The sequence below is a fragment of the Anomalospiza imberbis genome, chromosome 6 (assembly GCF_031753505.1).
Source record: "Anomalospiza imberbis isolate Cuckoo-Finch-1a 21T00152 chromosome 6, ASM3175350v1, whole genome shotgun sequence".
Taxonomy (NCBI): Eukaryota; Metazoa; Chordata; class Aves; order Passeriformes; family Viduidae; genus Anomalospiza; species Anomalospiza imberbis.
This window is the reverse complement of record NC_089686.1, coordinates 43,469,798-43,716,409: the sequence shown is the minus strand read 5'-3', so window position 1 is coordinate 43,716,409 and position 246,612 is coordinate 43,469,798. Positions and strand designations below refer to the sequence as shown.

Below are 246,612 nucleotides of genomic sequence, written 5' to 3'. Positions count from 1 at the left end.
GCCCCGGGGCCGCGGCGCTCCGGCTTTCCTCTGCTCCCGGGCAGCGCGGCTGACCCAGCCCCGGCAGCGGCCGCGGGCCGCAGCTGACCCAGCCTGCCACTTCGGTGCGCCGTAGTCGCCGCGACTGCCGGGGACGGGGGAGATAATGGGCTACCTGCCTGCCGGGGCTGGCGAGAGGAGCCATTAATTCGCTTTGTCAAGAACTCTGAAGATGCAGAACGCAATCGCTATAATTACGGTCCAGTTCCACTCCAGGACTCTGCTCCCAGAGCTGGAAAAATGAGAGGGTTCAGCATCTTCGGTGCTTTCCCTTAATTCTCTTCATGCACTCGCTCTCGTAAGAGACCCCATAGGAAAGCAGTTGTCTTTTGTCTGGATTGGGGTCGAGTAACTTGTTTCCTTCCAACGAAGGCAGGCGGAAATTTTTTTTATATATTATTCCTTTTGCAACGGCATATTTAAGTATGAATGTTGATGTTCATAGACCAAGAACTGATTGCACAATAGGGGAGCCCCTAACTGGTGAAACTGCCCTATTTATGAAACTTGTTTCCTATCAGTTTTCTTTAACGAGAGTGAACCTTTCCACTGATTGTTAAATCTTGTTGATAAAAGTGTATAGGAAGCCCATATTCTTAGTTTTTTTGTGGATTCATTGGGTTAAACTGTTCTGATTCTTAAGGGTTTGTTTGTAAACATCATAATTTCATCTTACCTGTAAAGTAACTGACTAACGGGTGGCATAAGAAGATCTCCCATTTTTAAAAAAATATTGTTACGTGCTAAGACTTTGACACAATAGTTAAAGTGGAGGAAAAACTGTTTCATGCACTTTACTTTGACTTTTTGATATTTTTTTTATAGAAGACCTTTTTATTTTACAAAGTCTGCCTTTTATGTACATTATATATGTTCATAAACTTTTCTGTAACATACTAAAGAAACTGATATTTCAGTAAAGTGTGTTAATGTTTTGCCTTCTGTGGCCTGGATGTTTGCCTGAGTTTTGACAGGGAAGCATGCATCTCCTCGGTCTTTCCTGATGGGTGATGGAGGTCACCACTTCACAGCTTGTCACTCGACTGAACAGAATGAACTTTTACTCATTCCCTCTGAGGCAAGGAGGTGTTGAGTTTAGTTTTCAAACACTACTCTCATTCCTAGGTGTTCCTGAAAGGGGAAAAGCTCTTGGAGTGGCTAAAGGAGTGTGAGTGCTTCAGCTGAATAGACATTTATCTGGTTTGCAAAGCCTGAAATGCGCTGCCTGGACTAACCCCGAGATAACTGAAGCAGTTTGTTTCAGCAAACTGACAGAGCTGGTGTGGGCTAGCTGCTGTCAGCCTTTTTGGGTGCTGGGACTGGATACCAACCTGGGACAGGTCATGTCAGCTGTTCCTGCTCCAAAGGCTTGTCCAGGAATTGAAGTGCTTTCAGTGGTGTTCATACTGTTTTCCTATTTTGGTTATCTTTGCAATGAAGAACAGGAAAGCTTTTTAATCATTCTGGAATAATTGATGGGTTTTTTTTTTTTCCCGTACAGAATTCTGTTCTAGGGCGAAGTAGTACCAGTGGATGTGCAAAATAAAATATTGGCATCGCTTGCTTGCTTTTTTAAATGTACCAGTATTCATAGAAGAGGCCATTGTATGGCTCAAAATAAGTCAGAATAAGGACAAAGGATAAACTAATCCCTTTTAGACCCCGAATGCCAGTATATATCCTGCTATAATCAAACAGCAGCATAATCTCTTCTACATCTGGACAGGCAGCTCTTGATGAAGGCAGCAGCATGCCCCAGTGTCTGCTGTGCAAGTAGGTTTTCAGTGGCGAGCACTAACCCTTCCTTGAACTCAAGGAGGGCTGTGCATTCCTATCTACAGGAGGTCTTTGGTCTATTAATATTCATTATTTAGAGTAAACTTCAAATAAAGAAAATTTTCGTTGGCCATTACAGTATTTTAGAGGTTTTGGGGGATAGTTTTTTTAAATAAGACAAAAGTTTTACAAACAAAATTAATGGCTAATTAATTAGAAATGTTAGATAGTGCATCTTTGTGTATGAGTATTTATTTCAAAACGTCCCAGCAGCCTGAAAGACTAGCTTTCGTTCAGCTGCTGAACTGTCAAGGCTTTCTATTGAGCTTGTATTTATAGTTCACTGCATTTATCTCTAGGAACAATGCACAGAATCCCATGTGACATTCCCTTGTCATTTACATGATAATACACAACTTAACTGTAATTCTTAATTCTTCTTTAGCATTGCTTTGTAACTGGAATGCAGCAGTTTCTGTCACATTCACCTCATGAAAATATATTTAAATAATAAACTGCTGGCATACATTTTAAACCACTGTGAAGAGCAAACTGCTGTGCCACAAGCATCTAAGATTTTATTTCTGTTTAAGTACTTCTATAATTATGGCACAACTGTGGCTTTGATGGCTAATGAGAAGTAAATCTCGTTTGCAATGTCTTTAGAGCCAGAGCCTAGCTAATTACCTCTTTCAAGAAGAAACACGATTTCCTATTTGGTGACTGGTGACTACCTCAAGTTATATATAAGTTTATATATAAGTTACATGTTCAAAAATGGTGTAGTTGTAGGTTGGTGTGAAACTAGAGATGTTGTGCTGGGGAAGCAGTGCCCTGGGAAATGCGTTCATTCAAAAAGGATGGACAAAACTAGCACAGATGGATGACGATACTTCATTCTGTTGCTCTATTTTATTCTTCTGGTGCAGATCATCTTCTGTAAAAGCTTTGAATTATCATTATATTAAGGCAAACTTACTCTTTTTTATGCGATTTCTTTAAGGCAAGCAATGCTTTAAGTAAATTAGTAAACGTAAATTACTTTTTGCACGTATTTTAGCTGTATGTGCTGTATTACATTTGACTATCCTCCTGCAGAACCTAGGGATGAAACTCTAAAACCTGATGTGTAATTTCAGTGGCACTCCTCTAACTCTGCTTACTTCCAGTAGAGTTTCCTTTGAGTCAGAGTAATCAGACAGGCAAGCAGGGCTGAGAACAGGAAGACTTCAGGACCTGAAAGTTGTGAGTAGAAGGTTGTCAGTAGTAGGATCGGCAGGTTCTGGCTATGCATTGCCAGCTGCTCAGCAGCACTTTACCTGGGGCTTAAGGAATTGTCTGCACAACCTGTGTCAGAATGGGGCTGTAGGGCTTTAGATCTCCCTCAGCAGAACACTTAAGGATGCACTTCCCACTGCTTTTCACAGGCTTTCCATAAAGTATGTGTTGAAGAAGTGGGCTGCACTGGTGCCTTGGTCAAATGTGGTCTCTTGCACAGATCTGAAGAGGCTGGGTGAAGGTCACAGCCCAGATGTGGTCTGGGTCTGTCCCAGGTGTGAGACAGGAGGTGTTTAACTAAGTAAAGTAGGTAGGAGACCTAGATGCTTAACTGGCAACACAAGCTTCAGGGGAAAAACAAACAAACAAAAAACCCCAAACAAACAAACCAACAACAACAACAAAACCCAAAACAAAACAACAAAAAAGCAAAAACAAGAAATCCCAAACAAAACAGGGGAAAGTATCTAGAGAGGATGTATTTGAATACACTGCAATCAGTTCCATATTCCTGTATGTTTCCCTAGTTAAATTCAGAATAACTCTCCTGGTTTTTTCTTGCATTGGAATCTGAGGAGGCTTGTAGGGTTAGGTGGTTGCTGCTATTCCCAGCTTGACTTCATAGTCACTGGGACAGTATCTCCAAACACTAGCACAGGGAAGGGAGGACTGAGTTCACAGTTTCTGGGAACTAAAGGATATCAAAATTGCACTTGCAGTGGCTATTGCACCCCCAGGGTGCACCAAACAGCAAAGCCTGTGAATTCAGTGGGGTTCCCACTTGATGAAAAAAGCAAGTATGTTGTTTGCAGCACAAATCTCCTTTGCTTCTCTTTGCTTGCATCTGAAGTAATTTCCAGTATGGATTTATTTTAAGTGTGGATTTCCCTTTGAGAATTTCCTTCACAGCTTGGGAAGCTGTTCCCAGGTGCAGAGTTCCCTTACCTCTCACACAAAGCAGCTGCCCTGGGGATGGAGCTGTATTGACCTCTGGTGCCACACTTCGCTGCCTTGCTGTGGCTGTGTCAGCCCATTCAAAGATTGGGGAAATAGCTCAGGGCCAGTGGAAGACAGTGAAAATGTAGTTAGTAACACTTCGACTCACTGGTCATACAGCATGCTCTTGACATCACCAGCATACTTTTTTTGCTTTCCCTTTGAAGTTTGATGCCTTTTTAAATGCTAATAAACTTAGAATTATCTCACTCACATTACTAGGTGGTCCAGGACTGTGAGATAGGAGATTATATTAAAACTTAATCCCATTTTGCATGTTATTCCTACTTTGCAACCACAGCATGAAATTTAATCACTCCTTCAGAGCTGTGCTCCCTAGGTTAAATGTGGCAGAGCTCCCGGGAGAAGGGGATGGGCTGCACAGTAAGCAGTGCCTGCAGGGCACCCACAGAGCTCCTGCTACTCTCAGTGACCTAAAAAACCTTTTACCTTGCTGGCTTAGGTGCTAATATAGCTCTCCCTTCTGAAGCAATCATGCTTATCTGAGCAGAAGTTAACTTCCCAATGGGGTGATTCATGTATTTTACTGTGAATCAACTGGTATTTTAACAAACATTATCAGTCCCACACTCAAGGACTGTTTAATCCGAGTGTACTTTGGGTATGGGGCAGAAACAAGGTGTTATACCTGTGATGTCTTAACACCCTCGTGTGCTGTGGCTTCCATTGCCTGCTCCAGTGCTGGATGAGTTTCTGGGAAAGAAGGACACACACAAGCCTGCATGAATCAGGGCTGCTGCTGTGTGCAGGTATGAAAGGAGCTGTGCAGATGAAGGAGACTGATTCCATCTGAAAGCAAACCGGTGCTGTACTCAAGGAAAAGAGCTCTGGCTGGATTATTGAAGGATGAACCACAATAATAAGACTAAAAAGAGGGTCTGACTTTGCAAATGGATCGTCTGGTTTTGCATGATTCTGCTATTCAGCCACTTCCTGTGGGGTTTGGGTTGAGGGGTTTTGTGTGTGGTGCTTGCTCCATTTCTGCAAGAAAACAAGGGAAGACTAACTGCAAAATGCAGTGATTGCTGATGCGGGGAAAATTGAGCAGAAGATCCTGAAGACCCAGACCCTTCCAGTTCCTTTCCCAATGAGGGATACACAGGTGAGGGGATTTCAGGTGGAATACAAACAGAATGCAAGCTGGTTACAGGGACAATTAAGACGGGGAGATTTAAATTGTACTGCCAGGATGTCACCGTGCTTGTCCAGCCTCTGTCACCTGAGCTGTTTAAAGTGACACACTGTCAAGCCAGTCTTTGGTGTCAATACAGCAGAATGTGTTTTATAAGAAGTAGTCAAAGGCAAAAAAAAAATCAAAAAAAGAAAAAGGATGTTGAGGCATTTTAAAGCAGGCCAATTCCACCCAGATGCTGGGACCAAGCAGCAAACATCCTTTGATAAAATTGGATGGCTGCAAAGATAGTGTTCCTCAACAACAGCCCCTTTCTCTACCTTCTGTGACAGGTTTCTTACAATAGCCTCTGAAATGGGCCTTTTTGAGGCAGTCTGTGTCACAGAATGAGAAGAAAAATGTGGAAAGTTTTGGCACTCCTGGTGTGGAGGAGTGTGGACAATTGGCAACTAGTGACTTGAAAGAATAGGCTCATTTTCAAAATCTCTCATGAAATGTTTTTGTTATCTGGTGAATTGTTATCTGGTGTGTAACATTATGTATCAATGATTTTTAATGCCTTCAGCATTTTATTTAACCTATTCAATATTATTTGCCAAAACTCATGAAGTACTTTCCCCATTCTGAGTTTTGGGCCGTTCACCAAAAACTCTCTTTTGATGTTGTAGAATCCATTATATAACTTAATATCCAAGTATGTAACAGTTAAGGTTTACTCAAACTATTTGGACTAGAGGATGCTGTCAACCTTGGGGCATCCTCAGATCTTACACCTTCAGCTGTGTGATGGTGAGGATTAAGAGGTTTGGGATCAGTGTGGTTTTGAGTGAGGCTGGAATGGTCTCTTTGCTGCTGCCACTGGCTGCTCCTTATGTTCCCCAAAAGTATGTGCAGGAGTTAAAATTACTCTTGATCTGTATGGCCTGAGTTGATTTTCCTGTTTTGACTAAAATGTATCTGAAGGGCTTTGTTCCGAATAGTATCTCCCAGAACACAAGAAGGAACTGTTTTAAGTGTTATTATCCACCGTGTCCTGCCTCCCACCACCTACCCCTCCCTAAAAAACTCCCCCTTCTGCCAAAAGCCTTCTCCCCTCATGGTGGGATTTTTAAAAAATGCATTGCAGTGAAGCCAGACAGATATTTACCTCAAGAGACAGGAATGCAGTAATGCCCCCCAGTAATGAGGTAAGGAAGAAACACATTTTTTTATCAGTATCTCCAACCTCAGCATAAAAGAAGGGAGGTGTATTTCTGCATAATGTATGTTTCAGTCAGAAAAGTCATAATTTTTTTATGTCCCTGTTTTGCCAGTTTCCTTTTTGTGTCCTGCTGTGGGGTAAAGGGCATTAATAAACTATGGTTTCAAGCTGCTGTTGTGAATATTTTTTAGCCATACATGATTTCTTGTAGGCAAGCAAGAAGTCTGCTCCCAGAATTTATTTTAAGTGATTGCAGTTAGTTAATTTGCTTTAGTTTAGCTGGGTCACCTTTATCACCCCTAAAGTTTTCCATGTCCTTTACTGTATTCAAGCTAAGAGGAGGTAATTGCTTCCTTTGTTTTTTTGAAAACATACAGGATTTGCTCATCAGAAAAAGAGTTGCTTTTTATTTTTAACAGTGCAATTCAAAGTAAGGTGGCAGATTATGAATGAATCTGGATGCAAGGGTCTGAAGGATATTAATGGTATTGTTTCCTTTCACAACAGCTATCCTGCAAGGCAACTGTGCAGTGGAGTTATTTCTGGTTTGATAGCCACCAGAGATCAAAATTAAACCCTGTTTGTGATTTATTAAATGCAAGTAACACACTAAAGCATTTTCTGATTTACAGCCCTGCAGGCATGAGAACATGATTTTCCCTGCAGTTTGGATGCAAAAACTGTTCATGAGTGTATCCGCAATGAGTGTTATTTAAGATACGCTTTTAGAAAGGACAAAGGGAACTGACTGTGGAGCTTCTTGCTGCTTTCTCTGCTGACTAACCCAGCAGATTGCTGGGATCCCAGCTAACTAGAGCCGGCTGTGAGGGTCAGGATGACAGGAGGTTTTGAGACCTCCTCTAGCAAGAAATAATTCAGGTTGTGCCAAAAATGAAGCCATCATCTTCTAGCTCATAAAAACAATGAAGATGGGTGGTTGGAGCTCCTACAGTTAATTGGATGCTCCTGGGTTGCCTTCTGTTTTTCTGGAATCACAGAATCACAGAATGGATAAGGTAGGAAGGGACCACCGGAGGTCATCTAGTCCAACCTACCTGCTCAAGCAGAGTCCCCTAGAGGATGTTATTCAGGACTGTGTCCAGACAGCTTTTTAATATCTCCAGGGAAGGAGACATTCTTCTTTAAAATAAGAGTAAGTACCCCTACTTAGGTTTCTATTAGTGCTTCAGGTGATTAACACTAAATTAGAAATGTAATTCCCTTATTAGTGAATAGTCCAGATATTTTACTTATATGTTGCTCCTCAAGGAGCAACAGTCAAGGCACATAAAAGAGGTTTTGTCAATACAAAACAGTTTTTGTCAATAGTGAGTCTCCAGGCAATTTCCTAAACCTCTCCAACAGAATCAGGGCAATGCAGTAACCACAATTGGTATTCGTTGAAATGAAGCTATACCCATACAAATAATGAAAATTTATCATGTATTTTGCAAAAGACAATATTTAAGATTTTTTCCTCCTTAATCTTAACAAACAGGCTACAATTTTTTTCCCCTTTCAGGCTGTCAGGTTTAGCTCCTTTATGCTGAAGGCGGAGGAGACAACTGCTTCATGTGACAACATCTATTTCCTACTAAACAGCACAGCAATCCTGTCTGTTTTAGCAGTGTTTTTGGTGACATCAGAAAGGTTTTCTTTGATCAAAGCGGCATAGTACAGGTAGGCTACTCACTGAAGTATGGATCTAAGGCTTGGTTGCTTCATGGGTGATGTGCTGATGCTTTGTGAGTGTATGGACTCACAAAGTTTGTGTTTGTCCATACACTCACAAAGCATCACAAAGTGTGCTGATGCTTTGTGAGCATATGGACTCACAAAGTTTGTGTTTGTGTTGGTATGTAGATCCCTGTTGCATATGCAGTGTCAGAAATTGCTGTGAATTGTGACACTAGTGAATTCAGATGTTAGAAAGGTTCTGTTTTGCACAGAAAACTCTTAGGATCACCCCCAAACAACCATCTCCGTTCCTCTTCCTTCACCTGCCCCCTCTTCAGTTGAAAATAGATGTTTGAGTCACAGAGCCAAAGCAAATTCAGCAAGCCAAGGCAAATTCAGGCAGGATCAAAACAGGTGGCCCGTGAAGCTGCAAGGTCTGTGCTAACTCCAGTGTAATTCTATGTCAGCAGAGTGGCAGCTGGCGCAGAGGGTGGAGCTGAGCTCCTCCAGGAGCAGTCACCCTGTCTGCCACGGCACCATGTCACAGTTCTGTGCTGTCTGGCCACATCATCAGCTGTGCTGGGGGCCAGGAACCGGGACAGGCACAGCTCTCTTCCTACACAAGAGAGAAACCTGACACATGATCTCTAGCAGGTATCAAGTGGCAAAAAAAAAAAAAAAAAAAAAAAAAAAAAAAAGAAGTTGTTTCTGTAAATTTGCTGATGCAAGATATCTTCTTGCTCCAGACTTGGTGCTTTTCCCTGCCAGGATAATTTTAAGCACTTCAACAGCTAAGGCTGCTCTTGAGACATAGTTTGACCTCAGAGGTGGGAAGCAAAAGTAGAAGGATCTATCAGGAAGAAGGGAGACATCCTGCAAGTCAAGGCTGCAGATGTGGACAGCTCAGCTTTGCCAGTGGAAAGGCTGGAATTGGGGCACGGCTAAAACACAGAGGTGGAATGGCTGCTTCTGCAAGAGACTCAGCAGAGTCCAACCAGCAGGGAGGAACAGGCTCCAGCCAACTCATCTGTTCTGATGACATTGAAAATACTTAAATCCATATTATCTGGAAAGAGAACTAGAGTGTATCGACTCCTCACTTTGTTCAAAGTGCTCAACTCCTTTTCTTTACCATCCAGGTAATTTTTGCTGCTGTCCACACTTTGCTTCAAGTTCTCAGATGTCTCTGATGTTCACACATGCTGGTACATGTTATACAAGTCTGTCTGCCCCAGGGTCATGCTCCCTCCTCTTTGCTACTCTGCATTAGGAGGACCTACCCACACACATGGTGCCCCAGAAACACCAGCTGGGGTGGCAAGAAACACATGACATGCTCTTTTATGTTGGAATGCAAATAAGTGTTTTCCTCATTGTAATTTTTCAATCTGCTGTCATTTTAATGATACCCATCCATTTATTTCAATTCCAGCAACTATCAGTATGTTCAGAGTCATCAAGAGAATTTTTTCTCAGAAAGAAAAGCATACTCACTGAAAAAATTTCAGAATTATCCTGCCTGATATGAATTACTCACAAAGCTTGTTAATATTTCAGTTCTCTGTTTGCATAATAGCTGAAAAATATAGGTGTGCCAGATGGAGTCTTTTGTGCATTAGAAATTACAGAATTTTGACTTCTAACATTTCAGATGTACATACATCTTCCTGAAATTGTTGGGAAAGGGCATATACAAGAAAAGCATTTCCAACATCTCTGACCAAGTGCTAAGAATCAAAGATATAGCATGGATGCATAATAAAGAATAATATTCATGCTTAATGGTAATGACATGGACCATTCAGAGACAATAAATTTGGTGGTAATATTGATGATATGCTTTGAACTTTTGCAGAGCATTTCATGATGGATTCAAAGCATTTTATGAAGATGAGTTAGGTGTCACAGTGCTCTTGTGGTGTCTTACTGCTCTCGTGTTACAGAGAGAAAAACAGGTATGAAAAAAACATGAGAGGATGTTGCATGGCACTGTCAGAGCCAGAACATCCAATTTAGCAGGAAAACAAGGCCAGTGATGGGTGAGCTCCAGTACTGAAAGTGGAAGTGAGCAAAGGCAATCTTGCACCTATGTGGCCAAGACTTGTTCACAGGGTTTTTTCTACCAGCCATGCTGTGCAGGCAGCAGCACTCTCTCACTTCAGTGGTGCTCTCAATGCTGCTGGCTGGCGGGAGCCTTCACCATCTGCCACGGGCAGGAGGGGCCCTTGTTCGGGGCCCTCTGGGGACCCACTTCCCCAGAGCTGGCAGCTGGCAGCTCAGGCTGCCTGTGCTGCTGCCAGGAGCCAGAAGAATGCTTGCTCCTGCTGCTTGGCTTCCCCCGCACCTTTGCCCTTGACGGAGCAGCAGAGCCACGTTGAAGATGGCCCCCTGTTTCCCAAGAATGCCAGACAGGTTTCAGGGTAAAGAAGAGGGATTATAGATACAAGCTTCATCCTTGCATAATGGCAGGTAAAAGAAAACTGTGACTTCTTTGTCTCATATTTCTCCCAGAGTCCTTTTGTGACACATGCCTTGAAGGGCAGTGATGTGAATTCAATAGAATAACTCAACTTCAAGTACTCCTCAGTATCCAGATGAATTATTTCTCTTCCCCTCCATATTTGGACCAGGTCTTTCTGTTCTTAATGAGCACGAATGTGGAATCAATGTCTCACATACCTACTTCTGTTGTCTTCTGGGATCCTGACCCTGGAAAGATGGCTTAATACACAGCCTTAAAGTATGCTATAAAATCTATGAGGTTTTACCCAGCAGTGCTGTATTAACTGCATGCATTTTCTGAGAAAACTCTGCTCTTTGTGCCTGCCTTTGTTAGCAATCAGACAGAATATCTTTGGATACAGTATTAACAGGAGTCCAGGAAGAAGTTTTGTGCTGGTGAAGCCGTTCAGGTGAAGCTCTTCCTCTCTTTGTACTGTTGACCCAGGAATGCCAGGCTTGCAATGAGCAGGTGGGAGCTTGCACAGTGGTTAGTCCAGTGTGTTGCTCTCATCCCTCTGGGGTTGTCTCTGGGTTTCTTGTAGAGGGCGGTGTCCACTCCCACCTGCCACTGGCCTGACCATGGAATGGGTTTCCTTTGCCTCAGCAGGGCACACGCAGCCCCGCAGCACAGCTGATTCCAAGCTGTTCCGGGAAAAGCAGAGCTTTAAAGCTGAAATTTGAATATTTGTGACTGGAGGAGTCAGTGCAATACTATATATTAGCACAGAAATGTTCACTTACAGGGGCATGGTAATGACTTGAACAGATTTGGTATTTCAGTGCCCTTTTTTCATGTGGATGTGGATAGACATTCAACTAGGAAATGGTTTTTCCACTGCCTTGTTGTTGTTGTAAAATTTTGCACTTTGTGTGGATCATAATGACTGTAAAATTAAACCTTACAAGAAATGTATAGTTTTATGCATTTTACTCATACTCTACTTGTGTAAATAAAACCTTAGGGGGAAAGCAGAAGAAAATCAGGCCATTTTATGTTGTTGACTACCTAATTCAATCACTATTCCCAACTTCAGAATGACTGGGTTTAAAAAAAAAAAACAAAACATTTATTAAGACAAAGGAATAGATTTAAATCACTAAACATAGGTGAGGCTTCTGTAGATCAGATATCAAATACAATTTTATCACAAATGTCACCTAATATTAGCAAAATTTTCCAGTGTTCAGGAGCACAGGAAGGACATTCTTTTGTTTTAAACCACTACAGCTTGAAAACTGATTTTCTAGCTTTCTACCAGTAGAAGTCAGATCAGAATCATATTAAGAATATTATTAGTCCAAAATATAAATATTTGATAAAGCTTGGTAGGTTTTTATATTGTTGTTGTTTTGTTGTGATTTTTTTGTTGTTGTTGTTGGTTTATGAGGTTGGGGTGTTTTTGGGTTTTGGAGTTTTTTTGGTGGGTTTTTTTTTTGAGTGAGGTATTGGATGTTTTTTCCTATAATTACTTTTTGAGACTAACTTGTTTGAATGTTTGTCTGTTGAGAGCTGCTTATGACTCTGTTAGTTTGCATTAGACTGTGAGTACTGTCTGCTGAAATAAATCTGGCATTCATATTCTCCTCACAGAGCCTCAAGTTTTGCTCTATCAACACTTTTCTTAAGTTCACTTCATTAAGAATTCAATATGACAGGTTTGCACCTGGAGGTAAAGCCTGTTCCCTTCCCTCCCCTCCTTCCCTAAAACCCCAAGTCTTTAATTTTCCTTTGTTCAGGATAAAATGATATGTAAAGTATGTGTTGCCATGGATGCAAAACTGAGAGCCTATTGATCCTCCCCTTTACCAGGTAGATTTCAAGCAGAATATTTAACATCAGAGGGCACTATGGCATGGATTCCCAGACAAAGACAGATTGGGGCAGGAAGAAACTACTTTAAAATTGAAGTTCCCATAGCTCAAAAGCATCCTGGTGAAATAAGGCAACTCTTATGCCCCCTGGGGAAGCTTCTGGACTTGTTCCCCATGTGCTCAGCAACATTCCTCAGCCTGCACTCCTTCCCCTCCTCCATGCGTTCCCACCGTGCCAGGGACATGGTTCATTCCCCTTTCCCCCCCAAACCCACTCAGATTTGAGCTGTGTCCCAGATAAGAAATTTGTTGTGCATGCTACAGATGGTGCAGCAATGGTGTTTAAATGCCATGGGGGAACGCTGTGAAGGTGAATATCTGTGAGTGCTGCCGGAGGATCCTCCTCTGCGGAATAACCCATCAGGGTCAAAAGCTAGAGCAAGCAGCTAGGGAGAGTGGAACACACTGCCACTCACAGCTCAGGGACTTCTGCAGACAACACCTCTGCTGCTATGTTTTTCTCTTGCAGCAGATGAGAGCAAGCACCTGGATTTTATGCACAGTACACAGGGTAATGTTAAGCCAATATAAGAGGCAATCATCTCACAAGAGTGTTATCATGACAGAGAAGGAACACAGTTGGGCCGTGGTATAAATAAATACATTTCAAAAGTGGTTTACAATGTTTCCCTAACCTAATTTCAACCTTATTTTTTTATAGCTGTTGTTTTTGCCATGGCTTCATACCCTTTCCTTTCAGGAACAGCATACATAACAGAACATCCATTTCCCATTGTAATTACGTTGAACTGTGGCCTCCACAGAACTCCTCTAAAATCATTGTATTTAATTTTGTCTAAAGAGTGTAGCATTGCTTCCACAGACTTGCACCAAAATTGACTAATTTTGCTCCAGATTATTTTTTTCCCTACAAGATTGCATTATTACAGCCTGCACTTGTTCTTCGTTGCCATAAGCACACACTTCCATCCAGCCTGGGTCATGTGTTAAATGCCTTTTCAGGAGGGTTTATATTTTTTATTGCTGGGCAAGTTCTGAGTACTCATGGGTAGAGCACCACCAGAGCCCTACTCAGCAGTGCCTGGTTCAGAGTAGAGGAGGCCAGAGGTGAGCACCAAGCTGAAATTAGCTTCTCATTCAGGCAGCTCGATGTCTCTGTTATTGGGGCAGAGGAAGGTGAGGGCATCTGCAGGAGCAGCAGGGCCCATTGTTTCCCTTGGTTCCAACAATCACTCCTTCGTAGGGCCCTTGCTCCTTTGTCATTCATAAGAGCCACTGCTGCAGAAGGGCACTTTCTTTTTTCTAACTGAAAAGGGCTTTAATAAAGCTATTGTATTTGATCACTGGCTAAGGAAACAATAATTTAGCATAATAGAAAAAGATCATTAATGTTCAATGAACCTAACACTCTGCTCCAGTTTTTTGTTGCCCTAGAGAGATGGAGTAAACTCTTCTTTCTTAATTGAAGACTAAATAGAGTACATTTCATTTTTCATTTCCAGCACTTTTTCCAATAGGCTTGTGATGTTTGCTAATGTGTGCTGAAAGGGGTGGACTGCCTGGCAGCAGCAGAGAAATTGGGTGGGAGGGTTTAGAGCACATAAAAACTCGCTTGTTCTTCATCAGACAGCTCTTTAGGGCCTTCAAGTTCTTTCTTGACAAGCCTAATTTCTAAAGCCCCTAAGGACCATGCCAAGGAGATGCAGTAGTCCATTACATTACAAAATAGAGAGGAACAGAAGACAATGCTCACGTCCCCAAATGTCCCACAGCCATCTCCCCATGGGACACCTATGTCCAGGGACACTGCTAAAATTGAGGTCTGGCTGGCATTTTGATTGGAAATGTAATTTTGTATGAAACCAAGCTGATAAAAGCTTACAAGCATGAGGTTTGCACCACTGCAGCTCTGGATTTAAATCAAAGGCCCACTCCCAGGGAAGTGCAGCCATTGTTCTTTGCACTGGAGACAGCTCAGGGCTGCCTCCATCTCTACAAATCACTTCAAACACTTTAGCATTGTCATTTGCAGTCACCTGCACTCACACCCCCTTCTGAAGGCACAGCACAGTTCCTGAGCTTTCCCCTCCATGGGGCAGGAAGGCACCTCTGCATCTCTTTCTTTTGTCAGTATTGTTGGCTGCGAGGTTGGATCTGGCTGCTGTGGCTGGTGTGGGAGTGAGCTCCGGCCACGTTCACCTGTGTAAGATGAGGAGGTGGAACACATGGCAGACACTGCTGTTTCAGCTCTGCCCAAGGAGCTTGCTGAATAAAATGCCTGAGCTCAGCTGTCATGAAACAAGCAACTCCACAGAAAAACTGTGGCACAGCTAACAGCATCAGTGTAGCCTTCATTTAGTGCAATAAAAAAGGGCACCGCTAAAGACTGGTTTTCCCCTAGAGTTTTCCTTGATGGATTTTGCCATCGGAGAATGCACCATCCTCATTCCCTGATGTGCAAGAACAAAATTAGAGGACACAACAATCAGCAGTGAGAAGCAAACTGAAGCAAACCGCGTAGCGATGCTGCAGGAGGAACTCACCCTACAAAAATAATAAAGGACTTAATCGTGCATGTTGCTACATTGCCTGATGCTCAGGCAGACATCACTGAGAAAAGCCATGCCAATCGCAGTGATAATTAACAACAAGATTAACGATAATTGCTTCTGCCGAGGCCACAGCGAGTCCCTGGTGATGCAGAGCAGGTTTGCTGTCCCTGAGGAGTCTCTGTGTGGGCGCAAGTGGTGTCGAAGCGTGCATTGCAGAACGCCGCATGTTTGGGGTGCAATTTTTGGGGGTGTCAGGCTCTGTCAGACTCGCCACAAACTCTGCCCACTGATCCCGGCAGGCGGCAATCCCGCTCTAAGGCCTGGAGGCCCACCCTGGCCCCGCGCCGCAGCGGGAGCACCAGGCGTGGGGGATCGCGGTGCCCCTGGCCCTGAGCGAGGCGCGTCTGAGGCAGCGCTCCGGCCTGTGAGGGAGGGAAGATGGCAGCACTGATGGCAGCGGGTGCTTTCCGTGAGGGGAACAGCTGGGAGCTCCTGGCGTGACATATTTGTGCACGTGGCTCTTGATAACCATCAAAGGAATTTCCTGGATGTCTCTGCCACCCAGCCAGTCTCTCCTGAGCACCACCAGCCCACTGCCGTGTCACTCCAGGAGCGGCAGGGCCTGCAGACCTGCGCAGTCAGGCGGCAGCTCAAGGACTGTTCCAGGAACCTGCTGGCACAGGGTGCCATCACAAACCTGGTAGGTCTCTTTGTAATGTCCCCCAAGATACAGCTTGGTGGCTGCTTTCCTGGAAGTCAAATGAAAAGGCAAAGCAGTGGCAGGCTTTTAGAGTACTAACTAGACATGATCAGGGAGGATGCTTGGAGAAAGCTCCAGGGATTAGAACTTCATTCCTCAGCTGACAGTCATGTTCATTAACAGACAAAAGAGTCAGTGGAAGAAGTTGGCACTCCCTGTGTTCTCCCATGTTCCTTCACTGCTGGATGCTCTGGGAAGTTCCTCCTCAATCCAGTGATAGTGAGGGGAGGGAATGGAGTGGTTCAGGGTGGGCTGTTAGCAAAATATCAATCCTCAAGCCTTCAAGTTGCTTCCAACCATAACGGGCGGCTGCTGCCATGTGATGATTGCTATGGGTAGCGCATACACCATAAGTGTTGCCTCAGCTGGCAGGGTTATCAAAAAGGCTAATGGTGAAGGGTTTTTTCCCAACTGCTAGATTAAATCATGGTACGAAAAACATGCTGTTACTACTTAACATATTTTGTATGTAAAACTGGGATTTCAGTCTTCAGGATTTATAAGAACAGCTCCTGTTTTGTACCCAGGGTCCATTGTGACTCTAGTGGGAATTAGGCATATTAAGAAATGAGAAATGAGGGCTGCTATCTAGGGTAATTGAAGAAATGGAACATGAAGTCTTCATCTAGGGAGTAGGCTGTGGTCTTTCTTTAATGCTTCAGGTTACTCCTGAAGATCACAGCTTTTCTTTATCTCTAAAGAGGGTGTCACATCACAGACCTGTTCACTTAAGCAAGATTTCTGTGTAGCTGTGGGTGTTCTTGTTTGTTCATGTCTACATCTGGACATTAAGCAAACCAAGAACTCCAGAATATCAGGATGAAACCTGGCTAGCTGTGTTGGGTTTTTTTGGAGGAGGCAAGGATCCCTTGTTATATTCTGTGCTTTGTTTCAAGATACCACTAGAAGAATGCTAGAGCTTTTGAGACAGCTTCACCTTCTTGAAGTCTTTTTTGAAGTCTGATTTGGAACAAAGTGACCTCTGGCTGGCTTGGAGTTGAAGTAAGATTACTGACAGTCTTTTCTGTCACTGCATGCCCCCTGGAAGTTGTTCATAATCTGCCTTCGATCCATGCTGACTCTTACTTATAATGTAAACAAGTTAAATTAATTGAGTGTTACTGATTTATATTTACCCAAATTTAATCATTATTCACCCATCTCCATTACTGACAAGATAAATAGTTGCTAGCTAAAGCTTTAATTTCCTTAGAGTACCATATTTCTTAAAATGAGTTTGCAAGCTGGTGTTCATCATGTCCTCTGACACCTTCCCAGGCAGATGGTGCCTGCCTGCACCATCTGTGTGAGATGGGCTGAGGCTGAGGACACTCAGGTAAAAATGTTATGAGTTACAAGTGCTCTGCAGGACAGCATCCACATCTGTGTGTTGGTAAGCTTCCTGCTGAGTGGACTGAGGGTGGGTCAGGTGGAGGCTAAATATGATGGATTTGTCTGTGCTGGAAAGTCTTTGATGGCTAACATGTTTTAGCACTGGGATAGATCACAGTGTTTGCAATGTGTGTGTAAGCCTAAAGGACTCACCTCCTGCCCTAGCAAAGAAGTGCCCCTGCATTTTGTCATTGTGCCCACTTATTAATTTATGAATGTTTCCTTTAAGGAGAACAGTAATGCAAAGCAGTTGGGACAGTATCTCATCTTGCAGAAGAACCTTACAGCAAGGAAAACCAAGGGTGCAGAGGATGCCTCACACTGATCCGTGGTATGAGCTGTGGAGCTGCCAAAGTGGAGCCAGGTCACAGCTGAAGCTGGAGTCAAGTGGAACTTGTACATAAATCTCCCTGGTTTCATGTTCAGTGTCTGCACTGTCTCTTGAGAAAGGGAAAAGTGTTCATGTTTTCTCCCTCTATGAGTCACTTCATGGAGATGTTAGTGGACTATTGGGATTCTTCTTGGCTCATTTAAATCATTCTGTTTTCTATCTTGAGTATTGCAAGTCCCTCAGGATACTTGACATCAATGCTGCTTGGAAAAAAGAGTATCTATTTGGAAGCAATTCTGCCAGCATAGCATCTGTTAGAAGTTTATGGTTTCCTTTGCTTGGCAACTTGGAGCACCTGTGTGAAAACATTGTGGCTTTTGATTTTTATCTCTTGCTGCTATTTATGCTTGTTACGTCACAAGCTGATTGCTCAAGAGATAATTGTGCTGTCCAAAGTGGAGGATGCAGTTCCTAGCAAGTGTAGTAATTGGCACTCCAGAAACATCCTGACACTTAGGGAGAGAAAGGCAGGTGAGGATCAGGGGAAGTCCATTCATTTCCATGCACCAAACCCCAAATACGTGTGAAATGGGATTTTATTTTTTTGGTGACTGTCTGGTAAATGAAGTTTAGAAGAGCTCTTCAGAAGTGGGATGAGTACCTTGAAGACAAAAATTCTTGAGGTAATGGTAATTGGTGGTATGGCAAAGGCACATTCACCTGCATCAGAAGGAATTCTGTTACAGTCAAACAAGGTGCATCCAAAAAACCCAGATTGTTGGTTCTGTTGTTGGAAGCCATCACTGCCAGTGGAGGATGATCTCCTTTCCCTCCTCTCATTGTCTCCTGTGGTACAGTTAGTTTAGTCTGGTCTTTGCCCCACACTCACTTTGGAAAACTTCTGTCCAGCACTGATTCCCATCAACTGTACTGTGACAAACCCCTGGAAGCTTGAAACCATGGGTAGCTATGGCATCTACACCGCTTCCTTGTTTCCATTGGGAGTGGAGGTAAGAACCCCAGTGCCTGATAGCAGATGATGCCTGCTTGGTGTAGCAGTTTCTGTTTTGTGGTGATCCATAGTGGAAGGATAAAGCAAACAGCAGCATCTTTATGTAAAAATCCAGTAGTTGTGTTAATACGTGGTCTGGATTACTGGGCAGAAACACAAAGAGGACCTCCTGCATTCTTTCTGCTCTTCAATGTGTGAGCAAGAGGGAGTTTGTCAAGAGTGATATCTATGAGGGGCTAGATTTGGCAAGGAGCCTTAGTGTCACATCTCCCAGCTTTGGAGTCATTAGGCAGCTACTGTAATACCAACTGATCATCTGATTTAGGGCCTAAGCTTCCTGTGTTATGTGTGAGAACAGTTACTGCCTGAGAGGATGATTTAGGAAACCCAGAATGTGGATCCATGAGGTCGACAGATGCTTAGGAGAAATATATAGTTTAAGCTTTATCCTGTGTCTTCCATGCCAAGGAGAACACCTGTTTCATCCTGGGAAATACAGCAGTGAAGCCTTTTTTGTATTCCAACTAATTATTTTTGCAGAGAGGAGGAGATAGTGAGATATTGAGTCCTGTCCCAGAAGGGCCAGCAGACCAAGCACTGGATCACTTCTCTTGAGAGGACCTGTCAAACAGAGAGCATCACTGAGTCTGACTCTTGTCAGAATGGTGTCAGCTATGCAAAAAACGCTAACATGAAAGCATTGTTTAAATTTGTTTTACATGTGGCCTGCCTGTGGCAAAGGCAAAAGAATGGTTCGGTGGATGAATTAGATGGGAAACCATGTGCAAGGCTGCTGCCAGGCTGTTTGGTCTCTGAGACTTAGGCAGTCTCCTTGATAGAGGAGGGAAAAAGAATATCTAGAGTATTTTATTGGTAGACACTAAAATGTCTTTAGGATTAGATGGGAGTTGAGGATTGACATTTTGGAAGTCAGCATTTGAATGGAGGTTTAGTTATCTAAGCCTCCCTCTACCAAGGTGTCAGGACATTTTTTGGATTCTGTTCTGTTAAAATGCTGTAGATGAAATCAGAAAATGCTCCTGGAAAACAGCTCCATTAGACATTGCCTCAATTCTTTCATTTGCCAGCAAGCTGCTGCCTCTCAAATAAGAGCACCAATTTTTTTGCAGGGAGTTGTTGAGGCAAATTAAACAAATATTTCAGGTATTTCTAAAGTGCCTCATACTTTACATTTTCTCTCCTGAAGCAGGAATCCTTGATTGCTTCCCTAATTAGTACTTTTTAAATCTCTACATTCCCATTTATAAATAAATCAAAATAGATATTCAGAGTATTAATTTATCAGACATTCAATGTTCACCCTAGAAAAGCTAATTTAACACCTGTGCAGGCAAGGAATGAGTGTCCCCCACAAACTCCTGAGGCACTGACTTTATTGGTGGCAGTGGAGCATCCAGGAACATCTCTTGTAACCCAGCTTCATTAACAAGGATGCAAAAAAACCATGAGAAAAATGAATTGCCTATGCAATTACATTTAATTTTCTTTCTAGAAGGTTTCCCAGTTCACTTGGAAGCTATTCTTTCTTTTCTTTTCTTTTTTTTTTTTTCTTCACCAATTCATGCTTTCTTTCATTTTTTTTCCCATTCTTTCTTGGTCCTTTTGACTGAACAAAAGCAGTCCCACAAGGGCAGGCTAATGTATTCATAGTTTTGCTGCAACTTGGCTGATAAAATAAGCTGAAAAAAATGGTGCCTCCTATTGTTTACTAAGAATCTTTGCTGTGCTTTGTAGAGTTGAAATGAGTGCTGTCTCGTGCCCTCTGCTCCCCATCCTGCCAGAACAGAGCCTTTTGTGTGGAACCTGTTCAGGCAGGAGATGGTGGAAAGGCTAAAGTTCAAGTTCACAGACCCAAAAGTAAGTTACAGAAATGATTGCTTGTTTGAGCATTCGCTTGCTTGCTGCTGCCTTTCATTCTCCTTGATCTAAGCACAGTGTATTGTTAATGCCTATCTGAACATTGCATTAAACTCTAATTAAGCCTGCCAATCAAAAAAACTCAGGAAGTAGCCTTCTAATGTGCCTAGTAGTAAATTGTATTTTCACCCTCAATTTTCTGACTGCGAACATGTAATGGGTTTGTGAGGGTTTGTTGTTGTTTTGTGTTTTGTTTGTTCATTTTTCTCTGAACTGCAGACAAATATATATAATGAACTCATACCCCAATGTTTACATTAATGACTAAATTTCATTATAAAATAGCTTTGAACAAGCATCACATGAAAGGTCCAGACCTTAGCAGGCTGTAGCTAAGGTCACACTGGAGGATCATAGAGAACTCAAAGCTGTTCTTAGCTCCTCATGCAATGTCAGAAAACATGCTAGTGCTAATGTGATGAGGATGGGCAAATATGACAAATCATTCCAGAAGCCATTTTGTAAATAGGAGAGTATTGGAGTACTGGATCCTCTATCTGACATTGGAGCAAGAGCCACCAATAGTTACAGCTAGTGCAAATCCTAATTTGATAACCAAACTCCAAAAGTGGTAGTTTCAAATGATGTGGCTTTGGACCTTCCACTGAGGCATCAGGAGAGAGGAAGCCGGAGGTCAAAGCCACCCTCTAGTAGTACCATTTTATAAACAACCCTAAAAGAAGAGAGGTGGTTCTTAGTCCCCGACATATTTGTCATATAAAGCATATTAGAAGGCTTGAGATAACAGTATTTGGTACAAGGTTTTCATGACTGTAAGGAAAAACAAATAGGGTTTGCACATTACAAAAAAACCTCCCAAACCTCAGTCCGTAATTTCCTTTCAGAAAGACAGCAGAAGCTTAGCTGCCTTATTTTGATACAAATTGAACAGGATAAAATAGTAGCATAAACCAGAGAGTAGAGTGAGACTAGCCAAGTCACCCCAATAGGTCTTTCCCATCTCTAGCACTCAGCATCTATTTTCCTGTGGAGCACAATGGTGATTTCTGCTGTTTGGAACTGGAACTGACTCTCATACTTCAGTGCTTGTGAAGTTTGCATGAAGTGTGGAAGTGGTACAGCATTTGCAAACTAAAGCTAGGCATCTGGAAGGCCATGGAGGAAGGTTATGTCTGCAAACATGCTGCTCCTAGATAGGTTATCCTGGCTCATGGACTTTAATAAGACATCTCAGACTAATTAAACTTTAATGCTATGGTTGGGGAAGGCTGACAGCTCTGCTCTAGCCTGACCCATTTCTCAATGTGCTTCTGCCTGAATTTTTTTCCCTTCCTTTCTCTGCTGTAACCCTTATGGAACATCTGCCCCAGCCAGAAACAGACACTTGTTCTGGACGCCTTGTCCTTGTGTCCTTGTTGATAATGTCAAGTCCTGAAATCCTCCTGCCTTTTGTTCCTCTGCCACTTCCCCCCCAACAACTCCCTAAGAACTGATTAAGCCAAATGCTGAGATCCTGCAGGTGCTGTAGTTATTTTTAGCATTAATGTTAGAGCTCTGCAAAGGGTAGAGAGAGATTTATGATTTTGTCTCCTACAAATCTCGTGGCTTTTCCTATCTCTTCTACAACTTGGATGGATTCCAACATCCCCCCAGATACTCCAAATTGCATTTTATTTCTTTAATTAAAGAGCTGTGAGAGCCAGCAGTTTTGCCTCATGACTGTGGGGCAGAGTGGGTCCCTCATCCCTTCTGAAGTTCAGCATGGTGAGCTCTTGTCTGCAGACATTGCAAATCTTCATCCTGGAAAGAGCCTTTTTAGCACTTTCTGTGGTGAGCTGGGAGAAGAAAGGTTGCTTAAGCATCTGAGTAACCAAACACAGCTTTCTTAGTGGATGCTTGCATTATTTTCTACTTTGATGTGTTCATTCACTCTTCAATTGACTCCTGTAGCTGACGTATCAGTGCTTGACTTCAGCAGGTTCTGCATTTGTACTTGTGGAAGAGTTGGGGAAGATATTTGTTTTCACTAAGAAATGTCAAGAATTAATTTGTGTCTCTCTTTGCTTGTGCCTTGAATGTTGCTCTCCTTCCTGAGCTCTGCACATTCAAGCATCGCCATGGTGTTTCAGTATGACCAGGATAAAGCTCTCTCCATGGATTTTTTTTTCCCAAGTCAGGCATGCCATACACCATAGCTATTTCCTGGTATGCCTAAGTCTTACATCCCAAACCCATGTTTACACCCCCCTTAAAATGCATTTGATGCATCAAGGAGGCAGATGTAATTACCATATATTTTCCAGCATGTGTTGAGCTATGCAGGTGTGCCCACTTCTGCCAGCTGGGAGCTTCTGTTTTCTCTGTGTCCTCCTCTGGCTTGCAGGCTTCCTCCTCCTCCCCATACACAGGGAGAGCTACATTCCTGGACTCTGGGGGCACAGAATGTTCCTTAATGAAGAATCAGGAAAAGTTTCCATCTAAATTATTCTGCAAAATTTATTTTTTGGTTCAACATTCTCTAAAACTTTGATGGTTATCAGCAATGCCTAGTAATGTGCCTTAGCAGTGAAGCTGTAGGCTTTGGGAGATTTGGGGGGTTTTGTGGCTCTGGATACAGGAGGAGTTGCTGTGTTAGAGGTCTCCACTTCTTCCTCCACATGTGGCTGTGCTGTGGTGCCAGCCATTGTAGGACTAACCAGCTAGGGGTGTCTCCAATTATACATTTCCGCATACAAACATGAAATCAATATGCTGAAGCAATTAACTAGACTTCATAAACTTCAGCTGGCAAGCTTTCTGGAGTCTGTTCAAAAAGGCAGCTGCTTTGGCTGAGAGGGAAGTGAGCTTAGGGCATTTCTTTTGTTTAACTAGTGAGGAGGACACTGTCAAGCTGAAAGGGAAGAAGATTTAATTGCTTTGTTTCAACCTCAACTTAAAAAAAAAATAAATTGAAAAATACCTATGTATCTTCAGTGTTTTCAGTGGGGAAATTAATATTTTCAACATCTGAGTAGGATTAAAAATTTGTCCTTATTCCCTACCATCACCTCTTTTCGGTAGGAGTCAGTGAGTTAATTTTGGTAACTTCTGGTTTTCCAAATGGTCGTTCTTTTGCCCGAAGAACTGAATGAGATGCCTGCTCTTTTGACAAGCAGACCAAAGCTGTCGGGCTCCTTTTCCCTGTAGGTGACTATACTTCATATTCCTGGTGCCAGATAGTATTTGACATTTAATTTAGGACCCTCAGTGCCTGCATATAAGGCTTTACTACAATAATAATGATAAAGTGTCTTGAGTGTTGAATTTGACAGTCTTTTCTTTCTCTCTTCTGGTATAACCCCACGCCCAGTTTGGGCTGAAAGATCTGACTTGAATTAAGGAGAGGAGGAGATTTAACCCTAATATTTTTTTTAATGAATTGAGAAGGCCTTACTTGAAGATAAATATCTACATATGAATCTTATTCTATCTATGAGATCTTTCCTAGGTTGGCAGGCAGAATTTATTCAGAGGAGAAAGAATGGGCAAGGGATAGTGTCAGCAGAAGGACCTTCTGTATATAATTCATCCAATTACTCATTTTCTTACAAAATAGCACACACTGTATTGATCAGTGAAGAATTTCCCATAGGAAAAAAACCAATGCTAGTAGTATCCACAAGGCTGTGTTTGTACTGAGGAGGAGATAGCTGGATTTTTTTATGAAATCATGTTTAGCTGCATCTGTATTGAAGGTGCTTCAGTCTATCCTGCAGAGAAAAGTAGGTCAGGTCGGTAGCTCCCAGAAGCAGAGGTCAGTGATGCCATGGCAGCTTGTCCCCTTTGGGGAGCAGGGGCTGCTCTGCTCTGGAGGGAGCAACAGAGGAGCAAATGACAGGGACAATATGTCTGCCTTTCATAAGCAGAAAAACTTGGGAAGAGTTGAGGTGGTGATGCTGGGGCCCAGGCCATGTCAGTGGTGCATTGTCCTTGCAGTTCCTCTCCCTGGTGCATTTCCACATTTCCACAGGCTCTCTGCAGCAGCAGGATTTGAAGATTGCAGTGTCAGTGCCTCAGGATCTTGAACACATGTTATTTTTATGCATAATGGTAGCTGTCCTGTCCTCTGACTGCAGAAGGCAAATTTACTCAGTGGTCTTTCAAATTACAAAAGGTGGCACAGGAGCAATCCTCGTCTCAGGAGATATAGGAACACACTGGAAAATGAGCTATTTTTTCTCCTTTTGCCTTCCACTATTTAAAAATGCCCTGTTACTGGGTTCAACACCAGTGCTCTGTCACTTTTGTTAGTTAGGTGGTGAGAAAAAGCTGTAGTGAATCATGCTTTTAATGTGCAGATTAAAATATTATTCATTGGTGTGTTGGAGACAGCCCTGGTAGAAAGCAACTGGGAGGTGAATTCTTATAGGAAGATAAAAATTGCTTTACAGAGTGTTTGGAATCTAAAATGTTTCCCGTGAAAAAGTTATGTACCTAGTCCTATAGCAGTGACTAGAAAGACACTATAGATAGTATTGGAAATTTTTTTAATTTAAAGGTAGTGGGTATGGCACAGTATGAGGGAATGGATTTTCTCTGAGCAGAACAAATATTCTACATAAGGTTTTCAAAACACTGCCTGCCTGCCTGCCTGCATGAAGGCCCCCAGTTCCTTGTGTCACTTCCAGCCACAGACTTCCTCTGTAATTGTGTGGAGTGCACTTGCTTCTCTCCAGCTCTTAGCAGTTAATAAGATTGCTATTTTAAAAAACCTAAACAGCCAAAACTCAAACAAACAAACAAAAAACCAACCAAACAAAAAACCACCAAAATTGTCCTGTTATTCTTGGAAAATCCTGTGGCTACTTTAGGATATATGTGATGGAAAAGGTGTGTAGTTGTTTAAGATGTGGTTAAAGCACAGTGAAGGACAGCTCACACAGAGGGGCTGAAAGTTCACTGTTGAAATTTAGCTCCAGTGCATATCTGTATTCTTGGGATTGAGACTAGGCAGTGGAGATTAGCCAGGATCCCCACTGCCAGTCTACTTTATAAACAGTCTGCAAACATGCTGCTTTTTTTTGTACATTTTTTGTGTCAAGGTTGCTTAGCCTGCATTCCAGGGTTTTTAATGTCTCAGCAGATAGACTTGTCTGGGGGCTGACTGGCAGGTCTTGCCTTGCCTTGCTCAAACCTCACTCAGGAGTTGGTTTTAAACCGCCACCACCTTTCTGCAAAAGCTGCTGTGTTGCATACTTTGTAATTCTATGGCAAAACAGCTCCTGACCGTGGCTCAGGCTTTTAGAGGAGACACACCCCTGTGGCAGCAGGAGATGCTCTAGTGAGAACAGGGGCTGAGGCAGTGGGGCTTGCAGGTGGCTGTCTGCAGCAGGTTGATGCCATAGCCATCCCATTGGTGCTGCCAGAGCAGAACACAGAAACCCACAAAAAATTCAGATGGAAAGATATTCCAGGATGCATCGAAGCCTGCCTTCCCTCAGGACAGGATCATTTGTGAAACAGATATTTTCCTAAGCTTGTAATGCAAACCTTCAAACTCCACAGCCTCTTTGGGAAGTGAGTCCAAGTCTGTTACTACCTTGAGCATTAGGAAGCCTTTCCTAATATCTTTTTTAAAATATTCCTTGCTGTAATTTAAACCCACTATTATTAGCTCTTGAGTATTCCTACCACTACCACTTTCCATTTTTCATTAAGAATAACTATTGCAAGTACTTATTCCTTATTAATAAGTAGCTTGTTCAGTGTTCCCACTTGCAAAAGTGCTTCATACCAGAAGCTCTATCATGAATTTCAGATGAATTCATTAAGTAAAGTGGGGGAGGGTTAGCAGGATCTGGCTGAAGTGATCTAGAATAATTAGCTGTGCTATTAATATGTCAGGCACATAGAAGCACTATATGATAGTGCCATTTATGAAATGACAAAGCAGAAAGAAGACATTTGCCAGTTTTTGGTGGAATTGTGCAGACAGCTGTAAGGTTTTCCTTGCCTGAGTGGGAAAGGCAAAAAGGAGGTGAAGGGGCTGATGAGTTGCAGGAAAAGGGAGCAGTGGGAGGGTTACCTTACCTCAGGAACATAAGTGGATCTTAGTTCAACCATCAATGGTAAGAGAAGTCATCACAGTTCTAGCTGTTTGAGAAGCTTGAGTAAGGATAAAAGGGTAAAAGTTACAGGAAAATAAACTGGAACTTGGAGAACAAAGGTTAAGTGCTATAGAAGACTAAATACACTGAAAGAAGTACAAAGAATCAGCAGATATGAAAATAGTTGTGAGGAGATGCCGAGGGCACAGAAGAATAGGGACTGTGGGAAAGACAGTGGAGAGTTTCTCACTACCAGACCTGGAGCCCTGATACTTTGTTGCAGCTGCTGTAGAGCAGAGCAGGGAGCAGCAGGGATTAGGTTCAGCTAATCCCACACTGCATGGGTTTGGCATGTGCATGTCAATGCTTTGAGTGTTAATTATGACTGGGCAGCCTCACACCACAGGCCTGCTGGGCAGAGCTGCTTGTAGACCATGTGTTTCTTTATCATTTCCTTGTTGAGGTTTATTATTTCACAGATAAATTAGAACCTGGTTTGGGATGTTAAATAAATAGATATGCTCTAGCAAGACACAAAAGTATCAGCTGAATATGTAGAAAATTAAGAACTCTTCAGCTGTGTTGGAAAAGGACTGTTGTTCATTATCCCTGCTTTATACTGGCCAATCTACCTGGCCACTCCAAGCAAACAGCCATCAAAAGGTGAAGTGCACATTGTGCTAAGGAGATGCTGAGCTATTGTTAGAGACACATTTCTGAGAGAACTAAACTGTTAAACAGATTAACTTGGATATATGCAAAAAGACTGTTCCTAAAATTTCTGAGAGGAGAAAATGTGGTTTTAATTGCCTGCTTTTTACACTCATGAGTGTCTGGACCAGGAACAGAGAAGTGTGTTTGTCCTATCTTGTCAACTGCCTGAAAGAGCAGGCAGGCTGCCTCTGCCCTCTCTCAAGGTCTGCACGAGGTGCAAAGCAACAGAGGTGTGAGAGCCAGGAGACATGAACTCAGTGTCTTGTCAGCCATTATCTTGATGTGACCCTGGACAAATTATTCATACCAGGCGCCTGGGTCACGCTCGGCCACTCGGCACTGGTCATGTCACAGCACCTCTGCTGTGGGGAGGGCCTGTGGATGAGTCCTCTGTAGTCCTGCAGTTGCTTAGTGCAGCTGCTCTGTGTCTCACTCCTTGTATTACGTGACCTGTTCTCAAGTGAAAGATTTCCTTTTGTAAAGTACAGTGGTTGAAGTCTTACAGGGCTGCATCTCAGAGATCCATGAAATTGAATATAAGCCTCCCTTTGAACAGCCAGATTTTTTTAAAAAACTAGTAGAACTTTTGGAGCTATGTTTAAAAAAAGCCAAAACAAGGTAAGTCAGCTGTCCATCTGCATTTTCCTCTTTGAGCACCCAACAGTTATACTGCAGGGGTGGTTTGAGAGCAAAGTAGAATTTGATGTCCTGATTGCTTGCTGGTGCTGCTATGTTTTCATCAATGTGTTCTCAGGGCTTTTGGACAAAGGCTGAGGTCTTTCTCCCCTCTTTAATTCCCTTGTCCACTGAGGTGCTAAAACCTCTTTGATAATTTTATTTGGTACGTATTGAGAGTGTAGACCGGGGTGGATGTGGCATTGAGTATCACGTGTACATTAAAATATCTCTGTGACACCAGTGAGGGTTGTTGCTATCCAGAGAGCAGGAAGGGGACCCTTGGCTGCAAGGGGCAGTGCTCCTTCACAACTTTTGCTGGCAACTTTGCCCAGTGGAAGATTTGCAGCATGGATGATGAACGATGCCAGGTATGGATCTGGTGAAGAAGGGGAATCTCACCTGCTGCTGGAATCTGTCCCAGTGATGGGGGCCAGAACTGCTTCAGCAGGACAGACCAAACTCTTTCAAATATTTTGTTTTTATTTTTACATTCTGTTATTACTTGACAAGCTGTCATTGTTTTCTGAGGAACACAAGCAAGAGAAAGCAAATTGCCATTTTCTTTTCCTGTTTGTAAAGCGATAAAATTTGGAAGGTACTTCAAGAAGTAGAAAAAAGGCACTTCACTATCTTGAGGGCTTTCCTCCATGACATGAAAAAAGATGGATCCTTTCCAGGAAGGTATCATTGCCAGACTTTTCCTAACAAAGATTGGGTTTATCTCTCATTCTGGAAAGTCCCATTTAGGCAACGTAAGTGGGAAGACTGCCTGCCTTTTTTCTGTGCATTTTGTTGTAGGTATGAATACTCCCTAATTTTCCAAGATAGTGCTGAATTTAACCATTCAACAGTTGGTGAGTCATGTGGCAGTCAAAAGTTGTTGAAAGTTACAGTCGTTTTGCAGTAGTGTTGGAAGTAGGTAGCTCTAAAGTGTAAGACATGGTGCTGTCACATTGCTGCCAATTCCCTGATTTCTCAGGAAGCTGCATACAGTGCCTTCTGCAAGAAAGACATGACATTTAAATTCAAATTCAGGTTGGAAATGCATGGTTATTCAGCTATCCCAATGTGCAGAGAAAATTTGGAGGTATGTGCTACATGAGCATCTGCAGCTCCAAAAACAATTAGCTGACGAGCAGATACCCAGTGAGTGCCACTGAGAAATACCTCCACCTGACTCTGTCTCTACTTCTTATTTTTTCATTCTCCCAAATGAAAATTTCTGGACAGAAAATAGTGTGAGGATTGCAAATTCTCTCAAGGCATGGCCCTTAGAGTAATCAGGTTTTATTTTGGGAAGAGCTCTGTGCAGAGGATATTTTTGGCACTTAAATCCAGTTACCTAATTAAACTTCTTGAAACAACAACAACAACAAAATGCATCACCTCTGGAGCAGACCAGAACTTTGGAAAGCAGCCAGATAAATTGACTGGGAACAAATAGAGAAATTCCCATTCCAAGTTTATCAATTTTAAAACCTGGATAAGGTAGGTCTCCATTGATTTGTTGCTGCTGTGCAGGCAGGGCAGGAAGAGAATGTCCCCTTGTTCTTTGCTTACCTTTCTCCTTTTCAAAACAGCAGCCATTCATAAAAGTATCTGAAGTGAAGCTCCTGTCTTGATTTTTATTATTAGGTCTCCACTTTCATTCTACTGCCCTGGTAAGTTTTTGCTGGAAGATGCCTTGTGAGCAATTGTGAAGAGGACTTTCCACACAAACTTCCACCAGTATACAACTGTGTTAATTAGAAGCAAACCTGTAGCAGAGAAAGTTACATGCTGGTACTATTCTAGGTAGCTTGCCTATCAGTCAGAGTTAACCTGTGCCAGTTCAAAGATGCTGCCTGAGGATACCATCTAGCATGACCTATAAAGGGTTTTATTTTTCTGTCTCTGTTGCAATTGCAGTGAGAAATTTTAGTAGTACACCTATCAAGGTCACCTCAACACTTTGTCCAAAGCAGATCTTAATGGATAATATTATTACCAAATAACAAGCATTTTGGCTGAAATTTTCTGTCTATCTCGCCATGTTATTATTTTTGTCATCCAGAAAAAAAATGTCCAGCCTTTTTCAGCAACAGGATTAGAAGGAGAGCACTGCTTTACATTAAAACAAATGGGCAAATATATCTTGGCAACTGCCTTTTTAGGAGCTAGAGTGTCCTGAAAGCTTGTTAGCCAGTTTAGGGATTTGGCACAGGGGTGGCCTTTGTGGTCATGGCCACACCTTTACCCCTTGTGTGAGAAGTTGCCCAGTTGTAACCCATACTATGTGTATGCAGCATTGATTACCAAGTTTTCTTGCTGAACGTTAATGTTTTCTGTTCACTGAAAGGCTAAAAACCTATCCCCTCAATTACAGCTGACCAGCCTACTGAGGAGCAGAGTAAGTGAAGATGGATAGGCTATGCATTAGTTAGAGACAGGAGAAGAGACAGCTCAGAAGCAGTCAAGCATGTAGAAGGGAAGGCAGGACAGCCTGTGCCTGAGAAAGTGTGCCATGTCCTACATCCTCTGGAGAGGAACCCATGGCTGCTGTCAGTCAGGATCTCAGCCTGCTCTGCTGCCAGAGCTGGCAGCCCAACTCTCCTTCTCTTTTGCCATGTTCCTACTGGGCAATCCAGCTAAAATTACCCAAGTTTTCCCCTGCATTAGCTGCCTGACACAACTTCCCATGACATGACATGACATGGCATTTCAAAGGAAGCAGTAGTACATGATGAGGAGGCTGCACTTCCCTGCAGACACATGTCCTGTAGAACTTGCTGGCAGCTAGTGCATTTGAACTCCACTGGCAGCTTGTTTTATTCCTTCTCCAGCTGATCAATACAAAGGCCAGCTACTGTTACTCCTGTAAGATGATATATTTGTCCAAGTAAAGGAGGTCTGTGAAGCAGGTTGGTAGACAAAGCATTGCCATTGATCTCCAGGGGTGACAACATGAGATCATTATAGGGTACTCTTGTTCTGTGGGTATTTTTCATAATTTCTTCTTGCAGTTAATTATGATTTTGACTTACATATGAAACAAATGTAGAAAAGATGTTATTGAGACTGCAGGTACTTTTGACCATGGTAGACCTACTCTGACATTAATGATGTTAGAGAACAAGGAAAGTTACTGAATCCCTTCATGTTTGTCATAAAGGCCATACTCTATGGAGTGGATGTAATAGGCAAGGACAAAAAATCTAATTATGCAATTAAGGCAATTGCACAAGTTGGTATAGGGATTTTCTCTTTCCCCCTTCTGAAAATCCCAATGGATTCTAGAAAAATATCTCCTGATTATCCTAATATTTAAACATTGTAATCCTCTTTTCACATTTCCAAAGTGCTCTGCCCTCTCAGCAGCTTCTTAGATGCTCACACAAAGATACTCCTTTCATTTGTGACTCAGTTCTTAAAGTGAGAAGGGGACCCTGTTGGGAAGTTATGTCCTTTTGTCCTGAACACTGAGTCCCAATGTTATTACTCCTTTGTCCTTCTGTATGGACCTTGAACAGATGAGATTTTACCTCATGTACTCTGCACAGCTCAAGTGCATGTAGGTGAAGGAGGAAATTACATCAAAGCTTCTATTTTGCTAAGTCTATGTTCTCTGTATGTACAAGGCACAAAGACGGTCTCTGCCCTGAAGAGCACTGGAAGCCACCCTGAAGAAAGGTCACACTCCTTTTGTCTGGGGATTTCTCCCTGAGTTCAAGTATCTTTGCAAAATCCACAAAACTGCAAGGATACTGCACTGTGCTCTTTGTGGGGTGACCCAGGAATGGAACTCCAACTGCATTGAGCGAAAATGGTGATGCGTGCTTCCTTAGGTATCCACATGGAATATATTGTACCACAGCCCGGTAACACCAGTTTTGAGCTGAGTTTGGGGGAAGTTTTGGATAAGAGGATTGTGTTAACAGACTTGACAGAAAAAGCCTTCAGGTCTGAATTCCTGGGTTCTAAGATTACTTTTCTTCTCATAATGAGGGAAGTAAGATGTCCATTTTGGCATTTTTGCACTGGAATTGGTATAGTCATGCTAGTTTTTCCTGAAAGTTGCCCAGTTTGAACCAGTGAAATAGAGTAGTCTCTCACAAACCACGTCCCACCACTTACCTGTGGATAATGTGGACGGCAGCATCTCCAAGTTTCAGTTCATTGTCACATCTCACCTCACATCTTATATGAGCATTTTTTGACAGAGAAGTCAGAGGTCACAGGGTCCAGAAGACATGCTGTTGCCTCTGCAAGCTCTTGCTCTTCTTCCAGAAGAGGATCTGAGACTGTGCATTTGTAGGACCTGGTGAAATGCCTGTGGGAGGAAAGGTGAACACAGTGTACAGGCTCTAGGTGGAATCTCCCCTTTATGGACTGGAAGAAAGGGAAAAAGGTTTCAGAGTGCTCATCATGTTTTATACTGAGCAATTTGGCAATATTAGAGTCAATACAGGAACTTAGTTGTAGAAAGAGTGCTGGTAATCTTCTTTCTCTAGTAGAGTCTCCTTTCCACAGAGAAGAAGAATATTTTGTAGTTTACCCCCAGGATCTTCTGGATCACTAGACTGTCTGTGTCTTCAGGCTTCCTAGGTAACAGTGAAGACCTGAGGGATTTTTGCTTTGTTTCTGGGGCTACATCAGGGTGTGGAGCCCGCATTGCCCCTAAAACTTTGCAGCTAGTCCTGGCTATTAATCATAAAATGCTAAATATGTGCTTGTGTTTCCCTAGGATGTTTGTGTTGCCATCAAATGCAAGTGTTTTACTGTATGAACAGTGTGTGTTAAGGGGAGAAAAATACTTCTTGTTCATGTGCCAGTGGTATGTGTGTGGTCTTAGTATCAAGGTCTGAACTTTGAGAATACAGGGATTTTTTTTGCTATGTACATATAGGCATGTGCAGGTAATGTTTAATTAATTGAAATACAAGGGACAAGCCAAAGTGGAAAAATGTGTGGAGAATATTGTATTTTGATGGCTTTCAAAAGATGTCCTATTTGAAAGGTGTGAATTTATGCATTTTGTTTCAGGCTCCTGTTCAGAATGAATATTCATCAGGATTAGCAGCATTTTCTGCATGAGAGGTATCAAACCAGGCTGCCAGATTAATGAATGCATTCCTTTTGTTCTCTAGTTTAAGACTCATTCTGTCAACTCCATACACCTTTTAAAAACTTCCTTTTTATTTATGTGATGCCAATTATCTGCTGAGGTCTGTAGACACAGGCTAGTTAGAAAAAGATGGTCAGTCACCTCACTGTATTCAGTAATGGTTTGATCCTGTAAGCAGAATGACTCCTAATTTGCCTCTGGCAGGACAAATTCCCCTCTGTCAATCTAGTGAAAAGAGTTTTAGTTTGGCATTGACCCCATGCTTTCATTTCCACAAATATCAGAACAGAGACATATTCATCAAAGTCCTTTGGAGATAAATGCATTAAATTTAAAATATGTTTACAGTCTTGCATATTCTGCTTTACATGGGGAAATAAGTGATAAGTGAAAAGTGTTTGTTTATTCATATCAGTGACTCTGATGAAACCAGAAAATCAGTCATGATATTAAGCTTCATGTCCCTGGACCTTGTGACCCAGCACAGAATATACTCTGACAAGGAACAAAATCAGTTTAACACACTTTACTTCTAGGAGCATGCTGAATCTGTAATTGCTCTGTAGTTTTTGAACATTATTTGTTTTGTTCATTATCTTTGCTTGGTGTGCTGTCAAGGTTGTAGCAATCTAAGGACATCATTAATCCAAGGTTTGTAGAGATAATGTCTTGCATTAAACCAGCAAGTACAGCTGAAAATGTCAAAGATGCTTTCAAACACTCAGTCAGCACTTAATTATGACTAGTGTGCCCAAAAGTCTCTCTGCTTCTCTCAGCTCTACTGTTTGGTCTTATCTGAGATTGTCTGATCACAAACCCCGGTACTTAAAGGCCACAGGAATCTTGCTGATTTCTGCTGGCTGTGATACAGACCCTCCCTCTGCCCACTCACATACTTTTTCCATGACAAAATGAACAAAATGGATTTTTCACTGAAATATTTTTTGTAGGTAAGATAGGAAGCCTTGAAGCAGTGAAGAAATGGTACAGTTTTGTTGGGAAAATAGTTCTCCACCCTACTGCTGCAACTGTTTAAAATACCATGAGCCCATTTTTTAATATTAGTTTTGAAACCTTCCAGAGTAAAATCAAATTACTTTAATGAAGTTTATTTTTAGTATTTCTAGCCAAATTGTTAGTTATTGAGATATGAAGTTCGGAAGTTGCCATTATCTGGTAATTGACTATGTCAGTTTAGTTAAACGTCTGCAGCTTTAGCTTATCTTGCCTCTGTATCCCCCAGTCTCAAGCCATGCATTAATTCCTAGAAATTTTTTTTTCCAGAATCTTTTCTTCTTTGCTTCCAGAATATTCTGGACTCTGAATTTGGTGATGTTCTTCTCAGTAGGAGCAGAGACTCAGAAGTATCCTGAAGCACTGGTATATTATAGATTCTGTCACATTAGAGAGGCTTGCATTCTTCTGGGTCTGGTAGCAGATCTGTGCTGTATCCCACGAACTGTGAGTGCTGCATTCCTAGAGGATCCTCATCCTTTTTCCAGAGGATGACTCACTCAAGGAAGGGGAGAATAAGTTTCAGGGTGAAACTCTCCCCCTGAAGGCTCAATACAGTGAGGACTCCATTCTGAGGCCATATCTGAGAGTACAGCCAAAGTCCAATGACACGTTTCAGCTACACTTTACTGCAGCCAGGCAGTCCTTTGAGGACAAACAGTGTAGACTTTATGAAAAGAAATTTTTCTTCCTAAGATCTGCAGGTAACCTGGTGAGGTCAAAATGTATATTCAGGAGCAGCATTATTGATAAACTGTCTGGTAGGAGGACCAGAATGCTCTCCACCTCGAGAACCTGCAGGAAGCAGCGGCTCCTGCTTTTCCAACTGTGGTGCTGACTGGACTCCGTGTCCCTGTGGCAAATCTGATCTGCAGAAACCTAAAGACAACTCAACACCCGCCTTCAATGAGCTGGCCTTGCTCAAACCTGAAGTAAAAGAACATATGGCTTACTCTTCTTCTGCTTGTGTCAGCATTTAATATGTTCATAAATGCCATTAAATATCCTAGTTGATAAGCCACAAGATGAGTAATAATGCAGGAAGTTGTCCAATCACATAGATGTCCACATATTGTCAGTGGTTATGGAGGGCGAAAAGCCAAATGTCTTCAGCCACTTAATACATGATTTCTGGTGTATTGTACATAAAATTATTGAGTGCTGCTGTGAAAGAGTGCTTTATCATCTTTATAACTCAGATGACAAATAGAGACACCCAGGTATTCAACACTCACCTATAGTCCAGTAAATATATATGGCCCTCCTGGCTGCCAGGGCACTGTTGACTCATTCAACTTGCCTCAGCCAGGACCACCAGATCCCTTTGAGTGGTGCTGCTTTTCAGTGCCTTATGCCCCAAACTGTCCATACCTCCAGGGCTGCCCCATCCCGGTGCAGAATTCAACACTTGCCCTTGTTAAACTTCATTCAGTTGGTGGTTGCCTAGAGTGAAAGAATTTTGCAGAGGACATTGAGACTAACAGCTCCAACTGTTTTTTTTTTTATTCCTCAAAAAAAGGCATGTTTGCTGATCACCTTCCATTAATAAACTTGCTCTTAGAGCTAGCCCTATATACAAACAAAATGCTCCCCTCTCCCAGTGTTGTCCTCGGTTGTGTTAAGGTTTCTGCCTCTGTCTTTGAATGTGTTTTTCTTTCTGTTTTCTGAAGGGGAAATGCTATGCCTTCATACTTTTTTATTGCCTGCTCACTTTGGTGCTAAGTTTTGGGTAGGTAATATTTGAATTGGATGAACTACCATCCAAAATTCACTTACAGCTGAATTTCATAGCTCATTCACCTGAAGTAAGGCTCCTGTGACATCTCTGATTCTATGATTTTGGTCTGAGCCAAAACCACAAAGATGTTTAGGAGAAACTGTGATTCTGAGGAGAGGAGAAGCCTATCCAAACATTTTGGAAATGTACAGTTTGTATTTTCCTTGAAAACTTTAAAAACCTGTGATGTGGTTTCTGTGTTTTTTTCCTGAGCCTTGACTTTTCCACATAAATCATTTTATTCATCAATTTGTTTTCCTTTGTTTTCCCCTCAGCAAAAGCTTCATGAAACCCTTGCTGTTTATAGCTTCAGTATTTGTTGCAAGGTGAGGAAAAATTGCTCTGTTTAGATCAGAAAGCAACCCAAGTGCTGGATACACATGTATGAGTCAGGGCTTCAAATTTCCAAGCCAGAGCTGTGGCACCTGTTCTTCACATGTGGCTCCTGAATTGATGTTTAAGTTAGTGCTAAACCCATAAAATGGCTGTGCACATGCCTGAATATCTATTGTAGTATTAGTGGAATTTAAACAAATTTTCGTGCAGTCAATCAAAGTTCTATAGGGAGGGTGAGTACATCTTGGTACTGTATAGATTCTTGGGAAGAGATCAAGAGAGGTTGCAGTTCAATATCAATATTTCCTGAAGGCTTATATATTTCAACTGGAAACTTATCATCTCAATAAAAACATTTTTAATTCACATAATTCTTTTAACTCAATCTTCCAAAACTCAGCTCTGATGAAATTCAGTTCATTGGACATTCAGTTCACTGGTGTTACAGCAGTAAAAGTTGTAAGAAACTTAAATTTGAAAGAGCCCAGCAAGTCTGCACTGGAACTTTAACTTTTCTTAATGCTCTAGGGAGAGGTTAATTCTGCTCAATCACCTTTTATTCACCTGCAGCATAAAAGGAACTGCAGACACTTTAATATCTGAATTGAAAGGTTGTTGAGTCACCATTATATCTCTGTAGGCTTTGTTCGCTTGCTATTTTGCAGCTGCTTTTACCATTATTCACTGAGTTGCCACAGAAATCCCTGATAGTGGTACTAAGAGATTTTTATTTCCCTAGCAGTGGGAAATAAAGTGCTAATCCAAATCATTACTGCTAGCACCAGGGGGCTTTGCATTTAAAGTGCAGGTTGTACAGTAGAATTTGTAGCAGCAAGTGACTGCTCCAGGCGTTTGGGAGCATATACTGGGTTATGTGTGTGAAGGTCTCTATGATTTTGAATTAGACTTTATAGGATGAAATATGCCTAGTCTGGGACTTGAACCCTTGCCTGCTACCATATTATAAGTCATTAATAATTTGGTAAGTATTTTGTCACAGCTTTACATTTCTGCTGTATGAGCTGAACTGGATTTCCTCTTATGTGCAAGCTGTAACTTGTGACTAGTATCAGATCAAGTTGCACTGTCCTGCTAATCTCTCAGAGGGTGTTGTGGAAGAATACTACATATATATGTGTATATTATATTATATTATATTATATTATATTATATTATATTAATATTTTGTGGAAAGGTATATAAGAAAGGCAAGTACTTAATGGATCCTGAAGTACCTTCTACACTTTGAAATGGTACACAGCCTGGAGTGCCAAGGAAAGCCAGAATAGGTGTTTTTTACGTTTACCATACTATGCTGGAGTAGAAACCACATGGTTTTGGGTCATGAATAGCTTTACCATGTGGACCACCTGGTTTCCAGTCCAGAGGCATGGGCTCAGCTCTTCCTGTGTAATCACATATGGTGCACCAAGGCCCCCATAAGTTGCCACATGATAAAAAAATTAGCAAAATAAAATAGTCTGAGGGGACTTTCCCAGCCTGACTGAAATAGTGAAGAAAATGGATCCTTTATTCTCTTCTTCTTCTGTGTGCTTCAGTGTGTGTGAAGAGAGAAGCAAACCAGAGTAGCTGTGTGCTACACCAGGTCTCCCAATTATCCATATGGCTGCAGGGAACCATAGCAGCAGTGTTACACAGTAAGTTCAAAAGATAATTGAAGCCATTTTTTCCTATTCAGATGAGTAATATTGGATAAAAAAGACACCATTCTTATCTAGGAGTTTGATAATTGGTGTATTTCACCATCACATTTAATTTCATAATCAGTTTGTGAATTTGTGAGAGCTCAAAGCATGTTGTGTCAAGTCAGACAGGCCTCCTACGACTGCTTTCTAACAAAGCAGTCAGTAGCTTATACAGAAGCTGGCCTGCTCTTTTCAAAACCAAAGGAGCAATTCATGCTTTAAACCTAGAGACTCCAGAGTAGTTCTACCAGTGTCCCACTAACTGGGCCCTGATGTGTTAGGAATTTGGCTTCCCTTATGCTACACAAAACATTTGATCAGGTATTAAGCAAATTTGCACCTGGTGCCTAAAAGCAATTGGTGATGCACAGGATTACTGTTTCTAGGAAGGAAAATTATTTTTAGAATGGGTTTGTGGGTTTGGAGGAAAGGTAGAAGAAACAAATATTTTGTATATTTTCTTCTCCATTCAAATAAGTCCATCAATGGGATTCTTGCAATGAAGCTTGCAACTGAAGCTTAGTGTCTCTGTGAAGAGACTTCACAGAGCAAAGTCAAAGCAATGAAATGGATTGCACTTGTGCTCTGTGGATGGAGCTCTCTTGTGCTCTCCTCTGAGTTCAGATTTAAAATCAACTACAAACAAATGTGACAGTGTTTCCCTTATCCATTTCTCCTATGAGAAAGTGAAATAAGAAAGACACACAGCATAATAATGAAAAGAAAACCATGTTTGTAGAATTCTATCTCTCATAGCCAGCAATCTGGTGAATAGTTTCAGAGAAGGGGTTTGATTTCTAAGAACCCAGTTGGTTCCATGCTTGTCCACAGGCTTTGTGTTTTACTCTGTATCTCAGGTCTTTTGCAAGCCTTTCTCACCTACAGGGATGAAAAACAGTAGGGTGAGTGAATATACATAGCCAGATTTCTGTCCTTGCCCTGATGGATGGTGAGGAATTAGCAGCAAGAGCATAGTTTAGGTAAATGCCTAAATACCAATAATAAAATTATCTGTAAGCAAAGGTGTCTTTATGTAATATCTTTCACACTGATGTCCATAAGGCTTCAGCTGGCCTAAAAGGTGGTCTGAGCTTGAAGTGGTATGAGCTGTGCTGAGCTATACTTTACATGTTTAGTTTCTTGGTTATGCAAAGCATGTTGAATTGCATTCCTGCTTTGGTTTATGTGCCATAATTCCTTCCCAGGTTATCCAAGTACTTAGAAATCAATGCCTGCTTAGTGCAGTTCTGTCACTCTGTTTTCTGGGTGAAAACAGTGGAGAGCAGGGAAAAAAGTGTTTTTCATGTGTGCCCACAGCAAGAACTTCAGTCTGCACAGATCTTGTGTGATTGATGCAGTTACCATCACCTGATACAGGTAATCTTAATTCCTTCTGTAACATATATGGCTTTGGAGAACACTGATTCTCACTGATTTCACTGATACTTGCTTTAGACCTCTGGTTTTATTGACTTGACTGGAGTTTGTTCTTATTGCAATGGATTGTGAGAAGAAAGAATCTGTCCCTATGTGTTTTGCAGCATTTGCAGTTTAATTTAAACCCTGCTATGAAACAGAAATGGGATCTCTGAAAAGCTTGGTATCATAAGGCTTATGGTATTTACACACCATCTGCTTCAATACACAATGGTAACTGATCAGGTCTTTTCTGTAGCAGCAGGTAACATGGTGTTCCTGTGAATGGATAATATTGGTCCCAGTTCTCTACTAGTGTAAGAGGAAAGAAAACAGGTCTTAGAATGTATTCTCATTCTTCCTAAATTGCTGTGATCACATATTGTTGTGCAACCTAAATGCAGTAATAAAAGCATTTGGCCTGTTAGCTCCTTCATAACGCAGTCATCTGTAAGGATGACAACCTCAGCCATCAGACTGTAAGATCTTGTCTCTGCTAATGACAGCAGGATAAAGACTATCCTTTTGCTAAGTGTTTGGTTCATAAAAAAGAGTTCTCAAAAGTGCTGAATCTAACACCCTTGACTTTCTCTCTCTCTTTTCTCTCTCTCTTTTTTTTTTTTTTTCTCTTTTTGCCTGCAGAGCCAAAATGTGGAATGTGGGCAAGAATACTTGTTTTCCCCTGCTGTTCTATTCCAGCTTTCTTTGCTATCTGAAATTCAATTTTGAGAGAAGCATCTCTTAGAAACTTGTATGAGCCAGTAGGGACCAGTCACAACATTAATGTTATAAAATCTTCTAATCCAATTTGTGCCAAAAGGTGCTTGTTGTTAAATGCCCAAACACATCTAAAAGCAGGCTGAAATGGTTTGTTCTTAGCATGTGTTATGCATCCACAGGTCCCATTAGCTTTGTCTGGCCCTGAGCTTTGACTTTTGATTATTTGGAAACCAGTTTTTATACTACATTATTTTATGCCTGTCAAGCACATTTAGACTGGAGTGGGAAAGAAAGCTTCTCATCGTCAGATGAGATAAGTTCTTGACCAAAAGAGGTGAGAGAACAAGATCCCAAAGAGTTCCAGCATTGTTGTGTTTATTAAAGGAATTGTGTGCTTGAATCAAGAAGAAGCTGGCAGAGAGAAATATGAACTGGTGGACACAAAGTGTTTTAAATGGCTGTGTTACAAAGGAAAATTTAGCAAATAATGTTCTTGAAGTCTTAGGTGTTTGTAGGTATGGGTTCTTCTGCTTGCAATATTACTTTCAATTTTATAGCTATAAACCTAAGGAAACCCAGCTAGATGATGACCCATTGGTTACTAGTATTATGTATCACCTATATTCAGTCTGAAATATTTTCCCTTAAAAATGAGGAAATTAACAAGCACAAGATGGTGAGAAACAAGAATTGTATATGATGCTTCCTACTACTTTCTATTTTTTATCAGGTTTTTTTTTTTTTTAGCATCTCCATCCTCTTATCTGCTTACAGAATATATGTGCTCAAGTCCATCTGCTAAGGTTGCATCTGAGAAAAAATGGAGGCTCATTGGAAGAACATCTGTTGTATCATTTAGGATTTTTTTTTTTATTTTTTTTTTTACTGATGTCAGCTTGTCAGCAATATTTAAGCTGCAAACTTGCAAGCTAACATGCTGAAGGGCTCTTTATAGTTATTTTTTTTCCCCAGATTCCTGCTGGACTTTTAGAATGCCTTGCTGTTCTGCACTGAAGAACAGCAGAACTAGTTTAAATCTGCAGGGACACTCCATGTTCTCAGCTTCCCCAAGGAAACTGGTAGCATTTATATACCATCAGTCCAGATGAGACTTAGGAGGGATACATATCTTTCTGAGGAGCCACTCTCTTTACCTGGATGAAACCTTGGATATCTTTGATTTGTGGGTAGGCTGAGTTGAATACTGCAGTGAGAATGAGTTGGTGAAGGTAACCTTGGGATAGAGCACAAGTAGATCTTCCCACTAGATCCTTGTGGGACTCTTGTTCTGGTACCATATGTTTTAATGCCATTTTGAGAGTAGAGCCGGGGAATAGGAAGGAGTGCTAACTTCTCAGAAGCCTGTGATGGAGTGCTGCCTCTGCAGAGCAGCCCAGCTACACTTGTTGGTGCTAATTAGTTTGTGTCTTTTGAGCTTCCTTATGACACAGTCTGTTCTAATTAACACTTCCCTGTAGATTGCTGCTGAACTCCAGAAATCTCATTCATTTGTGACACACATTTCACCTCCCAAGGAGACAAATTTATTTTGTTGACAAAGGGGCTGATAACACTATCAGACTGCAGTTTAATGTGTGTCTCAGAGATGGAGAGAGGTGACAAAACAGCCTGAGTGGGAGAATGAGTTAAAAATGCCACTCAGAATTGCAGCTGTAATTTGTCTACCAGCTTGAATTGCTTGAGCCCCTGTATTGGCTACAGACAGTTATGGTCAGTGTTTATTCCTTCTATCTCTACCTCTTTATTCTGTGTAGTAACATTTAAAGACACAATAGATACAATTGATAGAATGAGATGCTCAGAAATTACATACATATACTATGTATATATTTGTAGCTAAGCATGCTATGCACAAATCTCTGTGTCTCTCTATAGCCTATATATATCGTTTCCTTTAAAAAAATAAAAAAAATCAGGAGCTACTCTGCAAGTTAAATATAGGCCTTGCAAATAGAATATAACTGAAACTACTGCAAAATTTAGATCAGAGGCAGTAGCACCTAGGGACCTTGCAACAGGTTTTAGAAATAATTTGCAACTAAATATATGAGACCTTTTTTACTTGGGCTGTGGCACCTGTCAGTGAGGCTGGCTGTTGCAGCAAAGAAAGGAGTAATTGCAAAAAGCTGTCTGACTCCATATGTACAAGGAAACAGAATTGGACAAGGACACCTGTGCTATTTCCAATGCAGTAAAAAACTCTTGAAATTCTGGAAAGCCTTCCCCTGCCACCATAACTCCTCCTGCACTCACAGCATAACCACAGTCTATGCTGAAGCCTATGTAAAAGCGAGAAATGCTGACCAAGGATTGGGGCATTTTGTTCCTTCTACTCAGAGTGGGCACCAACTAGAAGGCACCACCCTTCTAGTTTACATGATCTACTCTATGTGAAAGTCCGTATTTTATAGTTACAACCATTGAAGTCAGGAACTTGGTAGCATGAATCCTTCCTGAGATCGGATTTTCCTTGATGCTCAAGGTCTTCTCTGCATTTTTCATTGCTCCCTTCTGAATGGCTTTACGTTTTACTGCTGTTCTGTGGCATGGCAAAAGCTCCTCTGGAAATGCAAAAGGCAATTTCTCTACCTTAACAGCTAACTCAGAATGATTTGACTTCTGCCCTTTCTCTTCAACCCTCTCTGCAACATAACAAATATCTCTTCCCATAGTGTGGTTTCCTCTAGACATTTTGGTGTTGGCAATGTCCTGTACTGTGGTATGTCAAAAACTATACTTTCTTACCACATTTTATTTTTCCTGGGTCCAGTTAGTAATTATTCTAAGCATCATGTATATCCCTGAAAAAGTTGAAGAGACCAGTGTAAAACTTACAAGGACAAAATGTGGCTTGAACAACCTGGTGCAACACATGTAGAAAGCTTGCATGGAGTTCTCTGAATTTTTCTGATATTGATCTCTAATTCTGTTTTTTATGGCCATGGGTTGCTTTTGCAGCCCCATTTAGAAAGACTTCAACTTTGTATATCAAAGATTATCTCTGTTGTTAAAGTAACTTCCAAAAGTGACTTTGGACACTGCCTTTGAGGAGTCCAAGCCAAGCTAAAGCTGTCTTCCTCACAATAACGAAATACCAACAGGATTGCAGCTGAAGAATAAATCATGAACCAGAACAATCTGCTCACCTTACACAGATCAGTACTGAGGTAATAGCTTAGCTTTGCCACTGGGGAGTGGTTATCCATTGACTTCCCATCTGCCCATCTTCTGTCTCAGCTTGATTAGAAATGTCTTCGGATGTGGGTGGAAATGGAGATTTAACTAATTTTAGTCAATTTAAAAGGGTTTTTGCAAAGAATGCTTTAAAGAGTGTATCTTTAAACAGGGACCTTCCTGTTTTGAAGAAATATTTTTCTATTTCTGCTCAAGTTTTCTTTTTGTTTAGCTTGGTTTTGCCATTCTGCTTAATCTGAAAGGAAGATGGTAAATTATGGCAAACACAGAAAAGTCCACCAGCCCAAGCACATAATCTTCCTAGGATCATGAAAAGGCAAGTGGTTTGCTTGATTTGACAGGCAAGTACTTACCCCATGTTTTACATCTCAAAAAGCAATATTGCAGCTCCCAGGCTCCATATAATGCTCATGTCCCTTTTTCCTATATAAGCCATACTTTGCTTTAGTAGCAAGTGGTATACCAAAAAAAGACACTAAATAATTGGAAACTTGAGCAATAACTTCTTTGCAGTTTGCAGCTGCAAGAATACAGACCTTCAGTGTTTCCTATGCCAGGACTCCTCACAGAAGGATATCCTAGCTTTAGAAACACCACTCTGCTCTTGCAGAGCTGATCAGCTTTGCTATACTTGGAACAGAGATCACCATGCTGAGGAAAAAACCGTGTAATTCAAAAACTAATGAAGAGTTCTCCGCTGCCATAGGAATACGTAACAGGAGATTCAGGCTTCTGTTTTCACTTTAACATTAGCAACATCTAATTAAGATAAGCAATATCTTTGTCTTTGAAGCATCATGTTTCATCAATCCTTTGCCTGCTGCTGTGCTTTAGATGCACAAAATGCTTCTCCAGCCCCTTTGTGGCCCAAAGAGCAAAAGTGTTACTTCAACCACTTCTTTCCATTTTTCAGATACTGGCAGATTCTGGTCCATTGCTCATTTGTTGCATTATCTTAATTTCAGTGCCCTTGTGAAAAAACACAGGCATGTGGCATGAGGCTAGGGAAGCATGGGATATGAGAGCATAGTCATTCATCATTCAAAGAGATGTTGAGGCATTCCTGTAGGACTGACATGTGAGGGCCTCTCACAGGGCAGATAAGCTGAGTCCTTTTCTTCTCCTCTCGTTTAAGAGAAAAGTATTTTGTATAAATTTAGGCAATTTTCCTTTTGATCTAATTTCTAGTCAAGCAATTCATTTTCAGAATAAACAGCTCGGTAATCACAGCTCTCATTGAAAGCTTCAACATGATTCTGACAGACTCTCTTCCAAAGCAGTACATGTGAAGTGGCCTGTTAATTGCTTATTGTATTGATTTAATGAGGCCAGTTTTCTTTATGATAGTTTGGATTTATCAGAAATCTTCATGCTTGTATCTTCTACTAGCATCTTCAGTGGACTCGCCTACATTCTACAAGCTTCCTAGGCTTTTTAGTAACTTTTTGCTTCTTAGGAACTTTTTGCATATTAATTAAGCAGGAAGGAATATCAGCATTCACAACAGGTGGCAAAAATACCAAAGTAACAATACTTTGCTCTATGCCCTGTGCACAGCTCAAGGCACTTTCCAGAAGATATGTCTCATCCATTTGACATATAGAGAAATGGAGCCTGGGAAGTTTTGTTAAATTTCTACAAGTAACTGTGGCAGAAGCCAAATATTTGAGAGTTTCTTGGCCATATTCTCAGGGAATTAGCACTTTTTTTATAGCTGCATGTTCTTGGTTATGTTTTTCACTGCTGCCTTTGAGGAGGAGAGATTTTACAGTAGCTCCAGTTCAAACTTTGGTTCACTAAGGACAAAGATAATTGCAGGGTGTTTACTGATGCCACAGCTGATCAGTTGTCTTCACAGTGAAGAACTCTACTCTGTGTGGGTGTTCTCAAGGTGAAGAACTGGACAATTGTTCAGAGCTGCAGGCAGCCAGGCCTTTGTTCAGAGCTGCAGGCAGCCAAGCATTGTGTTGCTTTTTGAAGAACAGCAGAACACGCAGGATGTGCAGCCTTGTCAAAAGGTTTCAGTAAATGTCTCAATGCAAGTCCCTCTGGCATGTGTGGGCTATCTTCCTTTTTGATGTTAATTGTTTATCAAAAGCAGCTCAGGTGTCAGGAAACTAACAACAGCTTGTAGTCTGCTGTGTTCAGACCATTCCTACATCATCTTTGAAGCAACTTCTTCTATGTCCTAAGGTCACCACAGTTAGTGAACCCTGGGAAGACCTCAGGAGCACTCCATCCATCCTGATGTAGCATCCTCTGGTGTGGTCTGGATGACCCCTTGCCACAAATAGGCATGGTATGTAGACTTACTCTACACATTCAAATGCTGAGGCAATTTTATAATGAGCACTTTGTTTTCAGTGTTAAAATGTTGCTGAACTCACTTTGCACATGGTTAACACAAGCATGTTACAAGGGCTTTTTCAGAGGGTGACCTGTTAGTATGGATGTGGCAAAAATCCATAATGATGGTCTGACTTGTTTTAATTATTGGCCAGTGAACTCTCTTGACTTGTGGAGGTTGGATGAGAGGCGGTTCCTGTTAACTCTGCATAATTGAAGTGATTGTCAGGATGGGCAGGTGGAGGGAGATCTCAGCTTTAGAAAAGGCCAAGGAAATAAACAAAAGACAAGGTTGAAGAAGTGTTTTCCTTTTGTGTTTAATATTAAACATTCATGTAGTTTTCAACTTTCTCTGCTCCTGCTGTTATCAAGTGGTTCATAATAAAATTTTGTATTTGTTTTGTGGTCACTTTAGTTTATCTGGGAACTTACATTGTGCCATGTTTGTCAAAGTCATGTCATTTTGTGTTGCAGTAGGTGTAAGCAAGAGAGAGGTCTTCAATGAGTTATTTTTTTCTCACTAACTTAATTGCATCATTCTGAAAGGTCTGATTTTCCCATCTGAGAAAAACCCAAACCCCCAGATTTTTCTCTAAGTAAGCAGTTAACAAATCAGATGCACAGAAAACAAGACATATTCAAAATACTTTTGTGCAACCATGGCAGTACAAAGCTGTAAATGCCTCCTGTCCTACACTGAGAATTTCCCCTGAACTGGAAGAATTTGATTGCCCAAAAAAGGGTCTGAAATCAGGTGTGCAAAGGTCTGAAGGCTGTTATTTCTCCTATCTAATCCATATGCTGCTGCAAGAGGAAATTAAAATAAGGGCCTGCATCCAGCTTTCCTCCTGTATTCAAATCTTTCTTCAGACCTTCCATTAGCTGAATAAGGCCATGGCCAAAATACCTCTGCAGCATCTTTAAAAAGAAAATATCATCTGTGTAAAAAAATAAATAATATCTACATGACAAATAGCAGTTAACATTGCTGACTCTTTTTTTTAAGACCTGGATGATCTTTTCTGTGCTACTGAGTGTATCAGGTCTAGGGAAAGTATCTTTTAAAATCCCAGCCATAGTTGTGCAGCATTCATTGGACTACATAGACAGCTCCTCAGGGCAACTCTCAAAGATGAAGCTGACAGCACGATATCAAACAGCAGAAGAAAGGAAGTTTGTCCTCTCCCAAAGCTGCAGGGACTGACCCATTAGTGGGGCAGGAGGAGCCAAGTGTGTGCAGCACCTGGGAAGGAGGTGGTGTAAGTCACTGCTGAAAGCTTTCCTGGTCCCTTGACTGCAGCCTCTCTCATTGGATCACAAGCAGTTTACTGTGGCTGCAATAGGGCACCTGCTTCCATGATCACTAAACAAACAGAGGATATATTCCTGTCTTCCTAGCTGAGTTTCTCTTTTCAATTGCCTCCTAGATGTTCTGCAGCTAAGGAAAGAGGAATGTTCATTAGTCACCCTGTTGATGCAGGGTTTTCTGCTCTTCCCTCCCCAGGGGTTGTGTTTCCCACACAGTGTAATAAAACAGGATATTGTGGAAGAAGTTAATGGGTGGGTCAGACCCTCTCAGTATGAAGCCTTTTTTAAATTAAAAGATGCTGCTGAGAAGCCTCTGGACTCTCACTGACATGTGTCCACTAGCAACACAATCAGCACCTGAGAAAAGGGACTATAAAATGAAAGAGGTGGGAGAAAATAGGTTTGGTGCTATGTGTCCCCCAGAAGGGATATGTGTGTCTTCTGTCTCTGCAACTTCTTTCCTAAGAATGGCTGAATTGGAGCTATTAATGTCCTGCAGTTGTGGTGTTACGTAGGATTTGAAGTAAATACTTACATATATGATGCAGAAGGATCGTGTGTGGTAACAAGGCAGAGACATACAGAAGGCTGCCAGCTGCTCAGCTGTAAGCACTATGGTTACCACAATAAGCACTATGATCAGGTCATTCTGACAGCAGGGTCTCACACTGAGCTCGCAATGTGGCCAAGACTTTGGTGCTTTTCCTTCTTCAGTTGTTGCTCTTACATGGCAAATTGGCTGGAGGCCATTGACAGAGACCATGGGACACAAAGAGGAAGTCTGGGTACAACCGGGCCCTTACTTAACACCTGCAGGCAAACTTTTTGTTGCTGAGTAAGTTTTCTGTTGTTAACATCTTGTGACTGTTTCCCATTTTTACCCTCTTAGAAATTTATTAAAAATGCATAATTTTTTCTTATTATCTTTCTTCAAACACCTGCTTTCTCATTTTTTTTCCCTCAAGCTCCCACTTCTGCTTGTCCATTAACAATTAAGTCCTTATTAGAAAGGTGCTCCTTCTTGTGTACTGCTCCCCAGGCTTACTGGAAGATGTAGTGTCAGAACTATTCTTCATATACCCATTTTTAGGAGTTGGTATGTGTCAGCTGACTAACACTTCTGAATTAAGAGCAAAGGTCTGTCATTTATCCTTAAATTCCCCTTGGGACAGGGGAAAGGGGAAGCCCTCCATGGTCTGGCAGTGATCTACAGTGATCACCACCTGGATTTCCTGCATCTGCCCAATGATTACTGACCCAAAACTGTTCATATTGACTGAGGTCCAAATTATGACTTGTGTATTTGCATCAAACCTTTTGTTGTAATCCCTATTTTCTGATAGAGGCTCTGGAAGACCAGTATTTTATTGTCTTACAATTCTTGGACAAAGCATTATGCTTTTCTTGCCATGGAAAGTAGAAGAAGTTATGGCTGTATTTTACATAAACAAGGTGCCAGGTTTAGGTTTATTGTTCACACCTGCCTGTGTTTAGTTTCTGAAAGAGCTTGTCGGCTCCATTTTGTTACCAGGTGGAAAAGTAGGAATATTTAGGAATATTTTTAAAATAGGAAATATGTTTTTTAAGACAAAACAGAAATGTCTCAAAGTTAAGAAGGGAGCCAAATGCCCTTTCTGAATGCAAGTTGGTGGCAGGACTGCAGGTGCCAGGTCATCTCACTGTGGCATCTCACTCTGCCCAGCAGCATCCCTCTTCACCCTCCCTGTGCCTTCCCCGTTCTCCTGGCCTGAGGGGATATTAGACATCTCTAGGAAACAGCTTTTCTTGGTCAGGTCTCTGTGTCTTATCTTGTAACTCCCTCCATGTTATTGCCTTGGTCCTTGGCTTAGGGCTGAGTGGAAGGACATGGATGTCACCTATGGTGCTTCCTTCGCTGCTCTGGTTTCTCCTCAGCCTGCCCTCTCAAGGTGCAGCTGGGCTTACCTCTGTAAGAGGTAAGTCTTATCAAGTCTTAGCTCTGTGAGACTTGATGGCTCACAGGGACCGTGGTATGTCTTCATGGGCCACTGCTGGGGCTGAGCCCTGCTGCCTCTGTGGTGCCTCAAGGACTGCCTCCCCCATGGTTTGGGCAGGAGAAGTTTTGGGGAGGAGATGTGGAAAGTGGATGTGACCTGACAAAGTGACCTACTTCTGCCCAACCTGCTGGGGTGTCTGCAGCTCCTATGTTGAAACAACAGACTCCATCCAAGCAAGGCCTCCCAGAGCTGCTGTTGGTTTTACTTAATAGGAGAAACTGCCTGGGTTTCTTGCCCCCTCCTCTTCCTGGAGTTTTACTGCTTGAGAAGAAGGTGTTAGGATTTGCAGAAAAGCAATTAATGAAGGAGTTGGGATTTTTGACTGACATAGTAATTACACTGGTAAATGTAATTTTCCCTGCATATTAGAGAGGGGATTATTTCAAGGAGATCTTATTAATGAGCTGTTCACCAACAAAGAGCCCGGTAACCTCTCTCTTAATAAGATTAGCATGGGGGTCATAATGCAGGAGACTGCTAGGGTGATATATTCAAGGTTTTGTCCTAAAGAAATAAATTATCTTCTCCTGTCTGGTGAGGGCATACAGGAGTTGATTTCAGTTAAAAGACATATCCTCATTTCCTAATAGCTAGTGGATAACCTGTGCCCAAACTCCTTTGTCCAGATGCTCTACATCAGCAGTGAAATCCCAGGGTTCGGAGGGGAGCCTGGAGCAGAGGTCAGAGCAGCTGAGAATGAGCAGCCAGGTAGTTCCTCTGGCATCCCTCCTTAGATCAGTGACTTCCTCCTGTAGCTGCAAGCATGACCCTCTACCATCTGCTTCTCTCTCTGTCTCTCTGTCTATATCATGGGGATAATAACTGTCCACAAGCCATTTAAGATTAATGGCTGTTTGTGCAGCGCTCCAGCTCCCATGGAACAAGGTCTGCACCCCTTGTCACGGACTACAGCTACTGCCATCATATGTGACCTGTTGTGCTCTGAAGTGGGCAGGAAATGGGAATACAGAGGGATGGAAAGGGGTGCTGTCAGTTTGGTTGTAGTTTGATCAATGTGAAAATTCAGCTTTTCTGGGACACCATATAGATGATGCAGATGCTTTTTCTGGTTACACAAAACTTCTTCCACTCCCTGCTCATGGCTGTGGGGTGTTTTGGGGTAAGCCAGAGAGTGACACTGCTGAAATCTTTTCCAGGCAGCTTTCCCCTTCCTGACTCTGCTCACATCTGTCCACCATCTGTTTTGATTTTGCATCTGTTGTGCTACATGTAAACATCCTCTTGAAATGTTCAGGGCACAGAATGTTTGGGAGATCCTCCCTTCCAGCATGGGGTGTGAGGTGCAGCCTCCTGCTGCTACATTAAACATGGGAGATGCTGCCCAGTGCCATAGAGGAAAACCAGCTGGCATTTATTATCGGCACTGCAGGTCTTTGTGAATCTCAGTTATGGGTCAGGGGTCCCTGCTGTTGGGCTAAAAGTGCAAACAGCAACTGAGTCCAGTCTGTACTGTCCTGTGCTAACCTTTCCACAGCAAACCACCATATACAAATATTTTTGAAGTTAAAACCACAAGTTAACTCTACTTCAAAAAGGGAGATATGCCCAATGGTAGAGTCTTCAATGTCACTATTGATTTTTATCAGAAAGGCACTAATGTATTGTAATAGAGTGCAGTGGTGTTAAACCCCTTGACAGTTTACCAGGGGAACCCAGGACATCTCTTGCATACAAGTTATGCGCTTAACTGCTTTAGCACTAAAATAAATAAATGAAGCATTGCTTATCCTCTTGGTTCTTGATACCTCATTACCATTCAAACAATATGCAGAAATAGGGGTAGGGAAAGGCTACTTCAAATTTATGTGGGTTGAAAGTTTGCTCATCACAGTGTAGTGAGCTGCAGTTAGGAAGTATATTTTGATGCAGTTTGTTTGTTTATGAGTCAGATAATGGTGCAATAAATTGCAGAGTCATAAAGCTTTCAATTCTGGGGCATACGCTGGTCATACGCTGAAGGTATTTGTGCAAGGTATTGTGTGTTAAATGTTATTAATTTATGGTTTGAGCCAGAAGAAGGATGCCATGTCTGAGAACATTGGATTTGGTGAAAATTTAGAACACAAGGTTGTCCCTATACCAAAGAAATGCTTTTTGAAAGGTATTTCATTTAACCTAAATATTTTGCAGTCTAAACAGATACGCATGTTAGTGATAAGGCAGAAGAGCCCTGAGGTGAGCGGAGGAGGGCTTGCAGTAACATTTCTTGGGCAAAGGAGAGTAATAGTTTCTCTTTTTCCCCAAAACACCTTTCCTAAAGGCCACAATGAGTTATCAGTTAAGTGAAGCATTTGTATAGCTGAAAAACATCAACTCTTTTTAAAGTTGTTTAATATACTGCTGTGTCTCAGTGGAGTTGAAAATAGGATTTTCATATTTCTGGATAGGGAAATCATGGGAAGAGCTCTTCTGGCCACACAGTCTTGACTACTTTCTTTTAGCCAGTTGCAGGCATAACAGAATGTCAGTTATGCTGCTGTATCTGCTCATCCTATCCTTGTTAAAAGAGACTAAATATAAAGACTAATGATCAGGGGGTTCATTGGTGATAGTGGAAGGAATTGATAGCCAGTACAACTTCTCACTACTCCTAAACCTCAGTTACAGACTTTGGAGGTTTTCACTTTCTTCCTCCTAAAATACTGCTGTTATGTCTGTTTTTACAAAAGTCTCACTTCCAAATGCTATTGCATTTTCAGTGTAGATAAACCAGGTCAGAGTCAGTATCAGCACAGATAACACTCCTTACTACTTAAAGAAGTAAGTAAACAAAAACACTAAACATGTTTCTTTCCTCTGAAAGCTGTATACATTGCTTCATCATCCACTTGAATACTGGAGTGTTATTTATGGCTTATGATTTCAATGCTAAGGTCAATTAATTCCACTGCTGTTTGTTAGGCAATGTTTCTTTAGAATCAAGGGAGTGTAAAGGCTCCACTGGATTGCAGTCCTAGGAATGGTAAGGGTGAATAGCATGATTTCAGTGAGTTACCACATGTTAATGTTAGAAGTGATGGTCTGATAATCCCTCTTGATGTCCTCAGAAGTCAAGGCTGGGAGTTTTATCTGGTGCTGCTGCACTGGACCTTAGTTCAGCCAAAGCATACATGTCCAGCAAGATCTCTGAATGGAACACAGGGTTTGAGATACCTGTTCAAATGCATTCTAGCCTGGTCAGAACCAGAAGAGTGATTGTTTGGTAATGCAGGATGGGAGGAGGTAAGCAGTCTCATAAGACAAGTGACGTACTAAACTGCCTGACTGCCTTCTGCTCTCAGGGTCCTCTGTGAGTATACTAGCAGCCACATCACCCTGGTCTCCTTTGGGTTCAACCCTTTTTGTGGCTTTCACAATATCACTTTTTTGCCTATCAAACTCTTCAGAGACAGAGACAGAGACTCTTTATTATCTGTGTCTTGCGTATCGTTGGATGGTCTCCTGTCAGTGTTTTACTGCCTGCTTTCATGGAACAAAGCAGAGGGAAGGCTGTTACTGAAAAGATACATGTTTAGTGTTTTGATTTTTTTCACACTTGTTTGTTTTACTGTCCCAGTGAGACAGATATGGGGGGAAATCCACAAAATGTGTACTCAGCTACTGTTGTAGTTGGGCTGTAACATTGTAGAATATTCTTGTGTTTTTCAAAACAGAACTTTTCAGTCTATTGTAATTTTACATCCAATCTCAATATATGGCAGGATTTCCAAGTTGACTTTTTTTCTTTTTAAAACTTCCTAATAGCTCCCTTTTTAGCACTTTGACTCGGCAAAATTTGCAGTTTTAGTGTGATACACTACTTGGTGACGGTCGGGGGTGAATTCTGGCACTGTGCTTTTTTTTATTGTTGCACTTAGGAAGGAGCCTCTCTTGCCTGCATTTCATTTGCCTCAGTAGTGGAGCTGGTCTTTGAAAAAGGGAAAATTGTGTCTCGAAAAGATAGTCTGACCAAAACCCAAGAATTTTATGATTCTCCCTTTGCATTCAAAAGCTGGGCACAGACAACAGTGTGGAAGGCCCAAAGTTTGGGCTTAGCTGGGGACTTGGGCCATTTCTGGAAAGGTCACTGCTAGCCTTTGCCAAGATGGAGTGGAAAGTCAGGCTCAGGTTCTTCCCATTAACTGAGGTTTTCAGAAATGGAACAGGTCAGCTTCATGGCTTTGTTTCAGAACATGGTGAGAGAACTGTGGGACATGTTATTTTCTTTTATACTGGGTTTGGAAGCCAGCAGAAAAAATGAGAAACAGGATATCCTTTTTCATGAATTCACTATAGCAGTAATTTTGCATATTATTGAGCAATAGCAGCCAGTCCACAGCCTGCAAATGAATTTCTTGGTTGCTTTCTAGTTCCCTTTTTTTCGGGCCTGATATACAGCTTGGATGGAATGCAACAATTTTCTACAAAAACATTTATGTTGAAGCAAAGTGAAAGCACAAAAGCAGAAGTGCTGAATGAGAGCCTTTTTTGTATTACAATCCTCTAACAAATATGAGGTGTTTTAAGCTAGCTTACCAAGTTTTTGTGAAACTGATTGCAAAAGGAGTCACGTTTTAAGAGCACATAGGAACAACTTCTCCCTTGTCATCTACTTCCTAAAGCAGCTTAAAACATGAACACCACTAGCTTTCATAGAAATTTAATGACACTTGATTACAAAGACTCCCTTTGTGTATGAGATATCAAACCTATTTGTTCCTAGCATCTGAGCTTTTAAATTTTTCAATAAAATTGCTGAGGTTATAAATATTTTTGTTGTCAAAGCATTCTCAGGAGCATCGTCTTAAGACAGCACCAGCAAATGGTTCTTCTCATTGCAAGCACAAAAAGTAGTGTCTCTGGATCTTTTTCAGTTTATAGGGCAGGCTTACAATGCAACTCCACCACCCTGCTGTGGCCTGTCTGTGTTAAAAAAGGAGTTTTGTATCCCAGGGAGAAGGTAAGGGACAACATAAGAGGAGTAGGAAAAAGAGATGTTTTACTGTGGATCATGGATATTTAATAAAGTGCTGAAGGCACTGAGCCAAAATTTGTACTGGTGGCACTGACCAATAAAACACCTGTTTTTCAGTAGTGTTGCACTCATTTATTTCAACAATTCCCAGGTGCTCTGCTTCCTGTTGGGTATTTTTGACCTGAGTTGTTGGGATGAATAGCTAACTACCTAAGATGTTTTCAGTCTTCCATCACAGGGATATGGAAAAAAAGGAATTGCCAAATGCTGGTGCAACTTCTGCTGGTGGTGTGATTTGGTTACAGCCATTGCTGACTGTATAGATATGGCATTTGCAAGGGAAGTCTGAATATCTGTCCAGGAAATATTTTTTGGCCTTACTGCTCTGCACATGCACACTTGCACACTCATTTTTTGCACTGAGGTGTGCTTCATAGTAACCAATGCTTTGCCTTCAGTGAGATGAATTTGATTTTTGCTGAATGGCTTCATGTAATAGTACAGATAAAACTTGTGTGCCTTAGGTGTCTTCTAATCCTGATTGTAGATAATAGAGAAATGAGATTTGGGTTGAGTTATAGGTGCCTGTTCCAACCCTTAACTTTTCTGAGACTGCATAAAAGTTTTAAAATTTTCCAAGGGAATGGCTGAAAGCGTCTCTTTTCACAAGTCTGAAAATTGGGTTAGATATGGCAGTAGCAAGCATCCTATAGGGAACATTTCAGCACTGTAAAGTGGTCTACATGGCTCAGATTCAGAGAAAGAAAAAATCCATTAAGTACAGAGCAACAATAATTGTGCAGCTGAGGTGCTAAAAAACACAAGCATTTGCATTTCTCTTTTGAGTCTTTGAAGCAGCAGCTTGCCGGTAGCTGGCTTCATCTTAAATATATGTGACACAGCCATTTCCTTATTATCACTTTTATAGACAAGGGATCCAGTAGCACATTACTTCTTAAATGTCCTGCCATTATGAAGGGATTTGCTGCTCATTGTAATAATGCCAATCATGATGAATTCATTTTGCATTCATGTAGATGTCATGAGCACTTTAGATTATTTTCTCCCCTAATTTAAATCAGTAAAGGGACACTTAAAAGCAGTATCTGTACCCCCAGTCGCTCTGCCAATGAACAAAAAAAAAAAGCATGCCTGTAGATTCAAGCTTGTATAATCCCCTGCACAGCAGGGAAGCTTCCTCCTGGCTAGGAATTAGCAACCAACCCTTCTGGATTGATTGACTCTTCCTTGTGACAGCATGGACCTTAATCAATTTGTTGCATGCACAACGGGCACATCTGTGCCTGCCAAAGGCATTTCACTGTCATTTAGAGGCTGGCTCAATTTAATGGACCACTTACTGTATCAGATACCTGCTTTGAGGGTCTTTTGGAGCCAGGTAAGGGAAGGAACTCCCTGTGTCAGAGTTATCAGAAGAACCATCCTCTTTATTTTTTTTTTTTTGCAGAGCGCTCTGGGTGCTTCCCCTCACATAAGTGCACTTTATCTGTGAAAGGCCAGCACTGCCATGATCAGCCTGTTGTCAGTGGATAAACTCTGTAGTTCAGTGATGCAGAATGTCTGCTCAGTGAACTGGGAGAGAGAAATAATTTGGTGGCAGATGTTTGGAGTTCAAACAGTACTGAACTTCCAAGTGCTAATGTGAATTGCAGAGTGTGTGGGGAGGGTACAGGAGGGGAGAAACACCGGGGGTACCAGAGGGCTTATGCAGAGTGAAGAGGGCCAAAGGAAGGCATTTAAATTACTCCAGAGTTCTCCTACTTAACCCAAGCTCTACTGGGTCATCACACTGCAAAGAAAAACATAGAAGTTTTTCTATGAAAGAAGATAGAAGAAAAACATACCATACACTCACATCATTTTCTGACACTCTCCAAGATTTTTGAAGGTATGAGCACTTCAGTTGTCTCTGGAAACCCACCAAAGCTATTTTGTGTATCAGTGGGCACATAAGTTACTCAAGTTTCCCAACACTCTTGTGAATCAGCTGACAAAACAGTGGCATTGAAGAACTATGTCATCATTGAGGGTAATTGATGAGGTAAGCTGCAGGAAAGATTGGAATGTTGAAGATCCAATCCCTAGATTTCTGTCCTAGATTTTCAGTCTCCTCTGTTCTTTCCCCATGTCTTGGTAAGTAAGTCTGGTGCCATTTTACTACATCAGACCCAGCTGACTCCAAAATATCTGTGACTTCACACCAGGACTATAGGGTTCAGGACTGTGTCCTGAGCACTGAGTCATCAAATCAAGCATTCAGGTATCCAGCAGGCTGGTTTCATTTTCAGAGCCTGAAAGAGGGAAAGGCTGGGAAACAAAAGAACAGGAGACCCAGTTTAAACCAGAGCAGTACAGGTAGGGAAAATGCTGAGTAGAAACCCATAGACTTTTTTGATAATGCAGTCACGATCTCATAATGAATAAAACAATGTGTTTCACTTGACCACTCCATCTAATAAGGATTCACCTCCACTGGATTCTATCATTTTCAAAATAATGAAATCTCTGCATCACCTTGAAAGAGATAATTTGACCTTTGTGTTTATATGCGTGTGCATGACAGCAATTTCTAGAGGCACCCAGTAGGTGCATTGCTGCTTACCTTTTTGATGCAGGAGAAAGGCTGCTTCTCAGGTTTATTGGTCCAGACAGCTAGCTGGGAGTCACGGGCTTGAAACCAGCAGTCTGCCCCTGATGCAATCAACACTCTTTTTCTACACCAAGAAGGCTACCGTGTGGTTTAGTTCAGTGGTTTAGTTCTGCAGTTCAGACACTGAACTGCAAGGAGTAATTCTTAATGTGAAAGGGGAATGTGCAGATGGGAAGTGAAAGCAAAATAGCTGTTGTATTTCAGAAAGACATTCTTAGTTCATTTGGAAATATTCCTTTATGGGTAAGTTCTTACAGGTACTACTACCCTTTATTGGGTTTTTTTTAGGTGGAAATTTATAATGGTTAATATCTGCTGCTTTGTATCTATGCTAGAAGAGACTGGGCAGGAGAGGGGGACAATAAACCTGCTCAGGTCCTATGGTCACTTCTTCAGGTAGTCTTAGCAAATTAAGTCAAATCAATTACTGGTGCCAAAACTTCCATATACCTTATTTCATTCCTGAATCCAAGGTGGTAAAGGACAATTTCCTAAGTGCAGTGACAGCAGTGTAAGCATCAGTGCTGCTTCTGCCAGGAGCCTGCGTTGCCTTAGAGGCAAAACTTAATGGTGCTCTAGTCCTGCAAACTACCTCAGCGACCTGGTGGTACCAGACTGTGAAACCTGTGTAGAAGAACATTTATGGTAATTAATCCACTCTGTCCCCAAGCCACTGGTGGTGGACCGAAATATGTTTTTTGTCCTGTTTTAATCAGAGGTGGATTGTATGGGAAATGGAAAACAAGAACTGAATCTTATATTGGATCATAGACTTGCTCTAGTTACTTTGTAGGGTTTAGTTTTAATTCCTGCTTTGGCTGTGCTCAGATGAACCCCGCCAAAGTAAGTAAACTGCATGACAAGAGGCCTGGAGACTTGACATTTCACCATTGGAATTAGGGAGAGTTTGAGGATGAAGTGTGGGACTCCTGAGCTGGCCAGTCTATCTTGAAGATAAAAAACAAATGATGAAGGTGAGATTAATCTGAAATGCTCTACATAGTTTCAAGGGAGGTGGTTTTTCTAAACAATTTCTGAATTATTCTCAGCTTTTAAGAAATGCATATTTTGCAAGAAATACATAGTACTCACTCCTCAAACAATAAATGTAAATTACCCTCTTTAGTGAAATCATGCCATTTTATGTAAGAGGGAACATTTTCCATTTTAAAGCTGCATTTTTTCCTTGTTTTATCTAGTATAAAGCCTTTGCATTAGCTGGCAGAATGGCTCATTAAACACTCTCCAGCCTGAGTGTGTGTGTGTTGAGCAGGCAAGGGCACATGCCACTGTCAGTTGTGAAGAACACTATTCTGCTCTGGCTTCTCAGGAATGGCAGTTCCCACCCCAGTCTCTCTGCCTGGAGCAGGCCTGGAGAAACCTTTTTGCTTCAGAGGGAGGTCACTACCCTGGTCCCCATGTCAGGATTGTGCCACTGAGTTATGGTATATTATCAAGGAAGGGGGTTTATGTACTGTGTGAGAACAGAGAAGTGTTTTAAGACATCTGAATACTGAGTTCCCATTAAAAATAGAAGTCTGTGGGCATCCATATTATCCATATTGCCCAGGCAGCCTCTAAAACAACAGTTTTAGTAGTAGTATTAACTCTAATTAATTAGCATTAATTGTAGAAGTACTTCCAGAAATGAGTCAGAGGTATAAGAGGAGAAAAGTCACTGTTTCGAAGACCTTGGTTAGCCATGTTTATACAAGAGTCCACTTGACTGCAGTGGGAATTTTGCTTTGCTTTGTTTGGGTTTTTGGACAAATGTTTGGATTTGGCCAGTATAACAGTAGGCTCTTGCCAGAGTTTCACTGTCAGCTGCTTTTTCCAGCTGTGTTGGAGTGCATGAGTTTTCTGAGAAGCACAGCTGGTTCCTGCAAGCAGTCATGCTGACTAGCTGTCTCCTGGACACTTGGGCAGGGCTCTGGTGGACACATGGGCAACAGGAGGAGGCCTGGGTCAGCTTGCTGCATCTCAGCTTTGTCCTGCACACGTGTCAGTACTTCCTGTTGGATGTGCCATTTGTGTTGCTCTATTTGGCTGATCTGCAGGCATACTACCAATTCTGTCCTAGCTACTGTCACATCTAAATGCAGTTCTATTTTGATCCAGAATTATTAAAAGTGAAGTTGTACTTTTTTTCTGTTCTGGCATCTAATGGTTCTGGGGGTAGGTAATTTTATTGTCTGGTCTAGAAATGTGAAATTTTTGTAGTGCTACTTTTTTATTTATGGTCCCAGATGGAAAGCACTCAAGTCCTGAAAAATGTCCAGATGTCTCTGTGGCACATTTCCTCTACTCTTCTGAGGGCATATGAGAGGTGGAATTCTATCCTTCATTTAGATATAAATGCTCTCCACTTTCCTCATTTCTTAAATACACTTCCTGGATACTTAATAATGGGAAAAAGTACTGTTCAGTTTTTCTGCCTTTCTTACTCTATAAAGTGAGTTGTTGGAAGAGGCATTTGCCTCTTCCAAAAATAATCTCCACTAAATTCACTCTTCTAGAGGGGCCTGAAGATGAGCAGGCTGAGAGCCTGGGGCACTATTAGGTACAAGACAGTTTAACTCTGCCCTTGGAGCTGTTGCCCATTGGAAGTGATGGAGAGCTGCCAGCGCTCAGGTTTGCATGGGAGCCCCTCACAGCAGTCATAGGGTCTGTCCCAGGCTCCCTGGCTAAATGGGGGCAGGAACTGTGAAACTTCCTGACTATTATGGAAATGTTCAGGTATCTTCAGAGTGAGGTCTGTTCCCCACTAGGCAGTCATGTCGGATGTCCATGGATGTCTGAGAGATTTTTGTTCCCAATTATAATGATCAGGGAACAAGATGTGTGTAATTTTTTGTGCCATTTCCTGACAGTAGAAGAGTTCCATGGTGATGCGGTGACGGAAGGCTCAGAAGCCTTGGCGTAGGTGTTGTGAGAGCAGAGACATGCAGGCTGCTGTGCAAATGGACACTTAACTAAAGAGCCCTCAAGTGTGCACAACAGCCAGGAATGCTGCATGATTGTTCCCCTCCTTTCCTAATAGAGATTTCTTTTCTGAATACCAAAAAGAATATGGGGGCCTCATGGCCCCAGTGCAATGTGGCATCAGAAGCCCTCTGAGGACAAGGATTCACTTTGACATAAATACCTCTTTGTCCATTTTGTCCAGTGTTTCTGGAAGGGAAATTGCTAATGAGTCATGGTAATGGGTGGGAGTTCCTACACATTCAAGCAGAGCTAGTGAGCAAGTAATAACTGTAACCCTTTGTCTTCTAGTCTTCCTATCTCTTCCAATGTGTATTTAGTAGAAAAAAAGTGTTCCTGGTCCTTGTCATCTTTTATTATTGTTGCTCATTATGTGGGATCCTGGGAGGCATTCCCATTTTTAATGTGAGCCAGGGTACAACTTACTTACCAGATATTCATGGAGCTCCCCCTTTGTGACTGAGAGGAAGTGGAAGAATTAATTATGGAGACAATCAACTGTTCAATCTCAAAGACTGAATCAATATCAGTATGTGGTATCTCATGAGGAGTGAAGCAACATGAATGAGATTTGTTCTGAGAGTTTCGCCTGTTCTTCTCAGTCTTCAGGTCACGTAAGTTAGAAAAATTTTATTCAGGATGGATGCTTAAACTACAGTGAACATGATGTTGGACAATCTCAGCCTTAACATTACTATTATCCTAAGCATGATTACCACTTTTGACATTAAAAAGTTCTAAAAGGCATAAATTGAATTTTTAGGCCCTAGGTCTAAATTAATGATGTAGCTCAAGTAAGCATAAAAGTTTAAAACTCAGGGGAAAATTTCACATGTCTCCCTAGAGAGAAAGAGCTGTCAAAATCAGCTTGAGCTGGACTCAAAGCAAAGGCAAATAAAGCAAATAGAGAAAAAAAAGATTTTGCAATCAAATAATTACAAACTGAGGAAAGAGTGGGATGGATGGGAGAAGATACACTGTGCAATAAAGGTGGGTTACAATTAGATGTAACATCAGTGGAGCTCCAAAACTGAGAAACTGCTCTGCCTTTTTGTTCAGAAAAAAATTATTTTTATGGCCCTGATCAAGCCAATACTTTTCCACCTTTGTTCCTTACTGGGGGTGCACAAAAGGAAGTTGACAGTAGCTCTGAGAGAGCTGAAGGAGAGACAGCTACCTTATTCTAGGTGGTGCGGAACTTTGGGACTTCAGGGACATGCCTGAGGGGTTGGTTATACCTTTCCCAGGATCCTGCTACAATTTGGACATGAAGTCCTGGTGTCAAAGTAAGAATTTTGTGGGTTTTTAAAGTAAACATGTGAAATCTGAATTTACCCCATTTGACTAAACAAAAGGAAATCTCAGGGATAGGCAGACATACTAATCTAACCTCAGCTCATATTCATGACTATAGATCAATTTGGGAAGCAGAGAACATCAAGAATGAATGCAAAATAGGAAAAAAAGATTATCCTGATTTGGAAGGAACCCACAAGGACTGACCAATTGCTGAATAGTTTGCAATTTGGACCAGTGGAATGGCTTCCTGTGGAGAGGCTCTCATCCTGTGAACTGCCATGCCATGCCCTATTTGCCTGCTCCATTCACCAGCAGTACCCAGGATTACTTACTGTGGTAGCAGAGGCATCCAGTGTCCCTCCCAATCCCACCCACACCTCTGCAGCCACTCTCTGAGTAGTTGCCAGCTCCCAGCTGGTGTTGGTGTTCTCTGTGGCTCCCCTGGCTCTAGAAACTTGCCTGGTTTGCTGCAATTCCCTGCTCCACTGCAGGATGTGCCTGTGCCAGAGTTGTTCTCCTAGGCAAGTGACCAAATAAATACAACATCAGGTTTTCAGAGATTGTGCCAAATTTATATGATACCTTTAAGTAATGAAATAACTGATCATCTTGGCAAAAAAAATGCAATAAACAGAAATTATTTGAAGCAATTCACAGGGAGTTGGAGAAACTGGAGAAAATGAGGATTAGAAAGTAGCAGAAGCACATGGGTAACAAGGAAATGCCAGGAAGTGATAGGAAGGTTGGAGGGAGGTTATTGAGACTTTATCAGGGAATGGTTTGGGGACCAATCTTCCTTAATATTTTTATTAGTGACTTTGGCTCAGAAAGTAGAGAGAGTTAATGAAATGGCTTTATGTTGCTGACATGAAGTTGTGAGACACATCGATAAAAGGAAGATCAAGATACTGTGCAAGAAGAATTGGATGACCTTGAAGATTATGCAGTAGAAATGTTGTAAAATGGCACAGTACCAAGTCCAAGGTTATTCACCTAAGGATTAAACATAATCCGCTTTGCTGGAAAATGGACTCATAACTTAGAGAGAAGTGAGGCACTAGTGCTTGTGGCTTGGTCCAGATAAGACTAGCGGCATTTGTTTTGTCTAGAAATTCAATTATTTTATTGTAGAAAGGGTTGAGTTAATTTGTACAATATGTTTTTTTGAAAACCTGTACCGCATTTTGCAGCATAAGATGCCAATGTGATGCAGCTGGGGAAAGGGCAAATGCAATAATGCAATCCACCCAGTGCAGTTGATAGAGAGGAGCTTTACAGCTGTTATGTACTCGGAATCAAGAGTGCAGTTCTGGTCACTCATATTCAAGAAGAATAGACCTGGAAATGTGTTCACTGATGGTTTGCTTTCAGGAAAAGGTAATACAAAAGGAGAAGAAGATTTGTGTCACACAGCAAAACGATGGCAAAGAGGCAACAGAGGTTTGCCCCGTGTGATGGAAAGAATAATAAGCTAACAGTCTTGGCACAAGAACAGCAGGGCATAGATTATTGAGGAATACATTCAGGCTAGCAATTAGAAGAAAGTTTTTAACTATAGGAAAAGTAAGGCTCTGAAGTAGACTTCCACTTAGAGAATTTGGAACAGCACAATTTTGTTCCTGACAAAAAACAAAGGTGAAAATATTATTAGTTTAAGATGGAGCCTACAGAATGTATTTACCTGTGATGGATGGAAACAGAGTTGAATGGTTCAGAGGGAGTCTTTGCATCCTGGATTCTTCATTTTATCCCATTATGAGTGAAGAGTGAATGGAGCTACCCTGTGTCCCTGCAGATCTCAGTTTTACACATATATAGTAGGAAACACTGCTCACTTGTGCTAAAGAGTATGGTTTGATCACATTTGGTGTGGCACTTGAGAGCTTGAGGGGAGAGGAAGAGATTTGCCTGAGGAGATATTTGGTGAAGCAGTGAGGGGAGTGTGCCAGCAGGTAGGAATCTACCTGGCAGCAATTAAACAACAGGTTTACAGCAGTCTTTCTAATGAGAGCATCATTTGAAACTCTGTAAAAGCACATGAATACATGATCAATCACTAATCAGTTCTCTCTAGGGAAATGGACATGTGATGAGCCAGTGCATCAGAGTGCATGATGTGGTTTTGGTGAGTGCTAGGTGTGCTGTAGGGGTTCATCTCACCATCTTAATTATGTGGATTTTTTTTTACTCTTCCCTCTTTCTGTAATTTCCCATCTGTCTAGTTATCAGATTGCATAATGAAATTCCTCAGCTCCTCATTTTTTATAAGGGATATATTTATAATTGCTATAATATAATTTGTAGGTGTTCAGTTTTATAAAAAGAGGTGCCTGAGTATGAGCCAAGTGCAGCCTAAATAATTTTCTGATCTGAGGAAGTCAGGGATTGTACCTGGGAAAAACCCAAAATATTTATGATTTAGCAAACAATCGCATTTCTAGGTAAAGAACTTCCAAATAAAAACAATTTTGAGACAAAAATCAACAACTCAAAGAAATAATGTTCTCAAGTCATGCTTCTCTTGCCATTTTTAAGACAGCCTTGCTTTAATGTGTCTTTGTTTACCATAAGCCATGACTTCTCACCCACTGCAGGCGCAGCATCATCTCCTGCACTGTCACTTGCACCATTTTGATGAATCAAGGAGTCTGACATCTATTTCAGAAGAACAGTTTGGTCATGTCTCTGTTCTAGAAATCTAGCAGGGTCCTGGATACTACAGAAACAACAGTATTGAGCAGTCAGTTGGCTGAGTATCTGCATCTTTCCCTTAAACTGTAGAAATAGACAGAGACAGTGTCTTGTGTAATAATTCATTTTTCTGCTGGCCCCAGTGCCCCTGGTCAAAGGCATCATTCCAAGATGCTGAATGCAACATTTGGAACAGCACATTCTTGTTCTTATGAAAAATCGAGCTTGAATGGCAGTGACTGAGTGACTGAGTCTTTCATGAGGCAATGAACTGACTGCTTGTCAGCTGCTTCTCACAGGTCACGTCTGCCAGGAGGCGAGAATGACTTGGAACCAGCCCGACATGGGCAGCACGTGAAATGCCCCACACTGCTGAGAGCAGGAACAGCCACTGCGGGAAGGGGTGGGGCAGTGGTGCAGCTGGGGGCCTCGTGGGGACCATTCTGGTCTCTCCTCTTTACTTTCGGATTTTTACCTACATCTGCAATATGAACTAAAGGCTTTCATGCTTGTGCTGGAAGTTGGCCTGTTTTAAAGGGAGCTGGCCCTTACAAGATCATTCTTCTGTTGAGTGGCACAGAAGATGTTCCACACTGTTAAATGTGGCAGTGGTCCTTGTCCTGTTGCAGCTCCGATGCAAGTAACTAAGAACACTCCTGTGCCAGTTGTGTGGGAGGAATTATGGCTTTCACTGGCTCAGAAATCATGTGTCTTGTGAGATGCTGTGGCAATTCAGAAAGAATCAAGTATAGACACATTGTACAATTTGCATTACAATGCTTGTAGTGGTTCACAGAACACCAACAGGAAAGAGGTGAGAGGTCTGACTGTGCAGCAGTATTTTTTAAATACTTTGAAAAGATGGTAGCCAATCTTAATGCAAAAGGCTCTAGCATCCACATTGACTGCAGAGCTTTACCTGCAACATCTATTTAACTTACAGAAACAGTAAAAAATAATTTTAAAAGTATCATCATTAAAAACAGAAATGTGGGCTTCTGGTTACTTTTGTCCCCTCTGGTCCCCTTGAACAGTGAACACCAGCAGTACAAATCCAATTCCAGCTTGCTTTCATATTTCCCTGTAAGGTGACTTCCAAAAACTTTTAACAGCTCCTTAGCAAGCCCACCTGAGGCTTCTTTCTGTGTGCAGAGCAGTGGACATTTCATCCCTACTGTCACTATTTGGACATTTCATCCTATAATGATGCCCTTTAGCACTGTTGGGACGTCAACGTTCCCAATCCTGTGATGTCTAGAGGTTTTTATAAGCCTGTGTTCCCTGGGAAAACGAATCACTGCCTGTCAATTTCTCCTGATCCAGCCTCAGCTTAGTGGTTTATAATACTTAGGAGACACTGTCTTCTTCATATTATGAACTATTATTAATGATCCATGCTATTGGTGCATTGTCCACTGAGGTTGGAGCTGGTTTCCATAGCTTGGATCACATTGCATAGGAGAGTGCAAAGCTGTGCTGGCCACTTCACATGCTGGGGTAGGGTCCAGTTCTTTCAGAGTGTCCCTCTTGACAGCTCTTAGGTAGTGACACATTCATGGCCTTTTGCTGTGGACCAGGATCTGGGTTCATAAGTCCTGGATCATAAAAATTGCTCTCCATGACTCTGAATGGTCCAGCAGTTCTAGGAGTATACTGAAACTACAGAAGTTTGAGCTGACTTAAGGGGTTAATAAAAACAAACGTCCAGCTTGCTGTTTTCTGGCTGTGTATTAATCAAATTATAAGGCACAGGATTCCTGCGCCAGTCCCATTTTGGAAAGTGTAGATTCAGTACACTGGCTCTTATGTTCAAGTTGCATCAAAAACAGCCAAATAGGATACAAATCATTTCCTGTGGATATCTATGTTTTGTTTCTTTTTTCCTGTAAGTAGTTTAAACGCAATTTCTTAGAATTTTTGTCCTTTTTCTAAGTAAAATTTTATTGCCTCTCAGTCTATTGCCATGTGTCTCCTATTTCTTGCTTGCTGTGATTTTATTGCTTGCTGTGATGAAGCATCACTTGGGTATGTTCTCAATGCTGATCCGCCAGGAGCAATGCAGAAATCGCACTAGAGAATTGCAAGGACTTTGTGAGGCTGAAATGTCTCCTGTAAAACCATTAGTGTCCCTATATAACTTACTTTCCTTGTTCCTCTTTCAGAGCTGTCAAATATCTTCGTTGGTGTCCTCCTTTCTTTAAAAACTTAAACATGACACTATATAACTACTTGTTCTTAGAACAGTGAAACCATTTGCTCTTTCATGAATTTATAAAATATTTTTAATCATAAATCAAACGAGTAATTTCTTTTCCTTGGCAATCCAAAAGAAGAGTCAGTCAATTGACCTCATGTGCTTGGTGAAGCAGCATCCAAAGGAGAAGCAGTACCCTTGGTTTACACAAACACCACTGAGCACACTTGAGCAAGTATCTCTGAACTACCAGCCCTTCAGTTGAGGGTGTAACTGAATTTCAGAAATCATGGTGTCACAAAGATATTGATCTCTAATACTGTGCTTTTTTACCTAAAACTTCCCTCAAAGGAAATGTTTCTTGTCTTAGCAGCAGTGACAATTTTGTTAAAGAATAGTTACAGCTCTTGAATGGTGTGTCTGCCAACCTGTCAAACGGAGGTCTCAACAGCTCTGGCTTCCTCTCTGTCCTTCTTCAGTGCACAGCTCCTCTTCTTCAGCAACACACTAAAGGTGGAACAGACCCACAAAGGCATATACACATATGTAACCAATCTGATGTAAACAATGTAAAGGGTTAACCAGACCCCAGGGCAATGGGACTTTACAGATCTTTGTAAACTTCAGGACAAGAAAGAAGAGTTGCATAAGACAATGTCAGATTAAAATGAGAGACCATGGTTCCCTCTGAAAGATGGCCTGTTAGCTCTGATTTTTTTCTGATTTGTATGAAAGGCATCTGTGGCATCCTTTTGGTTGTCAGTGAGGTGCAAATCTAGATAAAAATATGAAACAAGTTCTAGCAGACACAGCACAAGGCAAAGTGTAGATGTCTTGTGTCACAGGAAAAATTCCTCCTGGCCATGCTGGAGGTGTGTTATTGCAGGGGTGCAAGCATGGCTGCTGAACTGATGAAATGAGTAATCTGGGGACTTTGCCTTTTTTCCTCCCCTCTTTTCTCATTGTCCAGCTGTAATTCATTTTTTTATATCTGCATGTATATCATAGTCTCATCCCAAAAACTTACTGTCCAGCTGTGGGAAGCCTCTAAGATCGTCTGTCTTTATAAGATGGTAGAATTGTGTGTGTGATCAAATAAGTGCTGCACATGCCTATTTCTGCTGTGGCAGCTTACAATGACGTAGACTTTTGTAATCCATCTGTCTTTCATCAAGGACCTTCCATATCTATTCTTGTCTTTTCCAAAAGGAACTGCAGGCAATTAAAATCATCCCAAGGTCTCCTTGGCTTGCTGCTTCTAATCTATATTATCAAGAATGAAATAAAACCATGAGAGGCAATTGTCTTTTGGTCCTATAGTGTTTAGAGGCCTGGAGTGGAAGAGCAGGGAAGAAAAGAAATGAGATATGTTTATAAACTGAAGACATTCATCAGACAATTCAAGGTTTTACATGTGCACACACGCTGATAAAGAATAGGTGTGTGTGCAGTGTGTCACTTATTCTTTCCTTAATAAGAGGCTACCATGTTGTAACTGCTATCCAAGTGACTTTAAAATATTTTTCCTATTTTGTCTTATTCTTTTGCTGCAGTGTTTTGTATGAAGTTGTCTTTTTGTTAAAGCAAATGTTTTTGTAGTTTCTTTCTGAATTAAAATAAGGAAAATGCAATGAAATAAATTGCTAGTTTAGGCTAATGCAGGTGTGTTTGGTAGGCACTCATCATCTCTGCTGCTTTTGCTGTGCAGGCCCTTACCTCTGAAGGCAAGTAAATGTCAACAAAACCTGGCTTAGGACAGACCACCACTGAGGTGGTTTGCGGTTTTCCTTCTAAATGAAAAGTGGCTCTGGAAGTCAGGTTGCCTATGATCATTTGCATTGCTGAATAGCCAACAACAACAGAAAAAGCCAAGGAGGGATGCGCAGGACTGGGGCTTTGGACACACCGTCCCATCTCCAGACCCCAGTTAACAACTGCAGTCTGTTTCAGCTGTGCAGACTGAAATGCTGCTGCCTTAGCGGTTCCCCTGCCAAGCTTCATGCTAAAACAACTGCTAAATGGAGGACAATTCTAGCCCATTGTTTCAACACAGATAGAAAGGAAACTGCACAAACTAAAACAGAGCTGCAGTAGCAAAGGAGCATACATCCCTCTTAGCCATCCCTGCTCCACTGGTATCAGAGTGAGATACAGACAGCTGAAATTAGAAATTTTATCCAAAGGCAACTCTGCCTTTGTCTACAAATGCTGTGAAATGGAAGTGGCCCTTTTGTCTATTGCCCTTTCAGTCTTCTTCTCTGGGTTGCTTGCTATGAGTCAGGTGTCTGAGTGAGGGACTGGTGTGTATGAAGCTTCAATACAGCAGGGCCCTGATCTGGATCCGTAAGGGCCCTTTAGCTCAACTGTTGAAGAAATTATCCTATTTAAAAATACTTGCAGCTGGCTTCTGGGTGAAAAAATAGCATCTCTGTACTTTTATGTAAAGGGATCATTGGTTTCCAGGGAGCATGCTCATGTGTGCATTATATGTATTTACACAAAGTTTTGTGAGTGATGCATGAAACCAAGATTGTATTTCATCTACAGAATGGGAAGAAACATAGCTATTTCTGGTTTTTGGTTTGTTTTTTTTCTCTGAAACTGACTGGTCACTAAAATAAGGATGAATTCAGAGGAAATTCAGCTGGCTTCCTTGGTAAATTGTGCCTGACACTGTGATCAGGAAAGATGATAGAATCTGAATTTTCCCAAGCAAGTGTGAAACCTCTGGTGAATGAGAAGGCAGATAATAGTAATCATTCAGGGGGCATTAAGAGAGTGATTTCATTATTGGCTGGTCCTAGAAGGTGCCTCTCCCAGAAACAACCAGACAAGTAGCACAAGTGTTATCATTCCAGCCATTTTTCCATTTGCACACAAGGTGTGGGACAGCTTTGAGAACTCCCTGAAGTGTGAATGCACCTACTTAAACCACTCCTCATCTGCTTTCAGACATCTGTGTTTTTGCTGCCTTCAACAGGGTCACACTGAAAATGTCAGATTTTTTAGTAGAAACAGGATATTACTGAACCTCAGATTTCTCTCTTTCCTGTAGGGCCATCGGTACTGCTTCATTTCTCTGAAAGATAAACAATGCATTCTCTTCTTTGAACATTTCACCTCTTCTTTTTTTCTGTGTTTGTTTTTGTTTGTTTGTTTGTTTGTTTTGTTTTGTTTTGGTTTTGGTTTTGTGTTTTGTTTTTTTTTTTTTTTTGTCTGTAGTCATACTGTACCAAAAATCATGGTGTTTGAACAAAGCCAAAGCTCAGAAATCAGGTGTATCAGTATATAACCTGTTATATAATCAGTTATGTACTGATTTGCTGCATCAGTATATAACTGAACCAGTGAGAAAGGTCAGTTTGTCTAACAGAAGTGATTAGTCCTGGATGAGATGTAGCACAAAGCAGTTGGGTAGATTTATTAGGCATAGTCTCCAATGTGAAATTGTCATATGAGCTTTGGAAGTGTATGGCAGGCATGGGAGATTTTGGTTCTGCTTTGGGATTGCTCGTCAACTGAGACTGCACACAAGCAGTCCATAAAGGAATGGGGAAATTTTCACTCCAGCTGCCTTGGAGGTGACGGCCCGAGATGCTCTTCCCAAGCTCATAACACAAAGACTTCATTCACAAATGACCAAGCTGGCCTTCTGTCTCCCCTGTTGCATTTCCTCTTCTCAGCAATGCCCTGTTCCCTTTCTCCCTTTCCTTTCTACCCCTCTCCACTGAGGGAGCTGCCCACAGCACTGTCACTGCACCCTCTGCCATTACCCCCTTGTGCAACTCATAAAAGGTGGGTTGAGTGTTTGTTTTCCTGCTCCCCACTTGCCCTCACTTCCCAGACGATGGAAAGGCTGCAAAACAAACCCTGAGGAAAAGAAATTTGCCAGGGAAATTTCATCATGTACTGCAAAGTGGAGACGACTTACTGAGATTCCCTGGCAATGAGTTGCTCCGTTGCCATTTACCACAGCTGCTCACAGCAGACCTGAAGTTTTCCCTAGTGACTGCCCTTAACCCCCCTTTAGCCTCACGTGCTGCCTCAGCACTTGTTATTGCTGCAGTCAGGCCAGCAGTGATTGTATGCCCAAAGCCCCTGGGCAGCACTGCTGCCACCTTTAAAAGATATGGTGGCAATAAAAATCTCCATAATAAAGGAGAGGGAAAGGCAACTGAAACAGTAGCATTGTTATAAAACATATATCCTGATAGTAAATAAAGTGCAGGAGGATTCTGGAATAAGCTCTGTGTTCTAAACATGAATTTGTTTCATGTTGAATCTGCTTTCTACAACAGTAGTGACTATAACACAAGTGGAAAAGCAATAAAAACCTCTTTGTGCACAGAGTCAACAGATGGTTTTGAATAGAGTGGGGAGAATGTACACACGGGTGTGCAATCAATAATTCCTGTGCACTGTGTGACTGTCCCTTACCCAGAATGTGTTGTGATGCAGCCCCACACAATCATCCACAGTGGACTAAGACATCTCTGGGGTCTTGATCTTTCATGAGCCCTGAAGCTTGCTGAAAAGGAGTGAGCTGCTTGCAGGAACAGCAGAGCCTGAGCTCTGTCACTGATGTGGTTCTTGGCCTTAGAAGGTCAGTTATCTCCTGACAATATGGTCCCTTTTGCTGAAAAGGGGAAATGAGGGTGCTTGTCCTCTCTCTAGTGCTGTGGTGGGACTTTACAAACATGCTCATGAATCTGCTGAAAAGCCCAGCTAGACTGTAAAGACAGATCTGTCTGTCTTCCATGCCGTGTGTCTCCCGAGACCTTCAGGACAGATAGGATAGGACAGGTTATTGAAACTTGAAGGGCAGGATAGCTGGATGCCTCAGCATCTCACCTTAGTTTTTTAAGTACAGGTTTGAAAATACTTTCTTGACAAGACCAGTGTGCTAAGGGAAACTGCTTTGAAGGATTTCATCATCACACAGAGACCTGGCTTGTTCTACCCACAGCTTGCATGACTGGAAGGGACTAAAAGGTGGACAACTTTTGATTTTTGTGATCAAAGTCCCTGGTGGATTATTAGGCACATAGCCATCATACCACCACTCTGGGTGATGTTCATCAGCTCTTGGTAGCTGCTCCAGGAAAGACTAAGAGCTGAAAGGTCCTGGATATCTGACCCAGCTCTCACCAGCAGGACTTTCTTGCAGGGTGGGAGATGGTGCCTGTTTTAAGGCTTAATGAGACCTCACCTTCCAGGGCTGCAACAGCAGCATGTTGCAATGACTCCAAAGTCAGGCATCTAAAGAAGCAAATGAATTTGTCATTGCAAGATAGAAATTGATTTCAAGGGTACAAATTGCAGCTAGATTTGTAGCACTAAAGGTATGGGCCAGTCCACTCCTCAGTTATTCCTGGGGACTCTGTCCATACAGGCAGCTTCCTTACTTCTGTTAATTTCCATTTTCTTTCCTCTGCATGTCTTAGCTAAGCATTAGACGCATGCAGTTGTGCATGTGTGTTTGCAGACAAACAGGAGCCAGGCTGGCCCATGAGCTTGCACAGCCTGCTGAAGTCAGGATGTGCACTCTGGGAGCCTCCTATTGGTGCTCAGTGTCTGTGTGTGCCTACTTTTCTCCTATTATTTTTCTTGCTGCTGACTTTTTCCCAGCAGTGATTCAGTATTCTTTATTATCAGCCCATCACCCACTTGTGTTGGTAGTCATGGCTGTTTATGGTAACAGATTTCTCTGTCTGATCTGCTCCTTAGTGTGAAGGTCCAGTTGTTCTTTATTTCAGTGTACAATGTGTTACTGTATACGGCAATTTGGTATATGTAGGCTGTGCAATGCCCCAGCTTTATGGATGTTTGCAAGAAAGAGGCGAGTGAAAGATAAATCCAAACTCATTTTAACTGTCTCTTGGAGAAATCACTGCGCAGCCAGGACATGTCTTTGAAAGCAAAGGGGCTGCTGAGATTATGAAATTCTTGAACATTTGCTCAGCATGGCTGAGCCAGGGCATAAGGAGATGTGTGAGCCCATTAATCATTCCAGGGCAGCTGCCAGCTCCCTGACTTTAATTGTGGCTTTCTAACATTCACCCTCTTTGGAGGTTTTTTTGGTCCTGCTGATAACGGATTTCATTCCTCTCCCGTGAAACTCTGCAGAGACAGCAGAGGTGTGAGCTTAATTCAAGGTTGCTGAATGACTTGCAGCTACTGGGGGAAATTATGTTACTCAGCATTGTTTTCCTCCTAAAATTGTTGCCTTGGCAGCATCTTGAGGACTTCTACATATTTGTCTCTTTAAATTTCCTGTTCCTCACACTGCTCTATCTTCACTGTTTCCAGTCGCTGCATTTTTATTAAAGATTTCCATGGAAGTAAACAGTCTCAGAGGGTGCATCCTTCCAATATCCCTGGCTTGAGAGGAGGAAGCAGGAGTGGAAGTTTTTCTTAATAAGGGGAAGATTGGCAAGTATGCTATTGACAGTGTAATAGGTTGAAAAATCATTCATGTGAACTCAGACTATGTCTCAAATGATAGACTATAAAAGATTATTATGCTTAAAAGAGCTCTTTTCACTCACCATGATGTGTGTGTCTAGGGACACGCTTCGATGCTCACTTGCAAACAAGCCAAACACAGAATTGTGAGTTTTCAAGCCTGCATGTGCCTCTTTTACCTCCTCTTAGCTGTCACTCACTGCCTTCTTCCCAGCAGGAAAAGCCAGGAATGTTTGTGGGAGGAGAAGGAACAAAACACACTCAAGTACTTGGAAGGTGGCAATGGCCTACATAAACTCTGCCTTCCATGGGGTGGTAGATGAACTGGGTTTTTCAGGAGAAGTTTTCTTCCAGCTTCACCCAGCTGCATGAGTGCAAATAAAATAAAAGAAATTTTCTGGAAACTGCCTTCTCATTTTGCATTTGAAGTGTTGCAAACTTAATTCCCAAGCACACACAAGACCATGGAGCTGTATCTGAGTGTTTATGCCAATATATCGGTTATGATTTTTGTGGCATTGGTCACCTCTTTAAATGGCATTAATGTGAGGGTCATCTACCCCCCCTCAACACAGCTTGATGCTGCATTGCTTTTGCATCCGGTTGCTCTATCAGTTCAATGTGCAGCCCTTTGTGAGCTCTGAATATCCTTTGTAGGTCAGTTGCCATGCAGGGAGCCTACATGTGTGCAGGGCTTAATTGGTCTCTCAGCTCTTTCCCATTCTCTACTTTGTTTTGCTTACAGAGCTCATCCTTTCCCTTCCATTTCTCTTTCCCAGGAGGAAGGGAAGACAATGACGATGATGCATCCTTTGCTAATGGACCCTGCTGAGACAGTGATTTTGGCTCCAAGGGAGACTTTATAGGCATCTTGCATTTCACATACCAACCTTCCTGAGAGAAAAAATGAAAAGGATCACACATTTCCACTGATCTGCCTTTTTCCTGGGGACCATTGCTGAAACTCTTCCTGCCCTGCAATATCTGCATATCAGCCTGGACTTGGCTTCTGCCCTCCAATCCCACAGCATCTCCCACAAAGCATAAGGCAGTATGATCAGTCTTTATTCACTTCTCAGAGTTTCAGAAGAAAATAAACATGAAGGTTATTAGCTGTGAGCTATGAAAAATGTTACATCAGCTAGGTTTCTAAACCTTTCAGAGCCAAAAAGGATTTTTGGAAGGCACTTCCGCCTAAAAAATCTCATCCTTACCGAATAAATTCTAGTTAGCTGACAATTCTACAGACTTGATATAACTTCATACAATGAATGAGTGGGGGCTCATTGTTAGAGTCTAGGAATAATCTCACTGTGTTTAAGCACCTTACCCTCTCTTACTTTCTGTCATATTCTTATTGCCATAATAATGATAATAGATCTTCTTAATTTATAATTATGTTGATTCATATCCTTGGAAAAATGCAGCTCACTCCTAGTTAATTAGTCAGACATTTTAAAATGTCTGTTTGGATTTTCAATAGTGCAAGTAAAGACAATAAGATCTCACTTGATGTCTAACACTAGTGTAGGCTGTGGATGCAGTTCAAACTCTGCAGGGCTTCTGGTGGGAATGTTTCACAAAAGACACTTTTGTCTCCTTTGGAATAAATGCCACCAAATAGTGGAATTTATTTCTTAACTATTTTTTCCTGGGCCCCTCTATTTCCAGCATACTCTCAAACACTTTGCATAGAGATTTACTTCTTTGGAGTGGCATGAGGGAGGACTAGCAGTGGGGATTTGCTTTCTATGCATGGCATGGTTTGCCTCATCTGCATGAGCTCTTTCTTGTTCCTAGGATACACTAGCTTGACTTAATTTATGGGCTTGCTTTATTATTTTTCCCTTTGGCTGAGATCTGTTTTGACTTTACCACTAAGCTCCTTTTGAGCAGGGGCAAAACCAACAACACTGAATTTATTTAAGTGGAATTAAAGGGCAGTCCTTGTGTGTGATGCTGGGACTGGGCTGCTAAGCATGCTCAGCCTCCTGAGGTGCTAAAAAACCTCATGTTTCATTCAAAAGCCAACTGCACTGAATAGCAGAGGACCACTTCTGAGAACTGCAGTGGGGCTCTAACACCAGCAGCACAGAATGAAAGATAGGGCTTTAGGAGATGATGGGATATAAATTAAAAAGAGAAAAGAGTTGACCAACCACATTACTTTAAGGTCCCTAGTTTTGTTGCCCCAGAAGCAATTTGTGGAAGATGAACTACTCCCTCTGCTCCTGTGGTGCAATGGTGACTTTTGAAAATGGGTGAGGTAGTTAATGCACATATAAACATGGAGCCACTTTCACTAGCAAAAATGAAATTCACCTTCTTCAATAGCATTATGAATTGCAAAGAGGGAATTTTATGTATTGAATCATCAATAGACTGTCCTTGAAAATTCACCCCTACTTTGCATCTGTGGTATTTTTCTTGTTGATATGCATGCTGTGTTTTGATTTTCCTTGTCCCCTTTTAAAATGAGATGCAAACCGAAGCTTTCATCAGAAGCATGTAGAAATGCAGTGACTGGACATGAGAGCAGTCATGGGTTAGTATGTTAGTTAGCTTAGTATGCTCCCAAAACACTGGGGTTTTGGGAGCATACTAAGGGTACTAGGTGTGTAAGAAGTACATCTACCCAGCAAACAAAGGGGTTGCTGATAGTGTTCAGGGCAGCTCTGAACTGGTAGCTGGTTCCTCAGCATGACCCTGATGGCTGACCCTGATGCAGTAAATGGAAAGCAGTTTTCTGGAGGACTCTCTTTCCATGTGGTGCCCTTTGTATTGGTGGGTGGAGAGAATTGTCCTTGTATGTGGGACAAGGTTTATTTGTTTTCTCCTTGTTTTCTCTGCTAGAAGATAAGAGACAGAGCTGGAGTTCAAGAATTCAAGGAAAAATGTTTGTGTTTGTTTATAAAAATTCAGTCTCTCTGTCTGATGCTAAATGAAAAAGGCAACAGGTAAGGTGAATTACTGAATCTTTCAGCCCTACCCTTGAAGGGCACAGAAGATGGAGGAAATCCAGTAACTCCAGAGAGGCAAAAGATTAAGATTTCTTCTCATACCTGCAGGATGTAGCTGCTAGAGCAAAACTGAAGGTGTTGGGAGTGGTAAAAGAAAAAGTTGTTTTTCTCATCCTGTACTTCTCTTGCTCTGCAGATTGAAAGACTGGTTAAGCCTCAGGGGTGATTACTCCTACATTTCCAGCTGGCACTAGATTACTTTGGAAAACTAACAGAACCTTTATATAAATCACCTCCAGAGTATCATTCTAGTGGTAGAGATCCCAAAAAACTACTTTTCATTGCACCTTTAGTACAACCACCTATGCTGTGGGTTAAAAGTATTTGACCCAATCAGATGTTGGCTGTGTGCAGCTGGGCTTGTGTTTGTCTTTTCTTATTAAAGAGGTTAGAAGAGGAATGAGAGACATCATTTAATACATTATTTGTCTTATAAAGAAAAAAATCCAGCATGGTCTCCAAAGATTTCCCTGCATTTTCTACTTTATCTCTATTTTCTGAAGTTACTGTTGGTCTCGGGATTTTTACAAGTAATGAAATTGGAAGCCCACATGTAAGAAAGAAACTAGACAGAAAAAGAATTACTCTTGTTGTACAAGGTGGAGGTGAATTTAAAAAGATGATGATTGGATACATTGCTGTTCCCCAAGGAAGAAAGCCCATTACTGTGTTTGACTTTAGGATACCAAGGATGTAGTGCTGGGCGTTTTAGTGTCTCCCCACATGTGCTTCAACCTGAATGCTAGGGATAATTATTCCTGATCATCAGCTATCAGAAATTACATTAGAGAACCTGAGATCAGTTTTCCTGCAAGGCAGTGCCCATACCATAAATCTATGAGGTGTCATGGCTGGTGTGTAGGTGTGTCCACACATCATGGCCGAGGAAAGACTTTGGCACAAACAGTTGACCTGGGAAGAAAAAATGAAAATGTAGCATGAGAGGCTTCAGCACAGGCTAACAATCAAGGTAAGGACATTGTCTTCCAGTGTTTCACTGGATAGTGTGTGCTGTCTTTTGTTAAAATGTGTCTTCTGGTTAGGGAAAAGCAACCAGAGTTTGCTGCAAGGCAACCCCTTGTCACAACCAACCCTTTGCATTCCTAAGGAGATCTTTCTAGTTGCCCTGACCATCTGGCAGGTCAGTAGGGGCCTCTGAAGTGGATTGGGCCACACAGATGACATTTTAAAACATTTTTTACTCTTTTAACATTCCTGAATTTAGTTGTTGCTCTTGTGTACTGGTGCAGAGGAGTTTGTATGGTGGGTGTCCACCATCTAGACCACTGACAGACCTGGAAAATAGGATTTTCTTGATGAAACATCTGTTCCTTGAATCAGAAAAGAGAATAGCAATAGGAAGACTGCATACTTCATTGTTAGGAGCCATTGGACAGATGAGGGTTATTTTGGGCTGGGGTTATTACTTGGGTGTGTTCTGTGGCTTTGATTAGATATGATCTTGATTTCTCTATTTAGGAATTTTAGCTGGCAATTCTTGTTATCCTTTTAGTCCATAAACCCTTTGTTGCAGAAGGTCTCTTTTCTCTTTACAGAAAAAAATCTGCTCAGTACCTTTCTGGTAATGAACACCAGAATAATTTCTTGCACAATGCACACACTGGTAGGAGAATTAGATGATATTTCCTCCTGTTGCTTTACTTTGACACGTCTTTGGTTCACCTAGATAACATGATCTTTTTTCCACATATTTCTCCTTCAAGAATTCACTGCTTGTCACACTTAATGATTAATGCACTTGTCAAACTTTTTTTTAGGTTGATAAATACCCTGCAAAGATAAGGCACTGCCCTTTGAAAAATATGGTGCCAGTAATTAAAATGAAGAATGCATTACAGTAAAGGGTAGAAATATGGATCTAAAAGCCACACTAGTACTTTTAGTGATGTGAGTAACTGAGAGTTTCATTTTAATAATTCAGTGCAGCAGAGATTAATAAATGGTATGAGGTATAACTGGTCTTTGAAGATCAGGGATATAGTTAACAATTTCTTTTAGTATATCCTGAAAGATGCTGCTGGAATTAGTGTATAATAACTCAGCACAGTCCTACAATTTCCAAGTCAGTTTTGTTAAAGGAGGAGCACACTTACTGAGTGAGGATTATGCAAAGTGAAGTGATCCATCTGAGAAGAAGCCAAAAAGGCCCAGTCCCCCAGCCATACCTGCAGTGGGTCACTTTGCATCGGTTTCTGCACAGGGGGCAGCACAGGGGGGCTGTGTGGAGGGCCAAACACCTGCCCATCCACACCTGTGATGAAATGCCTGTTAAAGACACAAGCCTTCCAGGGCAGGCCAGAAGGAAATCCTCGCCTTCTTTTTCAGGGGTAGGTTAGTGCAGAGAGTGGGGGAGGAAATAATCAATGTATAGGTGAATGTGACTGGGCAGGGGAGAAGTCTCACCTACTATCTCCCCCAGCAGGAGTTGCTAAAGGAAGTGCTCCACATGTGCAAAGTTCTGGGTAGATGCAATAGTCATGATCGCTTTTATCATCCTTGCTCCATCTCCCATGAGTCCCAGGAGGTCCCAGGATGGCTTCCCCCCCTTACTGAATAGCTTTTAGGATATCAGATCAGTTTTCAAATGGAAGGGATGCTTCTATCACCAGAGTCCAGCCATGCAAATCTTACTTGCAAACACTGTAAACTCTTTCTACATGTGGTCCCGTGGGGTTTGTTATCTTGTTGTCTTTTTGAATGCTGTGCCAGAGCATTTTCCAGTTGGACCCCTTAGCTCTTACCGTGTCCCACTCACACAGGAAGTCTGCCAGTGTAGAAGCTGTGACCTTCATCTGCTTATGAAGATCCTTGGCTCAGCAAACCTATTTGAAAGGATTAGCTCTGTGTAGCCAGAAGATCCACTTGTCAGGATAATTTGTTGGGTGTTCCTTTAAGGATCATTTAAATGTCGTGGTTGTGTTTGATGAGAATTTTTCTCTAGTTTATGGAAAGACTAACTGCAATAAATGATCATGCTCTCTGCTTAAGGTGAGGCCAAGCAGTGCTGATCTGTGGCTGGTAGGCAGGCTTATAGTCTTCTGTTGGACTGAAGAGTATCTTATGATCAGAAGCTGGCCCTGGACCTACCAAAAGGTAGAAACCTCCACCAGCTAAGTTCAGTTTAGATCCTGATGGAGCAAGGTGCCATAAGCATGTGAACAGTTGCCTGGGCTTCTTTTTGCTCTGATGCTGATAGGGTTAAACTCAACAGCTTTATCTTGTTACACTCAGACACTGGAAAAACCTTATTTCCTGTCTGTATGTTAGGTGGGTGAGTTACATTACAGATGTATGTTACAGCTGGGATGCATATGTTGCATTCTGCCCTGACTTTGCAGTGATGGTTATGCTCGTGGAAATTATTCAGGCTTTCTCCCACTTGCTTTGCCAGGTACATTTTGCATACCTTGTGTTTACCCCTAACTTACTGTTTACAGCAATTGATAGGGCACAGCCAAGCACTCTGACTGCCTTCTGAAGTCATGGAATGATCCTACATGAATGGTCAATTGGTTTGAACATAATGGAGAGTTTAACAACTTTCTATACTTCTGTTTCTCATTTCAGTTTCTAGGATAACCTGAAATTATACGGGAATCTTTAAGGGAGAATTTTCCCCTCTCTCCTTGAAATGCCAGTTTGCATCAATCCAGGCTGCTGGATTTTGTGGGTTTGGTTGGGTTTTTTTGTCATCTGCCAGAATGTGATTTTTTTTTTTTCCTCATTACACTTAGCTTTCTGCTATCACAATAAATTCCAAAGCAAATAAGGTTTTTCAATCCAAGTACAAGTATTTCAGCTTCCTCTAAATCAAAATTTGTGAAACACTAAAGTCTATGCTCTGAAAACTCTGTAAAACTCAGTTATCAGTTAAGAGGCATGGCAGTAATCTTAAGAGAGTTTCTAATATTTTTTACAGTTTAATACTGTCTAGGTCATCTGATAAACTGAAAGCAGCAAGTACATTAAATATAGTGCAATGACTTATACAGACCAAGACCAGGGTTTCTGGTTTACTCATTTTATTGGTTTCAATCCCATGATAGTTCCCCTGACTGCCAGAGCAGGTACCCATAGGCTACACAGTGCTGTCTTAGCTCTTGAGCAGGAAAGTCACACTGTTTCCATTTTGTTCCTGGACTGTGCTGGTGCATTATTCAGATTTGGACTGAATTATGATTTGATTTTATCTGGCCTACATTGCACTTCTTGCCAAAACACTGAGTAAGCCAAGGAGGCAGGTTGTTCTATTGGCCTGCTCTCCTGATCTCAGGATCAATGATCATCTTTTATTGTTTAGGTTATTGCTGTTATCATAGGCTCATTAACCCCAACTGCAGTGTGTGGAGCTGTGCAAGCACGGGACAGAGCTGGCTGCTGCCCCCAGGAGTCCTCAGCCTGTGCTTTGTGCAACAGTGCTCTCTCAGCAGAACAGCCACTGAGCTCCTCTCCAGGTTTCTTCACTTCTCTCAGGCTCACAGAACAGACAATACCAAGGAGGAGAATCTGAAAGAAAAACAGTGATGCCACTTTTGAAATGAAACTATAGATACGCTCTGTTTGGCACTTGGCAAATAGTGACTCAGCCACTGTTTGTGTGCAGTGCTTCTGGCCCACAGATGGTACCAGACTCTCTGTTTAGGCATACAGATCTTAGCCATTCCATTATACCACTGCAGTCTCTCATGCAGGCACATATAATATTGTCTCTCTGCCAAAAAGAGCATTTCTTCTAAATATTGCCACTAAAAAAAAAAAAAAAACACCTTGAACTTGCAAGCATGCTGTGCTGGGTTTGGCTGGGATAGAGTTAATCTTCTTCATAGTAGCTGGTGTGGGGCTACGTTTGGATTTGTGCTGGAAACGCAGCTGATAACACAGGGATGTTTTCTTTATTGCTGAGCAGTGCTTATACAGGGCCAAAGCCTTTTCAGTTTCCCACGCTCTGCCAGCGAGCAGATACAGAACTGCGAGGGAACATAGCAAGGACAGTGGGTATCTGTAGGATATTCCATACCACAGAAGGCCATGCTCAGTATATAAAGCTGTGGGAAGAAGAAGGAAGGAGATGATGTTCTGAGTTACAGTGTTTGTCTTTGCAGGTAACCATTAAACGTGACAGAGCCCTGCCTTCCTGAAGATGGCTGAACACTTGCCCATGGGAAATAGTGAACAAATTCCTTGTTTTGCTTTCCTTGTGAGCTTGGCTTTTGCTTTGCCTATTGAACTGTCTTTATCTCAACCCACAAGTTCTCTGACTTTTACCCTTCTCATTCTCTCCCCCATCCCACCAGGGGAGTGAACGAGCAGCTGTGTGGAGCTGAGTTGCCATTTGGGATTAAACCACAACACATACATGGAATGGGAACACAGTGGAGATTTTCACCACCTCTTTGCACATCTTACGAGCCTCTTTGCTCATTTAGTTTCTCAGACTGTTGATTTGAATTAAATTTATTTCTCTAAAGACCACAAATCAAGTCCTGTCAAAATGAGAGAGCATGGTGTGTTATCATTATTGCTTACCTCTGAATGAACCTGAAAAGAAAGGTGATCAATACAGACATAATTGCCAGTGTCACCAGTTAATTGTTCCTAAGTGACTGAGGGCCTCTTCAACTGGCAGCCTGTCAGTCTCAGAAATAGCAACAGTCTCAGGAACAGCAATGTAATGTGGCAGACTTCGTGTGGGATGAAAAGACCCTTTTGAGCAAATATCAGTTATTACTAGTAGGCTCTTCTTTCACTGCTTTGCTGCACATTTCAAACTTCGCCATCACCAGGTGGGGATACCCTGTGCAGTCTGTACCTTTCTGCATATGGCAAGGATCAACCAATCTTGGGTAAGCCCTGCTTCAGCCGTATGTTTAAGCAGGTATTTAGAGTAAAGCATGAGATTAAGTCACACTGAATTCAAAATTAGTCAGATACTTAAAGGCTTCATTCAAAAATTACCCAAATAAAATTCATCCTTGCTCAGTTCTTAATCACACAAGTTGTATGGAAATCTCATCCAAGCAGCATCTGGGCTGCTAAAAAATTAAGACATGAAGAACACAATATATTATTTGTAGAAGGTTTTAAAATATTTTTGACACTTAGAATGAGTGCTGGCCTTAGTAACCATGAAGGTCATTCCAGCTAACTGGAGTTAATTCCAGCACTAATCTCTGTGTCTCCATCAGTGGGACAATGAAACCAAGAACATAAGGGGCTTTCCAGGAAAGCGGTTTCACAGTAAGCCACATTACCCTCTGTGAGTTTTGACTTGATTTTGCATTTAGCCTTTATCCCTCAATCCAGCTCTTCAACACAAATCATTTGTGGCCAAGGCTTATGGAGATAAGGTCACTTTTTCATAACATGAATGTTCAAAAAAACCCTCAAGATTTTGTCATGTGGCTTCAGTTTAAATGTAGTTCCCAGCTAATTAGTCTGGTAAAGTATGTATATTTGCAAACAAAGAATAGCTATAACAGTATCCCAGTGGAGATCATCAGAGGAATTTGGGGAATGGAAGGGTTGATAATTGCAGTTCCTGTGCTATAGTTAGCTGGAACAGACAGACGGCTGCCCTTAAGGAGACCTCTCTTGGTGCCAAGAGTGTTACACACAGGACAAAAGGCAGTAGATCCAATTGCAGGATGAAAGGGCAGATTCTGATGTCCTACCTTATTTTATTCAGTCCTTTCTCAGATAAAGTTATTATGTGGCATTTCCTAAAGGAAGACTAGAAAATTCCCAGGATTCTTAAGCAGATGGAGACCTGGATATTTAATTTCTTTTCTGAGAGGGCTGTAATTCTTTTTTAATCTGTGTCTGATTTACTAACTACCAATATCAGTTAGGTAATTCTGCCTGACTGCACACGTATTCCTGTGTGTGCAGGTAGGTGCTTTCTCAAGAACAATGCATTTTTAAGACTTGCTATTCATCTGGCTTGGAAAGTAAAAATAACCTTGTTTCTCTTTAAAAGCAAATAAACACTACCACCACCAACTCAACCCCACTGATAGACCGATAACTACCATTTTGGCTTAGTTTGCATTGAGCTTTTACTTCATAATATAGATTTTACCAAGCATAGGATGGTTTGGAAGTCCCGGATAATGAATGGATGAATCAGATGGACTGATTTCAGATGGATGTAAAGGGCTCATTAGACTAAGGCATTAGCAACATAAGAGTTATTTTACAAATTACTTCCAAAACTTGCAAATCCTGAGGCTTTTATCTCTGTGTGTGTGTGTGTGTATTTTCTGGCTCTGCATTGAGAAGCAGTGTGCTGCTATTTGCTGCAGGCTGGTTGTCCAGAGGTGCCAGCTTACAGCTTATTTTGCTCTGAACTCACCAGATGCTTTGACACTGGTGCAAAATTGAAGATATATCTGTTCAGGGAGGCAACAAATGAAGTATTGAAGCAGGCAGTCTTGATGACAGAGGTAGAAATAGAGAGAAATACTTCTTGAATAGAGCCAGCAATAAGCCTTCAACGTGGCTTAAACACTGCTGCCCCTGTCACAGTCAATCTAACTTGGCTTTTGCTCTTGCAGTCTGAGTGTGCCTGAGCAAGACATTTGTCTCAACCTTGTGCTTCTTAATCATCTATTTTATTGGAATGCAAAAAAAAAAAAAAAAAAGGATGTTGGATTTACTTCATACTGTTTTTCTATCGCAGTGGAAGAGGGGTTCTCACTCACTCCCCAGTGCAGCTGAAGCATCCCCACTGGTGTTGATGGCATGTGAGGAGTTCACCATGAGCTCAGTGCCCTTGGGTGAGGTTCTGGATCCTGAATTTGCATTGCTGCAGCACTCACTCGAGCCTCTGTGCACTCCTTCAGCTCCCAGGCACTGAGTGCCTCCCCTCCTCTCCCTTCCTGCTTCCCAGGCTTTGGCTATGACGACAATAGGAAGTGACAGTCTCCCGATGGCCACATCAAACCTCTTTAATCACTGGAAGCTGAATGTTAGCCAAGAGGGCTCCCCTGGCTGACAGCTTTTACCCCCTTCTTTCACTAAGCCTTAAATAATGGAATCTTCTGGCAAAACAAAGAGGTTTAAGGATGTAAAGCATTCCTTATTTCCTCCTTCCTTAGAAAGCATTGGGTTGAAGTTGATTTAATGATACAAATGTAAGGTTCTAGTTATCTTGTTATACCTCTATAGGCTTTACACATAAAAGGAGACCCAAAGGAGGGAAACAATTGGAGCAGATACGTGTACATGCAGTGTCTCATTTGCCAGTGCTGGTCAGCAAGCACTGCTGGATGGTGATGCTTCACACACCAGCTCCTGTAAACCAAACTGGCAGGAGGAGGCACAGATAAGGGCTATTTTGTGATGTCTATGTGGTTGCAATTTCTGGTGACTTCTGCATGTGTGCAGTGAGCAAGAAGATGGTTGGGTTTCTGAAGCTGTGAAATGTTTAGCAATGAGAGAGGTGAGCATGGGCTGACAGAGAAATGTAGCGATGTGAAAAGATGCCAAAAATGAACATGACAAATCTTAACCCAAAAGCAGCATCATGTCTGAGCCCTGTTTGTGCTTGGTGTGCCAGAGGGGGAGAGGGAGAGAGGAGATGAGGCTCAGGCACAATGATCAGCCTGCCACGAAGAGCTGTACTGAGATCACAGACTTGCCCGGAATTTCACTTCCTCTGACATCAGCCCCTACTGTACAGCAGGAGACAGGGATGGTTTTGCTTCACAGCTCATCAAAGTCCAGCTTCTGTCCCGAGCAGACCAGTGGGTCAGCTGGGGCACCGTCCTGCCAGCAGGACCTGCAGCTCCAGCTGCTTTGAAGGAAGGTGCAGCATCCTTAAAGGGACATTTTTCCTACCTCCAGCCTGTGAATGACTTGGAAGCCCAGAAGCCTGACAGCTGATGAACATTGTCATTTAACTTGGCAGAGCTGCACATACTGCTCTGAATCACCTCAAAGCCGGATCTTTGTTAAAAACTTGCCTGCATGCTTTCCCTCCCTAATGGCTGATGGCTCTCACAGGTCACAGAAATCATCTGCTACAGCAGTTGATACCCGGTTTGTGTCTCCAGTGCCTCCAGTGCATCTCCTGCAGCCTGGCAGTGGCTTCCCTCACCCACATCTGCTGTTTGCAAGGCAGGCAGAGAGTTGATCACAGGGGGAGAGCAATGCCAGACAGAGGAGTCACGCTTGCCTCCACTTCTGTTACAGCCAAGAAGGATGAGAAACATGCTTCTTCCCCGCGGGCAGCCGGAGAAAAAAGAAACCCCAGAGGAGCACAGAACAGACCCAGCGCAGCGGCTGGGAATACTGCGCACCGCCTCTAGTGGGCCGGCACACAACCACATGAAGACAACCCTGTGAGGCAACTTTGCATCAGTTGTTCTGTGGTTTGCTTTCATACGAGAGGAATTAAATGCAAGCTGACACAAGATTAGAGCCAAAAAATTATGTTTTCAAAGGCAGGAAAAAAATCCCTAACAGAAGAGAACATCTCATGGATGTATCCCTTCTCACACAGCTCCCACCTCCTTTAATTGCTGGCTCACAAGTAGCTTAATTAGTCCTCAAACCACAGGGGTGCTTGTGTTTTTTGGCCTGAATCTGTAGCCAAGGGAAGGGGACTCAGCTCTTCACCTGTCTTTTCAGTGTCCAGTAACCTAATCCATATGCAGCTGTCCTACAGCTGTTTATTTTGAATGCACCTGCAGCACTGTGCCTATGTTAAAGCAAATTCTTGTTGCAGTTAAATGAGTGCATCTCTCAAATTCTTTATTGAATGTAACTTCACCTGCTGCTAGAGGGGTTAAATTGTAATATTCTTTAGCACAATCGATGGTGGAGAGAAGAAGAGGAGCCTGACTGGGCTCCTGCTTTTGTTCGGGATCTGCTCTCCACAGCACATCCACACTGCATCCAAACAATGCCAGGCACCTCTGGAAGTTCTCCAAAGGCAGCCTGTGTCAAAATGGCAATTCAACAAAAGCCAGGGTACACAGCATGCATGTCTCCTTGGTGAATAAATTCACACTGTTTCAGCTTTTCCCAAGACTAAACAAAAGTTTAATAATTGCTTCTCCAAAGCTAAGAAAGAGGTGGGCCTGAGGGAGGGGGTGTATTGAGGCAATATTAAATAGTTACTCTTGGAAAGTGAAAATGGTGTTTGGACAGGCAAACAAAGAGACACTGTGATGCCAAGTATCTGAAGGAAAACCTTTGGTCTTTAACATCAGTGCTCAGTGGCTGCCACGCTCCTGGGCTGCCTAACACAGGCTTTACATTTCAGCTGGGAGGCTTTGCTGCTGGGAGGCGGCAAAGTATTTGCAGATGGTTACAGGCAAACCAGTGAAGTCCTGCGAGCCCTGTGGTGCATGGCTAGGTCTGCAGCACCTGCAGTGCAGTCGTGCACATGGGACCGACTGCAAAACACAGGGGCACGTGCTGGTGCTGGCACTTTGCTTTTCTATCGAATGCTTCTGGTAGTCTGTTAGTCTCATTCCTGGGGCAATGAGCTTCCTCCACTGCTTCAGAGGGGCTGACCTGCTCACCTCTAAGACAAATGCTGCAAGCAGCAAACTGGGGGCATTTCAGTGCAGTTGCTGAGGCTTTGTGCTCTCTGTTGAATCAGGCCATGCATTTCTGAAGGTATCAAGATGTTATGTTCAGAGCTCCTACGCTTATTCTTTGTGGTTGTAGTCCAAAAACTAGTTTGAGGGCTGGTTTTCTTTCTCTGTTTTCTCCTTAAGAAGCTGTCTACCTATGAACAGTTCTCTTCCACTGACTTACTGAGAAAGAGACCTGGTTTCAGGGAGAGAGTCCAGGTAGATGAGGTGATGTGTTTTTGCTCCAAGACAGGAATTCTGGGTCTTAGCAGCTGGTTGAGTGCCTAAACCAGGCTGAAAAACCCACTGAAGCTGGAGGCAACGGGCTTGGGATTCTGCCTGGGAACACATGTATATCCATCCCCTGCTGTTCCCAGAGTTGCCAAGTATTTAATCCTCTGTGGGCTGGGACTTGAAAAGGTTGTATTTGACCTCCTCTGAATGGGAAACGCCCCTGACAGGGTACAATGGAAAGAAAATCAAGTTCAAAGAAAGACAGGAATGTGGCTTGCTAGAGTTGTGATTAGATTTATAAGTTGTTGATTTGTTTATAAGATGTGTAGATTTATAAGGATGTGTCCCACCCAGCTATTTGACCATTACCATGCTGTAATGGGTGGTGAAAAACACCTGGCTATGGTCACCTTTTCCTTCTGCAGCACTGGAGCACCTGCCAGCAGTGTGTTGGTAGGCACTACAGCACAGGAAAAGAGATCTCAGACTTTTCATCCTTGATCTATCAGGGTTTAAATGCAAATATTGATGTTTTAAAACTTGGAATTCCTTTATATTTTGGAAAACTCCATATTTGAATATTGTTTTTCAAGCCCCTTATGGTGCTGCAGTGGTCTGAGTGAGGTTAAACCTACAAAAAAAAAAAAAAAAAAACAAAAAAAAACCAGCTTTAAAAGAGCAGCAGCACCAAGCAGACCTTGTGTGCAGTGGGTGGCTTTGTCTTTTCTGTACAGCCAAATGTCACAACTGCAGGTAAGAATATTTATCTCTGTAGCATACATGAAGAGACCATAAGGAGTCATGGCATCTCCTTGCTACTCTCTGTTCAGCAGTACTGGGGAGGGTAAATACCCTCAGTGTGCAGATGCCCCAGCTCAGGCCATTGAGAGAGAGCCTCCCCTCAGAATATTATCTCCCACCACAAAATTGCTTTGTTAACTAATACCAGCTGAGATGTTTTCATAGGGAAGTAAATAAATAAGGGCCTTCCTCCCTTCCCCAGCTTGTTGCAGGGAAACCACCCACGATGTGTTTGAGGGGAAAGAAAAGAAACAAGCTCCCTGATGTGCAAATCCAAAGGAACTGAAAATGATTGATTCCTCCCTGTTGAGGTATATTGTAAATAAGGGCTTTGTCTCCCAGCCTTAGAAAAGGCAGTGTCTTTAGACCAGGTCCCCTTCCTTGTGCCAGAGGGGTTTCAGCAAAGAACAAGGGGGTGAAAGCAAAGCAGCCTAGTTGGGGGTTAGGGAGGAGCAGTCTGTGCTCCTCTGTGGCAGAGGGTGAGGCAGGGGATGCTGATGTGGTTCAGACAGGGCTGAGGAGCTGCCAGAGCCGCCTGCTCACACACCCAGGGAGTGCCATGGCCAGGAGGGCAAGGATGAACACCCAGAGCTGCCTGCAGCTCTGTCTGCTGTGTGCAGTCTTGCCCTGGTGCTAATGCGAATTTACAGTCTGAACTGGCTCCAAAGCCCTGTTTAATACTAGCAGCCCGGTCCTGTGGGGCACCACTGTGTGTGGCCCTGGAGAGACATGCCAGCAGATGGTTCCTATCCCTGAGAGCCATGCAGCAAAGAGGCAAAACATCCCAGAGGAGGCACAAAGATCCTGTGTATTTCTAATCCTGTGTATTTCTAAGTGGGGAAACTGAGGCATGAAGAAACAGCCACTGCAAAAATGTGATAAATAAATCCTCTGCCTCCACTGGCAAGGAGATAGGAAGTGCAGCCATATTCAGGGGCAGGCTGTGGGGAAGCAGCAGGATTACCCCATACCTGGGTCTTAGAACCATAGAATAGTTAAGGATGGGGTAGACCTCTAAGATCATCTGGTCCAACTGTTAACCCAGCACTGCCATGTTCACCAGTAAACCGTGTCCCCACGTGCCACATCCACACATTTTTTGAACACTTCTGAGTATGGTGAGTCAACCACTTCCCTGGGCAGCCTGTTTCAATGCCTGATCACCCTTACAGTGAAGAAACTTTTCCTAATATCCAATCTAAACCTGCCCTGGAGCAATTTGAGGCCACTTGCTCTTGTGCTATCTCTTGTTACCTGGGAGAAGAAGCCAGCCCTTGCCTGAGTACACCCTCCTTTCAGATTGTTTAGGAGAGTGATAAGGTCTCCCCTGAACCTCCTTTTCTCCAGGTTAAACAACCCCAGTTCCCTCAGCTGCTCCTCACAAGACTTGTGCTCCAGACCCTTCACCAGCTCTGTTGCCCTTCTCTAGACATATTCCAGCACCTCAATGCCTTTCCTGTAGTGAGGGGCCCAGGACTGAACACAGGACCTGAGGTGTGTCCTCATCAGTGGGAAGTACAGGGGAACCATCACTGCTGTTACTGGTTTTTTTGGGGGTTTTTTTTGGTTTTTTTTTTTTTTTTTTTGTTTTTTGTTTTTTGTTTTTTTTTTTTTTAATATCTCATTATTTTTATCCAGTAAATTGCACTTATCTCAGCCTGTGATCTCTGCCTGGTGTCACCCACCAGAGGGGAGTAGGGAGGAGCAGCTCATGGTTTTCTTTATAATGGGAGCACTAAATTGGGTGCACCACTCCTAAACCATGACACAAGGGCTTTATTCTACTCCCTGTTTCAGTTTTCCATCTCAGGAGATGGGTACTTGTTGGGGAAGATGAAATAGGAAAACCTTATAAATATGATTGCCTGGCAAAAGATTTAGAAAATGCAGACATTGAGATGAGAACTAGATTTGAAATAACAAACTTTGACTACTGAATAACTAGAAAACAATAGTATAGCCAGGCTGAAAGCAATCCCCCTTTCTGATTAAACAATGCCCTTTACCTGCAGATAGGTCCAAAGGTCAAATGGAATGCTCTGTCTCACCCCCAATGTATGGTTCATCCCACACCTGTGACCCTCCCCTGAAGTATCAGGTATCTGTGACCCCATTGGCCCAAGTCCTGTTCCAGCCCACCTTGAAGCCCCCTGATAAGGTGTGCCCGAGGGACCGGACGCTCTCTTGGACCTTCCCCTGGGACCCTCACCTGGAACCCTCACTCCCTCTCTCTCCCTCTCCCCCTCTCCCTGGGCCTGCCACGAGTTGCGCCTGGCAACTCCAAGCAGGGCCTTTCATCCCTTTTAATAAACCACATCTTCTAAGACCTGACTTCAGAGATCTCTCATCCATCCAAACCGTCCTGGAGTCCTGCGCTCCCTACAGGTACTCCAGGGTTCCAAGCTCCCTGTGGGTGGCTGGGGCCACCCTTGATGCTCACTGCTGGGTCTGGCCAGCTTACCTGCATCAACCTGGACATGCAGCATCTGGGAACCATTGGTGTTTAATCCTCATGCCTCAGTCCTAGACATGGCCTTGGCGGTTTCCCTAAGTCCACCATGACCTCTTTGCTGGTGACACTGGAGATGCTAAGTCCCCACTGCATGCAGGCAAGTGGTGAGGGAGACAAGGAACACCTGATGCTGGAGCTTTGAGGGCCTACCCTGTGTAAGCCACAGAGGACATTTTCCCCCACATTGTTCCTCACATTGTTCCTTCCTCATCAGTTTTGCTGGAAAGACCCTGACAAAGGGGCAAAGCAGAAAGTGTTACTTACCCTCTCCAATAAAACTCCCACAGTCCTATGGACCCCTCTAGGGCTGAAGAAACAACTGACATATGAGGTGTGCTGATGCACTCCGATGGATCTTTGTTGGGAGGCAGGAGAAGTAGCAAAGCCCCTCCCAGGAAGAAGAATCAGCTGCCCGCTCTACGGAAAGCAGGGAAGCAAAGTGATGGATGCTGCTGTTCCTCCTGAGGGAGGTACAGCCACAAAGAGGTGCTAAAAGCACTGGGGGAGCAGGGAGGTGAAAGTGGCAGGGTCAGGACAGGGTGGCTGTACTGACACTCTCGGGGTGCTGCTCTGACAGACACCAGCTCCCTCTGCTGCAGTGGGACTTCTTCCATTTCTGAAGTTGCAGTCATTAGTCACCAATCTGATGGCATTTCATCTCTTATACCAATTTACTGCCCTAGCTGCTGATCCAGGCTATAATCACTTTGTTTTTTTCCCAGGGCCAGGCAAGAAGTAGACTGGAAATTAGTTGAGAGCTGAGGTGAAATGAAGAAGTATGGTCCCCCAAGGAAAAGCATTTCTCAGTTAATGAAGTGTGAACCCAAATAGCAGGGAAGGGCTGAAGAGCAGCAAGCCATCATATTCATTAAACCTCTGCATACTCTGAAACATAATGAGGGCCACAGCCATCCTGGTCAGTAGCCACAATGTGAGGCAAAGGGTCAAGGCTGGTGCAGTGAGATAGTCAGAGGCATCAGAGTCACGTATCTGCACATTTCTTGTGTTCCTGTGCTCCTGTTAATTTCTTCCCCACTTTAAAAAGAGGAGAGATAGAAGAAAAGATGTCATAGAGTCTCTTTTCAGGTGGGAATTGCAATGCCACTTTGGTTAGTTGTAGGTAGTGTTACTGGGCTGAGGGATGAAATTCCAAAGCCACAAATCCCACTGGCAGGCAGCTGAGTGTGTGGGAAGAGGTAAGCTGGCAAGCAACTTCTGCCCACTGTCTGTCAGGTTCAGGGTGTCTTTTGTGGCTGCTCTATCAGGGGTCTGACAGCCACACTTCTCACATGCTGGGGCCTAAAAGAAAAATGTGCCACTCATTTTATGGTCAGGAGTAGCCTCTTGATCATGCACTGCACTCAAATATTGTACATACGCACAATACATATGCATACAAATGTGCCCTGTCTCCTAACAGCAGTAACTGGTCTCTTAGTCTTTTTGGAGATAAAGTAAATAATGAGATTAATTTCCTCTCCTTTTTTTTTTTTTGATACCCTTGTCAGCAGTAAAGTATATTAAATACATTGCAAGCAAAAGCCCTCATGCTACCTGAGAAAATACATTCATTTAGGGAGACACCATGCCAGCAGGTTTTCAGCATGTATCTTTATTGCTAACTGGTTCTTTGTAGGCACAGAGATAGGTCATGACCACTGGCAAATCACTTGAGCTCCATGGAAAATTTTTTTTCATATAAACAGCATTTTCAGATAGGCAGGATGAACTTACCATCCTTCTTGAAATGTGGAGGGCTCTGGGTGTTGAGCCTGGGGCATTGCTGGAGCAGCAGCAGGATCCCAGAGCACCACGTTCAACCTGGGACTCCCCACTCCAAGCTCCTGTCCAGGCCAGGGCATCCTGGGGACAACCTGGAAATCTGCTGACCCCTTCGGTGTATAGACACATCCTGGGGTTTTCCTGGCCTGTGTTTTGTAAAACCCTGTCAACCACCACCACCAGAGGGACCAGCCTTGGGGAGGGCAGGGTCTAGGGAGCAGGCTGTATCCAGCACCCTTGGAAGCTCTGTTCTGTCAAGCTCCAACCCATAAAACCCAAAGCTCCTCAAACTGCTAATGAGCTCTGGCCATGCAGTGGCTCTACTCAGAGCTGGAGTAGAGTGATGTCCCTGATGAATGGGATTTCAAGTGCACACCCTGAGGTTTCATCCACTGAGGTACCTCCCTGCTCCCACCTCCTACCCAGCCTTTGTACTGCTCCCATGGCTTCCACAGCCTTTCTGGGACGTGGGGTCTGCCTGTGGACGTCTGCCACCCCTGGGGTGGAAGAGCTGTGGTGCTGCTCACATCTGAAAGAGATTATGTCATTCTGAAATACTAGGGTGAGCAACAGGGAATTATGAGGACCCCAAAGGCAAAGCCCATGTCTCTGCTGGGGGGGGAGTGAAGCAGGGGTGAAAAGAGGGTCCTGCCAAGAGAAACCCTGCTTCCTGGAGGCCCAAGAGCTCTGTGATACATGGACAGCTGTCTGCTTTCATGAGGGCAGGAGAGGTTATCGGCAACCATAAAGAGCACAGAGTAAACCCTTCCCATGCCTCTCTGTTCTGATGTTGTGGGAATATCAGCAGAGGGAGAAATAATACATCAGTCAACTGACACTGTCCACAAAAAAAAAAACCCAAAAAAAAAAAAAAAAACCAAAAAAACAAAAAATAGATTTTCCAGTAAAAAGTGTATTTCTGTGGCTTCTTCCCCACCTGCAGAGCAGAGAAGACAAATATTACCTAGTTTTCACAGGTGCTGAGCACCCAAAAATCTCACTAGCTTTAGCAGGTGGTGCAGATGCTTGGGTCCTCTGGAAGAAAAAAACCAGGTCATAAATCTCCGTGCCTCTACCAGTGTCATCTTCAAACTTTTTAATTAAAAAACTCTGTCTTCTATTGTTTCTGGGATCTGGAAATTAATTGTCATTAATACAGTTTAAGGTTCTGTTGCTCAGATCCTTTTGTCCTTCAGGTGAATGGTATGATCAGAAATCTGTTACAGACTGTATCCCTGCTGCCTTAAGGAAAAAACTTAATCTGTTTTTGAAATTCATTTTGCAAGTTGTGAGCCTCGTTGAACTCTGTGCTGCTGCAGCTCCCCTTTGGTAGCAAGTGGTATTTCAGGTGAGCTGGCTGTGTGACTGTATCACATCACTACTGCTGCTAAAACAGGTCCTGTGAATAAATGTGGAGAGGGGAGACAGCAAGTGAAATGAGATATATTTTCACTATGTGAACCTAGATGGAAATTTTCCCAATATTTCACATCCATAGTCATATTTTTCTTTTTCTCTCTTTTTCCTCTTTTTCTTCCCCCGTATGTGCGCGTGTAATCTACAGCACATTCCGCATTGCTTTGCTCCTTCATCTTTGTCTGTCAACACCTCCCAGGCAGAGGCCTTTCTCCTGACTTCTTTCTCCCCACAGCTAAGAAACAACGAGTAACCATGGCCGCGCCTCGTGCACTGTTCCCTGAGCCGTGTGTGGTCTGTATGGTATGTAGCCCTTACAGCCTCCTGCATTTGCTCAAAAGCAGCTGGTGAGCAAAGAGCACAACAGCACACACTGGGCTGCCAGGGCTGTACCTCTGTTTCTTGCCTGCTCTTCTGTGCACCATGGGAGGATTTCTTATTTGCATGTTCTCTACTTCCAGGTGTGCCACGTGTGCACAGACATACACTCTCAAATGAAAGACAGTCGTGTTTCATGCCTTTTCTGCATCTTGATCTGAAATTCAGAAAACAAAAATCTTGAGAGTAAATGCTCCCTTGGTGTATATTGCAGCTGGACCAGATACAGCTTTTCTTCACCAGCTTTTCCCTGTCACTTTGTTCTGCCATCTTATATCAATACTGCACTGCTCTGTGCCCTTGTAAAAGGGCACCACATAAAGGATGGAACTATTACTCATTAATAACTAATATTTTTTGACATTAGTAACATCTGCAACATGACAGGTGACTTTGATACGGAGAAGAAAAAATATAATTTCTCCATAAGCTTTGTAGCCTGCTTCGCTCTCTGGAGAACAGAAAAAGAACTGTCAAGGTTTCTTCTTCATAGTCAAGGTTTGAACACACAAATGTTGAATGGCCCAGATTAACAGAGGGTGCATTATCATTTTCAGCACCTTGTAGGAGCATGTCCACATATCACACTAAAATATATGGACTCGTGTAGTAATCTGATATGCACAATCACACACTTCTTCTACTCCCTCTGTTGAAATGCAGCCCTAGCTGTGCTCACATGTGAGCATTGCTCAGACCATGGATATCTCTGTCCATAGGCACAGGCTGTCATGGGGAGCAAGGGCAAAAGTGGAACTGATGCTAGTTAGTTTTTGTCTGACATCAAGGCTGTTGAAGAAAAATGCCTAGATTTGAGCAACAGCTTGAGATGTCACCTATTCATGTAAATTTTCTAAAACACTTACAGGAAAGCAATTATCTTACTCCATGGTTTATAGGTAACAGTACATAACTCCCAAGAGAGAATACTGGCAATTTTGAAAGCTACACAATAGTAAGTTTACGTGGAAGTGTATAAGGGAGGATTACAAAATACATTTAACTGTAGTTGCAGGAAGCTGGCCTTGGTGGTCCATCAAGTCCCTTCCTTACACTCCTAGTAATAGTGTACTAATCTTCAAGAAACTTACCTTGTAGCCAGTAAATGTCCCAGCAGCTTGTGAAAGATGGAGAAGCAGAACATTATAGTTGCCCATCTGTAGTCAGTGGGTGGGTGGCTCTTCCAGAGCCTTGGCTGTAAGGCTCTGGGTTGTGTTTTCTTGTTAGTCATTACTGCAAATGAAATAATTGCGCACACACAAATCATAAAGCAGACTACTTTTTTCCCCCTTCATAACTAAAGTGACTGAAAATGAACAACATGCAATCCTTGGTTAGGGATACAGCTCAAATCAAATCAACCAGCAGTATGAAATGAAGTCAACAGCTGATAAAACCATCAAATAAGCACATACAAGGTTGGAGAAATGAAGCCACACAACATATGGTGAATTTTATGAAACAATAAGTACTGTTCCTCCTTACTTCAGTTACACTTGACATTTGCCCACACATACTTTCTTTCTCTTTGCCTTCCTTAAAATCTTTGGGTTTTTTCTCTTGGAAGTAGCTGAAGAAGGTAACTTTGTTCATTTTAAGTCAGCAAGCATCACCTGTTGATGGTGGATATATTTGGTGTGACACCAGCTGAGGAAATACTTAGAATTTGAAAACTAAGAGTGGTTGGAGTTGCTTGTTGTTATTATATGCAATGTGATAGTTTTATTAGATAAGCCTGTTTTACAAGATGGAGTATCAGAGTTGTTTGGAGAAGCAGGAGAAGAAACCAAGGGAAACTTTCTGTCTCTGCTTCCTGAGAGCTCAGAGAAAGTCCTGACCACAGCCAGCTGACTTGGCCTAGCTACAACCCCTGAACTGCCCTGGCTCACCCAGGGCTGTGTGGGCTGTCCTAGGTGGTGAAGGAGAGACAGCACAAGTCAAGATGATACCCACAAAAAAGCCAGGAAAAGAGGGCTGAAACCCTGAAAACATAATTGGCATACATGCTGCAGGTTTGACTTGAAGTGTTTGGTGTGGGGATATAATGAGACGTCTCACAGTTATTAAGCTAAAGAAAGTAGATATGTTTCTAAAAGCAAAGATGTGTGAATACAACATTCATACAATACATCCTCAGTTAATTTCTTATTGGCCTAATGGCAGCTTGCTATGATAATACCTACTTCCCCACTGAAAATTATGTTAGCTGTCTATACAGAATGTTTCTTTTCTCATTCAGGTGATCAGAACTGCCCTCTGTGTGAGAGAGCTTGAGCTCAAGGATTTAAGGTTTCTCAGGAAATTCAGAAACATGGCTGTATAGATGCTGTATATCCACTGTTGTACTGCTTGTGTAGTTTCTAGGCTCTTGCTGTCACAATGAAGAACAGTCTTACAGAGGCCCTTCAGCAATCCTAGTGCCACAGAGGTTTCTTACTCCTTCCAATTTGCATGTCCTATTTGTTTAACGTGACATATTTATTGCTAGTTTCAGTCTTGCATGGTCGACCTACCTTACAGACTGTGCAGTGCAAAGCAGGAGGGAAAACTTAATGAAGGCAAGTCAGATGGCACAAGATATTCTTCCAGGCTTTTTCTGGGCTGAGGGAGAGACATTGGGTGCAATTTCATTTCCTGTGCAGATAGGCTAAGACCCCACCTGCCAGTATTGCTTGCTGAAGAGATGGGCTGCTGTACTTTACCAAAAGAGGCTGCTGTTATTTGCACTAGGAGAGGATTGCCCAGATTCTGAGACTTTGTTGGCTACAAGTGCTTCATGCAGTGGCAGGATAAAGGAATGAAATTTAGATGAGAAGACAACTCATGGAAACTTTGAGGGAAAGTAGCATTGCTACACTGAGTTAAATCAGGATTGGCATTGATCCTGGCTCTTGCTCCTACTTCACAATGCTGTCAGTGAGCTCAGGGCTCTGGATTGCTTGTGGTGACCATATGTTGATATGCAGAGAGCATTTCACCACTGTGTTTGCTGTTAATTAGCTGTAGTGATGCTTCAGTGATGCAGAGAAGCCAGGACTAAGTGGCAGCAGAATCTTCAGCCTGTAGGCAGTCCCAAGGCAATTGCCACGTACTTCGAGGCCGCTCCCTCCCAAGCTGCTAGTGCTGTTTACTGAGGTGACCCTGGCAGTTCTCTTCACTGTCCAAGGAGTTAAAAGATAACTCTAACATAGAGCTGCAGTTTGCTTCCTAGTTGTGTGAATTAGAATTTTCCTTTCAAGAAAATTATTTTTTCTGTTGTATGATTCAAAGGATTTGATTCCTTTCCGGCAGATACAAGATTCCTCAACATGTATATAGACAGTTATTTGGTGTACCAAGGAGGTGGAGCTTTGGGGCAGAAAGGGAAGCATCTTCCCAATAAAGTCTGCAGCAGCAATATAATGGAGAAAATTTTCCTGTTTTATACCTTACTTGGGAAACAGTTGCTCTCATGGCAGATAGTCACTGTAAAACTCAACTCTTACTGTGAGGAAGACTCACTGTGGGGGCTTCCCTGTGCAGGCACTGCTGCTGTCCCTGGTGGGGGAAGAAAAGAGCTGGAGCATCGGCCTGCCAATGGTTTACTTGAGCAAATCACCTTTATGATTTTCCTGCAGCCTCCCTGGCAGCTTGCTTGACCCCTTGAGTGCTACCCAGGTATCAGCAGGTGAGCAGCACTGCCACCAGATGAATGTCCATGTGGACAAGTAATTCTTTCACCAAAAAGAGGGCTTTTCTTTCTGTTCTGTAGAAAATCAACTAGAAGATATCTCAGAAGAAAATTCAGTTTCCATGAAACACTTGGGACAAACTATTGCCATTTTGGAGTCTGCTAGGATCTGATCAGGGTTCTTTCACTAATGAAAAGTGGCTGGGGAAAAAGCAGAACATCTTTCATCTCTGTCAGCCCAGCACAAACTGTTCTTTGTTTCTCCCCCTCTGCTCTTTCCCTGCTGCACAGGTGTCCTGTTCTTGAGCTGCAAAAGAAAAACTGGTTTTGTTTTCTTCTTGCTTTAATTGTGCTTTCTGAGTGTTTGTGTATAGCCAAAGGGCAACAGGCACCTGCTTGTACAAACTTCAAATAGACCCATTTGCTCTCATTTTTTAAGCAAGAGATTCAAGGGATGTCAAATGTGGGCATCTGTTTCTCAAAGGAAATAGTGGTGTCAGCTTGTCATAATTCACTCCTGCTCCTGCATCCTGTGTAGTGAAGCAGCAACCCACGCACAGCTGGAATCCTCGCCAACAAAAGAGCAACAGCAGGTAGGTGAAATCCACACAGTGCCTCATTTGGGTCTTTGAGCTTGGACTCATAACAAGATTCCAGTGTTGTGTGACCTTTTGCTAGGTTGCCAGACAGAGGTGAATTTTTCTTTTGTAGGAAAACAAACAAAAAAAATCACCTGACTTCAATGGATTAGCTGTCAAAAAGCTTTCCATGTGTGCAGGATTCTGTTTGTTACTTGCTTTTGTCTTCTGTTCCCAAGGGGTTAATTAAGACATGTATCCTTCCTGGGCTGTATTTTTACTGTAGAGAGACTGAAAACACAAATTTGTTTTTATCTATGACAATGTAGTCATATGTCCTGAATTGCCTCTGGCAGAGCCAGAAGCAGCTTAGGAGAGCAGCCAATATATCTCCCTCCTGATGCAAAGTTCCTCCTTGAAGGGCAGTCCTTGTGTTTTAATCAATATGATATATATGAACTTCAATTACTTTCCTTGCTACTGTCTGTTTCTCTGTTATTCACAAATCCTAGAGTTATCTGGAAACCCTTAAGATTTTGACTGTGTTTTTAATTTTGGCACTCCAATGAAGTCTGATTCTAGTCTAATTAATGCATATTAAGACTCATACATTCAGATTTGTTTCACCATTTTGCTTTTAAATACTGGAAAGTCTGTACTGCTCTGCCACAACATGTCTGCTGGTAAATGAAGGATTATATCCTCTGAGTTTTATCTCACACCATGAAGTTCAATATTTCCTGATTCCATAGAAACCTATTTGTTATCTTGCAGCTTATAGAGATGCTGGTGAGCATCTAAATATCCCTGCCTCAAGGCCCTGGATAGCGCAAGGGCTTGTGCAATCTGTTGTATTCACTTAGAGCCTTTCTCTTTAAAGAAACAAAACTAAGAACAGCAAAAACAAGAAGCAGGAATAAAAAAAGAGAAATCAAAATTTATCCAGAAGGGCTGGTGGGTCACAAAGAGGTAGAGGAGGAGGAGGAACCTATAGCCGTAGTCCAGAAGACCAGAAAACTCAGTGGATTTTGGCTCGAGTGCTATATGTAGGGCAAGCTCTTTGGCCTCTGCTCCAGTGAGGAAAGGATTTGTCTCAAGCTAATTTGGCTGCCCTCATTTGCCACACAAATACTGATTTTGTGGCAGCAAACCCAAACTATGAGGACCCTTCACGTGATGCCAAATGGAACACTATGGAAGAAACCAGAGCCATATCCACTGCCAGCCAGCTCCAGCTCTGGAGATCATCCAGGGGGATGCTGTGAGTCTTAGGCTGTTACAGTCCTACTTGCCAATAGCCTCTTCCTTGCTGGGTCAAGAGATATTTTTTATGTCAAGAGAAGGGGCTATATCAGGACTACACATGGGAATGTTTCTTTAAAAAGAGCAAAAGCAGGCTGCCACCAAAGGGAGCCCAGCCCATACTGAAATCTTAAAAAGACCCAGAGGAAGACAATGTCAGTGTAAGGATTTCTGCAGTTCTATATCCAATCTATAAAGACCATAGGCCCTATTTCTGGCTCAGTCAGCAACATGGAAGATAAGGGTGTTATATCTCCATTGAAGAGATTAATGTCAAGCATGAGGATTAGTTCTCTACAGTGCAAGAGATTAAGTTTGGATTTTGCAAGATTTCCCATTATCGGCTTTCTCCCCAGACAGTCCCCACAGGCCTGTACCACCATCCCCGGACAACACTGGAATTTTGGGGAGTGTCTCTCATTTAGCTGTATTTCCTTTTGTTCCAACTCCACATTAAAGAAACCATTGCACAGAAACTGTCCTTCACTGTGCAGATTTACTGGGCCTCTCCCCCATCCCCTCAAGGTTAAAACCTATGTCCTGAATTAGAAAGGGGAAAGGAGCAAGTTTTCTCCTGCCAGGTGGAGGGCTAAGGCCACAAGTCCCATTGTCAATCCAACTGTGCCAGCACCTCCTCCTCTGGCTATAGCCACCACTGTTCATCAGCTCACCTGGCAAATTGGTTTGTGTGAGCACTTGTGGTCCTGTTCCAGGCAAAACCAACCAGAATAACTCACAGCAACCTCTTACATTTTTAAAATTAATCCAGGTCATTTTGCCTGAAATGGATTAAGGGGTGCTCTGACTGGGAAGTCAGGGCAGAAATCAATTTTTCACCCCCTCTGAACCAGCTGAAGGAAAGGCTTCTCCTGTACTCAGATATCTGGACTAGCAAGAGCCAGGAGCAAGACACAGGTGTATGCCAGATGGAGATCTGAGAGGATGTGACAGCGAAGGATGTGATGACAGCCTCGAAATGCAAAGTGCCTATGGCCTGACTTCACCCAGGAGCTTATGCTCCAGCAGCTGCGGCTGTTTTGGATAAGCCTGGGTTCAGGAGGTTCCTCGATTCTTCTGCTGTTAAGATGATTTCCAGCAGTGCTTTTTGCCTCACTGGTTAAATAGCCCTCACTTAAGGCAAGGCTAGGTGCAAACCTGCCTCTTGCTGGCCAGGGTGCAGGGTGCAGGCCCCATGGTGCTGTTATCTCCTATAGTTTCAGCATTATTTTTAGCTTGGCTCTGTTCTTTTTTCTGGGTCTGTGTTCCACTGGCTGAGTAAAGTGCATAGAGGAATACTTTTTTCTGTTTGTGTTAAATAGTTAACTTCTTGAAGCAGAGACCCTGAATAGGAGGAGCTCTACCTGTTGGCAAAGCTGTACTTGAAGGAAAATCAGGGCTTTGTTCCTGAATCTTTGAGATGCTTTGATTGCATAGTAAGGCTTCATATCATAATAGGATCAAATAAGCTTTACAGAAAGTAAAACCAGAGTCACAGAAGAGAAACAGATGTCTAACTTTTCACAGGAACACATGCCAAGGCAGACAACATGAATCTCAGTGAAGAAAAGGTCAGACTCCCAAAATAATAAACCAATTTAATTATCTTTTCATTAATTATGTATTTCTGTGCAAACTTGGGAACAGTTTTACTCTCCCTTAAATTAACATCTTGGCAAAGGGAAAGTACTTCATGGTGTGAGGTGGGTGGCCAGCTCTGATTCAGTGCCTCTCTTTTATCTGCCTAAAAAACAGCAAGGGAAGAGCACAGCAGCTGTTCCGACTGCCGTCAGGAGGCACCACCATTCCAAGACCCTCCTGCCCATGCTTGCCCTCTTCTGCAAAATCTCTGACTTATCCTCTAAAAACTGAAGGAAGAGGAAGGAGGAGACTTTATATCTTTATTTATCACACTGGCTTTAAAACACAGTTTTTTAAAAATCTTTGAATTTATTACATTGTTATTTCCCACAGCAACTCTACATCAAGGCCCAGCATTTAGGCTGATGCCAGGCAGCCAGGGACATTAGCATGACTGACCTGTGTCTCCTTTCAAATGACATCACTCTCTTTGCATACTTAGTCTGCAGGACCCCATGGATTTGTAACATGACCTGGAGCTGCACTGACACCATACAGTTTATGCTCTGTCCCCATTGAGCTGATGATGTAGCAATGAAATCTGACAGCTAAGAAAAATGCATCCCAAATTGAATAATCAAGGAGGTGTCAAAGGAAAGGTTCTGTTTTATCATGACCTATAAAACAGTAGGAAAAGGCCCTGTGCATTTTCCTCAGTTTTTAATAGATTGCTTGATGGGTTGTGCTGAGGTAAATACACACGTGCATAATGATAGCTTAAAAGTTATTGTGTCCATACAAATGGTCCCTCACAATACAAAAAAAAAAAAAAAGAATAATAGATTATGTATGAAAATGCAAATACTTCTATATCTTTCTTGTCAGTTTTTATTTTGCACCTTGTGGAAGCTTCATTTAATCTCTAGCAAGGACTAATTTCCTCTGGGTTCTTAGCCTTGTCCTTCCTGCCTCTAATACCAGATAGGCAACCCAATCACAAACAGTTAAAAGCACTATCATGGGGTGAATATAATCATGGCCAGTAACTGGGCAACTGCCCACTTAATCTGATTACTGGCCTGTGACGCACCGTAGCCCGTTAACCTTGTTCTGACCAGCTTCCTGACACTTGTAGCACAAATGAAGTGTGACATGATTAAATGAGACTGATCAGTTTTGCTCACCATGACAATACCCGTCAGCTGCTGTGCTGAGGATTTACAAAGCAGTGAAAGCTTTGAAGTCCCATGATTTAGCTGTTATGATTGCTCTCCTCTGGCTGGAAGGATGGCTGTCCTCTCCAAGCACATGCAGTTCAATGAGGACATGGCAACTTTTCCATGGGGGCTCACTATAGATCCCTGCAGGGCCCCGCTCATTTCCCAGAAGCGTGTCTGCAGAGCAGGGGTGGGTTTGGTACATATCTGATATAACAGGCAGATGAACTTAACAGATGAGAGAAAAATGGGATAGTGCAATGGGAGAGAGACAAAAAGCAAACACAGCTCTAGGAATATATTTGGTATTCAAACTATATTTTAACATGTTTTTGGGGTAGTTTTTGGACAGATAGTTTAAAACTGAAAATATTAGTCATGTAACAATCCAAGTACTCTGTATCAGGTTGTTTTCTAATGGCTTGAGCTGCATTTAGGGGGTAGGCTTTCTGCTCCGAAAGGATAATTTCTCTTATGTATAGCCTTGCATATTTTAAAGACAAAACTACTTTTAGAGTCATCCTAATCCTCTGTATAATGTTTTGGACTGTCTCCCCTGGGCACTGGAGGAGAGTGTCTTTGCTGGAAAGCATACTGGGTTGCCTGCTGTTGGTGCTGTTGATGCAGTGTTCTGAGCAGCTACAGATGCTACATGTCCAGTAAGTTAATGTGCGGATGTGCCCTTCATAAAGTAAAAATTATAAAAACCTCAGCTTACCTTGCAAGCTCTCTTGTTTACTGGAAACGGCTGATAGGGAAAAAGGAAGAAGATACAAAGAGGAGCATTAAGTTGAAAAGAAAATAATTACCATGGATGAGAAATGAAATCAATGAAAGTATTTTCCTCGCTGCCAGGGCCATTTATTTTTGCTAATCCATGTGCATGCAGGCACAGGACATCATGGGAGATGACTAAACACACATGAGAGAGCTTGATGCTGGCAGGCCAGGGGAAACACTGTCTGGGAAGACAGTAACTCATTCTTCAACTTTGGTAATTTTGTGAAAGATTTCAGGGCCAAGCACTCACAAGTTCAGGATTACCTAGCAGAAAATTATACAACTGTCAACAAACTGAATGGTTTTGAGTAAAGATGAACAAGGCATGTAAGCTAAGTCAGAGACTACTGTTAACTTATCACTTGTCTGACCTTAACTGCTCTCTAATTACAGTGTCTAGGTCCTGGGTGCTTTAGATAAATGGCTATAATAATATAATGCCTGTTAGAGGAGGACTGGCAGTGCTTTGTATGTAGACACATCAGGTGGAGAAGGGGACTAAGGGCATTAAGTCCTCTGAGACAAAGTGCAGACAGATCTGATGCCAGCTGCCAGCTTCTCCTCCCTGCCCACTGCCTGGGATGACACTGCCATGGGGCCCAGCATGACCTGGGGGGGCCACCCCAGCCCTTGCTTCCCCCTCCTTGCACCCTTCCCCTCTCCCAGTGAATGCTGCCTCAAAAGATAAAGCCTCAGATGGCCCAGGCATGGCCAGGGGCACTTCACTGCTCCCATGACACATTATTAGTGGGCTGTGGTAGTGCAGGGAGCAGGCAGCGGGCCACGAGGCTGTTTTGCTTGGCAGCAGGCACCCCACATTATGGCACTTGTAATGTATAAGCACAGTAAGGCGTCCAGCTGATGTGTGCCAGGCTACTATGCACTGCCAACCACAGCATGGATGGGGTGGCCTGGGAGACAAGGATGGAGTCTCTAATCTGTGAAATCCGGTCCCATCTGATGGTCCCTCGGTGGGGCACGAATCCCTGGCAAGCTAACACCAGGCACCAGTCTAAGCTTCTCTTTTGGAAACGCTCTAGGGGAAGAAGCCTTGACAGGTACTTAGCCCTGGCTAGAAAAACCAGAGCGTGGGGAACTTCCCAGAGCCTGTGCCCCATGGTCCCTTTCTTCCCCTAGGGAAGGACTGGTCTCTGCCATGCTGGTAGGCTTTGGCCACCTGAGACCTCAAGCTGAACACTGCCTGAGTGCAGCAGGAAGGCAGCTGCCTGCCTCCCCAAAAACAGGAAGGTTGTCTCATCACCTAAGGCAAATAGCCAGGTGCTGCACCACACTTGCAAGAATGTTTTTATAGCAGCCTTGTACAGAGGTCACAGTCATGGGTAGTGTCTTCCTTGGGCTGAGCACAGGGGCAGCACCCTGAGAAATTGTTATCCAAAGAGGTAAAGAGCAGCAGAGAAACAACCACAATGAAACACTGCTGTCTCCCAAAAGGGAACGTGGATGGAACAGGATATCCCCTTGGTCAGCTCATACAACTCACACCCACCAAGGCAAAGACTTTCTGGGCTAGTTTTACAGTGTGAAATTATTTTTCCATTCCTGATATAAATCCCCATTCTGAATGCAGATTAAATTCAAAGATTTATTGTCTATTTTTAATACTCCCCCCCCTTTTTTTTCCCCAGGTGCCTGCTCTTGCATTTCTCAGTTATTTCCTACAATGACACTCATGAAGACTCACTGTTAAACAGGAATCACAGATGCCATGAAGAATTCCCCAATATCACTGCCAAAAGGGAGCTGGAGGAGGTAAGAGTTAATGGCAAGAAATTTGTTTCAATTCTACATGCTACAAGAAAGAATATTTTAAATGTCATTTTGCAATCTTTTAAGAGTATCTTTTTCCTGAAAGGATTTCTTGGAAGCTCTTAAGTGCCTTTGGTAATTCTTTGCATTGCATTTAGGCCATACATTTCTGACATAGATGATCTGGGAACTCTATGTCCTGCTTCAGAACAATAGGGCAGACTCTAAACATTGGTTTAACTATTTTTTGTCTATTTGGGACCGGATTGATGCAAGATCTGTAATAATATGCCAGACAGAAGTTGTCTTGACCTGGAGATGTTAGATTGCCTGATGTTAATAGCTGTTTCTTAGCATTGCTGTTGCCTGGCTTACTCTTTACTTACCATTTGCTTTACAGTATCTTCACCGACCTGATGTGGTATCAATCCATTAACTCCTTCTTCCTCTGCACAGAACAGAAAAAAATTGTGTCCTCCTGACTTAGTGATGAAGACAGGAAATTTGCCATGAGAGGCTTATGCTATTGCTAAGCTCTGTCTCAGTCTTAAAGAAATATAACTTGTGTTGCTCTTTTAGAGTCTCCAACTCTGCTTGCCATAGGCTTTTCCTGATTATTTTTTCTTTACTTATCCATTTTCTATGCTTTACAATCTTTGTGAACTGTATAGAACCAAAACTTGTACTCAAATGTGTTTCCAAGATGGAGCGTTCTTTTTTTTTTTTTCCATGCAGAAATTAGAGTATGGACAGCTATCTTTTAAACACCTCTCAGCTTGTTTCAGGTCAGCTTAGTCTGACTTGCTAAATCTCAGTGTGAGTCACAATTTAGCCATTAAAAAGATCAAACTTGGAAATAATTGATTCACTCAAAAATAAAGTTTTGAAAAGAGGGTTTATAAAGACAAATCCCACTTTCATCCTATCCCAGCTAGTTCAGACACCAGCATTTCAAACAGTTCTGCTTGGCCTGACTTCTGCTAATGTCTGCCAGCTCAGGGAAGCACTTCCTGTGTATATCACTAAATTTTTACAAGTTAACCCAAAGGAATGCCTATACAGTGCTCTAGTCAATCTTGAAGGGCTTCTAATAATACATGAAATAAACACTCAGCAGCTACCAAATAAATCAATCACCCCTCTGGCCATCTAAGTGTAGGACAAGCCCATGCTAAGCATTTGTGCAACATCTCATGCAGATCTTTAAGTGTAACACAAAGAGTAATGAAGGCATTTTGTGGGCACTAGCAATAGCTTCTAAAAAATGAACCTATTTGACTTTGGGTAATTTTGTTTTCAGATCCAGATTTGCACTGGTTTTATATCAAATTTCAAGCCAGTGGAAATTTTATTTTGTTTTCAGTTTAAATCTGATGCACACCTATGAGACACTTGGGTCAGCAGAGCTGATTCAGGTTCACCTGGGTTCAAGCAAGGAGGTTCTCAGATATCTAAGTACGTGCTGCTGAGTGGGGAAACCCAGACCTTCTCCCCTACAGTTTCTTTTCTTTCTGCACAACCCTTGTTGTTATGCAGGCACATGTGGAGAAACAGGGATCTCTCCTGTATTCTTCTACATCCTCTCCTACAGCTCCTGTAAGACTGGTACATTTCTTCCAGCTTTTGTGCGGAGGTTTGATGGTAAGCCTACATGATAGAAACAGCTTCCCTGACAGTGATTTTGTGGTGTTTCCATGGGGCTCTTTCCATGAAGTCTGTCCACTGTCCCATGAAGTCAGATGGATAGTCCTTTACTGGATATCTTGCCATGCTCCTGTGTAATGTGAGCTTCATGTTACCACATGTGGATGCGTGGCTTTTCACAGTGCTCTGGTAATTCTGTCTGGAGTATAAGAAAAGATGGCGTCTCTCCTCATCTGTGAGGCTGGAAACAACATTTCATAAACATAACTATCCTTTACTGTAACTCAAACCTGCTCTTTTTGTTGGACAGAGGAAGAGAGGTTTTTTTTTGCTGGGGGAGTCCTGCTGGCCAATGCTGTGCCAGTGGGAATTGCTGACTGGAGAGTTTCAGGTGAGACTGGAGTTGCTAGGGCTCGAATTCCCATTCTGATTTGTGGCAAAGTCATTCATTTTGTTCTTGGCCCTGCTGATGTTGCAAATAACTTCTGGACCTGAAAAGTCTTTTGTGCTTCTGGCAGGTGAAGCAAATACCAATGGATGCATAAGAGAGGTCACTTTGGATTTCCATACAGACAGGTTTTCTTTTATTTTTTTTTTTCTTTCTTTAATGAGATTTCAGGAGAGGGTGAGGGAAGGTGGGTGATAAAACATTATGATGGAGCTTGTAATTGCTTATACAGGTTTCTAACCTACCTGTATTAACAAGAGTGTGATGGAAGAGAGGCAAGGGGCTGACTGCTCGCTGCAGAGTTGTGGGGAAGGGCAGGGATGCATGCAGGGGTAGAGAAGGGCCCTTCTGACATTGCATGCATAATCTAATCTAGGCCATAATAATTTCCTACTGGCTCAGCATCAGTCACATTGTTAGCCTAATGCTGAAATTAGATCTTGTCTGTCACTGACATTTGTTTTCCTATCTGCACCATCTCTGTACTGCAGTACTTCCTGGCTCAATTCATGTGGGACCAACAATCCCAGTTATGTCGATCCAGACGTAGCAGAAAGCTTTTACTGAGCACTCCCTGCAGACAAGGCAAACCATCAAAGTGAGTGTTTCAATATGCCATTGGTCTCTTGTGTAAAATAAGAGCAACTCCCCATTACAACTTGGGGTCTTATTCCCATCCAACACCCTGCACTGGTCACGAAGAAAGAGTCAATAATAAAAATATCACAGAATCATAGCCCTTATTGCCCTGGGTTTGGCTGGGACTGAGTTAATTTTCTTCAGAGTAGCTGGCATGGGGCTATGTTTGGATTTGTGGTGGAAACAGCGTTGACAACACAGGGATGTTTTCCTTGCTGATGAGCAGTGTTTACAGGGAGCCCAGGCCTTTTCTGCTCCTCATGTACCCCACCAGTGAAGCGTCTGGGGGGGGCACAAGAAGCCTTGAGGGGACACATCCGGAACAGCTGACCCCAGCTGACCACAGGGATGTTCAGACCACAGGACCTCACGCTCAGCATATGAAGCTGGGGAAGCAGAAGGAAGGGAGTACATTCAGAGTGATGGTGTTTGTCTTCCCAAGTCACTGTTATGCGTGACAGAGCCCTGCTTTCCTGGGGATAGCTGAACAGCTGCCCATGGAAAGTGGTAAATGAATTCCTTGTTTTGCTTTGCTTGTGTGCATGGCTTTTGCTTCACATATAGAACTTTATCTCAACACAGAAATTTTCTCACTTTTACCCTTCTGAGTCTCTCCCCCACCCACCAAGGGAGAGTGAGTGAGTGAGTGAGTGAGTGAGTGACTGACTGACCGACTGCATGGGGCTGAGCTGCTGGCTGAGGTCAAACCACAACACATGTCTAAATCCATACCATACTGTGTCTATGCTGTGTGCAGTAAAGCTGAGATGACTGAGCTGGTGGGACACATTCATTCAGTTGCTGCTTCTCTTCCTCTAAAGGCTCCTATAGAGATGCAGTGTTTCTGGCCCCTGCATCAGACCTTGGGTCATACAAGTTTGTGCTGTGATCTTTTATATTAAACATGACTTAGCCATTAAATTTCTCAGTTAGGAAGCATCCAAGTGTTTAGAAGCTGAGGCAAGGAAATGGAAGATGCACTTTCCTCAAATCAGGGCTGCTAGAACCACCACACTGAGAATGCTGCAGATACCGAAGTTTTCTTTTTTCCCCAAAAGGGAATGGACCCAAAATTATATTTCATTAAGGGGTTCTTGCAATAACCAGCGAGTTTTTCATCCTTCAGAAAATTAGAGAAACCTGGACAATTTCCTGTGTGGATCATAAATTTCTGCTGAGCCTCCTGTGCTTCCCAGGGTGCAAACTTCTTTCTGTACTCACTACTGATGATTGTACCTCGGGAGTGGGAGAAGGGATCTGAGCCCCAGTTTAAGCACCCCCTTTTGCCCCAGGAGGGCTGCAGCTCACAGGGTCTTGGCTCTGGATCTGTATAAGCTCCAGCCATTTCCAGTGCAGTTGTTTCCACTGGAGCCAGACATTGTGGGCTTCTTTCATATTTAATTGAGAGAACTAGGCATTTCTGGGCATTTAGGTCATCCTGAAGCAGACACTTAAAAAGCCAGATGAACCGTAGAAGTGCTTAAGAGGACTTTATCCATGGACAGCTTGAGGAACATTAGCCATTGAAAAGACTGAATATTGGACAAACTCCAAATTTCAAATTATCATTTAAAAATAAAATGTTTTAAACACGCATTTTAATGTAAAAACCCCATTCAATTTACCCTTGTTAGCAAACATAGAATTACTTAATTCACAGTTTTTCAAATACCAGCCATGTTCCGTTAGGAACTGCAAACACCATGGAGGTTATCTTCTACTGACATCTTGTTTCCTTGTATTTCAGGAGAGCTTCGAAGAGATAAGATGTGTTCCTTCCTTCACTTCTTACCTTATCACAAAGTAATTTTGTGGTCAAGACCGTTTTAAAAGACTGATTTAGAACCTCAGGATTCAATTCCAAAAGAATTAATTTAAGATCTGGCACTCAGAAAATTCAGTTGTAGCTTAGGGCTTATTTTCCTGTGAAGTTTTTAGGATCCTGGCTACTCCACTGCCTCCCACCTTGTGGTTTTAATTACTTGCCTGCTTCTGGTTACATTTCCTCTGCCCTGTATACAAAGGCATTAGTGTGAGCACCAAATATTTTGTGAAAATATTTTGAAAAAGATTCCTACATATACACTTAAAAGGCAGCTTTCACAATGTGATTTTTAATGACCTGGAGCAAAGACAGGCACTCCACTTCTAAAATAGACGTTTAACCAGAGGCAGGAGTTAAACTTCCAGACCTTCAGGTGACATAGACACCATGGGAGGTGCAACATTTTACATTAGCTGGGGATTTACATGCATAATGTAGTTTTAGGTTATTTTGCTGCAAATTACAGCAAATTTTCATTATCTAGACAAATCAATTTGACTTTTATTATTGATTTGTTAGATTCGCTTTAAGGGACAGCTGGAGCTAAACTACTAGGAGATATGCATTGATGCATTCATTTATTGATTAGCTACTTTACTGCCAAATAATCCCCCCTATTTACTTGTATTCATCTACTTTAGATTCTGGAAGCAGCCTGGAAAGTTCACACATTGCCCATTACCTCAGTGGAAAGTATTGATATGCTGATTGTCCAAGAGGTGATTGGATGACTTGGTAACAGCATAATCATCCTGCTGTTCTACATGCTGTTTATGATTACATCTTTCTAAATCATTGGCTGAAAATATTGACGTTAGGTAATGACTAAAACTCACATTTTGAATTAAACCCACCTGTTTCCCCCTCAAATGCAATAGATTTTTAATGAGTCCCTCCAGAAAACACAAGTACTCAGAAGATCAAGTATAATAAAACTGTGACCTGAGTGGGTGAGAGGTGGGAGGTGAGGAGCTTGTAAATAAGAACTCTGTCTGGCTTTGCCGCTAGAGAACTGTAACTATTGAACTTCCTAATTGATAAATAGGTGTCTTGGTTTGATCACAGACACCAGCCAAGCCCCACACAGCCACACATTCCCTTCCCTCCAGTGGGATGGGGGAAAGAATCGGAAGAGTAAATGAGGGAAAACTCATGGGTTGAAATAAAGACAGTTCAATAGGGAAAGCAAAAGCCACACACATGAGCAAAGCAAAAAAAGGATTTTATTCATCACTTCCCAAGAGCAGGCAGGAGTTCAGCCATCCCCAGGAGAGCAGGGCCTCCTGGCAGGGGTGACTTGGGAAGACAAATGCCATCACTCTGAATGTCCCCCTTCCATCGTCACCAGCTTTTTATGCTCAGCATGATGTCATATGGTCTGGGCTACCCTGTGTCAGCTGGGGTCAGCTCTTCCAGCTGAGCAACCTCAGCCTACTTGCTGGTGGGCTGATGCACTAAGCAGAAAAGGCCTTGACACTGTGCAAGCACTGCTCAGAAGTAACAAAAACATCTCTGTATTATCAAGGTTTTCAGCACAAATCCAAGACATAGACCCATGCTAGCACTGTGAAGAAAATTACCTCCACCTCATTCAAAGCCAGCACCATAGGTAAAATAGAAAGGATGCAATAGTTTGGAAAATGTTTTTATTTTGCAATTGATTCTGCTAGTGTAGCCCCCTGTCATTCCACAGAATAGGATTAAAAGATAAAACAGGCATCAGAACATTCCACTAGCATTTCTGATTTTGAACGCTGTCCTTTGTATCAGAGTAGTTGGAACTGGGAATTAATTGGCTTGAGCAAGCAATGTGGAATAGTATAGAAAGACTGGTCTGTAAGAGAAAAGATAAGAAAGGTGCCAGTAAGTATGGGGGGGGTGTGTTTGTGTGTGGGTGGCTGGAAGAGGGAAAACTGCTTTGAAAATGACCCAGCTGAAATGTAACATAGCTCAGAGTAAAATAAGGATGAGGAGAAACAGCTGTGTGCCACCTGAATGATAAAAATTAGGGGTGGTATCCTGCACCTTTTGTGATATCAGGGAACACAGAGACAACATCCAGTAATACTCTCAAGCTGCCATCATGGTAGGCAGAGTTGTGAGCTAAGCCACTTGCCTGCTGTCAGGAAATGCTGCTACTGCCCAGGCTTTCCAGCCTTCTACCATGGCAGTATGGGACAGCTCAAGAACAAAAGCATTGCTCTATCAGTCCTACACTGCTCAGGTTGTGGACATATTGACCTCACAAGACTTTTCATCTCTGTTTTCCAAGTCCCAAACAGGGAGGATTGTTAGAGCTGCAGCTCAGGCCAAATGGGAGATGAACAGCAGAGGGCCCTTTGCACACTGGGCAAAGAAAGAAATGAAAATGAATGGGCCAAAGCTTTGGGACCTCCCCTTTTCATAGCACTCGAGCAGAAAAGCCATTGGCTATTGAGAGCTACGAGTCTCTAACTTGCTGAGCCCAGAGCCTGGCAGGAGGGGGGGAAGAGGGCTCCACAGTTAAGATAACCTCATTCATACTAGCAGAACATCACAGATTTGGTCCATCATAACATGCTCTTTCTGGAGGCTCATTAAATCCCTTTTGTGCACGCAAAGAATGGACTAGCTCACATCTCTAGAGCCCAGTCCTAGAATTAACCATTTGCATGCCTGAGGAAGCGGTGAGGAGTGTGCTCCTGGGAGCACAGATGCAGGCCAAGGAGGTTGGGTGGATCCCTGAATCCAAGCCTGGTACTGCTGGAGCTCAAGGGAAGATGCATGAGTTTGCCCAGGTGCTTCCTGTCACTGTAGGCTCTCGAGCCCATGGTACACAGGGGGCAGGAGAGGCTTGCCTCACTCTTTGAGCTCCATCCTAGTTCAATTTGCTTTCTTTGAGTTCAATTACATTTCTGCCAATGTAATTGCACATGTCTGAGAACTGTCCCTTGCTTTTGGTTTGATCCTTATGTTTTAAACTGCCACAGTGATGAGGACCACACCAATGCAAACAGTTAATAGCTCTTCACATGTCAAGATGAGAGGAGCAAATGAGTAATTTCAAGGACTCTGAATGCCTGGTATGACTCCTCCTTTAAAAACTGATCTCCAACTCTGTTTTCCAGAGAGAATATTGCTTCAACAGCCAGGAGAACTAGAGATCAGAACATTACAATGCCATAATGAAGATGAATTCTAATGGATAGATGGATATAGGCTGATATGCTAATATACCTGTTTAACTTGATAGATGTTAATGCTGATGACAAGTTCATAAATATATTTGGATCTACATTTATCATTTTGCTGCAGTGTGTTAAAATTTTGATTATTAATTTATTGAATCCTTCAAAAAGCTGTTGCTAACCACAGCTCCAAACTCCCAAGCTTGCTAAGTGGCAGTTCTGTCACATACAAAATATTGCAATACATTATAACAAATTTTTATCCTTAATTACAACAGTCCTGACTTTTCATCATTATCAATCCTGTCACTGAGCATGACACATATAAACCACTAATATTAATTTTGTTCAGAGTACTATTTACAGATTGAAGTCAGCAAATTTAGATTGTGCCTGGAGAGATTATTGCATTTTGCTCTTTTGCCTCAAACCAATGTCAGCTCCCTAAAAAATCAACTTCTACCTTCTAAGAATGATTGTGAAATTAAATATGGGTTGTATACTGAGCTGATTAGAAACAAGAAATGAGAAATTTGAGCTTCAGCTTACAACATGCTGAGAACTGGTACTTCCTAGAGAGGTCAGGTTCTCTTGGGGATGCAAATCTTCTGCAATGTACTTAGGAATAATCATTTGTCCCCCTAGATAAGAGCTGGTAGGTCTACCAATGTGAGTTGGAGACACTCCATGGCCTGCAAAACCTAAAAAAGAACAATTTTATACTCAGGCTTGCTGCTGCTACATCTGGAGCACTGAGTCCAGTCTGGGCTCCATAGTACAAGAGGGCCATGGAGATCCTTGAGCGGGTCCAGCGGAGGGCTACAAGGATCATCTAGGGACTGGAGCATCTCTCTTACAAGGGTTGGAGGAGGAAACTGGGCCTGTTCAGCCTGGAGAAGGCTGAGAGGGTATTTCATCAATGTATCTGTACTTACATATTTGAAGGGGGTCACCAAAAGAATGGAACCAGGCTTTCCTTGCTGGCTCCAAGCATTGGGATGAGAGACAACAGGCAGAATCTGATGCACTGCAATTCCACCCAAATATATGGAAGAATTTTACTGTGTGGGTGTCTGAGTACTGGAACAGATTTCCCAGAGAAGTTCTGGAGTCTCTCTCATGCCAGATACTCGAAAGCTGTCTGGACACAACCCCAAGTGATGTCTTCTAGGGAAATACTACTTGAGCAGAGAATTTGGACCATATGGTCCCACCAGTTGTCCTTTTGAACCTTACCCATGTTGTGATTCTGTAATTCAGTGATCTTGTAGGAATACCAATGAGTCTTTTGTAATAAGCTTGTTGGAAGAAAATTTCCCTTTCTAGCCTTTAACCACAGTACACAAAGCTAAAAGATGTGGCTTTCTCATAATGGATCCTATGACAACTTGTAATTTCTTCAGCATAATTTACTATGAAGCTAATCTCTTTTTCAGAGAATATTCCTTGTTTATCCTGATTATAGGCTGGTATCCTGCATTACTAGTAGCCATTCAGAATCTAGCCACATTCTGAGCAACCTGAAATTATTTATTTATCCTTCATCTTTGTGGTGTAGATGGCTGGTAGTTTCATCGAGAGTCAAAGCATGGGTTGACAAGAGTGACTTGCTTGAGGGCACACAAAGTCTGCAGCAGAGCTGGGATCACATCTTGCTTTGAGGGACAAACCCAGAGATCTCCCCTGGTGAGGGGGGAGAAGGCAGTTCATGTGAGGATAAAGAGAATCAGAGTGTGTATTGTTGACCTGAGGCCCTGTTCACTTACTCATACTCAGACTGTTTGTTTGTTGGCTAATCTAGTTGCAAGTTTGCTAGCGTTCACACATATCCCCTCAGAAGTGATAGTGCACCTACATGTAAGATAGCTAGAAACATGATTTAATTAGAATATAGGATAGGCTGTGGTGATCAAACACAGGGCTCAGCTAGATCTGGCCAGCCCCTTTCGTCCCTTTTTCCTTTATTTTCCCACATTTTTTCCTCTTCGATCCACCTCATAGATTTCCTTCTCCCTTCCTGTGTTCTTTGCCCTAAACATTGCACAGTAAATCTTGCAAGTCCCCAAAATGCTGTTCCCATTGCATCCCTTCATGTGTCCTATACCACAGGCAAGAATCACCTTTAGTTTGAAAGGCATCTGGGACACAGTTTCTTGGCAGACTTCACACCAGCTACCAAGGTTTAATCAGTTTTCTCTGATGTTCTTGGGAGCAGCCAGTGTTGTCTGGTCCATTTTCCCTGATGAAGTTACTGAGGTTTCTCTGCCTTTGTTCTCCCTGTATCTTTGTGTTAACAGGCGTTGCACTTGTAATCACATAGCCCAACATCCGAAAGGTAACGAGGAATCACACTGGACCTCTTATTCTGTGCTGGCTAAGAAACTGAGATGTACAAAATGCTTTTACAGACAAAGAGCTTCCCACTTAATCTCTCGTAAAACTAGAAGAACTGCTAAGGAGGCTCCCATCCCCCTTGCTTTGCCTCTGAACCCCAATTGCTGCATGTAGTCAGGGTGAGCTGGCTGGACCAGGTGCTGAGATGGTCACACTGGGCTGTCACACTCGGACCCCAGGAAGGAAGGGCAGCAGCCGGAGATCTGTGTCCTGGCAGGCAGAGGAAATTCCCACAGCCACATCCCTCAGGAGTCAGAAATCACTTCTCCTTCTCAGACCTCCTTCTGGAAACTAGTTCCCAAACTGACTTCTGTGAGGGAATTAGCTATCAGTGGTTAAAATACCACTGAAAAACTAACAGAAGCTACATCTAAGTATTCAAATAAAAGCCTTATTTTAAATAAAAAATTAAATTCATCTTCCCAAATGCTGTGAAATCCTTATCAGTAAATCTCCACAAGCTCCTCTGAGTATGTTAAACATGAATCGTAAGAATTCTGCTTGAAATATTATTATTGCACAGATTAGCTGAGCACAGTTTTAGAAATCATTTGGCAGCTTTTTACTGCTATAAACTGGCTTTAATTCTTAGCTAAAATACCTTCGGCACTAAGCCTTCCTCTTCAGCTCTTAAATACATGCTGCAAGCTTTTTAGAGAGTTAAACTTTATTCTATACACATGCAGATCTACTTATGTACTTGACACACACACAGGGGAATACTTTACAACCAAAAGGTACCACTTAATGAAGCATTCATGATTTTTGCATGAAGGCAGAATGGGGCACAGTAATGTGGGTTTCTTCCTGGTCATCAAATACTGAAAAATGCTGTTCCTTAAAACAAGGCCCACTCCTGCTCCCACTGAAGCCAAAGTAGGGTCAGGATTGGGCCCCTAGATTGAAAATGCAATATAAATTTCCCAAATGCTGTGTCTCAGAGCTTTACTAGGATAGTAAACCCCACAGGCTGGCTCTGATTTCTCTTTGTACTTGGCATTTCCTCCTGTACTGGGCACTGGTGAGGCCAAACTTCGAGTACTTTGTCCAGTTCTGGCCCTCTCAATTCAGGAAGGACATTGAGGTACTGGAGTGTGTCCAGAGAAGGGCAACAGAGGTGGGGAAGGGTCTGGAGCACAAGTGCTGTGAGTGGCTGAGAGAGCTGGGATTGTTTAGGCTGGAGAAAAGGAGACTCAGGGGTGACCTTATCACTCTCTATGAAGTCCTGAAAGGAGGCTGTAGCCAGTTGGCCTCTTATCCTAGGCAGCCAGTAACAGGTTGAGAGGATGTAGTCTTCAACTGAGCCAGGTGAGGTTTAGGTTGGATAGTAGGAGGAATTTCTTCACAGAAAGGGTGATTAGGTATTGGAATGAACTGTCCGGGGAAGTGGTGGAGTCACTGTCCCTGGAAGTGTTTAAGAAAAGACTGGACATGGCACTCAGTGCCAAGGTCTAGTTGACAAGGTGGTGTCTGGTCATAAACTGGACTTGATGATGATGTTAGAAGTCCCTTCCAATGTGATTCTGACTGGCTATGGAAATACCTCATCCTCTAGTTAGGGAATGAAGTTTAGAGGAGCATGCATCAGAAGATGTAAAGGGAGGCTTTTTAAAAGCAATATATCCCTTTGTTGTTGCAGAAGGTGTTGAGCGAGCATTTATGCCCCTGCATGTCAGCAGGGGTACAGCTCTGACCCAAACTCTTCCAGGTGATGCTAAAGGGCTCCTGTCCGCCGCTGTACGGCAAGCGGAGAGTTTATTGTAAGATACGCTAATGCTATCGCAACCCGGCCGACAAAACTGGCGGGAGGCGTCGGACGGGCAGCAGCGGTAAGGAAGATGAGGCGGCCCTGCAGCCGAGCGGGCCGGGGCGGCGGCAGCCGCGGGTGGGCACGACCGCCCAGCGGGGCGGGGCGGCGGCGGCACCACCCCCGGGCCCTCCCCCGGGCCGGCCCCGCACCGCCGCTCCCCGCCGCAGGCTCCGTCGGGCCGGACTGGCGGAGCAGCCCCGAAGTTTGCGGGGCGGCCGGCGCGGGGCCATGTGGCTGCTGTGGCTGCTGCTGGGCTCGGCGGGTGAGTGCGGGCGGGGGCGGTGCCCCGGAGCGCTGCCCGGGAGCGAGGGGGCGGCTCCGCTCGGCGGGGGAGGGCGCCGGGGCCTCCTCGCCACCCCCGCCTCCCTGGGCGGCTCGTGGCGGGCCGGGGGCGCCGCCGGCCGCCCCTCCCCGGGCTGCTCTCGCCGCTCTCCCCTCCCGTCCCCTCCCCGGGCGGGCCGGGCCGGGATGCCCGCGGCGGGGGTGCGGCGTGTGCCTTTCGGCCCCTCCGCCCCTCGGGGCGTGCTCGGGGTGGTCCCGGCCCCAGCGGGGCTGAGCTGGGCTGGCGTGGGGCGAGGCGCGTGGAACGGGCGGCGGGGCCGGGCCGGCTTTGGGGTCGGGCGCCCTTGGGCCGAACCGGGCGTCGAAGTCGCCGCCGGGCCGAAGCGGCCGCGGCTCCGCTGGTGCATCCCGGGGCGGGCCCCCTTCTCCTTTGCGAGGCCGCCTCGGGGCGAGGGAGGCCGTGGTGGGTGCGCCGGTGGGCCCGCGGCGGGATATGGCCAAGTGAAGCGCTCGGGTCCTGCCTGGCTTTACTTGGGGTGCGGAAAGGGGATTTCATACTTCTTGTTCCTATTCGTCTATATAGAAACTCTTTCTCCCCATCACGGTCGGCGTATGCCTGTCAGAATTGGCGAGTTGATGATGTTTTGTGCAGCTTTGCTGCAGGTGTGAATTATTTCTGCAACATGATCTTAGCGGGCTCTTTTCCAGCCAGTGTAAGTAGCCTGGCTGCGTGCTGCTGGGTCTGTTTCCGAATCACGCCTTGGCGATGAGGTGATGACACACAGTGTGTAAAACTCAGATTATCAAACTCAAATTATTTTCTTTTCTTGTCTTTTAAGAGTATTTGTTGTCATGAAGAACTCCTAAGTTTCACGGCTTCTGTGGTAAAAGTTCGAGTCTGGTGTAGACGGGTAGAAAGGAGACGAAGAGTTACAGGACTTGCACTGTTTTGGAATTAGACAACTGCAAACTTTGACTGTGACATTCTTAAGACTTTGGAGGTTTAGGTGTCTTTGCAAAACTATTTCCGCCATTCCATTTTTGGGAGGCTTCAGACGAAGCTCGGGTTTGTTTACCTGGATTGTGTTGCTTTCTTCCTTATTAATTTCCATTCTACTACTGCCAAAATTTCATCTAATTATTCACAGCAAGTTACATGTTTCCATGTGTTGAATGTATTTGCTTGTAGTACCACCCTTAGATTAACACGGAGGGTTCTCCTCTACAAGATACCGATCTTCCCATCTGAAGGTTTCCCAGCCACCCACACCCCATGTTCCTGCTCCACCTTGGCTTGGGGGCAGTGACAAAGACCTGTTTCTTGTGCGGAAGTTGGTACTTCAGCTTTTTGACTGTTGGCTGCCATTCTTGCACAACATTCTTGCAGTTACTTAACCAGATACTCTGGCTTACTTTGGGGCAGATTCAAAGAAATTTCTGAAACTTCTTTTTTCATGTGTTCTGTTTTTCTTTTGAAAAATAAAGTAGGGGGTCTTCAGGGATTTGCTTTTTAGATGTTGCTTCCTCTGTATGTTTTGGCATCCCTGCAAGCTTCCCACAGGGAACATAAGCTTGTTTCTGCCTGGCCTTCACTCTGTTTGGAATTTTACTTCTGGTAACTCCTGATATAAAATATAAATACTTCTTTTCCTATTGAATCTTTTTTGGGTACAGATGGGAAACCTTGGAACCCTAGGGATAAATTTCAGTTAAAAGAAGATAAACAGTGTATAGTGTCCCTTTCTAAACAGTTGTTCTGCTAGTGTACAGAAGTAATTGTTGACTTGCATTGGCAGTGAATATTTGCAAGGCAAAGTTGATCTTTTATTTTTGTCTTTATTCATAATATTGTAGTTGTATCAAATAGTCCTTTTCATCCTGAAAGAGCCTGTCTGCATGGGAAAGGTTTTACTTTGTTATGATACTCCAGTTTGAACTTACACCAGGCTTGTTAATTTCAGTTGGTAACTAACTGGTGATTGATCAGAAAGAAACTATGGATCTGAAGTTTCAGCCTCTGTTCCCTGCACAGGAGCTTCCTGGTTACCTTCCTTTCCTCTTCTAGTCCCCATCTCACTTCAAGTCTCATCAAGCTCTTGGACAGCTCACACACCATGCACCCAGTTTTGTTCATCTCTCGTGCTCTTGCCAGTATAAGCAGGTCAGGCTCAGCTCCGATCCCCTCCTGCTGCCCTGTACGTGTCATAGTGTGACCCAGTTTCCAGCACTTTACTTTGGCTCAGTGTCAGCCCAGGAGTTCCTGGATGTAGGTTAGGTCCTGCAAGGATTCCTGTTTCCAGCTCAGACTGTAACAACATTATCGGGTTAAGTTAATATAGAAGAAGGTCTGTTAGTTAGAAAACAGACATCTATGTTTACCTTCTACTGCTTGTATGAAGTAATGCAAGCTGATCTACACACAGTTGCAGTGAGTTTTGGAAAGGATTGTTTCAGAGAACTGCAAGTACACTACAGCTGAAAAACCAATAAAATGTAAACAATCCGTAACAGAAAAATGAGTTCTGTAATCCAGACTGCCACTGTACTATGTATTCAAGACAATTTTTTTTAATTTAAAGAAACCGAAATCTACTGAACATGTTTTGAACATAGATTTATGTATTTTTTTCTTCAACCTGTATATCATCCATTAAGAAGAGAAATGATGGCAGGAGTTGCAAACATTCAGGTAAGTTAACTGCTTTTAGAAGTATGATTACAAAGTGAGTGAAAAAGGGATACTGTTTTTTTCTGACAATGACAGACCTTTCTGTTTTAACTGAAGAAGCTTTTAAAATGTTAGTCTTCAAATGACTGGAGAATCAAAATGCAATGCACAGCTGGGATTTCTAAGTATCATCCCCAGGTGTCACAGTTCAATATAAGGGCCTTTCTGATACGTTAGTCAAATATATAAGGTATATATTATGCCTCTTAAAATGTACCCAGCCTGATCTGTACTGAGGGGAGGCTTCCCTGTCTTATTCCCTCCAGTCTTTTGGTCTAAGATTGTTAGAATCAGGACCCATTCCACAGACAGCATAAACATGAAGGGCCACACATGTGCTTTCATTACATTTTGCAACTTCAGCTCAAAATCTTGCAAAAAACCTAAACATCCCTAAAATCAAGCAGAGGTGGGCGCTATTTGAAGAGTCATGTTACCACATAAGTGTGCACTGTGTAATATCTGTTAACTTAAAACTTCCACATGGTGTTAAGGAAATAGCCATTATTTCCTTACATGGAAATAGCTAATAGCAGAATTTCTTTGCTGAAAACCTCATGTACTGCATGGCAGGAGTAATCAGCACTGCTGAGTAGTGTCTCCACTGTTAGATAAGCAGAGAGAGAAAAAAAAACTTTCTACTTGAAGACTCATGTCTGTATTGTGTATTCAGTAGGTCTGTTCTGTGTTTTTCAAGCAGTCTTCTTAAAAACTCTTAAACTGAGTCTAGTGCTTCATAACTAGTGTTTGTCTTTGCTGGTACATAAGCCAGCTGTGAGCGTGGGTAACACATCAGTGTGAGAGAGATGGATAAGGATTCCTGTAGTTGGCAAGTCAAGAAACTTCCAGCTTGGGACAGTAATAAGCAAGCACTGGATATTTGCTGAAGATGTGAGTCTGCCAGTGGTCATAATGAGAGCAGCCAGGAGTACTCACTCCAATGCAAAGCTCCACAGCCATGCTGAGGAGAACGTGGGATTTCTCACGGGAGCCTGTGCCCACGCACAAGTTGTCTTGAATCAGTTTCTGGTTATTCTACATTTGGTGTTTGAGGCTGTTGTCAGACTTTACTCTTGCAAGTATGTTTTTTGTGCAGGGACTGAAATAAGCAGAGGATGATTTGAGGGAGGTGTGTCCTTGGCTAGAGTTAAACAGATTTCTCTTACTGACTGATTGTGGGGAGTTGCAGGGCCCAGGAGCTTCCTGCCGTGCCATCTCGCCTGGGATAACTGCTGCAAAGAGTCTGCAGTTGCCAGGTTGAGAGGGTGGAAGCATGACTGCAATGTTGCAGTCACATGTTGTGATAGGAAGTGGAGATTGTTATAAAGAAAATAGGTAGTAAAAATACACCTTTCGTACAAATGTGAAATAAATTGTTACAAGCATGCAGTCTGTTGTGCCCGATATGCTGAGCCCAGCAAGCTCCATAGTTCTTTAGAGAAAAAAGTTTCCTGGTGATACTATAATATTTTTATTGTGACAATAGGAACCTGCATCCTGCTTTCATTTTTATGCTGATTATATACTGGGTGAGGAATAAAATGGCTCCCTTTGCTGTAAATCCTCTAGACTGTTGCAGGGATATGTTGATTTGTTAGGTAGCAGTGATGAATTGAGCTGAGATTCAAGCATCTCTGTGTTTCAGGGCAGTGTGGGAAGGCCTAATTAAAAATTAATTTGTCACCTGGAGAAATAATTTGTTTTGGTTTTTGTTTGTTTTATTTGTTTTTTAAATTTTAATTTATTTTTCCAAACTGGTACATTTTGCCAGAGTAGTGTCTGTCATATATCCTGTTCTGTGGTTACTCTCGGTGTCTGTATGAGCAGAACTGCAATAATGGAGTAGGCCTGAAAAATCTGTAGTGATTGCTTGTAGATGATGCTACCATCATCTGCTGTGATGGTAGCAGTGCTCTCCATTTCAGTGTCTTGTCTGTTGTGAAAGCTGATGAGTTTTATGAATTGCTAGAAAGCCTGGTAGGCTGTTCAGTTGTCCTGCCTGCTGCAGACTGGAGCTGTGGATATTGTATCTTTGGTCCAAGGCACTCTGTGATAACTATTTCATCTGGCATTTTCAGTGCCTGAATTTGAGAGCAGCTTCATTATCAGCTGGCAGGTTTCGAAGATGAGGAAGGAAAAACATCTTGGGTCTCAATAGTAGGGTTTTGGCATTTTTGTCTTTTCAAGTATTAAAACATAACTCTTCTACTCTGGCAGGACCTCATAATGGGCTATATCTAAGATGCAGAATGGAATATTTCAAGTGAAAACCGTATTAAATGTGTATTTTAAGGTAGCTCTCAAGTGAAACATAGAATGACAGATTGCCCTTTGCTTGAAATATAAGTAGATCAAGGCTGGAGGTAATTGTATAGCTGGCCATTAGGATAATCAGTTTATCATACATTTACTGACTGCTGAAGAATTTTTGAGGAGGAGCTCATATATATTAAGAAACAAAAAAAAACAACAACAAAGATTGAAAATTAAACAAATAGCTTAAGAAAAACAAGCAAACCAAACACCATGGCAGAAAGCATTTGTCTAAATTAGTTACCTCTGATAGTGAAACTTTTGATTTATATGATCAATGGGGTTTTGCATTTGTGAGGACTGTGTGTGTGTCCAGCTTATTTGTCGTGTAGAATCTTGTAAGCTGCAGAAACTTGATCAGATGTTTAGTTTCTTTCATGCAACCTCTTGTGCTAGTGAAACTGTCGGACTAAAAGGCATTTTAGGCCAACCTCACCTTGCATGCAGTGTTGTCTGTCAGGACTGAAAAATCCTTTTAGGGGAGAAGATGGTGTAATAGTAGCTGGCTCGGTGTGTGGGTGTGTTTTAATTTGCACATGGGAAATGCTGAGGCAGTGAGATTTCTAAATGGAGCCATTGGTCGCTCCTTATTCTTGTTCTCAGCTGCTTATGCAGATCCCCACTTACACACTTCTTGGTTGCAAAGGAATTTGTGGAATCACATACTTATTTTAGTTGCAGCTTATAGAAATGTGTACTCTTTGGAAGTTGGAGAGAAATAATAGGTAGCTCCTGTTAATGTCAGAAATGTGTTGAAGGATTGGGGAATCATATGGGTGGATAATCAAAAGGCCCCAGATGAACAAAATGAAAATGGAAGCAATTTAGGGCGGTGGGGTGGCTGATGATAACTTTTTCCTGTGTGTTTCTTAAGCCTTCTTCCAGCCATGGGCTGGACAGCTGTGAACTTGTCACAATTAAAACATATCAAGCAAAGCTGCTCTTCGTCAATGTGTAAATGGTTGAGTAAGTTGTTGTGTCACATGTCAGAGTGAAAAGGGAGCTGAGGTCATGAATGGAAGGTAATGTGGCTGTGAAACTCTGCTAAAATCTGGGATCATTTAGGATTGGGAGTGAATTCCAAGGTCCTGATACTATGTCTTCTTAGCCAAAAGATTTCCTTTTTAAAATGGCTTTGGTGTCTCTCCAGGAGCCTGTGAGACTTAATTTATAAAAAAATTGGGAAGCGTATAAGTTGAATATGGTTGAAGTATGCTGTTGTGTTATGAAATAACTTGTTTCAATAGGGGCAAAAATTCAAATTTTCAGGTTTTAGTGCTATTTTTGTTCTTGAAGTATGAATTCTGATTAGTTTTTTTCCTTTTAAATTAAAGAAGAAATCCCTAAGTGCCACACCTTGCTATAGGTCTCTGGTGTTACGTTGTTATCTTTCATCTGCTTAGACAGATTCCAGATGGCTCCTAGGGAATGTGATGGGGGAGATTCCTTGTTCAGGGTTCTCTTATTGAAATTTTTAGATGGAAACCAGTTACCTCACATGATGTGGCCTATGTTGGTCTGTTTTGAAACTGTTTGGTTTGTTGGATGAAAAGTTCAATTTCAGGTAACATTTCCATGTGAGAATTTATCTGTTTTGATAAAATTTAATAATGTTACTGCAGCAAGTAGGTTGTGGTTCCATTAAAAATTAGTGAAAATCAGTGAATTCTGACTACTGAGTATCACTTTGCGCTCATATTCTGTCCTTCCTTGGAGTAATTTCTCTTGGTTTATGTATTTTGGATGAATATCACTTCAATTGTTAATGAGTCAGAAGATGCTTATAGCTCCAGACAGAACACCATTGCCAGCCATGTGTATCTGTGTCAACTGAAGACTTGTATTCTTCTGGGCAAAGCTGCTCATGGTCTTAGTGCTGCAGGATCTACTCTAGGTAGTGTTACTGATCAGCAGTATGACTTTGGGCAAGATAAAATTCTTTCCTCACTGTACTTTCTCCACTTTTACCTGTTTAAACTTTTTTTTTTTTTTGACACCAGCTGTCTTACCATCTTTTTCTGATGCTGTTAGTGCTACCCGAGTTTTAGTCTAGAGCTATATGCCACAAATATCAGGCATGTGTTTTTACAGTTCAAAATAGTGTTTTTTTGCATTTAAGAGATGTTCTGCCTTGCCTGGTAAGGATTTGATGTGAGGTAAGTAGATTTTTCTTGATATGATAATTTTTAGTCAAGTATTCCTGGTTTTTTTCTTTTTGTTGTTAGCATAAAGGCATTAAGATTCCTCAAACACAGGAGTGTTAGGTGTACAAAGATGTGAAGCATGATAGAGACACACAAATTGATATACTTAGGAAAATCCATGTATTTGTCAAGTTGCACTTTCTCTCCCTTTTGTAAGGCAGGGCAAGAGTTGACAACTTGAAGTACTGTTGCTTGTCTGGGGTGCTCTGACAGGTAATCTGTGCTACAGGGCCAGTGTCAAACCTGCCAAATAGTGGCTGCTTGACAGGGAATGCAGTCATTGCTCACGAATGGCTACAGAAGGGAATACTTGAGCTTACACTTTCGAGTTTTGAGGCTGCTAATTCAGTCTCAGGGCTGGTATTCTGCTGCTGTCTCCCAATGCAATAAGAAGTTATGTTAAGGGCTCTTAAATGTTTCTGCTGCTCTTTGTATAAGCTTAGCTAAAATCCTGAATTTAAAGATAGCCTTTATTTCTCAGATTGTGAATCCCTTTCTTGTCAGATTCAAACTCCTTTCTTTTTCTTTCTTTGCCTGCATCCTTGTTCCCTTGTTGTGAAGCTGCATGCTGATGACTTAGTCTTTACACGCTTCTTTTCACAGATTATTTGTGTCACTTCCTTCCTCCTCTCAGTATCCTTTTCTCTTTTTTCCCTTTGTGCCTCATGACCTCACCAAATTGTACCCATTGATGCATAGAGCTAGCCATGGATTTCCTCATCATGCCTCTGTACTTTAAAAGAAAGATGCTGTTATATATACTTACTATATCTATGCCAAGCCTGCAGTTAGGAATTGTCATTTTTCCGTGTCCTCTACCTATTGCAAGTGCTCTGCTTCACTCTGCCACCAGTGCTGTGCTTGCTTTTCTTCTCCCTGTCCTCCCTGTCCATTGCTTAGCTATGCTGTTTGATAAGGCTAAGCTTTAGGCTGTGTAGGACTTTGCTGCTGAGTTTGGGAGGTGGAATTTAGTAAGGGCAGACTACTTGGGACTTGATCTTACTCAGTTTCTGGTACAATTTATAAGTGAATTGTGCATCTTAAGCACATGAGCCGTTTCTCAGGGATCATTTATGAAGGACAGCTAATATTTACTTGACACAATGCAAGGCGTGATTTATAAATTGCTAAATCATTAGTGAATGCATTGTTAAAAATGTGCAGTCATAGACTAGTTAGAGAATTAAATATGTAGAGTTGCTTCATCTGCCAAAGCACATCAGTTCTTTATAAACTCATAAATTGGTAGAGTCAGCATGTGTGACCTTGCAAGGAAACACACTGCAATCAATGAGTTTCAAGGGCCAAATAAGTCCAAACTTGTTAGCCAGCCTCCTGCCAGTGGCACGAGTTGCTCCTGTGGCTGGGCCTAAAACTGTGAAGTCTTAAAAGCTGGGTGGAACTGCACACTCCTAAACTGAATATATGGTTTTCTGGAACCTGAAGTGCATGTTTTTTGTCTTGAGGAGAATGGCTGTCCACCAGAAGAGTTTGGGGCTCTGATGGTGATCTCGGATGGGTGATCTTGCAGATGCCAAACTAAATCTTCCGTGGTCTGATCAACGGCAAGAAACGTGTCTTCTCAAGGCCTTGGCATCATGTGAAATCTGAACATCTTTGCTTGTTTGTGTAATTGGAAAGGCACAGTACAGATGCTGAGATCAAGATCTGCTCAGTCTGACAGAAAGCAGACTGCACTTGTGAAATCCTGGAGACTGGAAGAACTTAGTGCTCAATCACTTTTAAAAAGACCAAGTCATTAAACTAAGTGCCATAATTCAGAATCAGCTAAGGAAGAACAACAGTGTTTGTGGTGATTGCTGTCTTTCTAACTCAAAAAAGGCTTCTTTCTCCTTTCAGCAAGTTTTTGAAAGGTAAAAAGAAGGTGGAGAGGGAGGAAAACTATCCATATGGCTGAATTTCAGTACCTAGTTGTGAGTAAAGTGAAAGCATAAATGGAGTTACAGGTAGAATTTTGAAAAAAACCAACCCAAAACGTTGTGAACTTTTAAATGAACAGATCATTCATTTTACTATGTAACCAGGGTTCTAGATGTTAAACTTGCCATTAATTGAATTGAGTCCTGTTGGAATTCTGATTTTATGTTCTCTAAGAAGTGTTTGGTAGCCCTATCTTAAAAGGCGAGATCTACCTACTCTTTTTAGGCATTTTCAGTCTTGTGAATATACTGGCTTTGAATATCAACAAGTGTGAAGGTAGGAGAAAAATGAATCCGTGTGATATTTTTCAGCTTACGTGTTCTTAAGCAAACCACAAGTATCTGTCCTTTTGCAGTCAGATGAAGGACTTCCCTCTGTTATCTGCAAGCAGTATTTTAATTTCAGGAACCTATTCTTTTTATCTCCTCTGAAAATGGAGCTACCACGTGCAGTATACAAATCAAGAATGTACTTCTGTCCAAAGATCAAAGTGGTCTGTCTGAAGCATTAACAGAGTGCTTGGAAGATAAAAAGGATGTTGATAGTAGAGTTCCTAAGACTATTTTTAAACAATACAAGTTGGCAGTACCAGTTGTACTCTGAAAATCTTCCATTAGGAATGTGAGCTTCTAAATTGCAAGTTTGAAGTAGAGTGTTGTCAGATTTTTTTCCCTATAGGGATTACTGACAGCATTGTGTTTTTTGAGATGTTTTTCGTTGCAACCTTTCTTTTCAAAAAGAGTCCAGAATAGTTTCAGTGACCTTACTTTGTACTTGAATTATACGTCCATTAAGGTTAAGAGCACAATAGTCATTTTTCTTCTTCAAGTTTTCATAAAATGAGAGACAGAATGTTTTGCAGTGTAATTTCCTATTTGCACTGCAATTTCAAGTGATTGACTGCCTGCCCTTTTCAACAGCTGAGGTATAAGACATTTCATGGAATGCTCCTGATTCAGAGGTCCTGCATGTAGGCTGTTTTGAGGTAGCATGTAAGAGTGTCTGTCTCTTAGTTACATCAACAGAGTCCACCCAGAAGTGGTGGGTACTTGATGACATTGCTTTGTACAGCTGTACCTTTTCATCAGTCTCACGTTTTTCAATATAGTACAGAAAGGGTTTGCCATTCTTATGGAAAATTGTGCATGTTAGTTACACAGGAAAGGCGCAGTGTCTCTTCCTGCTGTGGCTTTGATAATGTTCAGGCTTTCAAAGTTAAAGGCTTTTCACTTATTAATGGTTTCTACATGAGATAGACTTCAGTGTCTAATCAGATTGAATATCCTTAAAATTTCTAATGGGATCCTTGAAAATCTGCCAATGGACTATATAGGTTTTCTGATGAATTGTTTTAATTGAGCTCTGCCTTGCTGTTTGGTTAACAGTCTTCAGGGTAGCCTCAGGCTGCTTACTTTCCGATTTCCTTGTGTTATCTGTAGATAAATGTCCACCTCATTGGAGCTTAATGGCCAATTAGCTGAATCAAATAAAATCTGGAAACACAAGAAACAGTGCTGCTCGTTGGTAGGGTATACCTGTCCTAACTGAGGTTGAATCCAGAGTTGCTGACCTGCTGACTGCCACTGCTCCTTGTGAGTAGTCTCATGGGGAAGCTGTTCAGCCATGGTTTAGCTAATTTTTCCCTGCAGTGTTGGTACTTTTTCTCATCAGTAGTTGCAAAATTAGGCAGATCTCTATTGTGTGCAAACTTTCCAGTTGAAGAAGCAATCAGTTTAACTTCCTTTGGGCCTGTATCAAAGAGACCTGTATCAAAGGCCCATTAGATCCTGTTAAAATTAAACCCACATACAATCATAGACTCATCAAGGTTGGGAAAACCTTCCCAAAGGCTCAAAGATTGAGTCCAGCCTTTGACCAAATACCACCATGTCAACTAAACTATAACACTAAGTGTCATGTCCAGTTGCTTCTTGAATACTTTCAGGGATGGTGACTCCACCATCTCCCTGGGCATCCCATTCCAGTGCTCACCCTTTCAGTGAAAAAATTCTTCCTAATGTCCAACCTGAATGTCCTCTGATGCAGCTTGAGGCTGTGTCCTCTTGTCCTGTTGCTGGCTGTCTGGGAGAAGAGGTCAAACCCCACCTGGCTACAACCTCTTTTCAGGCATTTGTAGAGAATGGTAAGGTCCCCCTGAGCTTCCTTTTCTCCAGGCTAAATACCACCAGCTCCCTCAGGACCCATCACCTCACCTTGTTGAGCCTCACACAGCTGGCTTTGGCACCAGCTGGCTTTGATCCAGCTTGTCCAGCAGATCAACACTCCTGCCCAGCTTAGCACTGTCTGCAAACTGGCTGGCAGGACACTTGGTCCTCTCATTCAGGTCATTGATAGAGGTATTAAACAGCACTGGTCCAACACTGAGCTCTGGGGAACGTCACTTGTGACTGGCTGCCAGCTGGATGTATGTTCATTCCCCACAGGGCCTTGCTATCCAGCCAGTTTTTAACCCAGTAAAGAGTGCGTGATTTAGACTGCTAAAATATCAGGTGCTTATCTCCATTTTGGAAAGGAAGCATGTCTGATATGTGATGTCTCAAAGGAGCCATTGATTTTGACATTGACATTGAGGAAATGGAATGGTCTTCACACCTTTGCCATTCTGGCCCTTGAAGATGGAATAAGTTGGGTGTTTGCAAACACAAGCCTTCCAAGCTACTTTGTACATTCCTGTAAGAAAACTAAGTTGGCACAGATGTAGTTACTGTTCCAGTGTTGTTTGCTTTGGTTTAGAAGGACTGTGTTGGCCTGTTGTATTGGAAAAAACGCATTACTGAAATGCTGTAGTAAATGTTTTAGTTAAGAGTGCAGTTTGAGTGAGCTCAACTGTCAAAATTAAGCCCTAGGTGTAAGCAGCTATACCAAGAGCTAGTCATTGTGTGTTTCCAGGGCGCAGTGGTTTTTGGATACTTTGAAACATACAGATTCATAATCTGTTTCAAACAAGCTTCCCAAGTTGTTCCCTTTTCCCACTAATCAAACCCCAGCATTAAATGAAGTAAAGGGTAGATGCAAAAGGAAAACAGAAATTAAACCATACCAGGTGTTTGTGTTGTGTAAATAACCTGTAAGTGTAAATAACAGGGCAGTTAATTTCTGTATCTAAAATTATTTGAGTTTGTTAGGTCTAGGGGATCACTTATCTCTAGAGAGTTACTATGTGAACTGAGTCTAGTTGGTAGTTGAAGCTGCAATTTCCCAATCTCCCCCCTGCCTATCTGTTACAGGGTGGTCCTACCTATTTTAGTCAGAATCCCAGAACTGTGTATCAGCTGCATACCTCAAAGATTTTTGGTTATAAAAATAGAAAAATGCCTGTTTACTGTTGAGGAATAAATGGAGTTTGCAGACAACACCAGGCTGGGTGGGAGTGTTGATATGTGTGAGGGTAGGAAGGCTCTCCAGGGGTATCTGGGCAGGCTGGATCAATGGGACAAAGCCAGTTGTGTGAAGTTCAGCAGGGCAAGATGCTGGGTCCTGAGGCACTTGGGTCACAACAACCCCATGCAATACTGTAGGCTTGGGGGAAAGTGGCTGGAAAGATGCCCTGTGGAAAAGGACCTGGGGGTGCTGGTTGACAGCAGCTGAACATGAGCCAGCAGTGCCCAAATGGCCAAGAAGGCCAATGGCGTCCTGGCCTGAATCAGCATTAGTGTGGCCAGCAGGACCAGAGCAATGACTGTCCCCTCTGCTCTGCACAGGTGAGGCCACACCTTGAATCCTGTGTTCAGTTTTGGGCCCCTCACTGCAAGAAAGACGTTGAGGTAGTGGAATGAGTCCAGAGTAGGACAACAGAGCTGGTGAAGGGTCTGGAGCAAAAGTCTTGTGAGGAACAGCTGAAGGAGCCGGGGTTGTTTAACCTGCAGAAAAGGAAGCTTGTGGGGAAACCTTAGTGCTCTCTATGACACCCTGAAAGAACATTGTAGTGAGGTGAGGTAGACAGAGTAACAAGCAATAGGACAAGAGGAAACGGCCTGCAGTTGCGCCAGGCCAGGTATAAACCTGGGAATAAGGGATAAGGAAAAAATCCTTCACTGAAGGGGTGATCAGGCATTGGAACAGATTGCCCAGCAAATGGTGAAATCACAATCCCTGGAAGTGTTCAGAAAACATGTAGATGTGGTCCTTAGAGATATTGTGTAGTAGTGAACTTGTCGCTGCTGGGTTAATACTTAGACTCAGTGATTATTGAGGCCTTTTCCCTCCTTAATGATTATATGGTACACAGAAGGGCTTTAATATTAATAATTTGCTTTTTTTTATGATACTTCTTTAGAAACATTTTATATATTTGGCAAACAACTGATCAGTATATATCTTCAGGTACCCATCTTCTCAGCATCCGAGCAGGGTGGAATGATAAATTATGGATGCTGGCAGTATTCCCATGGGATAGGAGAGCATTAGTAGTCATTAACAGATAAAGAAAACTGAAGCCAAGGAAAGCAGAATAATATGATCATGTAAGACATCTGTGGCAGGGCTGAGCCCTGGTATCCGGTCATCTCAAATTCCACACAGAAAGCTGCCCTTCCCTGAAAGGCATCCTGTCTGCAAGGCTGGACTATGTTGCAGGTACTGACATTCATCTTCCTCCTCCTGAAGCTTATGTCACCAGCATTCCTGTCAGAGAGCTGACTGTGAGTCAGCACACTCGCATGTGTGTAACCATGTGTGTTTGAAGGGACATAGTGTTGTTTCACACCAGTTGGCTGGCATGTGGCTGCTAATTTGTAAAGCTGCATCTGTGTCTGCCTCAGCTCTGGCAGCTGCTGTTGAGGGTGAAAGCTGTAGAAGTGTGAGAGACTTACCTTTAAGTGCCTGTAGACAATAGCCTGTCTGCTTGCTAAGTCTGATGAAAAAATGTGAAAGGGTAGAATAGATATTGTGCAGTGAATGCTCACATCTTCCTTTGTCTGTTTGGTTTTTAATGGTATAAATAGATAATGGCATCAGTTGGAAAGCTCAGGTGTGAAGTATGGTAGGAGTAGAGTGAGTTCTCTTTCCTAGATAACTTTTATGTGTTAGTGATAGGAAATGTTCCTGTATGGCATTACTGACAGCCTTGAGTGGTTGGCAAGAGTGTTTTAAATCCAAGACTGAATTGTTGGCTTTCTTCTGAGTTTCTAGTTGAATATATTTGCATTGGCAAAAAAAGTTGACTGACTTAAACACGTGTTAAGCACAGACTTAAAGTATCTTGAAATAGTAGGGCTTGAATACCTTCTTTGCTTTCTCAAGGGCAAATTCTGCCACTGAACATATGTTGTAGATCACATTTTAAAGTGGTTTTTCCCTGGATCCAATATTGTTGCCCTTTACTTTAAGCAGCCTTTTTCTCCCCACCTCTGAAAAGGTAGTAGGATGTGGTTACTGAAATTATTGAATTTTGTAGCTGGAGCTTTCACTGTGCCTCTCTGAAGCAGGAATATGTTACAAATCAAGGTGATGTGTGACCATGTACAAACAGAACTGAGATAACATGCTAGAGATAAGTGATCCTAGGCAAGGCGTAATGTCGCGGAATTGTTTGCCGTCTGCCTGGCCGTCTGCCTGGCTTTGTGCCGTCTGCAAAATGGGGGTAGCACTTACCCACCTCAGTTTCTTTAGTTTCATAAATGCTGGTTAAGTGCTCAGTTCCCCAACGTGAGTGTCATCAATAATTCATTATCACTTAATTGCTGGAGCTGATTTCCGATGGATTTTCTAAGTAAGACACTAGGAAGCGGTAGTTGCCACTGTCAGTTCCACTTCTCTGCTTTTCCTAATGTTTTACGAGGTTGTTGTGCACATGCCTTTTCCCTTCTCCTCCATGAATGCTTTGCCCTCGAGCCACAATAAAAGTGGAGTAGCTTACAAAAGAATGTGGCAAACAGCATCAGATGAGATGGTGGATTTCTTTTTGCATCAGCACAGTAGCAGGTCCAGGAAGGGCTGAAACTCAGGCTGAACTTGGAGGACTCAGCCCTGCATGTGTGACACACTGTCACTGTTTGTTACTTTTGCTTCTTTTCTTTGTTCAAGTAGGCTACTTCTGGACTGCTGTCTATTCCTCTTGCTGGTGCTCAAAGTGCTTAGAGGTCTGCTTCTTTTGTCTAGTGCTGTTGTCTTTAAGCTTGTGTGAGGAGGTTGTTTCAGTTGTCGCTTTTATATCTGTACTTAGAATCATATGTGAGTTATTTCTGATAGTTTTTCATTATAATCAGAATGTGTAGGTTGGGAGTGGACAACAGTTGTATATGTATTGCTTTTTATGTGAGGAGTCATAGATGAGGATTTGGAATTGTGCAGGTTCTCCTTCCAGTGTTTCCTGATAGGAAGAAGTTAGCACCTCCAATCTACTAGGGTGGAGCAATGGCAGATTTCTTTTCTGGATGCTAGAGAGGGGAACATTAAAATAGATGTCCTGAAAAATATGTGGTGCTTATTTTTATTAGCACAGGATATTCTCTGTTTTGTGTAAGATATGAACTAAAATACAAATGAGGAAGCAGGGAGGGATCACACTCTCAGATATGTAGAAATGAGAGATGGGGGAAAAGTATTAATTCATCTATATAGCTTATCCCCTAGGACGCTGCAAGCATCTTTCATCTACTTTCCTGGATGAAGGTTCAAAGATAAATAGCTACAACTGGACTTTATTCATATGTTTTCTGATCACTTTCTTAAAAATTGGGATATTGCCTTACCTTGCAGAATCTTAACTGTTTAACACTTGTGCAGGGTTTGGCAGTGCTGAATGTTCTCAGACACTGTGCTACATCCTAAAAACCAGTGCACAGTCTGTTGGAGCATGTCTTTCATCTGAGTTTGCCAAGGAGGTTTGCCAAGGAGGCGTTAAAGGGAAATATATAGTTTGTTTTTTGGGGTGGGTTTTTGGGTTTTTTGTATAAACATACATAGCTTCCAAATTGATTCAGTTCTATCTTAAACACACATGAAGAATGATTTTGTTACTATTTTTATACATTCTTGAGAATTTGCATCATGATTTTTTAAAAGAACCTCAATGGGTTTGTTTCAGTGCTTTAACTTTTTGCCTTCAACTGCTGTGGGAATAAAAATGAATTGACATCTCATTTCTCAGAGATGGCAGAATATCCTGATTTAGGAGGACCCCACAAGGATCGCCACATCCAAATCTTGGCCCTGCACAGGACACCCGGAAGAATCACACCCTATGCCTGAGAGCATTGTCCAAATGCTTCTTGAACTCTCTCAGGCTTGGAACTGTGACCACTTCCCTGGGGAGCCTCTTCCAGTGCCCAAGCATCCTTTGTTGGTTTTGTTTTAATGTGTTCTGATGTCTTTAAACTTCATTAAAGGGACTGGGCTGGAAACAATATCAGTGTCAATCGGCTGCTTTGTGGGATTACTTAAAGACCTACTGCATTCTTGCTTCAGTTTCCATTTACCAAGATTCCTTTTGAAAGTGTTGGTTTCAAAATGAAATTTCAAATGATGATATTTAATTAAAACTAAAAAGTTAATCTTTTCAGCCTGCTGCACTTTGTTCTGTCTGTAGTCACTCTTGCCTCTCTTCAGGGAAAGAGAACACAAATGCTGCTACTTTGAGTAAATAGTTTTCCATGGAGGAGTTGTCAAACTGAGAGTTTTGACTTGAATGTGTTGCAGCTAGGATGTTTTGCACAGCAATGTACTTGCATTTTGCATAGCAATGTGTCTGCCTTATGTTCCTAAATCTGTTCTTCCATGTATTAAAAGGAATATTTATTGTTGACCTTTCTTGGCACCAAACTGAGAAAAGGAAAAGAGTATTTTTAAGTCTGTACAATGGCTTAAAACTTCACTTTCCACAAGCAAAAGTATCCTCAAATTGGGCTTTTCTCAAATGAGATTTTAACATCTTCGGTGGAGAAGCTCTGATATAAAGGTGCAGCAGAACGAAGAATTAAGACTTGGGAAAGGAGTAATTAGCTTCTGGTTTCCAGTGGCACAATGAATTTTGTGCTTTTGGTTTGGGAATACACGAGGGAAGGAAACTTCTTCTGTCATACATTTAAAGTTTTACTGTGGTTTTGATCTTGCCATACAAATTTTTTCAGTGCTGAGTAAGTGTTTGACCACAAAGCATCTCTGTCAGCATGTGCTTCTTGTTGTCAAGATGCTTCTGAAACACAGAAGGTAGGTGGACATACTGGAAAAGTTGTGTCACCACCCTTCTCTGGCAGTCGCTGTGATTGATAGTCTGTTGTGTCTGAATGTGTTGAAGAATGTCAGCCAGGTAGAGGGTAATCTGCAATGCACTGAAAAATTTATAATGGCCATTCAGATGATGGCAGTGATGAAGCCGCAAAGTTACCTTGTGGTAGCAGTCTCTGTGAGAACATCTTCCTGCTTTTTGGATGAAGCTTCCAGACTGCTGAAGGGATACTCTGTACCATTCCTGCTCATATGAACTTGGTGATTAGATAAGGTGAAAGGAAGCAAGAACTTCTATCCTCATCTTAAGGACGTCTGTGTTTGGGGTGTTGTATCATAGACATTTTCACATGACCCTCTTTTGAGTTCACACATGGAATGAATGGATGTTGTTTGATGGAGGTAACACTTCAGTTAAGTTTGTTTGTGCAGTCATCAGCTGTAATACAGTCAATACATAGCATATTACTTCTAAATTTATTTTTGGATAATCTGGCGAACACACAGCCATAGTTCAAAGAGCTAATTGATAATATTGAGTGCTTCTGGTTGAGCCATATCATCTGCTTTGTGTGTGAAACACAACAATATGATCTAGGACACAGCTTGAACAAAGTTTCTTGGTTCTGGGTGAATCTTAGCACTCCATTATATTTTCTGTTTTAGTTTTCCCATTTATACTTCCAGATTGTTCATAGAATATGGGTCAGTATACATGGTCAAAAGTAATGCTATTTTTGTGTTAACCCCCTGAATCAGAAATATCCATACACAAAACTTGTAGTGAAGCAACAAGTGTATAAATATTTCCTTTCTATATTACAGACTATATTATGACTGAATATGTGAAAATTAATTGCCTAGGAGATGAGGAAAATGGGAAAGACTGTAGTAATCACATTCAGCCTTTCTTGAATGATTAAAAATCAAGTTAAATGAATTCTATTTATTAGTTGAGCTTCATCCCTTTTTTCATTTTTCCAAAGGGACTAACCCTTTAAATAAAGTGAAGCCCTGTTGCTTAAGTAGAAAGCAAACACAACTGAAGTGCTTTCAGTATAACAGACAACTATACAGTTAATTTTTCCTGTGGCCACTCCAGTTACATGGCTGTTAACAGTTAAATTATGAATGAGGTATTCTGAAGGAAGCCTGTCCTGACTCGAAGCATCCTCTTTTGTTTGGGTTAGTCACCAGGGTCACAGGAGTCTCATTCCACATGGAGCAGTATGAGATGCAGACAGGTTTTCTTCCAGACTTGAAGAGCATGTGACTGAGTTGTCAGTGTCATTCACAAAACTCAGTTCTTCTGGGTCTTGAATGCAAGGAGTTTACATTCTGGTGCAATGAATGATGAGCATCCTTGTACAGAGTGATGAACAAAGGCGTGTCTGGAATGACTGGGGCTGTGAGGCGCTTGCTTGGGGGTCTCTGAAAACAGAACAGCCTGATGTCTTGTATAATATATGAGGCCACAGGTTAGCCAGTGACATCACCATTCTTGTCATGTTGCTTATCCTGTGTCCTAGACAATGTGGCTTATTGTCTTTTTGTGTTGTGTAATGTCTCCTGCTAACAGGATGGCACAGCTGACCTGTTAAATTGAGCATTAATGATAATGACAATGAAAGCATCCTTTTTTTTGGAAGCATCTTGAAAGATAGTGACTTTTTTGTGTGCAATAAAAAGAATATTGAAAGTGGTCCCAAGTTCATGGTCTTTATGATATAAGCACAGGATTTGTCTTCTTAGCCAAATATTTTTTGCTTTTGTGAGAGTGATTTTTTTGCTTAGGTGCTGATCTCCACATACTTCAGTAATTTGCCAGTATTGGGGAGTAAAACCGAAGGGAAAATTTAGGGAAGACAGTTGTGTTAAATGAAGGCTCCCTCCTACTTCTCTTGTAGAAGGAAAGTCTTTGCTCTCTTTAATATTTTTTTTTCCATTTGCTTTACATCTTATCTGATGCAAAAATGTGTGAAACCTTTCTGAAGTGTTTAACTAATTTTCCGAAGTTATAGCAGGGTCTGTTACCTCAAAGCTTTGTACCTCACCTGTGAGCCTGTTTTCTGATGCTAAAGGAGTAGCTTTAGAGAATAGGCAAAGCCTCAGTGTATGGATGGTTGGAGTTTACTGGGCTTTCCAGCAGTGAAGGAGGGAGCTGTGACTGCAAATCTTCAGAAGATCTGAACAGAATGTGTCACCTTGACGTTTAAGAAAATTACTGCAGTAACTGGGAATCAAAATTAGAGAAACGAGTCAGTGAAGAATCTCAGGTGCCTTTTTAAGAACTTTATTGCTCCCAAGTGTCTAATTCAGGTTTCCCCAGGAGAAAAGTGAGTTTTCAATGTTCAGCAAGATTCCTGTTCTTTTAAATGCAGGCCTGTGTTTTTAAAGGGGAGGGTATGTGTGACTCTGGTGCTGAAAGACTGAAAATTTCAGTAAGTCTGGAGTAAGTCTGCTTAGGTATTTGGTTAGAAAATTCAACCCCAAATGAGCAGAAGCAAGTAAGGACTGGGAGTGGGTTGAGACATTGTTCTGCCAAGGAAGAATCAGTTGTCATTACAGCAGTGATGCACTGCCACGCTGACTCTTGCTTTGTTTTTGTTGCTTCTGTTGCACACTTAAGTAGTTAAGTAGGAGTTAAGTAGGAGAAACCTCAGCTAGTGGGTGTATGCATTACACTGGTGGTCTCTTTTGATGGCAGTGGCTGTCAGTCTGGCACTGTGTATTACTTAACAAAGTGTCCTTAAAATACCTATTATGTACAGTTTCATTACAGTCTTTTATACTTCTTGTAGTGAGTGAGAAGGACAGGAAGGTGCAAATGTATGTGTGGTTAGTACTGGGAGAGCCACAATTAGAGCTAGCCATTCGCTCATTTCTTGGGGCTGTGAAAGAAAATTGAACATTGTTGTTACAGAGAAAATATGTTCAGGTTATCCTTGTATTGCAAAGACATCTCCTGCTGCTTGTTTTGTCTTACCAAGATTTGATAGCTGCTTGGCAGAAGTCTTGGCATTGCTTGGCACTAGCAATTCTCTGCTCATCAACTTGAAAAAAAATGACTGCTGAAACTCAGAAATGCACAGTTTCGAGCTGCACTGTTTTCATCGTTATCAAGTCAATACAGTTTGATTTTTCTTGCTTCTTTCTTTCCAGAGATTTGGGGAAAAACTAGAAAAGCCTTCATGAAGTCTAGTATCTTTCTTTCAATTCTCATTAATCAAATACAGTCTTCAGTAGTAAAAACATGATGTGCGACCCACTATGCTAAATTTACACCCTGCAATTTTCAAACATTAGTTGCCACTAAATTGGCAGAGTGACTGGAACCAAATATACCTGCTTTGCAATTATATCTGCTGGGTTGGTATTTTTGGAAATAGCCAACCAGGCCAACAATAATCAAAATTAAAATTAACCCTTATGGCAGCATGCTGAAACTGCTGTTCATTACTGTGTTGAGCAAGGTGCTGAAGAACCTCTGTTCTGGCCAGCCTCAGGTGCCACTGCAGCAACGATAATGTTTACTTTCCAAGAAGCTTGAAGAAAAGATTGGCAAATTTATGAGCTTAGCGGCACCCTAAGTTCTAGTTTGGATTTTTTGTGGAAACAAATGTATCCTGCCTTGGAACCAAGTAGTATGCACTTTGAGAATCAAAAATTTATTACTGAGTATGTAGAATCCATGTCTTTTGTCTATGCATTTTGAGTTCTCTGGCTTACTGAGATATTAATATTGTTGTTTTGTTGAAAACTTTCATGAGGTTCCTGAGATCTTGTGTGTTTCTTCTGACCCCAGTCTGTGCAGCTCTGTAGGTGATTCCCCAGCTCATGGGTTTGCTCTGCAGCCCTCACAGTGTTTGCCAGTTTGGCATGATCTGTCTGGATATGTCTTCACCCCAGCTTCTACAGAATGTACACTTTGTGGCATACATAAATATGATGGGTGCCAGGAGGAATGTGGACCTTTCAGTTTGTTTAGCCAGGAAAATGATGTGTGGAGTTATAGCAGTGGGTTCTAGAGATCTCCTGAGTTTTGATTTGGCTCAGTGCAGAATACCTGATGCAAAAATTGTTGGATGAAGCCTTAAAAGGCAAGAATGGTTTTGTAGTTAACCAGAAATGCATTCATTTTTGTTAGCTGAGTTGTCCCCTGGATTGACTCATCTGAATGAAACACATCCAAGTTTGGAAGCTTCAAGAGGGCTCAAGTGAGACACCCAAAATATTTGGATTAGGGGCTGAAATACATGATCTTTCTTAACTAGACCATACTGGGAAGCTTTTTTCTGAGACTTTTTGTCTCATGGGTACCTTGAGTAGGGTAGATAGGATATTTTTTTCTTCTGAGACCAGGATAGGTATCTAAAAAGCAGGTACCACTATTTTTTCTTTTTCTTTTGAGAAACTTTGCGGAGGATTTTAGGAAATGCAGGAAACAGAACTGTCAGTAAGCAAAAAGTGGGAAAAAGGAGAAAGTTATTACACTACACACACCAAATCTTGGTCTTTTTGTTTTGTGGCCCTTTACAGAGTCACTTGTCTACAATTGGATTCACTGCCCCCGGGGAAAGTTCATTTTTCTCATGCTCTCGCAAAAAGCTTTTCTGCTTTTTGCTAAATCTTCCTCTGTCTATCTTCATTCCAGTATTCTTCACTCTTTGCTGCACTGTTAAATACAGCAACTGTTGAAAAAGCCAAACTCCAAGATTATCTATGTTGCATTCAACCCCCTGATTTTACTGCTAGCTCAAAAGCAGTTTGAGTTATGTGGTATGTGGAACGGTATCTTGCTGTGGCGGTATTTGCTGGAAAGAATCGGTCACCAGTGCCTTGCAGGAAGATTGCCCGATGCTCCCCATGTTAATGTCCTGTTGTGTGGAGGCGCTCTCTACATTCCTCTACAGGGAAATAACATCATTGCTCTTGGCTATGGCTTCTGGTACAGTAAGTGAAAGACATAAGGTGAAACTAAACTCCAGTGAAAAGAGTGAGACCCTCACTTCAATATAATCCCTGCCATATATCTGCCTAACAGCACGTTTCCTATTGACAAAATGCAAATGACATTTATTTTTCTGGTTTTGATTTGCTTACAGAAAGCTTCAGCAGTCTAATCCATGCAGCAAACACCAAGTAACTTTATCTTCCTGATAAATTTTTCTTATTGCTGTGTAAAGCACATCAAAGAGCTCAGTTGGAATGGGAGAAAATAATTCTTTAAGTGGTCGTAAAAGCTGTTATTTCTCACTTGAAATTATTATTTTCTAGGTCTCTGGAAGTGATGATAGAAAATTTCCAACCTCAAATAAATAACCATTACTTGTATACATCTGTCATTCCTGAGCCCCATCTTCTGCCCCCACTTACTCTCTCTGAGGCTTACCTAGTGGTGGACATGTGACCGGAGGTAGAGGAAAAGGGGCAAATACACAGTCTTTTATAAAAAGAAACCTCTCAACTCTAAAGTAATGGCAAAATCTCTTCAAGTGGTCCTGGAGCATGACATTTGAAGAGGCTTGTCTCCTGTGGTCAAATTAGACTGGTATGTTAGCAGGGGTCTCCAAAATACTGTGAGAGTGGTGAGAGCTCCTGGACAGTCTGAAGGGTGTTGCTGTGGCTGCCCCATGGCTTGCCATGGTTTCATATATATAATAGGGTAGATTAAAATCAGCTGATTATAACCCAGCTTGAAATTAAGGCTCTGTTTGGGCTTGTTTTGTTAAAATTGTTTTTTTCTAACAGGGTCCAGTTCTGCATTCTGCAGCTGGTGAGCAATGAGTTGCCTTTCTTCTTAAAGATTCAGGGATGTTCTAAGTTCACTTTGCATCAATTTTTGTCACCCAGTACACATGGTCTTCATGTATGCCTTCTTTTCAGTCTCACTCTTACCTCTTTGTTGGATTTGCATGTATATGAAGAGGTTATCATCTGTTTCCAGGTGATGCTTCTGTTTAGGAATACTATCCCGTCTTCACTGTCTGTGTGCTATCACTACTACCTATCACAGTCTTTCCCTTTTCTTAAACTATTGCCTTTCCTTGACTCTGATTGTCTTCTGGTAGTTCTTCTAATTTTAACTGTTGATTCAGTGTATTTAGAAAAATATTCTTGTCCCTCTTCCAGATTTTTTTAGGAGCCTCAGGAGAGAGGTTTCTGGTCTCCTTGTTTTCTTTTCATAGGGAAAGACTTCAAAGCAGCAGCTGAGTTGCCTTCCTAGGGTAGGGAAGTCTGCAGATCTGTCTCTTGTCTAGATTAAAATCATGATTATCTGTCATCAATCTCCTCACACTTGGAAATTAGCTCAGTGTTGTTGAGTGAAGGGTTATGAGTTTTTTCTTTATTGTTAAGGACAGTGTTGATGTTTTGTTTTGTTACTCTGTCCTGCATCCTGGCCTTTATTGGGCTTGGTTCCTCTCTGGAGCCTCACATGCATCTGTCTCTTCCAGGCTCTTTTTGAGGTGTGACCTTTTCATGCATTGTCGGAGCCCAAGTTCTCCTCTCATGACCAGTAGCACAGCTTATTTTCCCCTCCTGATGTGTTGTCACGTTCTAAATGCGAACTCTGCAGAGGGGAAGGTCCCTCTGCCGTTCTCTATCATCAGGAAGATAATCATTACCACAACTTCATCTTGGTTTGCCTTCTCCACCATTATTCCACAGTGAGTTTGCTTTCAGAGCCCTGCACTTTGTGTCTCTAGCACACCTTTGAAATTGTCAGTGACCAGTGCTGAGGGATACACTTGGAACAGGCACTGGGTGTGCAGCTGCAGTGAGAGAGAGCTGCAGGTTGTGCCCTGCATGGGAGAAATGCTGGCAGACCCAGACAAGGAAGGCACTGTGACCTGGTGCGGACCCTTTGCACAGCAGAGGGCACAGGGACCTGTGGCACTGGCCAGGTGACCAGGCACTGGGATGCAGCAGAAGCCAAGGACTCGGTAGGAAGACCCCAGACTATTGGCAGCACAGACTGAGGGTATGAAAGCATGGGAATTCCTTTGTTCAGGCTCCCTCTCCAGAGGCACCAGCTCTAGCTGGTTTTGTGTTATGGACCACGATTAAATTGCTTAAAGGAACCAGAGATTTGAGACTGCACTATGGGAAACCAGGGTTAATGCAGTAAGGAGACCTTGTTTGACAGTGTGAGTTTGGGCTGTGCAGAGTCAAGTGCACCCACTGGGTCACTGAGCCACCCACTGTGTAGGGGTTTCAGTCCCAGCAGTGACAGTGTCTGGTAGTAGGAGTGTGACTGCCAGAGTGACTCCTGGGTAGTCGGACAGGAAAGTTCCCATGACACCAGTAAGATGTCAGTGTGGGAAACCAGCCTTCACCATTTACACGTTTGCTGGGACACAGAGTGACATGTTTGGTTCTGACAGGCAGCTTTCCTTACTGGAGAAGAACACTGATATACAGCTAGCAAGAAGAAATTAGTACTCTTGAAAACTTTGCTGCTTAAAGAAGCAATTGTGGCATAGTTGTTAAAGACAAGCAACTTTGTAAGACTAAGTGGTGTCTATTGCAGTTGAAAATGGCAGAGGTATTTGCTTTAGGTTGCCTGACTTAGCCTGAGAAAAGGCTGCAGTCCTTGTTGTGTTCTTAATTTGGAGGGGACATGCATGTTCCTTTCTCTTTTGTGATGGCATAAGCTCCTGAAACTTTGTGGTGGGTTGATTCAAGCAGCACTGAGAACTACAGGCTCTAAGTTAACTTATTTTTAAAGCTTGCTGCTCACCTGTGGTGGAGGAAGAGGAAGACAGGAATTTATGTTGAGGGTTAAAGAAAGATGGGGCTATCTGCTCTGATTTAAATCAGCTTGAACTGTTGAGGATATGCACCTTTAGCTAATCAGCTATGTACAGAAAGCAGCATAGAAAAGTTTGACATGGTGTTTCTGCCCCTGACCAGCGATACCATTCCATCATTGCATGGACTTGGACTCTATGGTCTCTCTGTAGGTGCAGAGGTTGTCATTTTGTATGGTTGGATTTTTTCTTTCCTTTCTGACTGAAACTTTCTTTTGCCTACTAGTCAGCGATATCAGTTTGTTTGTTTTTCCTGTAACATGTAGCTCTTGCTTAAACTGCATTCACTTGCAAACGTTGATTCTATGTCTGATCCATGTGGTGAGACATAAGACTACAGAAATATTAAACATTGTTAAAAGTGCTGAGTGACTACTCACTGAAGAAGAGGCAAGAGGGTACTTCATTAGCATCCTGTTGAAGCACTTATTCTCCTTCTGTGTTTTTGTACTGCTGCATATTTGGGCATTGTTGTTTTTGTATGCTGGGATGTAAAAGAGGGGGGAGTGTGTCTGGTATCAGCTACCAATTCCAAAGGACTTCAGTGGGTTTTATGCCTGTAAGTTAGAGCATATTTTAACCACTGCCATAGTAAATGCTCCTAGAGCAACTGACATTATTGAGATTTTTTTTTCCTCCAGAGAATTAACACTTTTACAGCCTCACAGTTCTGCCAGTCCTTGTGATTACTTCTCATTGGAGCAGTGCTTTAAGTGATTGTCATGTGACACAACAGAACAGCTTGAAGTACCACTTGCCCTTGGGGAAATAACCTAATAGTGAATTCAGTTCTTTTCTCCAAACAGAACACCTGTGGGTTTTTCTTACATCATGTGTAAGGTCTAGATAAATTTGCCCAGCTGGTAAGGCTGAACATCCCAGAACTGCACAGGTAACTATCTTCTCTGAAGATCCTGAAATGCAGATAATTCAATACATGTTTTTAAGCAAGAAAATGTGGTTAACAGCAGCCTTTTATGATCTCGTGCATCTGTACACCGCAAAAAAGTCCTTGCAGAAACAAGTCTCAAAGGACAATTATAAGCTTTTGATCTTTGAAAGCTAATGTTCTGATTCTGATTAGGAAACATAAACTTAGTTGTGGTAGGCAGGTTTTTTATTGGCATAGAATATCATGTGAGAAAATTTAAACCTAGCCCCTCCCAATTATTAGAAAAACAATAGAATACCCAGAGTGCTTCTTGTTAAATGGAAGGGTTTATTTCATCACTTCTGTTGCTCTTCTGTTACTCCTTTAAATTTGATGTTGAATGAATCAGACTCAGTCTTGCTGCTATCACATTTCAGGCATGATCTCAGTATTTTCTGGGCAGAATGCAGAGCTTTGCCTGATTTTTGGGAAATTGGAATTGTGTGATGGATCACATGAGCTTATTATCTCCTTGTTTATCCCTGCTCCCCATTTAATTTCTCATAGGTATATCTGTTTGATACAAGAACTGATGCCGAGTAATTACAAGTGTATTGTTAAATGAAAGACAGGAATAATGAAATCTAAATTCTGTCCTAAGATCTGTTGTAGGTTTTTTGCATAACTGTGTATAAATCCTTTAGTCTTTTGTTTTTGTGAAGACAAAAATAATGTTTTCCTCAGGGTGATGTTAGAGCAACATGCCATAGAATCGTAGAACATGCTGAGTTGGAAGGGACACATCAGGATCATCAAGTTCAACTCCTGGCCCAGCACAGAGCACCCCAAGAATCCCACCCTGTGCCTGAGAGCATTGTCCAAACACTTCTTGAGCTCTGTCAGGTTTGGTGCTGTGCCACTTCCCTGGGGAGCCTGTTCCAGTGCCCAGCCACCTCTGGGTGAAAAATCTTTTTCTAATATCCAGCCTAAACCTGCTCTAGCACTGCTTCAGGCCATTCCCTTGGGTCCTGGCACTGTGCACCAGAGAGAAGAGACCTGTACCTGCCTCTCCTCTTCCCTCCATGAGAAAATTGCAGACTGCAATGAGTCTCCCCTCAGTCTCCTCCATGCTGAACAGACCAAGTGACCTCAGCTGCTCCTCACGTAGCTTCCCCTCAAGGCCTTCACCATCATCATGCCCCTCCTTTGGACACTCTAATAGCTTCAGGTCATTTTTATATTGTGGCACCCAAAACTGGCCCCAGCACTCGAGGTGAGGCTGTCCCAGTGCAGAGCAGAGAGGACAATCCCCTCCCTTGCCCGGCTGTGCCTGATGTCCCCAGGACAGGGTTGGCCCTCCTGGCTGCCAGGACACTGCAGACTCAGATCCAGCTTCTCACAGACCAGGACCCCCAGGGGCCTTTCCACAGCACTGCTCTACAGCCTCTCATTGCCCAGTCTGTACACAAAACCAGGGTTGCCCTGTCCCAGGTGCAGAATCCGGCACTTGCCCTTGTTAGACTTCACACAGGTGGTGTCCTTCAAAGGTATTAAAAATAAAATGTTTTTATCTTTGCCGCTTCTTTAAGGAAGCGGTGTGGATAGCTCTAGCTTGGATAAGAGCAGCTTAAAATCTCCATTTTACCTTCTTACTGGAGAATACTTGTCTTTTGAGGTACACCCAGTTCAGTATTCTAAAGTATTCCTTCCTCACTTATTTCTGCTTCCTTTTTCTATTTAAATGTGTACTAGTTTGGAGCTGTGTTCACTCTGTGCTGTTAATGGCCCACAGCCTGTTTCCCTTCCACCACGCTGAGTGTGCCAAGAGCCTGCAGACCTGGGGGATGTATTTTTGGTGTGTACTCAAGCAGCTGCACTGCTGCTGAGACAAGCAAATGGGGAAGCTTTAGTGAAATGCCCAGTCCCCCAAATATAGAATCCAGTCATGAAGGGTGCAGGAGTAAAGTAAGCGTGTTCACCTTGGCTCACTTCCTGCATGTGTTGTTGCAGGGAAAAAGCAAATGGTTGTTTAATAAGGAATGGTTTAGAAGATTATATTTAATTAAGATGCTTCCATGGCTAAGTGCTGAAATGCAGCCACCTACTACAGGGAATGTGTCAGTTGCTTCAACTAATGCTGTAAGATATTTAAAAGAAGATACTGTGTTCTACGCATATTGTGTTATTTGTGGTGGGGACCGTGATGGGTTAATTGATCTCCAGTTCAGCAAGTCAGATTTTGCAGTAAGGAATGAATGGCTGAATGATGGGCATTGGATAGTAGTCAGTGTTCCTCGCCACAGTAGTTTTTCTGTCTAAATTAAAACAATCTATCTATTTTAGTGCTCTGAGAGGGATGGTTTTCCCATTGTCTTTGAACTGCCTCAGTAATATTTAGCATTTAATTTGAAGTTACCATAGGAGTTTCTGATCTTTTGGCTAGGACTCATCCATTTTAAATCTCGAAAATACCAGATACCAAATATACCACATCTCATGGAAAACTGAAGGAGGCAAAGTTGAATCTGATCAATGAGGAGTTCCTTGAGTAATCACTAATTACCTGTTGCTTCAATGAAGAAACATTTTTAGCACTTGTATTGCAGTGGGACTGTCAATCTGCCTTTACAAATAACCTTCATAACTTCTAACATAGCATAAGCACTGTAATGATCAGGCAGTTTAAATGAGGATAGGGGAGTATAGGGATTAAAACTATTCAAGGGGATTTAACTTGTCAGATAATTAGTGGCAGGTGTCCTTTACTTGTGGCGGATGGCTTAGGTGTTGTCTGAGGTTTCACTGCAGAGCAAGAGAGGACTTGTCTTACTCTTTGCGTCCCAATGCCAGCCTCAATGTGCACAGGCATGCTTTTCTTCTGTTCTGGCAAGGATCTTTGCAGCAGTGCATAGGAAAGCAGATTAAACTGAAGACTGGCATTTTTGCTGATTTACATGATACACTTATGAACATTGAGCTGCAAACAACTTTTTGGGTAATCCTAAAGGTGTTTATTTGAGAGATGGAAAGTAAACTTCACACTCATTGATGTATTTTCCTTACCTTTTTGGTGCTATTAATGAGCAATCTTTTTATACCCTATGTGCTTGAATTCAGTATGCATGCCTTCCTCTTCAAAAGTAGTGCCTTGTTTTCATTTTAACAAGGGGTGAAGTGTAATAAAGAGATTGAGCATGTTTGTCCCACAGTCTCTCTGGGTGACTGCGTGAGTCCTGACTTTCTCCCATAAGCACAAATTGTCTCTGCCTCTGTTTCAGTGCAGTGAGCATTAATCCAAGTCTGCCTTAATGCCACTGGTGTTACCTTGCTGACAACATACTTCTATTGCCAGGGAAGCTTGTGCATGCACTTGTTTAACTGAAATTTACAGGCAAAGCACTTTCTTCGTGCTCAGCTTTTGAATTCCTCCTCTGAGTGCATCACCTGCATTAGTAGATCTCTGTAAAGTAGACATGGAGTGAGTCACATGCTTCATGTCAACATAAAGAGGTATGAAAAGAAACATCTGTCCTGTGGGGCTAAATTCACAGAAGCAAGTGGACCTGGATGTAAGCATTTGGAAGTGGTTTTGTGTTCTCGGAGGGATCAAATCTTGTAATAACCTACCAGTCACTTGACAGTGCTTATTTGCAGTCTTTTAAGATGACAGAGGAAGATCAAATAATGTTTGTTCAGGTCTGCTAATATTGCTGGCTTTTCCTTTTTGTGACGTATTTTGCTGGTGATCAGATATTGGCAGGTATTGAAGATATGTCTTTTGGATGCCATCTTGCTGCAAGTTCCAGTTACTGACTTGCTGTATTATCTCTCAATTTATTTTCATAACATGTTGCAGATACCAGTAGAGTTAAAACAGATTTCTGACGTGCTGAAATCAAACCTGGTGTGGATTTATACCTAGGAGGGTTTTAAGCAGAAATTAAAAATGAGTATGGAGTATAATGTGTGCATGGTGTGACAGGAAAGTATCATCAGTAACCCTCAGCCTCACAGCTACATACCATCCTGATCAAAATAATTCTCTTCACATATGTAAAGCTTTAAGCAGCAATCCATTGAATGTATCTTGTGAAGATCCCATGAGTCCCACAAAAGACATACCAAAGCTTTGGTGGTGAAGAGTTCATGCTTCATCCTTGGTGATAGATCCCTTTTGCCATGAGGCTGACATTACTGGCATTGTTCATGAGGGCAGTGAACACGTAAGTGTCCTGTATTTCTTCCTCAAAACCTCCTTGGCCAAGCTGATTGCCTGCTCTTACTGATACAGAGCTGTGTGATCAGTCATGGTCTGTTCTGTAATGTGCACAGTTCTCTGGAGTGCTTTCAGGTAAAGGTGGTTTTGTGAAGGATATCATTGACTTGCTTTCTTAACACAGTGTGACGTGCTTGCTCAGTAGGACTTGTCCTTTCATTTATTTTTCCCTGATTCTTTTTTGGGGAACATTAAATATTTAGATACCAACATTTTTGCAAGTGGCTGCTAAAACAGATTGATTTTCCTTACTCAGTCCCCTTCAGAGTGAAACATGAGTCCATTTTTTTATATTCAGCCCAGATGGTATGCTGCTTAAAGTGAGCAATGTGTTGCAGTGAAAATGGACTACTTTCCCCTTCTTTCCTTCCTCCTTTACTTAACTGAACACATCCGTGTAGCTCCTGTTTGGGTTGAATTCAAAATTGATCAAAGAGGCTGCAGGGTAAATATGTCAACTTCAGAATGCCAGCTCTGCCAGATTGAAGGAGTTTCTGCCCCTGCCAACAGGCAGTGCAACAAGTTGGCTACACAAAACCTGACATCTTTATGGATCTTGTTAGAAAAATGGACATGATGATGTGGTTTGGTCCTTTCTATGTGTGTTCTGTGTCTGTGACACTGCTTCTCCTTGTGCATGTGCAGTCCTGCATTGGGCTGTGTGCTGAGTGGGCAGGAGCATCACATTCCTGAGGGCTGGGAGCTGAGGACTGCACTGAGGATTTCTTTGAGGATTTTTTTTTTTTTTTTAATCCATTAAGGGAAGCCTTGCAAAGTGTGAGAGAAGCAGAAGGAGTAATACCATTTAAAACAGTTCCACATGTGCCATTGTTTTGATAGTTTTTTATCCACCAATGGATTTTTTGGGCATGGAGTAATGCACAAAACAAGTTTCTAGATGCATTGGCTGTGGCTCTCAAATTGCTCTCTGTAACATGCAACTCTCTCCTAGGGGCTGATGAGGGTCATGTTTTAAGAGAAGTATTGGTTGCTTTGAAACTGGATCAAGTCAGAGTTCTCATGTTCCCATTCCGCAGCAAAGTTTGGGTAGGGCTGTCTGCAAGTATCTTCATCTGCCACTACCTTTTGTTTGTTCAGTGACAGGGTTAGTAATACATCCTTGCTTTAAAAGAATATTGAGGATGAGGTTGTTTTATGACAAAGGAAATCCTGTAAACAACTTACTGGATAACAAAATTGGATACCTGTTCCTGGAATGTTGCTTCAGTCTAATAGGGTCGAAGTATGGCATTTATTTAAAGGAGTTGTTTAAAGGAACAAGGACTTCATAATGCTTTTTTAGGGAAATTGGTTTTTGTTTGTGCTTTTTGCTTTTTGAAACTCTAAAAATTTCTAAAATTAGTTAGCTTGGTTGAAATTTTTTCATTAAAAGAGTGTGGAGATCATGGCCGAAACTTTTCAGCAGGATAACAGCAGTAGAGCTGACAGGAGCTGACATTTGGTTATTCTGCACAGAAGGTGTTAGAGTGCTTGAGATGCATCCAGTTATGTTTTCTGTTGGGAACACCGGGATGCTTCATGGAGCAGAGGCAGTTCTGTAGCTGGGACAGGTGGCTGTGAGACCTACTGTTGGTTCTTAGCTAGCAACTTGCCCAAGTCATGAAGAAATCTCACTTAAATATTCACAGAAGGACTTCTTATTTTAAATAGGTGCTGCTTCCATGTGGAAGGGGAGCAGGTTGGATGAGAGATACATGAGGTTAGATAAGAAGGTAGTGAAGAACAATGGAGAGAGATGCCATGAGGTTGGCACCTTTTTGATGTTGCTGCCTAAATGTACTGCCTTAGTTGCTTAGGTTCTGAGAGAGCAAAAGCCTTGGTAATTTCTAGTTCTGTTGTCAAGCTTGAATAAACTCTGTTTTATATCAGAGATTTATTCTTAGCCAGGACATTTCTGTTTTGTAACATCCAAGAAATTGTAAATTCTAATGAAAGTTATGAAAATTACCAGGAAAGTCTCCCAGTAGTACCATACTGACCTGAAACTGCTTTTAAGGGTGACTGTGGAGAAGGGAGTTAGATTCTACTGTTGAAGCTCTTACATGCCTTGTAACTAGCTTGGGTATGTTGACTGAACTTCTGCATTGCAAAGAATACTGATGTATCTCTTTCCTATCTTGATCTGACAATGGCATCCTGTAATTTTGTATTACTGTGGTAGATTTTCTTCAGTTGCAGGCAGAGGTTGTGTTCGTGCACTGGGAGTGGTTTGCTAATAAAAGGTTGTGTAAATGCTGAGAGCTTCACCCTAGAGCTCTTTGAGTGTGGTGATTTTCATTTGGTCATTACTTAGCAGGTACATGTCAGTGATACAAAGACTGAGCTCAGTGTGTTCAATTACTGTTGCAAGGGGCAAAAACCACCAAAAACAACATCAAACTCCTTGCTGGTTGAACACAGAAGTGCAGAACTCAGCTAACAGGGATGCTGTAAGGCTGCACTAGCTGGGGGTGCTGATTGACAGCACGGGATCTGTTCAGTGTTTCATGGCAGGAGTAGCCAAGGACAAACTGTTGCCATTGCTGATTTAAAGTCAGGGGTTCGGGCACGAGGCAAAGTTGGGTGTAGCATTTCCCCAGGAGCTGCTGGGAGCAGTGCCTGGCTGGGCTGGAGATCCGTCTGTTCCAGTGTACTGCAGGCTGCAACAGTGTAGAGAGCGAACCTGCTGTTTCTCCATGGGAAGAGCAGTGATCCAGGGAATGAAACTGAGGTTTGGATGACACTGCTAAAGATGTCCAATTGCCAGCTGCATGTCTGGACATGCTTTTTGGTGGCTGTCAGTCTCTTTCTTTAAGGTGCTACATACAGCATGAGAGTTACAGGTGGCTCTGGAGACCTTATTTCCACCTTTTTTTTCTGAACTACATTGTCTTTTAACAGCTCAGGGCAAACTTCCATTCAGGCATCTGCTATGTGCTGGCAGATTCTTGAAACATCCCCAGGAAAGTCAGCCATTTGCAAGAAGTAACATTTGAAAGGAAATACGTTGTTTGAGACAGACATAGGCTTAAAGAGACTGCCTCCCTGAAGCGTTCCTCTGGTATCTTTTGAAATAATGATGTGAAACTTTGCAGTTTTGCCTGTGTCATGGATGGAGCGTTGTGATACATTGTGGGGGAGGGTGGGAACAATCTACATTTGGCTGATTCAGAAGTTTCTGAAAAGCCTCATGCACTAATCATGCTATAAAGCTTATTATTTTGGTAGATGTGTTCTCCAAAGATGCCTGTACAAAGCAGATTCCTCCCTGGGGCTTCAGGAATGAGCTCGGCTAAAGGTCTTACCTGAAACTTCTTATGCCGGCAGTTGTGATCTGCTCTGTGCCCTGTGCAGCACTGAAGAATGGGGCACTCACCACGTTATGTTCATAATAGTTTTCTTTGCCCTTGGTGTTCAGGCCTTCCTGGAAGAGGAAGGAGTTGGACTCCAAGAGCAACAGGAAGCAAGATGGTGTAGGGATGGGCAGTGGAGGGAACCAACTACAGCTCTGCCATTCCTCCAGAGTTCCAAAAATAATGTGGCTATCCTCAAAATAGATAAATGACAGGTAAGTGGTTAAGTTTAGTGTCAGCTCAGTTTGTTTTTCCTGGTTCTGAACCATGAAGGTATGCAGGTTGGCAAGGGGGATGTGTTTTTATGACATCCTTACCTGGGAAGGTTTGTATTTCTACGGTTTTTACCTACTCAAGTGTATGATGCCTGGGACTAGTCTGGAATATGACAGGAAGACAAGGGGAAGGATATTATTTTTCTCTCTCTCTGGCTTGTCTTGCAGCTTCCCACAGCTCTGTGACAGGTCATGCCATTTTGATGCTTATTTAAGCCACTGAGTGTTATTATCCTTCCTTCACTGAAGTTTGTTCATGTTTCTGTGATATCTGCATTCCAAAAAAAAAATGCACAAAGTGAGGAAAATGGTAGATTTGAATGGCTGACTCTTGACAGCAGATCTCTAGGTTTCTTTCTCTCACTGTTCTCTTGATCTCCAGTATCTTGCTACTGTGCCCCCTCCACCTAGCAGACTCAGTGTGCCAGCTGCCTTACTAGCCTGTGGACAAGTGTGTGCCAGGGGACTGTATTGACAGCAAGAAGCTCCATTTTAACTTCGATCAGAAGCACTATATTTGAAACTCAACTGAAAATCTACTATGAATTAGTCAGTGTGTTACCTTGTGCATAGCCCTTTGCTGATAACTGCAACAACAAAATATTCTGCAAGCTAAGTAGTAATCTGACAAAAGCATGGGAGGATAGAGCTGAGTTCATGTAGCCTCGTTTTTTTAATTCTGTTTAGACTGACCCTGTGAAGAAGAGAGAATTTTTTTAAACAAACATTGCTTTGACCAGCATAGAGGGTGCATGTGTGTTCCTAGAAAGAAAATAGCAAGAGGAAATCTGCAAAATAGTGTGTGAGAATGGAGAACAGATAAAATGAGAATTTAAGAAAAAGAAAGTGCTACCAAGTAGCAGGCGCAGGATACTGGTAGGATAATGACAAAATAACCAGGATTGGGGTCCATTTGTATCTTCATTCAACCACTGATAAACAGCTTGCTCAGTGACAGCATTTGCAGCCTTTGTTAAATCCTCAATGAATTTACCTCTCTCTCATTTGCCGCAGACAGCCAACTGTTGCCTGGAAATAACTTCACGAATGAATGCAACATTCCTGGAAACTTCATGTGCAGTAATGGACGCTGTATCCCAGGGGCCTGGCAGTGTGATGGGCTGCCAGACTGCTTTGATGACAGTGATGAGAAGGAATGCCGTAAGTGACCATTGCTGTGACCTTACCATGCTTTTTTTTTGTCACAGGGCTTGGCTAACTAGTGCTACTGCTGTGTTCTGTGTTAGAGAAGGAACAAAGCTGCTGCCACTTTCCTCATTTAGATCTTGTTGGAAAAAAAACCATGCAGGCTTTAATCTTTCAGGTCTTTCATGTTCTTCAGTGTCCAGTTTTAATACAGCACTTGGGGAGGTACCTGAACTGATGGCTAAATTGAGATGGACTTGACTTACAATTCTTCCATGATGCTCTGTGACTTTTAGGGATCCTGCATGTACTGCTTCAGCACACTGGTGTAGCGCTGTAAGTTGACCTTCACTACCATCAAAGCCAGTTCCTTCTATTTCAAAATTGTTGAGTGTACCCTGTGATTTTTGTTCTCTCCAATCAAAATGTAATTCTTAACTCTATGAACTTTAACAATAACTTTCTAAAAATAGGCTAAATTAATTTGCTAATAAGTGTTTTTAAGTTTTAATCCTTCCTAAAGAAATTCTAGTTCTAGAGAGCTAAAAAAGTCTGATCTGGTTCTTGTCTGTGATTTCATCTTTTTCTTAGCATTAAGTAAGATTTAGTTGATGTTACTCAGCCACAACGTGAAACTTTCTAGCCTACATGTGTTAACCAGACAGCAAAATTATGCTGTAGAATAATGCTGTGATTTGAAATCCATTTGAGAGTGAAAAAAAAATCAAATTTCATGTGATTTTAGAGCAACTGAGAAATTTCTGAGACATTACTGGTTTTCATGTAGCAAATGTAGTTTCTCTATGTGTCCCCTTTACAGAGGTTTTGGTTACACTTAAACTGAATTTATAAGAAGCTTACCTTTCCCAGGACATTTCCAAGACATCATTAGCTTTGCTGATAGAGCAGAAGGAAAAAAGAATAGCTTCTTTCAAATTACCTGACTAGAAATACTTGAGTTGTTAAGTGCTCGTGCTTCTTAAAACTTAATTCCTCCCCTTTAACCCCAGTAATCCATCCCTTTTAAATAATGGGGCTTTAATACCAGTGCAGTGTAAATCTCCATACATAGTTTTGCTTTAAGCCAGTGAGCTTTGCTCACTTTCTAAAGAATTAAAAATATCTGTATGAAGTATCTAATGCTTTGCAGTCTTTGTAGTGCATCAGACTTGTATTGTAACATTGAAGACAGGTTAATTTAATTTTTTTTCACACTTAAATGTTAACATTAAAGGATAGGCCTGTTGCAAGGATTGATCAGTGTCATGCATATCTGTTTAAACTCTAGCAGAAGCTATATCAGTGAGAGCTTTGGCAAGAATAAAAATACCTAAAGTTCAACCTGTACCTTTCAGGGAGATGTTCCTGATAACAACAGCTGTGTGACTCAGGTTCCTCATTATTTGGCGCGTGAAGAGACTGCTGGCATGACTTTTGGTGTGCTGCTTTTACTTTTTAATACAAGCTGAATCACAGTACATCTTTGTATTTATGGGATGCACACCAGGAGTTTTTATGTCTCTAAGAATGTTGTCGTTGTCGGCCTTACATAATTTTTTTCATTTGATACAATTACATGATGTTTATGAAGGTTTTCTTAATGAAAGCTGGACTGGGTATTTACTCAGGAATCAGTAAAAAGAAAATATGCTTTGTGACTCTCTGTTCAAAAATTTCCTTACCAAAATCAGTTGGGTCTGGTGAATTGCAGACAGTAATAAACATAGTAACTGACAATAAAATATAAATAGCTGTAAAATGGCAGTTCATAAAAGCTGTTCTTGTCACCACAGACTCAAATAAACCTCAGTGATGTAGGCTATGCTGCAGCTATGAATTTTAAGTTGCTGCAGAACTGTCCTTCCTGGGTTTTTTTCAAATACTTTTATCCAGCTTGATTGGCTGACAGTTTCCTGGATGAGCATCCTTTTGATCCTGCACAAATTGATGGAGATAATTAGACTGTTCTTTCCTCTTGCTATACATCTATCTGCTATTGGATCACCCTCACAAATGTAAAACTAGCATACAAAAGAGACTTGCAGGCATGTGAATCGATGTGAATCCTATGCTGGCCTGCTGTTAACAGGTCAGATAAGCCAAAACAGAATAGAGCTAATGCTCATTTGAATCTCCACATTTGTAGTGTTTCCAACCAGTCTTTTATATTATGAAGTAATCAGAAATTGGATGGGCTTATACCAAAGCCCAAATCTGGTGTTAGATTTGTTCCTAGCTCAGAGGTAAGGCATAGAAAAGCAGCCTTATAGATACAATTTTTTTCATCATTTTAGTCTACAGTTTGTTACTTTCCTTCCATTGGAACAGGGCTCTACTTCCTAAAACTTACAGCGAAATTAGAGTTCTTTGTTTTCTGCTGTTATTTTGGTTTGCAGTAGCTGAGCTGTTGATGGTGAGCACAAAGCCATAGGAGTTGCATTAGCAGCATGAGATGGCTGAGTTCCCAGTGTGTTACTCCTCACAGCTGTACTTTAAGCTGCTTTGTCTGTGATTCCTCATCAAGTAACTATTTCACACTGAAAAGTGTTAACCTTGCTTAAAAAATGTCTATGAGTGAATAGGAGCTTGGTTACAGGGTTCATTTGTTGTGAAGATGAGTATGCTGTGTTGTGGCACGACCATGAGAGAGTAGTTACGCACACGTGTGTGGTTATGTGGAAAGTCTTTATCTTCTGATTTGTCTTAGAGTTGAATGTGGATGTCCAACAATATTTTATCAATTCTGTTGCTGTAGCATCTCATCCTGTCTGTCCCCCTTTAAACAGGAAAACTTTGAACTCCAGGTCTGGTCCTGGATTTTTGTGGCCAGCAAGTGGAAAGTGATGGTCTGGGTGTTAGGAGGAAATAAGATCCAAAGCAGAATTGCCTACACATTGTCCATTCATGTCTTATATCTTCCCTCTCTTCCTTTTGTCCCTTTTCTGTCTCCTCTTCTGCAGGACCATCTCTGTTAACCATGTCACTTTGCTTATGGCCTTTCCTTCATCTCCCACACTTGCCAGAACCCACACACCTATATACCATCTGTCATCTTCCGTGCTTCCTCTATGCCCTTACCTGTCACCTTAACACGTCCCATGAGCTGAGACACTGACTTCTCATTGTTGTTCATAAGAACTACTACTTGAAGAACAACCTTGCTTTGTTTTTTCCTCTAAGCAACTAATTGAGATTGAAAAAGATTAATTTACCATATCAGTGTGAATATTTTGTAAGTACTTCCAGTTCTCTGTAGTTTGAGTAAATTGCTATCATCAGTGTATCTCCCAGTGGAGAACTGTTTTTTAGTTCATCCCTATCTTCTGATTCTCATCAGTTGGATTGCTCCTCAGCCTGTCTAGTATCTGTCACGCACATTTCTTTGACGTGTTGCTATTACTACTGCTTTTCACCTGTGTAGATGATTTATAAAGGAAGCTGAGGCTCTTCTTAACAAATGCAGAATCTTTACCAACAGGACTTTCCTGTGAAGCTTGGAGGGATTGATTGCATGGATCCTAAATCCTCCTCTGGTTGCATACCAGGCATTACAGATACCTAGGATTAGTGCTTGCCCTGGTCAGGTTGGGAGCTGCCTGCTGTCAGCACTCAGTTCTTTCTGTTATCAGGTATGGAAGATATAAAATTTTGCAAAATAAAAGAGCCTGAATGGGAGGAGCCTAGAAATGTGTGCTTGCATGTTTTGAAACATTTTGAGGTAAATGGATTATCTCTAGTGCTGACTTTTATATCTACCTGCTGACCTATTCCTTTGGAGCCAAGACCTGTGTCTCTCTTGGAAGGAGTTCCATCTTGAGATTTTTAGAGTGCACTAATGTTCTTAGTTAAGCTCATAATTTACTCTGTCATCTCTGTTTCCTCTTTCTTTGCTCTTTGTACATCTTTGTATTAGATTATTACAGAGAGAACATTGTGAACACAGAATGGCTTTTGTCAGTAATGAGCAGCAGCTAGTGGGGAGATGGCATGTGCTGCCTTTGTCAGCTAACGAGCAGCAGATGGTGGGGATTCAGAGCATGGCACATCATCCACGCTAAGTGCCTGGCATGACAGCAGCCAGAATTAGAGACATACCAAATACCCAGGAGTCTAGATTTTCCTTTGTCGCTCTTCTGAGACATGCCAAATTCGTATGTTTAGCTATGGGCATATAGTGGCACACAGTGACAGTGACTGTGTTAATCCAAGGGCTAAAGAGTGTAGGCTGTGGGCTAGAAGAAAACTGTGTGCAAGGATAGCCTTGGGGCAGCGTGTTCTCATGTTCGAAACCTCTGTCTTGCTTGTTTCTGTTTCTGGTTGGCGCTGTTGCTCATTTAACACAAACATAAAGGTAAAGCAGGTTTCTGAGTCAGTGCTAAAAGCTGTGACTGGGTTGTATAGATATCTGAACGATGGGGCATCATCCATGCTTGTAAGTATGTGCTGCCAACACACTCCTGAGGTGGCTAGTAAGAGCTGGTCTGTAGGAACATCCAGAACTGTGGTAATAAAAAGCTCATTTCATCACCAGCAATCCATCGTCATCAAACCTTGGTCTCTGATCGTCCTTCAGACAGAGCAAGTCTCCTCCATGGCGGAGAATGTCTTTATTAAATGAAGTGCTGCATGAAAATGGTCCATTATAATTAGGATTCCCCAGACAGGTGTTGAAGCCACCTGCCAAGCAGGCTTCCGCTAAAGGTCAGTTTTGTCTCTTTGCCTGACACACATGTGCTTGCAGGGAACTCAATGCAATCAGAACTGAAGATTTTGTAATACCTGCAGTCCTGGGTTGCACTCGGCATGGTGTGGTGAGCCAAGCTTTTCTGCAGTTGCACAGTAGCAGGCTAACTCTCAAGGTTCTGAGCACTGTGACTTGTATTTGGGCAATCTGAGAAACCACTTTAATCCAAGTGTCCAGTAGATCCAGTAAGAACGTTTCTGTTTCTGTGTCAGGAAATTGGAGCCCTTGGGGACCCCTGCTGAACCCAGGGTCTGGTGACAAACACCATAGGAACTCCTACACTGGTAGGCTGCATACCATAGTTCAGGGATGAAGGTATGAGGTGGGAATGTGTTCTCGTTATGGTTTTGACCATGCTTCTGTTGCTGGTTTTGCAAGCATTTTTAACTGTCTTTGTCAGGTAAGTAGAATAACATTTGAGATAGTCCTGTAATTACTTGTTCATTGCTGATGTTAGCATATTAATCTTTGATTTCATCTTCTCTTGTGTGTCTCTTAACTATGTTCTTGCTTTTACCCTGTAGAGTTGGAACTGTGTGTTTATGTATAATAAACATGACCTATTTTGTCACATTCCATTCTGCGTCTATCTTTTCTGTGCTGAGTATGTTTGCATTTCCATTTAATCTATCTAAATGCACACAGGGTTTTGTATAATGCTTTATAGTCTCAGAAGATTTTATAGATCTGGTGTCGTCGGGTGGGAGATGTGGCACAAGTAAGCCTGCGTCATTCAAAATGTTTGTATCTGCACGCTTGCTCTAAATCTTCATTGTCTCTGCACTGGTGGGGATTAGCAATACAATACACTGGATTAGCAGTGTATTGTAGTTTGAAAGTGCAGCACACAGTAACCATTTTAAAGTTTCCCCGAGGTTTGCTATACCTCATTTTCCTTGTTTCCCTCCCCACAGTGGGAAGCTTTCTTACCAGACAAGGGTTTACTGCTCCCTCTGGTGTTCACTTGCAACAGGTGTTGGAGCTCCCTACGCTGAGGAGCAGCGAGGCCACGGGTTCCTAATGATCAGCTACACACAGCCCTGGGGGAGAGAGAAAGAGTCTTTTCACAAGAAATGACAAATGAAACCCGCGCTCTGCAATTAGTAGCCCGGGTTTCCTAGATCATGTGAAGAATATTTTACTGTGCTCTAAACCCTTTCATTTGGAAAACTGAAACTCTTGGAGAACAAAGGCAGATTAGCTAGGTTTTCTTCAGGTGAATTTTGACTGACTTAATTGCATTCAGTTTCTACAAAAGAGGTATTTTTTAACAACTGCATCTGAGGGCTGGAAAGTATTTAAAAAAGAAAAAATCCCACTGGAGCCAAAGTTATGTCTGAGGAAGTTGGTCTGTCATTGGAGAAGCTCTTGAGTGCAAGAACTCCTACACTTGCTGGCACTGGCTGCAGTAGGAAGAAGGTGGTTTGAGTGGGCGTTGCAACAGCTTCAAAGCGATGTCATATGCTTGGAAGCCTCAAATGAGGACTGTCAGACTGCCTTGTCCTGCCCTCTTTGATGTAGGGTATATTTCAAGAGGTGGCCTTTAGATTTGTTGCTGTTCGCTGCTTTAAAAAAAAAAAAAAAAAGTAAATCATGGAGTTTGCCCCCAGTCAAGAGCACGCTTTGAGTCTGCTTTGCAGGAAGTTCACAAGTTGATATATTTAGGCATATTATGTGTGCTTTTCCCTGTGTAAGTCCCAAAATTACTATAGAGGCAAAGGCAAAATTTAGTACTAAATAGTCATTACTAACAGCTCAAATCATTCTGGTGACAGTCTGAATTTAGATGTGTGTCCTCACCTTGTTAAGATTTGCTCTGAGAGCAGTCAAAATCATGACCTCCACACTGCTAGGAATAAGTAACCAGCTTTAACAGCCACTTTAAAAGACAGAGAAAAAAAAATCTTGTAGAGACAATGAGTGCTACAATCTTTATAAGGTATTTAATAAGTGCTTATTATGATAATATAGTTATTACAGCCGAAGATACTTTGCTTGGATTTAACCACTTAGCAGGGTCAGTCTAATGAATGGCTTTCATGTACAGGAACAAAGGGCACAAAGTAACTCTGGCTCCTATCCTTTTAAATACTAGGCTTTCAGTTAGACAAGCAGAGCTCAGTGCACTGAAGAGATGTGGTGTTTTGATAAAAAGAAATGTCTGCCTCATTCAGAGAGGATTGTCTAAACCAGTTGAGATCTAGAAATACAGCAGTGGGCCAAGACTTGGGCAGGACTAATCCTATCCATCAGTAAAGATTACTGACTTTGATTTAATATTCAGTAGCCCTAGAAAATTATTCTTAAAGCATTAATTAAAGCCAGGTGTAGACTAAGAGTAATTCTGCAGAAGATGAGATGCAGGGTGATATTTTAAAGAGATGCTTACAGATTCCTGGGACTAAGATCCAGCCTTGCATACCTGCAACAAGTTTTTGGACTGCCCCATCATGTATAAAGGTGAAGGCATCTCAGCTGCTGCAGTCTGTAGTTGCTAGCCAGGTGCATTTTTTAGCTTGGAGAAGTTACCATTGTTGATAAGTTGTATTCCGTCTTGCTAGTGAACAGCTTATAGGCAGTGTGAGCTAAATAGCTGTGAAATAGTCTTATATCAAGACTCACTACATTTTGGAGAAGGTAAGTATTCATTAGTTGCTTATTTACAAGTAGGTGATTTAGTGACCTGGCACTTAAAAAAAAATAAGTAAACCTAAAAATTCTTAAAGGGGAACTCCAGCATTGAAATCACTTTTTCACATGTGAGGATTTTGTTAAACCTTATGATTGTAACACAAAAAGTATTACAGCTGAACTTGTAGTCTTTAGTTCATCAAACCTCTCTCTGCTACTTTGGAAAGTGTGGAGTGGCTGTGATAAGGTTCAAAGTACTGACCAGACGGTTAGATGGCTGTGAACTTTGGTCACTGTCTGTGTGTCCTTGTGGAGGTGATGACAAGCCTCTGCTGCAAATGGATGTGTCCCAAGACAGATGAATGGCTGATACAAACAGTGGAGCTAGCTGTCAAATACTGACTGATTTGAAGTGCTCTGTGATCCCCTGTGAGCAGGAAGGAGGGTGATGCAGGCATAACAAAAAAGGTAAATAATAAATAGATTAATATAAAAGCAGTGTGTTAAAGTAACTAGTATGATTACAGCAGGTTGAATACTCTGTAGCTCTGAGTAGTGCTAACATCTGTGTGAAAGTGGAAGTGTGAGGCTTGTGGCATTTTTTTGAGAGTGTGATCTGGGAGTTTGACTTTCCTTGTAAACCGGACTAACAGTCTACCTTTGTGGTGCCCTGCTTTATGCTACATCTCCATCAAGTGCATTTTAAATGCTTCCAAAGGAAACAGAGGAGTCACAGAGTCTCAATGTCATGGAATGATTGTAATTGGAAGGGGTTTCTGAAGGTCGTAGTCAAACCCCCCCTGCTAAAGCAGGTTCACCTGGAGCCAATTGCCCAGGATTGTGTTCAGGTGGCTTTTTAACATCTCCAGAGGAGGAGACTCTAGAAGTTCTCTGAGCAGCACTAGCTCTGGACAGAGTACTCCCAACACAGCCTCTCTAGGGCAAGGTAGAGGGGCATTGGCTTTTGTCCAGTGCTCAGATACCTCTCCTGTTCTCCATGGTCTTTCAGAGATTATAGAGAATGGCTTAGCAGTAGCATCTCTTGACACATGTCGGTGCATTGGAGCCCATGGATTTGTGGGTCAGTCAAGTTTGCCTGATCTCTAACCTGTTCTTCCTCAGCCAAGGGAAAGTCAGCTTTTATCCAGACTTTCTCTCTTGCATCCATGGTTTAGGATTCCCAAGGGTTGCCCTTAGCAAAGACTGAGGCAAAGAAGGCATTCAGTATCTCAGACTTCTCTGTATTCTTTGTCACCAGGGGACCCACCTCATTCCCAAATGAGCGGACCCAAATTTTCCCTGGTCTTCCTTTTGCTAGTGATGTACTTGAAGAAGCCCTTCTTGAGGTCCTTGACATCCATTGCCCTTTAATTCTAAATGGACCTTAGCTCTTCTTACTGCTTTCTCTGCCTACTCCGGCAGTGTTCCTGTGTTCCTCCCAAGTGGCTTGTCCCTTTTTCCACATTACAAACTAATTTTTTTTTTTTTTTTGCTTGAGGTTTGCCAGAAACTCCTTGCTCATTCATGCGGGTCTTTTGCCCTCTTCCCTTGATTTCTTACTCATAGGGATGTACCTGCCTCCTTTGGTGCATCCCTATGAATAAGAAACAATCTGGAGGTTGGAGGAAGCGCTACTTGAGTATTAACCAGTTCTCTTGGACCCTCCTACCTTCTACGGCCATAACTCATAGGATTCTCCTCCAGATTCCTTTGGCCTTCAGGATACCAAAGTTAACTCTCATGTAGTCCAGGCTGTAATTCTAGTTACTGCCTGGCTTCCTTCACTCAGGATCTTGAATTCCACCATCTCATGGTCGCTGCAGTCAAGGCTGCCCCCAGTCTTCACATTCCCAGCCAGTCCTTCCTTGTTTGTCAGTACACCTCTCCAGCAGCACACCTCTCCTGGATGGCTCCTCCACCACCTGTGTCAAAACGTTACCATCAGTGTTCTGCAGGAGCCTCCTGGGTTCCCGTGTGACCACGAGTTGTTTCTCCAGCAGAGATCAGGGTAGCAGAAGCTCCTCATGAGCACCAGAGTCTGTGACTGAGGCTCCTTCCGGCTGACTGGAGAATTCCTCATTGACTTCCCCTTCCTGACAGGGTGGTCTGTAGCAAGCACCCACAGAGGTGTCACCCACATTGTCCCTTACATGTTGACTTCTTAGCTGTGAGCTCTTGTCTGGTTCTTCACCCAGCCTGAGGCAGAGCTTTATACACCCCAGTTGTTCTCTCACATAAAGAGCAGTTCCACCACCTCACACTGCTGGCCTGTATTTCCTAGAAGGGATGTAGCCATCCATGACAGCATTCCAGTCATGTGAGCTATCCCACCATGTCTCTGTAACTGCAGTGGGAATGTGCACACAGATCTCTAATTCTGCCTGGTTTTTACCCCGTGCTCTGTTCGTGTGCAGGCATTTCAGACAGGTAATAGTTCCTGCATGTTTTCCTGAAGGAAGGGATGCAGGAGAATCCACCAAAGCCAGAGACACCCTTGAGGTGGTTTTCCTTCTGGATCTCACCTTGGTAGTCAGATAAGGAGCATTTGTTTTTGCTGTGGTTGGCCTGTCTTGTTCCCCAGCTGGATGTGATGTAGTGAGTGTTGCCACTTCGGAGCTCACACCCTGAGTCCTTCAGTTTAATGCTTGCTCACAGAGTTGGCCAAAGATCCCCTTTGCCAAAGATCCCTATACCTCTTCTAGACAGGTGGATACCTTACAGGACGATAAATAGGGATTATTTTCTATACTGACACCTTCTGGTGGGGATTGTGTTAATATACGGAAGGAGAAAATCAAAACACCAGGGCCTGAACTTAGGAAGAGAGAAGCCAGATGCTAATTAGCATCCTGAAAGGATCATGGCAATGAAAAGCTGCTGTCAGTAGATTTTGTATATTAATTTTAATGGAATAAGCATTGTCATGTGCTAGGATTCCAGCAAACCAATCTTTAGATGTCTCATTCTTACTTAGAACCCAGTAATAATTTGTGTAAAAATCTAATGAAATTAACTCCTCTTTTTCTAGATAACTAGAATATATAGCAGAAAGCTAGGAATTTCTCAATAAAGGTAATTGTATGTTTTGTAGTAGGTGCACATATACACACATGGAAGACCTCTGGACTTCTAGTCACATCTCAAAATCACTGAGTGCTTTGAAGTCTCCTTTTGTGTTTCTTGCTGCTTCCTGTCATCTCCTGGTTGACCTGGAATATTTCTTGCAGGTAGGTAAAAAACATCAGAATTCTTAAGCAAAGCTAGGTATTGAACAACACATGAAATGAGCATCAGCATTAATTGGGAAGATGCTGTAATGCAGCTGCTGATCTTTTTGCCACTTACTCAGATGGTTCTCAAACTTAGACTATCAAACTGGAATTAGCTCTTGTTTTTACTCATGATTAAGCAACCAAATACTTAGTAGTTATAATAAGATTTGTAATTAAGTGACCATGGTGAATGTTTCATTTGAAGCTCAATTACACATGAGTAGGGGCAAGCGCAATAGCTGCTTATGTTTGATAGCTTTTTATACAGGGGAGATCAAGAGGGTTTGTGGTGCTAATTATTTAATCCTCTTGGTGGAGGTCAGTAAATAGTCCAGTTGGAGAGCTTGGAATTGGACAGGTTTAGCAGTTGGATGGAATCAGTGGCACAACTGAAAGAAAAAGAACAGGTAGGTAGTATCCCAGAATGGAGTGAGGGATTGTAGCCCATCAGACACACAGATGTTCCTGAGGAGTACTGCTGCTAAAGTGCCTTAAGGGTGATGTTCTGTCCTGCCTGTTTGCATCCTGAGTAACACAACAACTCCGAAACTGTGCTTACTTTGTCCTTTAGTATGATGTTATTGTTTGGTTCGTTTAGTGAATAGTAACTTCTAAAATACTTCTCTTAGTGAGAAACTGCTTTACTGAATGTCTGAAAACCAAGGTTGTTCTTTGTGCTCTCCTCTGACATCTCTGCTTTGTGATGATTTTGAAGGACTAAAACATAGACTCCTAGACCATGAAAGATTATTTTAGGGCCTTATTGTCTGGCAAGAATTAAAGGCTGCCGAACCATAATAATCCAGCTCTGAAGTGCTTTCTTTTTTCACTCTTTTAGAAGGAAGCCATTTACTCTTCATGGCCTTGGCTTTTTTTGCTTTAGCACTGTCCTTTCTATCTTAGTGCTAACTACAGTGTAAATATTACTAATGTAAATGGTTGATAGTTTACTATATTGGAGGCAACCTCTGATGCTTCCTTCTGGGCTAATTTCACTACTTAAAAACCCATAAAATTGCTTCCTTTAAAATAAAGCACATTTTAGGCTCTTTTCCTCTGTGTTTGCATTAGCAGTTTAAAAATAACAACTCTTTCCCCTGCCTTGTTTAACAGGGAGCAAAAGCAAGAGTGACCCAAGGGCTTTTTGTAGGTACAATGAATGCTCTGCAATTGGCTGTGTTTTGTATCATAACTCAGTAACTTAAATAGTTGTTTAGTTTTGAATAGGAGAAGTTCTGGCATAGTGGACTGTTGAGTGCATTGACAATATTACCCAAGTGCTAGCTTTTTTCTAGATAGGAAAAAAACAAACAGAGGAAGTGAAATTTCTGTGTTGTTCTGCAAAACAGCCCTGTTCCAGAGTTTTGTGAACCAACAAATGATGCATTTGCCTTCAGTGCTGAGGCAGCTGAGTGACTGCAGGTAGCAGTGGCTTTCCCATTGGGAACAGAACTGAAAATACTGTAGAGTCCAAACAGCAGTTAACTGATGCAAAATAACTGTGAGTGTTAACAGGGTTAGGGTTTTTATATCAGTTCTTGGGGTGAAAGGAATCATATCCTGGTACCATCCAGCTTGTGTTACATATTGTTATTAAATCAATCCTTCTTTGTAAATTGAAGTGGAAACCTTCATCTCCTTCATCTAAAGCCTTTACTGAAATGCTGCATCGCACCATGCATTCATCAAAGGAATCTGGTTTTACAGTGCTGTCTGATGTGGCTGTAGCATCCCTTACCGAAATTAACCACAGCAGAGGAGTTTAAGGTGGTTTATTATCAAAGTCAGGAAAATACTGATGGCTGTGCAATAATGCAGCATCTGCACGCAGTGGTTTCTGTCTGGAGAGTTGCTCTTGACGCATGCAAGTAATCAAGTTTTAATTAGCTGAATAAATCATTATCCGTTGTTGAGTTGAGATGCGTAGCTGTGAAGCAGCATAAAGTTACTTTGCTTGATTGCTGCTTGGAGAGGTTCTAAGGCAACAAGTTAGTTCAAAGACGCTCAAGTTCTGTGCAGTTTACTTCTATCTGTACGTTGTATCTGCTACATCCTGTTTCCTCACTTCCAATTACAAAATAATTGAGAAACATTTTAAAACAGAAATGTTTGTAAAGTTAAAAGAAGGAAATAGGCTTCTCTGCTGGCCACATCGTGTGGGGTGATGCTGTGTGCACTTTGCATGTTGTATTCAGTAATTAGTGCGCAGTTCACTGTAACTACCTGTGAAATGCTTGAGGTGTAAATAAGCTGGCTCAACAGTAACAGTCTTAGAGTCACAGAAAGGTTTGGGTTGGAAAGGATCTTAAAGATCATCTAGTTCCAGTCCTCCTGCTATGTGCAGGGATACCTTTCACTAGACCAGATTGCTCAGAACCCCATCCAACATGGCCTTGAACACTTCCAGGGATGAAGCATCTGCAACTTCCCTGAGCAGTGCCTCACCCCCCTCACATTAAAGAATTTATTCCTTATATCCAGTCTAAATTTACTACTTCCTTTCAGCTTAAGTCCTATCACCACATACTCTTGTAAATAATCCCTCTCCAGCTTTCTTGTAGATCCCCTTCAGCTACAGAAGGGCCACAGTAAGGTCACCCCAGAGCCTTCTCTCCATCGGGCTGAACAACCCTGACTCTCTCAGCCTGGTCTCATAGGAGAGGTGCCAGCCCTGTGATCCATTCTCTGGCCTCCCTCTAACAGGTCAATGCCCCTCCTGCTGAGAACCCCAGAGCTGGATGCAGTACTCCAAGGGTCTCCCGAGGACAGAGTAAAGAGGCAGAATGCCCTCCATTGCCCTGCCAACCACACTACTTTGGATGCTACCCAGGATGCATTTGATGTTCTGGGCCGCAGGTGGACATTGCTGGGTCATGTCCAGTCTCATCCACCAGAATCGCCACGTCCTTCTTGGCAGGGCTGCTCTCAGTCCGTTCACCCTCCAGCCTGTCTTCACATCAGGGTTTTCCTTGACCCAGGTACAGCACCTTGCACTTGGTCTTGTTAAACTTATAGTTAATACTGTTAATTATAAAATGCATTTGATGTCTTTGCTGCTTTATCTATGAAAAGAAAAATCATCTGCCCATTGCAGATCAGTTGTAACCTTCTAATCAGTCATTGTAGCCTTGAGTATCAAAATTGCTTTTATTGAAAAGTGTTATCTATATACAGCATAAGGCTTTACAGAGTGTTGCCAACTCTGCTTTCTTTTCCTCTGCTATTATGAGTCTCTGCTGAGAAATAATAAAACAGATTATGCTTTTTTAAAAATAGTTCAGTTTCACACTTGGGATCCTAAAGATAGCAAAATGTTTTTCTGTTACTGCTGTAGAGCTGTGCCTGCAAACTGTCACATCGCCAGTGGAGTGTACTACTGGTCCTGATGGGAAGTTAGTATATTTTTTAGAGCTTAAGCAGAGGGTGGGAGGATTAGGTTCTGTGTAGCATAAGGAGCAGCTTCACGCACTCTCATGTACAGCTGCCAAAATAGTTTTTTTGAACTTAAGCAAAGCAACCTGGAGGGAACATTTGGCAAACTTGTGCTGTGGCCAGCAAGTCTCTGCCACCATCTTCGCCATTTGCTTCATGTTTGAATTTTAAGAGATTAAAAGAATATTTAGTGAAGAGCGATTTCTTCCCATGGGTGATGGAGTCATAGGAGGCTCCTCAAGTTCATGGTAGTTCGCTGACACCTCTTTCTAAATACCACGGCAATACAGATTCACATTAATCTTCCAGTCCTGGGTCACTTCTGCCATGAGTAGGTAACAAATGAAGAGTGGGACTGGAATGAATTGATCCTTTCTGCCATAGGCTCACAGATTGGTTGAATGGCAGGTTTTTTTGGTATTTTTTGTACTTGCTATATTGAATCCAAACAGGATCTGTATTTGAGTAGCCTTTCTTTAGTGACAGTTTTGTAAGTTGCTCTGTGGTTTCTTGATGTATTTCACCCCTCCAGTGTGTGGTCTCTCAGTTTCTTCCTTTCTGGAGACATGGGTTCAGGGGGACTTGCCTGCCAGTTCTTTTAAAAACAACCAATTTCCTCCCTTCCCTTTCCTTTAGCTGGTTGTAATACCTTGGATAAATAAGGTCAAACAATCCACATGTGCCTGTTCATTTTTTCACTTCTCTTCTGTCATTTCCTGATATCCCTGTAATTCTTGATTACCCTGAGCCTGTTGCAACCAAGCATAGCAGAGAAGAATACAGATTGCAAACAATGCTGTCCTTGAAAGCTTATTGAGGCTGAAATCACTGAACTAGCCAAATAGATAGCTCCTGTTTGATAAACATAAAGCTTCTCACCTACAGATTTACCTGAAAACTCTTAACCTGTGCAGTAGGAGACACAATGATGGGCAAAGGAGAAGAAAACTTTTTGTAACAGTCATGTAATGGGAGTTGCAATTGCAGAGGAATGCTGGGATAGTGCAGTGCATGACTTGAATGTTCTACAGGCTGCCATGATCCTGGTATATGTATCTGTTACTTGTTAGGGTGCCAAAGACCTGAAGAAAATGATAGCCCTTCATGTTTAGAGTATTTCCAGAGAGCCTGTGGAGTGGGAAGGTAGGTTTCTGCTCTGGAAGAAATGATCGTCCATTCCATAGGAACTTTATGAGCAGTGACCAAAAAACACTTACTTGAAAACCTTGGGAAAACTATGCCAGGGGACAAGAAGGATGTCAAATTGAAAATAAAGCTGGATTTCTTCAGTGGAGTTCTCCAGAGTCAGAGGACGTGACTTGGACTAAGCCTTTACTGGTTTCTAATTTTTCCTGCATTTGTGTACAGCATATGAAAAAGGCATTTTGTGTCTGGAATTGGAACTTGGAAAACTAAGTTTTGTTTGGGAGCAAGACTTGTGTCTAGTAAGTGACTGACTGACTTGTGAATCACCTTGGTGGTTGAAATGCTCTTTTATATTCCTAGGGTCTCTACTTTAAGTGTGAGTTTGAATTGGGATTGATTTATATATCATGTCTGTTGCAAATATAGGGAATTGAATTTGAGTTTTCTTTGTTATTTTTTCCTTCTCTCCAGTTAAAAAAAAATAAAATCAGTGGACCATAGAAAAGGAAAACTTAGAGATAATGTGAAGGTGTTTAGTTCCTTGTTTATTTTTGGTCTGTGGTTACTAGTATGTGGTTTTTTTATGAACAGTTATTCTAAAACAGAATTTTCTTGTTCTCTGGCTGCTGTCTCTGGAGGAGGAGAAGATAGAAGGATGTCTGGGGATAAAATGTTTAACTAAACATTGTATAACTATCTAAGTAATACTTCTGTTAGATAATTGTTCTGAATGGTTTCTTCCTCTTTTTTGATGGGGTATCTGTATGCTTTATACAGAAGAAAGAGGTCTTGACTTTGTTCCTGGTCATTCCAGCATGGTTTTCTTCCAGGTGTGGCCAAACATTAAATATTACTTACGGCTTTACTGTGGTAGCTCAAGGCAGTGTCCCAGATGTGCTTTGTACCCTTTGGGGCCAGAGCAGCCCAGGATGTTGTGACCTGTGCTTGTCATAGCTGGAGTGGGGCTCTTGCAGTGCTCACCGCCACTTCTGGTTGCACGTTCACTCTGCTTAGGAACATGTAGCCACATGACCTCTTCAGAGGGCCAGAGGCTCTGGTTTTGGTGACTCACAGTCTGAAATCTGTCAGGAAGAACAGGCAAGAGTAAGAGAACAGTTCATGCTAGAAATGTTAGAAGTAAATAATTTTGAAGCCTTAATTTGTCAAGATTTTCAGAGAGGACAAAGAGCATCATTGAGTATGATTTGCCAGAAAATTGATAGCCTCTGAATTCGGACCTCAAGTGACAAAAGTAAACCTGCTTTTTTTTTTTTTTGTCTGTACACTGATAGTCCTTGACCTTGTCCTGGCCTTGTAAAACTGTGCAGGTTTGTGTATTGATGTGCCATAGGGCCACATTAAAATACTTGGCTCTTGCTGTGGTACCCAGTCTGTCATAGTTCAAAACCTGTGAGTTGTAAGCACATCTTAGATTTGGTAGATTTGGTGTAGGAGTAGGAAACATCTGCGTAAAAGGCCAGCAAGCTCTGGATCTGGCTTCTTTCCTGATGTTCTCCCATCATTGGCCTTAACACACTGCACCATACACACCTTCTGCAGTTACCAGCATACTCCTCCTGCAGAGACTGCCTTTGCTTTAGAGTGGACTGTCTGAAGTCTTTGGTGTCCTGTGGCGTGGTCCATCAAGTCATGAGATAATTTGAAAAAGCAAAAATGTAACCATTTGTTGTGTAAAATTGGTTTTTTGTTGGGAGCTGTTTTGTTCTAGGCTGGTGATATGATAACAGTACATAACTGGTGCTTGCCTTGAGCATCATGGTGGAACCATCTGCATTACTATGGCTGAGGGCAGTGTTCTCTTGCTATGAAGAGTAGTTGTGCAGTAATATAAAAAATGTGTAGTACTTGAGATCATAATGAGATTCTGTAATCATGCATCAATAGCATTTTGATGCTATTGTTAGCATTTAATGTTTTATGAATAGCTGTGCTATGCAGCAGGAGATACAGTGGTCCTTTTGCACCCAGTTTTATATAAATCATGTTGACTAAAGGCAGTGTTATTTGTGTCTGTAGCCTGAAAAATATTTTTATGAGGATCTCTTGTGTTTCTTAGTCTCACAAAGACACTAATTTGCTTGGAAGGCACCTAACATTAGTGCCAAAAGCACTGCGTAGAGCTCTCTTAACTGTACTGCTACAACAGGATCTCTTACCCTTGTAAATTGTTTCGCTGACCTCCACCCACTTCTGTCTCTTCTCGCAGCAAAAGCCAAATCCAAATGTGGTGCCACGTTCTTCCCCTGCGCCAGTGGGATCCACTGCATCATTGGCCGCTTCCGGTGCAACGGCTTCGAGGACTGTCCTGACGGCAGCGATGAGGAGAACTGCAGTAAGTGGGAGCCTGCTTGCAAGTGAGGGCACTGCTGCTTATTTCAACTAATTGATGCTACTTAGAAAGGAAACATTCGGTAGCCTTACGTTTCTGAGTCAAATATTCTCCCTGTCGTTTACAACCCAGATGATCCTTGGCTTTTCACTTCATGAAAATGAGTCTGCCTTTTTTTTTTAAGGTCCATCTCAGTCTTGCTTTGTATATAATGCCTGTGTGGTACTCTAAGCCCCTGAAATTAGTTTTAAGCTGCATGTTTGCTTTGAACATGTTCTCTATACTCAGATGTCACTCAAATTGGACAGATATAAAATATAATTTGAATTGTTCCATTTTTATTTGCCTGTTTTTTGTCACTGAAGAATATGATGCATTTGGTCATCAGCACATCTGAGTTTCTCTGTTTATGCATGTTCTTAAACAACAAAAAAGCAAATAATGGTATATTTAGTGAAACAAAATGGTATATTTAGTGAAAAACAAATAATGGTGTATTTAGTGAAACAGGATCTTGGAAGGAGAGGCAGATTCTTGAAGCCAGACACGCCTGCCAATGCACAGCAGCAGAGAAGTTGTAGCAGAGAGATGATCTGAAGTACTGCTTGTTTTGGTCTAAACCCTCTGCATGTGGCTACACAGATCCATTTGTATCTGTAAGTCTAGCAGGGATATATCATAGCAGTTGGGAAACATTATGTTGAATGGAGCAGCTCTGTTGTTACTATCAAGAGCTGGTTAAAGCATGGGGCTCTAGGTGAAAGCTTGCAGCAAAATACTTGCTCATTCTCCTGTCAGAGGCATGCTGAGATTTTGTTTTCAATTACTTTTAAAGGTCAGGAGGAGGACAACAGACAGAAGCTTTCAAAGATAACAAAAGGGGCAATCTTTAGAGTGATCTGTCACTGTCTGCTTCATGGAGGACTTGCCTTTCTTGTTGATGCTTGGTGCTTGTTGGTGGGTGGTGCGGTTCCACAGCATGAATCTCTCTTAAGCTGGCATCTGTAGTTGTCCTGGAGAGTCTGATTTGGGCCATGCAAGGACTATGTGGCTGTGGCAGGGAGTCAACACTTCTGTGGAGAAAGTGAAGCCAGAGAAACATTGAAGGCTAAGGAAATTACTCTGGGTTACACTTGAACAAGTGGAGTAAAAATAAGATTTGACAGAAGGGCTTTGAATATCCTTAAGGTGGTGGACTGACAAGTGGCAGATCTCAACTGAAAGTGCACCAGCTTATGGAGTTCATTAGGAATGACACAATTTCCTGTGAGCTTGTAGTGTGTAGCTCTAACGTGACCTTACAACTGATGATAACATGCTACTGATCTCCCCATTATTCTGTGCCAGTGAGGCACTTGATGTTTTTTAGCATGTCTAAGTATCTAGTTACTGCTTATGAAGAGGAACAACCATTTAGGTTCTGAGGTGACCTCAAAAATCAATGTGGTATGTAAGTGTGCAGCAGTTTCAAACCAAAGGAGTTTTAGCATGTTTGTGCTAAACAAGCTCCTGGGGAGCTGGAGAAATTGGGAGTGTTTGTTTTTGTCCTGCAGGTTATATGCAGGGAAGACTTTAAAGTTTAATTTATTTATTTATTTATACTCTAAATGTAGTTCTGACTTTAAAGACGAAAAAATGGAAGCCAGTTAGTATTTGGAAACTAATCCCCATTGTTCTTGTGGAAGAGAAACAGTTTGAAGTAGACAGGGCATCTAAGCAGCCTTTTTAAGATTTTCAGTTAGAAAGTTGCATTCTGTTTCAGTCACCCCATTACCAAAAACTGTTTGGAGTTCAGAGAAGAGTGCCAAAAAGTATTAAAGGACAGAGTTTGATTTATGAGTAGATATTAAAACCAGCTAAATTGTGCATGTCTCAGCTAAGTGATGACTGTGTTGAAGGATATGGTCATATACGATGTATATGAAGGCTGCAAACATTGTTCCTTAGAAAGGGGTTGAAATTCAAACAGTGAGAGGCTGAGAGATCTCAACACTGCTGTTATATCAATTTAAAATAGTGAGGAGAATGGGGAAGAGAATCAGAGGTAAATAAACCACTGCCTGGCAGTTCTCAGTCAAAATTGTTGTCTTATAATATGAAACTTCAGCTAAACTGAGCCTTCTGTAATGGGAATCAACAGGCAGTGTTTATGGTAGGCACTTCTACCCTCCATATGTCTTCAGTGTGAGCAAATGTGGAACAGTGATCATGATTGGGCTCTTATGAAAATGAACAGAAGGCTTATCACAACTGTGGGTGGGCTAAATCTCTGCTAATCGTAATGAATCTTGGATAAATTAGAAGTTTCAGCTCTCCCTGGTTAGAGAGCCAGGACTGGTTTGATTGCCAAGTTACTCCCACATACCCAAAGAATTGACCAGCTGTTGAGTTGTGACCTGTGGTTGATGCTTATCAGCTATTTTACTGCCTGAGCAAGAGAATTCCTAATGAAAGGTCTCACTTTCTCTTTTTGCAGCAGCAAATCCCTTGCTTTGCTCTACTGCCCGATTCCACTGTAGAAATGGTCTTTGCATTGATAAAAGCTTTGTGTGCGACAGTCAAAATAACTGCCAGGACAACAGCGATGAAGAAAGCTGCGAAAGCCCTCAAGGTAGGCACAGGGGTTTTATTCTCTTCTGCAATATTCTGCCAACTCAACACAGAACAGGCTCAGCAGAAAATACTATTCTATTGGCTTGCTCTGTGTTGGCTTGCACTGCAGATAGTGAGAGTGAAATGTGTAGAGATTGTGCACATGCATACATTGCATTTTCATAAGAGTGGTATCTTTTCCAGGTTAGTAAAAACACACTTTTGCAGGAAGCACTTGTAATCTGTGATCCAGTGCTCACTGAAGTTGCTGGGAATCCATTTAGTACTTCTGTGAGTTGGATTGGACCTGGGGGGGTTGATAGTAAAACCTGAGTTGGAAGTGAATCTGTCTGTTTACCAGATGAGTTAATCCTGTGTATGCTTAAAGGTTTAGATCTTCATTGCTCAGTTACCTTCTCCAAGACATGTTTAACTGCAAGACAGGTCTACAATGAAAACATTTATTCTTACCCTTCCCCTGAAGGCAGGGAAGAAAATTTTTATTTGAAAATTCTTGTGCATTGAGTCTTGCGAGAATCTCAAAACACAGTGACATTTCTATTCTTTTTAACCTATCATATACATCTATGGGTAATGTTTTTCAGTTTTGTTTTCTGTAGCTTAATGCCACAGTATTTTATAAAACAAGAAGTATATATGAATGATTCGAGGTTAACAAACAGTATGTATTGGGCATCTGCTGTCAGACATTTTAATGTCTGAGTTCCTACCAAAGCAGAAAAAATATGGGAGATGGTGGATATTTTCAGGGGAGTTGTGGTGCGCTTCATCCTGTAGAAAGCAGGACAGATGAGGAGAGATAAAGCAGCATATGAAGGAAGATGTAATTAGTGAAATTGAAAGAGAATTACTTTACTATCTACCTGCACTGATTAAATAGTCCTTTGTGGAAAATAAAATAATCCTGAGCTTAAGATGCTGATAAATATTCTTGACAACTCACAGAGGAAGAGGAAGAACACACAAAAGCAATGCTAACAAAACAGGGGTTTATAGCAGTTGTGTGTGACAGTCTCTTCTGTGTCATACCTCTGCCTGACCTATGAGCTCTTTCCTTGGCTCCACATGTAAAGGTTGGAGGAGTCATCTTGCTAACTCTTCTGTGTGCTGAGCTACATCACAGCCTGGGAATGTAGCTGTGCTTGGATCAGAGCCTTGGAGAGGGTCTGGCCTGCCCCTGCTCTCCGTTGGGAGCGGGACGAAAGGGCTGCCGAGGGCCTAGCACGTGCCCAGGGCTGGACTGTTCTTCACTACGGCTCTAAGGCAGCCTAATCACATTAATGTGGGTGGTAAGGTTTCTTTTGCTTTCTCTCTCTTTTTTTTTTTTTTTTGGCTTCTGAAGCTTAAAGCAGCAGTTCTATTCTCTTAGATTGGGATGACTGCTTCCTCTGCAGATTAATTGGCTGGATTGCCTCCAGGTTGTTGTCATGACAGTCTGCTTTAGGAACTGACTGTCAGGCTCAAGAGAAGAAGAGAACTGTATTTCATGAAGCTGTTACTTTTGTCTTCATATTTGGTCCTTCTGGAAATGTTAGATTAGTAAGAGGATAAGCAAAGTAATTCTTTCTGATTATATGTGTGAAGGAGGCCCAAACAAGGAAGAAGAAACTCTCTCCATTAGGACAAGAACAGCCATGGTTGTGGGCTTATTTAAAAAACAAATAGTCCAAGTATGGGGTTGGGAATGAGGAGTTCCCAAAGTGAAATGCTGGTTGTGAGGAACCTGTGTAATTGGCTTTTCCCTGTGGCAGCTCACAGCCTCCCTGAATTGCTGTTTCACCATCTGTAAGTGGACAATGTGTGGGTACCTGTCTTTCAAAGCTAGGATTAAAACAGTGTGATGTGTTCAACTTCCCATCTGAATATAAATTAAAATTCCTTCTGACGCTTGCAGCTATGGGTATGTCTGTCCTGGCTTGCAAACACAGCAACTACTTTGTGTTAATTGGGAATTAGACACTGCTGTGGACAGTCTTTAATTTCTCACAATTCTTTCCACAGCAGATGTGATTACTGTAATTACGATGTGCTCATGTTCACACAGTACCCAAGAATCCTGGTCATTAACTAGAACTCAAGTGCTCTGGGTACTTAGGGACAGAGCAAGGCAAATCTGTAGGGTGTTATAAAATGAAGATAGAGGGGTTTCTTGCCACTGGCTATGTAATGTCAAATGTGGTAGCTTTAGTTCAGTGTAATTGAGTGTAATCTGACATACAGGATTGTCCTTGTGTGCTGTTTTTCTATCTGTAAATGTGTTGATTTAGAAGTCACTAAGCTTCTGAACCACTACATGATAGTGTCGTTATCACCATTTAACAGATGGGAAAGAGAGGGCATAGATCAGCTAAAGGAAATGCTCCCAAAGTGCCATCCTGGCTGGTAGGAATAGAGCTTCAGCCGTGCTTGTCTGCTTCAGGGGCATGCCATTAGACTTAATCATTGTTTGCAAACTGTTTTGAGATACTAGGACAACATGGGAAATAGAAGTGTGAATTATTAATTGCTACTTTGCTCTCTTTCTGCTCTTGGGTATACTGACAAGCTTTTAAAATTATCACCTCTTCCTGCTCTTCCATGAACTTCAAAGGCCTCCTTTTTACCCTGCTGTCATTACTGTGAAGCTCCAGTAGTATATCAGTTTGGTTTGTGTCAGATACTCCTCCATGCATAAGGATCCTTTCAGTCAAGAAGGGTCACTCTGCAGACAAGGAAAACAGGAATGTGGCCTCCTACTGAAAAACATACTGACCCAGCTTTGACATGGAACACTTCAAAATGTGCCATCCTCGATGAATAACAGCTTTGCTAGCATGCTGCAATTTGAGATAAACCTGAAGATGTGCATTTAGAAAGATGAATTTTAGTCACAAATAAGAGCAGATTCATTTGACAGAAGGGAGGGCCCCATGATTTAGTTGTGAAAATGAGAAGATCAGATTTCGGAGGACATTCCTGCCCTCCTTTCTCTTTAACACTTGTAACTGTGTGTAGTGTATTTTATAAAGGTTTGTATGTCATGAGGAAAGAGTCAGATTAAAAAGTGCCAATTTAGCAGCAAGTCAAAGAATTCTTCTCTAATTCCTCACAGTAGCCCCTGTCACTGCCATGATGAACTTCAGATCAATTCTTTTAATCCCAACCCAGCTATACTTTGGTCATCTCCAAGTTTTCCAGCAGTGAAGTAGCACAGCAGAATATTTCCCTTAATCTGGAATGTGATGTATTCATCAAAGTATGTGCTTGAGTCTTGGGATTGGATGGAGGATATAATTGCTTGGATTATTTACACCAGTCAAATATATGAATTACTTAAGAACTGTTCTTTCTAGGGTGTTACTCCAGGTTTAACAACACCAGCAGCAATTAGAAACTTCTGCTCCTGTTCTGTGTTTAATTGATCTCAATTCAGGGGAAAGTTTCTCTCCCCCACAGACTTCTCTCCTATGCCTCTGTTTAACTGACAGTGTTAATCTTAATCATTCATAGCATCTACTCTGGGTGTTCTCCTCAGGCCTGTCTGTTGCTGGGGGGATTTCCTGTTCTGTGACAGGCATCCACTCAATTCAGAAGGAATTACTCCTTCTCAGTATCTTCCAACAACCATATAAATTTGTTTAGCTCTAGGACTGTGTTTAATTTATTCTCTTAATTGGTTTGGGTTTTTTAAAATCTAAATGTGTCCTCACAGTTCTTCTTTTCCTCCATTTTGTACTTTCAGTTTAGAAGACTTCAATGCTAACAAAAGCATACTGGGTAGTTTAATTCAAACCTGTTTTTCTTTCACAGCCCTTCTTTTTTCTCCATCTAAGTTGCTAAATACCTTTACTAGCTTTAACCCCGTTGCCTAGGAAAGGGAGTTTTTTTGCTGCTAGTCTGTATTCACTCTGTCTGCTGCTGTAAAAAGAGGCTCTTGGCTTTAGTAATATTCCTGAAATTCTAGCTCTGCAGTTGTTTGTAAACAGTACCATTGTGGTCAACTTATAAACCAAATGTTTTGCAAGTGTTCAGAAGTTAATTCTTGTCCTGTGTGTTTGGTAATATCCACTGCTGTCTGTGTGGATACCTCCTCCTTTTATTTTTTGTGTATCTTTTCTTTGAATTTGCATTATGATTTTTATATACCCCAGTATTCTAAAACATTTAGAAGCATACACAGTTTTAGAAGTATCTGTTCTTTTCTCTGGGGCATTTATAAATTGCTTATATAAAACTTGTCAGCATAGTGAAAAATAAAAAATCTGACCCTGTGCGGAATAAGAGGAAAATAATTCAAAATGTTGACTTCCTAAAATGAATATTCACATGATAATATGAATTCTGAGATGATATTTTCTGTGAATTAAGTTATAGGCAAAGCTGGAAGTGGGCTGGCTGTAGAGGTAAGCACCAAGACCATTGCTAATGTTTGCATGATTGAGTTGCAATGCAAAGTGGGTTTTAGAACTGACAGCTAAGCGGAACACACGTACTCTAAATTTCAGTGAAATACCACAAAACCTAATTTATGGAACACAAATAGCTCCCAGAACATCCCACTCTGTATGGAGTTTGTAACCAGCCCTTTGCACTTGATAAATTGAAATTCTGAAATTCCCAAATGCTGTGGTATCACTTAGACATCCCAAAGCTTTGTAGTCTAATCCTGTCTGTATACAGGGTTTTATTGAGTCTCTCTGACTCATTATTGTCTCAGTCTGTAAACTGAAGCTCAACTTGCAATTATTGTGCATAATCTTAGCCCAGATTCAGCCTGCAGCAGGAATTTAATAATCAGAGGCAGACTCAATAGAAGCAGAAACATAAAGAAGGACACAAATAAAATGTCACTGAATGTTTTATTAAATGAAGGCTTTGCCTGACCATATTTAGCTCTCTAATATCCTTCTTTCATAATACTTACTAATGGAAATGGTTTTGTTAGCTGTGAATTTTTTCTTTACTATGTTTCTCCATTCCCTGAATCCATGCTTCCTCTTCTTTCCCTTTTTTCTCCTCAAAAGTTTTTTTTTTTTTGAGAGGGTTCTTGTCAAGAAAAAAATGCATCCATCCATTGGGGACTAACATGGGGTCTAACAGGTAAGGTAAACTATAGGAGGCAGGTGTTCATGTGGCAGGTACTGACCTTTCAGGTGACAGACGAGTTCATCTCTGTGTAAATTTGTCAATTTGTTCATTAATAAGCACGTGGACTTTGTGGTCTGTGCCGCCTCCCAGGGCAGGCCATCATTTGTAAAATGGATTGTTGATCACCTGATAAGAACAGCTGATAATAACCCAGCCATTATGTAGATGGACCCAGACTCATGCAGAAACATCTTCTGAGTGGGATTGAGAGAGGAACTCTTAGTTCACTGTGCATGGAGGCTTTGGAATTAAAGCAGTTTTAAATAGATGTGGGGATCTCAGGGAGAGGTCCAGACAGCTGGTACAAGTGGATTTGAGTTGCTATGTCTCTCAGCTCCCTCAGCTTGTGAGTGTAACAAGGTTTTGTTGCAGAACAGGCAAATGTAGATGAGAAATAGTCTTCTTGTCGACCAGCATGTTGCTTCTACAGGCCTGTCATTTTGGCAGAATAATAAAAGGCATGCTGCCAAAATGTTACACTGCCCCTGCTTGGAGGGCAGATGTTCTATTAAGAGCAACTGTGATGTGGCAATAGACAAGCAATGACTTCAAGTCTTCAAATGGACAACAAACTTACTTTAAAAGGTGTTTCTAGATCTGGGAGGTGTCCAGACTCTTGACCTAATCTCCTGCTCAGCTCACCTTTGATGACTTCAAGCTCAGAGTTACCAGCACATGATGACTACTGTAAAAGTCAGTTTTATGATCTAGGTCAAATCTTGAACGGGGTGTTGTGTCACCAGGAGTCACCATGTTTACCAACAGCTTTATCAGGGATAATAGGGAAGAAAAGTAGGATCTGGCAACAATCACCTTGACCTGAAAACAATTCCTTGAAGATAGTAAGGACAGAGAACTACCATTGTGCCTCCAGCTGGTGTTAAGTATGTTCTGTAGACAGATGTACTTCAAAATGCCTTGCCTTAAGGCACAGCTTACCCCATCATGGAAGTGCTAGTCTCACTGCAGTGCCTTACTGGACTTTTTTTGTAATACCATGATTTTTAATTTTTGTTGGTTTTTTTTTGTTTGTTTTTTTTTTTCTGGAATTGAAATATTGAAATTGCGGTTCTCAGGCTACTTGCAAAAACAGGAGGTGCAGGGATACTTTTCTTTCATCAAGTGGCTGATGAGAAAAGCTGGGAACTGAGCGTGAAAAGGCATGGGGTCTTCTCACCTGTGCAGAGATGAAATGTGAGCTCTGAATGCTTGTGTCCAGATATTCTTACCTTCACTTTGTGGCATTTATGTCTAATTAAAAGTTCCAGAAAGAGATGATGACATGGATATCCAGTTTCATTGCCTGTGCTTCAAAACTTCAAAAACAGGTTATAAAATGTTACACTTGAGGAAGACTAGTGTGAAATAAAGGATATTATTTTCCCCCATTGATCTTGAGGCTCATTAAATTATCTCTTGAGCTCTTACCAGTAAAAAAAATAATTTCTGTGAAATTCATTTTCCACAAGTTTATAACATCATTTTGGTGTTTGAAATACACTGTCATGCCATGCCCTGGCTGCCGAATTGCATTAACTTTTCATTATGTCAGTGTGATTTAATTGTGCAAGAAGCTCCTGTTGTTGGACTGTAGGTGCCAGACCCAAGTCTTTTTGCTGTCACTGGGGGAATCCAAATAAAAGGCACACATGTTAATCTTTGTCTTGCTGTGAAACAAAATCAGTTCCAGGTAAGTTGACCAAGTGTATTTTCTACAGTTACTGTAGAAAATTATTATATCATTTGTATTTAAAATGAAACCTTCTGTTAGTGCAGTTTCAGTACAGGGACAACCTGTTTTTTGTTGGAAAATGGGAGTTATAGCAAACACATATCATGCAAGAGCCTCAACAAAGGTTTCCTGGGTTAGGTACTGAAGAGACACTCTCACTAGCAGAGAGGGAGTTAGCTTGGCTGTGTCTTCTGTTTCAGATTCTAGCCCTCATTCATCAGACTGGCCTGCCCCAACCTGTAATTCTACTTTCAAGCCCAGCTGGGAGCTAGTCTGCATGGCTCTCCCACCAGGTCTGGCCCTATCAACCCTGTACTTTTAGTTAAACTTTGCTATTTAGCCTGATTATTGGCATTAATCTCCAGTAAGTAATAATGGTTTAGCCTAAATCTAGCTTTGAGACCTGTGTGCATGAACCAGGTCAGAAAAAGGTGTGAGGTTAATTTATGCTTCAGTGTCTTTGTTAATCTTGGTCTGGCATCGTCATGTCTGTAACCACTGGTTAGAAATGATTTCCCAAGATGAACTGTTGAGGAAGGTGGCTGCATTCAGCAGTTTGCACTGGGACTTGGGCAGAGAGTACCACTGTCCCTTTCTTTCTTTTTAGGAGTTGGACTGTTTTTTTGTGCAGCAGTGGAATTGGCAAGAAGACCGGTTTTGTTGCATATACTTGTGTGTGGGGGAAAAACAGATCTCAGCTACTTGAGTATCAGACTTTAGGGTAGATTTTTTATTTTGGTTTAGTTTTTTCCGCCTGCAGCTGCTAACAGTAAAGTTGAAAGATGTGAATCCTAAAATGTCAGGCTGCAACTCTGTCCCCAGCTGTAACTAGTTTTGCATGTGGTTAAAATCTGTATATTTTCACTACTTCAGTCATATCTGGGAATAATTTGTGGCATGTGAGCTCTGTCAGAGCTTGTATGTGTGTTCTTACACAAAGCTAAAGCCACAAGCAGAGCCAACATGGCCAGATGTAAAAGGGTCTCCATTCAGATTGTGTAGCAGTTTAGTACATAGCCAATTATGTGATTGACCTAAAGCAGTGTGTTTTCAGTGCAGAGAGTCCTCCAGAGCAGGGTTACCAACCTCTGCTGAGAAGTTTTACTGACATTTGCTCAACAACAAGAAGTTCAGTAACTCAAGGTTAGCCAGATGTCCCTTTAGCTAGAATCTGTGCTGCTGCAATGTACTTGGTTTGTAGGAAGGAGAACAGGTAGAAATGCAGAATTGTCCCCAGAAGTGCAGGTGATCCCATGAGTGCAGGACCTCAACATGCCTTAGCAGCTTGTGTCTATTACTTTGAGAAATCCTTGTTTCGGGTGGTTCTTGTTTTTCCCTAAGTGGTTTCACTTCAGTGTGCTAGCATAGCTGCAGAGGCATTTGTTTCTTTATTGTAGATCACACTGAACTTGCTATGCCAGTTTCCTGTATTCACAGAATGTGAAGCACACATTGCTTGAGGATGACTTTAAAGCCCAAGCCAGTTGCCAGTCGGGGTTCCAGAGAAAAGTATTTCATACTGCCTGATCTAAAACTAGCAAATGAAACTTGATGAGTAAGTGGATTATCATGAAAAAGGAAGTTTCTTGCCAGGTTTTAGATTAACCTGAGAGTCATCCTCAGCCAAGCATTTCAGTACCTGTAAATGTGTGAAGGATAAGGCTGTTGAATTCTAGATTTTCCTTCTTTGCTGCTCTTGCATTCAAACTTGTGTCCCAGAGTCTGATCAGGCTTCCTAGCAAAGCTGGGAACTGCAGCAGATTTTCTTCTGCCTGCTGAAAATTGTGAAGTGATGAGAGACATCACACCAGTATTTAGTGTTCATGCTGTTCCCTGAGATCGCCAAAGTAAGTCATACTCCCATCTCATGTTACCAGATTTTTGGTGCTAATTTGCTGTAAAGCATTGTGTTTAAAAATCCATATTTATGAGGGATGTTAAAATGTAAAGTAATTATATGGTTTTCAGTTACATAAACATCAACATGCAATGCAAATTAGAAGCTGAATAATTAATTTTCTGTTTATTTGTAATATAGAGTCTATGCAAACAGTAAAACCTGGAGAACAAGCAGGGGGAGAAGTGTGAAGGGCGTGGTGCCATAAAGTGCTTTTAGCGTCTCTGTTCAGTTCAGCTGTCAAAACAGGTATGGGCTTTTAAGGGAGGTCACAACCTGGTGAGTGGGAAGCATTGGGTTCAGAACTCCTGTTGATTGTATGCCTTGTTGTAGGCACACAGTTTGTGGTAATTGGGGATGGGGCTGCAGCAGAGCCTCATCCCCAGTGGGCACAGCTGTGAGAAGCAGGTGAGCAGCATTGACAGCAATGAGCCATGGAGTGCCCAGGTGCACTGAGCAACCACCAAAGGGAACAGAGGGCACACGGGTGCAATGCATGAACACGAGGGGTATGAAAGGCTGGGCTAAAGAACGAAGAGGAGCAGACACAGCCTTCTGAAGTGATGCTACTCTGTATGGGTAGATGCCTGAAGCCTTCTGAAGCAGTAAGGTGTTACTCTCCATGGGTTGAAGCTTTCTGAAATTGTATGGTGATACTCTGTATTGTGGTCATCTCAACTGCGACATATGCTGCAACACCCTATGATTAAACAGCGTTTCCATTAATGTGGCTGAAGGCAGGGACACTTGGGAGTGCCTGTTCACATGTCCTGAGCACAGAGGTGGCAGCAGCTGGAGCCATCTGATGGTCACTGCTACTGGTGTGGTAAATAACCTTGAGTAGTTTGGGTTGTGTCTCTCATCTCTGTTTTGCATGGGAAAAATACCAAACTTTTAACTTTTAAAAGGTGTGTACAATATTATTAAGTCACTTGAAGAAAATAAATTATTAATAATTTCTGAATATTTTCAGTCAGCTGCAGTGCACCAGCCAATCACTGTTCAGTCTAGTTATTGGTGCTGAAGTACATCCTCTGAGGCTTCAAAGCAGAGGCTTTCAAAGCTTCTAACAGCATTATTGCAATTATTATCATGCTCTGAAGTGGACATAATTTTGAGGATCTGGTGTTTTTGTTAAGAGGTAGGAAATGTGTTACACTGCACTAAAACCTGTGGGAATTAAAAACTAATTAGTTCCATTTGTTCAAGTATTTTTTTGTAGATTTTCATTTCCCTCTGCCTCCTTCACACTGAATAGCAAGCAAACACCAGCCTTGATTTAGTGATGGCTGTCAGGAAAACACCTCAAAACTTTTTGGGGTGGTTTTTCATGGCAAATATTGTTTATGATTCTCTACAGAAGACTAAGGACTGTGCTGCAGCACAAGTTCTAGACCTCAGAGGTTTTCTGAACTAAAACTTGAACTGTTCTGTCTGTCGACTTCGAAGTCCATGGTGGCTGGAGCCTGGCTGACTGGTGTGTGAATATGTGGTTTGGAGTTAGAGGGAAAAGGAACATTATGTGCAATTAAAATGGAAGCTCTGCAAGGTATCTTGTGTTGATACTTGTAAAGAACAATAATTGTGGGAATACTGCAAGGGACTATTGTATGGGTCCTTACAATAAGTGGCCATCAAATTTAATTTTCATACTCTAGAATTAGAAAACAATAAGTATGTGACTTCAGGAATGCAGTGCTGTGAAGGAAGTTGTGTCCTTGCTTAGAAACTGGTCAACTGTGATCAACCACAAAAAGGGGGTTGAGAAGACCATATGTTCCATTCAAAACTGAACAAATCCCAGGTTAATTTTCTTTGTTGTTTTTACTTGCTATTAAAGCAGAATTTGTCTGACCAGCTTGGAACGGGTATGTTTGGGATAGGTTCAGTAGAGAGGTTCTTCAGAGATGGGCTCAGACAGCAGGGAGGTGAGAGCAGGAATGAGAGGATGGAAGCAGATGATGTGATAAAAGATGAAGCCTGGTCCAGTGAGCAGAGCTTACTCTGCAAATAACAGCTGTGCATCACAGGTAGAGGCTTAAGACATGCTCCTACTTGTTTATTTTATTGCATTTTATGAAAGGGTCAGTTGCCCATAGTCCTGTCAATTGCTATTGTGTGGGAGGCAGCTCACACACAAGACTGGGGTGGTAGTAACTGTGCTGTTCATATGCACACACGATCAGTTTTGTGATGAATTAGCTGCCAAGGTTTACAATCCTGAGCCCAAATTCTTGCTTTCTTCATTGTGTACACAGCATGTGTGATTGAATCACTAAGTGTCTGTGGAAGCCACTGCTGGCCTCTCCCCTGTTTTTCAGACTAACTTTTGCACCTCTTGATATGTAAATCCCAGTTGATGGTTAGTTGGCAGCCATATGAGATCAGGTTCTAGCCATGACTGATAATTGCAAGAAAATATTCAAGGAGTGCCTTCCTGGCCAAGGTGGATGTAATTCGAGACTCTGTATGTGAAGGAGCGCTGGCTGGAAGTGCCTGAGGAAACATTTTGGAGACAGATCCCAGCAGATGCCTCTGCAAGCTGTATGGCCTGTCTGAGGTGGAAACCAAGCACATGGAAAAACACTGTGCAATGAGTTAACCTTTGAATAATGAATTTCCCAGCAAGGTACTGGAATGCTTTTGGTTTGTGTCTTTCTTACCTGTACATCACCAATATGGTCAATCTTTCCAGAAAGCCTGGTGTAAATACAGAGTAGAGGAAACATACTGAACCTGTTTCTTCTGTTTCTGTGCTCTGTCATTCATCATTTCACCCTCACCATATTCTCTACTTTCTTTTGTTGGAAAAACTCTTCAAGTAAAGAAATTAAGCCAAACTTATGCTGCTTTCCCCCCACCTCCCCCCCACCTTTTTTTTTTAATTGCCTTCTTTCCTGTAAGACATCAGGGGCTTTTCCTCACTTGTTTCTGTTTGTTTGCTTTGGTTTCTTTCTGTCTTCAGATTTTGCATCTTGCTCTTTTGTCACATGTTTGTTTTTGCCTTTTCTGAATGTGTTAGACAAGGGGAACTCTGCACTAAGCCATATCCAGACTTAACTCTACTACCTCTAGTTAAAACATCACAAAGTATTGTTGCCCTATTCAGGTAAATCTCTCCTACACAACCATTGTTCTCTTATTTTAGTGTCAGCTTGGAGGGGCAGGAGATCATCTAGGCTTAAAACATAAATATAAGAAAACCTTCAAAACCCACAGGCAGAGTCAATCACACATCTCCCTGAGAAAACTGGGCATAAGTTCTTTTCTCTTCCGTCTCTGCACCACATCTCTTCTATCCAATGCGCTTGCCAGACACTGGCCCTCTACAAGAACATTGCCAGCTGGCAGTATTCATAGCAGTTGTGTGTTTCTTGCAGCAGAGATTTAATGTAAGTTTAGTGGTGTCTGCAGTTCACAATCAGGTGAGAAAAGGAGTCAGTTTCTGCTCTGGCTGTGCTATAGCTGTTAGAGCAGGAATTTCCTTTCTGCCTTTTTAACCATATTATTTGTACTGCTTATGTTTTATGGCCATGATTTATAGCATATGTCATGAGTTTCTCTGATGCTGCTAGCAGTTCTGTGCCTGTGGTTTGCTAGGTGGGGGCAGTGTCCTGATGCTTTTGACATGAGGTGTGTTTGTTGGCTGCAGTACCTTCCCATTGGACACCAGAACCAAACCCTTGCAGTGGAAGGAGATGGTGGGGGGAGTGTCTTGAAGGAAGTTAGTGCATTAAACATCTGCTAGAGGAGGACGTTTCCACAAGAGCTGGGTTAATAGTCCTCTTCTGGAGTGTAAGCTCGGGGCAAGCCTTTGGCCAACCCCAGCCATGTGCAGCACACTGCAGCAAATGTGGCTTTGCAGAGCTTGGGGTGCAGAGAAGGAGCTGTTGCCCACTCATACATTAAAAGGGAGGAGGAGGAAGCCTTTGCAGCTGGGTTGAGTGCAGGCTGCTGTCAGCAGTTGTCCAAAAGCGTTCCTCATGATTTCTGTGAGTGATGCTTCAGAGAAAAATCTCCCTTGGCTTTTTTCAACAAGTCTTTGTCATGTGTAACAGGGTGGAGGTCTTTGCTGTGCTTTTCCCCAAGTTTTTCAGTTGTGGGAGGTAGGGGAGGGGAAAATATCTAATCAGACTTCTCCAGTTTCTTCCTTTTCAGGGCCTGCAGGACTCTCCAAAACCATTACTTTACTCTTATTGTAGTTGTCTCTGGAATTGCAATCACATCATATTCTGTCTCTTCTCCTGATAATTAGGACAGACTTCTTTAGCTTGTTTGCATTTTCTTTCTTTTCTTTTTCATACCCTTTTCCCTTCTACTTTTACTATGCAGTGATAAAGCCAAGGAAATGAAGAGGTTGCTGCACACCTCTGCCCTTTTCACATTGAGAAAGGAATGTGTCTCTTTAATGTGTGCTATGGCTCTGTCCCAACAAGAAAGCCAAAAATAATGAAGTGGATTTTTTTTTCCCAAAACATATGTTTAGATGCACAAGTAAGGTCAACTTCTAGTAGGTTCTGTACTCTTAGGCACATTTGAAAAGATCACCCTTTTATATAATGTCATTGGGGGTTTTCTTTAAAGGAGGTAAATAATGAAGCACCAAAGACAACTTAATACAAGCAAGCTTCTCCCTTCTTGAAAGTATGCTGACTGGAGCAGATATCACAGAGTCTTTATTTCCACTTTTTCCTTGTTAAAGGCTTCAAAAAGGATCACCATATCTTGACAATTCAGTTTGCCCTGTCCTGTACCACTCTGCTATGCTTAGTTCAGTCTAAGTTTCAAGGCCTCAGGCTGTTAGGATTTAATTACTGTTTCTGGGGGATTATTGTAATTGCAGCTCTCACAAGTTTTCCTGTTCTAACTTCACCTCTGCTCTGAAGCCAAGGAAAACTCAAGTATTGCATAGCCTATGTGGTTTCAGGGCCTCTACAAGCCTGTAGTGCAGAATGACTCTTAACTTTTACCTTTCCTTTGTCTTTTGCATCCAGAACAAACTCTCTAAGTCTTTGATTTATCCTGAATAGGATAATTAATTTATCTCAGTTGTTTTTGGTGAAAACTGCTGAGATAAGTGAGGTTTGCCCTTCACTGGGCTGCTTCCACTCTTTCTGTGAACTGTACATTAAATGTGCTTCCTGCTTTTAATGAACACTCCATCCCAGCTGCATTTTTTTATTAAGGTCTTGTGGACCAGTTCTTGCTGAGTCTTGCTGAATTACTCTTGCAAGAAGATTCTCATTGTTCAGAGGTAGGATCATGTAGCGCTGAGCTTGTCTTTTAGCTTGTTACTTTTCCAGTGGTTAGATCAGCTGCATTTAGGCCCATTTTGTCATTAGGAAGTTATTAAATTGCTGCCGTATGGCTTCATCTTCAAACACTGACCTTTCTGTTGACATTTTGTGTGTGGTTCATCCTGGCCTGATCTCATTCTGTCCTCTGCATTCTATCTGCTACAAGGTTTTTTTCCCTGCAAGTCTCGTGTTTGCATAGGTGCTTCATTTCAGAGGAGTACAGGAGGGATACAGATGTTATGACTTCATTTTTTATTATTTATTTTACTGTTTGGGCTTTTTTGATCTCTGGAACTCAAAACAACGATCAAACAAGGATTCTCTTTCATTTTTCTTGGACTAGTTTCTCTCTCCATGGATGGAAGTAACTGAGGTTGATTTTCACATTCAGTGACTGGTAAATCACGTGAATCCATCCTCAGTCCAGCTGAATTTATTACCTATTTATGTTTTTTGTTGGATCTCAATTTCTAAACCTTACTTTTGCCCTACATAGTTTACATTTAGTGTTACAGACTGAAAGTGTATCTTGTGAGTCTGGGGGTAAATGCTTGGGTGTTTCCTCCTCCCTATTTAGCTGGTTCCTTGGGCAAGATCCAGTTCCAGGCCCTCGTCCGCTGCCTGGCCCAGGAAAATGGCCAGGGTTTGTTGCAGGGAGGGAGCTCTGCCTGGTGTCCACTTGCTGTAGCTGCAGCCTCAGCAAGTACTCAACAGCATCTGTTTTCTTAGGCACTTTCAGGCTGCATGAAAATCATTTCAGGCAGCAGAAAAGCATTTGTACTAGCCAAGTATTGCATGAAACATCCAGAAAACAGATCTGGTTAGGGGACCTTCCATGGGAGGGTAGAAGGAGAAGAGGAAGAAAATAATAGAAACTTCCAGAGGGAATTCAGTGAGGTAGAAAGGGAGATCTCTTTGGCCATAATAATGAAATCTGTGAGTCCTACTTTTCCTTTCTTCCATCCCACCACTATCTCTTAAAAGTTATAATTGTTGCTGCTGCTTGTTTAAAGGTTTTCCTTCTGTCATTCATTGCTCCATCTCACATTCATTCACTGGCAGTGCTGTACCAGCCCCTGTCTCACCACTGCTGGAGAAAATCCTTTTCTTTGCCCTTCGGGCAGAGTGTCTGGAAATGCAGGCGGATGTTCAGTGATCTTCATTTGCTGAGACGGGGTGCTCTGCTGAAATGAGGGAGTATGTCACCCAGTGCAGAACACAAAGAGGAGTGGCTATTGCTTGTGATGGTTATTCTGAGGGCTTGACTCTCTTCTCTCTCTAACTGGGAAAAATCCTCTGGTGTCCTCTACACCAGCTTATTTGTAAGTTTCTGATGAATTTGAAAGGGATGCTGACTGATGCACAGTGTCTCTTAGTGACATGAGAAGTTCTAGGTTTTTCTGCTGGGCCTTGTGGGCTTGGCAGTTTTGTGTCAGCCTTCCCCTGGGCAGTTTTTCCCCTGTGGTGATAAATGGTGTGTGGTATGGCTGCTGTTTGGCTGATGTGGTTTTTGTTCTGTTGATGGAGAAGTAGTGGGAAAGGTGCAAAAATAGATGTAAGTGGGAGACAAGGTCCTTTACCACTATGCAGTCTACGAAAGGAGGACAGGTCTGTTCTCTGGCAGCAACGTGTGAGTGGGAGCATTTTCAGAAGAGATTATCAACCTGTCTTTTCCCTCTTGATTTCATGCTGCACCTTAGCCATCTGTTCTCTCAGCCCTGGAGAAAACTGCTGCTTTCACTTGCTTAACCAAGGTTGTGAAGGTTCATTCCTTGCAAGGACAAAACTCCTGTCTGTTGTCATTTAAAAGCATTTACTATTATGAATTATGATGCCACCTATGTTCTGCCCAAGTGGGCTTTAAAAGAAGTACATGTTTGGTTCATCACAGTACAGCTGTCACTGCAGCAGGAGTCCATAGTGTTGGTGTAGCTCTACAGGAGAGAGGGAATTATTTCCTGTTGGAGTGTCGGTTGATAGGACGGTCGGGATGGATGGAGATGAGAGATCTCTGAAGTCAGGTCTTGGAACATGCAGCTTATTACAAAGGGAGTGGGTGCAGGGGTCCTGCTTAGAGCTGTGAGCTGCAGCTGGGAGCAGGCCCAAAAGTGCAAGAGAGAGAGAGGGTAAGAGTAAGAGAGGGAAGTTCCCATTACAATACAATGAATCTTCTGTGCTGAATATTCTAATTTTCACTAACCAATCTAGTACCAAGATACAAATCCTATAGCATTTACATACAGCCTATAAGAATCATGACATTACCATGCTGTGTTACATTTTAAACCCTAAAACCTACTCTGTGGACCCCTTCTACCAAGCTAGTAGGGTCTTCTCTGACCCTTGGACCTGTCTGCAAGCAGAGGGTATTGTTTCATCAAAAGGGGATTACATTCAGCCAGCCATACCATTATTTTCCAGTTGTTCAGTAACTAAGGCTTGGTATCTCAAAGCTTGCTTTCCTTTCAGTCTCGCTTATAGTTTCTATATTGTCAAAATCTTTTGCCAGGCAATCATATTTATAAGGATTTCCTGTTTCATCTTCCCCAACAATTTCCCACTCTACAGACTCACCATCATTTCTTACAACTTATCACTACATCTTTAAAATGCTTCCAAAGCTCAAGCTTTTCAGTCTGTCTTCTGTTGGGTACATCCTAATATCAGTTTTTCCTTGCAAACTACCAGTAGCTGAATTCAATACACGAGCTTGCTTGGAAGAGGCATGTTCATAGAAGTCCAGAAGGCAAAGTGGGAGTCCTGAGAGCTTGCACAGAAGTGCTTTGCTCTCTGTGAACACTTGGTGCTGTGGTAGTGGAAGTTATGGGGTTTTTTTTTTAGCTTTCCAGAGGAATTGCATTGAGGGTGATGGGGCACAGACTAAGGGAAGTTGTAATCTGAGTCCTGTGAAAAGTGCCAATAAACTGCAAATCGGGTATGGACATTTTAAATACAGGGCTATATTTCAATGAGAATCTTCTGCTTTCATCTGATACAAAGCCTTGAAAATTGTGAATCTTTTAGCACGGAGATGTGGCAGTGTTCCTGATAAAAGTGAGCATTTAACTTGCTGAATTCCTATTTCTACTGTTGGCAGTAGCTTTTTGATGCCCTTTCTTTCTGTCTTGCACTGTCACAGGCATCTCAGGAAACTCATTTACCCTAATCCTGTGTTTGACTCATGAGACCCAATGAGCTAATAGCTTGAGAATAAATTACTGTAGCAATTGCATTCGTAAATATCATGAGCAGCCTCCTTAAAGTGGTGTTTGATTACTTGAGACAAAGCTTTCAAAACATTAAAACAGTTTAAAATAATCACTTGGCTAAGGCAATAACATTCTGTGGATGCATTTCATTTTTCACAACCCTCTATTTATTTCCCTTTTCAGAAAATGGACAAGAAGCCTGTATTAAAAAGTAATTAAATCTGCAACCCAAGCAAGACACAGAAAATTCAAAATTTAATGCTAATGTAGTTTTTTAATTTTGCAGATGATTGTTGCCCACTCACATGCACACAAGTATGCACATCATTAACATTGACAAAGAGCCGACTGTTAATTTTGAGATTCTTGGTTTCCAGGAGTTTATTACACAATCCTATTATGTAAATTTGGTTTTGTTAACTTGAGCAGTTGCCAGGAGAATTAGTGTCTGTCTACAGAGCTGCATGAGATGCATTCACTAAAGCTGGGTAGGACTCTCTGTTCTGTTGAAAGAGTCATGTTGCTTTGATTTATAACTAATCTTTAAAAGTTTAAAGCATCCTGACAGTATAAACCAAACAAATCTAACAGTGTGATGGTGGTGTTTGCCAAATGAGACAGTATCCTGCATAGCATTGTGTGCATCCCACTAAGGCTTTGGGGGATTACTGATTTCTTTAAGGAAAGGGATGTGTTGTGAGCCTGTGTGAAAATACAGAGAACAAAAACTTCTGGCTATTTGGTTAAAAAAAAATTAGTGTTGGGTCCCTAATTTTTTTCTAGTACAATACAGTAGGTGTTTGCCAGGGGAGTGAGGTTTGACAAAGCCTTATTCCTGTTCTATCCGGGGACCTGATGTATTTGTTTTTGATTGTATGTCTGATCCAACATGAGGGGAATGAGAACATCCCATGGAACATCCTACCGCTTGGATCTTTCCTGGCTGGAGGGCAGCTCTGGGAGTTCCCATGTCAGGTAGTTCACCTACCAAAAAAGTAGAATTAGAAGGTTCATTAGAGTCTAGTTGTGGGTGTTAGTCATGTACAGGTAGGAACTGGTAGGGACAAGTGATGTGCATGGGAGGATTTATTTACACTGGTAGAATAGTGTTCTGCTGTGAAGGAACAATGTGTGGTACCAAAATTACTTTTTGTGAGTGCTGTCATCTGCTATTGGAAATAGCATTCACAAATTGTCCCATCATTCTGTGAAAACAAATTCCTTCTAGCTTTTCACAGCTGGGAAGGGGATTCAATAGGCAGGTAGTTCTAAACCATACTTCAAGGCACATTAGTTAATATGTCTTTAACCTTAAAAGGTTGTCAGTCCATGAATTCTGACTTTGAAGCTTGCAATGGATGAAGCTGGGATTGCTGTTCAGGATGGAAGTGAATTTCACCTGTGAAATCGGGAGTTTTATGTTTGGCAAAGAACTTTCCTCCACAGCTCTGTGTTATGTGGAGAGCATGGACAATACAGCTTCTTAGCACTACTAAACTTGTAGTTTGTTGCACAATATTTAATAAATTATATATATATAGCTAGAGGTGAGGGTCAGTTTTTAAACTATGAAATCTGATCACTTCCATGTGGTTTTAAGCTTAGAGTGAAATGCAGTGACTTGATAATTACTCAACATAACCTCTGTAATATCTTTACAGCACAGTCAGGTTTGAACACTGTTCTTCATCCTCACACCAGTAAGGTAAATCAGTTGCATTTTTTGTTGTCCTGGCATCTGCAGCCTGGTAGGGCTTCATCCTGAAGCAGTGAACTGTCACAGGTTCTGTCACACCCCAAGTGCTGTCTCTGTCAGGGGAGGCTCGTGAGCTGCAGTGTGAGTGTTCAGTGGTGAAACCTGCCACCCTCTGCAATGAGCATGGTCTTGGCTTCCAGAGAGCAGCAGATCCAGAGCATCTCTGCTACTAGTGGGCTCATTTTCCATGATCCGATTCATGCATGTTCAACTCATCGCCGTGGGCTTTAACAGTCAAAGCTTTTGTTTTGCTCCTTGTCCAATACAGAGATTTGAAAGCTGAAATAATGGTGGTGTGCTTCCCATATTTTGCCCCAGATATTTTGCTGTGGATATTCCTGTTTCATCACATTTTAAAGATTTGAAAATAGGCCACTTCAGACACTTTCCTGTGTAAAAATTGAGCTAGACCTTTCTCAAGATGAACCTTTAAAATTAGAAACTTCACACTTGGATGTCAGAGTTGTGTATAATCTCCTGTGTTGACAGCTACATTGCCTCTGTCATGGATGAGTGAAATGTCTTGAGCTGTTGCTAAGTAAGTTTGTGCCTGATTCAAGAGCTGCTGTGCCTCTGTGGCACAGATAAAGAAGTCAGCTCTAGGCTGTGTTGTGGCTGAGCTTTTTTGGTGTGTTACAGTCACTCTACAGGGATTACCTACCTTTCATAAAATTGTGCCATGCCAGGGTTATGCTAGTTATATTTTAGTTTCTGTTTTGCTGTTAATGGTATCATGCAAGTGCTGAGATTATTTTGTGTTTAAAATTGTTAGAGCAAAGGGAAGATCATTTTTCACTGGGCTACACATAGAAAACTCTGGAATAACATGTTTGATTTTCTATCAGAATAGCTTGCCATAGCCTCTGTCACTCCAGTGGGTAATGTTTTCCCTTCTGGTTCCCATTACTATAATTAAATGCATTCAGAGCATTCTGTTTCTGTCTATTAACATGTAATCATGTGATTGATTCTTGTATGCCAAGTAGATATTTTTTCCAAAGGAAATATTTATTTACATGAGTTTTCAGATCAGCTATGTAAATCAAGTGCTTATGAGTGGCTTTTTGATGTGCAGCTTGAACACTGGTATTTCCAACTTCTGTCCTCTGCATTTGTCCCTCATGTACTTCCACAGCTTTCTGCTGCTTTAATTGTTAGTTCCTCAATACCATGCTTAGTCAGATGTTCAAAGCACTGGTTATTTAACTTGCCAAGAGAAGATCTTACTGTATCCTGTGGATTTTTTTATTGATCAGGATTTAGTGGGAGGCTGACTTGCCTTTCTGAACAGATTGCTTGTGTCAAGGAAAGCTGCTGACCAAGGATATTTTTAGACATAGTTAATGATCCAGAGAATGTACTGTCAAATATTTTCTTTTCAGTCTGTTTTATTTCTTTGGCATCATATCGGGTTAACATTAAGCTTTTTGTGTTTGCATCCTTTTGTACTGTAAAGGCTTTGCCTTCTTTGTTGTAACTGTCTATGCAAACCTTATGACTGTCTTTCTCTGCCCTCCATTTCTTTTGTTCCCTGATCCATGGGAATAATGTTGCCCCTGAACTATAGCAGAATTTCTGATAGTACCTAGTAACTGTAAAAATGAACAAACCTAAAGCACTCATACAAACACCCTATTTTTCAACCCCAAAGAATTCAAATGTATGCCCATGGATAAGGCATTGATGATCAATATTGTCTTCCTTCAAACTGCCTTGTACCAGAGGATAGGATCGGTATGAGACCATGCTTCCAGAATCGTTAATCCTGGGAATGTTTGCTGTTCTGTCACTCAGAGGTACAGATTTGGCCAATATTTTTGTTGTTAACTCTTGCATTGAGTTTAGGTCAGCTGAAGAAAGACTGATGATGATGCCTATCCAGCACAATGTTTTCAGATGCAGGCACTTGTTTTTAAGAAATTTCTTAACCCAAAGTAGCACTTTGTATTATGGCCCATGTATTTTTGATTTCAGACTGCAGACTTGTGCTGGGGATGCAGTGGCTCAGCAGAAAGTTGCTAATCTAGGAAAGGTACTGAAGCCCCATCTGTGAGCAGATACTCACTGCATGCTTCATTTACTGCCATCTTATGCTGAATAGATTTCACCTAAAATCAGGAGCTGTCTTAATGTTCAGAGATGTAAAGAAGGATGTTTTAATGTCATTTCTTTATCCTGAATCTTCAGGTCCATTGTGGCTTCAGAACTTATTGCTATTTGTACTCCAGACCAATTGCAGAGTAAATGAGAAACATCCCAGCTGCTTGTGCTGGTGTAGCCGTGGCTGCATTGACAGACTCGGGAGCAGGGTATTGCTGATAAGTGGTCTTGTGGTCTTAATCTGCTGTTTTATTGATATTGTAATGATTCTAATGATTCCTCCATAACAGAGCATATTCCTAGGGAAGAAGGATTTTCTAGGTATATTTGTGGAGCTTAACTTTTTGAATGCATCCTCTAGAGAAGGAAGAGAGCTGCTGGAGGGAGTTGGACATTTAGTCACGCATTTGACAGTGCAACTCAGAATGCTTACTTGCTGAATATGTGAAGGTATTCCTTGCTCTTGATCCTTCTCAGTCTTACTAAGAGGACCTGCATTGTTGGCAACTGGTTTTGCAAATCAAGGAAGATACAGTTTTTATTTTAAAAGATACTTTCTTTCTATTCCTACTCTCCTTTTAGCTAGAGGAGAAGTATAGGAATGATCTGTCTAAAGGCTTCCTGACACACTGTAATCATCACCAGAGATCATAAAGATGAAACAAGGCATCCTTGACAATTGGGCTATTTAATCAAAGAATTGAGAGAATGAATTTAGTTCCTTGATCATCTGTGATCCTACTATGTGACTTACAGCAAGTTTCTGTTGTGATAATTTTTTCCCCAGATTTTTAAGATAGCAAGAGCACTTCCTTTATCTTCAAAGGGTATAATTAGAGATTTATGTAAACTATTTGTTGATTGCTTACTTATCATAGAATCATTAACACCAGTTTGGGTTGGGACTTTAAAGATCATCTAGTTTCAAGCTCTCCGCCAGGTGTAGGGACACTTTCTATTGGAAAAATATTGGAAAGGATAGGATGGTGCATCCATGACTTCTCTGGACAACCTCTTCCAGTGCGTCACCTCCCTCACTGTAAAGAATTTCTACCTAATACATAATCTGAATCTGCTCTCAGTTTAGAGCCACCCCCTTTGTCCTGTCACTACATGCACTTGTAAAAATACATTAAAAAGACAGTAACCATTAGTGTCTTGTCTTTTATATCCAGCAGGACAGAAACATACTGTCACAAGTTCACTTGAAAACGTTGTTCAGGAAGAAGTTGGGAATTCATTTCTCCTCTGGACATGCCCTTGGAAAGGTTGGGACTTAATTCATGCAGCTCCCCAGGGCACCTCCAACAAGGTTTTTTGGAATAGGGTGATCTTGACTGGATCCTGCTGTATGTTTGCAGTTCAATTCAAATCACGTTTCTCCCAGTACATTATTTCACTTCAGGCAATGTGGAGCTCCTGTATGTGGAGTTTCCCAAAAAAGCTTTTAATACTTCATTACGCTGGCTGCTAGCAGAACTGCTGTGTGACCTCTGCATGGCTGAAATGGGTGTTTTTCAATGTGGAAAATGCTTGTATCAATCAGCAATTTGAAGTGCAACAGGAAAAATGTAATTCCCCTTCTGATCAATACAGTCTGATTGTAGTCATTAGTCTTCGTCTTTTAGCGTGAATCTTTTATGCCTTGTTAATCCTCTTAAGCAGCAAGAAGATCCATTTCACCTAGGAATTCCTATTAGAACACTTTAGAGTTGCATAAAAAATGATGTGGTGACAAGAGGATATTTGCAAAATAAGCATTTACATTATGATCTCAAAATACTCTGGCCTCTAAATCTCTCTATCAAATGTTTTTATCCCTTTTCATATTTTTACATTTCCATTTGGAGTTAGTCCAGTGATTAAATGTAGGTATCAGAACATCAGAATATGATTGAAGTCACTCTTTTACTTTGTGTAAGTAAATAATGATGAATCGAAATTTGTAATTTATCTCTTATTATCTGTTTTGTTTTGGGATTTTTTATTGGGGTTGTTTTTGCTTACACAGGTAATTTTTGTCTCTTGAGAAAATAAAGGGCTTGGATAGCCTTTTGTAGTCTTGGCATGTATTTTTAATGAGTCTAGGTATGTTATCCCTGCTTCTGATTTTATGTTGGTTTTTTTCCATTAGGCTTGGTGTGCATTAGAAAGTCAGATTTTAGTTCTTTGAAAGACTGTCCTTATTAATTAAATCCACTAATTATCAGGAAGAGGTTAATACCTTCTCACTAAAACAGTGCAATTAAAAGTGTTTCCAGAGTGTGCTTCCTCAAAAGATAAGTTTATGCTCATTCAGATCTGCTCTTCATGGAAATAGAGAAAAAGGGATTTTTGTTGCAGATCACTGATGAAGGCCCAAACATGAAATAAACATGAGAACGGGGAAGGCACCGAGGCCTTTTTTTCTATTGCTGAGGTGGGGGAGAATTTTTGCTGTTACTAATTAACCGCAGGAAGAAACATCTGGTGTTCTGCTGAGGCTTTTTACTTGGAAGGTAGTTTTTGTTGGCATCTTCATAATGATCATGCTCACACAGTCTGTGTATATAGTGGCCTCCATTCCCCTGAAGTTACAACATACAAGACCCATGGAGTTTGGGGAATGACACAAGTGCTGTGGAGGCGCTAGGGAGAGGAGACTCATTGCTTCTTGATTTATTGACAATTCAAACCTGGCACACTCCTGTGCCCCCTCAGCTTGGCAAGGAACAGCTCTTGTTTGTGAATTGCTTAATAATCGATACGTGAGAAGACACTGTTTTGTTTTGGCATCTTCAGAAGTGGAGTCTGAAAGGATACGTGTAAGCCATTAAAATTTAAAACCATCTACCATTCTGAAGACAATTGTGGATGTTATATGATTCTGTACATACTGAAGAGAATTAATGTAAACCCCACATCACATAAAATACTGTGTGGGTTATGCAGTTCATTGATGTGAATTCTGTGTTCAGTGCTGCTCATTCAGATGCTTCTGTTCAATTTCTCTGCATAGCTGAGTGAAACAGTCCTTAGGTTACCCAAATTTAAAAGATATCATTAATTCTTTCACAAATAAATGTGGTAGAAATACAGCGTCTACCACTTAAAATCATCAATTCAAAGAAATGACCAGTCAAGCTGAAAACCAGCAAATGGGGTCAGTATGTTGTGTGAGGCAAAAACATTGTTCCTTTAAAGAGTATGAAAGCAGTGAGAAGAATAGAGGCTGGAACAGTTATTAACATTTACAGTAATCAATGAGCAATAAAACAGTTTTCTGTTTTCCAAACAAGTATGATGCATATATCACATGCACATCTCTATGATACTGAGCTAAGCAAAAATTAGAGAAATGCAATAATCAGCTCTGAGGAGGAGATAGGATGCTGGTGATGACAGTGGTTTTTCACTTACCTAGTTGGGTGCTGGGGGATGCCATCCTGAGTTCCTCTGGATTGTGTGGTCTCAGAATTGCCCTTTTGCTTGAAAAGTAGTATATTATTACAAGTTTTGTACCAAGATAAATGTTGGGACTTGTATAAATTAGATGTAGGTTTTTTCACATCTGTAGAGGTGTGGGGGAAGGGAAGGAGAAAAATGCAAGAAAAAATTCATTTATTTAAAACTTCATGAATACCAAATTTTGAGTAATTTTCTAAGTAGATCTGCAGTGCATGTCATTATCCAACCATGTCCTTTTAATGCAATTAAAAGAAATGCATACCTTGTGCTTTAAGGGGAAATGTGCTAAGAGGAAGGTTCTTGGTGTTACCCCTTTTGCAGTTACTCCTCTCACAGGCCAGGTGAATTTTATAATAGTGAAGAGAAGACCTGGTTGACTATTTTCCTTGTCTTTCAAAATGAAGTATTAATCATTTAAAGATAGAAACAGCTGTTGGCCATAAATGAAGCCCAGCGATGAAGGAAAATGAAGCTGGGCAGGCTTATGTGTATGAAGACCTGCCCAACAATACATTGCTACTGACACAGTAATTTAAACTTAGCCATACATTTATGTACACCTCAACTTCAACATTCAGCTGACAGCTCTTGGATCACTTGGGCTCAGCAGGAGAGGAGGAGGCTGTGTCCTTACCATTGTCTAGGTAGATTTCTACCAAGGATCCCTGTTCACATGTCCTTGCTGGAAGCTGTTGGCTAACCTGCAGTCCACAAGACTCAGGTTTCTCACTCAGATGAAGGCTGTCTAACTTTAGCAGCACAGCACATTAAAAAATATACATTTGTGTCAGTGCAAAAAATGAAATGTCTCTGTTGTTTCAAGCCTCAGGAAGTGCTTGGAAGTACCATACTAATTTTGGGGTGTGAAAATGTTACCAAGTACTGATCAAATTTGTTGTGAGTGCTTGACAGCCAGTCTTGAAATTTTGTTGGTGGTATTGCTTGAAAAAAATTTTTTTTTTAAATAATGGCTTCTAGATGTTACAGAGGAGAATTCTGCTGGACTAGATGCTGTGGGAGAATCAATATTAAGATTGTCAAAATGTTAAGGACCTGATCTGAGTATAACATACACCATTTCAAATGAGTAGTAAGTCATCTGGTATTGTAGCAATTAATCTGGTGTAAATGAGATTAAAATCAATATCTGATTAGTGGCTAATGGGATGCCACTGATTGGTGTGGGTGTGATTTCAGGGACTGGGGAGAAATTCCTATGGCCTATTCTGCTGTGCAAACATTTCTTTGTTCTTTCCCGTTTTCTACTGTGCTTTTTCTCTGTGCTTCAATTTGCAAGTTCTCATAATTTATAAGTACAATTGAAGAGCTCTCCTTAGGAGAGAGCATTTCAAAATTGCCTTGTAATTTCTGCTAGGAAGGATAAACCTGAAATCAGAACAGATGGTGAAATTTTATATTTATTAAATAGATGTCACAAACTAAAATCTTTCTGCCTGATATTGATGCAGTTGGCTTATATTCTTACTGGTTTTTATTGAGCCCCAATTCTGTCTGATTTTCTCACACTCTTGCTTTATTGTTCCTTGCATTCAGGTTGCAGTGCAGCTGGCTGACAGATGAGGGGGAATTGCATTTGTTTTTCTTTGAACAAACTGTATTAATTATAATGCCTCCCACTGGGCTTGCAGTTTGCTTTAAGTAGCACATATCATTAGCTTTTAAAAACCGACAGGATCATAAATTTCATATTATTTTATCCTAAATGGTGTATGATTTAAATGCACAGTATAACCATGAGGCAGAACAGCAAACTTGCACTCACAATTCTGGGTACTACAGAAAAATGTGGTTTTCTTCCTGAGGAGAAAGCATCTATATTAACTGGAAGGGGTAGAAAGTTAATTTTTTTAGTCAGCAGTGCAGGTTAATTGTTAAGTGTTTGTCCAGAACAAGCAAAAGTGAACATTAATGCAGTCTTAACAGATGTGTTCTTTTTTCATATGCATGTACATCTATTACTGGAGAACAGATTCCTGGCATGCTTTCTTCCTGCCAAAAAGCTTTTGGTAGTGAACAGCAGACTTCATCCGTGAACATGTTGTGGCTTGAATAGTGGAGGTCTGTATCTTCTTGATACACTATTTGTTTCTTGATTTTCAACCTAGTTCAAAATATTCTTCTAGACAGATGAAAGCACTTGCTTACATCTTTTTCTGATATTTTAATGATCAAGAGTTTGCCAGCATAGAGGGGTGAAAGGAAAATTCCAGGATACTCAGTTTGCTATAGGGTATCAAGAAAAATAGTTAAGAGCATGTACTATGTGTTTTATAACGTTGTCATTAGTTACAGGAGAAAGTCAGAGCCATGGGCTATTTCCATACAATTCAGTCTGAATTAGGATTTATTTAAGTCACCCCTTGAAGTGTTAAAATTCACAGTATAGGATGGATAGGAGCTTTCCTGTGCTGGAAAAGAAGGAATTTGCATAAAGTATTTAAGATGTTTATCACAGACCATGTATTGCCATGCAAATGCTTATGTTTTGTGGCATGCATTCACCAAGTATAAGTAAATAGAACCAATGAAGTTGGTCTGTAGGCTTCAGATTAAAGCAAATTTTCCTTATTTAAGAAAGTGTTTGCCTTGTATGATGTAATGCAGCAGATTTTTCACTCGATCCCTTATTTAAAAGTAGTGCAGTATAAAGGATTGTTGTACAGTTCATTGAGTGAAATGCTCTATATCCTGTTAGCAGTGAAACAACAAGCAACTAGTAAACAAATGAATAATTACATTAGCGTTTCAATAAAGAAACTATGCCAAAGACATAGAAAGTTTGTTGCTAATCTATCTGCTGTATGCTGATGGTAATGGTGGAGACAATGGCATGAGAAGGATGTGGTTTTGAAAGATCTGTGCCACTGTTTAGCAAGAAGTTAGTCCTAAGAGGGACCTAGATTAATGCAGCTGAAGTGTTCTGTATCTGCTTCCGTTTGGGTGGAGCAAAGCAGTTTGGCTTTGGTTTCACACATGTATCGGACTGAGATGCTCTCAGCTGGAGTTCATTTATCAAAGACTTCCAAGGTGGAGGGCTCACATGCACAAACAGGTTTAATTTCCACCAGAAATATAACATTTGCATTCACTTACCTCAGAAATACCCAGGATAAGCTGATTTTCCCTTTCATCCTCTATCATGGTTAGTTAAATCTTTGTTGGAGAATGGAACACCTTACTGCCCTCATCCTAAAATGTTTATGAGCAAAACACCTTAAGAGAGAACCTTGAACTATATAGCTTCAGGGCATGTGGGTGGAAACACTCTTTTTATGACATTTTATTGCTTTGTAGGAGAGAAATGGAGAGTCCTTGGATGGGTAAGGGAGAGAAAGAGGAAGGATGATCCAAAAGAGGTATGGGAGGAGGCAGCTCTGTGTTCCATTCTCCATAAGTAGGGTTCATGTATTTATATTTTGCACTGTATAGAAAAGCAAAAGCAGTCCTTGCAGAAGAGATGAGACTTGGCATCTCCTGTTTCCTGGGTGAACTCTGTAATTGTTAGGCCACAACCTAAAGGCTTGGTTCAATAACTTGGAGGAGATGAAAGAATCACACAGCCCCAGTTGCCTTTGTTATCAGATGCTAGTGAAGAAGGAGAATAGAAGAATACTGATTTTGTGTTGAATGTCATAATGCTGCAGTTCTGTTACAGAATTAGCATGCAATGAAGAACATGCATAATATTTGTTCTGTACAATGAGTGTCAAGTTTGGAGTGTTTGTGTAAGATGCAGCATTAAAAAAAGGGTGTGCAGCATAGAATGTCATTGTTTTCTCCTTGATCTCTACAGGTCCTATTACTTCAAAACTGGTTCAATTATTTTCCTGGATATGATATCTTGGTACTCATCCTTAAAGCATCATGGGTTTATTCCCAAGGGCATAAAACCTTTCCTTTACTGAAATTTGGCAAGGCACTTTCCAAAGAATGCAATTTTTCTGAATCTGAAAACCTGATTTATTCCTTAATCCCCACAGAGGATATAGGAAGTGTCATATGTTATACATTCTATAATGTTTTTGTCTAGACAGAGTATTAGAGTAGGGTTGCAGAGATACTCAGGAACATCTGCAATTTTTAAATGCAAGAGGACTGTATTGCTAAATACCTTCTCAGCTGCCAGTTTCTTTTCACTACATACTTAGGTTTTTTAGTAAATACAAATGTCTGTAGCTGCTTTCTACTAAACAGCTTTGCCCTGTTTTCAGCTACTCAGGTCTACCACTATGCAGGTAATTGCTTTCATTGCTTGGGTTTTGCCCAGAACCAGAATCATTCTCTGTATCTGACATAGACCCTTTGAGATTCTTGGTCAAAAGTCTTAATGCAGAAAACGGATGAAGACATACACAAATTTTCCTTCATAGAGGTCTGGAAGTCAGTGGGTGGGTTTCAGATTGCTGACAGCTATCCCAGAAGTCCCTGTAGGACATAACTCAGGAGAGAAGAGAACGTCTTACCATCATCATGGTGGGTGTGTTCTTGGTCTCTTACAAGCCCCTGGTGTGAACAGGAAGAGGCTCTGCTCAAGGTGACAATCCTCACTCTCATGTCTGATGGGAAATGCTTTGAACTGATACCATGTGGCCTGAAAGACCCCTCTTTTCTTTCCCCTTTCCTGTCCTACCCATTTTCCCCTATGAGAGCTCTGACCATTTCACTTGAAGTGTCCTGACCCCGACCCCTGTACCAAGGTGACTGAGTGAAATGGTCACAGTGATGAGTCAGAGGAGAAAAGTACCAATCAAACATGAAGATGTCTGGGGACTTCTGCATCAGGTCCGCTCTTACTGAGCTGACAAAGTTAATGCTGAATAGGCTGTTTCCCTAAAACGGGTTGATTTATTTCCATTCAGTTGCCATAGACCTCAGGTATGTTTGGATTAAACTTGTAAAACCAGTACTTCTTTGTGAGCATTGTATTGCTGAGAAAAATATTTAAACTGTGCCATAAGGGACAAATTTCTGTCCAGCATCCTGCCCGACTGAGGATTTTCCATTATACTGAGGTCATCCTGCTAACCTTCACTGGCTTCAAGGGAAAATAAGCTCATTTTAAACCACAGTAATAATTAAATCTGCATGCCTACTTGACTGATTTAATGTTTAATTAAAGCAGAAGTATTGTGGTGGGGTAGTTGAAATAAATGACTGTCAACATTTGTAATGCTGACAGGATCTTTTTTTTTTTCTTGTTCTTTTTAGGTTTTAAAAATACTTCTTAGTGTAGCATGTAGATATGCACTGAGAAATCCTTAGAACGTCTGAACTAGCATGACATTTTTGAACTGTGTTTTCTGAGGTTTGAATAAGAGCATAGAAGACTTTCATCAGATAAAGGTGCAGAGTACAAAAAAAAATCATTAATTTCACACCAAATCATTTGTTGTATTTTTTGTGTATACATCTGTGTAGCACTTGGTGGCCATTAGCACAATGAAGTTTCTTTGGTTAAGAAAATGTCAGACTGGTTTACAAAAGAACTTTGCAATTTTATGTGGGTAGAAGTATTTAATTATAGTCAGTCTGTGAAAATGTACAAGCAAATTTGTGTTTTGCTTGACTTTTAAACTGGACATAGGAAACAAGCAGGGATTTTTCCTCATTGAACTGCAAATTATCTGTAAAACAGAAATAATTGCTTTCTGACACTGTACCAGTCTAGTTTGTTCAGAACCTCCTAGTTAATAATACACATGTGGCTCACACGTTCACAGCTACTCACAGGCAGCTCTTAGTCTATCAAGACAGAACAAGTGCTGCATTCATTTGCTTTACTGGTAAGGGATCACTTGTCATGGTCTTTATGACATTGGTGAAAGAGCTTTATTGGCATTCTTGGGCTCTTGACTTTCAATGCTTTTTCTTATTAATTACCTTTTTAATTACTCACCAACCACCCTGATTTTTGTTGCAACAAGATACTGAACTAATCTACAGAAATTGAAAACAAAAAATTGTAAGAGAAAAATTACCCATTGAGCTTACGGAAACTTACAGTGAAGGAGTAAGGAACAAGTGCTATCCTAGCAAAATTCTCTTGTGCTTTTGAAAATCTTTTATCTGATTAGAAATTTGCAAGATTTCTTGACAGATGGAAAAAAATAAACACAGCAAGATTGAAGCTTTGAAGTTAAGATTGAAAAGGTGTTTTAAATACAGTCTTAGTTCTGTTTAAAACAATAATTAATTATTTTAATGGGCAAAACCCACTAATATTGCCACTGTTATAAGATCCTAAGGACATAGGTTTAAATGAAAATAATAGTGAAATAATAAAAACAGTGGATTGAGTTACATGGGGCTATATGGTGTGGGCACCTGAAATGTCCTCTGGTTTGCTGAGATGTGTCACTGGTCCTCTTTGAGTACCAGTTGTGTTTTGGAAGTTGCTGGGATCCCCATCCAGGGGTTCTGCATCTTTGGTCTGTTATCACAGCATGGCATTTGGATACTTCTTCAGTTGATTGGAAGATTTTGTATTGTACAGTGTCCTTCCTTAAAGGCACTCCCAAATCAATAGATCACAGTTGATTACAGAGACTACCCTAGAAAACGAGGACCATGGTGTGGTTCCTGGGCTAAGTCAAAATTTTTCAGGCAATTATTTTTCTAGACCAAGTCAAATTTTGGCTCTTCCTCTCTTCCCCTACCTCTTAAGAGAGGAAATATTCATTACTTTTTCAAAATCAATTGTAGAACTGGACATGCAAAATCATTAGTCACCCTTGCAATATTAGGCACAATGCTTAAACCATAGTCAAATAAAATTCCAGGTTTGAGCTTGATCTAAGCTGACTGTGGCTGATAGCAGTCTCTGTCTCAAGGGGTGGCATGCTAATGCACTGCATGAGAGGCCAAGTGGCACTGGGCAGGCTGAATATCCTCTGGAAAGTGTAGCACTATCAAGCATATGGTATATATGCATTAGAGCAATGCTCTCTTATTTTAAATGATAACATTTACACTACTCCCCTATGCTGCATTACTAAAAGCCATTAAAATAACATTTTGGCTATGGTACCATGTGAGGTAAAAGCACCATGCTTTCAAGAATGACTGGTTTGAAAAATTTCAATTTTCAATTAAGCTTGAAAGGACAAAGTGCAAAATTAACTAACTTGCAATTAATTTCAGTAGTAATTATGTAAAAAATTCCAGGCATATAGAAGATGAGAAGCATGGCATAATTAGTTGTGGAGGTTTTTTACTGCTGTAATTACAGTGATAAATATGTATGAGGCTGTTTGGGGAAGGGAAGCACAGCAAGCAATTGTATTTAATTAAACTTTTAGCTGGCTTAGTTATGGAGACTGCTCTTTGTTTTAATCCCTTCAAAACTGCAGTGACACTCCCAAGGCTGGGTAGTTACACCCCAGAGTGTGAAAATTGCATTTTAGGATTTACTTTTCCTAGGTAGAGGTATCCCAGGTCATCTGTCACTTTATGAATCACAGGTAGCCACTATGTTCCAATTTTACAGCTCTTGAAACTTTTATGAAAAGCCTGATGAAAGCAAATTGCATAATTTGTTGTTTGTGTATTTAAAATGTTCAAAGAGAAGGATGTAGAATTGCACAGGTGAGCATGATGCAGAGGAACCAGCAAGCACAAGGTAAGAGTGACTGCTAAACGGAGTGATGTTAGGATCAGTCAGGCCTTCAGCATCCAGAGGTCTTTGTTTATGGGGTGCTTATCTACAGGAGCAAAATTAACTGAAAAATTGAAGCTATTTGTAAAGGAAGCAAGGAGTCATGCAGACCAGTGTGTGTCTGTGGTTTGTTTTGCATTTTTATTCAGTATTTTTTAGGTACTTGGTATGTTCCACTTAGACGAGAATCCAGTGTGATTTGGTTGTTTTTTTTTTTTTTTTTAATTTTCTTTCCTAATGTGTGTTTAGACAAGTTTTTAAGCCGAGATATAAGCGTATTAAATCAGCCTCCATCTTTAACGTGTGAACACTGTATGTAGACAGCTTATTAAAATACCACAGAGTGCTGGGGAGGACAGGACTGGGTTGCTCAAGAGTAATTAAGTGCACCTTAAGAGTAAAGCAATAAAGCTGCCTCCTCTTTGATAGTAAAGAAAAAGTAAATAATTCATTAAAGTCTCTTTGTGTTTGGAGAGCAGGGCATGGCTGATGGAAGCTGAGAAGTCCCAATTTCTGATCCTGGCTGCCAATCTTTAGATCTGCAACTTGAAGTGAATAGTTTTATTAATTATTAATAGTTTTATTTATATAAGCCTTGCTTTTTTGGTAAGGAATAGGTTTACCTATCTTGTTGGATTACTGTAACATTTATGTGATTTGCCTTTAAGTACTTAAAGGAATAGCACTAAAAAATACTATAGTTGGCCGTTTGTATCTGTACTATAAAGGAGTAGTAGTGAATGGTTTTGTTTCTTCCTCTTTCAAATTAGATAAACTCTTAACCTTTGTTAAGAATGATTTTTAAAATTGCAGCAGATGCCTGTGTGTGTGTAAATGGAAACATCTCAGCTATTACAAATTATGCTCCCTACAAGCTTTTACCCAGCCCACACAGTCCCCCAGCATTTGTTTAAATTTAGTCATGAAGCATAATTTTACCTATTTTCTCTTCTTTCTGAGAAGTGTTTCATTAAATTTGTCTTTCATCTTTTCCCTTTTACCCTTCTTCACCTTTCATTCTGATCTGTCCAATAATCTAAGAATTAGTCACTGAGCTTATTTTTTATAACCAGGGGCTATTATAAATACTTCAGTCATATCTCCTTTTAATAATATTTTCTCAATATTAAATCAAGCATGCTTTTTTTCTCTCTTGATATTTAAGCTCTGTTTCCCCCATTCATCATCTTTGTTTCTCATGCTGCACTCTCCATCAACCTAATTCTGTCTTCAAGTGAGCTGGCCAAAATAGACTGCCAGTGTTCAAACATGGTTTCATTGGGGTTTTGCAGAATCATGCCATAATACAGTTAATATCCTTTCCTTGTGATAAGCCAGTTTTCTATTAATCTGCTTTACCACTTCTATGCATTAGTTGAAGTTTCCGTCAATAAAGGTTCATTCTCATGTGACACATTAGCTAATTCAGTGCCTTTTAAACTATGCTAAGCTGTACTAATCATTATTATTTGCCTCCAGTCTTTTCACGCAGAACGAGAACTATAAGTATGCCACCAAAAATCTCTTTATTTGCCCTTGCATACAGTAATTATCTTGACAAAGTGATTAATAATTCTGATTCTTGCCTCTTAATACAAATTTCAAAATACATTCTTCTTTCTTGCATTGTACACATGCTTTTCATATCAAGAATTGCACAATTCAGTATGACTAGTTTAGTCAGTCAGCCAGGGTCAAAGGGAAAATAAATGTTTCCACAATCTCTCTGGAAACAAAAAGCAAGACTACATCTTCAGCAAGAATAAAATCTGGCACTCTCACATTCATTAGGCTGCATTTGTCAGTGCTGAATAAACAGCCTTTCATCAAGTGAAGCAATTTTCTCTGTTCTGTAATTAAAGATATTTTTTGCTTAATTTATTTATATGAAAACTTGCTGAAGTGAGACCAAAATTTTTATAATGCATATTTCAAAAAAAATATTCTGGATAAAGTCCCAGGTACTATAATATCTTGATTTAGTGTCTGAAATGTTACGCTAAGTCCATCCACGGGGTAAAGGTATCCAAGTGTCCTCTGCCCTCTAAAGGAGGAGATGAGCTCCTTCTTCCTTTCTGAATGCATGGTTAGCTTCTAAGGCTTATAGAATTTATTGATTTGTCAATGAAGTATGAACTCCTACTGAACTTGGGAGAATAATGAGATCATGTAACAAGTGATATAAAATTCTTTACAAGAGGACCTCCATCCTCATTGTTAGGAGGTGGTTTTTGTCTTTTTTCTGTTTATCTGAAGACAGGTTGGGTGAAACAAACACAGGTTTGTCAGCTCAGGAGAAATAACCCAAATTTAGGTTTTATGGGGTGTTTTGGGTTATTTGATTGGCAGGGTGAAAGTTGTTATTTCTGACTGCAGGCCAGTGCATTAAGGACTATCGAAGTTCTCAGGGTATTCCCAAAGCGCAGCTAGACCATTGCTAGCTCGAGGGGATCTGTTCCAGTGCTGCATCTCCTTGCCACTTTTCCAAGTTGCACCTCACACCAGAGCTACACATGTAGGTAGTTAGTTACTGTGGTGCTTTGCCTTTGGAGGTAAGTGGTTCAAATTCAACCTGGATTGCCCATACTTAAAATTTATAGGATTTTTTTATATAAGTCAGGAAAACTTCGAGAAACTCTCCTGAGGACATACAGGAATGATAGTCCCTATGGTAAAACCATCAGAGTGGTCAGTGTAACTGGAAATCTATAGGCATGGAGGCACATGGTGCTACTACTGTTTATTCACTGGCAGACGTGACAGCTCTAATCAATTAGATGTGTGAAATAAAGCTGTGATTTCTCACATTAGTCATTTGGGACACTTCCTGCAGTGTTTGAAAGCCCTGCACTTACATTGTTAGAGCAGGCGTGGTTTTGAGTGTCATTAATTTCATACTTCTGTATTTAAAAATATTAAAAGCTTCTCTGCAATATTTTCTTCAGCCTAAACAATCCCTTCTTGGTAGTTAGTGTCTATGTAGGCATCTGATACTTCATGTTTTTCTCCATCAAGCTCTGATTTACCTTTCTTTTATTTTAAAATAATTTTTAATTTTGATCTCATCTAGCAGGGTTGATGTTGCCTAACAGCAAGCTGAATAAACACCCTCTGTCATTCAGGTAATTACTGAATAGTTTCAGGTTCAGAGCAAAGCCTTTTGGACCCCCCTGAAAAGCTTTCAATTTTCTAATGAGCCACAGCAGCCACAGCCTTTGAATGTTTCCCTCCCACTCCCTATTTTCAGTGTCATCTTTTCTGATCAAGTGAGATTTTTATCAGAGGGTGAAAAGCACATGTTTATCTTCTTCCTGGTGTTAATGCCTTCCAGATGCTTGTTATTGTCCCATTTGTGTACACTAGCTTTCAAATGCAGCTTTTTTCTTTTTCTTCTCTTTGCCTCATTTGCTTCTCTGTTTTCTTCCTCTCTCTCTCTTTCTCTGGCATTTGACAGTCTGAGTCTTGTGATCAGAAAGGCCAAAAAGGGCTGTGCAATAGCTACTTTCACAGCCAATTGCTGTCTTCTCTGCTTTTGTATTTTGGTCCTTTTTTTTTTTTTTTCTGTTTGTATGTATGTGCATATAATATTGAAGGAAATATTTAGAATTTTATTTGCAGCCAGGTACAATGTTTGTTAAGACCTTCCTGAAGGTGGGACCTGAACACAGTGAAGCTTCTGAGGCCGCTGTTTGGCAAGAGTTTCTTGAGTTTCAAAAGCGTGTGGCTGAAAGGAAATTTAGTTTGTATGTCAAACAAATGTAATGCAAAGTCAGGATAATTTTAACAGGGAAAGCATCTCATCACGTAACTTCATAGAGGTGCATTTTTTGTCAGAACCAAGCACTGAGCTTATCTTGGTTTGGACTGAGTGTCTACCCACATTGCTTGCTTTCCTCTCCAGTCTCCTCTTGATTCCTAGAGCCAGAGGGTGTCCTGCAGGCTCTTGCTGGAGTGGATTTGCTGCTGGTTTATTCTGTGGCATCCTGAAGGCAGTCATTGAAGGGGCATTGAGTAGGTATGAATGAATGGGTGATAGAAAGGGATTAGGTGACCTGGAAGTTATTGTCTGTCTCTGCGGATTTGTTTCTTTTTTTACTTAGGATCACAACCTGCTCATGGTTTCTAGATTGTTAGTAGCTTCTTGAACAAGTGAAGCTATGTGTATCTGGCAACATCTCTTCTTCACAATTCTGGGAAATAAGTAGGATTGACAATATTAATATGTAAAGCAGGACATGGATGCTGTATTAACGCTTTTTCAAAAATGAGAGCCATTAAAATACAGTTCTTGAACAATTAGACTAAATTTATAGACTGATTATAAACTTACTCTACAATAGATTTAAATCACATTTAAGTAGTATTTCTTGCCATGTTTACCTGACTGCAGGCTCCATAAATCCTGCACTGCATTTCTTCAAGCCTTATTATCCTTCTTATGCTCCAGCTGTTCATAGCACTAATCAGCACCCAGGAAAAAGTTAATGTGCACATTCTAGCTCAGCACTGTGTGTCTCTTCTTGCCAGCCTCCAGAAAGCACTATAAAAATGTAATTCAGCTGTCCTGCACAGCATCTCACATTCAGCTTTTTGCAGACATTCTCTTGAAACAACATGCATTTTTTCAGGCATGTAGATCACTCAAGATAAATTGGTAACAGTTTTGCAATGGGTGTAATTTCTTTTCAGAGTTGATAGATGATAAAACCACCAACATTTCATCCACAAATTTTCATTTTAATTAGTTTACTTTTTGTTTTTATTTATTGGGTTTTTATGCCTCCTAGATATTCACATGATTTCAAGGAATTTTTGTGGAGTATGTCCTGGCAACTTGGATTCTAAACACTTAGGGAATAGGAAAAGCAAAGCCACCCATGGCCTTTGCCAAACCTCTTTTCCGTCATACTTTTGACTTGGAATTGTACTGATGACCTTTCAAAATTAATCAAGGTAGGGTATGCCTTTGCACTGGCAGGGAGCTGATACAATGTCCAGGCTCTTACCTGGCTCAGAGCTCCAATTAACCTTTGCAGAAGACAGGACAGTGCATTTGCACATAACATTTGCCGGTGATGCCAAGGTTATTTGGTAGAAAATAGGATGCTTTAGTTAAAGAAGTGAAGCTGATGTTAAAGAATCAAAGAATCACTGGGCTTGGAAGGGACCTCTTGAATGTCTCCAGAGAGGGAGATGCCGTGATTTCCTTGGACAGCCTGTTCCATTGCTCTGTCACCCTCAATGTAAAGGAATTCTTTCTCATGATGAGGTGGAACTTATTGTATTTTAGTGTATGTCCATTATTCCTTAAATATTGGAGAATGAGTATGCTTGGGTCTTGCTGGTTGAATTGCACAGTTCTGTTAACTTCCCCATTAAAACATTATATTGTTTTAACTTTCATGACTATCCTGTACTACTCACTAATGGTACGCAAGAGATCACACAGCAACCAAAGACCCCAAACCTGGACATTTATGCAGTTGGGGAATACTGTGTGAGACTGCAATATCTCTTGGGAAATTGCAGGGAGGAACAGGCTATGCTTTAGGATCAGTGGCTATTATCTCCAACTTAGTCACCTTTCTTGTAATGGCACTAGAGCCTGGGTGGTGTGTAGTTGTCATGTGTCTCAGCAAGAGCACCAGAGCATGTTTTTGCTATGAAGATAATACTGTTTTTCTTTTTTGAAGCAGATTATTGATTTGTTTTATAAACTTGGTCCACCAAAGAGCCTTCTGGTGGGTGCAGTTAGAGATTTTCCTTCTGCAGAGCATGTTTAATCTAGTGCTTGGGAGGGGCCAATAGTAGCAAAAACCCCTAAAGCTTTCAGTGCCCCAGACTCGGCCTGTCATAAAATGTTACAAGAACTCCATAGTAACTAATTTCGTGGTAGCCTTGATGGTGACCCTACATTTACAAACTAGAAGGAGGAGACTAACAGAACACAGTTCTTCCTTTTTATGTTTTACCTGTGATTTGGGCCTGTTTTTTGTAGTGGCTAAGATTTAATCAAAGTACACCACTATCCTATCATGTGTCCAGGAACTGCTGCATAGATCAGTGCTGGAGTAATCCTAAATTACTTTTGAGTAGCACTTTAATTTCCTACTTGGTCTCCCTCCAGCTGCCAAGTCTGGACCTTTTGTTTCTCCGCTTTATGGCAGGTTTTGGCTTTGCAGGTTTTTAAGTTGCTGCCAAGTTAATTTTAGAACTTTGGTTGCTATGACTACTGTTAAGTATTTCTTAGTTCTCCACTTATTTGCTCGGTTTGCTGCTTTTCTTTTCTGTGTGTGTGTGTGTGTGTGTGAAGTGCATGGAGTAATTATCCTGCCCTGCAGAAGATAAAAAAGGATGGCATGTGAGAGGTGAGGCTCTTGATCTTCAGGCTGACTCAGCTGCTCATTTAGAGCAGCTGCAAAGACTTGAAAGCACAGCTCTTGTAGAGCGTGGTCAGGATGAGGATTTAAGTCTGGGGAGGAAGGCACTGATAATGCACCCATTCTGGTGCACTGAATGAGACATGCTGGCACTGCTTCTAATTCTGCTGACTGCTACTGTCCTTAGGTTTATCTGTGTCTTGCTAGCTACTTTTTTAACTATATATAGTTCCAAGTCTTACACTTAGCTTTACATTGTTGGGAGCAATAACCATTGTTTTGCTCAGAGCCTCTAAAGTGTATTATACAGAGAAATTCTGTTTCATTGCTCAGGGCTCAAGTTGTTACACTAATACCAATAGCGATGTAAATGATGTAAATATATATATATATATATATGTACAACTAACAAGTTCTTCATATCAAGAGATCCTACTGTGTTTGTGCAGGCAAGGTCATGACTGTCTTGCCAGTCATCTGAAAGAATAGGTAAAGATAGAGCATCCAGTGGTATTTAAGGCTTCTGATTGATATTTGAAACACTTAGAATTTTCAGGAAAATGTAGTTCTTATCAGTATGAAAGAGCTTTGAATGAGAATTCCCTAAGAATGTGGGAACATCACTGTCTAGTTTTCAGGTGGGGCTAGCCGGGCAAGGAGCCAGGCAGAGGTGGTAAAAATTACCTGATGGGCAACTTCAAGAGCTGGGAATAGATCCGCCCTTTGCTCCAGCTTCTTAGATCAAGGGCTGTTCTGTTGGCTGTGGTTCTGTCTGTGGGCATTAGGGACACTTGTTATTAGCAGGGAGTTAAACACAGGATAACCTTGGTGCCATTTGAAGCCACAACATCTGTGCAGATGCCCATTGTCTGTCTTTGTCTGTGAAGCCATCACTGTTATAGGCATACCTGTAAGGAGCTTCATCCCGGTGCCTTCCCAGAAATCTTACCCATTTACCAATTACCTGTTAAGCAAAAATGTAATCATATTGTATTCCTCTGGCCAATTCCCATAGATAAGGCCTGCTTAGTATGTGTAACACTTCCATTAGTGAATCTCTCTTCTGTGCCTGAAACAGAGAAAGCCATAGCAAGGCAAAAACACGCATTGAATGCAGTTGAAAACAAATCCTTGTCTCTGGTGTCTATGGGAACTGTGAAGCTGTTCAGGAGGGGAACAGTGGTAACCTAGCAGGAGGCTTCATGAGGTCAAGGTGCTGTGTTGTCTGAGAGAGATCTTGTTTGTAACACTGAGAAGGGCAATAGGGAAAAAAGATAAGTCAGTTAGAAAAACATCACTAGAATAAAGAACATTCTAAGAGTTCAGTGCACAAAATCTATAGAAGAGTTGTTTTAGTGGCACATAAAATCATGAAGGGTGAAAAATTTAATAAGAGTTTTGGGAGACTTAGCTGGATGCCCTAAGAACTCCAAACACAGAAAGTAAATAATGTGCAGAGGCTCTGCCTGTCTGCATTTGATTTTTGTTGTCTTTAACCTTCCAAGCTGCAGCTCTGCACTTTAACCAGTTGGAATTTAAATGTGTTGTTACAGTAGCATCTTTGTTGGAGATGGACCGTGACTCGTGCTCATTAAGGCTACAGATGTCTGCTCAGATTATGTATTTCAAAAGCTTTTTCTCCAATGAACTGTGAAAAGCCAGGCTTGAGCAGAGGATTGTGAAAGATAAAATAATAGCCTCAACCCTGTGTCGGGCAGACTTAATGCAGTTACTCTCAGATCTTTTTTTAAACTTTGAGACAGCAAATTTGTTCACAGTCAGTAAAATAGACCTCTAAGCACAACCTACTATGTTTCCTTTATCAGTATTTTCCTAAATTATTCACAAGGCTTTTTACACTCCAAAAATCTCTAATCTGTGAATTCGGCATTTCCCAGATACTGGGGTTTAATAGGCATAAGTGGCATTGATAAACTGTTTATATGTGGCATGATAGAAAACAGATCTTCTTAAGGGAAAAAAAAAAAGGCATGAAATAGTAAATATTCCATGAATTTAAATTAAATTTGTTTGCCCACTCACTCTTTTTCATGCATTTGCACTTAGTAGCACAGCAGAAATAACTTCTTAAACCTACCTGGATAATGCCTGCTTCTCCTGGGAGATGATAACTGAATTACCAAGAAATTCAGTTAAATGACTTCTGTGATGTGTAAACATTTGCTGAAAGTTATTAGAGTAGAGCTAAAGAGTCATGGGTTTTGTTTCCTTAAGTAGTCATGCATGTCCAAGAGGCAGTTTTCAGGTGTTCTCTATATCTCACTTTTTCCCTTTTACATTGAATGCAAAATGGATAGAGGTTCATCAGGCAGTCTCAGCTCAGTACCCCTCGTTCCCTTTCCAACCTCTGAATATTCACCAGGCTTTACAAAAAAAACAGAATGCTATCAAGGAGTTCTAAAAAGTTGCTTATTTCAGCATGATCAGCTATATAGGAAGACAAAGCAAAAACTTGATTTAAAAGTCTCCTATATGCAAAACTGTCTCATAGTTCTCTACTGTGTTTTGTTTTAGCTGTGCCATAGAGCAATTTTCTTGTCAAAGAGTTACTTTGGAAGACCATTAAGGGCAGTTCACCTCTCTAGGACTGCGAGCCATGCAGTGTTGAAAGGTTCAGGTAATGTTACTTTCATCTGTTGCAGGCTTGGATTTATTGGCCTTGCTAGCAAGAGAGATTAGGTACAGGTTGGTATTTTGTGGAATAAATTATATCACAGCCAAATTGAAATGCCACTGGACTTCACATGTGTGGATTGCTAAGAGACCTTAAGATAATGTCTTCTTGGCCCAGAAAACCCACTGATAAGGCAAGAATAATGTTGTTATTGTGGTGAAAGAAGACTTAGTTTAAATGGTAGCTGAAGCTTCCTAGTTAGAACTCCATCTCAGGTACAGTCTTTTCCTTGATAGATACAGACTATGCATGTTTAAGGAGCTGGATTCTTTGTATGGGGAGGGTGCCCCTATGCAAATCTTCAACACTGCCTGGGGTGCAAGAAAGAGCACTTGACAAATGAACCAAGTTCTTTCCACTTCACAGGATATATCTGTACTCCTGTGCTGCTTCATGTTAGAGACACATGGGCTAGAATTAGCTGAACTGACAGAGATGCTAATTCCAATTTTAAATGCAATATTGCTGTATTGGCTGGTTCAAAGGTTGCACCAGACAAGACTGTTCAAAGCAGCACCCTAATAGCTCTGCTTCTGGCTCAGAGACCTCTACACAGATTCCTAGGCATGCCCTTAGATTGCTCTGGGTTTCAGACAGTGAACTAAATGGGAATATGAGAAACAGATCTAAACACCCATAAAGGAACAGAGTTAGTGGTAAATAAATTATGCCACAGTACTCCCAAAACTCCAAAACAGCATGTTAACTGCAAAGTTATCCCAAATCTCTGCAAAATATGTCTATGGCTGTCGTATGAAAAAGATTGTAAAACCAGATAAGAGATGTTTTGTTTCACACTATTCTGAAGCTGATCATCAGATCCCATCTGACTTTTGATAAAGGAGTTTTTCTTCAGCAGTCCAGTTAACTTGTTTGGATTTATAGATATGGTTCTTGTAGGACCTAGAAGATGTTATCCTAAACAGGTGGATAACTTTAAAAGTTTGGGAAAAAAGTTGATGGATAATTCACTTCTCATTTTTCTCCCCTTTTAGTAAGATGGAGATTATACAGAGAAGAGACTGTGCTGCTGCAGAATGACCCCATGGTAACTAATTAGGTCTCATTAGGTCTGCAAAGGCATCCGGTTTTCGGCCTTAATGCCAGTGCACTGTAACCAGTGAGCCAAGTTGAATGAGAGTCTTGTGGTATTTTACTGGGATGTCATAATAGATTTACCTTCCTTGCACTTGCTGCAGCTAGTAGTGTTCATCCACGGGTCAGTCCTTGCAAATAAACTTCTTGATGCTTGCATAAAAATGATCTGCTTGTCATTATATTCCCTGCACTGGCCCTTATCTGTGATGCATAACATGATTTCATTTCTCAGCTGTTGAATTTAGGGAGTGTATTAAAGGAGCCAGAGTAATATGTGGTGAGCTGTAATTAAAATTACTAATGCATGTCAGTTCCTTTCCTTCCTTCTGTTCTCATTTACATTCCTCATGCAGACTTGGTTCACTTTGCTGAGTGAGCCAGAGACCAAATGTTGACTGGAAACAGTGATTTCTGCTTTCTCTAGCACAGTTGCACGGGGAAATAAAGTTAGCAAAGATCCTCCCTGAGGTGTTACACTATCAGGAAAAGTGTGGCTTGCAGCTGACTGCAAAGCTCTGGTCTGTGGTTGTAGTGGCATCATCAGTGAAGCAGCTCTGAGTGGTAGTTTTCATAGTTGTGGCAGGACCAATAATCACATAATGGCTTGGGTTGGAATGAACCATAAAGACCATCTCATTCCAACCTCCCTGCTGTAAGCAGGGACACTTTCCACTAGACCAGGTTGCTCAAAGTCCCATCCAGCCTGGCCTTGAACACTTCCAGGGATGGGGCATCCACAGCTTCTCTGAGCAACCTGTTCCAGTGCCTCACTACTCTCATAATGAAGAAATCATATTTTCTTTGTTCTGTTAGTCTTTTTTTTCCCATCTCATCTCTTCTTATTAAAGTATCTATGCTTTAAAAAAGAGATGTTTAAAGGATTAGCCATTTTATCTTACTGACAAATGCAGAAGCTATTTTTAGTGATGCTGGAAATTGTGGCTTGGTGTTTAACCATGTAAGTGAACTACCAAAATCAAATATTCAGAGAGATACCTAAAGCATCTTGGATGAAAACAATGGGTGCTTGAGTAAAGGTCTTCCATTATGCTGGGCACAATCAGTGTATATTTCATTATCTGTTGTTAGAGAAATATGTTAGTGGCTCTGTTGCAATTCTGAATGACTGAAAAGCAGTTTTGCTTGATGAGGAAAAGAAAGGAAAATCATATGCCAAGACTTACTGTGCCAGCCTTCTGTAGTAGGAAATTAAGAATTTGGATGGATCATGCTCTTGTAATTGTGTGGATTTGAGGTTCTGTTTGTTTTGTTTTTACTGAGACTCATATTTTTCTTGAGGTGGATGAATGTCAGAATGGCCTGTTTGAAGCTATAAGGAATTACAGGCTGCACAGAAAGAGAAATTCCTGCCCAAAAACATATTGCTCAATGACTGCAAGACCTTATGGACATGGGGCTTAAATGGTGTCAGGGGAATGTAAAGTTAAAAAAAAAAAGTGTTGCGCCTTCTACATCTCTGATTCTAGTAAGCTTTGCCAGATGCAGCTCAGATATTGTGGTTATGGCTTGGAACTGGGTATCTCACCTTTGGAAACAAAAGCTGTGACTGTTAGGTATCCCATGATAATGCTCATGCTACTACAGTGTGCATTTTCCTCTTTCTTAGCTTGTCTCTCCCTATAGTTTATTTGCTGGCACTACTGTTGATGGGGTTGGACTGAGGGATGCCTACCAATCTCCAGTTTGCATGCATGTGCTTTTAATAAGCTCATTTTTCAGAATCTGAAGGAAAAATGAAAACTTTCTTTTGTCACACAGCGCATTAGCAGAAAACACAGCATAGGCCAAAAGCAGTTTTATATTGCAACCAATCTCAGGCCTCCTTTTCCTTTTGCCTTGCAGAGGGAGGCAGTGGCCAAGATTACGTGACCTCCGAAACTCAGCTGCTTTACTACCCGAGTATTACCTACGCCATCATTGGCAGCTCTGTCATTTTTGTCCTCGTGGTGGCCTTCCTCGCCTTGGTACTGCACCACCAGCGCAAGCGCAACAATCTGATGACGCTGCCGGTGCATCGCCTGCAGCACCCCGTGCTGCTGTCCCGCCTGGTGGTCCTTGACCACCCGCACCACTGCAGCGTCACCTACAACGTCAACAACGGCATCCAGTACATGGCCAGCCAGCCCTACCACAGGCCAGTGGAGATGGACTCCCCACCATCCTATTCAGAGGCCGTGCTCGACCAAAGGTATGTACAGGAGCTGATTCTGGGCTCACCAAAGCATCCCTCTGCTGGTTGCAGCTCTGGTAATCTGTGCTGCTGCTCCCCACTTTCTACTGCTTTTGACAGAAGTCCAGTGCTGTGCTTCTGTTGCCTGCACAGGATCAAATTTCAGTAAATGTGAGCTTATTCTGTGCATGAAAAAATCATGGTTCTCAGGTCTGTTTACTGTTACTGGTATTAAAAGGGATTTGAGGCAAACTCAAATCTCTTAGCACAAATTGGTAGTAAGATTTTAAGAACAGCAGGAGAATGTATCACTTGTCTAGTAGTGATAACCTGTGCCAGTCTGGAATCAAAATGTGAAAACTGAGTTTAGAGTTTCACCAAAAAAGCCCAGGTAATTTGTAGGTCATAGCACTGAAAAAAATACAGCCCTGTTCATTTATGATAAGTATATAAAGGTGAGAGCGTTCTTCTTTTATAAAGAAACCGTGTCATTCTTCTGCTCTGCACTGCTTTACCTTTTACCAAGAGAAGAAAAGAACGGAACTTTGGAATGGAAAGGACTCTTCCTAATTTAAGTAGCTGAAAGTGCTTTGAAGTTTGATGTGGGTGTGGCTTGTATGTGATGCTTTTGTGGTTATGTAGTTATGACACTGGTTTTATTTGTAGATGATTACCATTCATTTTAACCTCTGTCTGTAAAGTCTTTCCAAACAAAACTTGTAAGCAGACATCCCCTGTACCGAAAAAGGATATGGTACAAACTTCAGCAATTCAGATTGCTCACTATCACCCTGTTGGTATTTACAGTACGAATTGTGGGATTTAAGAATAATTGTGAATTCCTGTTCTCTACTGCTTTTGGCTGCAGGACCCTTGTCTTAATGTTGACTTTCATAATAATGATATCTTTTCATTATTAAGGACAACTAAATGAGCAGGTGTCCAGATTGTAATCACTTCTCACCTGAGCTGATAAAACCATCAGCAGTTTTGGAGCTAATTGCTCCCAGTGCCTGTTATCAATCTGCTCAGCCCTTACTTGCTATCAGAACAGTTTTCCTGAGTGCAGTGCTCATCTTGCCTGTGCCTACTTAACAGTTGCTCTGCATATAATCTCATGACAGCCAAAGTGATTTGTCAGTGTGGAGAATTCAGTTTGTTATTTATTTGTAGACTGTAAGCCATTAATCTCTGTCCCTTAGGAAGGTTTCCTTGGAGTTTTCTTCTGCTCACATTATCATCTATAGGTGTAAATCCACCACTTAATCTTACTTCTTTTGGTGTTTTCTCTAGTGTAAATGTTAAACAGAAAAGTTTTTTACCTCTTGCACAGCTGTCTTTGAGCCAGCTTTGTTGGAAATCCATAGCCATCTAATTCAGCATGTGGATTGTTAAACAGGTTGTAATTACTATGTTGCACCTTGGCCAGAAACCTTGCTTCCCAGTGGTGGTGTGAATATTTTGAAATTACCTGAATAATGTGAGCAGGTCTGAGATCTCTTGATATATGTCATAATGGAAAAGCTAAGAAATACTGTTTGTTTTTTTCATCATTGGAATACTATGTACTATCTTCTGTCCCACTGTTTTCAGTAACTTCTTACTCTGTTGTGTGTCTTATAGCAGACCACCTTGGTTTGACCTTCCTCCGCCACCTTATTGTTCCGAATCGGAATCCCCTAATCAGCCAGACCTTCCTCCTTACCGCTCTCGCTCGGGAAGCTTGGCCAGCACAGACACCCCCATGGCAGAAAGTCCCATGGGCACATCCGACAGCTGGACAAGAGATGTCCGTGGCAGCATGGATGGGCACAGAACTCTGCTGGAGAGGACAGTAGATCAGAGTGATCCTCTGGTCAGCCACACAGCCGAAAGAGAAGTGTAACTGCTCCAGTAGTTGGGATGGCCAGAAGGCATTTACTGTGTCTATGTGGGTTAATCTGCTGTGTCTAATAGGTTTCAGGGGGACACGTGCCTGAACGATGACTTGCTTTGAATTCATGCTAAGTTAATATTTGAATTCAGCATTTTGGGCTCATCAAAGGCAGAGCAAGGAGAGCTAAACCTAGAGTCACATCAGCTCTCCACAATATTTCTGTGAGCAAGTTCTGGTTCAGACAAGTAAGGGAAACATCAGTGCTTTGTCAAAAGAACTGTTGTGGTGTATTTATTGGACTGCTTACTGTATATGAATGTATATAAGTGTGTGTATAATATTTACAGAAGTTGCACACGAGAGTTCTGCCAGAAGGACTCTTGTTTTCAGACTGCCTTTCACGTGGTAGACTGCCTTTCAACGTGGGAGCTATTTCTTCTTACCGTGTGGTGCCAACTGGTGGTCACTGAAGCACATGAGAAGCACTCATGCTGCTTGGAGGTCTGGTGCCCAATGCCAACTTCCTGGCAGTGCCCAAATTGCAGAAAATCTCCTACTTGACCCATCTCTGTGTGGCCTGGAACATTCTCATTGTGAAGGAGGTTTAAGCTTGTGAGGATCCAACAACTCTAATTAAGCAAGGTGGTTTTTTTTTTTCCGCAGATGCCAGTATCTAGGCCAAATTTGCATGGGTTGTCTCAGCAACACCACAAAGGTTGACTTATCTGTCAAATGTCAAGGGTGAGTACAGAGGCACCGAAGCTTCTCAAAACAGCAGAGCAAGACTTCTTTTCCTGTGTGGCATAACATTACTCCATGTATTCCCTTAAAAAAAAAAAAAAAAAAAAAAACACAACAAACAAACCCCCAGATTGTTCCAGCAAAATTTTCAACACCAAAACTGCTGTGAGGCAAACAACCAGCACAGGAAGCTTTAATGTCAGTGAGTAGTTTGTTATATTTGTAAAATACCTGAAAGCAAGTCATGCAGTGAAAGGTGTGGGCTTGGCATCCTATCTGCAGCATATGTGTGTACACTCATGGATACACATGTGTAATACTGTATGTAGGTATGTACATAGTGTATCACTTTGGTTTAGTTCTGCTACACCACGAGAACTCTAATGTCAAAGTTTTGGTTTTGATAAACTCATTGGTTTTCACAGAGTTTGCATTATTCACATTCATTTGGTTGAAATTCTAGCTTCTGCAGCAGAATTATTTATGTCCATTCTGTCATAAGTCCTTTAATGGTCTCCTGTCAAATGTGTTTCAGTGCACCTTGTTGAATCACCATGTGAAAGCACCTCTGAGGTTAAAGGTATTTAGGAAGGCAAGAGGGAAGAAACTGTGAATTTAAATGCCACTGCAGTGCCGTACTTGTGCTCAGTATACAGAAAAGTACAGTGTCTTCCTCTTGTCTGGGGAGAAATTTGCCTTGAAAAATGATTTATGTTTGTCTATCCCACATTACCCACTATTTCTATGTAAAAAAGAACAGTGTCATTAAACAGACCTTGCTGTTTAAAGGAAGTGAAGGAAGCTGACTGCCCACACTTTCTGCTTTCTTCCTCCCCATCCTTGTAAGGTTGATTCTTCTGCCCAAAGGTTACATGCTCATAGCCCAAGAATTTGGAGTGTAGGTAAGGCAACAACTCAAATTCAGTCTTAGTTCTCATAAATAAACCTGAATTTTTAGGGAGGGGGTTAGGGTGTTGTTGTTTTTTGGGGTTTTTTTTTTTTTTTCATTTCCAGCTTTGGAATCTGTTGCCACAAATACAAGAGGCAGGGACCAGATAGATTTACAAGCACAGGTCATTCCAGGACTGAGGACATGGTGGGGAGTGCTGAAGAATTCTAATGTTGATGGGCTATGCTGACTTTGGAAGCAGATTAAGGGCAGCTTTCATTACAGGCTTAGGCAGCCTGTGGTGAAGTGCTTTGGTGATGATGCTCCTTGGTCGTTTCAAAGTAACATGCAGGAGTGGCTCAGATTTCATCCTTGCTGAGAACTCAAGCAACGTAATTATGCTGTCCTGCACAAAGCAGGATTTAGCTTTATTACTGACTGACCAAGGTCACAGGCAGACTGTTGTCTTTGCACAGAGCAGACAGCTATTCTTTATTTTACAGGTAGATCAGGCTCAGGTATGTGAATGAGTTAATAGTACAGGTGGGTGCAGGGACATCTCCTGTGATCACTGGACCCTGCTGTCTCTCTTGCCTTTCAATAGGATTCTGCTTGGCCTCTGTAAAAGAGCTGTGTAATGCTGTATCAGAATTAACTTTACTGGTTTTTCTGTTGCAGTTTTAGAAACTTTATATTAGTTTTGAAAACATACCATTGTAGAGTTTGCAGTAGTTTCATTGTAATTAGGTATCTTTTTAATTTTAAAGTTGCCTAAAGCACTATTAGTGAAACTAAATCTTTGTGTCCACTACCCCTCAAACAAGCCTTCCACAGGGGATTGCATTTCACCATGTGTATTCTAAGACAACAGAGGGTTTGCAGCCCAAATACTGTGTGCCTATGGCATCTGAAAAATGTTGCCTCACATTGCTAAGAAATAGGAAAAGAGTTAATATAGCCTGTTTCTTCTGTTTTCTGTGTCAGTCACTGTCATATATGTACATATATATATTTAAAAATACTCTTTCAAGATGTATATATTCATGTAACTTTTGCATTAAGATAATCCATTTGGACTTTACCAATAAAAAAAACCCAAAAAAAAAAAAAAGAAGAAACATTCTTAATGGTGTGACGTTTTCCCTTCCAGCTAAGGGGGTATTTATCTTTGTATAGGAATCGTCTAGTTTTTGAGAACACAACTTAAAAGGAGATTGTGCCTTTCTGTTTGAATGTTGATTAGAAAAGCTGTTACCTGCATTTCTGGGTGTTGTTACATATCATTGTCTAGAGATCCAGAAAGAGCAACAAGTCTTGTCTTCCTCTTCGTTGTTACTTATGGGGACCACTGAACTTTACGGACTACAGCAATTCAGTATCTTGTTCCAAAAAGGTGTGCTAAAACTTGGGGTGGCTCATCTTACTCTGTTTTTCTGGTAGTAGAACAGGTTTGCTAGGCTGGTTTCTTTGGAAATTGCTGTAGTGTCACACAGAAGTTGTTTATGGTGTATCATTTCTAGTGTGTTAATACAGCATTACACTGCATTATTCAGTGGAATCTTTGGGAAATGTGCTGATGAAATGAAATATTTCATTGAAAATCCTGCAGCTTGTAAGGCTGAATTTAAATGTTCATCCGATACTATGTGCTAGGGTTTCTTTATGGTAGCAGGTAAAATTGGAATTGATCATCCTATTGTTTGCAATTGGTCCTAACCTTTTAGTTTGATGTTAGTCATCCAAGAGCTTTCCTTTCTACTTAATATTTAAACAAATTGATGTTATTTCAAAGACTTATTCTTACAATTAAAGTTCTCTTCAAGAGCCTAATTCTGTTTCCACGTCTGTACTGAATGGCGACCACTGTATTGAGTAGTTCTCAGTGCAGCTATTAATATATTTGAACAAAAGAGTTTGAAGAAATGACTACTTGAAGTAAGTGAAGGCATGTTAGAAAGAAGGTCATTTAAATACAAGCAAATGCAATAAATAAAATTCAGGAGCTTCAGCTGTAACCTCTGCTGAAATCAGTGTGCTGTGTATTTAAAATGAAGCCAATAGTGATTCTACTTGATAGTAATCTGAAGTTCCTTGTAAGGCAAATTACCATTTACCTCTCTGCTATTGGAAATGGAAAACTGGAACTGATGCTTTTAAAAGAGAGCGTGTGAATAATTTTCTTGGCTCTTGTCTACAGTGACATACACAAAAACACTGAATGCATTATAGTATTTAAATAACTGCATTCCTTCTTCCTCTACTTTTAAGCCAAATCACTTATTTACACTACTCACTTTGATACAGCTAATAGGGCCCTTGTGACAGATTTAGAAACTGAGTGGAGGAAAGAGATGACTCTCACTTTAATTAATGCTGCAGCTTGTTAATCTTGTGCTCTTTTCTTTTAGACATTGTAGCAAAGACAAATGGTTTTAATAGATAAGGAAAACTATTAATGATGAAAAGGATGGAGGGACACTGATTCTGATTTTTAATGAATATTTAAAATTTTATAAATGAAGAAAAAATTTAATGCTGTATTTTTAATGCGGTGATCAAATGACAAGTACTGTTTTTAACTGTTGCTTATTGGAAGCTACTTTGCATATAATGCCTGGAACTAAAATGGTAAGACAAGGGCTTTTCTTGCTGTTCTTACTAGATCTGCAGTATTTTTTTTTTTTTAAACACAGGGTTATATTACACCCATGGACTAAAATATGGACTGCAGGAAGAATTTCAATACTGTGCTGAATTCTGCCTGAATGTATTCCAGTACAGGATTGTGATCATTATTTGTTTGTTTGGTTGGTTTTTTCCTGATTTGAGGGGTTTTGTCAACTTGAAATGGAGAAGTTACTTAAATGCTTTAAAAGAGGTTGTATGTTGAAAGCCAACCTTGTCTTAAACTTTTGTAAACTGGAAATCTTCAAAAATGTATTCTGTATTCCTGAATAAAATTGGTGTTTTAATAGTGTTCACAAGTGGGCATGTCCCCTGTCTCATAGAATCTCAGTTGTTCTAGTTTTGTAGCCTCCTATGTGAGGATTCTTACAATTTCTTTTACATCCCATGTTAAGTTTTGTTTATTCTTTGTGGGTTTTAAGTATAGTTTTTAAACAAAGTGATATTGGAAATCACATGTACCTGAGTGTATAAAAATCTGCTGATCCATCTTTATACAAATGAAAGTTGCTTAATATCATAATTTCTCATTTTGCTGTCCTGTTTGTGCTATCAAAGACGAGGCATCAGAACCAGTTTTGTTGTCTGCTTTGTTGCAAAGCTCTAGAGGCCGCAGCAGAGGTTGGTGCTCTGTGCTGGCTGCTGTATATGGATTTAGCAGCAGAGCTCAGGGGCTGTCAGCAGTAGCCTCTACCTCCCCCTTTCTGCCTGCTATTTCCCCACCACTCATGTGCCCAGCACAATGTCCCCGTTTATCTCCAGGTCTGTGATCCACGTGCTGGGTGCGTGAGGCAGATTCAAGTGCAGATGCTCTGGGGAGGCAGCATGTCTGGCTGTGGTCCCGGGTCAGGACTCTGTCCCTGACAAATGCCTCTTGCAGGCATCACCACTGTCAGGGGAACCATCAAAGTCCAGACCCACTTCTTGTCAAAGTCCTCTCACTCAAAGGATTACTGTAAGAAGTACCCCGATGTTATAAAGTTATTTTCCAAGACTAAGGAGAGCTAATTCAAATGTTATGTCTAAATAGTTGAATCTCTAAGTATACACAAGTTGACATATTCCACTTCCATGATTCTTCTCCACATGCTAACTTCACAGACGCATGCCAGTTTTATTGTTATCCTCATTAATTAAATCACATGCCCTGACTCAGATGATGGAAATCTTTGTTTGGTGCTGGCAAGCTGCCCCAAAATAGCTGTGGATCCAGAATTCACACCAGCAGTACAAGGGAGATGGAGCTGTTGAGGCTGCCACAGTGGGCTCTCTGCAGGAGAGGGAATGCTGGGGTCTCAGGGCTGGCTCAATCAGTCACACCCCTGCAAAAGCTGTGCTTGAGAAATGTTGGTGATAAATACTATAGTCTCCAGCTAAGCTCCCTAATTAATCTTTTTCATTCTCTCTACTTTGATTTGTTTAAATATCCAATTTTTTACACCTTAAAAATTAAATAGGCAGCAGTGATTTCTGAGTGCAACATCTTCTTGCTGGTTTGCAAGCAGTCTGTTACTCAGTCAGCCTCAGTTATCTGTTGGAGAGAGAACTAAGCAGCTTTTCACTGTTTGGAGAGCTGTAGTCCAAAATGATGTGTTGTTATTAATTGAAGCAAAGACATCTTCATGTGTAATTTCACAGCTCTTCTTTGCTTTTCAAAGCAAAGTTGAGGGTATGCATATTGCATAAAGCACTTTGGAAAAGTACTGGATGGATCTCTCTAGGGAATTAACATTTCTGTTTATCTGGCAAAGATACTGTGAATAGATAAACTGACACATGATTCTCTGCTCCCCAAAATCCCAGTAGTATTCCTTACCGCCTTATTGTGGGGACCACTGGAGAAGAAAACTTAGAGCAGTTTTGGGGCTGATCTGACCCTTAGCATTTCTGTGGGAATGGGGACAAAGTGTTTCACCAGGTGCAGTTGCTTTGCTGCTGGATACCATGCAGAAGACCCCCATTCACTGAGGATTGATTTGGGACCATCACTTCCTATATGCTTCCAACAGCCACTGTAAAGGTGGCTTTTCTTTTTTTTTCCCTCCTAGTCTCTTCTTACCTAAGGTTAATTCCTATCAGTTACCCTGAGGTAAAACCTTTCATCTCTCATTATTTGATACCACAGCCTGTAATGCCTTCAGATTTAAGCCACTGTCATTTTTCAGCACACAAAAGTACAATAACCTTCACCTGTGCAAGAGCAATGGGAGTAACAGCTCAGCTTCACCCAAACCTCTCACTTCTCCAGGAGCACCCTGGCAGCATCATTTTGACTGAACGAATCTGAGTCTCTTACATTTATTTGCAACACCTACTGTTTCCTTGACAGATGCGGGTCCTGTAGTGGCACAGTGATGAAGAAGTACGATGTTGTGTTTGACAGAGTAGGTTTTTCTTCTCATTTGTTGGTGACAGAGTTATTTCAGAAAATGCTCCAATTGCTTCTCGAGCAACGCTGCATCCAAAGTAGCACCATCTCACAGAGGTGTGGGGCAAGGGGAGGATAGTCAGGTTGGCTGTTTAATGTATATGTATATATATAACTGCTTTGGAGAGTTCTTATGTGTTCCAGCTCTTGTCCCTGAATAAGAAATATTTAAGTGCTGCACAATAAGTGAATTTGCAGACTAAGGAAGTATGGTTGATACTTGGCTGCTCTTTTGCTAATTTCTGTTTACTCAAATATGATGCATAATCAAGAGCAAAAATTCTCCATGCATCTGTTGCTGTGTTTATTGTTCTCCCTTGGCAATCTGGGCAGAGCAGAGGAGTTAGCAGAACCAATGAATTACCCAAAGTGGATTTGGAGAGTGCTTTGCTTCAGGAATAAAGGAGCTGGCTTACATATCCACTTGCAAGGTGTCATGTTAGATATGATGGTTAAGACATGAGTTACATAAAATAAAATCATACCTGAGCTTCTACAGGGAAAAAAAAAAAAGGCAGCAAACCTGTGAATCTGAGAGATGCAGCAGATCTTCATCAGCAAGGCCAGTCTAGGAGCTGGCTGCAGGTCAGGGTTAGAAATTCCTGCACTGTGACCCTGAGTGAAGCTGCAAGTGCAGCACTCACAGGAAAAACCAATGGTTGTTTCAGGTTTGGTAGCAGGAGTTAGTCTCTATAGTATCTCATAGCTGAAACATGTGAAAATCATTCTAGACCAATTCTCAGCTTCCTTCAGGAAGCTACATGGAAATTATTTGGCTGCTTTGTTTACATCACGTTTCTTAAACAACTAACCATAGTCTCTCCCTTTTTATCTATTGCAGAGATGGGAGGAAGATTTGAACTGTTTAAGTAGGGAGAGCTGAGACAGGGACAGACATCAAAATGAGTTTCAGGAATAACAGAACATGCATCTTCCAAGATCCAGCTTCCTGACCTTATCCATGTATTTGAAATCTTTCAAATCCATTCCATTTAACTGAAGATTTTTTGCAGATTTATGGAGGGAAAAAAAAAAAAAGAGGTAAGTCTGGATGTGCAGGTAACTGTTTTAAGTTCTTTTTATTTTTGTGAAAATTCACATAGTCATCAAAAAGACATGAACAAGTGTTTGAATTCCTTATTTGCTTCTATCTTCTAGGTATTTGTTAGCTCTGTTATTTCTCTAGACTCATTGAAACAGTTACTCTATTTCACATGGAGGAGGATTTTGCTCTAGAACAGGATTCCAGGCTAGGTCTTAACCTAGAGTAGATATTTCTGTAGGTTTCCACAAAGGAAGCTTGTAGCTTAATGAATATGTGGACTCCAGAAGGGAGCTGGGGGAATGTACTGGAAATGGGTTGCTGTAAATAATGCTGGTTTAAAGATGCACACTGGAATTACAGTGTGTGGAGGGGAGGGCCACAGGTAGTACAGGCCCTGAAGGAACACTTTGTCAGGTGGCTGGCACCAACATTTTCTGCTTTATGGAACTGAGAAAAGGAGGGGGAGGAGGTGGGAGGGAGAAATGTCATTTTGACCCTGAGTTTATAGGTAGCCCAAAGAGATTCAACAAACTACAGAGAGAAGAGTGTGACCTGGCTGCCTTTCATGCAGGCATTTGAAAAATTAGCTCAAGATAGTGCTTTGAAGGGTAATATTATTAAAAAAATAAAAGAAGTCCCCACTTTCTTTTCTTGATACTGTTATCAAGAACAAGATGGCTAACGTGGGCGAGAATGATTCAAAATGATTTTTGGATGGCTTTTTTTTTTTCTTCCTTTGAAAATTTAGGTGAGGTTAATTATGGAATGGCAGCAACATCCTAACTAAAGTGAGTGCTTTCATCTCACCTCCTGCTTTTAAAATAGCTGCGCTCTTATCTCTGCTTTGAGGAAGGGTGTGTGGGGGGAGAGCATCCTGGTGCTCTTGCAGCCTGACAGTCACCAGATGAATGAAATGCCTTAGAAGACCTGAGGCCATTAAAACCTGCCAGGAAAGGTATTAAGAGCCTGTCAATGTGCTGATAGCATGTTTTGTGTTAATCTGATGAAGTAAGCAGAGGAGCTGGTCCCAGCAGAGGCCAGGTGCAGCATAGGGAAGCACTTGTTGCACTCAGCGGGATGGGCTTTGAGCTGTCCTGGGCTGTAAAGGGAAGGTGTGATGTGACACCAAGACAGGACCGAATGCAAAACCCTAAGAGGATGATGCTCTGGCTGGGGAGGAAAAGGCAGACAGGGAGTTGGAGTGCTAATAGCATTGCTGCCTGCTAGTCACAACAGGGCAGCCCCTGCTCTTGGTTTTTTCCCTGGGGGTGTGTGTATATGCCACATGCTAATGAAATCCCGGGTCAGGTGAGAGTTGAAGGCAATACCACTGTGGCAGGGTGAGTCTCCCTTCGGCTCCTGGGTAATGAGCCTTATAACCCCATTGTAAGCAGAGGTTAATCCTGCTGCATGGTGGGCTGGTAGCACCAGCAGCTTCAGGGGCTGTTCATTACCTCTTAGTGCACAGGACATGCCTGCACAGGCACACCTGAGGGTTTCACATTCCTTTGAAGAAACAGGCACTTATTTCAGCGGATGCAGTGTGATCTGGCATTCTGCAATCACCTGCAGCCAATGGTTCCAGGATCCATGTGAGGAGAGATCTTGGATTGCTAAATCTGCTCAATAGAAGGGCTTTGGACTTCAGCCCTCTTACAGTGACTGAGGACAGTAGCTGAACCTCTGTGGCAGCCCCAGGACTAACTCTGTCTGAAAGCCCTTAAAGCACATTATGGGATTTAAGTATCTCCTTTAACAGAAGCAGCACAGATCATTTTTACCAGATGGACTGTGACAGGTCTGAAGGCGAAGGGGAAGAGGGTATAGGAGCATGAACTGTCATCTGGAAACAGGTTTGTGCTGTTCTCTTTGGTGAGTGTCTGACTGCACACCATCAGTCGCCTATGAAGAATCCCTGAGGCTGGGGAGGCTTCCCCTCACCACTATGTACTGTTAGGAAAATGCTAGAGGATGTCTGCCTTTGTCTCTGTTCAGTCTGAGAGTTTATGAAGATGCCCTGAAGAATTTTGGATTTTATTTGTGTCTGTGGTTACATCTCTTCTGTCAGCTTGGTATTGCATGTCCATTTAGTGAAGGTCTGGTTTTCCTGTGCATGCTCTGTCTGAAGGCTGCCTTCTGCCCTTGCTTTCTCTTCAGTTTACATGACTGCTTTACAGTGCCCTGCTATTGAAGTGTAAATCAAGGAATTAAAGTAACCTCTGAGCTTTGGGATATTTTCACAGCCCAACATTTGCCTAATATCCAATCTAAACCTCCCTGGCTCAACTTGAGGCCGTTTCCTCTCATCCATGTCACGTGTTAGCTGGGAGAGGAGGCCAACCCCCACCTGGCTACAATCTCCTTTCAGGCAGTTGTAGAGTGATAAGCTTCCCCTTGACCCTCCTTTTCCCCAGGTTAAACAATCCCAGCTCTCTCAGCTGCTCCTCGACTCGTGCTCCAGACCCTTTCCAATTGCTCTTCTCTGGACACACTCCAGCACCACAATATCTTTGTTGCAGTGAGGGTCCCAGAACTGGACATAGCACTTGAAGTTCGGCCTCACCAGTGCCCAGTACAGGGGGACAGTCACTGCCCTGGTCTAGCTGGCCACACTATTGCTGAAACTAGTCCTGATAATTTTGTCCCAAAGCTTGCCAGCATGGAGGTCTGGCTGCACTGTTATAGCTTGACCAACTTCTTAGGTCTCTGCTCATTGTCTTGAGGCAGCCAGTGGGAAGAAGCAGCTAAGCAGCCCTCTTCTGAAGTGGCAGGTTGGGAAAGCCTCTCCCTAGAGCACTCTGGTGGTGGTTTGGTAATTCAAGAAATGCCTGGCATCTGTGGCACCACTCATCCTAATGCAGCCATATTTTCATCCAGCAGCCCATGCAAGGGGTAGTGTACTTCTCTGTAAGCAGTACTCTGCATTCAGAAAGATGAGCAGTGCATTAGTTATGATGTGTTTGTGGTTTTCAAGTGTCTTGTTTTTTCCAGTGGAAAATTAATAGCTTCAGCTGTAGGCTGGTGAGTCTAGGAGTCACAACTTAAAGAACCTTTCAAAACCAGGTTCCAAACCAATAAAACATCTCAGATGATTACTGCTGAGTTAATGACTCAGTGAATAAACAAATCACTGTGTGGCCCTTCATGTTTCTAGTCTGCCTGATCTTCCTTTTTCCCCTGAAGCCTACCTGCATCCCCCAAAAATCAAACACAAGGCAATATAATCAAATACAATGCAATAGTTTCCTTTTCCTTCTCTGGCAGGTCTTGTTTTTCATCCTGTGCTACAGAACAAGGCGGGCATGAAGACATGAAGCTGAATTTGTTGCACCCCCTCTGGTTCAGCAAGAAATTACTCAGATTTTTTTCCATGATCAATGAGTTGCCATCGTGTCCCAACAAGCTTGCACTCCCTGGTAGAGACATGAAAAATGATCCTTTGTCTCTCGTGTGACACTGGCACTGTGGGTGACAAACACTTCCGTCTTTATGCCTGCTTATGTTTCGGTGTTGTGCATTTTTCTAGATAAGCTGTGTGGCACCCCTCTCATCAATCAAACGTGGTGCTGGCCCATGGACTGCAGCCCTAGAGCACTCCCAGCTGGATTTAACCCCACTGAAAGCAGGGTAGAAGGAGCTGGTGGTTGTAGGGTACTGGGATTGTGTCCAGTAACATCGCATTTCTTTGCTGAGAGCTGTGTGCTCAGATAAATAAGTGGACCTGTGGAGTATTAGCCTGATTATTTAGCAACCTCTCCTTGAACTGTGTGAAGCATTTGTCTTCAAGTAAAGTCTGCAGGTAAAGCAGCGATTCTCAGTTATGGTAAAAGAAAAGGGGAAAGTATCAAGAAATTGGCACTGGGTTGCTTTTAGACAAGCTTCTAGAAAATGCCAAAAAGAAGCACTTTATCATTTTCTAGTTGAAGAGTATTAGTTCCAAGCTTTTAATTTTGAAATGTTGAATGACCTCCTCAACACGCCCCCACCCCCAAATGAGACTGCTAATGAAACAAACAGATGGTGATTTGAATAGAGTAAAAGGACATCATAAGGATGTGCTTTGTAACAGCCAGACAGAACAAATTACGGCAGAGACGATAGAAAAGAAAGTGGTGGAAAACTGAGGGCAAACCACCACAGTATTCATATAGTTCACCAAATGGCCCAGCATGTGAATGGAAAGCTGTTTAATTATCTTCCATAATCTGATATGAAAAAACATTTTCTATGCAGAAAATGTTGGGCTGACAGTTAAAGACTTGTAGTCTTGATCGAGCACAGAGGCCAGTCACAGGCATCTGTCTGTGTCTGTGCATCTCACTGCTGTCTCCAGGGCTGTGCATGTCAGCAATGACATTTGTTTGCTTCCTATTTTAAGCAATGCCTGGGAGAAAACTAACTTTTTTTGTTTGCCTCTCTCCCAAACTAATGCAATTTGAAATGCTATGCCAAGAAGTCTGAAAGGCCTGAGGCAAAAGTTGAAACTGTGACCTTCTGAATATTAAACTGTATCATGGCAATCTGAGCATCCCTCAGTCGGGGAAGGGGCTGGGGAAGATGGCCCTTGGGCTGGTTGCTTCATCACTCCCCTCTTTGTGCTTCCTCTGCCCTGTGCCTGAACTCCCTGTGCTTCATGACAGCACTGGCTGAGGCTGCTTGCTGGCCTTTCATTGGTACTTTCTCCCTGGGAATTGCTGACTGCTTTGCAAACACTATGACTTAGGCTTTATAAGCTGCTATGAGGAGAGAGAACGACAGAGCCAAATAATTTACTTATTTCAAGCTCAGAGTAAAAAAGGTAATGAATCTGCCCCAAGACTGCAGGCTGAGGGAAAACCCTAAATTGATTTTTATTTCTGCTCTTCTCAAAGGCTTCTGGTTCTGAAGCAATGGAGTGTCTCCCCTTTACACCTGTTCTCTTTGTCCTAGTTCATTGCAGTCTGCTTTGTTGGTCTTTACCATGGCTCTGGAAGAAGTTACCTACATGTGGAACACTTAGGGAAGTTGGAAGTGATTCATTCAAACTAAGATGAAGTCCCTTAGGATGGGAAGAGGGAAGGTGGCACCTTCTTTTGGGCCCAGCTACCAAAGCTGGGAGAAAGGGAATGGGGTACACTTAACTGCAGAGTAACCCCTACCTCATCTGCACTGACTACATGGAGGGGACAAGTAAATCAATACCCAAGCAGCACACATCTCCAAAGCTTTGATATTTCAGTGTCTGATGTTCCAATACTTTCAGTAAAAATTGAGCTCTTCTGTTGACCCAAGTCTCCACAGCAGCCTCATTAACACACAGCCAAAAGTTTCTCTCTTCCAACTTGAAGGAAGTAGAAATCAGTTTTGTTTGCTTGGCTGGGATTTTTTTGCTGTGAACAAAGTACTTCCTTATTTCTACTGTACCTACAGTTGCACCCTGAGAGGAGGAGGAAGGCAAAACACCCTTCAGTCTCTCCATAATCATCAAACAACAGTTTTGCAGTCTTTGAGCATCATCTTGCACTTTCCCTTGCTGTATGGCAAGTTCTCTGATTCCCTCCAGCTTCCTTCTGTCTGATTATTAAAATTGTAACAATCAAATCCGCAGCAGAAACAAGGTGCTGTGGGTACCCTGATGGCCTGGCTTGCTGCTACTCCAAAACAACTGTGGCAGCTGCTCAGTCTCAGAGACAAACTTTAGTGTCACTTTGTGCCTTTTACTAGATTTAGTGAATAATAAATATGTAACTTAAGCAAGAGCAGATTCCTCTCATGCAGACACACATCAGTTCTGTGTGCATGCACCCACTCCTGTCTCTCTGGAGAGAAACTGAAACATCCTTCAGTCGGGTCCCGCCTCAAAATCCTTATGCAGGCTATTATACAGTCTCTTACAGAGAACTAAAGCTTTTCAGCTTCTGTGTGTAAGCTAGCAGGAAACTATGATCCTGCTTTTACTCTGGTGTACCTCATGGGCAGGGAGAGGTGAAACAGCCTGAGCACAAGGCTTGCTGTGTGAGCCAGGACAGGACCCCTGGATCCTGGCTTGCTCTTTTAACATCTGGATGTGTGCACTGGCTTCAGCTTAAAGGCATGATGATGGAGAGATCTTTGAAAGCATCTGAGGGATTTAGAAGTGCATTATGTACTCCAAAATGTAGCACTTCATGCATGTTCAGTATGCCACTGGCACGGCTCTGTGTTACAGGATGTGTAAAAACATACATTGTCCACAATAGCTTTGAGGACTAAAGGTGGATTATCAAACACTGGACATAAGTGAGTGTCTAGTCAAAAACCTGATCAGTACATGGTTGTTTTCCATTACATGGAATTACCTTTTTGCTGGTCTGGGCCTTATGAGCTCAGTCCTGCTGACAGTGTCTAGAGAGCTGCTGTTAGCAAAGGAAATGTCTCAGTTTTCCTCCTGTGTTCACTGCCTGCCACGTGCCCTGATGGCCAAAGCATCCCACCAGCCATTCAGTAGTTCTACCTGTATGTGTTGCTGTCTTTCTGCAAGGAGTAGGGAGTCATCCCAGTGATGTTGAAAAGTGAATTTTGCTGTACTTTGGAAGACTCTCAGGCCAGCAGCCAAGGTCAAAACCTCAGACCAAAGTGATTTGAGATTGTATTTATTACTTACACTTTCCTAGAGGTTTCTGTGCAATGCCACTGCATTTTAATCTCATTTCAGTTTGCCTTGCTTAGACAAACTTTTCTATGGTCTTCCTAAAGAGCCGGGGCCTGACACGGCATCTCCAGGATGGCAGAGACCTGCCCAGTTTTCCAAAGTGTTTCTTCATAACCTCTGATGGCAAATGACTCTCTGAGCTGGATTGCAGGTGAGGAGCAGTGTCTGCAGTGCCAGAAGGAGAGTGGGGAATAGGCACCACAAACCTCTGTGGCCAAGATTACAGATCCATGGGGAAACAGGAGTCTGCTTATCAGTGATAGCAGTGATGTATTAAAATATAGCAGCTGGCTTAACTGGCTGGGCTGGTCTCCCTCTGCAGTGGGACTGGGATGGTGCGTGGGGTGCCTGCCAGTCCTCCTCAGTCTGTGTTGCCTTGGCCAAGTGAGCTTCCAGGGCAGGAAGGGAAGGAGGGAACACCCTACCACTGGGGCTCCCCATTGTTTCTACCTGTGGAAATGGCTCCTTTCTTAGGGGTGATAATTGCTCAGGGGATTTTAGTGAGGCGGGAGGCAGTGTGGGATGGCGGCAGCAGCTAAAGTGAGACTCTGGCAAGGGGCAGGGGGAAGGCAGATGGCTCTGAGCCTCCAGAAGGATGGTGAGGTGTCAAGGTCAGGATTGCTCCCCGAGGTGACCTTGGGGAATTCAGTGTGTCAGTGCCTGCTCATTTCACAGGGCCCTCTCAAGCAGCCTCAGGAGCTGAGAGGAGACTTCACTGGCTGCAGGAAGGGGAGAGAGGGTCCCTTCATCCCACCTGGGTGGGATGAGAAGCAGTTGGCTGAAAAATCACATCCAGGGTGGGGAATGGAAAAAATACCTTTGTGAAAAAGCTGAGGGAGAGTCCTCAGAGTCCTTCAAGAGCCTTCTGCCCAAGTCACTCTGTCGCAGCCGCCTGCCAGACTCCTTGTGAGCTGTGGTACGGCTGTGACCGCTGCTTAGTCATTGATCCTGTCCTGCTCTTGCACTTGCTGTGGAGTCTTCTGCACACATCAGTGCTTAGGTTGCTATCTTGCTGTCTTTTCCAGATGTCCGCTTATTTCAGTGCTTTCTGCCAGTGGTGTGGGAAAAAACAGAGCATGGTCTCTAAAGAAACATTTCCTAGCCTTGGGCAGTTCCCAGCCTGACCTGGTGAGATGCAGGCAACAGTGTAGGGGAGAAGTAATGCAGCCCTAGTAAAGAGTTAACCACTGACCCTTTTGAAGCGTTGTAATAACCCACTGATGGAGAAAGGATAGGGAAAAAAATCAAACAGTCTTTACACCAAAGTAGGAGAGAAGCAATTAACATGGTCAGATGTGGGAAATTTGACAGGGGAGGTGACCAGAACCAGAATTTGCACTGATACCCTTCTCCTATCAATCTTGCCAGGGAACTTGACAGGCAAGAAAAGTCAAAGAGCAGCCGAGGGATTCTGAAATCAAAGGGCTTTGAAAGCTGGATCAGAGAATAGAGCAGTTTTTCCATCTGCTTTGAATTTATTGTTGCTAATGAGGAAGCATGCTCTGGTCTGAGTGAACATGTTTGACCAGAGGGGTCACTTGATATATCCATCACACAGGTATCGAGAGACTCTCTCCAAGTTAACCCTTTCACTGTCAAGTACTTACAAGTGAGCAGTTCAGAGGAGGGAGAGACATGCTGTTTGGACTAACAGATCCTATTTATCCTTGTGACTGGTGGGAGCTCCTGCAGGCAGAGCTGAAAATCCCAGCATCAGCCCATCCTGCCGATCGTGTCATAAGCAGGTGTGAATCTTCTGCTTCCCTGCTGATGTTGGCTGTGGTCAGTCTTATTTAGCTATGAATCCAGGATCATGACTGAGCATTACTCTGCTCAGTAACATACAATTCATTTATATACAAAGCTGGAAGGGGTTGTTTCAAACACTTATTTACAGCAAGGCCACATGCTCACTTTAGATGCTGTCTCTGTCAGCAGGAGTTGCATAAGGGGACTGACCTCCCTCCCCCAGCATCCCCATTAGGGTTCCTAAGCAATGGAGACTACAGTGCATTGGGGTGAAGGAGCAGATGGAAAAGTAGGCTGATGAGAAAAAGAGGAGAGTTGGAATTAATTAGAGGCCTTTGGCAACCCATGAGAATTTATCTTGAAATTGGTAGCCTCATTATCTAAATACCAAACACCAACATTCCCATTCCAGATTCCTAAAAAGTCTTCTGTCCTTTCCTGCCCTAAATGCTGATGCCATCACATCTGATTTTCTCTGACTCCTGATAATGCTGAAGGCACAACAGCCAGAGATGAAAGCCATGGGGATCTGCTTGCTGAGGTTATGGTCCCCAATTATCATTCCAGGCTGCTGCCTGTCTGCAAGACAAGAGCTGTAGATGAGGCTCAGAGAGCCTCAAATCTTCCGAGAGGGACAGAGTGTGCATGTGAGCCACATCTCTGACTCATCACTGAAGAGATTGCTCAGGGAGCCTCAGTTACTACAGAGAACTTGGTGGCTCACACTGCAGAATTACACTCCATTTATTCTTCTCTTGAGCACTGCAGAGCTCTGAGCCAAGCTGGCCATTAGAGCAGACATGGATTGCAAAGGTAGGTTCAGGGGCTGTGTTCAGAAAACTTGCAAAGCAGGTGACTGGATGCTTGAGTGGGTCCATCTCCTGTGAATCCTCTTCTAGCTGAAGATGCTAGCTGAACTAGCAACTAGCTAGTTGAAAGTAGCTGAAGAGCTAGTTGTGTTAAAAGTATAGAAATCTGGCAAAATAATTAACCCCCCAGCTGTCCAGCTGGTCCTCAAAGTTCAGAGGGGTTGGGTGTGGCTGGGCTTAGTTTCTGGTAAGTCTGGTTGCATTTAATATGATCCCAGATGCACAAATTCTGTAGGTCACATTTAAGTCTGGTCACCTTCACTACCACTGATGCACAAATAGTGCAGTTTCTTGGGGCAGCAGGTTACAGATTACTGTGAGATTGCTGGTGATAAATTCACCAGACTTGCAAAACATAAATGGATAGCACTATGTACAAGTGTTCCTGGGAATACTCCAATGCAGTCAGAGGCAAAATCTGATGAAACAGGCTCCATGCTTTGGGGAGGAGAGAAGAGCGAAATTATCTGTGTGCAAGGTAGGGTCATATTCTCATCCTCTGCCACTGAGGATTTCAAATGCCCCTTTATACTTCTGGCAGAAGTGGAGGTGAAACTAGTCGAAATATCCTGTTATTGCCATAATAAATGGGAGGGGAGAGGCAGCCATTTTATGTGGCAGTGAGGGATATGGAGAATTACAAAGAGAGATTACACAGTCTGGGGTTTGTGCAATGGTAGAACAGAACCCTGATGTGTTGGAGTGTCACTCCCTCTTCCACCAGTTCCAGAGAGAAGGGTCCTCCCACCTGATAAACTATCAGTGAGCAGGCCATCATGCCCACTGTCATGCAAACATAATCCCTTCACCATATAATCTCTCAGCACATCTGATGGAAATCCTTTCACTACTTATTTGATGGCATATCTCATTGTTTTAGGCCTCTTTCCTGCACTGCAAAAGTCATTTAAACTTTTAAACCACATTTAAAGCACAGGATGAGACAGATTAGTCCCATCCGTTCAGAAGAGGATACAGTATGGCCTTAACTTGGCATTTCCAGCCTGACCTGTCCTGGGTGAAGGGTGTTGGCCTGCCTATGGCTGCAGTTTAGGTCAGTGCAGCTGTGTGTGCTCTCAGGCACTGGGAGCAGAAGGCACAGTGAGTTAGCAAGGTTCAGCTGATGTGCAATAACATTAAAAGGTGGTGGGCTGAGTGTGTGGCTGAACCCTGAGATTTGCATGTGCTTAAAACCATGAAATGCAATTGCTCTCTGGGGATTCATTTACAGGCAGTCTCAGCTTGTGATCAAGTGAGGGCGTGTGACAATGTCTTTACTGTACCTTGTCATCTTTTTTCTCTTCTGGAAGACTGCCTTTTCTGAAGTATTCCTACTTCAGTTGTCTCCTTGAATGTCAGGATATGTAGTTTTAGGGCAATCTGTCATTTGGCTTCAGCAGTGTTGCACAGTCTCTTAACAGCACTTCTGGGCCTGCTTCAGTGGATGGTGATAATGTGGTAGATACCAAATAGAAAAGGATCTTGGAGTGGATGAAGAGTGTTGTGGCCATTGGTTAATGAGATATTTAGGAATATGTCTTCAAGTAAAGCATTGGGAATTAGAGATAGTGAGTTTTCAAGGGCATTTTATCTGCTGGGAGTGTTTAAAGCTGGAAATGCACAGTATTGATAACACAGCAGGATTAAAGTTTGCTGCATCAGATTCAGCACAAATTTGGTTGTCAGCTAGCAGATAGAGCACAAAGTCCTTAAGCAGCAGTTAATTCTCTTATTTGGAGGCTTTGTCCTTGCTGACTGCTAAGCTCCAAATATTGGCTGACAATTGTCTGTTTAGAGCATTGTCTATTCTTAAATCTCCCTTCTGAACTGCTCCCCGCTGTTGTACTGGGTCTGGCCCACTGAACAGCTGACTGAAATCAGCAGGACCAGGTGCATTCACTGCATACTCCAAACGTGGCATGGCTTGGGGATCTGGCCTTTAGGACCAGAATTAGTAGATATATTTTTAACACAAATTGTTTTTTTCAGCTGAATATAGGTATTGTTCTTCTAAATCCAAGGCTTTGCTAAGTCCAACCAGAGTTAGATCAGTTAGCAGTCAGGTCATGTGTGTTAAAATAGTCCCATGGTGTTGGTCGCTCTCAGCCTGCCATTTTTCATCACTAGGCTGACTAGGGAACATTTTCAATCTGGCTGCTCGCAAAGAGCAGAGCGCAATCGATCCTTCCCTTCCCTGCATCTCTCTCACTTCCTTTCCTTTTTTTTCCCTGTAATGCACCTAGCACCAAATAAAAAAGGGAAGTTGTAGTCACTGGAGCAGTATTGATGTTGTCATTGCCTTCCTAACAGTACCCACCTGAATCCAGAGCCCTGTGCTGCCTGCAGTCTTGTCACAGGTTAATTAACACCAGACAGTTCAGTCCTGTGTCCTCACAGCAGAGTTGCCCTCCAGACTGTGCTCCAAACTGGACAGGAAGGTGCTACCATGGCATGAAAAACAGCTGGGGGTAAGGAGGGAGACTCTGTGGAGCTGGCTTGGGTTTGCCTGTGGTTTCAGGAATGCAGTAGGACTGTGTGGTCATGAAAGGCAGTACACAATGACAGGGACTTTGGGGACAAGGGATCTTTCTGGTGATGCATTTAGAAGACTCCTGGTGGAGGGCTCCTGAGGGATGTGAAGAGATGAAGAGAGGCAGAAACACTGGTTAAGGGGCTGGTTTATAATTTTAAAATGGCTTGTGATGTTTTCTTTGGTAGTCAACATACCATCTCAAGGGGAAACTAACAGACACATGAAGTTCTTTGTAGGTCAGCCCAAATAAAGGACAACACCTGAACATAACTAGCTCATTGCAAACATTTCTCTGTCAGGTATGGAATGTCCAAATATCATAAATGCCATAATAAAAGTGAGTTAATAAGGTAATAAATGGCAATGATGAAGTCCCTGGTTGATTTCAGAAGAAACAATAAATCTGTATTTCTATTTCAGTTAGGATGGCTGAAGGCCCCTTCACTGTTCCCTGCATCTGCTTCATCTCAGGTTTATTTGAGCAATACGTCATCACTCCACCCATGAGACATCCCTGGTATCTGAAGGCTCTGCAGGCCTCCTAAATGCCTGCTGGGGCTGTAATGTCTCCCAGGGCACATTTATTCTGTACCAGGTCTTATAGTAAATGCCTGGAAACCAGCATTTAAAACAAAAGGCAAAAGGAACCTTAGATGTGAAAATGGAATTAATGTCAGTGAATCGATTGGAATCATCCAGACTTGGTTCAATCCCTTCCCCACTCTGCATGCACATGAGCTTCATACAGCAGGGACTTTAAATACATGGAACTTATTTCCTGTACCCATTCATCTGCCCAGTCACAGCTACGTGAAAGGAGAGACAAGATGCTACTGGATAAGATGCTACTGGAGAGGTGGAGAAAGGAAAGGGGGGTACACAGGGAAATCATCTGGATAGTTGCAGATTTACATGGAAGGTCTGAAATTGAGATAAAGCAAAGGGCTGGTCTAAAAAAACAAACAGATGGGCTGGTCTTTCATCGTGGCCTTTATTCACAGTTTCCTTCTGAAGCCTTTCATATGAATGAGGTAGAAGGACACCCTGTTAAAGTGGGTCAGGGAGAGGTGAAGAGTTACAATCAGCTATAAAGCCCAGCAGGATGCAATTCCTTTGAAGAGCAGTTGTGATAGTGATTTAGGTCCAGGAGTTGAACCCCATTGTATTTTCAAAGGTGTATGGTACTGTGATCCTGAGGAACTTGAGAGAGAAAGAGAAATTCTGCAGAACACCCTTTTCTTTGTAGGCAGCAGAAAATAATTTCAGCCTTCTCTGTCGTAGGGAACACAATGCTCCAGTATTGACGTCTGTCTTGGCAGAATGCTCAGTACACGTGTAGGTTCCTTTACCTACACACTGCAAGAGGCTTAATACCAAGTGGATCAGTTAGTTATTCTATCACCACCACAATAGGTGTAACGTAGCTTTTTACCTGCTAGACAGAAACCAGAGGTAAAGTGAGATATTCAGAGACACTGCAGAGACAGCGCTCGGCTCGGTAGTCTGCGTTTCCAGGCCTCACTTTCACCCCTACCTGGGCTGCCTGTTTAAATTTTATTGTGGTCCCAGAGGTGACATCAAGGCCTCCAGGCCTGCTGCAAAAGCCAAACTCAGTCCCACTACCCAGGGCTGGACATGCTGTTGAGCCTGTAGAGCTGCAGCTGCTCCTGGGCCCTGTTTGTTTCTGCAGCCAAGGAGCTGTGAAAAGTTTGATTTCTTGGAGGGCATGCAGAGCTCTCAGCAAAACCAGGCTGCGGTCCAGAGTTGCACCAGTGCCTGCTGTTAGAGCAGCCCTATGCTAGAGGGTACTCCTTCCGCAGAACGCTGCTAATGTGAGTAAGCTCCCTGTACTTAAGAATAAATATGATTAATGACCAGTGTGTTGATTTTGTATGCAGATTGTCCCCAAAGATTTTCCACCTCTCTAGAGAAATACCAATTAATTAAATTTCATCACCTGAAAGTCAAGTTCATTTTCAGTTACTAGAAGGCTTCATGGCTCTCCTTCACCATTTCAACAAAGGACAGTCTGTGTAATTATTTTTTTTAATTTTTGTGCTTTTAATTTATTACTGAATTTTCAAAATAGGAAGCTGTTATTTCACTGCCAGAGTGTAATCCACTGTGGAGTGGAGAATGACAGTGTGTATGATACAGAATGATATAAGGAAATGGAATTCTAGAGGAAGAAGAAATTTTAACCAAAAATACCGTGACAATTGCTTCTCTTGGGGGAAATCGTACTGAGATCCCTTCTGACACTACAGATTAGATGGGCTTAGAGGGAGGGTTATCGAAAGTATATCAGAAGTATCTGAAGTTCCAAAGTAAGTATTCCACACCTCTGAAAATTGGACCATTTCTCTGTGATCTGCCAGTGGTGACACAATCCACCCATTAAACTGCATAGATCAGCCTTATTTATCTAGGAAAAGATAAGACCGCTGCTGTGTCAGGCAACTGGATATCTGATCCTGAAATAACTACAGAATTTTGGTGATGCGTTAACACCAAGGGACAGAATCCTTGGTGTTACTGATGGAGTACCAGTGGCAGAGTCAGTCTCCTGTATGGGGCTGTGAAGAAAAAGTCTCTGCCTCAGACAATGTGCAGTCTGGAGAGGTGGTGTACAAACCACAAGGTGGAATGAAGGTTCACTTTGATTAGATTTCTTGCTTAGCTGTTTTATTTTATTGTTTTGAAAGCACAGGGTTTTATTTTTTACTTGCCTAAGGACAAGAGGAAAATGTGGCCAGATTTCATTTTGTTTAAAAGGTCTTTGCTTTATTGAAAACTATGTTACCACACCCACAAGGGAGTGTTGGAAGTGTCTATTTCAGTGCCTTTAATATTAGCCAGAACTTCCAGGACAACACCAAAGGGAGAAATGAGGTCACTGGAAAGCAATGGCAAGAAGTTGTAAATAAAATTGCTTACAAGGCTTATGTGGTAGATGGGAGTGATAGTGATGTTTGAAGTTTACCATCTGTGCCCAAGAAAAAGAAAACATCCTGAGATGCAGATGGCCAAGTACATTTTCATGCTGTTCTTTTCACAAAGGAAAAACAGTAGTTTCTAAATGCAGTTCTCTTAACTTTCAGTTATGCAGTACATTAAAGACATGCTTTGTGTTTCTTTGATATCAGTTTGATCTTCTAATTATTTATTTGTCATCACACACAAAAACCTATCATTTATCTGTTGAGATCCAGTTCAAACTTTCTAGACTTTCTACCATTCTGGCTTAATAATACTGGCTGACACTAGTGGATTGAAAAAAGAAAACATTCAAAAGTAGGGGTCATGCCTCTGTGTAGGTATGAAAATAAGATAAACAGGCTTGGGAATGAGGCCCCAATACCTAAATGCCACCATGTACTAAGGAACCAGAATATTTCAGACAGTGGGTAACTTACTGATTCTGATCATAAATCTGCAGTGAGCTTTATGTGGGTTGAACCCTGCCACTGTGTGGAGCAGAGATACAACCTGGGGAGCCTTGCTGACCTGTACAGTGATTTGTTTGGAAGTGAAGATGCCATTTGCCTCAAGACTTACTGATACAGAAAGTGTGTTTGAACACCCTGGACCTACACTCACTGATACAGTTATAAAGAAATCAGCATTTCCAGTTAGCCCTGTCTGTGCAAAGCATTGGTATGCTGCAGTCGTCTCATCCAGGTTTCTTATCACTTCTTTTCAGCACAGTGCAGAATGTCAAAGCAAACCTGATTTTTTTTTTCCCTAAGAAACTAAAGGGCCCACTGCAAGGTCCAGATTTTCAGTGTAGAGTTCCTCCTGCATATCATTTACAAGGCTGAGTTATAGCCCTCTAAATAACAAGCAAAAGTACTGGCCAACTCTAGCTAACAGCTCTGATGGATGCTATTATATTTCTGCTGCTAGTTGGCACTCAACCCTCACTATCTCATCAGCATAAAGGGATGCTGTCAACATGACAAATTGTGTCTTCCTTGGGGGGGGTGGGGGGAACCATGCCTATTATTGTTCCAAAGCAGCCTTTACAAGAACAGTGACTAGAAGAGAGTAAGGATGAAAGCAGGGTACTATTTCACTGCCTCTGTTCTGTGTGTTTACTTTGCATATTTGACAGTGCTGTGTGGTGTGTCAGCGTTGCTAGTGTGCATTAGTGCTTCCCCTCCCAGAGTGGCAAGATGATGCCTCCTGGGAGGAGGGGGTGCAGAAAGGTCAGCGAGGGGAGGGAATGCTTTCATCCCAGGCCTTGTATTAACAGCAGCAGCAAAAGTGAGTGGAAAAGCAGTAAGAGAATTTGTATATACGTTGCACAGGATGCCATTGTGCTTCTTGCACTAAATTGTTTTCTAACATGCTTGGGAAAGAAGGAACTCTCCTTCTCCCCATCTTAGTTCCTTCTCCAGACGTGATTCTTACAGTGTCCTGCTCACCACTATTTAAAAACAAATCTATGCAAAACTCACATTGTCTGAGAGAGGCCAGTTTGGAAACATTCAAAGTTGTCCTCATTCCTTTAAATGCAACATTATTCTTACCCTTTTAAGTGCCTAAGCTCTCCCTGGAGGACTATGCATCCAACCTGGCAAAAAGAAGGGAGAGTTCCTCCTTCTGGGTGTTTAAAATGACTGGCACAGTCCAGAGAACTGTCTGCCACTTCCATCTCTGCCAGCTTCCCCTAAAATGCGCTCAGCTGCCTCAACCCGCACTATGGGAGCAGTTGGGAGACCTTTTGCTGAGCAGTGAATAATATCCCCCTTCTGTTCTGGTGCTGTTTGGACTCCAGCAGCCACTGATTTGCTCCCAGATCCTGAGGAGGACAGCCCACACTGCTGTGTCCTGCCGAGAAACTGAGGAGGGAAGAGAAATGGGAGACCGAGCTCGCCATCTCCTGGAGAAAAAGAATTTGCGCTTTCAGGAATATTTCTTTTGTGGTGGCATCCTTTGATTCTCACCCTGCTTTCATTCACACCTGCCCAGCGTGTCGGCGGGAGATAGTCAGGTGCCGTTCTGAGCCGAGCCGGGCCAGCAGTACCAGTTTAGAAGGTCCGAAGGACTCAGCTTAGTGGTTAATTTATGTCAAATTGTCTCAGTGCCATTTAGGCTTGAGTGTTTTAGCAAAGTAGCAGGACTGTAAATCTAGGCTCATTTTCTTGTTCTCTGTTAAGTTTAGCCTGGTTATTTGGAAAAGGTTCTTTGTCCAGAGGGTTGCTGGGTACTGGAACAGGCTCCCTGCGGAAGTGGTCACGGCACCAGCCTGACAGAGTTGAAGAAGTGTTTGGACCACTGTCAAGCACATAGTGGGATTGTTGGAGCTGTCCTGTGCAGAGTCAGAAGTTGGACTCCATCACCCTTGTGGGTTACTTCCCACTTGGGATATTCCATGATTCTGTCTTTCCTAAAGGCCAGTGTTACAGAAAGCTTAGGAAGCTTGTGAGCTCTGACCCTGTCGTGGTCCCTCTTCTTCCTGTGATACTCAGTAAAACACACCAGCAAATTGTCACAGGGTGGGTGTGCTGTGTTGGTTGTGGCAAGCACATTTCTCTCTCTCTCAGGATTTTTATAAAGGTGCACAGAGAGAAGTGAAAGAGAAAACAATTTCTGTTTCTGCTCCTTGTTTTTCTCTTGTGGAATGTGTTTGGAGAATTGTTTACCTGGAGCGAATGCCTGGTTGGATCACGGTGGATTGTTTGGGCCTGATGGCCAATCGGATCCACCTGTGTCAGCTCTGGAGAACAGGGTCACGAGTTGTGAGGGACTTAGGATAGTTAGAGTAGCATGTAGTTTTTAGTATCCTCTTTTATATAGTATATTAATGTATCATAGCATAATTATAATAAAGAATTCATTCAGCCTTCTGAAATAAGTCAGACATCATCATTCTTCCCATTGGGTTTGCCGACATCTACAACAGTTGGTATTTTTGTTACGTATTTCATGGGTACTTCAGCAGCAGCATTGTCAGTGGCAATCCCCATAGGCACTACTAAGTCCAGAAAAGAAGCTTATAAAACATCGAGCAGCAACAGTCAGATTCTTATGTGCTTAAAAAGGCAAGAGCTGTTTGGCCACTGATCCTTATAGGCTCCTAGTGCACACCTATGATTTTTTGAGTGTAACTGAAAAACTCAAGACCTTTAGCACATTCTCATCAGCCTTCCTATAAATGTGTCCCTGCTGTAGTTTGTGAGGTTTAATTGGTGATGGTAGTGCAGCTGCCTTCAAGCAGGGGCCAGATGAATGTGAATCATGAGAGCAGACGGAAACGCTGGGCAGGATGAGTACATATTGATGGTGGGTAAACCAAGGTCTTGCATTGTAATGATACAGGGCTGTGTTGGTGCAGTGATACTGGAGACTAAAGTACATAATGTTAACCAAGTTATGCCTTGGAGAAGTCAGTTAATAAAGCAGGCCCAAGCGCCACAAACATTATTAATCTCTTACATTAAAAACAGAGCAAAAAATCAGCAACTACCTGCACAGCATTTGTGCAGACGGGGGAAAAATACATGACAGTTTGTGTAAATACTGTGTCATGGACTAAGGTTTCTGACTAAGGGGTCAAAATGTTAGAAAAGGGTCTGGGGAGGTGGCATTCCTCAACTTCAAGTGCTGCCACTCTACAGCCTGGTGAGATTAATCTTTTAATGGTATATAAAAAAGAGTGGTAAATATATTAAACTGCTACTTTTTTAGGGGTTATTATGACTCAGAATAACCATAGTTATAGAACAGCTAAGGAAATTACACCACTAGGTATGTTGTTCCTAGTACCAAACACTGAGATTAAGCTGGACTGTTGTGGTTTTTAAGAGAGATGTTCATTTAACAAGAGAACTATCCCAGATCGATCTCTTGATCCCAAAATGCCTTCTTCAATCCTGATCTGGGCAGGTGGCCCCATCTATATTGTTAAAGAAACTTTATTATATCCAGTGAAAATTAGATAGCAAAAAAATAGAAACTAACATTTTTGACTTAGGTCACAACAATTCTAAACCACATTACTAGTAACAAAATAACTTGTTTGACATGAAACAGTAAGACCCCAGTTATAAACAAAGCAAAAACTTTGTATACATGTTAGTTTCAGAAGAGCTTGAATATATAAATTTCATGTATTAAAAGCAAAACTAAAATATCAAGTAATTATTATATCTTTACCAAACCATCATGAGTCTTAGAAAATCTTCTACTGTTTTAAACCAGTGTTTAAAGATTAGTAGTTGAAGTAGAAGCTAGGAACCTTAAAGGCATTTTCTTTCTAAGCTTTTCTTGCTCTCAATCACATCTGCACAATTTTTAGTCTGAACACCCTAAAGTGCACACTTTCTTGCAATAAAAGGTAGCATTGTTTGTATTGTTTTGAATAATACAAAGTAGGCATTAATGTTTGTAATGCTTTTTCAATACTTTGACACAGTCAGATTCAATATGTCTGACTGTGAAATTACAAATTGAATTTAACTTGCATACTGCAATTTATTTTACAAATAAATTAATCACTGTTTTGCTAACTGTAACTGAATTATCACCATTACCAAGTACACATGTAGAAAATGAATTTTCTAGTTCTCAAACACTGCAATGAGGATGGAGCTTTTAAGCTCCACTTCACAATGAAGGCTTGTGGTTTCCTGGCAGGAGTTCATTCAGGTGATTCACATACTATGACAGTTCATTCTTCAGTAATATCCTTGGACAGTCCTCCAGAAACACTGGTGGTGATGACCCCATTCAAGGGAGATGCAAACTGTTATGTGAAAAATGGCCACTGCAATTCTGAAAGGCACAGAATATAGAGCTTACAAGGCTTAGTCATCAAAAGTGGAGAGGGACTTTACTGCTAAAATAGGCTGGCATATGGAAAGGCAAGAAAGAAGTAAACAAAAGAGGACAGTGTTGGCACAGTAACAAACTGGTAATAGAGAAGAGATGAATACATCATCTTTTAGGCTAGCCCTACCAAATAGCAGCAATATGTGGAGGGAGGATGAAAATCTAACTCATTTTAAGAGAGCAGTAATTTTATGAAGAAGATCACATATGATTGTCTGCAGTAGCAGGCAATTTATTCTCTTTCTGTGTAGCAGTCTCCATAAAAAGGACTTTAATGTGAAGTTCTCCTGCTGTCTGGGTAATGATAGTCCCACTCAATCTCCCTTGTTTTATATACCTTTTTCTGAGCAGTCTCAGCTCTTCTGGCTAAGGAGATAAGAGTCCACAATAAAATACCTAACAATTTAGGCAAAGATTTCAAGGCAAGCTCTCACAGCATCCTAAATATTTGGCTAGAAAATACCAGTGTCTTCTTGCAGAATGACTTGACATCTACCCCTTGGAGTCACCAGATGTTTGGCATGTCTCTTGTCCAGTGGGCACACTCCTTTTTGTTAACACTCCACAAACAACTTTTAGCCACTCCACCACCAGAAAAGCCTTTTCAATTAAAAAAAAAATTCCTTTACAACTATTCTATAGCTGTGTAATTGTTTTACATGAGAATAACTATCAGTTCTTCATTGCATTGGACCCTACATTTTGACTGTAACTTCAGTATTTACCTCAAGGATTTCCTCTCTGTTTTGACTTCCTCAGCTCCTCTAACACTACAGTACTTCATCCTGAATTATTTACCTCCTCAGTGATTCTCACCTTCTAAAACACTACTATATAAACTATTCATTTTTAGTTTTTTTAAGGCTAGGCTGCAAAGGCAACAAAATTTCCTCAAACTGAAGTACTCTGTTAAGAGATATTTTTCATAGCTTGAATCTTATAGAACATATTTGTAAATATCCATCTCCTCCATTGAGATGTCCCTATTATACATGAAATATACCAGTGTGCCTTGATACCATACTAAGCATTATAATCTTTGTTCAAGACATTAACAAGGGACTTGACACAGTTCATCTTGATGCATGAGCTGCATTTCACCATTATCTTTTAAAGGCGCAGCCTTCACTTATACTCTACCCTGCACTTTGGGGAGATATTTAATTAATAAAGTTCTTGTGGTTTATGCACACTTCTTAAATGATTTTGTGTTTCCAAACACAACAAACAATGTTTTGTGTCTTGAAGGAGAGCCCAGTATTGTAGGAAAGATTGGATTTTGCCATAAACACATTTGGATACAGACTTCTACAGAGGCTCATCAGAAAGAACAATCTGAATTTAGTTGATTTTCTGCATTTAACTCCTCCACACTCACAATGCACATATATTTATAAACTTCTAGGTCAGG

At 41.8% G+C, this 246,612-nt stretch overlaps 2 protein-coding genes and 1 long non-coding RNA gene across 13 annotated transcripts in view; 2 read left to right on the top strand and 1 right to left on the bottom strand.

The window, feature by feature from the left end:
• FJX1 (four-jointed box kinase 1) overlaps positions 1-974 on the top strand; it is a 2,430-nt gene extending 1,456 nt beyond the window's left edge. Inside the window, exon 1 of the mRNA XM_068193766.1 lies at positions 1-974. This exon is cut by the window's left edge and continues 1,456 nt beyond it. The gene's annotated coding sequence lies outside the window, so the exon portion shown is untranslated.
• A 14,507-nt stretch (positions 975-15,481) lies between these two features.
• Positions 15,482-218,577, top strand: LDLRAD3 (low density lipoprotein receptor class A domain containing 3). 11 transcript variants are annotated; one of them, XM_068193760.1, is made up of 8 exons: positions 15,482-15,707; positions 20,258-20,380; positions 103,654-103,777; positions 150,957-151,103; positions 168,541-168,666; positions 171,140-171,274; positions 215,553-215,898; positions 217,504-218,577. In XM_068193760.1, exons 4-8 carry the CDS (start codon positions 151,016-151,018, stop codon positions 217,763-217,765), a joined length of 957 nt encoding a protein of 318 aa, XP_068049861.1. In that variant the 5' UTR covers positions 15,482-15,707; positions 20,258-20,380; positions 103,654-103,777; positions 150,957-151,015; the 3' UTR covers positions 217,766-218,577. The 11 variants fall into 11 exon arrangements, with proteins under 11 accessions (XP_068049861.1, XP_068049862.1, XP_068049857.1 ...); XM_068193761.1 differs by lacking the exons at positions 15,482-15,707; positions 20,258-20,380 and adding an exon at positions 59,115-59,135; XM_068193756.1 differs by lacking the exons at positions 15,482-15,707; positions 20,258-20,380 and adding an exon at positions 74,817-75,092 and having other exon boundaries at positions 168,541-168,688.
• On the bottom strand, positions 179,556-180,685 carry LOC137475906 (uncharacterized). Its single transcript, XR_011000120.1, has 3 exons — positions 180,582-180,685; positions 179,775-179,907; positions 179,556-179,669 (listed from the first exon to the last, which is right to left on the bottom strand). It is a non-coding gene; the product is annotated as an uncharacterized lncRNA (long non-coding RNA).
• Positions 218,578-246,612: the final 28,035 nt, after the last annotated feature.

What these genes read in the sequence shown, in the direction of transcription:
- LDLRAD3 (XM_068193753.1), top strand. Translation starts at nt 115,730, where the DNA reads ATGAGGCGGCCCTGCAGCCGAGCGGGCCGGGGCGGCGGCAGCCGCGGG. An exon ending in AAGCTGCGAAAGCCCTCAAG is followed by an intron (nt 171,275 to 215,552) that starts GTAGGCACAGGG and finishes TTTGCCTTGCAG; the next exon opens with AGGGAGGCAGTGGCCAAGAT. An exon ending in GAGGCCGTGCTCGACCAAAG is followed by an intron (nt 215,899 to 217,503) that starts GTATGTACAGGA and finishes TGTGTCTTATAG; the next exon opens with CAGACCACCTTGGTTTGACC.